Source organism: Pseudophryne corroboree, chromosome 7, assembly GCF_028390025.1.
Source record: "Pseudophryne corroboree isolate aPseCor3 chromosome 7, aPseCor3.hap2, whole genome shotgun sequence".
In the NCBI taxonomy this organism is placed as follows: Eukaryota; Metazoa; Chordata; class Amphibia; order Anura; family Myobatrachidae; genus Pseudophryne; species Pseudophryne corroboree.
The window spans coordinates 371,100,902-371,389,259 of NC_086450.1; the positions used below are offsets into that span (position 1 = coordinate 371,100,902).

At 44.1% G+C, this 288,358-nt stretch overlaps 1 protein-coding gene and 1 pseudogene across 1 annotated transcript; one reads left to right on the forward strand and one right to left on the reverse strand.

The window, feature by feature from the left end:
• The first annotated feature begins 5,009 nt into the window (after nucleotides 1–5,009).
• FAM20C (FAM20C golgi associated secretory pathway kinase) lies at nucleotides 5,010–234,456 on the forward strand. The gene is made up of 10 exons (XM_063934510.1): nucleotides 5,010–6,500; nucleotides 10,072–10,259; nucleotides 54,388–54,466; nucleotides 163,271–163,363; nucleotides 174,998–175,113; nucleotides 194,261–194,441; nucleotides 216,885–216,994; nucleotides 221,622–221,703; nucleotides 230,310–230,369; nucleotides 233,305–234,456. Exons 1-10 carry the CDS (start codon nucleotides 5,944–5,946, stop codon nucleotides 233,555–233,557), a joined length of 1,719 nt encoding a protein of 572 aa, XP_063790580.1. The 5' UTR covers nucleotides 5,010–5,943; the 3' UTR covers nucleotides 233,558–234,456.
• A 44,461-nt stretch (nucleotides 234,457–278,917) lies between these two features.
• On the reverse strand, nucleotides 278,918–279,706 carry LOC134943725 (spindlin-Z-like; annotated as a pseudogene).
• Nucleotides 279,707–288,358: the final 8,652 nt, after the last annotated feature.

The following is a 288,358-nucleotide window of genomic DNA, read 5'->3' on the forward strand; positions in this document are numbered from 1 at the left end:
TAATATTTACTTACATTAAGATGTCTCAAATTTACATCTCTATAAATTTACCAAATTTTTAACACTCATTTATATTTACAACCGTTAAAATCAGAAACTCCGTAGAAAATCAGAAACGAGTAGAACAGTTAGTTTGAAATAATTGTTGAAAACTTTCTCCTCTCCTCCAGTACAAAGCCTAACGGTTACATGTTATGTTTTATCGATATCTCGCCAACTCCTCCTGCATATTAATTGTACTGGTTTCATCAGAAACACAGTAACTGTCTACAGGACACCTCCTCCAGTACAGTCCTTTATTGCAGAAATATATACTCAACCATTATGGAACCAGTAGTGCCACAGCATCTCCGATTACATTATCTCAAGTGTCACAGCACACAGAGTGCTGTTACACAAGGTTCTTGCACCATATCACCTCCACCAGGGACTCTCTTTTGGTGCGTCATCCGAACTCTCTGTAGACCCTCACAGCTTCCACACTGTTGCTTCCAGACATTCATATAGCCATGCTGCCCATGCAGTGACCCCCTCACTGTCAGGACACTTCACAATGCTTCTATGAAGGTGTGGACTCACGCCTAATTGGGGGGGGGACGACTCCTAATTATGTCATGTGACCTTATGGCCACTCACCTATCTGGTCATCTAGCACATCATACACATGGATCCATTCTTATGGGTTACCCCTAAAGATGGAGATCCACCTATTGCTGGGCTCTGGATATTGCTGGTCTCACACTACAGTCTCTCTCTCTTTCAGGTGACTCGTTGTGAATGCCAGCATTTACCCTCATGTTCTTTGCAGGTGCTCTCTCTCATTAAAGATGCAGACTCTCTCGCTCAAGCTGCAGTCACTTGGTTCTGCTGCAGCCTAGTTACACTGGCAATCACCTCATTGTACAAGGGATCCCCTCAGGGGTGCCTTAGGAGAGGAGGAGGCCGATGTGCTGCCTCCTCCGTTCGGGCCCCCTCCTCTCTGCCGGCAGCACTGGACAGTCTGAGCTCTAGAGGGTTCAGACTCCACTACACATGCGCAGTTCACCGGGAAAATAGCGTGGTAGCCATTTTCCCAGTGATTTCTCTACTGCGCCAGCGCAGAACACAGTGAAGATGGCCGCTGCACCATTTTCACTGTGATTCCACAACGCTGCTGACATTGGCGTGGGAGGGATGAGTATTCAAAAAATGGTTGCAGCGTTCGCGGTGGGGGCCCCTTCTGGACACAGGGGCCCCCTCTGGACACAGGGGCCCATGTGCACCGCACACACTGCACCCATTTTAGATACACCAGTGGATCAACTCTTTTAAATAAGGAGGAGTGATTCCAAGGTGGCCTCTTTCTCAGTGGGGCTGCCCCTCTCATTGGCATTATGGGGGTGAGTCCCGCTCCGTGCACCCACAGAACTGGACCCTATTATTAGATCTGTCATTACACAACCTATGCTCACGTTACTGGGGTGCATAGTTATGCTCCCACTAGAATCAATACACAAACATGATTACTGGATCAAGTATTGGTGTGATAAAAACAAGATTATTATCTCTACTTATAACTCTTTATGCAAAAGGAAGATCCCTCTCAGTGAAAAAATGATATACTGCATGCTACTGTAGCCCATAGACTACAATATTTAGCACCATTTAAGGATGGTCTTAGCTGCTTTCAGCAAGCTGTTTGGTAAATTCGGCATTTTTGCAGTTGGCATTTATGCAGAAATCTATGGGGACTGTTTGACAATCGCAAACATAGGGAGTACTGCAGAAATATCTGATATTTCATGCCGCAGCCCATTGTTAAATCATCCCACGATTATAAAATGCAGCAATACGCCAAGGTAGGCCATTTCCTCACTTGTTACCTTAATAAATAGGCCCCACATTATGTTATTATTTTTAGAACCAACTATTATGCTGAAAGTAGGGCAAATTTAGAAATCAGTTTATAAAATGAATCAAGCTGTTTACAATTTTATTACCAGATAGATTCAGGGATGGTTACAGGTAATTTTCAGTGTGCGGAAGGGAATTTGGGGGTGGGGATTTGCACCCCCCTTCCTCTTTGTTTGTTTGTCTGTGACCCCTCCCCCTTCCAGCACCTGACATATAATTATCTCCAGGTATGATTGAGCAGCTTCCAAATTGTTTGTCTGCTTGTGTGCATGAGGCATTGAATGGGAGCAGCATTTGGAAGGCATGCTGTTCCTTGTAGTGCCAATGGGAGATCCTGGGGGTGGCTCCCTGGTAAGTTAGCTCTCAGTCTGGAACTGTTTTAGTAATGGCCTTTATTATGAGGCGTACTGTGACAAATTACATGGCCCAATGTGGGCACTGCTATCAAGTAGTTAGGACTGCTGTATCAGAGAAGCCGTGAAGTGGCCAGCAGCTAAACATGTGTTTGCAAACATTTGTGATGAATTCTCTGAATTTTATTACCAGATAGATTCAGGGATGGTTACAGGTAATTTTCAGTGTGCGGAAGGGAATTTGGGGGTGGGGATTTGCACCCCCCTTCCTCTTTGTTTGTTTGTCTGTGACCCCTCCCCCTTCCAGCACCTGATATATAATTATCTCCAGGTATGATTGAGCAGCTTCCAAATTGTTTGTCTGCTTGTGTGCATGAGGCATTGAATGGGAGCAGCATTTGGAAGGCATGCTGTTCCTTGTAGTGCCAATGGGAGATCCTGGGGGTGGCTCCCTGGTAAGTTAGCTCTCAGTCTGGAACTGTTTTAGTAATGGCCTTTATTATGAGGTGTACTGTGACAAATTACATGGCCCAATGTGAGCACTGCTATCAAGTAGTTAGCACTGCTGTATCAGAGAAGCCGTGAAGTGGCCAGCAGCTAAACATGTGTTTGCAAACATTTGTGACGAATTCTCTGAATTTTATTACCAGATAGATTCAGGGATGGTTACAGGTAATTTTCAGTGTGCGGAAGGGAATTTGGGGGTGGGGATTTGCACCCCCCTTCCTCTTTGTTTGCTTGATATTATTATAATTATGTGCTGTATGAAATATGTGTCGAATCCATCTCTGTGGCATATCCGTGTAAATGCGTGTGCTACCATATATTGCTGTGCTCGCTGCACGTATTTGCAAGCATAGCAACTAATGTGTGGAGTCTGTATGTTCTCTCTATGTAATATTTTTTACTTCGACACAAAACCCTGCAGCTGCAGGAGAAAGCCTGAGCCTCTAGGTTTTTTCAATTTCCTGCCTGCAATTGGATTCCCCCCATACAGTATACGTTTGGGTGACTGGGGACAAAGATTGATCTCAGAGTGTAGGATGCTGTGCAAAATATATCAATCTTTTTATATCAATGGGTAGACAATTGCTCTCTGCAGATCCTCAGGGGCTTTAAAAGCCACACAGTGCAAATTATTTAAGTGTATTTTTGAGAAATATAGATCCTCGTTCACATTTATTAGTTGGAAATATATGTATACTATATATAAATAAGTGTACCTTCACTCAAGACTGCATTATTCTTTTCAGAACATTTCTTGTTGTTAAGAAATGTTAGCGTTTGGCAAACTACTCTGTACTAGCTGGCAGGTCACACTGGGTCTTATAGTTCCCCAATAGTTAGTGAGACACTGGATGCCACAGCCTTCCCTAGAAAGACCAACTGGTAAGGATGGTTCTTTGTTAGATAAATGTAGATTATTTTTTAAGTATTCAGTACTTAACTGACCACCTGTCCTTCACAAAGGAATTGCAAAATATATAAAAGTAAATGTTGCTGCAGAATCTCTTGAAAAGTGACAGAGGGCTCCCCCTGCCTGATAGGGTGTACAAATGCGTTCTTAGTAACCTAGCATTTTTGCAACAAATGGCGCACACTATGGCCCTCATTCCGAGTTGATCGCTCGCTAGCTACTTTTTGCTGCCGTGCAAACGCATAGTCGTCGCCCACGGGGGAGTGTATTTTCGCATTGCAAGTGAGCGATCGCATGTGCAGCTGAGCAGTACGAAAAAGTTTTTAGCAGTTTCTGAGAAGGTCAGAACTTACTCAGCCCTTGCGATCACTTCAGCCTGTCCAGTCGCGGAATTGACATCAGACACCCGTCCTGCAAACGCCTGGACACGCCTGCGTTTTCCCTACCACTCCCAGAAAACGGTCAGTTGACACCCATAAACGCCCTCTTCCTGTCAATCTCCTTGCGATTGGTTGTGCAAATGGATTCTTCGCTAGAAGCATTGCACAGCAACAATGCTGTTTGTACCCGTACGAAGCGCTAGCGCATTGCGGTGCATACGCATGCGCAGTTTTGCCATTTTTTAACTGATCACTTCGAAAATCAGCAGCGAGCGATCAACTCAGAATGACCCCCTAGGTTAGCACGTTGTTTTGTATAGGAATTGTTATAAAGTGGGATATTAAACATAATGATATGTGGCATGGTGCGGGTCGCTCGTACCTGAACTCCTTTGTCACATTGGTGATGCGAGTAAGACATATTTTGAGGAAAAGGTCTCTGACAAGACACTTAGCGCAGCTAAGTCACAAAGTCTGTAGCATTTAAAAAAAGGTGTATGTGGACACATCTGTACAACTGCTGCCAATGCATGGTATAAAATGAAAGCTTAGGTGCTGAGGATAATTTCCTCCACATGTCAGAAATGAAAAGATATGTTTGCAAAACCCTCTGATATGAAAAAGTCTCTGCTTTCTGCCTGTCATGTGGGGATCAGATTGTAACTGGTACTGAACGTGGAATAAGACTGTACATGTACCATAGGATCACAGTGTAATATTGTTATAGAAACGATTAGCAGGATTCTCCTTTGGAACTTCTGAGAAACTGACGCCCTCTCCTTGTTCCAGATGGAGCTGCAGAGAAAGAGAGAGAATAAATGTATCACAAAATAAGAAGAGAAAGAGATTTACTTCTGGTCTAGCCCTGTCCTCTTACTATCACTGTAACGTTTATTTAGCCAATCTCCTAACTGTGACGTGCTGTAGGCTGGCTCCATGGCTCTGCTCATAATAAGTAACACACCCACAGGAGGCTGGAGCTGCAGCACTGCAAGTTCAGCCAGTGACAGTCTACACAGCCTTCCACTGAAAAGGGGATTTCACTCTGCACCTGCCAAAGACCGACCCTGTTCCCTTTCACCTCCATTCTCTCCTTCTTCTTTTCCTCTCCCTCTTACGTTACCTTCTAAAGTATCCAGGCAGACATGAACCTAGGAATTCAATGATTGCCAAGAAGCCAGCACAATCCCTGCTTTCTCCTAGGCTCCCTATGCTCTTTGTGCAACATCCAGCTTGTGTTGCAGAAATGTCCATAGGCAGCCAATGCTGTTTGGATGCAGGATCAAACAGACCTGATTTGTGACAGCACACTGGGTCCCCGGCAGGAGCTGCTGCAAGGAGATACCTGGATCCTACTGTAAGAGAACTTATCCTGAGCCAATGGTTTTGAGAATCCTGCAGAAATGGATAGTCCTCCTGCTGTATCCTGGGGTCAGCTCACTGAGGATGGGGAGTAGAGCTGTGTGTTCTCCAGCCCAGCATTCCGGATTGTCTTATTTATCTCATAAATTCATGCTTCCCCCCCGCTAATTTTCCCTACCTACATTCCACCGACTCCTGCAGTCCACATCCATAATCCATTTATTAAATGTCCCTTTTGCAATAAGGCTGCACAGAAACTGTAGACTTCTTTTTATGACCTCTTTATTGTTTTATGCTCTTATTTATAAATATGATGTTCAATCTAGTAGCTTAGCAGGGAATACTGTGTTTACGTCCTGGTTTTATTTATAAATCTAATATTAAGCCTAATAGTTTAGCAGGGATTACTTTGTAATCTTGAAATTATTTTGTATGTGTCACGGAGCTTTTTCTGTGAAAGAGCTTTTTTTTTTTTTTTTTTGTAAGTTTAGTGCGGAGAAAATAAAATAAAGGTGCAAGTGTTCTACAGCTTGCCAGGATGAAGATGATTTTAGTTCGCAAGTTTAGGGTGTTGATACTGATGGTGTTTTTAATTGCTTGCACAATGCATATTATGATTGATTTACTACCAAAGCTGGAAAAGAGAGCTACAAGGAGTGATGGAGAGGTAGGCTGCTCCTGTACTCACAATCTAAATGATGACACGCAGGGCTGGGTGAAACAGAGACCCAAAAATACAGCTGAATCAGGATGGCCTAATAAACATACATTGAGGATTCTCCAGGATTTCAGCAGTGACCCCAGCTCCAATCTCACTTCTCATTCATTAGAGAAAATCACTGGAATAATGGACAAAAACGAGTCTTTTAAAAAACTGGAGCACCGACAAATTGGGAAAGACTTAAACAGTAAGCAGCTGATCCAAGATGGGAGCATACACAAGCCAAAGTCTGGGCTTGGGTACTCTAGGTTGGCAGCCCTCTTTCAGCATCCTTTATTCAAAGGTGCTATTCCTGAACTCACTGAAGATGATGTGTTATTTAATGTGAACAGTGACATCAGATTTAACCCCAAAGCTGCTGAAAATCAGGAATGGTAAGTGCGCGTACACCGATTTCTCACCTTTATTAAAAGTAGACATAAGTTGTTCACTGGAAATAGTTAACCGTAATATATTGATATTGCGTTAATAATTATGTTAACATATGTATTTGATATTATATGCTATATGACCATAGAATGCAATGTAGTCATTTAATGATAGCTATAATGTCTTTAGTTTCATGATCATATCTGTATACTACAAGAGGAGAAACAAACTAAAGCAGAAAAATCTAAATATTTTCTTATACACATATTAATGCCTGCTGGGCGTGAGATATTGTATTATATTGCATGAGAACAGTGGGGAAAGGAATTGTATAGGGTAGTCTTATGGGATTTTGTTTATCTCGGCACTCAGAAAAGGTAAGTAGGTCAATCTCTAGGGGTCAGTGCTAGCTTTGGGGTGAGCCGCAGGTCATTTAGGACAGCATAATGCTGCAGCTAACCAGGTTTTTATTTGTATACTAGGCAAATTGAAGAATTGTGTAAGAGACAAATCAACTTTGACCTTTTTGTTCTTATTGCAGAATACAGATAAATAAGCTTGCTGCCAAACAGATAATATCTGCGGTTTCTAACACAGCATTTTAATTTTTAACCAAAGAACATCTTTTTTTTTAAAACCTTTAACGTCATCGCCAGAGCCCCTTGGCAAAATAAGGGTTAAAGTGACCCCTAAAGCAGAAGAATATAAAAGTAATTATACTGTACTGTAGTATCAATGCAAGCAATGATAAATTCATCAGGATAGCTGACTGTAGAACAATAGCACCCTCTTTCCAGCAAAGTGACATTGTATTGTCTTAGACAGCTGTATTATACTTTTCTATGGAAGAAGGAGATAATTGGAGGATCCAAGACTTAATTAAAGTCCCAAGCAGATCCAGTATATACAATCAACTATTTATAACATATTGCCCTGGTAATATAACCAGTCAGGTGGTCTTTATCATCTCAGCATACAATTATCTTATCTGATAAGAGACGTTGTGTTTGTAGTATGTCATATACAGATATTATTTGATGTGCAGATATCACACCAACTGCTCACCTAGTCATTTTTTTCAGCTGCTAATGGCATTTAGGTTATAGATGGTCAGTAATTGAAAATAACATTGTAGCTGTTAATCGCATTTACCTGCGGTGCCCTGAAGCTTCATTTACTTACTATTTGTATCAGATTCCAGGATTATAAAGTAGTAAGAGGCGGATAGTAAACATCTTGTCTAATACATAGTATAATGTAGCAAGCCGCAGGCCCTTGAAACAGTGATAATGATTAAAATCTATAGATGTCCTTTATTCATTCATTTTTATTCCACTAGCAGTGATGTTCATTGTCATCACTCAGAAACCAATGGGCACTGGAAGTATACATGTTTTAGAAATAACACACAAAAACTGGCAGTTTGCATGAAACCACCAACAACTATTAACCTTAAGAAAATAATGTGAATATTTGATGTTATACCTATAGGTATGCTATATGAATCCGGACACATCTTACACACATGCTGAATGGCTGCCCTGTGTCCAGGTCACATGCATGCTGCATTGTGAAAGGGATGCAACATGCATGATCTAATTGCAGTACAGTATGTGTGTATCATATGTACCTGATTTTACACAGCTGTTATTGCACCCTTACATTATCATTAATATGGGTATGCCCATAGTCTGTTACTTGTATTACTAATATGGCTTATCCTATGACCCAATAGAAAATTCACTGCCCTGGGTCGTGCTGGAAGGAGAGAAGGTATCTCACCATATTATACTATCAGTCTGTAACATCTAGTAACTCGTACGGGGAGATATATCAAAACTTGAGGAGAGATAAAGTAGAGAGAGTTAAAGTACTGTACCAACCAATTAGCTCCTGTCAGTTTCAGACACAGCCTGTAACATGACAGTAATACAGTAAAAATCCCAGGTCCAAGCCATGTTAATGAACACAGTTTCAAGTCTACCTGTGTTAAAGGTGCTTTTACACTGGACATTGGTCTTGGGTTATTCACGGGTCCTCCCCTTTCACACTGTACCCACGGCTGCCGCCTTCTGCACTGCTGCTGCCTCCTTCTGCCGCAGGTGAGTTACCAGCCGCCTGCTTCAGCCGCTAATAGCCAATCAAAGGCTTTTTCTCAGCTGCTAATAGCCAATCAGGAGCTTTTTCCAGTCGTTAATAGCCAACCAGGAGCTTTTAAACATAACCCGGGTAGAGTCTTTCACAATGCAGCTTATCCGGGTCTGATCCAGATTGCACACAGGGTTGACTCTTTAACACCAAGCCAGGACCCGGGTTGCAATATCCCATGTCAGAAGATCAATGTGAAAGGGATATAAGTAGCTGATTGGTTAGAACTTTCTCTCAACTTTATCTCTCTCCATCCTTTGATAAATGTCCTCTATAGTTTACAGAACATTCCTTCTATATTTTCACACTAGGGATCTGTGATAATTTCACCAGAAAATCTGAGGAATATTGCACTAATTATTGAATACTGGCCAAAAGATTTAGCTATGCTTGGAAGCCAAGAGTAGCCTCCCTAACATTGTATTTATCTTGAAATCTTATTTTTGGTATTTCTGCACTTGACAATGAACTTCAGAGTTTGTACAATTTGATTCCAACACCACCACCCTGTACACCTGTCTTACCTGTTCCACTGGGAGCCCTGGGGCTAAGTAGGTTATAGGGTAAAGACTGTGAACTGGGCTGGGGTCAATTCATGTAGTGATATACATAGTTGGTGTACTGCAGGTTGGTTGTAGCACTTGCTGTTACATCATGGGCCTTTACTACTGTATGTAGGGAGGAAATATTAAATCTTAATTATAGAAACAATTATAAAACTGGAAGAGCTGAGTTGTTTCCTGAACTTCCTCCAGGAGTGTCTATCTTTATAATGTATATTATACTGCATTATAACATTGCACTTTTTACAATATAAATGCATTATTACACTATTTTTGTTTTCTATTATACCACATCTTGTTATGCTGGTGATCAAAAAGTGGCTGCATTTTAACCAACATTACAACATTAATACAATACATGATATGATACAATAAAAAATATGACGTTTTCTTGTCTAAAAAACCCCAGAGAATCACCGTCTTCCCCAGGAAGTACATAACAAAAATATTTTGTAAAGACTGAAAAGGAATGATTTTCTTTCTGCAAGATGATGGTGTTAATCTATATAGTTGTTCTATCAAAGACATCTTAAAGAACTTTTCCAGTTGACTTTAATAGATTACCTTGATAGTGCAGTTTCACAATCCAATTTACTATGTTTGCATTATTTAGGAAACTCTTTTACAGAGATTATCAGCAGACATATGTGCTACTTACAGTAATTTACTGTTTGTAACCAAGTGTCTCCAAGATTTGCACTCATTTGTATAAGGAAAATATGTCTGTTATCTCTATGTATAGTCAGTTGTAACACATTGAACAGTAAGTATCACTGTTCTTTTGTCGTCAGTATTAAATCATGTCCATAGACTGCAAGCACTTGCATGAGTTCATACTAAGGATATCACCTCTTTCTATCTATAGGCAAAATGTAGCAAATGAAGGTAACGAGGAGGGAGAATTCTTGCCTACTGGAGAAGCTCATGTAGACTCTTATCCAAACTGGTTAAAGTTTCACATTGGAATCAATCGGTATGAGTTATATTCCAGGCACAATCCTGCCATAGGAGCTTTACTGCAAGATCTGAGCAGCCAGAAAATCACTAGTGTTGGTAAGTGCTTTTTGCTTCGCTTATGTGACCCCCGCTGTGGTGGTAGAACAATAGACAGTTTACACACACACATACAAATACACACATAGGGGTATATTCAATTCATGCCGGTTTTACCGACAGTCAGAAAAACTGCACCTTTTTACAGTTTTAGGTCAAATTTGCATTCGACCTATTCAATGAAAGTACCGTTTTTTCGACTGTCGAAAAAAACGTCACTTGTCGGAAAACACGTGGATCAACGAATTACTCAATTGCATTGAATAGTGACATGTCGGATTGAAGCATTGAATAGTGAATAGTGACGACCAGCATTGAATAATGATGTGGCGGATCCTCTCCGTCAGAGAGGATTCGACATCAATTAAATATACCCCATAGAATACTGTAATATAATCATGCTCCTTTATGTCATTGGTCAAGAGGTTACTCAATTGAACCACTCAGTAGTGTTGAGAAGTGGGGCATGAAGCTTTACATTGGCCAACTTTTCCACCTATACAAAAGTTTTAGTAACTAGTATGATGAACTAAATTGTGGCAATTCCAGGATACAGGTCTGTTATGATAATATTTGACAAATGTGAATAATTTAAATAATGCGCTTAATTTGAATAACAACTGACAACTAGTAAGACAGAAATGATTTAATAATTTATAGCATAAGTGTTGGTTGCAACGTTATCATTCCTGGTGAAACTGACTTCCACACATTATTTGTCCACAATTGGTTGACAAGCGATAGATTATCTTGATGTATGGGACATCTCCTATGAGTGTCTCTTCGTTCCTGCAAAGCTCAGGATGATTATAAAAGTGGATACATCTTATTCCCTCTTGTTTATATGTTATCCAGTGCAACGCGTCAGATGACATGATAAATATCTGGCATACAGTACACTGCAAGACATTTTTATGAAATTGTTAGCAGACTGTGCTCATGTACTATGGAAAGATAGATGCAAATTAAGACAAAGGGGTAAATTTACTAAGGTTCTAAAAAGACTCCCACCTTAGTAAATTTACCCCAAAATGTAGGAAACTTAATTGTCTGTAACAAATTATTTTTTAAGTGTGTGCCCATCACACCACACAAGTGTGCTTCTAAATTTAGAAATGTTCATTTATGCTAATATAGACATTTAACAGTAGGCAATTCTAAGCATTGATTCTCAAGCCAATGTGTTACTTTGTACTGATTTAAGATCTGCATTTCATGGTTAAATTAAGGATGATATTAAAGTCAACATTATTGTATGAACCCCTGAAAATAAAATATGATGTATGCATGGATTTTTCAGCTAGACGACCTAGCGTATAGGTGTGTACATATGGAGCGATATGACTCAGCGATGTTGACTATACTGTATAGTCAAAATCGCTAAGAAAGTTAGTGCATATCGCTCTGTGTGTACACAGCGAACGATAGCGATGCGCGTCTCCACCAGGTCGCGATCGCTTTGCAAAATAGACTGTGTAGCAAGTCAATTTCAACTATGTCGCTGGAAAAGTAAAAGCATCCCCCTATTTAAATAAATTAGTCAAAATCGGCCATAGCCAACATCGCTTGCACACTTAGTCAAAATCGTTGGAAAAGTTAGTCAAAATCTCCTACTGTTAGTTCAAGGGAAATTGCTCAGTCAAAATCGCTCATAGTCAAAATCACTCTGTGTGTATGCACCTTAAGTCAAAATCAAAGAAAATAGAAACAATTTGTAAACGTTTTACAGGTAGCTTTAACAATTCCCCCAGAATGCGTTTTTTCCTGAGTAACATCTTCTTAGTAATAAATGACAATGCTTTCATGAAGCTCTGTGCTGGAGGTAGTGCAGCACACCAGCAGGTGTACAGTATGTTACAGAATAAAATAAATCAGTGCAGAGGCATCGCTACCTTTGGTGACAACCGGCGTGCAGTATCAAAGTGTGAACACGTGTTGAAAGTGCACATGCTCACAAGAGGGGGTGTGGCATCATGTCACAAACTCATGCACACTTGAGTGACAATTTGAACCCATTCTTATCACATTGTGCAGCCCCCAGCCTCTCTTCCAGCACTCTTGTCACGCTGGGCAGCCCCAGACTCTTTCCTGAGTTCCGGCACAGTGTGGAGGCTGCTCAGTGACGCCATCCAAGGCGGTGACACCAACAGACGTCAACCCCTCAGATGGTGTCACCCAGTGTGGCCTGCATCCCCCTTGTGACGCCATTGAATCAGTGTATAACTACATCCTTTGCAAATATGCACACATCTAGAGAAACTTCCAGTAATACCACAATTGCCCATATTTTCAAATATTTTATAAGAATGGAGTGCACAATACTGTGTCGACAGACACTGAAGCACTACAACACCCAGAATGCTATGTGTATAAATTTGATAATACAGGTAGTATACTTTTTTTGTTTTTAATATACCCATATAATAAATATGAAATCATAAACATTGGTGGTTCATCATATATGGCAGAGGTTCTCAAACTGTGTGCCGTGGCACCCTGGGGTGCCTCAGGACACTTGCAGGGGGGCCTTGGATTATTGATCCCAGATCAATTCAAACTATTTATGGTCAATGTAATAGGCAAAACCAGTGCTGGTAGCTTCCAATCATAAAATATGTGGACAAACAGAACCAAATCTTGTCCCTTGCCACCCAATTGAACATAAGGATGACATATAAACACAATTTACTTAATTAAAAATTTTTTTGTAAATTTCTCAATAAGAAACGTTTGGCCTAGGGGTGCCATGAAATAAATTCTGATATTCTAGTGCGCAGTGATTCAAAAATGTTTGGGAACCACTGATGTTTGGTAAGAATTGCACCTAACTTGCAGACATAAATTAGTATTGCTGTGCAGTTGGTCACATTAGAAACATTTCCTGCAACACAGATTTCCAAAGACAAATCTTTATCACCTGGAACTGTGCCTGAAATTAACGACAGTTGGCAAGTACTGTATGCAATACTCTGATATCATATCACATAGCCCTACATCACTAGTGTGACACTGTCATTTAGGATTCAGCTTCACTAAATTGCTACAATTACTGTTCCTGAAATGGGTACTTTAAGCTGTACTTGTCATTGATACACATTTGAGGCAGATATTCTGTGGCCTAAATCAGTATTTACGAGAATACAGCTTGTCAATTCACTATGAATTACTTCATTATGATGTGTGTCACTTGGGGCCTGATTTAGAGACGCATGCAGCCGCATGGCATGCCAATCTTCATGTAGATGAGCGATTATTTGCAGCTGCGCTCGGATGAAACTCAGGTTATCCCTTTGGCGCATGCATTATCCTGGGTGTATGCACAAACCTGCTGTTGTGATCGGGGCAGATGGTATTGGAAGTAAAGCAGCAAAGGTAGGGGGGTTCCTGGGCGCAGTGGCATCACTATGGGGATGCCGGCTATTCCCGGGTGTCACCCTAGGTGGGGGTGACACCAAAATGCAGTCTCATCCACAATGGCAGGGGCCGGGTGGTGCAGTGTGACATTGTTCTGCACCACTGGGCTCCCGTCACAGGAGAGGAGCAAACAGTACAGGCACTAGTGTCTGGGGGTAACCCAGCAACTCCATGGATGCTGGGCACGCCGCCGGAGTGATGTAATCAGGATTCTTAATGAGGCCATGCCCCTTAATGTTAGGCCATGGACCTTTTTTGGGTGCGCATTCTGGAGGTGCTCACGGGGGTGATATAGAATGCACACTGGGTGTACCAGACTGGGGGAAGGCTGAAAACTAGCATTTGCATATTATTATTACTGCCGCGACTCTGCCAACAGGCGCAAGAGTGGATGCAGTAGCGCCCACCAGTGAATAAGGCTCTTGTAACCATTGTGTTGTTAGTCTGTATTATTAAGCATATCATGTTTGCCTACTAGGGTGGAAGATCCAAAGTCCTGTAGACTGCTGCTGGACTCTCAGGACATTAAAGGGCCCTACAGACTGGGCGACCCGCCACCAAGCTGCCTGACCACCGATACAGCAGACAGGCGACCTGGCGGCGGGGGGGGGGGGGGGGGGGGAATGGCGGGGGGAGTGAAGTTTCTTTACTCCTCCCGTCACCCGGCTCCATAGCAATCAGAGCCGGCCTTAGGCGTAGGCAAACTAGGCAAATGCCTAGGGCATTTGGTATGCTTAGGGGCACCAGCAGCTCCTGCTGATTAAAATGATATGCAGCATGCCTATATTCTGTGTGTGACTGCGACTGTATCTGCATACGAAATGCTACGTTGCGTGTATTCCTGGAAATCACTGTAATGTAGTATTTCGTATGCAGATACAGCTGCAGTCGCACAGGCATGCTGGATATCATTTTAATCAGCAGAAGCTGCTTGTGCGTCCTAGCCATATAGTAATGCAAGTAAGATGCATTTTCATAAACAAAAGGCACCCAACGTTAGCAGAGCTGCCAGCTGACTCATGCCAGGCATCTCCTGCAGAACTAGCGGCGGTGCTAGGGGGCACCAGCCAAAATCTTGCCTAGGGCATCATATTGGTTAGGGCCGGCTCTGATAGCAATGCATGCAAATATGGACAATCTCGTTCATATTAGCCTGCATGCATAAGCGTTGGGGCACCTACGATGAACGAGCGCGTTAATGCATCGTTAATTGTTAGTGCCTACACACTGCACGATATGAACGAGTTTTCAGTCATTAATGAACGAGAACGTTCATATCGTGCAGTGTTATCTGCCAGTGTGTAGGGCCCTTAAGCTTCCCTTCTGGATCTTGCTGATCTTTCTCGTGAAGGGTTGTTGCCTTGATAATGTGATTAACATCATTGTGCCTAGCATCGGAAGGTCCTTGGGCAGTGCGAGGCCCCTTTTATGCAAGTATCATAATATTGGTCCTGTCCTAAAAGAATCGCCTCCACCGTGTGCCAAATATGAACACAATAATAGTTATTTAATTGGAATATATTTGTGTTAGCGGCGGCCGGGATCATGGCTGTCATGATTCCAACAGCGGGATCCCAGCCACCCGTATGCTTGCAGCGGGGCCAGTGCTTGCTTACTTTGACCTTACTTGTACAGAGGTGACATACAGGGCTGGATGTAATGCCATCTCAGTTGGCCATAGGTGAGGGTTGCCAGCCGAACTCTGAACTTTTTTAAAGTGTCAATCATTTACAAGTCAAAACCATGTGTTGTATATGTTTGCCGCTTTAAAAAAATGCGTTCGGCTGGCAACCCGCACCTCCGGCCAACTACAACGACATTACATCTGGTTTAAAATGTTGATAAAAGAAACTCAGCAGGTATAAGGTGCACATGCAGTATTCGCATTTGTCATTTCTCATACAGAAACATGCAAAGCCTATGCAAGTCATAGCAGTCTTTGTGGAATGCATTCTGTAATTTTATCCTTCAACTCCCCCTTTGTACTTATTGCACCTGAGTACTGCCTGTATTTATTTCCCTCCTCTGTGTATTTTGTATTATATTGACATGGATGGTGTTAAAGAGAGACAGCAATCTTGGGAGCTGAGTGACGTCTATCTTGGATCTGTCTACCCCTGACTGTTAATGATGCTGATTGAATAAACCACACATTTAGCTGTGATGTTACGCATACATTCCAGGTTGTATAAATTCACCTTGCAACAATGCTAGTCTGAGCCCAGTGTGAAAACATACAGAGATACGTTTAAAGGGAATATTGTGCATGGCTGGGGTACACACCTAGAGATGGTTGCTGAGTGATCTATCACAGACCGCTCAGCACACATCTCCCCCCGCTCAGCACTGTGTGCTGAGCGAGGGGGAAACGGAGGGGGGGACACTCACTTCACATGGCGCTGAAGTGAGCAACCTGCTAGATTGCAGGCTCAATCTAGCACCGGCGATAGCTACCGCTGTGGGGCACACACACAAGAGATCCCTTCTTAAAATCTAAGCAATCTAGTCAGATTGGTTAGATTTTAAGCACAGATCTCTCCGTGTGTACCCCCCTTTAGAGTTCACTACTAGGAGATAACATTAGATGAAGTAGCTGAGTTTATGTAGATTGTGTGCTGCCATTCACACATGTAAATAGCTCTAAAGGTACAGTATTACTGTATGCCTTAAGGTACCTTTAAGGTGTCAAACCCCCTCCCCCACCCCCCCGAGGGTGTGTTTTGTGTTGAACAACTCAAGTGTAATTGCCAGCAAAACCCATTGTTAAACACAAACATGTTTGACAGGTGGTTGCTTATACTAGTTTGTGGTCAGGAGGTCATTGCCAGTCACCTATGTGTCCACAATGCACTTTACAGTGGTAAATTGAAGTGTGCGTGTTAGCATTCAGAGAAAACAGAAAAGTAACTTTGTAAATGGGTTCAATGGAAATAGTTGTTTGTGACTGTAGACCTGGTTATAAGTTGTAACGCTAAAAATGATACTACCGCACAGACACAACAATTGAGCCACTCCACAACCAACATGGAGGATTTGTGGTTGTATAGGGGTTTTTTTTTTTTTCATTTTTATTCCCTTTTGGTTTTACTTTTGTTTACTGACATTTTGAGAAATTTTTCAGTTCCTCTTCAGTTCCTTTTTATTTTTATAGCCTAAGTTTAACAACAGTATAAGTGGCTGTGCATGTCTGAAATGTTTTCCCTGAGTCTGCATACTCTTATCCTATGATGAAATTAATAGCACATCATGGAATGTTTTTTTTCTTTCTTTTGCCTAGCATTTGTTAATTAGTTCTACTATTGAGCTCATGGGGATGCATCTGAAATGTATAATTTGCATTTTAATCTGTTTTAAAATGCAGTTAAACGTGGCCTAAATGTAAAAAAAAAAAAAAGTATAAGAGCTGGCAAAAAAAGCATGAAACCTAAAAACGCACTATAGTTCTATTCCCTAACTCATACAACCAGGGTCGGACTGGCCCACAGGGGTACAGGGGAAACCACCAGTGGGCCCCACTGCCTGGGGCCCCACCCCCTCTAGTGATCAGATTTTGCACTTGACTTACACATTATACATATGTTACGTTATAATGTACAGGACTATGGTGTACTTTCTATAGTGTTATTAATCTGGTACTGTACATTATCATGCATGCACTAGAGGTATTTGCTATATATACTGTATATATATATATATATATCAAGGGGCCCAGAACCTGTACTACTGGTTAGCCAAGCCTCTAAGCATGGGCCCCTATCACTGCATTTCCCCGGTGGGCCCTCCATGCCCCAGTCCGACACTGCATACAACGGTCAGGCTTCAATAGCTGGAGATTGAGTAAGAATTCTGAATTAAAGTTAAATGCAGAAGTAAAATATTTCTCTCCACTTCTTTTTCCATGCACCTTGACACCACCTTCAATCCTCTGCTCACGTCTGCCTCAAGTGATTGCTTACCCTTACGCATCTTACATACTATGTAATCAGTGTCGGACTGGGGCATGAAGGGCCCACCGGAGGAAAGCTGTTGTAGGGGCCCATGCTTAAAGGTGTAGCCAGGTTCCAGTGGGGGCGTGGCCAGCCTTCACAGTGGTTTGGCTAACCATTAGATGTTCTGTGCCCCTTGGTAAATATATAATAAACCAAATTATTGTGAAGTATAATGTAACATATGTATAAAGCATAAATCCAGTGCACTAGGATAGTCTGGAACTTGATCCCTGGAGGAGGAGGAGGGCCCACAGGCAGTAGGGCCCACCGGTGGTTCCCCTGTGCCCCTGTGGGCCAGTCCGACCCTGCAAGGAACAGTACCAGAGACCACTTCCGCTCCGCACTCCTCATCCAACATACGGTAGTCACCATGGTAGAGGTGTTAAGGCATATTATAACTAACATGTAATTCATTGAGTACAAGCCATTCAGCTATACTGATCATCAAGCAGTTCCTCTAGTCTCCAAGTAATACAGCCCCAAATCATTGCCACATTATGTAGCAGCAGACCATCATGTTCTGCAGCTGTACTAAACACATTGTTATGTAACCCCAATGGACACTATGTTATGTAGCGTTCCTGACCCCTATGTTGTAGCAAAGCAATACAGCACCAATAGCCACAAGATAATGCAGCTGTACTAACCATCAGAGGGATGCTGTGTAACCATACTGAATGCATACTGAGCCTGATTCAGATTTGGAGGCAAGGCAGAAAAAGCAAGCAACTTTGTATCTGAAAATAACCATGTTGCAATGCAAGGGGAGGAAATACATGTACGTATATGTTTTCTGTGCAAGGTAAATACTGGCTGCTTTTGCATGTAGTCCACAAATATTAGACAGTTTTATATTTACACTGTAATTTAGATTTCAGTTTGGACACACCCCACCCAAATCTAAATCTCTCTGCAATTTTTACATCTCCCCCACATGCAGTTCAATATGGTTTTGCCCAGTTGCGTACTTTTTTTTTACTTTGTTATCACATCAGGAAGTAGCCCTAGTTATCATTAGATTATATAGCCCTCCTGACCACCTTGTCCATCTGTCACTACTGAACTTTTCTACTCTACTGCTATAATTGTGATGCCAAATATAAGTGCAAATACATGCCCCAAAACCCAACCAACCTCTAGAAAACTTACACGTATCTAGTGGTGAATTTTACCTAGGGTGCAGGGCTGCAGGTCCCAGTAAAATATATCACTATCCATTGAGCCCTCAGTACACGCACTGGCAGTGGCTTGGCTTCATATTGAAAGCACTGCTAATCACACACCGGGCTGGAAGTCTTAGGGGGAGGTGTTTTCTCCCTCCCTCTCTCTCACCCTGGGACTGCCAGTCTGCTCTGTGATTGGCAGAAAGCGCTTCCAGTGTAAAGCCACTCCCCATCTATTTCTCCAATGCTATCATGCTTCTAGTGGGTGCAGCTGATGCAGTCCCCAAATGCTGGGGTTTTATTTTTGTGCTCATGTACAGTACTAACCACACATCATAGGGGGTGATTCAGAAAAATTTCAGATCTGATCGCTGGACAGAGTTTTTTGCTGTCCTGCATTCAGGTCGCCACCTACAGGGGGAGTGTATTTTCCTCATGCAAGTGTGCGATGCTATGTGTACGCCGAGCTGCTAAAATTCTGTGTGTGCAGTCTCTGCGCAACCCAGGACTTACTCCTACAGTGCGATGAGAACAGGCTGATCTGGGCTGGAACTGACGTCAGACACCCTTCCTGAAAACGCTTGGGCACGCCTGCATTTTCCAGAACTATCCCAGTAAACGGTCAGTTACCACCCACAAATGGCTTCCTCCTGTCAATCACCTTACGAACGCCCGTGCAAACGGATTTTTCACACTATCCCGTCGCTGACTGGTGACCCTCATTGTTGTCCGTTGCGCATACGCATTGCGATGCATACGCATTGCGGTGCATACACATGCGCTGTTATGACCTGATCGCCCGCTGTGTGAAAACGCACAGCAGCGATCAGATCTGAATTACCCTATTGTTGCCTACCCTCCCTCATTCTCCGAGAGACTCCCTGAAATAGCAGCAATCTCCCTGACTCCCTGAATAGACCAGCAACCTCCCTGATTGCACCTTACCCCCATTATGCAGCTGTTACATTCTTAGGGGGGTGCGGGGGGGAAAGAAATCAAAGATATATACTTTCATATGGGATCATCAATGCCATTTCTGTATTGGTACAATGGGGCAAATGTATTAACTTGGAGAAGGCATAAAGAAGTGATAAACCAGTGATAAGCGCAAGGTGATAAAAGCTCCAGCCAGTCATCTTCTAACTGTCAATTTGCATATTGGAGCTGATTGGCTGGTGTGTGATGATCTCTATGGCTACATGCAATTTAAATAATGCTTCTCATGGCCACTTACAGTATATGGAACCTTTTGTAAAACACAATACACAAACTTATCCTGCAAAATATTAGAGTCTTATCTTCAACAAGTAGATCTTACTAACTTTGGGGCTCATTTACATTTGGATGTAAGTAATTATTATGACACACCTCTCAGATGTAGCAGTACACGTCCGCGCTGATAGGTGTTACTTTCACATCTCCCTGAAATGCTTTTTCAAAAGTAGGCAAGTTTGACACACATGCCCACACTTGCCGCCCCCCTCCATCGAAAAGGTAGGAGCTGCCACTGCCAGTATCTATAAATCTAACTGTCATGCATTTAGTGTTAGATATGTATGTTCTCACAAAGTAGAGTAGATGAGACAGATAACACGTCGATAAGATTTAGTGAAGTATTATCACTTCGGCTATTGCAGATATATTAGCTTAGTAATACAAAGTCTTTATATAGACTTAAGGTAAAATCCTGCCAGAAAATGCAATATTGCACCCAGGGAAGGATTTAGGGGTAAGGGCGCCCCAAGGCACAACAGTAACGCCCTCCCCCTTCCGCCTAATTTTATTATTTTCATTGATTGGTTATAAGTAGTGATGTGCACCGGAAATTTTTCGTGTTTTGGTTTTGGATTCGGTTCCGCGGCCGTGTTTTGGATTCGGACGCGTTTTTGGCAAAACCTCCCTTAAAAATTTTTGTCGGATTCGGGTGTGTTTTGGATTCAGGTGTTTTTTTTCAAAAACCCCTCAAAAACAGTTTAAATCATACAATTTGTGGGTAATTTTGATCCCATAGTATTATTAACCTCAATAACCATAATTTCCACTCATTTCCAGTCTATTCTGAACACCTCACACCTCACAATATTATTTTTAGTCCTAAAATTTGCACCGAGGTCGCTGGATGACTAAGCTAAGCGACCCAAGTGGCCGGCACAAACACCTGGCCCATCTAGGAGTGGCACTGCAGTGTCAGACAGGATGGCACTTAAAAAAATTGGCCCCAAACAGCACATGATACAAAGAAAAGAGAAAAAGAGGTGCACTGTGGTCGCTGGACGGCTAATCTAAGCGACACAAACACCTCAATATCACAGGAATTATTCGTTCTAATCAATGATATTATTGGTCCAAATAACTGGAAGAAAATGACAAAATCACAGGAATTATTTGTTCAAATCAATGGTATTATTGGTCCAAATCACTGGAAGAAAATGACAAAATCACTGGAATTAAATGGCAGTAATGTCGGGAATTATATCAAATGGCAGTACCACTGGACATATACGGAAGTGTCAGACAGGATGGCACTTAAAAAAATAGTCCCCAAACAGCACACGATGCAAAGAAAACATAAAAAGAGGTGCACTGTGGTCGCTGGATGGCTAAGCTAAGCGACACAAACACCTCAATATCACAGAAATTATTTGTTCTAATCAATGGTATTATTGGTCCAAATCACTGGAAGAAAATGACAAAATCACAGGAATTATTCGTTCTAATCAATGGTATTATTGGTCCAAATCACTGGAAGAAAATGACAAAATCACTGGAATTATTTGGCAAGATCACTGGAATTAATAATTATAAATCACTGATATTAAATGGTAAAATCTCGCTATCGCCTGCCTAGTGAAGTGAAATCTAGATGGGATTTTGTACCGGAGACCCAATAACTTCATCAATTGTCTAAATCCCAATGCACTAATGGCGGAAAATGGGCGCACGTCTAACAGTGCACTGATTATACTGAGAACTGATTATACTGATCACTGATGATACTATGGAGAACTGACACTGAGCAGCGAGAACAGCACCGGACTATTGTACTGTAGTAAACTGGTCCCCACAATGCAGCAAAGATATTGAGCACTGATCCAGAGAATAGAACTGAGTCTGACACGGAGCTGCAAGATAATGCTATGGCCTACTGTACTGTACTACTATATACTGGTGGTCACCACAATGCAGCACTGTACTACTATATATACTGGTCACCACAATGCAGCACAGATATTGAGCACTGATCCGGAGAATAGAATTGAGTCTGACATGGAGCTGCAAGATACAGCAATGGACAACTGTACTGTACTACTATATACTGGTGGTCACCACAATGCAGCACTGTACTACTATATACTGGTCCCCACAATGCAGCACAGATATTGAGAACTTATCCGGAGAATAGAACTGAGTCTGACACGGAGCTGCAAGATACAGCAATGGACAACTGTACTGTACTACTATATACTGGTGGTCACAATGCAGCACTGTACTACTATATACTGGTCCCCACAATGCAGCACAGATATTGAGAAATGATCCGGAGAAAAGAACTGAGTCTGACACGGAGCTGCAAGATACAGCAATGGACAACTGTACTGTACTACTATATACTGGTGGTCACAATGCAGCACTGTACTACTAATTACTGGTCCCCACAATGCAGCACAGATATTGAGCACTGATCCGGAGAACAGAACTGAGTCTGACACGGAGCTGCAAGATACAGCAATGGACAACTGTACTGTACTACTATATACTGGTGGTCACAATGCAGCACTGTACTACTATATACTGGTCCCCACAATGCAGCACAGATATTGAGCACTGATCCGGAGAATAGAACTGAGTCTGACACGGAGCTGCAAGATAATGCTATGGCCTACTGTACTGTACTACTATATACTGGTGGTCACCACAATGCAGCACTGTACTACTATATACTGGTCCCCACAATGCAGCACAGATATTGAGAACTGATCCGGAGAATAGAACTGAGTCTGACACGGGGCTGCAAGATACAGCAATGGACAACTGTACTGTACTACTATATACTGGTGGTCACAATGCAGCACTGTACTACTATATACTGGTCCCCACAATGCAGCACAGATATTAAGCACTGATCCGGAGAATAGAACTGAGTCGGACACGGAGCTGCAAGATACAGCAATGGACAACTGTGCTGTACTACTATATACTGGTGGTCACAATGCAGCACTGTACTACTATATACTGGTCCCCACAATGCAGCACAGATATTGAGCACTGATTCGGAGAATAGAACTGAGTCTGACACGGAGCTGCAAGATAATGCTATGGCCTACTGTACTGTACTACTATATACTGGTGGTCACCACAATGCAGCACTGTACTACTATATACTGGTCCCCACAATGCAGCACACTGAGCACAGATATTGAGCTTTTCAGGCAGAGAACGTAGCCACGTCCTTTCCACTCAATTGACAAGGCATGAGTGAAAATGGCGGTGACGCGCTGCTCTTTATTTGGAATCCGAATCTCGCGAGAATCCGACAGCGGGATGATGAAGTTTTCCCCCGTTTGGGTTTTGCGTCTTAGGCGGGAAGAACCGAGGCTGCCTCGGACTCATATAAACCACGTGAAGTCCGGGGGGGGTTCGGATCTCGACGAACCGAACCCGCTCATCTGTAGTTATAAGCTCTCATTTAATGTTAGCCAATTTAATAGACTAATTAAAAAAAAAAGCTACTATGACTTTATTTTTATTTTTTATTACTGTAGTATACATATTTACTAAGTAGGACAGCTTACACGGGCAATATGTGCATGTCCTACCCATTTACACTCCATTCAGGATGGCATATGGCATACCTCCCAAGTTTCTGCTTTCTAAATGCGGCACTCCTGCGCGGCGAAGTTGCGAGGCCGAAAAAGGCGTGTGGCCTAGGGGAAAAGGTGAGGCTTTGCGGTAAAGCCTTTACCATAAGCCACACCTCCCATATCCGTCACTGAGGGGGCATGGCCAGCGTTCTGTGAGCCAACTGCCGCCCCACTCTACTGCGGGACACTGAGGCCCGCGGGTGGGATAGTGGGACAGTCTAAAAAAAATGGGACTGTCCCGCGAAAATCGGGACAGTTGGGGGGTATGATATAGTGCAGTAAAGTTGACATATTTTACAGTTACTGGTACATTTTACGCTGACAGTACCAACACAAGTATCCAAGTGCCACCCCCAAACAAGTGCCGCTCCTAGGCACGTGCCTACTGGGAAATTTGCCACTGGTTGTACCTCTTCAGACCATATTTCACTGCAGAGAGGAGAAATGTAAAACATGAAGCCTGATTTAAAGTTGGGATGGGGGCACCTCCTAATTCAACTCTAAATGGCAGTGGGAAAATTAAGCTGCCTAGCATTTGTGTGCTGCATGCAGAAGCAGCCAGTGTTTATCCTGCATGCAATCAGAACATTGCATTTGCAACACTCCCATTGCAACATGCTTTCTCCAGTGCACCTTTCTCCTTATATTAATTTTAAATTAGGCCCTTAATGTTGAAAACTGGGTTACTGGTCTCTCTAACAGCCAGGTTGTGCCTCATGTATGTGAACTTCCCTCTCGGTAAAGGAAATCTCTTATCACTATCAAGATTTGCAACTGCTGATGGAAATCGATGACAGTCAGATGAACATCCTTATCGAGTCACTACACAGCTTCCTCTAGCTGAATTTGTGGTTTTCTCTGCAATATCAAAGCTGGACAGCTGCTCAACAACACGTTAATATCACGCAGCTGCTTATAGAGGGAATGTATCCCACAAAGGAGTCTTTCCAGGCTGAGTCACTGTATTCTGCACAGATTTATAAGAGAAAACCAACACCCCTCTGCACATTGCAATTTGCATCTAACAGCATGATATCTAGGCCAATCATGTGACTGGTTTCCCTGCCCAATTAATCAATTTCCCATGTTCACTGCTGTAGTGAAAGCTTTGCACTGACTTATAGTCTTACACCCATGGATTTTTATCTGACAGTGCTCCCATCAATAGTATATTTTAGATCAAGCTTAACATTTTTCTTTAGTTTCCCCTGAAAGAAGATGTCCAGGTATAAGGTGCAAGGATGAGTAATGCAGCAAATTGCATCACCTCCGCTGCTGTAAAATGCTGCAAATTATGCATTTGATACCTGCCTTTTGAGGAAGACGCCCTGCTGGCGCTGAAACGCATTAAGGAATACAGGAAATTTTATGAGGGCCGGTACCGCTGGTTACTTCCATCTCCATCTGAGCCGTGCATGGGAAACCAGACCGACGGCTGCAGTATAAGCGCCCCAGCCCGCAGCTTCAACCCCGCGCGGCCCTCAGCCACAGCCGCTACCACACTGACGGGTGATACGAGCGTCAGACGGGCTGTTGATCGGTGCTTCTGGCCGGGCCCCTGCCACTCCGGCTCCATCGGCAAACGACCAATGTGAAAGGGGACATGGAGCTCCCGCATGCAGCAGCGTCTCGGTGAGGACGCCCGAATCAAGTCTCCCACATATTACAACACTGCTTCATCCCGCTGAGGCTCTGGTGTACATCATCTCCCTGGCTAACGGAACAACACCAGGGAGCAGGAATCGAAAGCTCCTGCCCAGCGGTAACAGGTTCACTTACCATATTTCTATTTCTATATATTTTTTTCAACTATCTGTTTACATTGCTAATATCTGTTGAACAAATCTACTCCAACCCGGGTCACGGGTACCACCCTGTGGGCATGCCACTGTGAGTCACACAGTTGGAAATTATTCTGCAGCTGCACCTTCAAGTGTGTACATATTGTTTTTTGTGTAATCCCGAGACTCTTGTGTCAACAGTGGCTATTTTTCATGTTTGCAACCTGTATTCTAACCAAATATCAGGTGTTTTGATCTATCACACTGCTGCACAACATTATTGTGATGTTTCTCTAACGTCCTAAGTGGATGCTGGGGACTCCGTAAGGACCATGGGGATTAGCGGCTCCGCAGGAGACTGGGCACATCTAAAGAAAGCTTTAGGACTATCTGGTGTGCACTGGCTCCTCCCCCTATGACCCTCCTCCAAGCCTCAGTTAGATCTTTGTGCCCAAACAAGAAGGGTGCACACTAGGGGCTCTCCTGAGCTTCTTAGTGAAAGTTTTAGTTTAGGTTTTTTATTTTCAGTGAGACCTGCTGGCAACAGGCTCACTGCATCGAGGGACTAAGGGGAGAAGAAGCGAACTCACCTGCGTGCAGAGTGGATTGGGCTTCTTAGGCTACTGGACATTAGCTCCAGAGGGACGATCACAGGTCCAGCCTGGATGGGTCCCAGAGCCGCGCCGCCGGCCCCCTTACAGAGCCAGAAGGCAGAAGAGGTCCGGAAAATCGGCGGCAGAAGACGTCCTGTCTTCAACAAGGTAGCGCACAGCACTGCAGCTGTGCGCCATTGCTCTCAGCACACTTCACACTCCGGTCACTGAGGGAGCAGGGCGCTGGGGGGGGGCGCCCTGAGACGCAATAATAAACACCTTGGATGGCAAAAAATGCATCACATATAGCTCCTGGGCTATATGGATGCATTTAACCCCTGCCAAAATACATAAAAAAACGGGAGATAAGGCCGCCGATAAGGGGGCGGAGCCTATCTCCTCAGCACACTGGCGCCATTTTCCCTCACAACTCCGTTGGAGGGAAGCTCCCTGTCTCTCCCCTGCAGTCACTACACTACAGAAAGGGTTAAAAAAGAGAGGGGGGGCACTAATTACGCGCAGTATTAAAGATACAGCAGCTATAAGGGGAAAAACACTTTTATAAGGTTATCCCTGTATATATATATAGCGCTCTGGTGTGTGCTGGCAAACTCTCCCTCTGTCTCCCCAAAGGGCTAGTGGGGCCCTGTCCTCTATCAGAGCATTCCCTGTGTGTGTGCTGTATGTCGGTACATTTGTGTCGACATGTATGAGGAGAAAAATGATGTGGAGACGGAGCAGATTGCCTGTAATAGTGATGTCACCCCCTAGGGGGTCGACACCTGAGTGGATGAACTGTTGGAAGGAATTACGTGACAGTATCAGCTCTGTATAAAAGACAGTGGTTGACATGAGACAGCCGGCTACTCAGCTTGTGCCTGTCCAGACGTCTCATAGGCCGTCAGGGGCTCTAAAGCGCCCGTTACCTCAGATGGCAGATATAGATGCCGACACGGATACTGACTCCAGTGTCGACGGTGAAGAGACAAATGTGACTTCCAGTAGGGCCACACGTTACATGATTGAGGCAATGAAAAATGTTTTTACACATTTCTGATAATACGAGTACCACCAAAAAGGGGTATTATGTTCGGTGAGGAAAAACTACCTGTAGTTTTCCTGAATCTGAGAAATTAAATGAGGTGTGTGATGATGCGTGGTTTTCCCCCAATAACAACTGATAATTTCTAAAATGTTATTGGCATTATATCCTTTCCCGCCAGAGGTTAGGGTGCGTTGGGAAACACCCCCTAGGGTGGATAAAGCGCTCACACGCTTGTAAGGGCTCTACCCTCTCCTGAGATGGCCGCCCTTAAGGATCCTGCTGATAGAAAGCAGGAGGGTATCCTAAAATGTATTTACACACATACTGGTGTTATACTGCGACCAGCAATCGCCTCAGCCTGGATGTGCAGTGCTGGGTTGGCGTGGTCGGATTCCCTGACTGAAAATATTGATACCCTAGATAGGGACAGTATATTATTGCCTATAGAGCATTTAAAAGATGCATTTCTATATATGCGTGATGCACAGCGGAATATTTGCCGACTGGCATCAAGTCAAAGTGCGTTGTCCATTTCTACCAGTAGAGGGTTATGGACACGTCAGTGGTCAGGTGATGCGTATTCCAAACGGCATTTGGAAGTATTGCCTTATTAAAGGGAGGAGTTATTTGGGGTCGGTCTTTCAGACCTGGTGGCCACGGCAACAGCTGGGAAATCCACGTTTGTACCCCAGGTCGCCTCTCAACATGAGAAGACGCCGTATTATCAGGCGCAGTCTTTTCGTGGACAAGCGGGCAAAAGATTCCTCATTTCTGCCCCGTGACAGAGGGAGAGGAAAAAGGCTGCAGAAATCAGCCAGTTCCCAGGAACAGAAACCCTCTCCCGCCTCTGCCAAGCCCTCAGTATGACGCTGGGGCTTTACAAGCAGAATCAAGCATGGTGGGGGGCCCGTCTCAATGAATTTCAGCGCGCAGTGGGCTCACTCGCAAGTAGACCCCTGGATCCTTCAGGTGATATCTCAGGGGTACAAATTAGAATTAGAGACGTCTCGCCCTCGCCGTTTCCTAAAGTCGGCTTTACCGATGTCTCCTTCTGACAGGGAGACTGTTTTGGAAGCCATTCACAAGCTGTATTCCCAGCAGGTGATAACAAGGTACCCCTCCTGCAACAGGGAACGGGGTATTATTCCACACTGTTGTGGTACCGAAGCCGGACGGCTCGGTGAGACCGATTCTAAATCTAAAATCTTTGAACACTTACATACAGAGGTTCAAATTCAAGATTGAGTCACTCAGAGCAGTGATTGCGAACCGGGAAGAAGGGGACTACATGATGTCTCGGGACATCAAGGATACTTACCTTCATGTCAAAATTTACCCTTCTCATCAAGGGTACCTCAGGTTTATGGTACAGAACTGTCACTATCAGTTCAGACGCTGCCGTATGGATGGTCCACGGCACCCCGGGTCTTTACCAATGTAATGGCCGAAAGGATGATATTCCTTCGAAGGAAGGGAATTTTAGTTATCCTTTACTTGGACGATTCCCTGATAAGGGTAAGATCCAGGGAACAGTTGGAGGTCGGTGTAGCACTATTTCAGGTAGTGTTGCGGCAGCACGATTGGATTCTCAATATTCCAAAATCGCAGCTGGTTCCGACGACTTGTCTTCTGTTCCTAGGGATGATCCTGGACACAGTCCAGAAAAAGGCTTTTCTCCCGGAGGAAAAAGCCAGGGAGTTATCCGAGCTAGTCAGGAACCTCCTAAAACCGAGCCAAGTCTCAGTGCATCAATGCACAAGGGTTCTGGGTAAAATGGTGGCTTCCTAAGAAGCAATCCCATTCGGCAGATTCCACGCAAGAATTTTCCAGTGGGACCTGCTGGACAAATGGTCCGGGTCGCATCTTCAGATGCATCAGCGGATAACCCTGTCACCAAGGACAAGGGTGTCCCTCCTGTGGTGGTTGCAGAGTGCTCATCTTCTAGAGGGCCGCAGATTCGGCATTCAGGACTGGGTCCTGGTGACCACAGATGCCAGCCTGCGAGGCTGGGGAGCAGTCACACAGGGAAGGAATATCCAGAGCTTATGGTCAAGTCTGGAGACATCACTTCACATAAATATCCTGAAGCTAAGGGCCATTTACAATGCTCTAAGCTTAGCAAGTCCTCTGCTTCAAGGTCAGCCGGTGTTGATCCAGTCGGACAACATCACGGCAGTCACCCACATAAACAGACAGGGTGGCACAAGAAGCAGGAGGGCAATGGCAGAAGCTGCAAGGATTCTTCGCTGGGCGGAAAATCATGTGATAGCACTGTCAGCAGTATTCATTCCGGGAGTGGACAACTGGGAAGCAGACTTCCTCAGCACGACCTCCACCCGGGAGAGTGGGGACTTCACCCAGAAGTCTTCCACATGATTATAAACCGTTGGGAAAAACTCGACAAGTATTGCGCCAGGTCAAGGGACCCTCAGGCAATAACTGTAGACGTTCTGGTAACACCGTGGGTGTACCAGTCAGTGTATGTGTTCCCTCCTCTGCCTCTCATACCCAAGGTACTGAGATTGATAAGATGGAGAGAAGTAAGCACTATATTCGTGGCTCCGGATTGGCCAAGAAGGACTTGGTAACCGGAACTTCAAGAGATGCTCACGGAGGATCCGTGGCCTCTACCTCTAAGAAGGGACCTGCTCCAGCAAGGACCCTGTCTGTTCCAAGACTTACCACGGCTGCGTTTGACGGCATGGCGGTTGAACGCCGGATCCTGAAAAGGCATTCCGGATGAAGTCATCCCTATCCTGATCAAAGCCAGGAAGGATGTAACCGCAAAACATTATCACCGCATTTGGCGAAAATATGTTGAGTGGTGCGAGGCCAGTAAGGCCCGACGGAGGAAATTCAACTGGGTCGTTTCCTACATTTCCTGCAAACAGGAGTGTCTATGGGCCTGAAATTGGGGTCCATTAAGGTTAAAATTCCGGCCCTGTCAATTTTCTTCCAAAAAGAACTAGCTTCAGTCCCTGAAGTTCAGACGTTTGTAAAAGGGGTACTGCATATACAGCCTCTTTTTGTGCCTTCAGTGGCACTTTGGGATCTCAATGTAGTTTTTGGGTTCCAAAAGTCACATTGGTTTGAACCACTTAAATCTGTGGAGTTAAAATATCTCACATGGAAAGTGGTCATGCTGTTGGCCCTGGCCTGGGCCAGGCGCGTGTCAGAATTGGCGGCTTTATCCTGTAAAAGCCCTTATCTGATTTTCCATTCGGACAGGGCGGAATTGAGGACTCGTCCTTAGTTTCTCCCTAAGGTGGTTTCAGCGTTTCACCTGAACCAACCTATTGTGGTGCCTGCGGCTACTAGGGACTTGGAGGACTCCAAGTTGCTAGACGTTGTCAGGGCCCTGAAAATATATGTTTCCAGGACGGCTGGAGTCAGGAAAACTGACTCGCTGTTTATCCTGTATGCACCCAACAAGCTGGGTGCTCCTGCTTCTAAGCAGACTATTGCTCGTTGGATTTGTAGTACAATTCAGCTTGCACATTCGGTGGCAGGCCTGCCACAGCCAAAAATCTGTAAATGCCCACTCCACAAGGAAGGTGGGCTCATCTTGGGCGGCTGCCCGAGGGGTCTCGGCTTTACAACTTTGCCGAGCAGCTACTTAGTCAGGAGCAAATACGTTTGTAAAATTCTACAAAATTGATACCCTGGCTGAGGAGGACCTGGAGTTCTCTCATTTGGTGCTGCAGAGTCATCCGCACTCTCCCGCCCGTTTGGGAGCTTTGGTATAATCCCCATGGTCCTTACGGAGTCCCCAGCATCCACTTAGGACGTTAGAGAAAATAAGAATTTACTTACCGATAATTCTATTTCTCGTAGTCCGTAGTGGATGCTGGGCGCCCATCCCAAGTGCGGATTGTCTGCAATACTGGTACATAGTTATTGTTACCAAAAAATCGGGTTATTGCTGTAGTGAGCCATCTTTTCTAGAGGCTCCTCTGTTATCATGCTGTTAACTGGGTTCAGATCACAAGTTGTACGGTGTGATTGGTGTGGCTGGTATGAGTCTTACCCGGGATTCAAGATCCTTCCTTATTGTGTACGCTCGTCCGGGCACAGTATCCTAACTGAGGCTTGGAGGAGGGTCATAGGGGGAGGAGCCAGTGCACACCAGATAGTCCTAAAGCTTTCTTTAGATGTGCCCAGTCTCCTGCGGAGCCGCTAATCCCCATGGTCCTTACGGAGTCCCCAGCATCCACTACGGACTACGAGAAATAGAATTATCGGTAAGTAAATTCTTATTTTTAATAATTGTCTTACACCCCCGGGAGGTTGTTGCATTGTATTTAATGTGTATTTTTATTAAATATTTTATACTATATGATTGTTAAGCGCCACTTGGTTTTTTTTGGTAAATTATGCATTTGTGCCTCGGGCTGGTGCTAAGATAATATGATTCATCTCAAATCGCATCATCAAGCTTACATTGCTCCCACTTCCCAAAATTTGTGAGTCTCCCGGACATTCTGGGGAAGTAGGCAAGTACTTTATGCTTTAAATCCATATATCATGTACAATATGAGTCCTTACTTTTTCAAGCTGTTCAGTATGTTTCCATTGCTATTGCCATGGAGATAGTAGGGTGTAATACACAAATAAGACAGAGAAGATAGACTCACTATCAGCATTTTAGTAGTTTATGAAGAAACATAGTGAGACTATACGCAGTGGCGTCAGAAGGGGGGTGCGGCCCGCACCTATGTGTCACCCTCAGAGGCGGTGACACCAAAATGGCTGCCTCTCACACACTCACAGGAGCTGGGTGCTGAAGTGTGACAGTCGCTGGCAGAACTCGGCTCCTGTGATACAGGCACTGACACTGCACATTTACTGGTCATTTACTTCTTCGGGTGATGCTGGGCTGCCCCTGGATTGATGTCACCGGGTTCCCCCGCGAGGTCACCACCTCCCAACTTAGGCCATGCCCCCTTTTCACCTGCGACCGCGCAAGAGGTTGCAGAGTGCACACTGGGTGTCACCAGACCTGGTGACGCCTCTGACTATACGAGGCCATTTCAGTTCTTTCTGTTTATAGGACACTGTTGTAAATCACCATGTGTAATGTGTACAGAAATTATTTTATTTAGATTTTAATAAGCAAGGTGTTTTAAACAGTATTGGTCTCTTGTTAAAAGCATTGCTGTGGTTGTCTTTAAAACATCTCCACCGATTAAAGTGCTTTGTGACATCTGGCGGGATGTACTATGCATCGCATTTTAGATGCAAAAGATCCTGCCATTTATCGGGTGTATAGTGGCGTTAATAGCGCTGGTACTGTATGCACCTAGAATTTTTATTAGTGATAGGACTTCCAAATGATGCCCGCATCTTGTGGGACACTGGAAGGCATCCGATTGAATCCCTTTCAGAAAACACTTAGAAAAGAAGCTCAGAGACTTCTATTAGGCAATGCTGACTAATGGGTCTAAGCTCCAGAAAGTGTCATATTCGGGATCTAGGTACTTATTGGAAATGGGAGTGTTCGGATGTTTGCCCACATATTTCTTTTAGTGCATTTTGCCCATGATCTCTTAGTTCCCTACTCTTCAGCATCCTGCGGGAGACTCCTGGTTCACTGTAGAGTCTCCCACTACCCCAGAAAGTAAAGCGAAAACAACCAGATTCTCCTGCCCCATCGGGAATCCGGATTGCACATGCGCGAGTCCGGATGATCTCAGTATTATTCCAATAGATGAATGATTTCAATTTGGGACAATTAGATGTTGCACTTACTGTATGCCCATTTGACAACCCCTTTCCCTTTAATTCTGAGTATCGTTTAATATATGTAATTTATTGATAATGTTTTATTCTTGTCTCTGTTATGTATTATGCGTTTGTCCAGAATGCAAGTGGTACACAGCAGATAGCATTCATTTCCTTTAGCTCCTATTCATTCCAGAAGTAACCAGCCTCAATCTTAATATCACTGGAGCTCTTCCCAGTCCTCATGGGCTGTGTGAGCTGGGGTAATGAGAAATACTGGGGCCCATAGAGTGGTTAAAGCATCATGGTAAGAGGACCATAAAATCATTGCCTAATACAGCAAAGTAGTGCAAACACAGCATAAACATTTGAAAAAAGAACATTTAAAAGAATGAAACCCTCAAAAACCTTTCCAACTATTTATTATTCCAATGGGAACTTATAATTGTAATCCAATGGGAGCTTCCCAATTTGTACCAGGAAGCAGTGTGACCGTGTTACGCTATAAGACTGCTTCCAAATCCTCCCCAGGACAGGATCTTATCGGAGCCCATCTCCTGGCGAGAAAATATTAGTAAATTAATGTGAAAATATAAATTTTATAAATTAACACGAAAAATATGTAACACATCCGCATTAAGGTGGCAGTAATTGTTATGTTTTCAATGAGGGTGATTCAGACCTGATCGCTGCTGTGCGTTTTCGCACAGTGGGCGATCAGGCATTAAGTGTGCATGCGTATACACCGCAATACGCACGTGCGTCTGACAACCACAAAGGGCATCGACGGGATGGTGTGAAAAATCCGATCGCGCGGGCGTTTCCAAGGTGATTGACAGGAGGAATCCGTTTGTGGGTGGTGACTGAGCGTTTTTTGGGAGTGTCTGGAAAAATGCAGGTGTGCCTAAATGTTTTCAGGGAGGGTGTGTGACGTCAGCTCCGGCCCCAATCAGCCTGTTCTCATCGCACTGGAGGAGTCAGTCCTGGGCTGTGCACACACTGCACAAAGTGGATTTTAGCAGCTCAGCGTACACGTAGGTTTGGACACTTGCATGGTGAATATACACTCCCCCTAGAGGCGGCGACTCTCTGAACGCAGGACAGCAAAGTTTGCAGCCCAGCGATCAGGTCTGAACCACCCCCAATGTTACTACATAATTTACAGGAAACAACATAATTTCATGAAGTTCAGCCGGTTCCATCCCTAGCCTCTGTGTCCTGCTCATGTCAGCAGATCTACTATTTATAAATATAAGCACATGTTTCATAGGAGTTGTGTCTATTTCAGTACATTTCTGTTTTGTGGTGCAGTCAATGACTTTAGTGTTTTTAACTTCAGCCAGTGACGTTGGAAAAATATTGCAACACTCACTGTATATATAGCTTGGAAGCAGAAATGACAACACAGGGAAAATATAATACTACGGTCACAAATGATTCAATAAAACATAACAACCCTTTGTAAAGGTAGATCCTGGCCAGATCACCTAATTGCTATATCAAGAAAGAAAAGCAGTTTGATGTATTTGTTTTGTTTCATACAGAATATTGTCATGCAGACAGGTTTACGGATGTATGTATCTTGGATGATATGTTCCGGCACGTACTTTATGGAACATGGGGAGATGTATTAAATTCTTCCCTTTCTCTCGTTATTTTTCAGGACCTGCTTAGCCCATTTAGCGTGGAGAAGCAGGTTCCTGTAACGGCGGCATGTACTGTATTATTATTATTATGGACTTTGCTAATTCACCTGCCCAGTGATTTCCACTCTCCCTCTTTCTGTGGGGAGGCTGTCACTGACTGGGACTTGCATGCATACTGCACATCATGCACCAGTTAAATCCCCCCTGCGGCACCCGCGGCTCATTGAAGAAAAAAAAACTTTATTGTTTTGTATGCACAGTCCTTGGCTGTCAGAGTCGACAGCCAGGGACAGTGCTATGCATATAGCAACAACAGCTGCAGATGTCCAAATCAATAGCTGCAGCTGTCGGAGCGGTCAGTGTCACTGACCGCTTATACATCTGCCGGCACATCAGCTTTTAGATAGCAGCGCCAACAAAAACAGGGGTGCATAGCACCCCTGTCATTTACCACACAACTCTGCATTCATACACGGGGGAGAAGTGGTATCAACAGCACATAACGTGCGCTGATATCACAAATCCTCATAACACTAATAATACATCTACAGTATCCCTGTGTGTTATCCTGGGTCATATGCAGCATTTCTGTGCACTGTTCAAACCACAGACCCTGCAAATTAGCCCTTCAATGCTAAACAGAGCAGCAGAGAATGGTGCATTCTGTACCTCCCAACTTCCCCAATGCAGTACAAACAGGGGCGTTTTAAGAGAGAAGGAGGCCCGTGTGCAGCCTTCTGCATCAGGGGCCCCCTCCTATCTGACCGATGCACAGGTTTTAATAATTACCACTCCGGAGTTCCCGGAGGTGCCATCCTTCTCCGCAGTGGCAATACAGTCTGAGCACAGACTCTATTTCACATGCGCAAACTTCTGGGAACACAGCGGGGCGGCCATTGCCCCAAAGATTTTCCTAATACACATGCGCAAAACTCTGAAAAAAATGGCCGCTGTGCCATCTCAGCAGGCGCAATAGAGTCTGTTCCCCCTAGTGTACTGTACTGCGTTGCTGAGAAGGGATGGCTCCAACGGGGGACTCCAGAAAGGTATTAAACAAATGGGTGCGGGGCGGGCTCCCCTGGACCCTGGGGCCCGTGTGCCCCACTCCACTGCACCCATTATAGATACACTAATGAGTACAAAGATGTCTGTGGGTGGGACAGTGGGAGAGTGCCCTCAAATGAACACTGTCCAGCCTATCCAGTCCTATCAGGAGAGCTGGGAGGTACAGTATTAGTAAGTTGTAACCTAATTATTGATTATCTGTGCAGGTGACAAGTGTAGCTTAACAAACAAATTGCTATTTAACAAGAGGTACCAAGGTCTCTCTACACCAGTGGTTCTCAAACTCGGTCCTCAGGAGCCCACACAGTGCATGTTTTGCAGATAACTCAGCAGGTGCACAGGTGTATTAATTACTCACTGACACATTTTAAAAGGTCTGCAGGTGGAGCTAATTATTTCACTTGTGATTCTGTGGGGAGACCTGCAAAACATGCACCGTGTGGGGTCCTGAGGAACGAGTTTGAGAACCTGTGCTCTACACTATTTATCTAAGCTTAGTCCAGGCCTGGCCAACCTGTGGCTATCCACCTAATGTGAATCTACAGGTTCCAGCAGGGTGTGTATCGGGATGCCGGCGTTCAGGATCCCGGTTGTCAGCATCCTGCGTCAGCAGAATGCCAGTGAGGGGGGTCAGCGTAGCAAGCCCCTTGCGGGATCGCTGCGCATTCCACGCTGTGGGCTCGGTGGTGACCTGCAGTCACCACGGGTTCTATTCCCACTCTATGGGGAGTGGGAATAGTCCCTGCTGGTTGGCATGCCGACCATTGGGATTGTGAGGGGGCGGAATGTAGTGTAGGGGGAGATAATATGACCGCCGGTCACATAACTACATCCCGTTCCAGCATCCTACCAAGATTCACACATTGGCCTGGCCTGCCAGTCGGTGGACATATGCAGTAAGTAATGTGTTGCATAAAAAAGCATGGCCCATTAAAGCAGCAACACAATTGAACACTTGTTTCTGGCCAATTGCGTCTTCTACCTCCTAAATTTCAGTGGATTTAACTATTAGGGTGCTGTCTTTTTGTCCTAATTGGACGAGAACTTCAGCTTTCCCCTTACGTTAGTAAGTCACACTCCTTCAGAATATATAACATTTCATGTGACAGCTACAGTATTAGACAGAATGTAATGGTGGAATCAGTCTCTGTAGCTCTATAATGCTGACTTTGCAATCCTTCTCAAGAAATCCTGCACTTCAGTGGGCACACCTGTTCTTATACAGTATGTACTGGATAGTACAATGGATATATGATAGAAAAGCTGTATTTAAATGTTTAGAGAGCTGGATTAGACCTGTCTATGTAATGAGCAATGAGTTTACGGAACACAGGAGCAGGCTGATTTGGCAGCAAGGCACGGATAGCTTCCAACCAGCAGCTTCTTCATTGAGTAAACAACATTGTTACCATATTAAAAGGCAGAGAAAGTGCGGTTTCCAAACTTGTTGTAAAACTTAGTGAAATATGGTATCATTGATTTGTTTATGGAGAGAGGAGGCAATAAACCTGCCCAGAACTAGCAGATTGATTACCATCGCCGTGATGAATGAACAAGAGGGGCCTTTCAACACAAGGAACAAAAGTGGTTTGAATTCTGTAATGTTTCTTGCTGTTGGAATAAAGAGTAATCTTGTCTCAGAAAAGCACCACACAATTGATAGATATATATATATTTATTTATTTTTATTGTGGTCTTGTAATTCTTGTGCCTATATGCTGGGCTAGTTTACATACAAATATGTAGTATGTTATTCCGGCGCTTGGGATCCCAGCGCCCAGTATCCCGGCGCCGGGATCCTAACCGCCGGCATGCAGGCAGTGGGGTGAGTGCAAAAGAGCCCCTTGTGGGCTCGCAGCGAGCGCGATGGCGCACTGCACACGCCACGCAATTTATTTTCCCTCTTGGGGTGTCGTGGACACCCCAAGAGGGAAAATAGTTGTCAGTATGCCGGCTGTCGAGATTCCGGCGTCGGTATGGTGAGCGCCGGGATCCCGACAGCCGGCATATCAAATGCCTCCCGTGACAACCTGAGTCCCAAAAAAGCAAAACTGTAAGGGATATATTTACTAAGCAGTAAATTGTCAAAACCTCATTTATGCAGACTTTGCCTGCCATATTTAAAAGGGCAATAATATATAATACAATATAAGCCTAATTTTGCATTACTACTATTGCCCTTTTTATATAGAGCAGGCAAATTTTGCAAACAGAAAAAAGTGGGTTTTGAAAATCCATTGCTTTGTAAATATACCCCTAAAACATGATTTTGTCTCTTGTATAGATTCATAGACCTCTGCAAGTAATAGAGGCCCTCATTCCGAGTTGTTCGCTCGCTAGCTGCTTTTAGCAGCATTGCACACGCTAAGCCGCCGCCCTCTGGGAGTGAATCTTAGCTTAGCAGAATTGCGAACGAAAGATTCGCAGAATTGCAAATAGAAATTTCTTAGCAGTTTCTGAGTAGCTCCAGACTTACTGCGATCAGTTCAGTCAGTTTCGTTCCTGGTTTGACGTCACAAACACACCCAGCGTTCGCCCAGACACTCCCCCGTTTCTTCAGACACTCCCGCGTTTTTCCCATAAACGCCAGCGTTTTTTCACACACGCCCAGAAAACGGCCAGTTTCTGCCCAGAAACACCCACTTCCTGTCAATCACACTACGATCACCAGAACGATGAAAAATCCTCGTTATGCCGTGGGTAAAATACCTAACTTTTGTGTAAAATAACTAACCGTATGCGCTCTGCGAACCTTGCGCATGCGCAGTAAGCGACTAATCGCAATATACCGAAAATCGGCAACGAGCTAACAACTCGGAATGACCACCAGAGTGCACAGATTTACGTTCAGTTTTAGTGCATAGCTTGATAACCACAATTCAGTATAGGCAAGAGCATAGGACTATCAGGGGGTGAGGCATATTTTGTAGACATTAATGATGACATGAAAATGTTGACATGGTCGTAATGTTGACATTCTTGGCATGTCAACATTGACCACGTCAACATTCATCGCTTTGACACTGATGAAATGTCCCTGGTGGTCCGGTAGTGACATACCTAATATGGCAGGTACAATGGCTACTACTGTGCGCTCCAGATCCAGCGATGATGTCCTGGTGACTTGCAGGCGGATCCTGTGATGCTTCTGGTGGTGAGTATTGCTAACTGTAACCCCTATCCTTCCACCTAGCACGTAACCCTAAACCTCTCCTCTCATAGCCTAACAATGACCCTCCACTGCCGCAGCCTAATTCTAACCCTCCAGTCCCTGCAGAATATTGACATTTCTCATGTCAATGTTCTCCAGATGACAACATGTTCAATGTTTATATTTCAGCTAATTGCTAAAATGCTAATTGTCGTCATTGTAAATGTCGACATATATCTACATCTCCTTTCAGGGGGTTGCAGGACTGTAACTTAGTGGGTTTGGTGTGGGTAGTTTATTTTTAATAGTTGACTGTAGCTGTGATTTATGCTGTGGTTCCTTCTTATGTCCTGGGGATCCTTCATTTTTGCAGGTACCCCCAGAAAATGGGTGTTTTGTGATATCCTGCAAAAATAATTTTTCTAATATGCCCCTTAGTGAGTTGTTGAGCTTCCTAAATGGGATAAAATTACATTGTCGGCAGTCGGGATCCCGGTGGTCAGGATACCGACGCCGGAGCCCTGACTGCTGACAGTGCCGCCAGCCAGAGTCGTGGGTGAGTGCAGCGAGTCTGCAAGGGGCTTTCTAGCGCTCACACCACTGCCGGCATCCCGACCGTCTATAATACATACTGATCCCCCTAAATTGTACTTTGTTTAGGATCAAGTGAGTAGAGCAGGATCTGTTTGTTAGTGACTCAGGAGCAGATAAAAGGCTGGGGGGCAGAGTCACGGGCTGGCAATATCTTCAGAAATAGGGCAGACTCTGTCCTCCCTCATTTGATAGATTTCAAATACCATTGTCAGAAAGCTGCAAAATGTGTACCATATGCCTGCACAGTATGCTAGCAAGAGGAGAATATGATGAGATGTACCACCATTGCAGGAAATGGCAGATAAATACAGGGACAACCCTAATAAAGTTTATTCAATTTTATTATTGCTGCCGTTCAGTGCACCAGACTCTGAGCTGCATTATGCATTTGTTATTACTATAACAGTCCCCCCACCTAGTGAGGAAATGAGATGAGACCCAGCGATGATTGACATGTGGCTTATCCAATTAGAAACTCAGTGGACTTTCATGTGTCAGTGACATGCTGACGCTGAGATGCTGTGACTGTGCTTCATACATGATAAGGAGCAGCCACTCAGCAGTCTCTGTGCCACCTGGAATCTGATTGCGCAGAGTAGTGGTGCCCACTTCCCTGCCAGCCTCTGTGCCTGCCACTGGACCACATAACCCATGACACAGGAAGGAAAACCTTCATCATTTTATGGTCATCCTCTGCAGAATTCGTCTCGTAAAACTGTTGTAATAAACTGTAGGGAAGAAACATGAAGTAGATTAATGCTACAATATTATATTTACCTGTAGATTTATTTATTTATAGACACTTTGCACATTTCCTTATTGAGAGGCCAGAATGCTTACTTTAATTATAACCTGTTCCTCTGGTCCTCCCCAAGCTGAGTAGGGTTCCATAGCGTGTTTGAGGAACAGAAGGAGGAACCCATGTTCAAAGAGCCTTTGTCCTCTGCTATCACAATATCATTAATCAAATAATATAATATTGTAGATGGTATAAAAGACCTGCACTATTAACAGAGTATTCCCACTCTATAGTGGGCCTGGTTAGCAGGATAGGTTTGCCTGACAATCCTTAGCTATATAAGTCTAAAGGTGTATAGTGTAATTTGCATAACAGTTTATAGCTGTAACCTCTTGCCAATATATATTGTGTTATAATAAAGGTGCTTGAGGCGCAATTAAATACATTTATTCTAGACAGTCAAATAACACAAAGATAATAGTAATTTAACTTCTATCAAGATTTCAACAACTTATAGGTGCACTTGCTGTGCAGAGGGACTACAATCCATCTGGCAGAATTGGTATTTGCTAAGGCCTCACTTGTAAAGCAGGATGAGCTGTGCAGGGACTAGCTGCAGGACCGGTGACAGGGGGGTCAAAGGGGACAACCATACCGGGCCCCAAGGCTCAGAGAGGCCCCGTGGATCAGGCAGTGGTCGAATTGGGGCAGGAGTATGCCCTGCTGAATGACCTGCAGAAATGAGAAGGCAGAATGGCTGTTGAGATCTCCGGAGCGGCGGAAACGGGTCCTGTCTTGTGGGGTCTTCCTCGGGATCCTGCCACCGGTTCGAGGGTGTCATCCGTGGTGCCTGCCATCTCACTTCACCCACTGTAGAGTAGGCTGTTGCTAGTGTATCCACTTCTGCCACATCCTCTGTGTTGCTTGATCTTCTTCACTGTCCCCAGTATTTGCTCTGATGACTTCTCTCCAGACAAGCAGTTCAAGGGATGACTGGGTGTTAAAAGGGGTCCTTTCTGCATCCTCAGCATCGGCTCTTCACGGTCCAGTTTCCTGGCGTTTTCCTGGGGCAGTGACTGGGATCTGAGCTCTATGTCTTGATTCTGCTGTGCTCCTCAGTCCCTCGTCCTTGTGAGGGGTAGTCTTTCAGCACCCAGAGCCTCCATCGGTCACTCTAACTTCTCTCAGCTGGTAAGAGCCCTTCATGAGTACTTTCTCCTCCCCGGGTCTCAACAGCTGCCCTGCCTTCTCTCCACGAGAGAGTAAGAGGTACAGACAGTGATAAATGCAGTGGGTGAGAGGGAAGCAGGCCCTGAGAGTGCAGCAGGGAATAAGAAGACCAGGGGGTGAGAAAGATGGTCCTGGAGCGAGAAATGCAGTGGGTGATTTATATATATATATATATATATATATATATATACACACATAATGTATGTAGGAATGGTTAGAGGAGGTTTGGGGTCAAGTGTAGTTGAGGGGGGCCCCCAGAGAAATCAGTGTTCCAGGCCTGAAGATTTCTGTTGCCGGCCCTGACTAGCTGTGTAAGACTGACCCCAGCTGAGGACAGGCTGCTTTTCTGACATGACGACTCTTCCCTGCTGCTGCAGTCTGGGATCTGCCTCTTTATTTCACCCTATCCTTTGCTCTGACTGGATCATTAGATCTACACTAAAAGGTCTACAGTCAATAGGTCGACAACTAGTGGTCGGCATGCATTAGGACGACAGAGTTAAAAAGTCGACAGGGTCAAAAGGTCGACTTGGAATAGGTAGAACGTAGAAAAGGTTGGCAGGGTCAAAAAGTCGACATGGAAATAGTTGACACAAAAAATGTCAACACTTTTTCTTGGGGGTGTTTTGTCACTTTTCTGCCACAAAAAAGGCTCATTAGTGTACCGCATCCCCCAGCATGGCTCACTGCGTTCGCCATGCTACGGCCAAGGTGCCTCGCTCTGTTGCTGCTGTGCCCAGCACAGGTAAATATTCCCAATAGTAGTCCACGTGGATGGTAAAGTATGAAATATAAAGTTGGAAAAAAAAAAAAAAAACTTTTGTTGACCATATGTGTGTATGTGACCATTGTCATGTTGACCTTTTGAACCTGTCGACCTTTTGTATCTGACGACCTGTTGAACTGTCTGCCTTTTACATGTAGACCTTTTAACTCTGTCGACCTAATGCATGTCAACCTTTAGTGGTTGACCTATTGACTGTAGACCTTTTTAGTGTAGATCTATAGACTGGATACAGCACCCACCTCATTCACAATGTTAAGGTGCATGCACATGGTGAGATTTTGACTATGCGATACGGACTATGCAATTTTGACTATGTGTTCTTGCAATATTGACTATGGGGGTAATTCTGAGTTGATCGCAGCAGGAACTTTGTTAGCAGTTGGGCAAACCATGTGCACTGCAGGGGAGGCAGATATAACATGTGCAGAGAGAGTTAGATTTGGGTGGGTTATTTCGTTTCTGTGCAGGGTAAATACTGGCTGCTTTATTTTTACACTGCGATTTAGATTTCAGTTTGAACTCACCCCACCCAAATATAACTCTCTCTGCACATGTTACATCTGCCCCCCTGCAGTGCACATGGTTTTGCCCAACTGCTAACAAAGTTCCTGCTGCGATCAACTCAGAATTAGGCCCAATGTGCGATTTTGACTAAGTGCCAATTTTGACTATACTTTAGTACTAGATAGTCACAATTGGCTTACCTGCACAGTCTATCAAACCTTGTGTTACCGACCCCGCGGCAGTGACGTGCGGAGGGGTGAGGCAGGTGAGGCAGAGCTTTTCCTGTCATACTAACGTATGTGCCAGAGTATTGACTGTATAAAGTATATGAAATATACAAAGAATATGTTTGAAATATCTTCTTTGTATTATTCTAATAATTTTTATAGCCAAAACTGTGGAGTAAAAAGTCTATGGTAGGTGAGGCAGTGCCTCACCTGGCTAACTTTTCTGCACATCTCTAACCAAAACTCACCAAATTTCCAGGAATTTATCCTGCTGCACCTGTGTATAATACCCAGATGTACACTTTGGCTCATATATTGCATGTAAATCTGGCTCTGGTGCTAGCCAGTGCCCCCTGAGCTATTTCGCTCACCGTACGTCCCTGCCCCGTGGGAGCGTGCGTTGGTATCGCATCGGTATCGCACGGTGTCTAATAGCTTGTAATTTGCACTATCTTTCCTTGCGATTTTTACTATACAGTAGAAATCGCAAGGTAATATCACACCGTGTGTACTAGTGATGAGCGGATTCGGTTTTACTCGGTTTTACTCGGTTTTACTCGGTTCTCAAAACGGCATCTTATTGGCTCACGGATGTCACGTGTTTTGGATAGCCAATAAGATGCCGTTTTGAGAACCGAGTAAAACCGAGTAAAACCGAACCTCGCTCATCACTAGTGTGTACACAACTCTCGCCATGGAGAGGGGGGTGTTGGCACCTGTATAATTAACAAGTACCTATTTTACATTTGTTCATGTCGTACAGGGTACAGATCCTTCTAATTTCCTTAAAATTTCTTCTATCAAACAGGGAATGATTTTATTGTTAAAGCTACTGACGCTCAGTCCATCACCTCAGGCTAAGGGAGCTCTGTGTATATGAGGAATTGCTGTAGTTTCCGTGGGTTTCAAGCAGCTGGTTTAGATACCACACATATCAATGCTCTTAAGAGCCTCTGTGTTATGGCTGCATTACGTTTTATTTCTCAGAGGTGGAATATTGTGGGGGCTGGAAATGCAATGAAAAGTCAAATGTTATTCTCTCCCAAAAAAAAATAAAAAAAATCTTATGCTCTCTCGGAAAATTTTTGTCCACATGAAGTCAGAAAAAAATGCTGTGAAATTATGATTATAATTATTTGCTGATTATGTAATCACGTCACAGTTTCCATGTATGGAACTTGGCTCGACTTGCACATGCTGCAGCAGAAGATCGGCGACATAGAATATACTGCATTATACTTGCATTAAACTAGTTTTGTTTATAAACTTTTGAACCCTTTAGCTATCCTTACAGTGTGTACAGCTCAGGATACAGATGTGTTTCCCAGGCATTAGAGTACTTCCAAAGTTTAGTGCCTGAGGGACACAGAAATGCTGTAAGTAAGAAAAGGGATACAAGGAGATTATAATGCATAGCACCCTGTTTGGCTGGTTTTAAAGGCTTATTATCAATATTATTTTAAACTGTCATCACGCAGGGGTGTTGTTTAATAGATCTACTATGTCTAGGTAGACAGTCAATAGGTCAACAACATACAGATGTGTCCACATACTGTACACCTTTCCCCATTTAAGCCATATGGCCTAATTATCCATGCAATGGGATCTGCGATATAGCCACACCTTGTGATTTTTCTTAAGATATGCTACTTTATACAAAATATTTTGCGGCAAATAAAAAACTGGGGATCCATCCAATCGCTACTCGTGGTGGAGCGTCTTAGCCATGCTAAGCATTTTGTGCCAAATGAAGCAAAAAAGGGAAATATGTATGGTCAACATGCATTAGGTTGACTGGTACAAAAGGTAAACAGATTAAAAGTGACAGTGGTTAAGGTCGACACATACAAAACGTCGACAGGATAAAAAGGTTGACATGACAGTGGTTGAAACAAAAATGGTATTTGGTGTTTTTTTTAGGGCACTATAAGTGACATTATACAGTGCGTGGTGGATATAGTGCGGGATTCAGTGTGGGTCAGATAAAATGCAGGATACAGTGCAGGGCGGATACACCAATAGCGCACTTACTGTGACAGGGGATGCCGGTGGTGTCCTCAGTGTGGGAGTGTCAGCAGTGTAGGGGAGCTGGCAGTGTCCTCAGTGTGGGGTTGCCGTGGTGTCTGTATGGTGTCGGCAGTGATGGTGGTGTCCTCAGTGTGAGGGGGTGCCGGCAGTGTCCTCAGTGCGGAGTTGCTGGTGGAGTTGGTACTGATGGCTGCGTCAGCAGTGTGGGGGTGCCAGGGGTGTACTCACTGCAGGGGTGCTGGCAATGTGCTGGCAGTGTCCTTAGTGAGGAATTTCTGGTGGTGTTAGTACTGCTGGGGTGCTGGTGGTGTTGGCAGTGCAGGAGTGTTGCCGTTGTCCTCAGTGCAGGTGTGTGTCAGCAGTGAGGGAGCACCAGCTGAGTTACCAGTGCGGGGGTGACGGTTGTGTCAGCAGTGTGGGGGTGCCGGCAGTCTGGGGATGTCTGCAGTGCGTGCCACGGTGTCGGCAGTGCAAGCGGTGGTGTCAGAGCAGTGCTGGCCTCCATCTTTCCCCATTAAAGTCTATGGGTGCATGCTGATTGGCTGAGAGCCGTGACAGACGGCTCTCTTAGCCAATCAGCGGTCAGCCCCATTGACTTTTGAAATTGGCGCCTGAGGCAAACACACAAGATCCAACAGTGGAATCTCACGTGTTCGGGTTTAAGGCAGCTGCAGCAGATCTGAGCCCCGCGCTTGAAGGCACCGGATAGGGAAAGTTCAAAGCGGTTCGGATTTCTCAAAATCCAAACCGCTCATCTCTAAATTAGGTACAGTACATAAGCTATAAGGGGAGATGTATAAAGCCTTGGAGAGAGATAAAGTCATGAAGCTGCCCATTGGAACCAGTCAGATTCTAACTGTCATTTATCTAGCATAGCCTTTGAAATACTAGTTAGAAGCTGATTGGCTTGATACATCTCCACCATAATGCAAAAGTCAGGACTGCGATGCCAGCTGCATAGTGTAAACATCTGCTACTCACACCTATCTATGAAGTGCTCTTCAATCAGAAATGTTAACATACAGTGTCAAGTAGACTTGCGGTCTTCTGGTAGGCTAACCTTTGTAGGTTACTCAGGCAAGTGGACATAAACTCTTCAGATGTAAGTTGAACACAATTTCATGTAAAGAGTTGAAACTTGATCATTTCTGGAGCTGGGATTTCTGATGTCGGAGGTGTCAAACTGTCACCAACATGTCAATGTAGCTGCATGTGTTTTTCATCAAGTCGACTTTTATGCCCTGCCTATATAACACGATAAATCAGTAGCACCATGAGCTTTCTATCAAAAGCAGGAATAAAAATGTGAAGCTCCAAGTTCTGCTACACACTAGATGTTCCATAATTCAAGAACTTTCAAATATTTATATCAAGTTGTCTTCAAAGTATAAAGTACATAATTAAGGGAGGCCAAAGTTTCACTACATGCTCCCTCATTATTTCCTTTGTCTACGTGTAATAAAAATAACGATAAATAAAGTTACGGCAACTATAATATATTTAAAATAAACAAAAAGAGTAACATCTCTTCAATAACTGGGATACACATATCTGTAACCTACACCTAAAAAAACTACAAAAGCACAAAGTTATGTAATATGAAATGAATTCATAGTAGTAAATACAATTAGCATTGTATTTTAAAAAGAGAAATATCCTTGAAACACTGAAGAATGATTGCATTTAACCATTAAATTACAAAAAAACATCCTTGACTTTAATCATTTAACTTGCTTTGTTTTCTAATTGTTCCTGCAATGCAGCGGCCACTTTTCTTATTTCTGGGAAGAAGTTACTGTACTTTCTTATACAAAGAGTAAGAGTAAGCATTTTCTCCCTGCTTTATTAGACCTTGTGTTATCAAACATACTAAAACGGTAGCAAAAAATGGCATAAATAAATGCAACAAGGCAAAAGAATAATTATTCATTTAAAAGGAATGGGCTCAGTTTAAAAAAAAAAAGGGTCCTTGTTCATCTTAAAAGTTATTTGCGGCAACCGTGGCTGGTTTGCTGTGAATAGTGGGCCCGCGGCTATGCGCGGTCACGTGTGTTTGCACCCACTTTCATAGGAATGCATGGTGCATACACTCCCGTGAATAGGTTGCAGGTTTCTGCGGCTAATCACAATCGTGATGTGGCCACATGCGAGACCCATTTGAAGATAGGATGAAGACAGATGCATCTGTACATGGTGCATTCTATTATATAAGTAGTATATGTGTTCCTGGGTGGTGACTGGGAGTTCTGGCCATTCAGTGGGCGTATTAAGAGAGTGTGGTGGGCGTGTCAATGCACGTGACATCATTCACAGCCGCAAGCATGGGAGGCCACGGGTAGACGGAGGCATTGCATCTGTCATAGGACTGATGCAATGTTCGATGATGCGACTGATGGTGACATATAAGGACGCAGCAATCAGTATTACAGCGCACTTGAGTGCTAAAAGTGGGCACCTTAGGCCTTGCACGTTGGGCCGCATAGGAAGGGTTTTGTAGACTATTTGCATAAAATCACAGACATACGACCAACAATAGACACTACTGCGCTTGATTTTGTGTGAGACTCAGGCCAGTATCTCTTCCTCCCTGCATCATATTACAGCTCTTTGTGTACCAGTCTACAAATCAATAATCTAGTTTTTGATAGTGGCAGTGTTGCAGATATATCTGTCCAGTGGCGTCCCTATGGATGTGCCGCCAAGGGGTGAGACCAAAATGCCAACTTTCCTTCAGTGACCGGAGCCGGGTGCTGTGCTGTAACATTGCATGCAGCACTCGGCTACTGTCACAGGGGGTCAGCCAACGAGGCCACGCCCTTTATGGAGAAGCCACACCCCTCCCCATTAAGCCACATCTCCTTTTTAGCAGCATGCCCATGGAGTCTTTCACCTGCACCAGGTGTCATCAAGGCTAGTGACGCCCCTTTTACTGTCGGCACTACTTAATGTGTGTAATGTAAGTTACTGTAAATACAATGAGGTTTATAGAGTGACTCCATTGATCTTTCAAATGCATTATCAAATCACGTGCAAGTGCGCACATGACCCTAGCTTGTAACCAATGACCTAAAGACTAATAAGGGAGCTTTCAATAATTCAAACAGTAAAGCAAAGCTTGCCACTAAGTATCCCTACATAGCTGCAATTATATCAAGGGCTGCGGAATATTTTTGTGCCTGAGTGCATTTTCATTACCTATGAGACTGCAAGTCAAATAACTCAGATCTATGAAGCTTAATTTTTCTTTGCATGGATTCATCACCATTGTAGAGGTGCAAGAAAGAGATGCTCCCCTACATACTATCTCATTAATTGTGTTAACTTTAATATTAGTTAAACAGAGAATATAGGGGGACATTTACTAAGCAGTGATAAGAGCGGAGAAGTGAGCCAGTGGAGAAGTTTCCCATGGCAACCAATCAGCACTGAAGTAATATCTATAATTTGTATACTATAAAATTAAACAGAGCCGCTGATTGGTTGATGGAGCTACTTCTCCACTGGCTCACTTCTCCACTCTTATCACTGCTTAGTAAATGTCCCCCTAAGTTATATAATTTAGCACAGTTGTAGAGACTTGTCTACAAAATATTCCATGTTAACATGAATTACTCTTAAAAACTATTTTAATTTATTACTCATACAAAACGCAATATAAACATACTAATTGTTATCACCGCAGTTACTACATGGATTATTAACAGTATTAAACATTGCAATATATATTTAACAAATCAGATTTTTTTTTTTTACATTTTGTGTTGAAATGGAGTGTAATTTGTATTTCTAAAGCCTGAAAGTCCTAAAGAGTGCAGAAGGTGTGTTTCCTGCGTGTGGTATGTACTTACAACTCTCTCACTGCTACAATGTAGGCTGCAGTGTTTCTAGTGTCTGCTGCTGCTGCTGTGCAATTGGCCTAAGGGTTCATTCATTATCGAGTTCAGTCATCTGGGAACGCTAAAAATAAGCAGGATCACCGAAGTACAACCACCTCGCAGCTGCACTTACATATCCCGGTTACCGTTTTCAACAAGATATCTTAAATAGCCTTCATTTTCTAATTATTTCCCCTTCTCCTTTGGGGAAATCCTGGCAATGTAATAGAAAACATAGGTCAATAAACTTGGCAATCCGCAGGAGATCATGCCATAATGAATCAGTAATTAAAGTGGCCAGAATTACAAAACATTTAGCTACAATGTGAAAAAAAAGACACAGAATACAAGCATTGCTTTTTAAAGAGCTACTGACCTGCCGGTACAAACGCCTTTGCGGCAATTATTTGCAGTATCTCCAAACAGCGAAAATAATTCCGTTTGTAATTCTTTAAACACATCTTGCTAACTTATATGAAGTAGCAAAACTGTATCACACCAGCAAAAAGAAGCAGCGTAAGAATGTCAGCAAATTCAGAACTCTACAGCTGGCTAGCAACAGCTAAAGCATACCTCCCAATTGTCCCGCTATTCGGAGACTGTCATGCTGTCCCTCTTGCGGGTGGGGGGGGGGGGGGGGGCAGTTGGGGGATCCTTTGATCACCTGCTGCTCTGCTCAGCAAAGCAGTGAGTGATCACTGAATATACGCATCTATGCATTGCTGGGAGGGGAGCAGGGGGCTGCCCAGCTGCTCCGGGGAGCACTGGGCTCGCCCCCAAAATTTTGGATCACGAGTCAGTGTAGTGATGCCACGCCCACTTGGGTGATGTCACGCACACTTACCCCGAGACCACGCCCATTTTCCAGATGGCAGGTGGGGCTAGTTAGTTAACAGCCTGGCTATGGACAAGAATGTTGGCTCATAATACATCACTATAATTTAGCTCCCACAATAATGGGCCTTATTCACGGCCACACACAGTCCCGATTCGTTCACAAGTGACTGATGGTTTTGGGGCTGCGCATGCACCTGGACGCCGCAGCATGGCTGAGCTTTCCTCAATACGGTGCCATGTTGCCTCTATCTTTGAATGCAGTCTCGCTTGCTTCGTCAGATAAGCTTTGGGGGTCAGTCTGAGAAACCTTTGACGTTATTGGCATATGCACGCAGCTGAAGCTGCATTGGCGCCCCCTTCTGCATGCAGCCATAAATCAGGCCCAATGTCAGGCACTGTAGGTGTTTTATTAGGTCACAGGGGAGTGCAAGTAAGAGTAACCAGGTGGCAGATGCGCATTTAAAATGTCTATTATTATTACTGTATTATACTTTATTTATATGTCGCCACAAGGGATTGCAAGCGCCCAATTACAGAGTACATAAACAAAATAATCAAAACAGGAAAATAGTGACTTAAGGCCCATACACATTAGACGATGTCGCTCTGTGAGCGACATCGTCTAACGTCTCCCCCTCCCGGGCCGGCCGGTCGGCGGCCGCCTGTACGCACTGAGCGATATGACCGCTCATATCGCTCAGTGACGTCACGCCCCCGCCAGCCCTGCATGAAGGTCGTGGACGACAGTCCACATCCTTCATGCATGCCCTACCGACAGCGACGATCGTTGCCGACCCGCGGGGCCGCGCATCGGTCGTCGCTGGCGGCATACACACTTAACGATATAATGAGCGACGTCGCTCAAGGAGGGGGAAAATGAGCGACGTCGCTCATTATATCGTTAAGTGTGTAATTGTATGGACCTTTACAGTTGAAGACAATACAGGACAAGTACAGGGTAAATAAACATACAGTAGCTGCAGCATTAGATGACACTGACATAAGTATCAGGGTGCCAGAAAACCGTGAGATTTGGTGCCATCGAAGATAGTTTAAGTAAGAGAAGGATAAGCAGATGAGGAGCTGAGGGCCCTGCTCATTAGAGCTTACATTCTAAAGATTTTACATTCTAAAACTCTAACTGCTGCCTACATTTTAGGATATTTTTCTGTTGATGTCAATGAATTCACATCTTCCCTGGTTCCATTAAACACTCTGCTGGCTTCCCAATCTAACTGATTGGCTCCTAACTTCTCCACCATTTTCTCAATAGTAGCCTCATACATTTCTATAAATATTTTTTTTACCTTTTTGAGGGCGTGTTCCTGCTTGTGAATGTTATCCCGTATGCAGTAGAAATGTCTCTGGTGTCTTGCTTCCTGAGTAGCCCTATGGGCCGTACAGCGACCAGGCTGTACGGCCCATAGGGCTACTCAGATGTTTGCCTGATGTGCATCTGTTGGTTGCGTCTTTGAAGTGGAAATTATTTGCAACACAACTAGCAAAGCTACAGTAGTTTGTACAAAGTAGGCATGGTTAGTAGATCTCCATCTAATCTGGGCTCTAGGGCAGTGATGGGGAACCTTTGGCACTCCAGCTGTTGTTGAACTACACATCCAAGCATGCCGTGCTACAGTTTTAGCATGGCCAAATAGAAAAACTGTAGCAGGGCATGCTGGGATGTGTAGTTTAACAACAGCTGGAGTGCCAAAGATTCCCCATCACTGCTTTAGGGTATGTACAGATGTGCCCTCATTTATGTATCTGTTATGTGCCATATGGCGAGATATGCATGGCATGACTTAGATGCTCTGCCCAGTAGCGGATCTTGCTACGGGCACACAGGATTTTTGCCCAGGGCACCGCCGCAAGATCCGCTACTGGTGGTGCTCACCGGTGCTGGCTGTCACTGCTGTGCGGTGTGCAATGACGTCATCGAGCACCGCACGGCATTGTAGAACGGCACATAGACACTAGGGGTCATGATTGACCTCTAGTGTCTATGTGGTTCTATGGGAGAGACGTCATGACGTCTCTCCCATAGATCAGAAGCGCCGGCGGCCGGAGATGGAGACAGAGGGCAGCGGGCAGCAGCTGTCGGGAATCAGGAGCGGGGATGGTGAGTATTAATTTAAAATATATATCTTTTTTTTAATTTATGTTTTTGTAAGCGGCGCAACTAGGGGGTACAAACGGGGGCACAACTGTACTTGGGGCAATATCACTGGGAGCAATACCACTGGGGGCAAAACCACTGGGGGCACAAACGGGGCACAACTGTACTGGGGGCAATACCACTGGTGGCACAAACGGGGCACAACTCTACAGGGGGCATAACTGACCATGCCCCTTTTATGAAGCCATGCCCCTATTTTCGCCCGGGACGCCACAAGGGCTAGAACCGGCCCTGGCTCTGCCATATTTAGGCATTTCCAAACTTTCATCTTACATGCATCATAGCCAAATGGTGGGATGCATGGGGACTTGTCTGTGCAGGCTCTAATTATGTCATTCTGGGCCTAATAGAAGCTAAACCATATTATTGTTCTGCATGGTCTTAGGAAGCAAATGATTTCAACATAACAATGATTTTACATAGCAGAAGTTCCACGTGATATGTGCATGCCTCTCTCACATAATAACTTCTTATTAACTAGCTTTTTTGCCTGAAAACAATTGTTTTAAACTCAGAAAAAGCCCTTTGTTTCCCTTTTCAGCTTCTAAAGAACTGACTTTCTTTAGCAACTTCTATAACAATACTGCACTGGTTGTTTCCATTGTTGCAGTCTTGCAAATGAGGGCCAGTTCTTCACAGCTTTAATACAGTGTCATATGGAAGAAGCAGTGTATTCAGAGTTTTCAATAAGCAATTTCAGGCAAAAATTCTATTTCAAGTATCAAAAGTCATTCCAATATTTTGTAGTATCCAACATAATGATTTTATTTAGACATATTCATTTTTTGAGTGCTGTTATCTTTTAGGATGTGAAGCAAACCATTAGTCCCTGTTTTTTTTTTTTATGCTGATTATTTGTACCTTGGCCCTCATTCCAAGTTGTTCGCTCGCTAGCTGCTTTTAGCAGCATTGCAAACGCTAGGCCGCCGCCCTCTGAGAGTGTATCTTAGCTTAGCAGAATTTCGAACGAAAGAGTAGCAGAACTGCTACGAAATAATTCCCTACAGTTTCTGAGTAGCTCCAGACCTACTCCTAGACTGCGATCACCTCAGTCCGTTTAGTTCCTGGTTTGATGTCACAAACACGCCCTGCGTTCGGCCAGCCACTCCCCCGTTTCTCCAGCCACTCCTGCATTTTTACCTGGCACGCCTGCGTTTTTTAGCACACTCCCTGAAAACGCCCAGTTTCCGCCCAGAAACACCTACTTCCTGTCAATCACACTACGATCACTGGAACGTTGAAAAAAACGTCGCTTGAGCTTGTGTAAATCTACAAAGTTTTGTGTGAAAGTACTTAGCGCATGCGCATTTTTGCCGTTTTTTCACTTAAACTCTGCATTGCGAAAATCGGCAGCGAGCGAACAACTCGGAATGACCCCCCTTGTTCTTTACACTATGGCTTATGGTCTAGTTATAAAGGGGGAGATGTATCAAACTTTGGAATGAGATAAAGTGGGGAGAGATAAAGTACCAGCCAATTAGACTCGAACAGCCATTTTACAGGTTGTGTTTGAAAAAATTACAAGTTGGTACTTTATATCTTTTTAGGTTTAACACATCTGCCCCCATACCTATGTAAACATGAGTGAGGGGTTCTTTAACGTCTATAATGAAGGATGTGGCCAGTTATACAGATGTAGCCGTGCTCATCTTACTGCCATGTGGCATGCCGCATCGCAGTAAGACGAGCAGGGCTACATCTGTACATATTTTCTTTTTTGCACAAATATTCCTTTTAAAAATGAAAGGAACAGAAATAAAGGAACAGTTATACCCCTTTCACACCGCACAAATAACCCGGTATCGACCCGGCATATTGCCGGGTCGACACAGGTCGGCGCGCGGTGTGAAAGCGCCATAGCCGGAATCCCGGGTCACCTGACCCGGCATTTCAACCCGGGAATAAAGCAGTGTTATACCCTGGTTGAATACCGGGTCAATGGCAGCGTAAACGGGCTCCCGGGTCGATGCGATACGGGACCCGTTTACTACAGCAGGGAGAGGCGGCGCGGAGATGATCTCATCGCCCAGCGCCGCCTCCACCTTCGCCCCAGCTGCCGGCTCCGCACCCCGCTGCTATGGCAACCAGCCTGGCATATTGCCGGGTCGGGGAAGCCAGCAGCAGCGGCCAATGCCGGATCCCACCCGGGAAGGACCCATTTCCCGGATGGGATCCAGCACTGGCGGTGTGAAAGGGGTATAAGTCTATTTGTACATAGTGACGTATAACTCTACATAATGCTTTGTTTGTCTGGGTTATCCATATACACTGTTGGACTTGGAAGACTTGTGAGAGACATTGACTGCTAAAGCATGTGAAAACAGATAGTTATGTTTTAGGCTACACAATCATCCATAATGGTAGTTTTTCTGAGAATCAATAAATACTACTTTTTAAGAAAATCACAGTCAGCTGGAGGTGTCAGCAGGTTAGGGATAGCGGAAGACATGTTTTAGCTAGAAATCAAAGTGTGCTTTTCATGTGTAACGTAGACTGGGTAATTCAGCATAAGAAGTGTCTGAAAACATGACATTACAGGAGGTTTATAATGAGCTGTTTAGCTAATCACTGAGCCCTGTTTAAATCCATGTTCTTTCAATGTTACATAAAACAGGAAAAGCAAAATACAAGATCAAACTCTTTTTTTCTTTTTCAGTAAATAGAACATATTACTGATGTATTTATCTTTTGCACTCTTTAGCAATGAAATCTGGAGGCACCCAACTCAAGCTCATTATGACTTTCCAAAATTACGGGCAAGGGCTATTCAAGCCTATGAAGTAAGTAACACTTTTCATTTTTATTGTGTGCAGACATAGTGCTTAATATCTGGTGATTAAAGCAGAGATACAGATAATAAATGTAAATCCCAATTTGAGTCCTTGATGTTTTCCACAGGGACATGGTGGACTGTGTTTACCCATTTAAAATTAATATTATTTACATAACCCTTCTTTGAGCCTACCTGAATAGAGATTATCCTCGTCATTAATGAAATGTAGGCCATGATTTCTATCCTCTGCCTTGATCATTTTTAAAGGAGACTGGGACAAATTTTAGGGCACCAACAAAATGACTGGCAAAGGGAAGATTTTTTTTTTTTTTTTGTGCAAAACTGTTAGTTTGAGATGTGATGTTTATTTTGGATTATGCTGTTGGAGTGTCATTGCAGCAATAAAAATGTAGTTAATTACTGTATTTAACTTACAATGGTCTGGATTTCTGTTTTATGGATACTGGCAGGAAGATAAAAACACAAAAATATGAGCAATTAAAAACTTTCTTTTCTGCTTTTAGAAGAAATGGTGGTTTGGTTTTCACCTGCTACTATTGCTTGGTATGACACTGAATTAGAAGGAATTTAAATAGTTACAATAACAACATAATTGGTGAAAGTATAATTTTTATATCATAGGGGGTAATTCCAAGTTGATCGCAGAAGGAATTCTGTTAGCAACTGGGCAAAACCATGTGCACTGCAGGGAAGGCAGATATAACATGTGCAGAGAGAGATAGATTTGGGTGTGGTGAGTTCAATCTGCAATCTAAATTGCAGTGTAAAAATAAAGCAGCCAGTATTTACCCTGCACAGAAACAAAATAACCCACCCAAACCTAACTCTCTCTGCAAATGTTATATCTGCCCCCCCTGCAGTGCACATGGTTTTGCCCAACTGCTAAAAAATTTCCTGCTGTGATCAACTTGGAATTACCCCCATAGTGTATAGTATCAAACAAATGTTTTATAGTTTGCATATTTTTTTTCAGCAACTTGCAAAATTACTATAGATTGGAAATCCAGCAGCTTTTTTGTTTTTACTGTATTTAGTAAAAAATGTGTTCTGTTGAGTATGTGTGGCTTTTTTTTAATTTACCTTGTTTTTAGGAATGAACACAGAACATAATAGGACTGTTGCATGGAGAGCTAATTGTTAGGGGAGCAAAAAACACTGAATGAATAACAAATACGAATGCATTTTTGCAAGGGCGTAGCCAGAACTTTGTGCGCCCAATAGCAACATTTTTGAAGGAGCCCCTTTCCATATGCTTCTAAAGAGACCTCTCCACTGCAGTTGTTGATTTTATGCTCCATAATAGTGCCCTACTTCATTTTCTGAACCATAGTACTGCCTTAGTTCATGTTATGTCATACTGTATTACTGCCTGTACACACTACACAACACAGTACCCCCCCATTATTACATACAGTGTCCCCAGTTCATATTATGCCACAGTATAGTGCCTCCAGTTCATATTTTGTCACATTACAACGTACTAGTTTATATTATGTAAAATTATAATGCCCGCCAGTTCATTTTATACCACATTACAATGAGCAGGCCCAGAAGCATCGCTAGATATATTCTAGGCCTGAAGGCAAAAGGTTGTAAGGCCCATATGTGTCTACCAATGGTGAAAAATGAACATACTATAACACATTTGACTTTGACAGGGAAGGTGAGCCCCTCTCAGCTCTGGACCCCACAGCAACTGCACTCCCTGCACCTATGGTAGCTACGCCCTTGCATTTTTGCTACCCCAGTGGTCTAACACATTGGGTGGGATATAATGCTGCCTGAGTTCGGCGGCCGCGCAGCATGCTAGCTAAACTTGGATTTTTTTTATAAAGGGGCAATCACTTACAAAGCAAAGCCATGCCTTGTAAGTGGTTGCCTCTTTAAAAAAACATCCTGCATGGCCACCGAACTCGGACAGCATTACATCCCGCCCTGTATATCAGACAAGCCCCGTTTATTATACCAAAAGTATGAAAAAAAATGAAACACATATACATTTCCTTGTTCACTGCTTCATTAAATAGAAAATCAAATAACATTTTCAGTCCAAATGGATTCCACCTCAGTTCCAATAGGATAAAGTAATATCCCCACAATAAACTACCAAAGCAAAATAATGAAGCCCAGTTTCCCTCAGACTCCCATCACCACTCACCAATCACAAGTAGCCTGCCTGGGTAAAATGCTTGTGATTGGAAAGCAAAGGGGTTTCTCAAAGAATCCCATTTTTGATAGTGTAAGACTTGTAATTACAGGACATAAAAGATGGGGAATATTTCACAGGACACTTATGCCAAATTCTCCCCAGTAAAATGTGCAAAACATTATGGTCAAATGCAGAACTGATGAGCATTATGCTAAACATCTTTACAATTTCACTCATCTCTCAATGGGGCCTATTTATCAATATTAATAGTTGCAGGTGTTTTTTAGGGGGTACACAGGGGCCTCAGAATGGGGGGGGGGCAAGGGGGCAGCAGGACCCCTCAAACTTGACAGAGGTGCAGGGGAGGCGAAACGCTTACCGGCGGATCACCACGGAGACTCCAGTCCCACTTTGGAAAGTCTACCCCCGTTGCATGCTGCCCCATGTCCTGTGTCCTGGCCGTGTCTCTTTACACAGATGCATTACTGGGAGGAGGCGTGTCCATGCTGAACCTGCTGGGACATCCTCGCCTCCTCCCAGTAGTGCATCTGTGTAAAGAGCCGGCTGGGACACAGGACATGGGGCAGCACGCAGTGGCGGCATACTTTCCAAGGTAGGACTGAAGTCTCTGGCGGCTGTCCGCGGTGACCGGCGGTAATCGCTCCCAGCATGTGTGGGGAGGAGGGTAGGTGTAATCATTGGGGTGGCGCCAAATGTTTTTTTTTCCACCACCCACAACAACCATATAACGTTGTGGCACCCCTGGGGGTACACACAAATATTAAGTAACTCCCATATATATATATACTAGAGACCACAGCAGATATTGGCGGTATCTGTGGCCCCTCATTTTTTACCACAGAAACAGCCCCCGCACCATAAGTTTCTATGTGGGCTGCTTTATTGCAGAATGAACCAAGTCTTGCCCCGGTAGCTAAAACCACTAGTCACAGAACAAGACCTAGATAAATTATATTTCTTCAGTATGAAGCTCCTAACAAGCCCGTTGACATGTAATATAGCGTTAAATATATTGGAATGTCTATCAGAACTAAAAAAAATGAGAAAGAACAGACATTCATTGAAGGAAAGGTTATGTCTGACAAATCAATGAAAATCACTGTGGGCTTTTTAGCTGTTTACCATCCCTCATTCAGTACAGTCTCTTGCTTACATTTTTAATACGACATCTAGCTTTAATACATGATAATTTTTCACACCTACCTGTTCTTATACTGCACTGTCTGCAACATTGTTGCCAATTTGATTGGCTGCAGTTCCCATCCAACCTGCTCCTGCATACATCACATACCTCAATCTTTCATTGCTGCTAGACCAAGAGCTGAATACAAGTTACGGTTGGGGTTACAGTGGAGGAGGTGCAGGATCTCATCAATGTTAGAGTGAGCAGTCTGGAGTGATCATCAAACCGGCAGTTGTAGTAAACCATAATTGTTCAATTCCAGTCTAATGTCTTCTTGCCTACAAGGCCAGATTAAATGTGCCATACCAGCCGATGCCAGATGTTTAATCCATTGATGGCAGAAATTCAAATGGTTCTCCACCATAGATGGGACAGAGCCCTCCGATGTTTTTTTTTACTAGGTGCCCCCAGGCTGATTGGCCTGCAGTTCAGGAAGAGCAAGGATGACTATCGGTGGGTGAAACCATTGATAGTTTCCCTGTGAAAGGTTATATAACATCAAGGTTAACCACTGATGGCATCATCAATGTTGACTATCAATGGCCACACTACCTGATGCTGAAAATGATCAAAGTCTGTTGTGAGAAGCAGAAGGGTGACTAGTGTGGCGTAAGTGTAGCCATTGCCCTGTCGGCGTGTACACCCCCTACAATATCAGCTCCAATCTCTGCCTATATGGGGGCAGTTCCATGAAAATATGGACATAGAGCCTGTTACATAAAAGTCAACACCGGTACAAGATGCTGGCATTAGTAATCAGTTGAAGTGCTCTATTTTGCTAATAAAGGAAAATACTTTTGATTTGTGATCTAGTACTTCATATTAGGGCTCTTTAAACTATCAGTGTTCACTGAATGAAAACAATACTATGGGCGCGCTTTCATTCATTTACATATAAAGCAATGAAAATATGTGTGTTTTATTAAATTATCACATAATATCGCAATACCAGGGTTTATATAATGGAAATGAAGCAATTTAAGAGCCATAAATAATTTTCTCTCCATGATATGGTTAAATGAAAACGTATTACAGTTAAGTTGATTCCGTTACCGAAAAAGGTAAAAAAGTATGATTATTTATTTAGATTTTGAGATATTGCCTCAAAATTCAAGTTTATGTTAGAGTTTTACCACGATCATTACACACTTGGTGTTCCTAATACTTTATGTAAAAATGTGCCCAGGTTACTCAAAATTGTCATACTTTTACCAAATTTATGTAAATGTTTCCCCAGGATGTCCCCATCTTGCAATAAAATTGTGAAATCTAGAGATAATTTATCAATTTTGTGTACACACACATACACACACACACACACACACACACACACACACACACACAGTAACATGTCTCATGGATGGCGATTCCATTACTGACTATTAAAGTAGGCTTAATTATCAAGGGTAGTTTACGCAAGGTAACAATTAAGCTATTTTGATAGTATTTTATATAGGGTTTATTATGGGCTGTAGGGGAATGATGATCTGTTCTCATCATTGGTGGCAATTACATGATTAATAGAATTTATCACATAGAAAAGGTGATTCCGTTACCTGTGGAATTGCCCATATGTAAAAGCTGAAAAATGGCATCATTTTGTGAGGAAAATAGAGATACAGTTTGAATACTTATGATGTATGGGCAACCATGCGGCCAGCTGGGCGACTGGTCATAATCTTGCTATCAAGGTGAGGGGCCTATTTTTAGGTCAAGACCTGTGGCTGGAGTTCCATCCACCTCATTGTTAGTCAGGCCATGCTTGTCTGTTATACTCTCTCGTCTCTTCACTCCTTTCTCTTTTGTTCTCATATTTTACATACATTATAAAAATTGTCAGTTATTGCTGTGGAACTTTACTCCCTTCAGCAGATAAGACTCACAAGAGTTTCATTATATAGGAGCCAGCTCTGTGGGTGTTGTGCTTGTTTGAGCTGCCACAGACACATATCTTCGCATGGTATTTTGTGGTCATATGGAGGGAGGAGGGTAAGGAAAACACCCCAATCATTTTGAAAAGTTGACTCCTATGCTTTATTTCCCATATACACCAATAGGAGTCATAGTCATTAATTCATTATAATTATAATAGTTGGCACCGGATAGAGTCTGCTCAAAAATTGATGTACAGTATGCAGATTCTGACTTACAAGGTTATGAGTTCATAGTAAGTTCAGGAAACATTTTTCCTGCTTTCCATACAAGATTTGTGACAAGATCTGTGGCATTGTGCGCTCTTTCCTATATAACCCAAGGCTACTTGGCATAGAATATTGTGTAGGTGTTTATGAATGCAGCAGTTCAGTTACCTGCTCATAAAGCTATGGGCTGCAGTGTATACTGAGCAATGACTGTTAAAGAGTAATGTCAATCCCTCATAATGTACAGTAGAAGGGCTTAGTTGCAGTTCTTTTTTCTAGTACTTTTACTACATACTTTTTCTTTCATAGAAGTGGTTAAAAAATGTGGTAAAGGACATGAAGATTTCCATTCACAATACCTATACAAGTTCTGTCACAAACTGCATTTTTGCAGAGCACCCAACAGCTTAGATGAGTTTAGCCACATACGTCACTAAAAACCTGATGCATGCCAGACTGTGTATCCATAACATGCAAACACTGTGACTCTGTAGGCTGTACCCCACTGTGTATCCATAACATACAAGTACTGTGACAATGCAGGCCATACCCCACTGCGTTCACATAAGCAGAGTGACTCCACAGTGTAATTTGCTGTGTGGCAATGTTTCACAGATGTGCTATAAACTGCCTTGTGTTTGTGCCGCAGCTTTGTCGCTTAGCAATCAGCCAGCTCACTGCAGCCTTTGGCCTAAAGCAGATGAAAACCATATTGTGAGGTGGGTTGTGGTCGAAATTGACTGGAAATGAGTGGAAATTAATGTTATTGAGGATAATAATACGCTAGGAACAAAAAAAAAAAAAGGCCAAATTATTAAATTTTAGCTTTTTTGAAGAGATTTGGAAAAATACAATACCAAAACCAATCATGGCGTTCTGGCAAAACAGAATTCAAAACCAAAACCAGCAAAAATGGTCCGGCGCACATCTCTAGGTAAACATTGTCTAGAACTGTCCAACCATCCTGCTTTCTGTCGGGTTTGAGCGGTGTTGCACCGCTGCATGTTGTGGAGGCAGCAGACAGGGTTTGGAGGTGTTGCACTCCCACAAGCTGTGGAGGTAGCAGGTGGGGTTAGTGGGTGTTGCATTGCCGCAAGCTGTGGAGGCAGCAGGTGGGGTTGGGGGGTTTTGCACTGCTGCAAGCAGTGGAGGAAATAGGCGGGTTTGGGAGGTGTTGCAAAACAGTTAATTGGTTACCTTGCTTCATTATATTATTAGATATTAATATTACAGTTATGCACATCACATAAAATGCAAGCACCTGAGCCTTTATTTATATGCACTTTGTAATTATAAACATGTAACTGTAGCTGTGTGTAAGAACTAGAATGACAGGAAGGGGATTAGCTAATAGACTGGAGTTTTCTTGTTTGTTGCACTTATGTCTGTGTTATTATGCAAACAAGCTTATTTTGTTATTATGGTATATGTTCCTCACTTGCTCAGCATTAAGCTGTGAATTGATAGTTACCTAACATAACCCCTCTCTGTACAAACAATTGACATGTTGTGGATTTTCACAGTTTCAGTAAAATACCTGAATTGCTGTAGTTTTAGCCTCAGCAAACAATTTGTTCAATTTCCGGAGAGTCCATAGATATCCCTGGCTAGAACTGGTTCCTCTATAGAGTCATCTTTCATCAGCTGTAATGCAGTGAGTCACACCTTCCAGTTAACTCCTGAATCAGTATCAAGCCCAAAAAAAAACAACAGGGATAATGTGAAGGGGGATTATGTGAACAGCCCTGGGGCATTTTAATAGAGTAGAGGGCCCACATGCAGGTTCTGTGTGGGCCCCCTCCTCTCTGGCAGTAAGTAGAGCAGGGGTGGGCAATTATTTCAGCTGGGGGGCCACTTAACAATTCCAGCTAATATTCGGCAGACAGCGTCCCCTTTTTTACACATTACGGCAGATAGCGTCCCCTTTTTTACACATTACGGCAGACAGCGTCCCCTTTTTACACATTACTGCAGACAGCGTGCCCTTTTTTACACATTACGGCAGACAGCGTTCCCCTTTTTACATATTAAGGCAGACAGCGTGCCCTTTTTACACATTACGGCAGGTGCACGCCCTTTTTTACACATTATGGCAGACAGCGTTCCCCTTTTTACACATTACGGCAGACAGCGTTCCCATTTTTACACATTACGGCAGACAGCGTCCCCCTTTTTACACATTATGGCAGACAGCGTCCCTTTTTTTACACATTAAGGCAGACAGCGTCCCCCTCTTTACACATTACGGCAGACAGCGTCCCCTTTTTTACAAATTACGGCAGACAGCGTCCCCTTTTTACACATTACGACAGACAGCGTGCCCTTTTTTACACATTACGGCAGACAGCATCCTCATTTTACACATTAAGGCAGACAAGAAAGAAAGAAAGAAAGAAAGAAAGAAAGAAAGAAAGAAAGAAAGAAAGAATTATACTTACTCTCTCCGCTGGCTCAGGCTCCTCGGTGCAGCTTCTGCAGAGATTCCGGGCAAGGAGGAGGAGAAGGTGGAGGAGGGAGCCGCAGCAGCGCTGTGTAATTGGTGGAGGCGCTGCTGCTGCTGTCCCTCTGCTTCACCATAGGCTGCCCTCCGCCGCTGTGAATGCTGGGTTGCGCTTCCCAGTATTCACAGCGGCGGAGGGCAGCCTATGGTGAAGCAGAGGGACAGCAGCAGCAGCGCCTCTACCAATTACACAGCGCTGCTGCGGCTCCCTCCTCCACCTCGCTCCTTCTCCCCAGTGCGCTCTTCTCCTCAGTCACTGGCCGACGTTCCTGTTCACTGCCCGACCCCCCCCCCCTGTGCCGCCCAGCGCATAACAGAGGAAATCCCGGTCAGCTGACCCTGTGACATGACCAGGATTTCCTCAGCGGGAGCAGTGTAGCGCAATGACAAGCAGCTCACCCTGTCGGGCTGCTTGTCATTGCACTCTGATGGGGCACAGCGGGCCAGGCAGAGGATCGGTCCGCGGGCCGGATCCGGCCCGCAGGCCGCATGTTGCCCACCCCTAAAGTAGAGTCTACTGCCCATGCGCACTTCTCCGGCAACATGGTGCCCACGCCTTGTTCCCATGGACATCTCTATTGCGCATGTGCAAATCACTGGGAAAATTGCAGCCATTTTCCCGGTGATTTATGTCTGCAGCGCTGGCTGCTGCCCCGGGACTCTGGGGCGCTAAGTATAATTATAAGGGTGAAGGGTGTGCGGTGTGTGCCCCTCTAGACATAGGGGCCCGTAAGTACCAGGGACGTGCAGTCAGGGGAGGCAGGGGAGGCAGTGCCTCCCCTGTCATTAATGATTAAAATAATATAACGAAGATTCTTATGACAAATATTCTGTGTCATAAGTATCCCCTTTATTATTCTAATCATTATAAGGTGTCAAATGGGGTTGGGAAGCACCGATCGTGGTGCCTCCCGTTGTGAATGGCAAAGGTATGGGAGAAGGGGGCGGGCGGGGCCTAGCAATGGGCAGGAAAAGCCCATTGAAATTACATAGGAAAGCGGCACCATTAGAGGTGCCGCTTTCATACAGGGACGGGCTTTCAACCCATGAAAGCACGCCCCTGTGAGTGAGGCCACAGTGATTGGCCAGCGGATCTGTCACTGGATCCGCTGTCATCACTTGGTGGGCTCGGCGGCGGTGACGGCGGGCCGATGCGGCGGAGGTGCGGGCGGCGGAGGTGCGGTGGAGATGCGGGCAGCAGTGGCGGCGGCGGGACGCGGCAGTCAGGGCCATTCTGCAGAGTTTGGCAGCGGAGAGCGGCTGCCAATTTCAAAAATGGTGCCTCAGCGTCATTTTTGAAATTCAAGATGGCCGTCGCCAGCCAATCACAGCTCGCTACGTCATTGCCCCCTCCCGCTGCTCTGAGCAAAGCAGTGGTGAATAGATGTGCACAGCATCTATTCCCTGACAGAGAGGGACAGGGAGCATATCCAGCAGCTCGCTGAGCACTATCCATGTCCCCATAGTGACTAAAATTTTGGGTGTGCGCCTGAGGCACACATTGGTGTCCCTCCTCACATTTAACAGAAGTTAGGAGGTATGCTTACACCCCTTATAGAAATGCAGCATGCCTATAGAACAGTCGTACATTTATTAAACAATGAACTTTGAACTTTGCATCTAAAAGATTTCAGAGCTCATTTATAGTAAGACAATAGACCTCTTTATATGTGAAAAATACAGACGTGAATGCATTTGTTGGTACCCGTCCATGGGAAAAGAAGAAACCATGTTGTTTTTTACTAACAAAAACTTGAAAGTGACAAAATGAACTGGCATACAGTATTTGTTTATTCCATACTTAACAGAAATCAGAGTTTTCATTAGATTTACAGTATGATTCAACAGAATATTGTAAACAAATAAAAATGCATAGACAAAAATGATGGGACTTTTAAACTCATATTTTGTTGCACAATCATTAGAGGCAATCACTGCAATCATGTGACTTCTGTAGATCTCACTGTGACTCAGTGCCGTAACTAGACATTTTAGCGCTGTGTGCAAGAAACAGTCTCGGCGCCCCCCCCCCCCCTTACATATAAAGCAGGGCTGCTGCGCGCCTAAAATATATAGGGGCGTGGCTTCATGTGAAAGGGGCATGGCCACAGAGCTCCCTTTTACACATTACAGCAGGCAGAGCTCCCTTTTTTAATATTACGGCAGGCAGAGCTCCCTTTCACACATTACAGCAGGCAGTGCCCCGTTTTTACACATAACAGCAGGCAGAGTCCCCTTTTTTTACACATTAGACAGGCAGTCCCCATTTTTTACACATTTGGGAGGGTTAGAGCAGATGAGAGGAACGTGGGGGGAGGGCTAGGGTGAAAGCAGGTGAGAGGAACGCGGGGGGAGGATTAGAGAGAGCGAGTGAGAGGAACGCCGGGGGCAGGATTAGAGAGAGAGCGAGTGAGAGGAACGCAGGGGGAGGATTAGAGAGAGAGCGAGTGAGAGGAACGCAGGGGGAGGATTAGAGAGAGAGCGAGTGAGAGGAACGCAGGGGGAGGATTAGAGAGAGAGCGAGTGAGAGGAACGCAGGGGGAGGATTAGAGAGAGCGAGTGAGAGGAACGCAGGGGGAGGATTAGAGAGAGCGAGTGAGAGGAAGGCAGGGGGAGGATTAGAGAGAGAGCGAGTGAGAGGAACGCAGGGGGAGGATTAGAGAGAGAGCGAGTGAGAGGAACGCAGGGGGAGGATTAGAGAGAGCGAGTGAGAGGAACGCAGGGGGAGGATTAGAGAGAGAGCGAGTGAGAGGAACGCAGGGGGAGGATTAGAGAGAGCGAGTGAGAGGAACGCAGGGGGAGGATTAGAGAGAGCGAGTGAGAGGAACGCAGGGGGAGGATTAGAGAGAGCGAGTGAGAGGAACGCCGGGGGAGGATTAGAGAGAGCGAGTGAGAGGAACGCAGGGGGAGGATTAGAGAGAGCGAGTGAGAGGAACGCAGGGGGAGGATTAGAGAGAGCGAGTGAGAGGAACGCAGGGGGAAGATTAGAGAGAGCGAGTGAGAGGAACGCAGGGGGAGGATTAGAGAGAGCAAGTGAGAGGAACGCAGGGGGAGGATTAGAGAGAAAGCAAGTGAGAGGAACGCAGGGGAGGATTAGAGAGAGAGCGAGTGAGAGGAAAGCGGGGGGAGGATTAGAGAGAGAGCGCGAGTGAGAGAAACGCAGGGGGAGGATTAGAGAGGCGAGTGAGAGGAACGCAGGGGGAGGATTAGAGAGAGAGAGAGCGAGTGAGAGGAACGCAGGGGGAGGATTAGAGAGAGAGTGAGAGGAACACAGGGGGAGGATTAGAGAGAGAGAGAGTGAGAGGAACGCAGGGGGAGGATTAGAGAGAGCGAGTGAGAGGAACGCAGGGGGAGGATTAGGGAGAGAGCGAGTGAGAGGAACGCAGGGGGAGGATTAGAGAGAGCGAGTGAGAGGAACGCAGGGGGAGGATTAGGGAGAGAGCGAGTGAGAGGAACGCAGGGGGAGGATTAAAGAGAGAGCGAGTGAGAGGAACGCAGGGGGAGGATTAGGGAGAGAGCAGGTGAGAGGAACGCGGGGGGAGGATTAGGGAGAGAGCAGGTGAGAGGAACGTGGGGGGGAGGATTAGGGAGAGAGCAGGTGAGAGGAACGCGGGGGGAGGATTAGGGAGAGAGCAGGTGAGAGGAACGTGGGGGGAGGGCTTGGGATAGAGTTGAGCAGCATACAGAAGGGAGGAGAGGTATGGAGAGAGCAGGTGAGAGGCCCACAATGGGGGGGGGGGATGGGGGGGCTGTAATAAGTCCCTAACCTGCGGTGGTGGTGTGCCCTCGTGTAAATCCGACTCCTGGTCCTGTGCTGACAGGTGCTGGTGTGCGGGTCCCTCTGCTCCATGCCTTCCCTGGCTCTTCCGCGGCTGCAGCTCCCATGTCAGGCGCCGCACGCTGGCTGGGCTGGCTAAGTCAGAAGAAGCTGTTTCTGGCTGCCCTGGGCGCGCATGATGACGTCACGCCTGCCATTGAGCAGCGCAGATGAGGGGAGAAAGGATGCTCAGCGCCTCAGCCTCCTCCCCTCAAGATCAGCTGCTGCTGCCGGGTGACGCCTCCAGCCCTCTAGTAAAGCTGGTGAGCAGAGCTTCGGCGGAGCAGCCCAGTCGGGGGTGGTGGTGGGGGGGGGGGGTGGTAGGAGGGGGGATGTAGAGGCGATCACAGCGCCTACCGGATTAGCAGTTCTCCATCTCCACCGCGCTCCTCGGGCAGCGGGCGGTAGTGTCGAGTAGCCCAGCGGGTGCATGTGGAGATTTTTCCGCCCCACAGCGCATAGCGCTGTGTGCAATGCCCCTCTCGCCCATACCTAGTTACGGCACTGCTGTGACTTCTGTACTTGTCAGTAGGTAGTTTGGACCATTCTTCCTTAACAAACTGCTTCAGGTGTCTCAGGTTAGATGGGTGCATGAGTCCACGCCCACATGACTCGCAGCACCCCCCTTCCTCCGTGTACCGGTCGCGTGCCACCGCCAATCTCCATGGAAACAGGCATGTCCCCGACTTTAGTGCCCCTGGCATGTTCGGCACGCGGGCACGCACATGCCAGGGCTGAATTCGGACTCCAGTCTGTCCCTGGTAGGTATGGGTTCTTTCTTTTACAGCTTTATCTTTTCATCTGTGAACTTAGAGCTACAGTAAACTGACTTGCCAAATAATTTTTCTACTCAGAAGCATACGGGCATATTCATTTAATTGCCGGCTAAAATCCCTGTGGCTCTGGGAATAGCACCTAAAATCTGGAATTACTGTGCAGAACCCAACTGCAGAATAAATGGGTTTCCCTGTGCGTGATCCCCCGACTTTGCTGTTTTTCGCAGACGTTTCCTTGCAGCTCATGAGGCTACAAGGTTCAGTCCACCATCAGGTATTCACGCGCAGGGTAATCCCTGCTCATTTAATTGGTCTGGCCATTAGCTAATTGAATACATCTAATTGTGTCAATATGCATTTTAGCATATTATAGTCTTTTTTATGTTGTTTTTTTTCAAAAGTAGAGTCCTCTTGTCACTCAAAATGCGTCAGATGGTGCGATCAGACCCGGACATACCTTGACTTTGGAATTCAACAAATTTATCCAGACCATTTTAGTATATCATTCTCGGAAATAACAAAGGCATGCAGGTATACATGAGACAATAGTGTCTAATTTCATCTCTTTTTAGGAATTTAGACAAATTTGTCAATGCACAGAATATCGTATCTGTTCATCATTATGCTATTTGTGTATTCCTAACCTGTGCTTACTTATGGAGAGAAGAAAGTGGTTCTGGCGCTGTCTTTAATGCATTCTTCCACTAATATGCTCAAATAGGCAGAAAACATGTGGATGACAAAAGTTCAATCATATCGTGTAACACACTAATACTTGAGTTTACAGGAGAGTACGTACAAACTCCTCTTGTTTCAAAAAGTGGTAGGCTTTGGACAAACTCTCACTGGTTACATGTGCAATGTAGGTTCTTCTTATCCTTAATAGCATGGAAGAATGCTTTGGACATTCATTTAGAAACCTGATGTCGGTCGGTATTGTGTGTAGTGGGATCCAATGGTCCAAAAAGATCCAATGCCAAAATGTGAAATTCTAAAAAAATCAAAACACACAAAAGGATATACATTTTTTTAAAACAATTGAAAACAAAGGAAGTACTGTATCTCATAGAAATGAATGGGTAGGTAATAACTTTAAGTAGTTGTAGCAGTAACAAACCTTTTTACAGAGCCTGTGTTGTGTATAGTGCTTTTTTTATGGGCTTTCTCCCAGTTTTTTTGAGGGCTCCATTTTCCATGCAGCACAGGCTAGGGCTGGTTGACATTGTGGCAGGAGGACTGTAAGCTGTCATTTATAGTGTCACCTGTCACATCCCAGTGCTGGTAGTGTCTTTTGCTGTTCGTTCCCTTGCAGTTGCCTCTAGCAACCCTGGCTGTGAGTGCCTCAGCTGGTGGCGCCTCTAATAGGGGTTGGGGACTATAGTGGATCTCTCCACAGTGTGTTGCTAAGCCGTGTCTTCGGCATGCCTCCACATGAAGATATGTTGGAAGCCTATCTTCATGTGCTTTAAGCGTATTTCATATGGACACATGTACGTGCTTAGTTTCAGCTGCATATTCTGTAAGATATGTGCAACGGGAAAAAAAAAGAAGTAAATGCCTTTTTCTACAGCAATTGTTTTACTTCTGCACATAAGTGTCAATGCAGCCCACTCTAAATAAACCCCTTCATACTGGATTTACAAAGTATCTTTCTATAAAAGCTGGTAAGATTCAATAATCAGGATGAGAAACAGACTGATAATGAAACCAAAAGAAATACAGTAGAACACATTGCATCTTCCAAAATAAAAAAAAGCATCTTCTGCTAAACTATTTGCATGGACAAACTAGCGCCCCATTATACACTGTGTTTCATTTGTTCAGCTATTACATTTTCTATTGTCAGATGCCCTTATTCTGTGGTCGAGCTGAGTGCCTACAGTAAATGCATGGTGTCAGCATTGCTCTAATACGGGGCTGTGCGTCAGTCCCGGTGGTTATGAATGAATGTGACGTGGGGAGCTCTCAATTTTACTTTGTCTCACAGAAGATGAGATGAATATGCAATACACAGCAACTTGTACATGTGACATCACAAGGGGGAGGGGGGGGGGGGGTGTCTTCAGAATGCATCACCTCATTATTACTCTGCCTTGTGCCAGCAAAACATTTACTCGAACAGGAACCAGTCATCCAGGAAGAGACATCTAGTAAATTAATGAATAAAGCCTTTTATTGCAGCTCCCCATTGTGGCTGCATGTTACTTGGAGCGATTTTAAATATTAAGTCTTAATACTAAATGTTTCATGCGTGTCAAGTTTATTTATTTGCACAGTTCTGCCCATACAGTATTTATAACAATACAAATCACAATCTCAAAACTAGACTTGTATGAAACATTTTTAAAGTTCGATTTTGGAAATTAATTTCTGCGTTACAGGGCTAGCAAATAATTTTGTGTTGTTGCACTGAAAGAAGCTCGTAACGTATCATCGACTTTAAAGATGTAATTTTCTCAAATGCTATTTCTTTTTTTTTAACAAATTCTTGTCAGATATCAAAAACAGAAAAACGCTGGGAGTTATTCAGAGATGGATGCAGATCTTGCTTCCCGCAGCAAGATCTGCATCCATCTACTCAGATGCTGGGGGCCGCCCGGCACAGGTCAAGGCCGTCCAGCATATGTGTGGCGCATCGATTTGAGGTTGACCCCTGCCAGCACAGTCGGACTGTGCTGGCAGGTGGTCCGGTGCCATTTTTTTTGTTGTCTCGGAGCAGCTGCGTGTGATGTCATGCAACCACCCAAAAATGGTCCAGACTCGCCTGTGTTGTCCGGACCGCATCCAAGTAAATCCTTTGGCGCCGCCACCCATAACTGTCATTCACTATGCAATTGCATTCTTTCGGGATGCAATTGCATGGTGACGGTTGCGCTCACGCACTTTTGCCATAGAAGCTGCGTTGATCTCTGAATTGCCCCCACTAAGCATAAATGAGCATAATAGACTTAGGAGTCTATTTACTAAGCCTTGGATGCAGAAAAATTGGACTGAGATAAAGTGCCAATCAATCAGCTCCTAACTGTCAAACACAGCCTGTAACATGGCAGTTAGAAGCTGATTGGCTGACACTTTATCTTCGTCCACTTTATCTCCACCCAAGGCCTAGTAAACAGACCCCTTACTGTATTATGTCTTTTTCAACATCTTTCTACACTTTTCTAAAAACAGAGCTATTGGCCCAATAAAATGAATTATTTGTTTCTTTTCATAAATAGGGTAGTTGCCAAAAAATATAAAAATTAATTAAAAGACCAATAAAGGTTACATATGTATGACCTTCATAAGCTGATTATTCATAGCATGTCTGAAATGTCTACTTAGTTTCTAGATGTTTATTTCATCGTGTGAGTTGTCCATCGAAAGCCTTTCAGTGACATTAGTGCGTTCAGCTGTATTCTGTCCCCACTGGGCTGTCAGGTCTCTAGGGATCTATCCAAGATAAATGTGAAAGTTTGGTAGTGCCCTTCCCGCAAGCAGTAAGCTTGCCCTCTGTGAATAGGGCACTATCCTGCTTTGATGCGTGCTCTGGAGGGAAGCCGGCGGTGGATGGTGTGCAGGCAGCAATTTGGAGATAAACTCATGTCAGTTTAGGGAGAACTGTGGAAATGTTTTGTCATACAGTAAATACTTTAAATAGCTTTATAGAGCAGCTAACCTCATTATGTACCATATCATGAACGTGTGTGTTGAACCATTGCTGCTTAGTAATTACATATGTATATTTCCAATTACTGACTTCATTCAATACTGCATTGTGCCGATTATCCGTGCAGTTTGGGAGCTATCTGCAAAGCACAGCTGCACTGCATATGAGAGCAGAGATGAATGGGTGACATGGGCACCTGCCACTAGTGGGCGTAGCAGTGAAATGATGATTGGAGGGGATAAGGGGCTGCCTAGAGCTATTCAGCGCTAAGTACACCCCCTGGGGCATGGACACACACCCTCTGTGACACAGATGCATTTCCTATTTGACATGGTCCCTTGTCCTGAATCACTCACTGTGAATTTTGGGAGGTATGTTATTATACCAATATTCACAGCCTTATTTAGACAAAATATGCCTGAAAAAAAAATAATCTTAGAGAATACTAGCCATCACAAACTTACTTTCTTAAGCAATCTAATATTTATATCTGTAAGCATTTTCACAACAATGATTACAAGGACGAAAAAAAGACTAATATCGAAAATAACATTTTGAGACATAAATTATAAAGCACATGCGCAGAACAGGTCTTGCGTCTGCGCAGACCCGCAAACATCATATTTGTATGCAAATTATTGGGTTTGCAAGTAAATATAAATTAGGTCCTTGATTTGTACAGACACAAATACGTGCATACATATGTGTCCTCATAACGCTTACTGTGATGTGACAGTGTACGCATAATGAGATGCTATTTCTGGCATACTATAGCGTGGCGTATGATCTCGGGAGTGTGTGTATGCAGACGCAGGCAGCGGGTAGGGATGCTCCCGCTACCTACAAAAGGAGAGAGGAGCTGGAGGAGGTCAGACAGCAGGGGTAGCGGGTAGCTATGCTTCTGCTACCCATAGTTTTTGTATTGATAACCGGCGGTGCTGCACGCTCCCACTACTGTTAGCAGGACAATGGTAAGTTTTGTGGCTGAGAGAGGCTGTGGCACCACGACAATGCCACAATAAGCAGCCTCCCGCAGCAAAGATGTGTGAGGACACATATGTATCTCCCTAAATTTCTGTTTTTCACACATAGAAAGGGGCATACCTCAACTCTTGGTGGTCCAGTTCTAGGCCTCCCCACCACTAAAAAATAACCACTCCCCATGGTGACATACAGTACCACCTAAATTGCAAGTGTGCTGACTCTCGGAACAGTGTAAAAGTCACTCACCTCTGGGCAGTCCCACCTAAAATCAGGGGTTACTCGTACAGTCACTTTGTACTTACAGCAGTTTTTCAGTGTTGACAAGTACAGTATTTGAATACTTTTTATGTAGCTACATACATGTGTATTCCTGGGGGCTCAAGAGAATGGAGGTGGGGCAGCATCTACAGAGGAGTCCATATATTCATAACGTAGGCCCCCATTTTTGAAGTCTTGGAGAGTGATAAGTTGCACGGTGATAAAGTATCAGCCAACCAGCTCCTAACTGTCATTTTTCAAATACAGCCTGTGACATGACAGGAGCTGATTGGCTGGGACTTTATCACCATGCTATTTATCACTCTCCAAGATTTGATAAATCTGGGCCTTAGTGTGAATAGGCACAACATGGTTGGTCACATCCCTATGTAACAGGACCCAACATTTCTTGCTGCAGCCCTGCTTGTTTATGTACAGTATGCCACCTAATTTAGAACCTAATAAAAGACTGTTTTGTACCCTGTAACAGACTAAGGGGGACATTTACTAAGCAGTGATAAGAGCAGAGAAGTGAGCCAGTGGAGAAGTTGCCCATGGCAACCAATCAGCACTGAAGTAACATCTATAATTTGCATACTATAGAATGATACAGAGCTGCTGATTGGTTGATGGGGTCACTTCTCCACTGGCTCACTTCTCCACTCTTATCACTGCTTAGTAAATGTCCTCCTTACAGCCATAGGAAAAATAATGTACATCATAAATATCCTAATGCAGTATTTCCTCTGAGAAGCTTCTGAATTTTGGATATAGCATACAGATGTGTCAGCATACATTATTGCTGCAGTTGCGCCCTACTGCCCCTCGGTGCTAGGTCCTGTGAGACTCTGCTAGCGCCGGGTGTCTTTTTTGCAGAAAATAATGTGTCTCAGTCGCAACACGATGAGGCCAGGACTAAGCAAGAGACTGTACTGATTAATTTAATAATGCAACATTCGTATCTCTGTGTGCGACAGAGTGTCTGATTCTGCATACAAAGTGCAGTGGTTGTTCTGTTGTGCTCCGCATAAAGGGGGTAATTCCAAGTTGATTGCAGCAGGAATTTTGTTAGCAGTTGGGCAAAACCATGTGCACTGCATGGAGGCAGATATAACATGTGCAGAAAGAGTTAGATTTGGGTGGGTTATTTTATTTCTGTGCAGGGTAAATACTGGCTGCTTTATTTTTACACTGCAAATTAGATTGCAGATTGAACACACCACACCCAAATCTAACTCTCTCTGCACATGTTAAATCTGCTTCCCCTGCAGTGCACATGGTTTTGCCCAACTGCTAACAAAATTCCTGCTGCGATCAACTTGGAATTACCCCCAAAGACTCAGTCGCACACAGATATACTAGTGTCACATATCAGATTAATCATCAGTGTCCTGGTGCATTCTAGTTGCATCACAATGTGGCTAAAATGCTTGTAGGGCAAAAGAGACGCCCGATTTTAGCAGTCTCATGGGACCTGGTGACTCACTCACGACAGGCAGCTCACGCTGCGTGGCATATTCAGGCTAGATATATGAGGACACATCTGTAAGCAGTGGCGGATCAGGGTGGGGTGGGGGGCCGTGACCCACCTGTCATGTTTGGCACCTTAAATAAAAAACAAAACACAGAAGTCCCTTGAAAAAAGACGCAGCGGTGCAGTTCACCGATGCCCGCCATGATGAATGGTCTAGTAGTGGATGCACAGCACTATTGAGTCAGACTGACTCATTACAGTATGCTGCCAGCTGTAGTAAAGCAGGAATACTCAGAGGAGAGGAGATGCTTTTCCCTTCCCTCTCCTCCACGGTCCAGCATCCACCTGCGCAGCCACAAGCGACATGCGAGCTGCCGAGGGGGGTCACTGACCAGCAGCAGCTGGTGCCTGGCTCGCCATACATGAGTCATGCAGGGGACTTACCAGCACCTGTACTCGGAGGGGCAGCAGCAGCCCTCATGGGCATAAGGTCAGTGAGTGGGTTTCAGGAGAGGGGAGTGGTCAGCACTGACTATCTGCTCAGCTGCAGCCATGTAATAGATATATATATATATATATATATACACATACACACACACACTGTATATATCTATCTATCTTGTAACAGTATTGTTGGGGTTGTCATAAAGTAACAATACTGACACCAAGGTACAGTTTATAGTGAAAACAAAACAATTTTACTAGACCACAGGTTCTTTACTACATAAAACAAAACCACCAAGTTGTTCACACCACAGTTTGGGGTAACAACAATCTCCCTGGCTGTTTAACATCACACAGCCGCCAGGTGATTATAGACACAGCATACAGTCTATACAGCAATGAATCCAGCAGTATAAAGCTTTTTGCCAACAGCACTACAACATACCCTCCAATATGACCCGCCCCACTAGGTACAAAATGCTCTGTTCCTGGACTTCCCTCTTAATTTATGATTTCCATCACCTGTGGTGAACTAGTTAAATGATAAGAAAGCTGTTTCTTCACAGGTGATGGCAATAATAAATTAAGAGGGAAGTCCAGAAACAGAGCATTTTGTACCTAGTGGGGCGGGTCATGTTGGAGGGTATGCTACAAATAAGCATTCATAACACAGTGTGCTGGGTTATAGATCATACTTGCCTACCTGACCCTCTCCATGAGGGAGAAAATGCTCTGTTCCTGGACTTTCCTGGTAATGTATGATTGCCATCACCTGTGGTGAGCTAGTTAATTGATAAGAAAGGTGTTTCACCACAGGTGATGGCAATCATACATTACCAGGAAAGTCCAGGAACAGAGCATTTTATCCCTCATGGAGAGGGTCAGGTAGGCAACTATGGTTATAGTCACCAATGTGTACAGCGTCCCGTTTCAGTGGAAATGCGTCCTGACAGGAACCACTGGTACCGAAGTCCCTTCAAGCATACACAGTCTTCCAGACCCCTGACACTAGCTCCCTTACAGGCCCTAGCTTCTGGCTGCTAGTCAGCATCAGAGGTCCTGCACCTGGCACTCCACTTCACACCGTCTGGTGTCTCTCTCATCACAATATATATTATATATAAATATTTACCTGGGCACTCAGTTGCAGCTCCAGGATGCACTGGTGCTTTATTAATTCTTAGATAGGATATATTGGGCTGTTTGCTGGGATTAGGAGCCAGTGGCGTGCGGTGAGGTCAGTGGTTGGTGAGGCACTGCAGCCATAATGTCAGCCGAGTCCTGCCGATGCCCGCTACCGCCACTATCCCTGCATGCACCGAAGGCACACGTGCTCCTAGAAAAGGGGTTGTGGTTTTGCAGTGAGGGTGTGATAAGGAGAGGATGATGGAATGGCAGAGGGTGACAGGAGAGAGATAATGATGGGGAGGCAGTGATGCAGGGGAGATACAGTGGGTGACAGGGAGAGGGTGATGCCAGGGTGAGGGTAACAGGGAGTGGGTGACAGCAGTGGGTGACAGGGAGAGGGTGATGCCAGGGAGAGTATGACAGCAGTGGGTGACAGGGAGTGGGTGATGCCAGGGAGAGGGTGATGCCAGGGAGCTGGTGACAGGAAGAGGGTGACAGAAGTGGGTGACAGTGAGAGGGTGTCAGCAGTCGGTGCCAGCTGTGGGTGACAGGGAGAGGGTGACAGCAGTAGGTGACAGGTAGAGGGTGATGCCAGGAAGCCGGTGACAGGAAGAGGGTGCCAGCAGTCGGTACCAGCTGTGGGTGACAGGGAGAGGGTGACAGCAGTAGGTGACAGAGAGAGGGTAATGCCAGGAAGCTGGTGACAGGAAGAAGGTGACAGCAGTGGCTGACAGGGAGAGGGTGCCAGCAGTCGGTACCAGCTGTGAGTGACAGGAGAGGGTGACAACAGTTAGTGCCAGCTGTGGTTGACAGTAGAGGGTGACTGGGATAGGGTGACATTAGGGAGAGTACATTACTGTCCCACTCTGTCAGCAGTATGCATACAGCATACAACATACACAGTACAGCATTGGGTCCCCAGTACAGCATGGGTGAGCTTAGCCCATGTCAAAATAAAGTACCCACCAATCTCCCCCATAAATCACAGCCTGCCGTGGCCCACGCCGATAACAGAGAGAGAAATTAATAAACCTGCTCCCTATGGCGGGGCTGCTCGTCCTCCAGCAGTTCCACTTCTACAGTGCTGCGCGGCCTGCGCTGGCCGGTGAGTGCACCGCAGGCTGCTGGAGGCGAAGCAAGAGAGGGGAGGAGATCGCTGCCCCAGGGCTGGATTAAGCCTTCAGGGGGCACTTCAGTCTGTACCTCATGTCAGTACCGTGTCTCTGGATGTGCCCACCATGCCTCCGCCCCCTGTGTATATCCTATATATATATATATAAAAACAAAGTGTGATCTGCCGGCACTCGTGGTCAGTGTATAAATATTGATATTACACCTCTAAACTTCTCAATGTTTCAATTTTCGTACAACATTTTCATCAAGAGTAAAATAAGATAACTGTGGCTTACCTTAAATACTCTTCACCAAGCCCCATGTGCAGCTATGCTTCCTGCTGTCCCAGACTCCCACTGACGTTAGAATGGCGCCCATTCGCAGTGAGCATGACGTCAGCTGAAAATTTTTTCATAAAATTTAAATGTTGAGAAGTATACAGATGTAACCGCCTTATCATTATTTATACTGTGACCCGCCCCGCCAGATCACTCTTTCTTTAACCCCTGCATTGGAGGGCACCCATGACGCTGTACTGTTATGTAGCCCATACACTTGTGGGGCATTGCACCGGCAGTTCAGGTGCGATGAAATCGCATCTGAACTGCCAAAGTGATTACCATGTGATCATGCAATAGATCGCATTGGTAATCACGTGATGGGCACGTCACTGCCTCTGGCCGCTACCGGTGGGTGCCCATCGCGCATCGCAGTGCGATATATCGCATGTGTTTTAAAAAACAAATGCGATAGCACTGCGATGCGATAAATATTAAGTGCAGCTCATACGACCATGTGACGCGAGATTCGACTGGCGTGCCTACGCATCGCGTCACATGGTGCACAATATGTGCATACAATCATGCGATTGATCGCACAGATGCGATCAAAATCGCATGATTGTATGCCATACTGTATAAGTGTATGAGCACCATTAGATATGAGTGGTGAGTCCTGTCCTTGTTATATATACCCTCACCCCTTATGTATTCACTCTTTCTTTAACCCCTGCATTGGAGGGCACCCAGGACGCTGTACTGTTATGTAGCCCATACACTTGTGAGATGCCCCGCAACGCGACATCGCGGGGCATTGCACCGGCAGTTCAGGTGCGATGAAATCGCATCTGAACTGCCAAAGTGATTACCATGTGATCATGCGATAGATCGCATGGTAATCACGTGATGGGCACGTCACTGCCTCTGGCCGCTACCGGTGGGTGCCCATCGCAGTGTGATATATCGCATGTGTTTTAAAAAACAAATGCGATAGCACTGCGATGCGATAAATATTAAGTGCAGCTCATACGATTATGTGATGCGAGATTCGACTGGCGTGCCTACGTATCGCGTCACATGGTGCACAATATGTGCATACAATCATGCGATTGATCGCACAGATGCGATCAAAATCGCATGATTGTATGCCATACTGTATAAGTGTATGAGCACCATTAGATATGAGTGGTGAGTCCTGTCCTTGTTATATATACCCTCACCCCTTATGTATTTAGTGGCGCCCCTCCTCCTCACCCCTTATATATTTAATGATCCTCCCACCCAATAAATATTTAGTAACCCCTCTCCCTCCCACCCTTTATATATTTAATGAACCTCTCACTCCCACCTTATAAAATATATGGAATAATCCCCCCATCTTGACACCACTTCCCCCCCAATCCCCTCCCTCCCCTCTGACTAACCTCAGTGCAGAGTCCAGCTCCAGAGTCCGAAGTGTTTTACTCCTCATCGCCTTCTCAGGGGATGAGACGTCATGAAGTCTCATCCCCCAGTGTCTGCTACACAGCGCTGCTACTGGCGCCACCGGAGGAGAGGAGCTTGAAGTGCCGCAGCCACCGCTAGTTCAGCCTGCAGCAGTCGGGGATGATTCTTCTCTGCAGACTCCGCCTCCAGCAGCAGCAGCTCTCTCTCCTCTCCTCCACCGCTGCTGGGAGAGCTTCTGCTGGATCCTGGAGATGAGAGAATCGTCCCTGCACTGCACCTCTCCCCCTTAATCCGGCACTGCGCTGCCCTACTTTCCTCGCATGGAGGACACATTAGGGAGCTGCAGTTGCGGGATGTTAGTATTTAGTAATCGCTGCAGGTAAGAGTGGAGGTGATCCTGTTATTGCGGCAGCAGTTGCACTCACTGTTGCTGTGAGTTGCTGGGCGACGGGGATAGGGGGGATGACGGGGGTGGGGGCACTGCCACTGGCCAATCAAATATAAATCACTGACGGGCGTGTCAAAGCGGCACTACTGGTAGGTGCCGCCTATTGGGATTTTGTTAATGGGCTTTTACTGCATGATGCGCTGCCCCGCCCCCCACTTCCGTCTCTTTAACATTGTTAGCTGGAGGCACCGAGAGCGGTGCCTCTGAAACAAATTCAGAAGCATTTTTTGTTAAAGTAGAAATGATTAAAATAATGTAAAGGATACAGCAGATACTTATGACACAGAATATGTGTCATAAGTATCTTCTTTATCTTCTTTTACATTATTTTAATCATTAATGACAGGGGAGGCACTGCCTCCCCTGCCTCCCCTGACTGCACGTCCCTGTTAGGAGCCCCTGTCTGGGTCTCATCCTCTCTCTCTCTCTCTCTCTCTTTCTCTCTCTCTTCCCCTCTCTCCCTTTCCCTTTCTCTCTCTCCCTTCTTCTCTCTCCCTACTTCTCTCTCTCTCTTCCTCTCTCCCTTGTTCCCTCTCTCTCTCTCCTCCTCTCAGCTGTTGTGTTAAGCCCCCATGTTGTCTTCTGTATGTTTCCCCAGTGATACTTTCCCTTCATGTCTCTATAAACCTCACTACAAATGTTTCACTACTACCCTCCTACAGAGACCTTAGCAGGAACCCACAGCCTCTCCCTGTCTCCCTCTTCTTGTTACCCACTGCCACCTACCCCTGGCATCACCCACTTTCTCCTCGTCACCCTTTCCCCGGTGTTACGCACACCGCCTCTCACTGTCACCCTCTCTCTGTCACCCACTGCTTCTTCGTCTCCCACTATCTCTCCGTCACCCTCTGCCTCTCCCCTGCGTCACTATATACCCATCACTCTCTCTTTCCTGTCATCCTCTGCCTCTCTAAAGTATCACCCTCTCCCTGTTTTACGAATACGGCATTCCCTTTGAGGCCATGTCCCTTGTTGCTAGGTCATGCCCTTGTTGTGATGCCACGCCCATCTTCTTGGGAGTACGCGCCTTTGGTGTGCACAAGATGCCACCCCTGTCATTTTTTCATGGTTCCGCCCATGTCTGTATGTACTTATCAACTTCACTATAAGCATACTGTACATTTGTTTTCTCTTGTGCTACTTTTGGTAAAGAAGAACTCTGATTTGAAATACCTCATGGAAATGTGACTTCTCAGTGGGAATCTTGCCACACAGATGTGCGCAATAAAATGAATGGTATTTAAAGATATTAATACTGACAAACAACACATGAGTGGGACACAGGCCGTTACTCCCTGTAGCTGTTTCATCTTAATAAGAGGATGAAAAAACAGGAAGTGGACAAGTAAGCATACTATATGTATTTGTCAGCATCTGGTAACTGACCACCTTGCATCCTATAGGTTTACCAATAAACTAGTTTTAGTACTTGCCTTTAGCTTGCATGGCTCATCAATTGTACTAATTAGTTATCACACGTTTTCCATTAAAGCAAATGGGAATTACAGTAGCTGTAATATCTGCCCTGTGGTGCACCATAGAAGTTAATAATGTATGCGCTGGCTGTTCAGCAGAAATATGACAATGTTTTGTTTTAGTAAAATGAGACATCTTTCTTAGTACTGGCATGGCAAATATCCTGGGTCGTTATGCTTTGTGAGGTAGGTTATACTGAAAATAAACTGAAAACATAGACACTTGTCTTATCTACACATCTTCTCTATATGTGATATATGATGGCTGATTTCATTGCAACAAAGGGATTAGATAAGCATTACCTACATTACATTACATGTTGTACCTGTATTTGTCAGCACTCATGATCATCTGAGAATGTGATGCTTTGTTAATGTGTCTATTGCCAAATAAAAGTAACTAATATGAGCATATGGAAATATTTTGATGTGTACAAAAAATGTGTTCCCTAACTGACATGATATAGTACTGAGGGGTCTATTCATGAAGCAGTGAAAAGAGTGGAGAAGTGAGCCAGTGGAGAAGTTGCCCATGGCAACCAATCAGTGTTGAGGTAACATTTATAAAGTGCATTCTATAAAATTATACGTAGCCACTGATTGGTTGCCATGGGCAACTTCTCCACTGTCTCACTTCTTCACACTTTTCACTGCTCTATGAATAGACCCCTGAGTCTCTATTGCAGGTGAAATATGTCAAAGTTATTGTGCTTCGATTGGCCACAGTCAGAGCAGCTCTAAAACTGTTTCAGCGCTCTTATTGGCCACAGATTGACCAGCTCTAAAACTGTCCAGCGCTCTAATTGGACACAGATTGACCAACTCTAAAACTGTCCAGCGCTCTGATTGGCCACAGATTGATCAGATCTAAAACTGTTCCAGTGCTATGGTTGGCCACAGATTGATCAGATCTAAAACTGTTCCAGTGCTATGATTGGCCACAGATTGATTAAGCTCTCTTAGTGTTCCAGTGCTGTGATTGTTTGCAAGTTAGTCTAGCTCTGGTTATGTTCTAAATTAATACACTAATTGCATACTGGTTATGTATTGTTTCACCCATACTCATTGTTTTCCAGAGAACATTAAATTATCTCTGTAACATTAGAGATTCTATACCATATTCTACTGCTATGTCCGGGAGACTCTCTAGAGAGTAGGTCAACTTCTGGAATCCTGCTTCTCTTTCTTGAACAGTGGATGGGGCCTTGATGATGTGATTTACTGTGAATTTTGTCATCATAGCCCCCCCCCTCCCCCCGGTTGAAACGCAATCATGCATCGCCTTAGCCTGCCCATGCCCCCTGTTACATGATCTGATGACACCTCATCTCCCAACTTGCCCTTAAGGTATCTCCTCTATGATCTTCCAGAGGGGAGGTCCTAAAGCAGACAAGTTTATATTATACTCTTTACTAAATAAAAAGCAGCAACCACCCGTAAAGTCACTGTATAAATCTGATTAGAAGTCACTGAACTTTTACCAGTAGTACAACCATTTCAGCCTCAGTCCTCAAGAAATGATATGTGCCATCTTTGTAGCAGGACCAGGCCTGGGTATAGCAGGGGGCATGGCCTAAAAGTGGAGGCATGTCCATGCCCCCGTATCACAGAAAGGGTGGTATTCAAATGGTATACCACGCCCAATCTCCTTTCTAAAGTGATCCCCGTTATAGCACATATCGCACCCATAGTAATCAGGTTTAGCTGCGTAAATGGTTATGGCGCCGCTGAAATGATGATACCACACCCGTCAGCAGAAACAAAATGGGTGTGGAAGGGGGTGAAAAGAATTGAATACCACCCTAAATGTCTATTGCGATCACCCCCCCCCCCCCTTCCACCTTGCACATCATGCAGGCAGCGGAGACTGCTCAGCAGCATCAGCATCCTTGGACCTACCACAGCCCAGCATACAGCCTCAGGGGAGACAGGCTGCTATTGGGCTGGGGAGACAGGCTGCTGGCGCTTGCAGGTACAAAGTGTGGGGGTGGCTGACCTGGAACCCTTTAAAAAGCCCGAGCCAGGTCATTAGTACCCACTCCCCACCCCCCCATTTGGCCCCCTGTCTTCCAAGTCATCCCTACAGAATAAATTCCCTACATGTAATATTTGCTAGGGAGTAAAAAGGCATTATATTTCTGTCTAACCGAGCGGATAATAAGGCAACAGCCCCCTGGGGTAATATGTGCAAATTAAATCTTTCTGTTTCCATGTTATCTTAATCCCCTTTAAAAATATAAAGTCAGCAGTGAAGAATCGGATAGAATAAAGCAGAGATATCTCCCAAGCCTCTTCCCTGGCTGTTTTCTGTGGTTGTCACAAAGGCAAAATAGTTTTATGTTGCAATGAGTTGGTCCCTGTCTTGAGCTATTTAGGGCGAATCCTTGTCTGTATGTAAATCAGCATTCTGCTAACCCTGACTGAAAGGCTGGTGCATTATTTATAAATCTGGTGTTTTTCTGCACAAATCAGTCTATTCTAAGGTCTCCAGCTACTTATCCAACATCTGTATTCACCGAGGGAGTAGAATAACATTTCCAACATTTGGCAAAAATGTCAACAGTCCAAAAATAATTTATTGCAGACCCAATGGTAATGCTTATAAAGGACAAATTGTGAAGCCATCATATTGCATATTTAATTAATTGTGCAATTTACTGTCCTGTGCTACCTCGCCTGCTCCAACATATAAATAGCTTTTAGTATGACTTGGTGATTGGTTACACACATCATAGACTACAACAGGCTTTCTCATGCTTACGAAGAAAAAAATGCACTTAGACGACAAATACACTAATTGCTCTTTAACAATGACAAAATGTCTCACTAGATAGCAATAACAACACTGACACCTGTTGCCATATAGAGGTATTACACTCTAGTAAATATGGTGTGCATAACTAAGTGGCTTAAAAATCCAAGTACTTTTCTTTTGTTGAGGACAGGAAACGAGTTAAGCTAATTTGTGTAACCAATGAATATTTGTATGGCTACTAAATGGTGTGACATCTGCTGTGTGACCATGGAGAAGGGGTACTGGCAGACTACAAGCCACAGCTGTAATCCCATGTACTAATATTAGTGTATCACTACAGGCGGTGTGAGTCTATAGCATTTACTGGCACACAATGTATAAACAATTAAACAAAACATTTTGGGGCTGTTTTTGAGGTGGGAGTAAAGCAAAAAATAGCAAGTAACTTTGCACCTTGATAAAACCATGTAGTACTGCAGGTGGTATGCCTCCTAACTGTCCCAAATACAGCGGGATAGTCCGGCTAATTGGACACTGTCCCGCTGTCCCTCCCGCAGGTCGCAGTGTCCCACTGGCAGGGCAGATTGGGAGAGTCAGTGATCCCCGCCTGCTCTGAAAAGCAGCCGCTGATCACTGAATAGATGCCGTGCACATCTATCAGTGCAGGGAGGGTTTGCTGGGGGCTGCCCAGCTGTTCAGGGAGCGCTGGGCATGCCCCCAAAATTACAAAAAAGGGGGTCATGGTACTAGGCCATGCCCCTCCACCCAAGGCCACGCCCACCCATTCCAAGGGCACACTCCTTTCAGTCCCGCTTCACCTGCTCAAAAGTTGGAAGGTATAAGGTGGGGCAGATGTAACATGTGCAGAGAGATTTATATGTGGAAGGAGGGGGGTGTCCAAAGTCAAATCTAAATTGCAGTATAAAAATAAAGCTGTCTAGGCCCCTCCTTGGGAATGGTTAAACAAGACTTGCTCACTATTGTATATTTTGATAGGGCTCTCCCCCATAAGAGTTTTGGAGGCTACTCCTCCCGCTTTTACTTCCCCCTCTGTCCTTCTTTCTCTGTGTCTCTTTCCTTACTTCATTCTCTTCTTTTTTTTCTGTACTCTGTTTACCCTGATTTACTATTTTACTTCTCTACTTTCTTATATATTAATAAAATACAAAATTGGAAAAAATTATTATATAAATAATAACCCTATCCAGCATTTCTGGGCTACTTGCACAAGCAGACAGTATTTAACCTGCGTGTAGGGCCAAATGCTAGGGTGTTCAGCACCCCCCTGCGAACTATAGATATATAGATTTGATAGCTGATATGAACCACTTAGCCCATTTAGTCTGCCCCTTTTCCATTTATCCTTTTGGCAACTTCAACCCATTTGTTCCTTAAGTCGTTGTAAGGATATTCTTATGTCTATCCCAATCGTGTTTAAATTGCTCTACTGTCTTAGCCTCAACCACCTCTGATGGGAGGCTATTCCACTTATCCACTACCCGCAAGATGAGGTGTAATAAAATCAAACACACGCTGTAAAAGAGAAAATTTAAGTTTTGATTTTGTCGTTAACCAATATGAAATATTATTCTAATTGCAATTTCAATTGCAAAGGTTTACATGGCAGAAATTGTTTATTGTATTACTAAAATGTGACCATATGGCAAAGATATTCCAAATGCAAGTTTCTGCAGTTAACAGACGGAGCTGTGATGGCTGTACTACAAAAAGAAAGAAACAATGCTATTTGGCTGGGGAATCTGTAAGCAAACCTGCATTACAATGTAATTTCTTATGTGCAATAGAGAAAGATTCTGCTTTCACATCAGGATGAATTAAATAGGATCAAATAACTGAACATTACCAGAACGGGTCTCTGCAATACCTCTATCCTGACTATTACCTTTCTACTAAACCTCCTAATGCTAATGTGTGGACCTCCATTCTAAAAGTAAAACATTCTATACCCTTAATACCAAGAAATAATGACACGGAGACTTGAATTTGGCAGAAAATTGTTAGCTATTTATTGTACCCTAACCACTAGAAAAACCTGTAAAGGAAATATTAAGTTAGCATGTCGTATCAACCGAAATATGGTGGCAGAAAAAAGAACGGCTACAACCCACTGAAGATAACCTCAGAAACATTAAAACTCAAACAATCCTAATCTACCACAAAAACCATACATAGGTAATAGGTGCCCGACTCATACCTCCACGCTGACTACCCACCCTGATGGGCGATGACGCTGCCCCCTGTTGGGTGATCTAGCGGCCTTAAAAGTCAATGGAGGTGAGTGCACCTAAACCACACCAATACTATAAAAACTGTGACTAACAACTCAAACTAGAACCTGCCGTTCTTTTCCACCAACAAATAGCCAACGAGAAACCACAACTAACAACCCAAAGCCAAAACACTCCGTGCCAAGCAATCTACAAAGTGGGGTGGGAGGGCGGGAAGGCAAACTAACAGCGACCCCTAGATGACCTATACATCCCTATATATGCTGATCCCTCCCCTATCTACCATTGGCTGTAACCTTTCATAACAATTTGGTCCACACCCATCACAGGAGGTTTAACTCTCTCCATCCCCATGCCTGTCATTTCGTTCTCCATTTCTTTGTCTGCAGTATGATTCACCATATGATAATAGGGATGATAATACACCATGTGATTCTGGGATTGTAACAGAAAATTAGATGTTTCGTACAGTATTGACGTGATAATGTTATACAGGTTGAGTCTCCCTTATCCAAAATGCTTGGGACCAGAGGTACTTTGAATATGGGATTTTTCCGTATTTTGGAATAATTGCATACCATAATGAGATATCATGGTGATGGGACCTAAATCTAAGCACAGAATGCATTTATGTTACATATACACCTTATACACACAGCCTGAAGGTCATTTTAGCCAATATTTTTTATAACTTTGTGCATTAAACAAAGTGTGTCTACATTCACACAATTCATTTATGTTTCATATACACCTTATATATATACACAGCCTGAAGGTCATTTAATACAATATGTTTAATAACTTTGTGTATTAAACAAAGTTTGTGTACATTGAGACATCAAAAAACAAAGGTTTCACTATTTCACTCTCACTCAAAAAAGTCCGTATTTCGGAATATTCCGTATTTCGGAATATATGGATATGGGATACTCAACCTGTATGAGAACAGGCTTCTATTGCAAACCAGAAAACAATGGCAGGGAATTATAAATGCAAAGTATTTTTTTATATGGATGGAATAGTGTTGGTGTCAGTTAATGTCCGTGCAGCATACAGCATAATCATTAGCCATATGGCGCTTTGTACAACAGCTGTACCATGCCTCAACTAAACTACATTTCCAAATGAAAAGGATATAAATTGCAAATGGTTATTATTAATAATATATTGCTGTTGGTGATATAGGGTATGTTACATTTGCATATAACAGATCTACTTGTGAGACGGTGTAATCTGCTGTCCCTCGGTCTTCCCTGTTCGCTACAACAGCATAGATGCCTCATCTCCTGAGATGTCCAAAAGGCTCCAGAATTTGAGAGAGTTCTCCCCGCAGAGTAGATCGCGCTTATGGATCTCATCCACTTACCCAGTGAAGTGTGTGAGGAAGGAGGGCTGGAGGGCTGGTGTTGCAGTTTGCAGCAAACATTGTGAATTTTTATCCCACTGCACAGTGATCCAAACCGTGAATAAAAGTCTAGTTGCTAACCATTTTCTTTACAGTTACTACTATGCATTCTATTTTTGAAAAACAATTGAATATAAACCTAGGCTTACCATACTATCCCTTTAAACCAGGATGCTCATGGATTACATATATATATATATATATATATATATATATATATATAGTATATATAATGACAATTGGCAAGTCCACTTTAAGTGCAGTGGATTTGTATAAAACAAACTTATGCTTATATCTTCTGTCTCTGAAAGTAGAAAGCTGTGACTCATAGTCAGAAGGATTGCGGGGTTTTCTATTCACGTTTCTAGATGCCAAATTCTCACAGTTCAGGAAGTGACATCATCGCTAAAATCCTTAAAAATACGGAAAACAGAACAGAGGAGTACGTGCTTTCCACAAAGTTTGGCATAGTAAAAATCGAAGATCCTTACCACTCTGGATTTATCTATAGAGAGCCAGGAGGGTACTTATGATGGTCTTAAGGGGTTTTCAGCTAGAGAAAGAGACCAGAATATAAAACAAGACAAGGGATCAAAGAGCCTTTGAGGTTTTAAAGTCAAGAAGCAAAATTGCATAGTAAGCGAGCCAAAAGGTCCTTCTCTGCCGTCAGTCGCAGCGGCTGCGCAGCAATACAGGATATTTTTTTTTTTTAGAAGCATTACTAACTTTATTTTTCTTATTTTTTATTTCTGATGCAGATTAAAAACTAGGTGACAATGTAAAATAATTCCATGATTCATTGCCACAACATCCAGCTAAGAGGGAAAAATAATCCTTCCTGCAAATATTTTAATAAGATGAGAAACTCACTCCCAATTTAAAAAATGTTATTAAAAATGACATGACGTAAACAGGCTGTGACCCACAGCAACTAGCCGGCTATCTCATTTCATTGGACCAATTTACAGTAGACAGGTTATTGCTGACTAGTTAGTAAATCACCCCAGAATGTTTTGCATTAAGACTCTTGTTAATGTAACAAAATTGCAGGCACAGGAGAGAACCTGGCATTCTACCAGTTTTAAAGCCAACAAAGAGATTGAATTTACTGCCTTTCTCTCCCAATTGGCAAAGCCGTGGGTGTTTCAAGTCTGAGGCTGCTAGCTCCTGAGATGCTCTCCCCTGCTGGCTTGGAAGCCATCCTGGCAGCCATATTTGCACTAAGCAATATATTTACATTAAGGGGTCTTTTCATGAAGCAGTGAAAAGAGTGGAGAAGTGAGCCCTTGGAGAAGTTGCCCATGGCAACCAAATAAGCTGCCCCGTACAATTGTATAGTACGCAAATTATAAATGTTACTTCAGTGCTGATTGGTTGCCATGGGCAACTTCTCCACTGGCTCACTTCTCCACACTTTTCACTGCTTCATGAATAGACCCCTATATTTATTCAAACTTACCTGAGGGTGTTCTGCGGTGAGATTCTCAGGAACTGCAGGGCTCCTACTAGCAATTCCGCCAAAACACTTGCACTCAGCTTATAAGTCTGACTTTACCTGCGGCCTCCAACGCATTCCTGCTTTGTCAGAAGTGTTTGTGATTGTTTATAACACTTGTTTAAATTGATGCTTATATATTATTACAGATGGGTGTCTGTTTCTTTGATGTAATGTGTTGTTTTAATTTATTAATGAAATAATGAAGTCTATTCATGAGAGTTAAAATTTTGCACATGGGTTTGGTGTCAGGAAAATGTAAGAAAAGTCTCATGCAGGATATTCAGTATCAGACTCATGCGGCACACAATCCTCATTATTATTATCAGTCTAGTCTGGCCTTAGGTGGGACGATGGCGTTAGCCATTCTAACCCTATGGGGAGCGCATCACTGAATAGGGATCCTCCCCTCCGTTCCGTAACAGCTTGATCTGCATATGCTCAAACTGCTGGGTGCGCCTGAGCAGGGTCAGAGTAGGCAGACGTAATAGCGATCACTATCAGTTTAATACTCCCCTCATGCTGCTTTTTTAGCAAAATGTTTTTGTTAAATACAGATAAAAATTCATCTAATCTTTGCCATACGCCCTGATAAGAAATTATACTTTTCAGGGGGCCCCATTTCCAATTCTGATAAATTGACTACTCAGGAGAATGACGGTTAGATGGGCACCAGCCAGGTTGCCAATCAGGCGCCATTCAGGTAGCCAGTCACTGTACTAGATGGCGTTGGTCAAAGATATAATGTGAAGTGGAGGGCATTTGAAGAGCAGATGGTGACTTTATTAGAGATTTTCTTCTGTAATTCTCTAAGTTTCTATGGGGGGAATTCAATTGTTTTACATGTTTTAAATATCCCTTTAAATGGGGCTGTTTAGTGACCCAAACAATTGTCGCGATTCAATTGTTGTTTAGGTGCACATGCATATCACGCATGTCGCACCCAAACCGACAGGATTTAGCTACGTAAAACAGCTAAACTGGTCCAAAGTCCTGCTTTGGGCGCCCCAACTCCCATTCGGATGCTCAAAGTGCCGACTTAGTGCACATTGCTTCTTGCACCGCAGGAGGCTGCGAGAAGAAATGTCATCCCCGCGGCTTCCGGGCATCTAAACGGAGCAACTATTGAATTGTTCCGTATATGTCTTAACTCCAAATAACTTTCACCCTACTACAAATCGTTATCCAGAAAAACCCCACATGAAAAAAACCCATACTGTTATTAATGTCATAAAGGTTCATGATATATCACAAATGTTAACCAGAAAAGGACGCACATAAAAGAAGACCACAAGAAAATTGCACTCGGGGAAAAACACCACTGATATAATACAATTTCCCTGTGGACTTTTTTCCATGTGGATTTAAAAAGAAAACAACCCTGCTAATTGCCCTACAGTAGGAATGCAACCAAGGCACCTGAGCTATACTTATATACATAAGCCCATATCAACTCTGATCCTACCACAGGTGGAATGCGTTCAGCATCCCTCTGTCGGCACGCCAGCGGTTTTGTAACTGATGCTGGCATCCTGATACCACTCAGGAGAGTGGTGCCAGATCACCGACTGCCGGCATCCCGAAGGTAAGTATCGGGGTCACTGTTAGGGTTAGGGCCTGAGAGGGAGGGTTAGGCACTACGGGGGATTAGCCCTAGCCACCAACCCTCAACGGTTAGGGGACAGGGGGAAGGTAGAAATACTTAACCACTCCGATGTCGGAATCTCACTGTTGGAATGCCGCGGTCGGTCATATGACTGCCAGCATCCCAACCACCGGCATTTCATATGTATTCCCCACAAGTGATACAAGGGAAAATGAAAGCTGGCTTCACTATTTTAAAAACAAAATCACAATGTTGACAAAAAGTGGGTCATTTTGGCGGGTATCTGGTGATCGTTACCTGTCTAATAATACTGAATTTCCTCTAGGACCTAGCCAAGATTCTTCCAGGTTATATATTGTCTGATGTCTGATGAGGAAAGCCACCCTCCCCTCCTGACAATATTCCGCTCTCAGTAATCTGTGATTTTACTGGCTGCTGTTGTGAATATTTTTACCACATTTTGCAAGAACAGCATTCTCCAAGATCAGACCTCTCGAAGTGCTGCACAAACACAGACACTGTGATAACAAGATCAGACAGTAGGCAAACAAGTGATTAGCAGTGTAGACTATTAGATCCATTGTTTAATAAGACTTTGTTTCTGCATCTTGACATATCAATCACAGGCACAAAATGTGTCAATATTTCTACATAACAAAGTTAGATTTTACCAGCTAATGAGTTATTTTGTCATATATTTTCAAGAGCGGGGAATAACAAGCAACTAGGATCAGATGCCGCAATGCTTCACTGCAATAACTGGAAAGGTAGTTGGCCTACTGACCAGCCAACGAGTAGTCATGCGTGTCTATAGTGAACGTGCTTTCCAAACAGCCTGATATGTAGATACATATGTATATAGATAAAAAGTGACCATTCGCTGGACTCTTAAAATATCCTGAGCATGTATCGCATCGATTATGGTTGTCTTGTTTTTATCGGGAAAGTCCGCTTTGGGACTTTGGGGCATCTATCTTGGTTTAGAGGATACTGTTGGTGTTCAGTAATCTTAAACATACAGTAAAATACAATATTGAGAAATTGCAATCTATGTATGTATGTAAGCAACACCTAGGAATGTTGGTGCCCTCAGCAGACCCATAATATATTTAAAGAGCAAAATAGTGTAATAATGCCTTTATGATACATTAGATACACCTCCAGTGCTACCAAAGCACAGAGTCTAGGTCAGAGAGGAGTGGAGCCGCCAATGCTGATCGGCGTTCTGCTTGGTGGCTCCTCTATTACAGCAGTAAGGGCACGGAGCGGGGTACAATGGAAGAGGTGTTCAGGGCTGGAGCCTGGCAGCAACTGACTCCATTGCCTCCAGCAGTTCTACCCCTGCCATCGTTACTCACTGTATACCCTCATTATTCACAATATACTCTACTTACTGTACCCTCTTTACTGACAGTATACCTTTTTTATTCCAGTATATCCTCTGTTGCCAGTGGTACCTCCTCCAGCTGGGTTAGTAAGCTCTAGTTGCCCAAGTACTTCTGCTGTGCTAGTATTTGGTGCATCTGAATAGCTAAGGGTAAAATATAGAATTGAAACCTAAAGTTAAGAAAGTGCACAAGCAACAGTAAGTCTTTAACATATTTTTTTCTTGCAGGACCACCCACTGGAACGCAAATATTTCTGTTTTAGTCTTCAATATGGACCACTTTTGGTCTACATTTTTTAAGTGAACGCATATCAAGTCCCTAGGGTTTTTTTTTTTGCAATATTTTAATTTGCCATAGACAAGAGCAGTCAATGGATTAGTTAAAGGAAGACAGTGTGCATGGAGCTACCATTGTAACATTGTAATGAGGAGTAATTACAGAAGATCTTGGTCATACACTAAATATTCTGTAAGGAGAGAACGACAGCTCAGATAAAAATATTAGGCTTAACGGTGTTGATTCTATAACGTTAACAACTGCCAAATTGCGCTGACATCTAATGCTGACCCAGACAATTAATGAATGCACCCAATAGACTCAAACTAACCCCAGCTGGTTTATCTTTAAAACTTGCCAGCATTTCAGGCTACGGTATCGTTTACTGTGATCATTAAAGCCTGCAGAGGTCTGTAACATAATAAATGTGCCAATGTCAGTATTATTTATTAAACGATAGAATTAGAGATGAAGATTGTCAATAATTGCTTTGCAGGTTGCCCAAAACATCATCACGCTTCCCAATGAGTGCCAATTGCAGAACTATTTGTATCTAGTTAAATTTATGTCCACTTTACTGAATACATTAGTTCTAGTGATCAATGTTTTTTAAATAAAGAATCACGGGGCAGCACACTGTGTACTTATAACATAGTGAAAGTGGAATAGGTACTGACCACTGAAACTCTGATGAATAACCAGATAGCAATTTTTATAGCACACCTGAATTATATGCAGGTTATCCTCATTTGATCTGAGATTGCCTCAGATAAGTTTCTTACTTTCTTACTTGACATTGATATCAAGAGACAACTTGAGTAAATAGCTATTCTCTCATTTAAAAATAAAACACATTACATTGATGTATGCCGAGAGTTCTTAATGATTCAAATTAAAACAATATATTTTTTTTACCTAATATCCACCAAACCCTTGTATATATGGTTATGTAAATACATGATATATGACTGCCTCATATGGTGTCAGGGCCATAATTAGTGGTGTGTGAGGTGTGTTATTGTCCAGGGCTAAGGACCATGGGGGAGACACCATCCCTGCCCCATGGCACCTGCAATCTGACCTGCTTGGATGCTCTGGGAAATCACCCTGCAGCCTCTACAGCCACCCGGACACTCTGGGCAGTGGTTTACTTCCTGGTGTTGGCAGCCCTGCACCTTCAGTGTGATGTCATGATGAAAAAATTGCCCTGCTCCAACTGGGAGATGTAACTAAGCAGTTAAAAGAGCAGAGAAGTGAGCCAGTGGAGAAGTTGCCTATGGCAACCAATCAGCACTGAAGTAACATTTATAATTTGCATATTATAAAACTATACAGAACAGCTGGTTGCCATGGGCAACTTCTCCCTTCTTTTCACTGCTTAGTACATCTCCCCCAAAGTCTGGTACGTTCAGGAATACTATGAACAGTCTGCTGAACTGATGAATGTGTGGATAACTTTTACCCTGTACTTTGTTTTTCATATTTTGATGTCGCCCAGTGTAACCAGTAAAGTGTGCCCAAGATGGATTCCTTCTACGAAATCTGCTATAAATTATTTTTATATTATTATTATTTGTAAATTATCCAATTTTGTGAATGCAGCCATTTTGTAAATACTAGCAACCATTGATATCAATGAGGCATACAACGTTCCCATGTATGTTGGGCTATCCCACAAAATGGCTTGCTACACTGTGTGTAGACAACAGGTGCACTTAATGGTGCTCCTGGAAATTATATGAAAATGTTAGTAACCGTAAACTCCAGCTGTTGTTGAGCTCCATCTCCCGAGATGTTCAGTCAGCCATTTTTATACTGATCTTAGATTAGACTAGCAATTTACTTTTAATGCAGGGAATGTAACCCTTCATTCTTTGTAATAGGATACTGTAAAAGACATAACTATGGACAGTACGTGCCTTGCACCTCAAATAGTGACTATTTCATGCTATACTTTCCAATGTTACTTACATAAGCAGCTTCTTCTCCGCATATTGGCCAAATTATCTGGTAAATCTGCCTATTATCTAAAGCAAAGCTGCTCAAAGAAGTCATTTGGCAACAAACTAAGTGAAATAGCTGCTGCTTAGAAAATGTGCACAGCAGTTAATGATCTCACACGATAATTAGCTATTCCGATGATCTTCATAGAAACCGCCTGAAGTTTTTAAGAAAAAATACCCCCTCTGTGTGAATACAGTTTTTCTAGACCTAGCAGATAAAAAAACAAAATTGCATACTGTATAGGTGTAAAAAGCTCTTTCCGAATGCTTCCCTTCAATATCAATACGACATAGAGTTCACCATGGTGAGACTCTGAACGGTGAGACTCTCAATGGTGGATGACTGCTTGACTCACATTAAAAATGAATAACCATTTTACACCTGTCAGTTTTGATAATATAAGAGAATTACACCAGTAGTTTATTTATTTTATGTTCTTTTTTTTAATGTCTATTTTAAAGTATTTTCCTACACTAAATGGTATGTTTGATTTGGAGGGCTTAGAGCCTCCATACAGTAGCTCCCAACATTTAAGCTGGGTACACATTGGGCAATATATTGTCCGTTCAATCGAACGGACGACATATTGTTTGCGGATCGGCGGGTGTGTAGACCCTATGGGCCAGATGTAATGCCGCCCGAGTTCGGCGGCCGTGCGGGATGCCGGCCATACTCAGATTTTTTTAAAGGGTCAATCACTTACAGTGCATGGTTTTGCCTTGTAAGTTACTGCTCCTTTAAAAAAAAAGTCAGAGTTCGGGCGCTATCCCCAACTCGGGCGGCATTACATCCCTCAACATATTTACAGACATACTGCGTTGTCCCCGCAGCACAGCCAATGTCCAATTTATCTGCTGCTATATTGACATGCCTGGCTGTGTGTATGAGTACTGCAACGACTGCCTGTAGACTGGCTGCAGGGACTGACATCACAGCTGGGTGGGCACCTTCAAATGCCTATCCAGCTGTGATGTCAGGACCGACATATCAAGCAGCCAGTAGGTAAGTATATATGATTAACTGAATCGACCACTTGGTCAGCACGACGATGGGTTGGCAGATAGATCTGCCATTTGTGCATCGATCCTTAGATATGTGAAACTGGGACAAGATAAGCTCCACCCTCAATTTGCCCAAATTCTGCATAGATTTACCCAAATCCCTGTCAAATTCCCCCTGGAAAAGCCCTTGAACAAAAATCCACTGTACTAATTACACCTCTTTGTGCAAAGTCCTCGTGGATAACCAACCTTATAGAGTCTGGCTAAAGGGGTATATTTACTAAAGTGTGAGATTTTAGAAGTGGTGATATTGCCCATAGCAACCAATCAGATTTTACTTATCATTTATCTAGAACCTTCTAGAAGATAATAGCTAGAATATCATTAGTTGCTATGGGAACATCTCCACTTCTAAAGACTCACACTTTAGTAAATATACCCCATAGAGTGCATTACTTCTGACAGGATGGTAGCATCACCTGACTATTCACGGCCTCTATTTATATCATTTATTTATATTATATTCATATCATCATTAACAAATTGTGATCTTTCATAAAAATACCTTTGTTTTATACTAAACTTTTACTCCAGTAATACTTACTGTATGTCATTGGCGATTTACCTTTGCCCCTTTTGTACTCTGCCAATAGTCTCTGCATAATACCAGTAGCATTTCACATATTCTATAACTGCGAAACGCGTGATGCAAGAAAGTTTCTTTTTACATTTTACAGACAATTAAAATAAGGCTTTATTTGAAGACACAAGTGTTCTATGATGAGCATTTTAAATATTTGGGATTCTGTTTTAATGTTATCAGATAATGGTTCTGCAATATTCTATGGTGTATTTTACTCAATTACATTGCACAATGACCTTTTCCAAAAGGCATAATCTTACCTTATTTTCTGTTTGATGTGATCTGCTTTCAGGGGAAGTAAAAAGGTTGGACGTAAAGGCACTAAATTCTAACACAATATAACATAGCTCTTGCTTTTCTAGTCTACAAGAAATGAATCTTAGTCCTTGCAAACATCTAGAGTGCATCTGGCTTTGTTAGTAATATTTTTTCCCCAAGAGGATCTGCAAATATTACTTTTCTCTTTATAAAAGAGAAGAGGCGAGTTTCTATTTTCCAATCCCTTTTCTAGTGGAAAGTCATTTAAAATTTAGATTTGTTACTGTAAATACCAAGCAGAAGTAAATCCCAGTTTAGAATAATTCCCGTATCTTTAATCAGTACTTTGTTCACGCTTATAATTATACTCACATCTCTTGGGTTTCTTTTTCTGGCCAACTATATTAATATTATAATTTATTTATAAGTGGCCAAATCTCGGCAGTACTGTAAATTCAGGAATATGTCTTTTTACCTTTGTTGAACAAATATTGCAAATAATCTGCAAAATGTGAAATAAAAAAAATTGTGGAAAATTGTTATTAGTAGAAATGTTATGGAGGTAGTTATAAAGTTCAAAAACAAGCATATCCTCGGTGCATATTATTCTGGGAAAATGTCCCTATATTCTAACTATGTACGTACATGTACTGTACGTTCTTTGCAGGATATTTTGGGAAAATGTGAGAGAATGAATGCCCATTTTGGCAAAAGTAAAGTTCTCACAAAGTATCATTTACGATCATGGCCCTCATTCCGAGTTGTTCGCTCGCAAGCTGCTTTTAGCAGCATTGCACACGCTAAGCCGCTGCCTACTGGGAGTGAATCTTAGCTTAGCAGAATTGCGAACGAAATATTCTCAAAATTGCGAATAGAAATTTCTTAGCAGTTTCTGAGTAGCTCGACACTTACTCTGCCACTGCGATCAGTTCAGTCAGTTTCGTTCCTGGTTTGACGTCACAAACACACCCAGCGTTCGCCCAGACACTCCCCCGTTTCTCCAGCCACTCCCGCGTTTTTCCCAGAAACGGCAGCGTTTTTTCACACACACCCATAAAACCGACAGTTTCCGCCCAGAAACACCCACTTCCTGTCAATCACACTCCGATCACCAGAACGAAGAAAAAACCTCGTAATGCCGTGAGTAAAATACCAAACTTCTTAGCAAATTTACTTGGCGCAGTGCGAACATTGCGCATGCGCAGTTATCAGAAAATTGCACCGATGCGAAGGAAAATAACGAGCGAACAACTCGGAATGAGGGCCCATGTTTCATTTTTTTTATTTTCCTTATTGTTCCTAAAATAATTCATGCTTGATGCTCATTGATATATCATGTCACTCGTACTGCCTTTATTTCAAATGTCACAATTTGACATCTTTGTTTAGTTACATTGGATAAATGTGTCTAGACCAATGCATATTTCTAACTTTCCAGGATCATTAGAATACTTTATTCACAAAATAAAAGGACTTATTTATGTTCTTGCACAGAGCTTGGGATAGTATTGTAGAATGCCTGCATTCTGCATGGTATGCCCAGATACACTTATACCAGCAACGTGCCCTGATCCAGCCATTGACTACATCCTGCAGTGATAATCAATGTACAATTATTGAAAGGCAGAATGTAGCAAAAATTGGCAGATACTGTAGCTTTGTCAAATCAAATATAAGTTTATGATTTTTATTTCTTTGGGTGCTTGCATGTCCAGATGAGTACAGTACATTGCATACTTAGCTACTTTATAAGGCTCCTCTCAGGGAGCACTCAGAGGGGATGTTGGTTGCATGCCAGTTCAGGTCTTCACGGCCCTGTCCCCTGTGCAGAATGGCGCACTACACAGCAGGGGGCAGAACGTAATGATGCAATTATTATTTAGTACAAATCACTACTAAAGGAAAATTAACCTACTTGCACCACTGCTGGGAAGGGTTGGCTACTCTCCCAAGAATTCAGGAGATGAAGCAAATACTGTATGGTAATTTTGTGCACCCATATACCTTAACCTGCACTCAAGCCTACTTGTTACTTTTTAATACTGCATCTATTTTGGACCTCTTAAGTAGATCTTAAGGATAATGAGTATATAGGTGGACATCCAAAATGACTTTCTAACTTTTAAGTTCAACATTTTCTTATGTATCCTGATCATTATTGGGACTTCAGTGATCAGCGATTCACGGTAGTGGATCTACATGGCTTGAGTAGTTAATGGCCGCCACCAGCATACTTAATACTGGAAAAGAGGTTAGACTATTTACACTTTAAAGTGCACACATCTTACAGTATATAAAATGTCTATGGTAGTAACTATAAGGGCATAATTTAATGTTACACTTTCAGCATAGTTGCCTACCCTCCCACATCCTCTGGGAGGCTCCAGTTTCAGCCATAAATCTCCTGCTGCCCTGCTTTGTAGGACAAATATCCCGGATTCTTCAGATTCTGCCAGTGGTGACACTAATGAGTTTATTTGCAAGTGATTTGCTGTAGCTGCTCAGGAGTCACTGATGATGATTCTCATTACCCCCCCCCCTTCCCCCTTGTGGGAACCCCTGAATGGAGAGAGAGACAGCAGCATATGATCACGCGCAGCCTCTTATCTTTTCTGGTGTGCACTCATCCATGGTGCGCTGCTGCTAGTGAGCTGTTAGGGTAAGAATTATTGGCAGTAATCTTTCTTTTGATAAACACATTTGTTTTATTAGAGTATCTAGTGTCTGTAATAATTTGGTTAATGCTGTAATGGTATGGAAAACAGCACATCCAATAAATATAGGTAGTGCCTACAAGATACAGTCCAGTGTCCACAATAAAGTAACATCCAATACACCAAAATCATAATTTACTTGTATGTTTAGGGATGAATTCACACAAGGTCAAATTGCATTTGGAATGTATTGCATAAGCATCACATGTATCATGTATATCGGTCCTGAGTGAGAAGAAAAGGACTACTGTATCACAGTGAATATATAGTTGCAGACAGCAATGTAAGTATCAAAACTTCACAAAATATATTGTTACTAATGTTATATAGAAATATCTTGCAACAACAAGTATTTAAGCATAGATACGCCCATTTGTGGAACTAGACACGCCCTTTGGGCAGAGTATGACATGCCCCCTCAGCGATGCACCGTGTTTCATGCGGCACATCAAACTGCAATCTCCCTAAATTCTTGTTTGCAAAAGTACGCAACTATGACTTTCAGGCAGCATAATGGCTAGGCGCTGCTCCTATACTATTTTTAACAACATGTACTGTCCTGTGATACTATATGCTGTCTTGTGATATCTTCTTCTTTGCATTGCTGCATGGAAATATACATGGCTTAGATGCCACCAGGGTTGGACTGGCCTATAGGGGAACAGGGGAAACTAACAGTGGGCCCCACAACCTGGGGCCCCACCTCTTCCTCTAGGGATCAGGTTTCAGACTGTGCACTTGAATTATTCATTATATATGTATATATGTTACCTTGTACTGCACAGGACTATGGTGTATTTTCCACAGTGCATTGCTGTTATTAATCTGGTACATTATCATGCATTCACTAGCGGTATTTCCTACAGTATATATATTTATTAAGGGGCCCAGGCCATGCACTTTGAACCTCTGTGGCAACTGGCCACACCCCTATGCATGGGCCCTGACCACTGCATTTCCTTGTGGGCCCTTCATGCCCCAATCCAACACTGGATGCCCATCATTATCATTGTATCATTATATATTTTACACTGGAACCAGAAGTCCATAGTTACTCCTCTGTTTTGAGCCATAGCATAGAATACATTTTATTCCTAACTACAAAACTGTTTTGCATCTACAATATTTACATTTCTTCTCTCCAATGTAATATATAGTGTAAGCGAGAAGGGCCATGTGCTGAAACTATTTAGTAACATGCTGTGTGGAAATAACGGATACCTATTGTTACTATGGAACTGTACTAACAAATATACATTCCCAGCTTTCGTGTGCCAGGAAAATCACTTCCTTCATTTCACTTTGCAATATATAGTTGTATAGAGAGAATATAAAACTAATCCTACTTCAAATACATGCATTAATAGTACAGGCATCTGGTGCTCTGCCCTGAAACAGAGATTCTGCCCATACAACAGAAAATATATTACAGCAGAACCTCAGTACGTTGGTCCAACTTCAAATACTACAGTATACTATGTTGTTGGTTGAGCATGTTTAACTAGAACTCTAAAAGACTTGTTCTCAGACTTGTTTTAGTTGATTTCCTGTTAATAAGCCAATGTTATGCAAAAAGGTTTGTGTGTATTAGAGTAATTTACCAAAGGGTGAACGCAGGAATTGTCAGAGTTAACATATTAATTAACAGCATACTTGCCAACTCTCCTGATACTGCTGGGAGGCAGACAAAAATTGTGTGGCACCAGGGTCGGACTGGCCACCAGGGGAAACCACCGGTGGGCCCCACTGCCTGTGGGCCCTCCTCCTCCTCTAGGGATCAGGATCAAGACTCTATCCTAATGCACTTGAATTATGCATTATACATATGTTACATTATACTTCACAAGAATATGGATTATTATATATTTACCAAGGGGAACAGAACATCTACTCTGTAATGGTTAGCCAAACTTCTGTGGTGGCTGGCCACGCCCCAGTGGAGCCTGGTCACACCTTTAAGCATGCCCCAGCCCAACACTGGGTGGCACTCACGGTCTCCGGGAAAGTAAGCAAGTCTCCAGGAACCACCCTGGTCCCTGTAAACCCCACCATCACCACCACCCAGCCGTCCACTTATCGAGTAAAGTGAGGGGGCCGGGCGTCTAATGATATCGCATCATCACAACATCATTGCCACTCCCCTGCTATACAATGCCAGTAATATCAGCATTTACAGCGGGGGCATGGCTACAGCTATGGGAACATGGTGCCATGGCCCCATCCAAAGCCTCTTGTGCCTCGCCTAGCCCCCTCTCCACACCCTGTGATAGGCCACACCGCCCATAACACCCACCACTGTCCTGACCCTTCTGCACCAGAGAGGGCAAAAATGTGTCCCTTAATAAATAGGCCTCTTTCCCTTGTGTAGGAAAAATGTGTTCAATGATATTATTATTATTATTATTATTATCCTTTATTAATATGACATCACAAGGGTTCCACATCGCCTTATAAAGAATAGGAAGAGAATGAACAAAACAAGTGAAGTGACTTACAGTACAGATGTAGTATAAATATTGTTGCATCAGTAGTTATAATATTGAAATAAGCAGCAGGATGGCAGAACCCATGAATAGGGTGTTGTTGTAGGCAGTGGGGAGAAGATGATGGTATAGGTGCGGGAAGGAAAAGCATTTGAGGGAAGAGGGCCCTGGTCGTGAGAGCTTACAATCTAAAAGGAGGCAAACAGACAGGGGGGACACAGATGGGGAGAAAGTGAGCAAGTAACATGGAGCAGTGGGTTAGACTGGTGGCATTGGAGGGCATTGATAAAGAAGTGGGTCTTGAAAACCTGTTTGATATTTTGTAGAGAGGTGCATTCAGTGCATGGTGAGCCAGGGGCTGCCCAGCTGCTTTTGGAGTGCTGGGCACGCTCGCAAAATGCTGAATACAGTGTCTTGCTGTGAGGCCATGCCCATCCAACAAATGCAACGCCCCTCCCACCAGAAACCACACCCAATTTTCGAGTTGCACGCGCCAATGTAGCTCAAGGGTCTCACTCCCAGGGGCCAAAAGTTGGGAGGTATGGAGATGTAAGTGAATTTCCTCTTATAATAAGCAATCCACACTATACAGTAGAATAGGGATCCGGTCTGAAGATCGACAGTGTCTAGGTCGACAATGTTTAGGTCGACCACTATAGGTCGACAGTCACTAGGTCGACATGGATGGAAGGTCGACAGGGTTTCTAGGTCGACATGTGCTAGGTCAACAGGTCTAAAGGTCGACATGAGTTTTTCACATTTTTTTTTTCTTTTTTTGAATTTTTTCATACTTAACGATCCACGTGGACTACGATTGGAACGGTAAAGTGTGCCGAGCGAAGCGGTAGCGGAGCGAAGGCACCATGCCCGAAGCATGGCGAGCGAAGCGAGCCATGCGAGGGGACGCAGTGCACTAATTTGGGATCCCGGTCACTCTACGAAGAAAACGACACAAAAATATATATCCTCATGTCGACCTTTAGACCTGTCGACCTAGCACATGTCGACCTAGAAACCCTGTCGACCTTCCATCCATGTCGACCTAGTGACTGTCGACCTATAGTGGTCGACCTAAACATTGTCGACCTAGACACTGTCGATTTGATGAACCACACCCAGTAGAATAAGTGGGCACTGCTGTCATACCAACTCTATTTATAGACTAAAGATTTATCACCATTCCCTATTGGCTGCCTGCGACTTCAGCGAACACTGCCATCTACGGACAAATTAACATGGAAATACTTGCTGAGCTGTTACAAAATAAATCAAAACTCTCAAAATGGGCCAACGCTTGTTTTATACTCCAACATCTACTGCACAAAACATATATTAATGAAACATAACTAACAAGTAATATTTCAATTTAATAACCTTTAACTTTTAAAGGACTTGCCCATTTTCACTAAATAAGGAAAATTCTATTGTTATTGCTACATAAGGGACTTTGCAGAACTAAATCCCAGTAAACTTTGCTGCATAACATCTATCATCTGGTCCAGGAGGACATTCATTGTGTTTATTTTTTTAATCTCTCAAATTTGTTTACTTTCTCCCTTGGCCGGGAAACAGCAAATCCCGACTGATAAAAAACCAAGGTGACATTCTCGCAGCAAGCTATTATAATGAAAAATATATTTACTCGTACACCTTCACTTTTGGTCTCATTTCACATTTTTATACTTGCAAAAATTTTCTTCTCCTTGTGAGTTATACAGTGCCAAGCTCCTCTCTCCCTGAAATGATGGAATGAAATTGCTCTCGTGTGTTAAACTAAATTGATTTTGTGTAGATCATAAAATTCTCAGGGTTGTTACAGAATATTCTCTTATCAGTTACAAGGTATAAGATTTAGTACTAGGCATTAAATATATTCCTGGTTGTTTGACCTGTGCCCACTTTAAAGTAATTGATAATTACCATTGTATTCTACCATTTGTAGAGCTGAACATTATTGAAACACCTGCCTTTCCTGCCATGCTAAATGCTAAGCCAACAGGCAAATGAAATCCTCATTACTATTTTATTACATATTGTGAATAGGCCATGACCACTTTCCTACAGATGAAAATATTCACTTAAGTATATTAGCTTGTGGCCCTTCCTCAGTCATCAGTTTCAGCCTAGCGAGCTTTTACATCACATAGTAATCCATCTTTTTCTACCCCAAATGCACATATCTAGTTTCATTTAAACACACAATCATGGAAATGTAATTACTTGTGATGTGTATGGTGCATACTTGCCTACTCTCCCGGAAGCTGCAGTAGGCTCCCATTTTTTGGGGTAGCCCTCCGAACCCCCGGAAGAGTAGGCAGGTCTCCCGCATCCTGCGCGCCCCCTAGTGATGCGGGCAGGATGAAGAGATACACTGCCGTATTCGCGAGTCCGTGGGGTAGGAAAGAGGGCTAAAATGACGCAAATCGCGTCATTTTAGCCCTGCCCCCTTCCCACGGACCCATGAATCGCTGCGTTTCCCAATGTGGGGGCAAGGCTCAATGATGTCACAGCCTGGCCCCTGCCTCCTGAAGTCTCCTGCTGCGTCTTCTCACCGGGCTTCTCCCGGAGAGGAGCTACTTAAAGTAGGCAATTCTGGTATGGTGTCTCTCCAAAAAGGTTGGATGAAGGCACCCTGCAACCAGTATCTTCAGTAATATTTCTTTACACTCCATGGAGATGTGCAGGAAAAAGAGCAGAGATTTCCTATTGTACAGTATTAAGCTAATGTAAGCTTGCGAGAAGGACCCTCTTACTTTTTTTGTCTGACTGTTATTACCCAGTCTCACTTTACTTCCGTTTTGTTCCTCGTACCCCTTTCAGACATAAGAACCTGGTTTCAACCTGGCTCGGACTTGGGATACTGAGCACGGGTTGAAGCTGAGGCTCTCTGTACTTGTCCCCATTCACACAAGGGTGACGACCCATGTTATTCCCGGGTCATCACCCTTCACACCGGACCCACGTCTTGTGCTTACAGATGGCACTTGGAGATATTGTCATCCCCGAGTGCTACTGTCCAGGGTCATCAAGACCTGGGTCATACCTTTCAGACAGGAGCTGGGGCACTGACCCGGGTTGCTAGTCCTGGGAATAAGCCTGGTCAATTGAAGGGGCACAGGCCCGGGACTGTCAACCTGGGTAGACCCTTTCAGACATAAACCAGACCCGTGTTGATGCACGTTCATGGCAAAACACCCGGGGGTTTTAGCTTATGCCTGAAAGGGGTATCATTAACATACAATGTAATTTACCTGGTACTATGTAAAAAGAACCACATATAAAATGGATCAGTTGGAAAGAGGCCTTTACCATGTTTGGGTCCTACAAGGAAGTATGGGATGGGCGTTATGGCCTGAGCAAACATTTGCTCGGATCAGAATGAAGGGTTCCGTACGGATATACAGTATGCTTTGACCTCTCATATGAACATAAAATTGTGAGTGCAGCTCTCTATGTTTATTGTAATAAACCTATATGGCTTTTATGTCTACATACACGCACATTACATCATTACTTCATTTTCCTTCCTGGATTTATAACTCTTTTATAAAATCACAATTTATTTTTCTAGTTGACTGTGAGCTGAAAAATAACCATTTCACTCATGTTTACTGCCATACTGAGAAGGGCCATTTTTTTCAGCTGCTGGGATACCGGAATGCCACAGACAAACATTAAGGAAGGACACCCACTTTAAATCGCAGTAAGATATAAGCACAGCTGCTATGGTTCCCTGATAGTGTGCTGCTGGGAAAGCAAAACGGCCGCTGATTTATTGTAATCCTACATTTCATTTTGTATTGTACCTGGTTCATTTTTCGCTGAGTTCCAGTAGTTACAATAAAACTGTGTAACACCAGTTAGTTTTGTGCTTTTCAGGTTTGCACCTTACAAGTTCTTTTAGCCACATGACAGTTTCATGGTTTTGTTCTTTATTTTTTTAAGCTTTTTTAATTGTTGATTTAAAAAAAAAAAAACATTTAGGGCCTGATGCTGAGGAAGGAGTAAAGCACAAAAGAGCAAGTAACTGTGCAACTGGGCAAACCATGTTGCAAAGCAAGGGGTGCAAATACATTTATTTTTCTCATGCAGGGTAAATACTGGCTGGTTTTGCATGTAACCCACACATGCTGTGCAGCTTTATTTCTACACTGCAATTCAGAGTTCAGATTGGACCATACATGCCGACTTCTGGGCTGCTCTCTCCGGGAGAGAGCAGCCCGTCGGCTCAGTAGGGGGGGGCGGGCAGTGAAGTGACTAGACAGGGGGACGGGCCAGAGGCGGAACGGGGGCGGACCAGAGGCGGGATGGGGCGCGGCTTCAGGGCCGCGTCATTTAAGCCCCCCCCCTCCGCTGTGTAATGCCACGATTACCGACATTATACAGCAGGTGGCGTGGTTACGATGACGCGATTCAACAAGAATCGCGTCATCGCCTGCCCGGACCGCCCACTTTACTCGTTAAGTGGGCGGCGGGCAGGGGTGACCACCGTAAGTCGGGAGACTTGCCTGCGCTTCCGGGGGGCCGGGAGGGTCACCCGTTTTTCGGGAGCCTCCCGATCATTCCGGGAGGGTAGGCAAGTATGGATTGGACACGCCCCTCTCTGCACATGTTACATCTGCCCCACTTAGACTGCAGCCAGGGCCGGCTCTACCATTAGGCAGCTTTAGGCGGCTGCCTAGGGGCGCCACTGAATTCATCTAGCAAAAAATTGAAGGATGCCTCTGTAATATACAGTACAACCTCCTTCTTTTACACTGCGATGGCTATTGCTGCGAATCTAATCAGGAGCAGCCTCTGCTATCACGTTGTACCACATAATGTCTCAGCACTTCCTCCATGCTGACACGTGTAATGGTACATAGCAGGCAGATGTAACTATGGCTCCCAAGGGGCGCCCCCACGCAGTAGCGGATCTTGCCACGAGCAAGCAGGACTTTTGCCCAGGACGCCGTCTTCCGGCGGGCGCCGGCGCCATCCGGAGGGCGCCGCACCATGGCAAGATCCACTACTGCTGTGCCCCCCGCTGCATCCCCCGGCTGTGTCCCCCTGTGAAGGGAACTAGCCTCTGCGCGTCTAGTTTCCCTTCATGGAGAGGACCTTTGCTGTGCGGTGAGCGATGACGTCATCGCGCACCACTCAGCATTTCAGCGGCGCTACTCTACTGTACAGGGGGCTTAACTGACCATGCCCCCTGTAAGAAACCACGCCCCTATTTCCCACCCAGGGCGCAAAAAGGGCTAGAACCGGCCCTGCCCCCAGGACCGTTCCTCATAGCCCTTTTGCACCTCCTCCAGGCTCATGGATCCCAGCACTCCAAGAACAAGCAGCACCAGACTACATGTCTGAACCCAGCAGCATCGCTGTAATGTTGCTGCTGCCTGTAAGAGGAACCATGCCAATTATGAGGGAAAACATAGAAACTTTTAGGTAAGTAACCCATGGGGGTTTCGAACCAAACACAGTACAGATCCTACAGCCCGATGGGTGGTTTGCACTTGTAAACAGCATAATAGGGAAAACACAGGCACTGGGGCACAATACAGTACATTATGGAGGGGGTCAGTCATGAACTTACAGATGGGGGTTTGGAACACAATAAGGAGCATGCAAATATATGTATGTGTGTATATAAGTATGTATACACATTAGTGATGAGCGGGTTCGGATCCCGAGGATCCGAACCCGCCCGAACTTCACCTTTTTTTGCACGGGTCCGAGCAACTCGGATCCTCACGCCTTGCTCGGTTAACCTGAGTGCGCCCGAACGTCATCATCCCGCGGTGGGATTCTCGCGTGATTCGTATTCTATATAAGGAACCGCGCGTCGCAGCCATTTTTCACTCGTGCATTGGAGATGATCGTGAGAGGACGTGGCTGGCGTCCTCTCAGTTTCTATGTTCAGTGGGCTGCAAATATCTGTGCGCAGTGTGCTGCAAATATCTGTGCTCAGTGTGCTGCAAATATCTGTGCTCAGTGTGCTGCAAGTGCAAATATCTACGTTCTCTGCCTGAAAAACGCTCCATATCTGTGCTCAGTGTGCTGCAAATATCTGTGCTCAGTGTGCTAATTGCTTTATTGTGGGGACTGGGGACCAGCAGTATTATATAGTAGGAGGACAGTGCAGAGTTTTGCTGACCAGTGACCACCAGTATTATACGTTCTCTGCCTGAAAAACGCTCCATATCTGTGCTGCATTGTAGTATATAGTAGGAGGACAGTGCAGAATTTTGCTGACCACCAGTATAACTATATATATAGCAGTACGGTACAGTAGTCCACTGCTCTACCTACCTCTGTGTAGTCAAGTATACTATCCATCCATACCTGTGGTGCATTTCAGTTTTGCAGTTTGCTGACCACCAGTATATAATATATAGCAGTATGGTACAGTAGTCCACTGCTCTACCTACCTCTGTGTCGTCAAGTATACTATCCCATCCATACCTGTGGTGCATTTCAGTTTTGCAGTTTGCTGACCACCAGTATATAATATATAGCAGTATGGTACAGAAGGCCACTGCTCTACCTACCTCTGTGTCGTCAAGTATACTATCTATCCATACCTGTGGTGCATTTCAGTTTTGCACAGTTTGCTGACCACCAGTATATAATATATAGCAGTACGGTACAGTAGGCCACTGCTCTACCTACCTCTGTGTCGTCAAGTATACTATTTATCCATACCTGTGGTGCATTTCAGTTTTGCACAGTTTGCTGACCACCAGTATATATAATATATAGCAGTACGGTACAGTAGGCCACTGCTCTACCTACCTCTGTGTGGTCAAGTATACTATCCATCCATACCTGTGGTGCATTTCAGTTTTGCACAGTTTGCTGACCACCAGTATATAATATATAGCAGTACGGTACAGTAGGCCACTGCTCTACCTACCTCTGTGTCATCAAGTATACTATCCATCCATACCTGTGGTGCATTTCAGTTTTGCACAGTTTGCTGACCACCAGTATATAATATATAGCAGTACGGTACAGAAGGCCACTGCTCTACCTACCTCTGTGTCGTCAAGTATACTATCCATCCATACCTGTGGTGCATTTCAGTTTTGCACAGTTTGCTGACCACCAGTATATAATATATAGCAGTACGGTACAGTAGGCCACTGCTCTACCTACCTCTGTGTCATCAAGTATACTATCCATCCATACCTGTGGTGCATTTCAGTTTTTGTGCGCAGTATATATAGTAGAAGGCCATTGCTATTGATAAATATATTACTGGCATATAATTCCACACATTAAAAAATGGAGAACAAAAATGTGGAGGGTAAAATAGGGAAAGATCAAGATCCACTTCCACCTCATGCTGAAGCTGCTGCCACTAGTCATGGCCGAGACGATGAAATGCCATCAACGTCGTCTGCCAAGGCGGATGCCCAATGTCATAGTAGAGAGCATGTAAAATCCAAAACACAAAAGTTCAGTAAAATGACCCAAAAATCAAAATTAAAATCGTCTGAGGAGAAGCGTAAACTTGCCAATATGCCATTTACGACACGGAGTGGCAAGGAACGGCTGAGGCCCTCTCCTATGTTCCTCATGACTAGTGGGTCAGCTTCACATGAGGATGGAAGCACTCATCCTCCTGCTAGAAAACTTAAAAGACTTAAGATGGCAAAAGTACAGCAAAGAACTGTACGTTCTTCTAAATCACAAATCCCCAAGGAGAGTCCAATTGTGTCGGTTGCGATGCCTGACCTTCCCAACACTGGACGGGAAGAGGTGGCGCCTTCCACCATTTGCACGCCCCCTGCAAGTGCTGGAAGGAGCACCCGCAGTCCAGTTCCTGATAGTCAAATTGAAGATGTCACTGTTGAAGTACACCAGGATGAGGATATGGGTGTTGCTGGTGCTGGGGAGGAAATTGACAAGGAGGATTCTGATGGTGAGGTGGTTTGTTTAAGTCAGGCACCCGGGGAGACACCTGTTGTCCGTGGGACGAATATGGCCATTGACATGCCTGGTCAAAATACAAAAAAAATCACCTCTTCGGTGTGGAATTGTTTCAACAGAAATGCGGACAACTGGCGTCAAGCCGTGTGTTGCCTTTGTCAAGCTGTAATAAGTAGGGGTAAGGACGTTAACCACCTAGGAACATCCTCCCTTATACGTCACCTGGAGCGCATTCATCAGAAGTCATTGACAAGTTCAAAAACTTTGGGTGACAACGGAAGCAGTCCACTGCTAACTAAATCCCTTCCTCTTGTAACCAAGCTCCTGCAAACCACACCACCAACTCCCTCAGTGTCAATTTCCTCCTTAGACAGGAAATCCAATAGTCCTGCAGGCCATGTCACTGTCAAGGCTGACGAGTCCTCTCCTGCCTGGGACTCCTCTGATGCATCCTTGAGTGTAACGCCTACTGCTGCTGGCGCTGCTGTTGTTGCTGCTGGGAGTCGATCGTCATCCCAGAGGGGAAGTCGGAAGACCACTTGTACTACTTCCAGTAAGCAATTGACTGTCCAACAGTCCTTTGCAAGGAAGATGAAATATCACAGCAGTCATCCTGCTGCAAAGCGGATAACTCAGGCCTTGGCAGCCTGGGTGGTGAGAAACGTGTTTCCGGTATCCACCGTTAATTCACAGGGAACTAAAGAATTGATTGAGGTACTGTGTCCCCGGTACCAAATACCATCTAGGTTCCATTTCTCTAGGCAGGCGATACCGAAAATGTACACAGACGTCAGAAAAAGAGTCACCAGTGTCCTAAAATATGCAGTTGTACCCAATGTCCACTTAACCACGGACATGTGGACAAGTGGACCAGGGCAGACTCAGGACTATATGACTGTGACAGCCCACTGGGTAGATGTATTGCCTCCCGCAGCAAGAACAGCAGCGGCGGCACCAGTAGCAGCATCTTGCAAACGCCAACTCGTTCCTAGGCAGGCTACGCTTTGTATCACTGCTTTCCATAAGAGGCACACAGCTGACAACCTCTTACGGAAACTGAGGAACATCATCGCAGAATGGCTTACCCCAATTGGACTCTCCTGGGGATTTGTGACATCGGACAACGCCACCAATATTGTGCGTGCATTACATCTGGGCAAATTCCAGCACGTCCCATGTTTTGCACATACATTGAATTTGGTGGTGCAGAATTATTTAAAAAACGACAGGGGCATGCAAGAGATGCTGTCGGTGGCCCGAAGAATTGCGGGTCACTTTCGGCATTCAGCCACCGCGTGCTGAAGACTGGAGCACCATCAAACACTCCTGAACCTGCCCTGCCATCATCTGAAGCAAGAGGTGGTAACGAGGTGGAATTCAACCCTCTATATGCTTCAGAGGATGGAGGAGCAGCAAAAGGCCATTCAAGCCTATACAGCTACCTACGATATAGGCAAAGGAGGGGGAATGCACCTGACTCAAGCGCAGTGGAGAATGATTTCAACGTTGTGCAAGGTTCTGCAACCCTTTGAACTTGCCACACGTGAAGTCAGTTCAGACACTACCAGCCTGAGTCAGGTCATTCCCCTCATTAGGCTTTTGCAGAAGAAGCTGGAGAGATTGAAGGAGGAGCTAAAACAGAGCGATTCCGCTAGGCATGTGGGACTTGTGGATGGAGCCCTTAATTCGCTTAACAAGGATTCACGGGTGGTCAATCTGTTGAAATCAGAGCACTACATTTTGGCCACCGTGCTCGATCCTAGATTTAAGACCTACGTTGTATCTCTCTTTCCGGCAGACTCAAGTCTGCAGAGGTTCAAAGACCTGCTGGTGAGAAAATTGTCAAGTCAAGCGGAACGTGACCCGTCAACAGCTCCTCCTTCACATTCTCCCGCAACTGGGGCTGCGAGGAAAAGGCTAAGAATTCCGAGCTCACCCGCTGGCGGTGATGCAGGGCAGTCTGGAGCGAGTGCTGACATCATTATATGAGTGACCGCATCCAAGTAGGCACGTCAGACAGTCCGTACGTATACTGGCAGGAAAAAGAGGCAATTTGGAGGCCCTTGCACAAACTGGCTTTATTTTACCTAAGTTGCCCCCCCCCCTCCAGTGTGTACACCGAAAGAGTGTTTAGTGCAGCCGCTCACCTTGTCAGCAATCGGCGTACAAGCTTACTTCCAGAAAATGTGGAGAAGATGATGTTCATCAAAATGAATTATAATCAATTCCTCCTTTGAGACATTCACCAGCAATTGCCTCCAGAAAGTACACAGGGACCTGAGATGGTGAATTCCAGTGGGGACGAATTAATAATCTGTGAGGAGGGGGATGTACACAGTGAAAGGGGTGAGGAATTAGAGGATGAGGAGGAGGTGGACATCTTGCCTCTGTAGAGCCAGTTTGTGCAAGGAGAGATTGATTGCTTCTTTTTTGGTTGGGGCCCAAACCAACCAGTCAGTACAGTCACAGTTGTGTGGCAGACCCTGTCGCTGAAATGATGGGTTTGTTAAAGTATGCATGTCCTGTTTATACAACATAAGGGTGGGTGGGAGGGCCCAAGGACAATTCCATCTTGCACCTCTTTTTTCTTTCATTTTTCTTTGCATCATGTGCTGTTTGGGGACTATTTTTTGAAGTGCCATCCTGTCTGACACTGCAGTACCACTCCTAGATGGGCCAGGTGTTTGTGTCGGCCACTTGGGTCGCTTAGCTTAGTCACACAGCTACCTCATTGCGCCTCTTTTTTTCTTTGCATCATGTGCTGTTTGGGGACTATTTTTTTGAAGTGCCATCCTGTCTGACACTGCAGTGCCACTCCTAGATGGGCCATGTGTTTGTGTCGGCCACTTGGGTCGCTTAGCATAGTCACACAGCTACCTCATTGCGCCTCTTTTTTTCTTTGCATCATGTGCTGTTTGGGGACAATTTTTTAAATCTGCCATCCTGTCTGACACTGCAGTGCTACTCTTAGATGGGCCAGGTGTTTGTGTCGGCCACTTGGGTCGCTTAGCTTAGTCACACAGCTACCTCATTGCGCCTCGTTTTTTCTTTGCATCATGTGCTCTTTGGGGACTATTTTTTTGAAGTGCCATCCTGTCTGACACTGCAGTGCCACTCCTAGATGGGCCAGGTGTTTGTGTCGGCCACTTGGGTCGCTTAGCTTAGTCATCCAGCGACCTTGGTGCAAAATTTAGGACTAAAAATAATATTGTGAGGTGTGAGGTGTTCAGAATAGACTGGAAATGAGTGTAAATTATGGTTATTGAGGTTAATAATACTATGGGATCAAAATGACCCCCAAATTCTATGATTTAAGCTGTTTTTGAGGGTTTTTTGTAAAAAAAACACCCGAATCCAAAACACACCCGAATCCGACAAAAAAATTTCAGTGAGGTTTTGCCAAAACGCGTCCGAATCCAAAACACGGCCGCGGAACCGAATCCAAAACACAAAACCCGAAAAAATTTCCCGTGCACATCACTATTTCACATATACAATTAAATATCCTCACCAGACCCCATATGCAGATGTAATATATATATCCGGCACTCAGCAAAATGTGAAATTGGTCTCAGTGTCCTATATGATTCCCAACATGCCAGCTAGTGTGCATACATAGGGAGAAAGTATGGTCGTCACTCAAGGATTTGAAAGTGAAAGTACATTGTGAACAATGTCACCAAATTTTGTGACTTTGATTACAATTTACTTTTTCACTTTAAAAGCCCTGAGTGTCGTCCCTTTTCTCAGTATATGCATAATGATGTAATTCACTCCCCCCTCTTCCCCCAACTAGTGGCCACCTGCATCTCGTCTCCGGGAGGTTGCGGGTTGGGGGGTTGCAGGTTAGGGGGTTCTAGGCTGAAGCTTTGCCTAGGGTGCAGAGAGACCTTGCATCGGCCCTGACTGCAGCATGGTTTTGCCAAGGTGTGCAGTTACTTGCGCTTACTTGATTTTAGCATTCCATCTTCTTTGTACTTGAAGCCTAAGTAATATGATACCAATGCTGGCTCAGGATGGGCTTGTGGATTTATTTGCCTAGATCGTGCATTTTTGTTCCTTTGTGTCTTATATGGTTAAATCAGCTCTCCACTTTATGGCCTGATGTCCAGTTTTGCACTTGCCGTTACAGTAGTTGAGAATTATCTTCTTTATAATCATGCTTCCACCCCATCTATCCCCACCCATTTCCCAGGCCTCTTATTAAGCAACGAATGGTATACATTTCCTGGGGCTTATGTAATAGCCTCTGCACCCTCTGATGAAATTCCGTTGAGTCTGCCTATATTTTTAAAGCGGCACATTTAAAAAGCAAAACCAACCAAATATGGGCAGACTCGCCAGAGTTTCCGCAGAGCATGCAGCTTGGAGGGGAATTATATAAGCCCCCTGGTCTTGGTACCGGTCTTGTAAACTGGATATGGAGGTTACTGCTGCAGGTGCCAGGTTTATGATAACACAGTTAGGGCTCCCATATGTTTGAAGCAGAAAAATATGTGAGATATGAAGCTTATGCAGATCATCAGGGCCACCCCAGTATACCAGCAGCAAAACTCGTATCTGTACTGGGAAAAGTAGGAGCTGTAAACACGATAGTTTCCTTACCAAGAACATTGCACCCTGCAAGCACAAGTGTTCTCCTGATGGGACAGCTGCAAAATAAAACCAAATACTAAGCAATATTTATGCAGCTCACCAATATAATTATTTCTGAGCTGGTTTTATGCATCCTAATGGTCTCATTTTTCAGGGCACAGTAGATCCTCCTCAGGCCCAGATCTAGACCATGTGGCGCCCATGGTGAAAAAATAGGGGTGTGGCTTCATGGAGAAGGGGTGTGGTCAGCTATGCCCTCTGTAGCTGTGCCCTCAGTAGTTGTGCCCCCAGTACTGTGCCCCATGTAGCTGTGCCCACATTAGTATTGCCCCTAGTACTGTGCCCCCTGTAGACTTGTGCCCCCTGTAGAGTTGTGCCCACAGTAGTATTGCCCCCAGTAGTGTGCCCCCTGTAGAGTTGTGCACCCTGTAGAGTTGTGCTCCCAGTAGTATTGCCCCCAGTACTGTGCCTCCTGCAGAGTTGTGCTCCCTAGTTGCACCGCTTACAAAATAAATAAATAAATAAAAATAAATCAATACTTACAATCCCCGCTCCTGCTTCCCGACCGCTGCTGCCTTCCGTCTCTGGCCGCCGGCACCACTCCTTGGATCTATGGGAGAGACATCATGACGTCTCTCCCATAGCACCGCATAGACACTAGAGGTCAATTATGATCTCTAGCGTCTATGTGCCGCTCCCAAAACCGCACAGCACCGTACAGCACTGCACAGCACTGGCACCAGTAGCGGATCTTGCCACGGCGGTTGGCCGCTGGACGGCGGTGGCGCCCTCCGGAGGGCGGCACCCCGGGCAAAAACCCCTCTTGCCCGTAGCAAGATCCGCTACTGATCCTACTATAACACTCCCCCAATGTAAACACTCCCTCTGTGAATATGACTTAAAAGGTTTTGTATTGTACTGTATTGCTTACCCTTGGACAGTGCTGATGAAATCAGTCCCAGCCACACATACAGTACAGTAGTTCTTTTTTTGTGCCTACTGCAGTTACCTACTGAGTACTGACATTCATGTATCATCAGACCCAGACATACTTTGTGTTTTCATTGCCACACCCAGTGGGATCTATTCAAGAAGCACGGATAACCTATTTTTACGGCTTGTTTTGTGCCAGAAGAGGTCATCACCCCAGTCTATCAAAAGGCATACCTCAAAGAAATAATAGATTTTTTCTATGATCCTTTTATTTTCTCTTCTCCTGTGAGCAAGGTGCAATTTATCACACTGAGAAGTCATCTCAGGCTGGCGTTATCAGCAAAAAGTAGCCGATGGAGTGATAGAGATAAAATATAGCCAGAGGCGCAGAGAATTGCTTACTAAGGGGTCTATTCATAAAGAAAACCAAAACCAAATTGTCACTTATCACTATACATCGCATGTATGGTGATGTGATTCAGCCGCAGAGCGGAGGTGCCACTGGAATAGTCAGGGACTTCTCCACGGTAACCTGCTCTGTGAATAGCACAAAGCAGTGAAAAGCCCTGTTTAACGCAAATAGGGCTTTTTCTCTGCTGTATGAATAGATCCCTTGCTGGAAGGGGCCGGTGGGGTCCACCCCCCCCCCCCTCGCTTCAACTGTCAGCCAGCAGCAGCCTCTGTTTCCCAAGCAGGCAGCACTTGCTGCTGTGTTCTGGGAAGGCTGCTTCCGTTGTATTACAGCAGTCCTCCTGCGCCTGCGGGGGAATAAAGGAGCAATGACACAATCACACTGATTGGATCTACCCCTGGCTGAGGGGCAAATAGCATACAGTATTGTCTTTTAGTAAATTTTAGTAGGCATGGCCACACTGCCAGAGATTAGGCCATGCAGAGCCGTAACTAGGTTGGTGCCAACGGTGCTCAGCACACAGCGCATATGCACTGTGGGCGGAGAACTGTCCGCATCTACTCGTGGATGTACTGTCTATGCACTGCCCACTGTAATTTATTGCATATCAATTACATATCTGACTTCAGAGCTGCGCAGAACCAGTAGAGAGACATTTATGCAAGTAGTAATGCTACTGGGAGGCCATAAATTGAACAGTATTCTATCTGACCATTAGATACCTTAAAGTCATTACTTCAGGACTTCATGAAACAGCAATCATTACTCCCAAATCAATTAGGACTTTATTTATCATGAACAAGTCTATATGATATTTGAAGACAAATACTCTAACAGAAAACACCCCTGAAGAAGTCGCTATCACCAAAACGTGTTGGGTGATACGCAATTTGGATTTAGAGCGTGGCTAAGAATAGGCCCGCCCATGCAAGGGCAGCAACAAGTTTAAAAATGTTTATGTTATGGTTATACAGATATTTACTTGTGAAAAGTTTTTAATTCGTTTTACTTGAAGTTTTAGATTAAAATTGTTATTTTATTTCTGAATCCGACTGGAATTGTATTGGGTGCACTCAAGTCTATTATATACGAGGAATTATTTCATACCTACACCATCTAACATAATGAAAGGAATCTAATAAATGGTTGCTACATTGAGAATATCAGTTTCCATAAAGTATAGGCGCTCCCCAAAAAACAATATTCTTTCATAAATACATTAGGTCCATTATGGCAGAGGACTTCTTTTGGGGATTTGTTGCCCAGTAAAAATGGAAAAATTGGAAAATCTAAGGGAATAATATTGGAAATGATTAAAACCTAAAAGGGTTACTATTTATAATGCAATATAGGTACATGTGTATAGGTATACAGTATTTCTCTAACGTCCTAGTGGATGCTGGGGACTCCGTAAGGACCATGGGGGATAGACGGGCTCCGCAGGAGACATGGGCACTTTAAGAAAGAGTTTAGGTTCTGGTGTGCTCTGGCTCCTCCCTCTTTGTCCCTCCTCCAGACCTCAGTTTGAATCTGTGCCCGGACGAGCTGGGTGCTTTTCAGTGAGCTCTCCTGAGCTTGCTGTAAGAAAGTATTTTGGTAGGTTTTTATTTTCAAGGAGCTCTGCTGGCAACAGACTCCCTGCATCGTGGGACAGAGGGGAGAGAAGCAGCCCTACTCTCTGAAGCTAGGTCCTGCTTCTTAGGCTACTGGACACCATTAGCTCCAGAGGGATCGTACACAGGATCTCACCCTCGTCGTCCGATCCCTCGCAGAGCCGGAAGACAGAAGCCGGGTGAGTATGAGAAGCAAGAAGACTTCGAAATCGGCGGCAGAAGACTCCGGTCTTCACTGAGGTAACGCACAGCACTGCAGCTGTGCGCCATTGCTCCCACACACCTCACATACTCCGGTCACTGTAAGGGTGCAGGGCGCAGGGGGGGGGGGGGGCCCTGGGCAGCATTTGGACCTCTTTTTGGCAAAAGTGAACATAGATACAGTTGGGCACTGTATATATGTATGAGCCCCCGCCAAGAAAATGCATATTTAAGCGGGACAGAAGCCCGCCGTCGAGGGGGCGGGGCTTCTTCCTCAGCACTCACCAGCGCCATTTTTTCTCTACAGCTCCGCTGAGAGGAAGCTCCCCAGGCTCTCCCCTGCAGATACACGGTAGAAGAGGGTAAAAAGAGAGGGGGGCACATAATTAGGCGCAAAAATCAATATAACAGCAGCTACTGGGTTAACATTAAGTTACTGTGTTATTCCTGGGTTTATAGCGCTGGGGTGTGTGCTGGCATACTCTCTCTTTGTCTCTCCAAAGAGCCTTGTGGGGGAACTGTCTTCAAAAAGGGCATTCCCTGTGTGTGTGGTGTGTCGGTACGCTTGTGTCGACATGTTTAATGAGGAAGGCTATGTGGAAGCAGAGCAGGAGCAAATGAATGTGGTGTCTCCACTGACGGCGCCGACACCTGATTGGATGGATATGTGGAAGGTTTTAAATGATAATGTTAGTTCCTTGCATAAGAGGTTAGATAAAGCTGAAGCCTCAGGACAGTCAGGGTCTCAGCCCGTGCCTGATCCTATGTTGCAGAGACCGTCAGGGTCTCAGAAGCGCCCACTATCCCAAATTGTTGACACAGATACCAACATGGATTCTGACTCCAGTGTCGATTACGATGATGCAAAGTTACAGCCAAAATTGGCTAAATCCATCCGTCATATGATTATAGCAATTAAGGATGTGTTGCACATCACAGAGGAAACCCCAGTCCCTGACAAGAGGGTACATATGTATGGGGAAAAGAAGCAGGTGGTAACCTTTCCCCCTTCACACGAGCTAAATGAGTTATGTGAAAAGGCTTGGGAATCTCCAGATAAAAAACTGCAGATTTCCAAACGGATTCTTATGGCGTATCCTTTCCCGCCAACGGACAGGTTACGCTGAGAATCCTCCCCTAGGGTGGACAAAGCATTAACATGCTTATCCAAGAAGGTAGCCCTGCCATCACAGGATACGGCTACCCTCAAAGATGCTGCGGATAGAAAGCGGGAGGGTACCCTGAAGTCCATTTATACACATTCAGGTACCTTACTGAGGCCGGCGATCGCGTCGGCCAGGGGTGTGTAGTGCTGTAGCAGCATGGACGGACACCCTGTCTGAGGAACTTGATACCTTAGACAAGGATACTATATTATTGACCCTGGGGCATATAAAAGACGCTGTCCTATATATGAGAGATGCTCAAAGAGACATTAGTCTACTGGGTTCTAGAATAAATGCTATGTCGATTTCTGCCAGAAGGGTCCTGTGGACTCGGCAATGGACAGGTGATGCCGACTCAAAAAGGCATATGGAGGTTTTACCTTACAAGGGTGAGGAATTGTTTGGGGAGGGTCTCTCGGACCTGGTCTCCACAGCTATTGCTGGAAAGTCACATTTTTTGCCATATGTTTCCTCACAGCCTAAGAAAGCACCGTATTACCAAATGCAGTCCTTTCGATCACAGAAAAGCAAGAAAGTCCGAGGTGCGTCCTTTCTTGCCAGGGGCAGGGGCAGAGGAAAGAAGCTGCACAACACAGCTAGTTCCCAGGAACAGAAGTCCTCCCCGGCTTCCACAAAATCCACCGCATGACGCTGGGGCTCCACAGGCGGAGCTAGGCCCGGTGGGGGCGCGTCTCCGAAATTTCAGCCACAAGTGGGTTCACTCCCAGTTGGATCCCTGGGCAATAGATATTGTGTCTCAGGGATACAAGCTGGAATTCGAAGAGATGCCCCCTCACCGATACCTCAAATCGGCCCTGCCAGCTTCCCCCCTCGAGAGGGAAATAGTGTTAACTGCAATTCACAAATTGTATCTTCAACAGGTGGTCGTCAAGGTTTCCCTCCTTCAACAAGGAAGGGGTTATTATTCCACCATGTTTGTAGTACCGAAACCGGACGGTTCGGTCAGACCCATATTGAATTTAAAATCCCTGAATATGTACCTGAAAAGGTTCCGGTTCAAGATGGAATCGCTGAGAGCGGTCATCGCAAGCCTGGAAGGGGGGGGGATTTTATGGTGTCTCTGGACATAAAGGCTGTATACCTTCATGTCCCCATTTATCCACCTCATCAGGCGTACCTCAGATTTGTGGTACAGGATTGTCATTACCAATTTCAGACGTTGCCGTTTGGTCTCTCCACGGCTCTGAGAATATTTACCAAGGTAATGGCGGAAATGATGGTACTCCTGCGGAAGCAAGGGGTCACAATTATCCCATACTTGGATGATCTCCTCATAAAAGCGAGGTCAAGAGAGCAGTTGCTGATCAGCGTAGCACGTTCTCTGGAAGTGTTACGGCAACACGGCTGGATTCTAAATATTCCAAAGTCGCAGTTGATTCCTACGACTCGTCTGCCTTTCCTGGGCATGATTCTGGACACAGACCAGAAAAGGGTTTATCTCCCGATAGAGAATGCTCAGGAACTCATGACACTGGTCAGGAACCTATTAAAACCAAAACAGGTGTCAGTGCATCACTGCACTCGAGTCCTGGGAAAGATGGTGGCATCATACGAGGACATTCCCTTCGGCAGGTTCCATGCGAGGACCTTTCAATGGGACTTACTGGACAAATGGTCCGGATCACATCTTCAGATGCATCGGTTAATCACCCTATCCCCCAGGGCCAGGGTGTCTCTCCTGTGGTGGCTGCAGAGTGCTCACCTTCTCGAGTGCCGCAGATTCGGCATTCAGGACTAAGTCCTGGTGACCACGGATGCAAGCCTCTGAGGGTGGGGAGCAGTCACACAGGGAAGAGATTTCCAAGGTCTGTGGTCAAGTCAGGAGACTTGCCTTCACATCAACATCCTGGAACTAAGGGCCATATACAATGCCCTACGTCAAGCGGAGACCCTGCTTCGCGACCAACCGGTTCTGATTCAGTCAGACAACATCACCGCTGTGGCTCATGTAAACCGACAAGGCGGCACAAGGAGCAGGGTGGCAATGGCGGAAGCCACCAGAATTCTTCGCTGGGGGGAGAATCACGTAAGTGCACTGTCAGCAGTGTTCATCCCAGGCGTGGACAACTGGGAAGCAGACTTCCTCAGCAGGCACGACCTCCACCCGGGAGAGTGGGGACTTCATCAAGAAGTCTACACGCAGATTGCAAGTCGGTGGGAACTGCCACTGGTGGACATGATGGCATCCTGCCTCAACAAAAAGCTACAGAGGTATTGCGCCATGTCAAGAGACCCTCAGGCGATAGCTGTGGACGCCCTGGTGACACTGTGGGTGTTCCTGTCGGTCTATGTATTTCCTCCTCTTCCTCTCATACCCAAGGTGCTGAGAATCATAAGAAAAAGAGGAGTGAGAACAATACTCATTGTTCCGGATTGGCCAAGAAGGACTTGGTATCCAGATCTGCAAGAAATGCTCACAAAGGACCCGTGGCCTCTTCCTCTAAGACAGGACTTGTTGCAACAGGGGCCCTGTCTGTTCCAGGACTTACCGCGGCTGCGTTTGACGGCATGGCGGTTGAACGCCGGATCCTAGCAGTGAAAGGCATTCCGGATGAGGTCATTCCTACGCTGATAATGGCTAGGAAGGACGTGACAGCTCAACATTATCACCGTATATGGCGAAAATATGTTGCTTGGTGTGAGGCCAGGAATGCCCCTACGGAGGAATTCCAGCTGGGCCGTTTTCTTCACTTCCTACAGTCAGGAGTGACTTTGGGCCTAAAATTGTGTTCCATTAAGGTCCAGATTTCGGCCCTATCCATTTTCTTTCAAAAAGAGCTGGCTTCTCTACCTGAAGTTCAGACGTCTGTAAAGGGAGTGCTTCATATTCAGCCCCCTTTTGTGCCTCCAGTGGCACCTTGGGATCTTAACGTGGTGTTGAGTTTCCTGAAATCCCACTGGTTTGAACCACTCAAAACGGTGGAATTTAAATATCTCACGTGGAAGGTGGTCATGCTACTAGCCTTGGCTTCGGCTAGGCGTGTGTCAGAATTGGCGGCTTTGTCACATAAAAGCCCCTATCTGGTTTTCCATGCGGATAGAGCAGAATTGAGGACCCGTCCACAATTCCTGCCGAAAGTGGTTTCATCTTTTCATATAAACCAACCTATTGTGGTGCCTGTGGCTACTACTGACTTGGAGGATTCCGAGTTGCTTGATGTGGTCAGGGCTTTGAAGGTTTATGTAGCCAGAACGGCTACGGTCAGGAAAACAGAGTCTTTGTTTATCCTGTATGCTTCCAACAAGCTTGGTGATCCTGCTTCAAAGCAAACTATTGCTCGCTGGATCTGTAACACGATTCAGCAGGCTGGATTGCCGCTGCCAAAATCAGTTAAGGCCCATTCCACTAGGAAGGTGGGCTCTTCTTGGGCAGCTGCCTGAGGGGTCTCGGCATTACAGCTGTGCCGAGCGGCTACTTGGTCAGGTTCAAACACTTTTGCAAAGTTCTATAAGTTTGATACCCTGGCTGAGGAGGACCTTGTGTTTGCTCAATCGGTGCTGCAGAGTCATCCGCACTCTCCCGCCCGTTTGGGAGCTTTGGTATAATCCCCATGGTCCTTACGGAGTCCCCAGCATCCACTAGGACGTTAGAGAAAATAAGATTTTACTTACCGGTAAATATGGAAAATCTATTTCTCGTAGTCCATAGTGGATGCTGGGCGCCCGTCCCAAGTGCGGACTTCTTCTGCAATACTTGTATATAGTTATTGCTGCAATAAGGGTTATGTTATAGTTGCATGAGGGTTGAACTGATGCTCTGTTGTTGTTCATACTGTTGACTGGGTAAGTTTATCACAGGTTATACGGTGTGATTGGTGTGGCTGGTATGTATCTTGCCCTGGATTACCAAAATCCTTTCCTTGTACTGTCAGCTCTTCCGGGCACAGTTTCTCTAACTGATGTCTGGAGGAGGGACATAGAGGGAGGAGCCAGAGCACACCAGAACCTAAATTCTTTCTTAAAGTGTCCATGTCTCCTGCGGAGCTCGTCTATCCCCCATGGTCCTTACGGAGTCCCCAGCCTCCACTACGGACTATGAGAAATAGATTTACCGGTAAGTAAATCTTATTATCTATATATATATAAAATCTTTTCCTCACTTTTCTTTTCAATCTTCTCCTCACTTTTTGTTTCTTACACAGTTAAAAATAAGCTCTTAGATTGATTTTTCCAGGTGATTCTGCAATTTTCTTTCACTTTGTGCCGCCGAATCTCTGCCCTGTGCAGGATGACATTTACTTGATACTTTTGTCTTCATTAAAAGCACTGGTGCCATTATAAGTTCATCTTATCAATCTAATTGAATAGAGAATTTATTCTAGACATTTTCACTCAAAAATTGAGAGCTGCAGTACAGCTCTTTTTTGGTCTCCTTCTCTGCTATGTCAGACCCATGAAATCTGTCATCTTTCTCACTCAATCTCCAGGGGGTTCTGTGCTTATATCCTCTTTCTTCCTCCTGAACTTCAAAGATGAAAAATGAAACAAGGAGAAGAGTAGTGTCTAAAACACACAAGAACCGGCTTCTTCTGCAGCGGTCTTCCGGGAAATATTTAAATACCAAAGTTAAGGAAAGCACTTAACTTAAAAGTGATTATATATTTTTTTAGGGGTATATCTCGTAGGATTAGTTTATTTTATGTTTGGCATTGTGGGATGACAGTTTACTTTAGACAGACCCGTTTGACATTTATATATTCAGTCACGGTATTATCGGAATACAACGCTTGAGCCCATAACAGTGTAGTATTCTCTCACATGCCTGGCTTACCTTAACCACCTCTGCTGTTTACAGACCTCCTGGGAGGCAAAGCTTCTACAGAAGAGAGAAACACATTTTTCAAGCACTGATCCCTAGTTCTTTACATCCCATAGTACAATCATCAATCTCCCATCTCTTTCTGTAATGCACTGTACTCTTATAAATTATATTTTAGCAATGTTTTATATATGTGCTGCGCTGGACGGAAGGTTAACATGCTGCATTCCTTAATAGAGTTTAGGTTCTATGGGTTTCACAAGTGGTTAAATGACTCAAACAGTGAAGCCTGTAGCAAACCATAGCATGCAATAAGGTATCTACCGTACGTTCATTGCCTAAGTTGCATTAGATGAATGAAAACTAATTGATAATTAGCTACTTTGTTAAAGCAATTTGGTTTTTCTGGATAATGGAGATGAGAGGGTTTTTGTAACATTGATTTTGTGAAAGAAAAATGCATTTGCCGTTAGTTTGGATATAAATTGAAAACACAAATCTCTATAATGTAGGAGATTTAGGAGGCCCATGTATCATAGGCCCCAAATATTTAGTATCATACAAATGTATTACTGAGGGACCACAGCAGATATCTCTGAAACCTGCTGCGATCCCTCCATTCCCGTCTGCAGCCGCAACACCTATAGGTTTCTATGATGTATGCGATGCTGCCAGATTTACCAAGCTCCGGAATGCCAAGCATTCCCAAGCTTGGCCCCCTCAGCTAACACCATCTGTAGCCAATGGGCTATGCTTTGCATAAGTAGCCGGTAGAGGGTTCCTCATGAACCCTCCCCAGAAATAGCCGCCACACATGCGTGCTCAGTGGAACCTTGCATGGGCAGGAGCCCCACCACCATGCTTGCTGAACACAACAGGGGGACGGGCTCCTCATGGAGCCCCTGTTCCTGTGGGTGTTGATTGCTAAATCTAGCCGTAAGGCGCATCTGTGTATGGATCTACAATCTGTTTATAATTATGTGAATGCCCCTTTACTGTATTCAGGCAGTGTTTGCCTTCCATTCCCCATCCTACCTCTCCAAGTACTGTATATAGAGATGGAAGTACCAAATCTAAATATGGATTAAGCAGGGTGCTTTTTTATGTTGGCATGAGTTTTACAGATATCATCATTTATAATAGTACTGATTTCTCTTACGTCCTAGAGCAGGCATGTCCAAACTGCGGCCCTCCAGCTGTTGTGAAACTACATATCCCAGCATGCCCTGACACAGTTTTGCTGTCAGAGAATGCTAAAGCTGTGTCAGGGCATGCAGGGATGTGTAGTTTCTCAACAGCTGGAGGGCCGCAGTTTGGACATGCCTGTCCTAGAGGATGCTGGGGACTCCGTAAGGACCATGGGGTATAGATGGGCTCCGCAGGAGATAGGGCACCTAAAAAGAACTTTGACTATGGGTGTGCACTGGCTCCTCCCTCTATGCCCCTCCTCCAGACCTCAGTTAGATCTTGTGCCCAGAGGAGAATGGGTGCACTGCAGAGAGCTCTCCAGAGTTTTCTGTTGAAGAATTTTGTTAGGTTTTTTATTTTCAGGCTCCCTGCATCGTGGGACCGAGGAGAGAGAAGCAGAGCTGGCTTGTCAAGTTGGGCACTGCTTCTAAGGCTACTGGACACCATTAGCTCCAGAGGGAGTCGGAACACAGGTCTCACCTGGGGTTCGTCCCGGAGCCGCGCCGCCGTCCTCCTCACAGATGCCGAAGATAGAAGCCGGATAGAGAAGGCAGAAGACATCTTAGGCGGCAGAAGACATCAGATCTTCATGAGGTAAGGCGCGCAGCGGTAAGCTGCGCGCCATTGCTCCCAGTCACACACTCACAGTGCAGCACTGAAGGGTGCAGGGTGCAGGGGGGGGCGCCCTGGGCAGCAATAAACCTCACAAGTTGGCCAAATACAGTTTGATTAGGCTGCGGAGGCAGTAAATCTATGATCCCCCGCCATTTTATTGAAGAATCACTGGGACCGAAGCCCGCCGTCGGGTGGGCGGGGCTTGATCCTCAGCACTAACCAGCGCCATTTTCTCCACAGAAGCTGCATGAGGAAAACGCTGGCTCCCTGGTCTCTCCCCTGCTGAACTTCACAGGCTTGAAAAAGAGGAGGGGGGCACATTAGCGACGCAGTGAGTGGGAATTGGCATATTATATATAAAAAAGCTATCTGGACATATTTTTTCCAGTGTTTTTAAGCGCTGGTGTGTGTTGGCATACTCTCTCTCTGTGTCTCCTTAGGACCTGGTTGGGGTTTTGTCCCCTTATAGGTTAATCCCTGTGTGTGTGGGGTGTCGGTACGTGTGTGTCGACATGTCTGAGGCGGAAGGCTTCTCCAAGGAGGAGGTGGAGCGAATGAGTGGTGTGTCCCCGTCGGTTGTGCCGACTCCAGATTGGATGGACATGTGGCATATGTTGAATGCAAGTGTGGCATCTTTACATAAAAGGCTTGATAAGGCTGAATTAGGGGAGACATCGGGGGGTCAATCCTCGGATTGGACCGACTCACAGGGCCCGTCGGGGTCTCAAAAGCGTCCCTTAACACAAGACACTACTACCGACACGGATTCTGATTCCAGTGTCGACTATGACGAAGTAAAATTGCACCCTAGGGTGACTAAAACCATTCAGTGTATGATTGTGGCAATAAGGGATGTGTTGCATATTGTGGATGAACCCTCGGTCCCCGACACAAGGGTACACATGTTTAAGGAAAAGAAACAGATTATTAACTTTCCCACATCTAATGAATTAAATGAATTCTTTGGAAAAGCTTGTGAGACTCCCGATAAGAGGCCGCAGATCCCCAAAAGAATTTATATGGCATACCCCTTCCCTAAGCAGGACAGGGAGATTTGGGAATCACCCCCCACTGTGGACAAGGCCCTGACGCGCTTGTCCAAGAAAGTGGCGCTACTGTCCCTTAAGGACCCTGCAGATCAGGGCCGTCTTTTCGTATGGGCTCAATGAGCTCTTGCCCAAGGGCCCCAGGAGTATAAGGGCGCTAGGCTGATAGCTAAGGGTCCCCTCTTTCCAGGGGTACCAGATTTTTTAAAATCGGCCCTGGAGAACTGGAGATATTCGACTTGAAAGCAGTGGTCCCCATCCAAGCTTGTTAATTGCTCTTCCCAGACAGATATCTTGGGTTCTGTCTGAGTTAGAGTTTATCTGAGGATATACTCCAAAAGGTGGGACTCTCCCCTTTCGGAGGACATTGGCAGCTTGTCTCAATTATGCCCAGAACCAGAGATATCAGCCTTCCAGCAGCTGGTCCCTGCTCCAGCTCCACACGCCTAATACGCAGTTTTATATTTTTGTTGGTGGATTGCTCTGGCTCTTGAGATCTGATCCCCAAGTCCCTAGTATCTCCTGAAAGGTGGGACTCTCTAGATTTTTTATCCCATTCAAAGCTAAGAAATCTAATTTCAGGAACTTGAGATATCTTCAGTCAAGCAAGCTGTCCTCCCACCAGAAAATGATGAATATTAAGCCCACTCCACTATCCACCCCTCCCCTACGTATTAAACACCCCTTACCACCCTGGAAGCCATATACAGGGGCCCCTTCATTCAGCCCAATGCCCCCTTAAAGGAGTAATTAGCAGAAATTACTGCTCCATGTCCTACATGCTGAGCAGAAGATAGAACACCCCCTACCGCCCACGGGACATCAAAGCTGCCGCTGATTTCACCCCCCACCCCAACCGCTGGAGGATGGGTAGGGGGCCCAGTGCATTGCTGTGCCCAGGGGCCTACACTGCTGTTAAGACGGCACTGCTGCAGATCGCAGGCAAGAAACTACCTTAAAGTGTATTTATTCTCATACGGGTGCTGTGCTAAGACCAACAATTGCGTCGGCATGGGTGTGTAGCGCAATTGCAGCTTGGACAGATGAGCTGACAGATCAATTTGATAATATGGATAAGGATACTATATTCCTAACTCCAGCCCATATTAAAGACGCAGTCTTATTTATGAGGGATGCTCAAAGGGACATTGGATTGCTAGCTTCTAGGGCCAATGCCATGTCTGTCTCAGCGAGAAGATCCTTATGGACTCGCCAATGGACGGGTGATGCGGATTCCAAAAAACATATGGAAGTACTACCCTATAAGGGTGATGTATTGTTTGGGGATAGGCTGACGGACCTGGTTTCCACAGCTACAGCAGGTAAATCAAATTTTTTACCATATATTCCCCAACATCAAAAGAAAGTAACACCCTATCAGATGCAGTCCTTTCGGTCGCACAAGTCCAAAAGAGGTAAGGGCAGAGGCCAGAGGTAAGGGCAGAGGCAAGAGAGCACCTGCTTCGGCAGGTGCCCAGGAACAAAAGTCCTCCCCGGCTGCTCCAAAACCCACAGCATGACGCTGGGGCTCCCCTGAGGGAGTCCGCACCGGTGGGGGCACGTCTTCGACTTTTCAGTCAGGCCTGGGTCAGTTCGGACCTGAATCCCTGGGTGTTGGAAATAGTTTCCCAGGGTTACAAATTGGAATTCGAGGAGGTGCCCCCGCGCCGATTTTTCAAATCGGCCCTACCAGCTTCCACATCGGAAAGGGATATAGTGTTAGCTGCAATTCAAACGCTGTGTATACAGCAAGTGATAATCAAGGTTCCCCTGCACCAGCAGGGAAGAGGTTACTACTCAACCCTATTTGTGGTCCCGAAACCGGACGGTTCGGTCAGACCTACTTTGAATCTGAAATCCCTAAACCTGTACATGAAAATATTCAAATTCAAAATGGAATCTCTCAGAGCGATAATAGCCAACATGGAGGAGGGGGAGTTTATGGTGTCTCTGGACATAAAGGATGCGTACCTTCATGTCCCCATATATGCCCCCCATCAGGAATACTTGAGATTCGCTGTACAGGATTGTCATTACCAATTTCAGACGTTGCCGTTTGGACTCTCCACGGCCCCGAGGATTTTCACCAAGGTAATGGCGGAAATGATGGTGGTCCTGCGCAAGCATGGAGTCACAATTATCCCATACTTGGACGATCTCCAGATAAAAGCGAGATCAAGGGAGAAATTGCTGAGCAGTGTGGCGCTCTCTCTGAGAGTGCTCCAGCAACACGGTTGGATTTTAAATCTACCAAAGTCACAGATGATTCCGAAAACTCGACTACCGTTCCTAGGTATGATACTGGATACGGAACAAATGAAGGTCTTCCTCCCAATAGAGAAAGCCCAAGACATCCAGAACATGGTCAGAGACCTGCTAAAACCGAAAAGGGTGTCAGTTCACCAATGCACTCGAGTTCTGGGGAAAATGGTGGCGGCCTACGAGGCCATTCCCTTCGGAAGGTTCCATGCAAGGACTTTTCAATGGGACCTTCTGGACAAGTGGTCCGGGTCCCATCTGCACTTACATCGCAAAATAACTCTGTCCCCAGGGACCAGAGTGTCCCTCCTGTGGTGGTTGAAAAGTGCTCACCTCCTGGAGGGTCGCAGGTTCGGAATTCAGGATTGGATCCTGGTTACCACGGACGCGAGCCTCCGAGGATGGGGAGCGGTCACACAGGGAAAAGATTTTCAGGGTCTTTGGTCAGACCAGGAGTCCTGTCTACACATCAATGTGTTGGAACTCAGGGCCATTTACAACGGCCTTCGACAAGCCGAGAGTTTTCTTCGAAACCTACCGGTTCTGATTCAATCAGACAATGTCACAGCAGTGGCTCATGTGAACCGCCAAGGCGGGACAAGAAGCAGAGTCACGATGGCGGAAGCCACAAGGATCCTTCGCTGGGCGGAAAATCATGTAAGCGCTCTGTCAGCTGTCTTCATTCCGGGAGTGGACAACTGGGAAGCAGACTTCCTCAGCAGACACGATCTCCATCCAGGAGAGTGCGGACTTCATCAAGAAGTCTTTGCAGACATAACACGTCTTTGGGGAACTCCTCAAATAGACATGATGGTGTCACGCCTCAACAAAAAACTTCGGAGGTATTGCGCCAGGTCTAGGGACCCTCAGGCAGTAGCAGTAGACGCTCTGGTGACACCGTGGGTGTTCAAATCGGTTTACGTGTTTCCTCCTCTTCCTCTCATCACAAAAGTGTTGAGGATCATAAGACGAAGAAGAGTACGAACGATACTCGTTGTCCCAGACAGGCCTCGAAGGGCCTGGTACTCGGATCTACAAGAGATGCTCACAGGAGATCCCTGGCCTCTTCCTCTGAGGGAAGACCTGTTGCAGCTGGGGCCCTGTGTATTTCAAGACTTACCGCGGTTACGTTTGACGGCATGGCGGTTGAACGCCGAATCCTAGCGAAAAAGGGGATTCCGGAAGAGGTCATCCCTACTTTAATAAAGGCTAGGAAGGAGGTGACGATAAAACATTATCACCATATCTGGCGAAAGTATGTGTCTTGGTGTGAGACCAAGAATGCACCTACGGAAGATTTTCATCTGGGTCGTCTTCTCCACTTCCTACAGACAGGAGTGGATATGGGCCTGAAATTAGGCTCTGTTAAGGTACAGATTTCGGCCCTCTCGATTTTCTTTCAAAAGGAATTGGCTTCTCTTCCAGAAGTCCAGACGTTTGTAAAGGGAGTGCTGCACATCCAGCCCCCTTTTGTGCCTCCAGTGGCACCATGGGACCTGAACGTGGTGTTGCAGTTCCTAAAATCAGACTGGTTTGAACCGCTAAACAAGGTTGAGTTGAAATTTCTTACCTGGAAGGTGGTCATGTTGTTGGCCTTAGCATCAGCAAGGCGAGTGTCAGAATTGGCGGCTTTGTCACACAAGAGCCCCTACTTGATTTTTCATGTGGATCGAGCTGAATTGAGGACATGTCCGCAATTTTTGCCTAAAGTGGTTTCTTCGTTCCATATGAATCAACCTATTGTGGTGCCTGTGGCTACAAGTGACCTGGAGGATTCCAGATCCCTGGACGTAGTCAGGGCCTTAAAAATTTATGTACCAGGTCGGCTAGAATTAGGAAAACAGACGCTCTGTTTGTCCTGTATGCGGCCAATAAGATTGGCGCTCCTGCTTCGAAGCAGACTATTGCTCGCTGGATCTGTAATATGATTCAGCAGGCTCACTCTACGGCTGGATTGCCGGTACCAAATTCGGTTAAGGCCCATTACACTAGGAAGGTGGGCTCTTCTTGGGCGGCTGCCCGAGGCGTCTCGGCATTACAACTTTGCCGAGCGGCGACTTGGTCGGGGTCAAACACTTTTGCTAAATTCTAAAAGTTTGATACCCTGGCTGATGAGGACCTAGCGTTTGCTCAGTCGGTGCTGCAGAGTCATACGCACTCTCCCGCCCGATTGGATGCTTTGGTATAAACCCCATGGTCCTTACGGAGTCCCCAGCATCCTCTAGGACGTAAGAGAAAATAAGATTTTAAACCTACCGGTAAATCTATTTCTCCTAGTCCGTAGAGGATGCTGGGCGCCCGTCCCAGTGCGGAAACTCTGCAAGACTTGTATATAGATGTTGCTTACATAAGGGTTATGTTACAGTTGACATCGGTCTTGGACCGTTACTGTCGTTTGTTCATACTGTTAACTGGTTATGTATGTTCCAGGTTACATGGTATGATTGGTGTGGGCTGGTATGAATCTTGCCCTTGGATTGCTAAATCCTGCCTTGTATTGTCCATCTCCTCTGGGCACAGTTCGCTAACTGAGGTCTGGAGGAGGGGCATAGAGGGAGGAGCCAGTGCACACCCATAGTCAAAGTTCTTTTTAGGTGCCCTATCTCCTGCGGAGCCCGTCTATACCCCATGGTCCTTACGGAGTCCCCAGCATCCTCTACGGACTAGGAGAAATAGATTTACCGGTAGGTTTAAAATCTTATTTTTGGCATACAGTCCCTATTTTCTCTGACAAAGATGTGTGGCTTTATAATATGGAGTCGGGACTTCAAAAATTTAGGTGGCTCTGTCATCGCCTGAGTAGATTAGAATTACACCTTATAATGTCCCAATTTAAAAATTGGGAAATGCTGAATATTATGTTAGCTGCATAAAGGTAATCCTGGCTGAGGTGGAGTCAGGTCTGTATGTAAATCAGCAGGGGCACATGTATAAGGGAGTGATAGGGATTGGGTTTGACTAGCAATGTACAACTACTGATTTAAGAGTGAGTGAATCGTGGCAATTTAGATTTCAAACCTTGGTTCTAATTACATCAGTAACAACTATCTCACATACATGCGATTATTGTTAAAACAAGAAGTGTATTTCCATTTATTAATTTTTCTTTTAGAAATTCCCTCTGCATATTAAGTGAAAGTTGCAGTGTAAGTTATATAGTTGTTTGAAGTTATTGCAGAGAATTAAATGAAAGCCAGGGTTCTGCTGAGAAAGTTGCAAGCTTTGTTGAGCAATTAATAGAATAACTTTACCCCAAAGACCGCACTTTAACTCTGAACAAAAATGAGGTCAGTCGCAAGTAGAAAATGAATGTACTGCACAATATAGGTACACTAGAGCGGGATGGAAATTTCAGAATGGTTTATCAAAGGCTGGCCAGTCTAAAAGGCATCTCTGGTACTAGATCGTATCTACAGTCTGATGATTATACAGTGTTGCTGCATAGGTAATACAATCTACTGTACATGAGATTACTGGTGATAACAATATATTGGGTAAAAAGGAGCAGAATAACTGGAAACAGCAATGCTTTTTGGCTGACCTTTGCCATTTCTATTTATTTATTTACAGTATGTGTTCCTTTTAAAAAGTATTCATCCTATTTGCCATTGTTTACATTTTAGTATATTTTTCCATCATGAAATAAAATGGAATCTTTTTGCTGTTCAACACAAATTACTCTGTAGTGTCAAATAAAAAAAACAAATCTAAAGGTTTTTTTCTATTTTTGTAATATAGATAAAGACCTCTCTCATTGAAGGTCACATAAGTACAGTGCTGAAAGTAGGGTGGTACAGGGTGGTACGGACTAGTACCATTAAGAAATATGGTGGTGATATGCAGTACCACCAGCCCACTGCAGGGCATAGGGTTTCTATCCGCAATGAACATGCAACCCCTGGCAACAAGCAAGAAACCTCTGACAATGAACCTGTGACACCTGGAAATAAGCAAGAAACCCCTGGCTATGAGCATGTAGGGCGGTAAATCCTACTGGAGGCATTATGTGTGTAAGCAGCACTGCAGGGGGCATTATGTGTGTAAGTGACACTAGTGGGGCATTATGCGTGTAAGTGACACTAGTGGGGCATTATGCATGTAAGCAGCACAGCAGGGAGCATTGTGTGTACAAGCGGCACTACGGGGGGCATTATGCGTGTAAGCAGCACTGCAGGGAACATTATGCGTGTAAGTGGCACTACAGGGGGCATTATGCGTGTAAGTAGAACTAAAATGCCATGGGGTGGCGCAAAATGTATAATTACACCACTGCATGTATAGCGTTACCCAGAAGTGCTGGGAATGCTGGCGCCGCCAGGAGAAGATGCAGAAAGCTGCATCTTTTGCCATGAAACACCTGGCAGCAAGTAAATAGAAGCCTTACTGTGGGGGCATAATTTGTAAGGGGCATTTTTGTGTGTGGGACATAAAATGATGTCAGTGGCATAACTGTGTGTGGTATTATAATGCTCCCCAAAATTACTAAAGTAAATAATACTGTGTCTCTCTCTACTCTAGTAGTCTCACTCTCTATAAACGGAGAGGACGCCAGCCACGTCCTCTCCCTATCAATCTCAATGCACGTGTGAAAATGGCGGCGACGCGCGGCTCCTTATATAGAATCCGAGTCTCGCGATAGAATCCGAGCCTCGCGAGAATCCGACAGCGGGATGATGACGTTCGGGCGCGCTCGGGTTAACCGAGCAAGGCGGGAAGATCCGAGTCGCTCGGACCCGTGTAAAAAAAACTGAAGTTCGGGCGGGTTCGGTTTCCGAGGAACCGAACCCACTCATCTCTAGTTATTACTACTAGCAAAAATATTTTTTACTAAAAATACCACAGCTCTATTTTCGATTTGCAAATACAACATTTTGGTGTGTACCACTGGCGTTTCTATAATGGATGCAGTGTGTGCGGTGCACACGGGCCCCTGAGTACAGAGAGGGCCCCACTGCACACGCTGCACCCATTTTTAAAATACCCACCCCTCCGGAGTCCAGCGTCGGCATCCACAGCGCTGTTAAAACACAGTGAAAATGGCTTAGTGGCCATTTTCCTGGAGTTCTGCGCATGAGCAGTAGAGTCTGAGCCCTCTAGTGCTCAGACTCTCAGCGCTGCCTGCAGAGAGGAGGGGGGCCCCTGGTATGTACCGTATTCTCCCGAAATACGTTTCTGATAATGATAGCGGTCTATGGGTGAATAAGGCCTGGTCATTCTAAACTGTTTTCCATGTTCCTGACTCACTTATGCCCCTTTTCCACTAGCTCCTTAAAACACGGGTAAATCCGCAGGGGCGCGCATTTACCCGTGTTTTTCCCTAGTGGAAACGGGTCCCCCGGCAAATTCCCGGATCAAGTGATCCGGGAATCCTACCCTGGTAGCTAGCCGGGTTGAACACGTGTTCAACCCGGCTAGCTGTCTAGTGTGAACGGGAGCCGTGTCGAGGCGACACGGTTTCCATTCACAGTGCATAGGGAGGGCGGTGCTGGGAGATCATGTGATCTCCCAGCGCCGCCCCTGCCTTGTCACTAGCGCGTCACCAACCCGGCAATTGCCGGGTTGGTGAGCGCTGTCTGTAGGGGGCTGTAGCACGGGTCACAGCCGTGTCAGGCCACACGGCTGCGACCCGTGCTACTCTAGTGGAAAAGGGGTATAAGGAATGACAGCATTCTTCATTTCTTCTTTGGATATTCCATTCTGCTGTAAAATGTTAATAATTCTTTTATGCCACAGTGAGTAACCTGATTTGCATTCGGTTATTATACTGCACAGTGCATGAGAGCACTTGAGTAGCTTTTAAACTACATGGTAAGATGAAGTGCGGCAGACAGTGAGGGTGTTAGTGTGAAGTGAAATTCAGCTCTGTAAAGGAGACAGTAAGTTCGCCGTTAACCCATAGTGTCTGTGCTATGGCCCTCATTCCGAGTTGTTCGCTCGTTCTTTTTCATCGCATCGCAGTGAAAATCCGCTTAGTACGCATGCGCAAAGTTCGCACTGCGACTGCGCCAAGTAACTTTACTATGAAGAAAGTATTTTTACTCACGGCTTTTTCTTCGCTCCGGCGATCGTAATGTGATTGACAGGAAATGGGTGTTACTGGGCGGAAACACGGCGTTTCAGGGGCGTGTGGCTGAAAACGCTACCGTTTCCGGAAAAAACGCAGGAGTGGCCGGAGAAACGGTGGGAGTGCCTGGGCGAACGCTGGGTGTGTTTGTGACGTCAACCAGGAACGACAAGCACTGAACTGATCGCACAGGCAGAGTAAGTCTGGAGCTACTCTGAAACTGCTAAGTAGTTAGTAATCGCAATATTGCGAATACATCGGTCGCAATTTTAAGAAGCTAAGATTCACTCCCAGTAGGCGGCGGCTTAGCGTGTGTAACTCTGCTAAATTCGCCTTGCGACCGATCAACTCGGAATAAGGGCCTATATATGAATGCCTGCGTTAGCAGTCTCATTTCCAGGGACATTCCCAACTTCTGAATGTTTGACAATAGAATGTTTGTCCCCTGCAATGCCTCTACAATTAACAATGAACATTACAATCACGTTTTTTTATCTGCATAGTAGATTGCCCTTACCAACAATTCTTGTTCTCTAAGCCTTTGATGTTAGCACTTCAAGAAAATGAATATTTACAATAAAAAATATAGAATAATAACACATTAAGTGAACACGGCACAATGAAGACGTAAAAAAAAGCACCATGTGAAAAATATATTAACTTGCTGTAGGATATAACTAGTTGCTAGTGATAGGTTGAATGTTGTTGCAACATACAGAATGACTAATAAGACAGAACGTTACCTGGGTTTCCTCAGATAAGAATGTGAGAAACGTTTCACCCATATCTGCAATGTGAAGATGAATGTACTAAAATCCCCCGATAAGACCCGTCATGGTGAAGAGCTGGAATCAGTGTGATAGCATAAAAACTCTCACACTTGGCCCCAATTCGGGTCCCCACAGTCAATATGGATGCACAGCTGATGGAGAGGGGGGCTACTATAGGGCAGCGCCATCTGGTGATGGCATTATCTTGCCTGGGCCAAGCTCTAGAATGTGAAATCTATGCGGGCTGCAGATGCTGTTGCAAATGGAGATATCTGCTGCAATCCCTCCATAGTACATCCAGGAGATACTAAATGTTTGTGGGTATCCCCGAAAATGGCTGTTTTCAGGGAATATCCCACAAATAATTATAACTAGGCCCCATAATGAGATAAGTAAATAAGCACTCTTTATTATCTGCCATACTCTAAGAGTCCAAAAATATGCTACATAATATAACCATTTCCATAAATCAGATATTGTAACTATAAATTATAATGGCCCTCTTTCAGATGTGGTGGGAGGGGCTATCGCTGCTGCTCACACAGAAGTGTATAATATGGAAATGCAGTTGGGGGGGCATCACATGTCCTGATGCATTACTGAACCAAGCTGGGTCCTCGGATGCAGTATTGGATCTTCTGTGACACCATCGGCCATCTGAGTGACCCATGGGGTTACGCAAGTCGGTCACTGCATATCCTGTGACAGAGATCCTGGACTTCCCCTACCCCTACAATGGTGGCAACACATCTCCGTTTTGAGAAACGGAAGCCATCACCGCCCCCCTCCCTGCCCCCAAATGACATCAGACTGTCCATCACTGTCTGATGCAGTAGTGCAACCATGTTGCAGACTGTATATGCGCGGTATGGGTCCGGCACATGCTCAAATTCATGAACATTAGTTCTTTGCTGCATGAGCCACTACCACTCACATCAGAGTGAGGGCCAAATATGTTTCTCATAGACAAATACTAGCCTTTTTTTCTGTGTTGAGTTTCTGTCCTATTAAAAATATTTGGTCCAAGTACCTGTATTACCAACCATCCTGCCAGACATAGGACTCTACGGGGTTTATTTGCAAAGCGTTTCTGATTGTGTTTATGACTGAAATTTAGAAAGGCAACAACTTTACTAGCAAAAAACGGCTAGTAAAATCATTGCCCTTTTAAATTTTAGGCATAAACACGATCACAGGAGTCAGGTTTTACAACCCGACGCTTCGTAAATAAACCCCTACGTATCGTCTGTCTTATAATGCTTCAAAGCCAGATTTTACTGTATTTTATGTTTTCATTTTGTTTAGCTGTATTTGAAGCACAATTTTTGTCAGCTGCTGTACAATATGTCAAGTCAAATGTCAATGTTTTCCTCACACAAAGGGGAAAATGTATCAAACATTGGAGAGAGATAAAGTGGAGAGAGATAAAGTAACCAGTTACTAACAGTCACTTTACAGGCTGTGTTTTTCAGGAGCTGATTGGTTGGTATGTCATCTCTCTCCACTTTATCTCTCTCCAAACTTTGATACATCTCCCCCTTAGGGAACAATTTAATCTGCTGCTAGGCTCCGTGTGCCATGTATATAACGCTGGGGCTTAATTCCATCATTGCCATAATCTGAGCACAAACATTACTTGAAATGCTACTATGGAACCTCATTGCTAATTAAATTGGTGCATTAGAGTCATGAACAGCTCTGTTCTAAACCATTAATAGCAACTAGTGCAGGGGCAAATGCAGGATTTGTTGAGGGGAGATTATATATATATATATATATATATATATATTTATACACACACACAAACACACACACACACACACACACACACACACACACACACACACACACACACACACACACACACACACACAGTCATTCACGTACAAAAGCCATGCAGCAGTATAATGATGCCCAGGTACCTCCACATCACAAATAATGGTATACAGACCCAGGCTGGCGGCACTCACAGGACTTGTTAATGTATAGATGCTAAATGCTGTGCTCTGGTTATACGTTAATAGCAGCAGTGAATCTGGGGGACAGCGCGTAGGGACCACCAATGTGTGGGGCCCCAGGATGACCGCCCCTGTCGCCCCTCCTATAATCTGGCACTGGTATTCCTCTCCATTTTATCCCGTTATGTCATATATTCAATATCACATCATTCAGCTAGGCCTTTACTAAAGATAACATCACACTGTGGGGTCTATTTACTAAGCATTAGATGGAGATAAAGTTCACAGTGTTAAAGGACCAGCCAATCAGCTCCTAACTGACATGTCACAGGCTGGGTTTGAAAAATGACAGTTAGGAGTGGATTGGCTGGTACTTTATCTCCGTGGACTTTGGGGCAGATGTATTAAGCCTGGAGGAGTGATAAAGCAGTGATAAATGTAAGGTAATAACGCACCAGCCAATCAGCTCCTAACTGTCCATTTACATATTGGAGCTGATTGGCTGCTGCGTTATCGCCTTGCATTCATCACTGCTTTATCACTTCTCTAGGCTTAATAAATCTGCCTCTTTATCTCCATCGAAAGGCTTAGTAAATAGACCCCTGTGTCTGGAGTACACACATGTAGCTAGATGGAAAGGTGGGAGAGATGTTCCTTCCTGCTGCTTCCTGTCTCCTTAGCTATCAAAACGCCATAGGATCTCACCCTGTAATTAACTAAGACATTGGAGAACCTGACTCCCTGAAAATAAAGCATGTGCCTATAAATACAGAGAGCACAGTAACAATGTCTCCATTCTGAGCAGAATGCCAGCTGCCCAGAAGTATAAAAACTGCTAGTGTATGAAATAATGGCTGAGAACACTGCACAACTGCTTGGCTAAAATGGGGACAGAAAGTGTATAATTATGTTTTTCCTGCACTCATTTGACCTAAAATGTAATCCCATCATGTAATTCCTAATGGTGAATCAGAGGAAGTTGTGTATTTTATTAGCGCAATTGGATCAACATCAAATGTATTTAATGGAAAACGTCTGTGAACATGTAGCTTAAGTCAACATTGGCACCCAATTTAACAGCGCAACGCTAAGCGGGCAGGCGGTCCTGTAAGTATGTATAGAAACTGGCGCTTCAACAGAATCAAATAGCCGACCAGACATACTTTGGAAGCTGCTCACCAAATAGGGCCGGGCAAACCCCTGAATGTGGAAAAGAAAAAAGAGAGTGGGAGCGCTAACAGAGGATATCACAAAATATAAATCTAATAAAACATTATGCACAGAATGTAACACAATTAATAAAATATTGATACAGTGACCAATGACAAATCATGATAATATAGTATCTTAGTGCTGGCAGCAAAGTACCGAATGAGTTGTAACACTTTGTTTGTATGAGAGTGAAATCACATAGACAGAGGCATCCTATAGTTAAGTGATAGTGCTTGGATGTTAAAGGTATCTTACCCACACAGGGTAATAGTCCCCCCACTGAACACTTCTTAAGTGAATGTGAAGTGATGGTGATAAAGGTGAAAAAGCTGCTCTTGGTGAAGGGATCTTTATCCAGCCATACGTCTACGGGCTGGAGGACTGGTCAGATCCGGCTGCACTAAGATGGGTGTGCAGCAGCTAATTTGCATAGTGGCGTGCAGTCGGTGGTGTTCACTGTGGGAGTACCCAAGTTGGTGTAAGTAGGAAATTGCAGAGGGCTGTCTTTGGATGATAGACAGTGAATGGAGGACGGAAAAAGTCTCACAATGATATTTAGCAAAGTGTTTTTACAGGATGGAAACCAGAGCCTTAGCAGTGGAGCTCTATAAAGTACAAATGCTGGTAATGTCCGTAGTGAATAAAGTCCTTGACGCGTTTCTCGGCCTCTAACGTTGGCCGTTTCTTCAGAAGGAATGAGTGTACTTGTACCTGTTGCTCAGTTCCAATATTCATGTTGGAAGCTTCATTTTCTTTATAGAAATGCTTCAAATGAATGATATTCTGGGATGCCTTCCTGCTGGTTTCTGCCTCTACATCTTCCGATCACAAACTACTCTTCTAGTACACTTTTTCTCATCCATGTAAACTTGATGGAAATGTCAATGTCCTTTTTTGTAGTCCAGAAGTTGCTGCTTGTTATTCCCCCATGTTCACCACCATATAATGGATTGCAAGAGAGACCAGGTGATTCAGTGACTTTTTGACCTTAAAGGTATTCTCTCAAGTCTTTTGCAAATAACTTCTGGGAAGAAATATGTTGTTGTTAGCAATACCTGTCCCTGCGAATTTCCTCTACAGCATTATTGGGGTATTTTTCTCCAAAAAATACTCCAATGTCCTACTGCGCATGCGCCGTCAACATCGGCACTACCGCCACTGCCTCAGACACTCCCTGATGCTAAATATACTTACGTATACGTACTTACCAGTTCAGGGAGCGAGTGATCGGTGCTCCTGCAGGGATGCCAGGCATCGGATCCTGTGCGCTGCTGTGACCCCCAGTGTTGTAAAGTGAGCTGCCGTTTTGCAGCATTACTTTACTGCAGCGCACAGGAGGACCCAATGACCGGCAGCCCGCTACGGTGTACCGATCACCTGCTAATGGGACTGGTAAGTATGTTTTGTTGTGTTTTAACTGTTTTTTAAACTGTGATCAGCCTGACACAGAGATGATCACTGGAGCTGCACAGCTTTCTCTGCCGAGGTAGGAATCTCACAGTGAGCAGTGTGGTAACGTCAGCTGGAGCTGGCGTAATTATCACAGGGCTCATTGCACTTTTTTTAACAATTTATTTTTAGTAAATTCGGCCAGATCACATTTCCCATTATAAGTATGGGAAATGCGATGATTACTAAAAAAAAAGTGAATTAAAGGGTTTGGAGCAGTTTTTCACGAAAACTGCTCCAAAGGCCCTTTAATACATTTGAGTGATACTAAAATAATGTTAAACGGGTGTGAAAACACCCTTTTACACTTTGTTTTTAGTAAAAATAATGTTCATAAATAGCAGGGCCGTAACTAGGTGTGTGCGAAGGGGGCACCGCACATAGCGCTGCAGGGTAGGGGGCGCTGTTGGCAGCACTTGTCAGTTATCTCTTTTAATTAATTTCACTTGCAGCTTCCCCTCTTTTTGAAGCCCAACATCTCCTGACCTGTCACACTGTCATTTATTACATTTCAAGATATTGACATACCCGGGTTTCGAACCCATTGCCTGTGGTATTGTAGTCAGTCTATTCATTGAGCTATCTGCCGTTGCATAGATGGGTAGATAAGTCTAGGATAGAGAATTCTAACAATTTGAAGATTACTTTGTACTTTGTGAAAAAAATATCAGCATTGCAGCTGAGCAGATCTATGTAGTGTGGATGGAAGAGATTGGATGTGTGGCTGCACACTACATAGATCTGCTCAATTACAATGCTGATTAGTTGTTTACAAAGTACCAGTAGCTTCATATAGTGTTCACAGTTTTTATGTAGGATCAAATAGCTCAATGAGTAGGGTATTTGATTAAAATTAGGTTATAGGTTTGAATCCTTGGTACGGCAGTATAGTGAACCGTGTTATTTAATAAAGGGAATTGTAACTGAATAACAACGAGCTCTCAAGTTAAGTGCATGAATTTGGTATAAAGAGGATTTGTGACCAAATAAGTTTTCTTGCAGTGGTATATATATATATATATATATATATATATATACACACTGTATATATAAAATATGGGCAGGGGAATCATAGCATGGGCTTTCTCTGGAAACAATCTTGTCATGCCCCTTCCCCACAAGCCTTACTCTATGTCCCTATTAGAAAAATGGGGGGGCGCCACTTCTCTCTCTGGCACAGGGCACCAAAAAGTCTAGTTACGGCTCTGATAAATAGGCCTCTTAGACAACTAAACAGCAAGGCCATGGTGTCCAGATGTTGTTTCCCTGGGGGTGCCTACAATACTAATCCACACCCAGTAATCAACCTACTTGATACCGGATAACGTTCTACAAAGAAGGCACTGGCCCTGTACAAGGATAAGCATTAAGAATTCTACAACCAAAATAGAACCAGGATAGGAAACAGTGGGATTGTTATATCTTTCAGTGCGCTGTGTAAGCATCCGAATTTGATAACATCTCAGAAGGGTTAGTTTTATAACACTGCTTATTGTAAAAGCAGCAGGATTTGTGTGTTATTGTTGAAACGTTAAGGTCTGACTGTACTGGACAGCAAAATACTTTGTGTGGTCTATTTAATGGTCTGCAGAAAGCCCAGGCTGGATCGTGATGCAGTGACCCAGTGTTATGTCATCGTTTTCCAAACTTCACTGTACATAACAGGAGGTAATGTTTCCCAAAGTGAAGGGAATTTCCAACTGGATCGCTATTGATTACAATGTTACATATTAAAAACAGATGTCACAACAACATGATGTATCCTTTTCACCACTTGAATCCCTTACACCTTGCACAATGGAATGTAGTATTTTCAATATACCAAGCCAAGATGTCAAACAAACCGAGGAGACAGTTAGATAATGGGAAAATTTATATGCAAGATTTTATTTATTTCAGAAATGTGCAGGCTTTTGTTTCGTGCACAAACCATTTGGCACAAAGAAACATCAACTTATTCAAAGTATACATTAAGATATAATCAGTATGCAAACCATTGCTCTCACAGACAAGGGCAAAATAAATCAATTTAAAGCCGTAATTCCATAGATTGTATTTATGAGATCTAAAGAGATTGGTAAAGTCTAACTGCGAGCTGTACTTATGGCTGCATCTCTGTCAGTATGCCAAGGCATATGGTTGGCCTTTAGGGGAATGTAAAGAACAATTTGCATATCTCTATTCATAGGGTTAGGCTTAATCCCTCACCCGTGGCTCTGTGGGGTAATGCTGGCTGCTCTAAATCTAGGCGAATATGAAGGCTTTGTGTAAAGGCTTTTATTGCATAATATTTTATAAAAATGGTGTAGAAATGATTGATAGGCCAGTGTAATATCTGTGCTTATAGGGTGCAGTCTAACCCCTCAGGATGAAAAGGTCTACTTGATCCTCTGGCCAAAGCAGCAGCAGCAGCAGCTGCAAAGAGTAAGACGCATTGGCCTGCCCATTGGCACTATTTATTTATTCCCATCTCGCTTTGACACTGCACTTATGTCATACTTGCCTACTTTTGAAAAAGCATTTGAGAGAGATTGTGAAAGTAGCACCTATAAGCGCGGACGTGTACTGCTACATCTGAGAGGCGTGTCATCAATATGACTTACATCCAAATGTAAATGAGCCCCACAGCAGCTGATGAAAAGACACTGATACTGTATTTTTCAGGGCTTCCTCGTACATTGTGTTTTACAAGTAGTTCCATATAAGTGGCCATGAGAATCCTTATTTAAAAATGTATATAGCCATATGCACTGATGATCCAATTTGAATGTATATATATCTTCTTCTTTTCCCCCCCCCAAGAATGTAACAGCTACATAAAGGGGTACGGTGTAATCAGGGAGATTTGTAGACTCTTTGGGGAGTCAGGGATATTGCTGCTATTTCAGGAAGTCTCCCTGACAGTCAGGAGATTTGGCAAGGATTAGTTATGTTTTTTTATATTTCTTCTCTTGGATGGGTTTTGTATTTCTTCTCTTGGAGGGTCAGGGTGGGCCAGTGTAATATAAGATTTTTCCCCAAATCTGGGGGGTCTATGGTTAGATGCTACCATCTTCCTAAAAACTTAGTCGCCCTTCACAGCTTCCGGCAGTACACACCTAAAAGCGAACTCAAATGAGCCGGAAGGCGCCTGGAGCCTTCTTAGGAACCACCCCCACTGGAGAGATGACCAAGTCATCCCCCGAAGGAACACGCCGCGTTGTTAAACGTGAAACATTTTCCTTTTGTGGTGGCACGCCCCCCTGCGCGGACTGCCGACCTACCTGACTTGGCCAATCCGCCGTCCGCGCCGAACCACTGGGAGGACGACCCTGCGTGGTGCCCGTCCGCCCCCGGCTTCCGGGGCTCCTCCGCCTGTAGCGAAGCCCGGGTGACCTTGAGCCCAACCTCAACGTCCTTGAACCCGAAGTCCATGACCTGCAAACCTTCCTGTTGTTCCCTGAATTCCTGATCGTACCTGCGCCACTCCGATCCCGAAGACGTGCGCTGCATGTCATGTACGAGATGCAGGTACCTAATTATATTCATGTGCTCTGCCGGCCTGTCCTCCAGGTAAGATGCCGCGAAGACCCAGAACCCGGCCAGGCAATTATCGAAGGTACGGAATGCCTCAGCCCCGATGCCCTTCTTTGCGCCGCCACCTTATACTCTTCTATTGAGGCTCCTCATCCTCTTTCAGGCAGGGGGCAAAGACATCAAGGTCCTGGGGGATCCAGGGAGAATTTAATCTGTTGCAGGCTACCTTTAGTAGATATTAGCCAGTTCGAGTATCGCAAATGCTCGTCAATGCTATAATATAATATTAATCCGACTCTGTGGCCTTTGTAGGGAATCCTTGCCAAAGTATATCGAAAACATGAACTTTATGGTAAGTTATTCTGATAGACACATAAAGGTCTATTCAATGCCTGTCTTTGCGTTGTTATTCAAACATACGGCGCTGCTAAACAATGTTATGCTTGCGATGAGTGGCGGGATGCATCAGATACGGTAATTGTGTTGTGATGTACATAAACCTAATGTACAGTAGCCTGAATCATGGACCTCTGTTTGTGTCCTTTTAATCACATTAGAAACCTGCAGTGGCCTGATATTGATTTGCAAAAGGTTTAATGTCTATAGCTGCACAGAATACAATTTTATTACATGTTTTATCTCTCAGCTTATTATTGTTAATTGGCGCAGATGATTTCTGAATAGAATAAACAGGAAACAGATATCTCCAAGAACAGAAGATTACAGTGGAGCCAGATCCTCCACCTGCTGCAGTCCCATATGTTCTCCAGTTCGGGTGCCAAATGCTAGAAACATGAACAAAAAATATCCCGAATTTGATAGGAAAAATGAACATACAGGACCATCTATTCTGTCCTTTTTGTTTGGTGTTTTTTTTGCTTTTTTTGCTTTAGTGGAGTTGGATTTTTTTTTTATGGGTAGGTGTGGTTTGTTTATAATTCAGTTTTTAATTTTGTTTTTCTCTATTTTTATCTGTGTACACATCAGGACAACATCGGTACGATTTGCCATATTGGAATGGCAACTCGTGCGTATTGTCTGATGTGTAGGCTCAAATGTGCGCTTCTGTGAGTCGCATGCAACGTCTTGGTTGTTCCGTCATTCATGAAGGACAGAACAGTGATTGTTCCATCATTCATTAAATCTTCCTGGTATGTATCGGCAATCTGCCATGGTCTGGGGCAAAGGGAAATTGCGGCTAACCATTGGCCCGATTACCGCCCATTCTGATGTGTAGCCAGCTTTAACAGTAGCAATGTGTTTGTCCCATACATTTTGAATTCTTTGACTGTATGAGTACCACCAGAACTCCAGTCAGACTATCTCCACTCTCTTTATGTTGCCTTTCAGACTTTCTCTTAAAATACTCTTTTTTATAAATGCTGAAATACTGAATTCTTTAGCACTCTTTTGATTCATTTTATTGTTTGCTTCCATTGTGACAAAAATGCTTCCTTTGCCACCTGGGTCCTACACCTTGGTCCTTCTCCCCAGTAGTAAACGGCTTTTACTGACTGCTCATACTGTGGCACAAAATATATAAGGGGAGACTTATCAAAGCTTGGAGAGAGATAAAGTGGCAGTTAGGAGAGGAATGGTTGGTACTTTGGTGTCTGTTTACTAAGACTTGGATGGAGATAAAGTGGACGGAGATAAAATACCAGCCAATCAGCTCCTAACTGTCATTTTTCAAACACAGCCAGTAACATGGAAGTTAGGAGCTGATTGGGTGGGACTTTATCTTCGTCCAAGGCTTAGTTTAACTGCTTACTTACTGGCTTTAGTAGATAGGATGAAAACCTATTTCCTTCATGACTAACTGCCAGATCAATACCTCTTATAACAAAATCCCCTAGGACAAGCTTTCTACATTGGTTTATTTCTTCCCACTGTTTTCAGAGCCATGAACTTCCTGGTGACTCATATACTCTACCTCCTCTGCTGCCGCCTCTTCTCCAACCACAACTTCAATAGTACTTTTATGCTTTGTGAGAACAAAAATGGATGCTATAAAGGTGTAGCAGCACTGCAGCTGGGACATTTTTGTTTTCAATCTACATAACTAACTCTGCCAGACCCTACAATGGCTTAAAGTACTCTTTTCTAGGTGGTGTCTCGGAAATGGTGGCAATTTAGTCAGCGACTGATACAGTGTTTTCCATTTATCACAAATTTCAGCCTTGCGTTATATAGTTGCAATAATAGATTGGACAAGCCTTAAGTCTCCAGAATGCTCCATGACAAATAAATAACCCCAAACCTATAAAGTCACAGATCGTTGTGTTTAATAACTATTGATGTTTTGAGAAGGACTCCCTTCTGTTCTTACCATACTACACTTCTTTGTAAGATATTGAAGCTCATGTACTAGTAAACTATATAGGACAGACAGACTTCCCTCTTAGTAACTAAATTTTCTCTATCGTCCTAAGTGGATGCTGGGGTTCCTGAAAGGACCATGGGGGGATAGCGGCTCCGCAGGAGACAGGGCACAAAAAAGTAAAGCTTTTACCAGATCAGGTGGTGTGCACTGGCTCCTCCCCCTATGACCCTCCTCCAGACTCCAGTTAGATTTTGTGCCCGAACGAGAAGGGTGCAATCTAGGTGGCTCTCCTAAAGAGCTGCTTAGAGAAAGTTTAGCTTAGGTTTTTTACTTTACAGTGAGTCCTGCTGGCAACAGGATCACTGCAACGAGGGACTTAGGGGAGAAGTAGTGAACTCACCTGCGTGCAGAGTGGATTTGCTGCTTGGCTACTGGACACTAGCTCCAGAGGGACGATCACAGGTACAGCCTGGATGGTCACCGGAGCCGCGCCGCCGGCCCCCTTGCAGACGCTGAAGAGAGAAGAGGTCCAAAATCGGCGGCTGAAGACTCCTGAGTCTTCATAAAGGTAGCGCACAGCACTGCAGCTGTGCGCCATTTTCCTCTCAGCACACTTCACACAACAGTCACTGAGGGTGCAGAGCGCTGGGGGGGGCGCTCTGAGAGGCAAATAAAAACCTTATTAGAGGCAAAAAAATACCTCACATATAGCCCACAGAGGCTATATGGAGATATTTAACCCCTGCCTAACTTCAAAAATAGCGGGAGACGAGCCCGCCGGAAAAGGGGCGGGGCCTATCTCCTCAGCACACAGCGCCATTTTCTCTCACAGAAAAGCTGGAGAGAAGGCTCCCAGGCTCTCCCCTGCACTGCACTACAGAAACAGGGTTAAAACAGAGAGGGGGGGCACTGATTTTGGCGATATTGTATATATATAAAAGATGCTATAAGGGAGAAACACTTATATAAGGTTGTCCCTATATAATTATAGCGTTTTTGGTGTGTGCTGGCAGACTCTCCCTCTGTCTCCCCAAAGGGCTAGTGGGTCCTGTCCTCTGTCAGAGCATTCCCGGTGTGTGTGCTATGTGTCGGTACGTGTGTGTCGACATGTATGAGGACGATGTTGGTGAGGAGGCGGAGAAATTGCCTGTAATGGTGATGTCACTCTCTAGGGAGTCGACACCGGAATGGATGGCTTATTTAGAGAATTACGTGAGAATGTCAACACGCTGCAAGGTCGGTTGACGACATGAGACGGCCGACAATCTATTAGGACCGGTCCAGGCGTCTCAGAAACACCGTCAGGGGTTTTAAAAACGCCCATTTACCTCAGTCGGTCGACACAGACACAGACACGGACACTAAAATACAGTGTCGACGGTGAATAAACAAACGTATTTCTCATTAGGGCCACACGTTAAGGGCAATGAAGGAGGTGTTACGTGTTTCTGATACTACAAGTACCACAAGAAAGGGTATTATGTGGGAGTGAAAAAACTACCTGTAGTTTTTCCTGAATCAGATAAAATAAAATGAAGTGTGTGAGGATGCGTAGGGTTACCCCGATAGCAAATATTGGCGTTATACCCTTTCCCGCCAGAAATTAGGGTACGTTGGGAAACACCCCTTAGGGTGATAAGGCGCTCACACGCTTATCAAGTGGCGTTACCGTCTCCAGATACGGCCGCCCTCAAGGAGCCAGCTGATAGGAAGCTGGAAAAATATCCTAAAAAGTATATACACACATACGGTGGTTATACTGCGACCAGCGATCGCCATCAGCCTGGAGATGCAGTGCTGGGTTGGCTTGGTCGGATTCCCTGACTGAAAATATTTTATTCATGTAGAGCATTTAATAGGATGCATTCTATATATATGTATGTGAGATGCACAGAGGGATATTTGCTCTCTGGCATCAAGATAAGTGCGTTGTCCATATCTCCCAGAAGATGTCAGGGACACGACAGTGGTCAGGTGATACAGATCCCATACGGCAGATGGAAGTATTGCTGTATAAAGGGAAGGAGTTATTTGGGGGTCGGTCCATCGGACCTGGGGACCACAGCAACAGCTGGGAAATCCAACCTTTTTTACCCCAAGTTACATCTCAGCTAAAAAAGACACCGTCTTTTCAGCCTCAATCTTTCCTTTCCCATGAGGGCATGCAGGCAAAAGGCCAGTCATATCTGCCCAGACATAGAGGTAAGGGAAGTAGACTGCAGCAGGCAGCCCTTTCCCAGGAAAAGAAGCCCTCCACCGCGTCTGCCAAGTCCTCAGCATGACGCTGGGGCCGTGCAAGCGGACTCAAGGTGGGGGGGTAGTCTCAAGAGTCTCAGGGCGCAGTGGGATCACTCGCAAGTTGACCCCTAGATCGTACGAGTATTATCCCAGGGGTAAAGATTGGAGAGTCGAGACATCTTCTCCTCGCAGGTTCCTGAAGTCTGCTTTACCAACGGCTCCCTCCGACAGGGAGGCAGCATTGGAAACAATTCACAAGCTGTATATCCAGCAGGTGATAATCAAAGTACCCCTCCTACGACAAGGAAAAGGGTATTATTTTTCCACACTATATGGTGGTACTGAAGCCAGACGGCTTGGTGACACATAGTCTAAATCTAAAATGTTTTGAACACTTACATAAAAGGTTCAAATCGAGATAAAGTCACTCAGAGCAGTGATAGCGAACCGGAAAAAAGGGGACTATATGGTGTCCCTGGACATCAAGGATTACCTCCATGTCCAAATTTTGTCCTTCTCATCAAGGGTACCTCTGGTTCGTGGTACAGAACTGTCAATATCAGTTTCAGACGATGCCGTTTGAATTATCCACGGCACCCCGGGCCTTTTTACCAAGGTAATGGCCGAAAAGATGTTTCTTCAAAGAAAAAAGGCATCTAAATTATCCCTTACTTGCACGACCTAAAAAGGGCAAGTTCCAGAGAACAGTTGGAGGTCGGAAGAGCACTATCTAAAGTAGTTCTTCGACGGCACGACTGGATTCTAAATATTCCAAGAATCGCAGCTGTTTTCCGACGATACGTCTGCTGTTCCTAGGGATGATTCTGGACACGGTTCAGAAAAAGGTTTTTCTTCCCGAGGAAAAAGCCAAGGAGTTATCCGACCTGTCAGGAACCTCCTAAAACCAGGAAAGGTGTCTGTACATCAATGCACAAGAGTCCTGGGAAAAATGGTGGCTTTTTATGAAGCAATTCCATTCGGCAGATTCCATGCAAGAATTTTCCAAAGGGATCTGTTGGACAAATGGTCAGGGTCGCATCCTCAGATGCACCTGCGAATAACCCTGTCGCCAAGGACAAGGGTATATCTTCTGTGGTGGTTGCAAAAGGCTCATCTATTGGAGGGCCGCAGATTCGGCATACAGGATTTGATCCTGGTGACCACGGACGCCAGCCTGAGAGGCTGGGGAGCAGTCACACAAGGAAGAAACTTCCAGGGGGTATGGACGAACCTGGAAAAGTCTCTTCACATAAACATTCTGGTACTAAGAGCAATCTAAAATGCTCTAAGCCAGGCGGAACCACTCCTGCAAGGAAAACCGGTGTTGATTCAGTCGGACAACATCACGGCGGTCGCCCATGTAAACAGACAGGGCGGCACAAGAAGCAGGAGTGCAATGGCAGAAGCTGCCAAGATTCTTCGCTGGGCGGAAAATCACGTAATAGCACTGTCAGCAGTGTTCTTCCCGGGCGTGGACAACTGGGAAGCAGACTTCCTCAGCAGACACGATATTCACCCGGGAGAGTGGGGTCTTCATCCAGAAGTCTTCCACATGCTAATAAACTGTTGGGAAAGACCAATGGTAGACATGATGGCGTCTCGCCTCAACAAGAAACTGGACAAGTATTGCGCCAGGTCAAGAGATCCACAGGCAATAGCTGTGGACGCACTGGTAACACCTTGGGTGTACAAATCAGTATATGTGTTTCCTCCTCTGCCTCTCATACCAAAGGTATTGAAGATTATACGGTGAAGAGGAGTAAGAACAATACTAGTGGCTCCGGATTGGCCAAGAAGGACTTGGTACCCGGAACTTCAAGAGTTGGTCACGGACGACCCGTGCCCTCTACTTCTGAGAAGGGACCTGCTACAACAGGGTCCCTGTCTCTTTCAAGACTTACCGCGGCTGCGTTTGACGGCATGGCGGTTGAACGCCAGATCCTAAAAGGGAAAGGCATTCCAGAAGAAGTCATTCCTACCTTGATTAAGGCAAGGAAGGAAGTCACCGCGAAACATTATCACCGCATTTGGCGAAAATATGTCGCGTGGTGCGAGGATCGGAGTGTTCCGACGGAGGAATTTCAACTGGGTCGTTTCCTACATTTCCTACAATCAGGATTGTCTATGGGTCTCAAATTGAGATCTATTAAGGTTCAAATTTCGGCCCTGTCAATATTCTTCCAAAAAGAATTGGCCTCAGTTCCTGAGGTACAGACTTTTGTTAAAGGAGTACTGCATATACAGCCTCCTGTGTTGCCTCCGGTGGCACCGTGGGATCTAAATGTAGTTTTAGATTTCCTCAAATCCCATTGGTTTGAACCATTGAAAAAGGTGGATTTTAAATATCTCACATGGAAAGTGACTATGTTACTGGCCCTGGCTTCCGCCAGGAGAGTATCTGAATTGGCGGCTTTATCTTATAAAAGCCCTTATCTAATCTTCCATTCGGATAGGGCAGAACTGAGGACTCGTCCGCATTTTCTCCCTAAGGTGGTATCAGCGTTTCACCTGAACCAACCTATTGTGGTGCCTGCGGCCACTGGCGACTTGGAGGACTCCAAGTTGTTGGACGTTGTCAGAGCCTTAAAAATATACATTTCAAGGACGGCTGAAGTCAGAAAATCTGACTCGCTGTTGATACTATATGCACCCAACAAGTTGGGTGCCCCTGCTTCTAAGCAGACGATTGCTCGTTGGATTTGTAACACAATTCAACTTGCTCATTCTGTGGCAGGCCTGCCACAGCCTAAATCTGTTAAGGCCCATTCCACAAGGAAGGTGGGCTCATCTTGGGCGGCTGCCCGAGGGGTCTCGGCATTACAATTCTGCCGAGCAGCTACGTGGTCGGGGGAAAACACGTTTGTAAAATTCTACAAATTTGATACCCTGGCAAAAGAGGACTTGGAATTCTCTCATTCGGTGCTGCAGAGTCATCCGCACTCTCCCGCCCGTTTGGGAGCTTTGGTATAATCCCCATGGTCCTTTCAGGAACCCCAGCATCCACTTAGGACGATAGAGAAAATAAGAATTTACTTACCGATAATTCTATTTCTCGGAGTCCGTAGTGGATGCTGGGCGCCCATCCCAAGTGCGGATTATCTGCAATACTGTACATAGTTATTGTTAACAAATTCGGGTTATATTGTTAAGGAGCCATCTTTAAGAGGCTCTTTCTGTTATCATACTGTTAACTGGGTTTAGATCACAAGTTGTACGGTGTGATTGGTGTGGCTGGTATGAGTCTTACCCGGGATTCAAATTGCCTCCCTTATTGTGTACGCTCGTCCGGGCACAGTACCTAACTGGAGTCTGGAGGAGGGTCATAGGGGGAGGAGCCAGTGCACACCACCTGATCTGGTAAAAGCTTTACTTTTTTGTGCCCTGTCTCCTGCGGAGCCGCTATCCCCCCATGGTCCTTTCAGGAACCCCAGCATCCACTACGGACTCCGAGAAATAGAATTATCGGTAAGTAAATTCTTATTATAATCTTCCATATTGCTCACCATTGGATAATATAACATACAGATAGGGTAGTGTTTATTGTAGTGAATAATACACCATGGCTAAATAATATTTTGGGGCCACCGTGGAATGCAGTGGTTTTGGCCCATGCTTAAGGGGTGTGGCCACTCAACAGAAAGGGTGTGACCTTCCACCACAGAGATGCTTCCCACATTAATTGGCAGAAAGGCAAATCGTGGTGTAGTTTCTTTAGGAATGAACCAACTAACCAAGTTCATCAGTGGTCCAGCTTCACCAAGTTACTGACCCTCTAGTACAGTGACAATGTATAATTTGAGAACACAATGGAACCTTACCCCTAGCGGAGATGGTGGGGCCCTTGGGCATTGGGACACACCTGGTATTTCCCCTGTACACCTGTGGGCCAGTCTGACCTTGCATGTAAGATTAGCACGTGTGAATGTTATACATAGGGCAGAATATATAACTTTTATACAGTATATTCGATTGCTGGTGTTTCTTTTACAAATAGTGGCATCGATAATTGCAGGTTTCTCGCCTTTTAAACTTTGTCAAGTTCCTGATTCTTCTATATATTATTTAATAGTGCTACTTCTTCTTCTTCTTATTATTATTTTTTTTCCCAAAATATTTTTATTGAGGTCAAAAAGACATATTAAATCATAACAGGTAATGACATATAATTCGACTGCACCCGGGACCACATTAGCCACCTGGAACAGTCGTACATGGAAAGCAAAAGAAAATAGGATCTGAAACTCAAAACGAAGAACCTCATATTTTCACTTTTTATATAGGAACATCTAGATATATGTTATATCATAGTATTGTATAAGCAAGTAGCAAAATTAGTAAACATAAAATATAATGGAACAGCTATTGTGTTCCTGTTATTTAGCAGATTCTTTGCATAACAGTAAAACATATTAATGCGTCTCCCCCTTTGGGGAACGCTAAATCCTAAAACAATAAAAACACTAACAATATCAACAACATTTTTAACCGTACCTGCCAGGGCCAGGGGGCCGCCGACCCATCCACGGAGATATCAACAGTGCGAAAAGAAGAGGTAGACGATAGATATCCAGTGTTAGGGAGTAGGAGGAGGGAGGTGAAAGGGTTTAAGAATCCAGTGTGGGCAATCAGAATTGAGATAGTAAAAGGGAATAGAAAGCAAGAAGAGAGTAAGGGTAGGGAGGAGAGGGGGATGGGGGGTGGTTATGGAAGAGCGATGGGGGGGTCATCCACTAGAACTTGGTGTCCGTACCAGGTGGTGCAATGAAAGCTTTGTTTAATGGCTGTTTTTGTCGGAATAGGTAGTGTGTTGATATATCGTCGCCAGCAGTGAAACAAAGTGGGGGTTAATATTTCTTTATTAAGGGAAGTCTCCAGCCAGTCCATCGTGAATAGGAATAGCAGTCTAGAGGTAGCTAAAGGTAGTGTGGGAGGAGTATCGGATATCCATTGCTGTAAAATGGCCTTCCTACCCACCGCTGAGAGGATCATAGTTAGTTTCGTGTCTCGAGAGGGAATGTCGTGTTGGTCACGCACATAGCCGAATAGCGCCCATGAGGCAGTACCTTATTATTATTATTAATAAATACATTTATGTGCTAACTCAACTAAATATTGCCAATTTCAGAATTGTGCACCCTTTTACATTTGGCCCTAAGTGTATAATTGTTTGTTGTAGGTAACACAACCAAATAGTCACCACATAGAATGGACTATGTAACAATTTCCATACATGTCCCTGTATATGTTTTAGAGCCTCTTGTTATAAAAGACATTTCACATACTTAATAATTTATGCTCTGCTTTATTTGATTAAAATCGTCACCAAAGCTCATATGAATCTTGGAAAACACCTGAGGACCAGCAATGATAAATGAATGAGACGCGGCTTATTATTGTCCATAACAACAAGGTTTATTATTGTCCTTAGCGACATCATTTATTATTGCCCATAGCGACACGGTTTATTATTGCCCATAGCTGCAGAAATGTACAATGCTTGTAATCAGAACGACTGTTTAAATATGTCTCCTGGTGCTTAATGCCTATTGTATACATTTTTAAATGTTCCATGGAGGAATAACATAAAAGATACAACTTTATACAGAAGTACAGTAAATGTATTTGCAGAAAAAGTCCTTAGTGTGGATATTGCAGTGCTGTAACTAAACATCTGTTCCATCTGTAAAACTGTTACAATGAGGAGTTTTCATGGGTTCTTCATGTTTAAGTGTGGTGTTACCAGGGCCGTAACTAGGTGTGAGGGAGCAGTGTGGGCACCCAAGGTGCAGGGACTAGAGAGTGACACCTGCATTTATTTGGCTTGCAGAGTGCCTAGAATTAAACTCTGTTTCCTAGAGAACCGCTTGGTGCGTCTTTCAGGCTCTCTGGTTTCTGACGCAGAGCCGGCCGTAGCCTCCTTAGGATACTCCTAACTGGTGCTGTCATGACGTCACCTGCTCATTTGTGGGGCCAGCACAGGCCACAATATCACCCTGCTACGGCCTTATCTGGTACTCACTAGCTTTTACAATGCTTAACCAGTTTGGAAAGCACTGAAAATGTTCAAACTTAGAAACAATAAAGTTTTGCTGTTCAAATGAAAAAAAAAATAGCAAAATACTATTATTTTGCTGTATTTCAAAGCTAGAATTTGCAGTTCACATAAAAACCTATTAATATACTGACCATATAGCTGTTTTATCCCGTATATGTTCATCAAAAACCAAGCACATAGGGCCTAATTCAGACTTGATCGCACAGCAGCCGATCAGGTCTGAACTGCGCATGCGCTGGCGCCGCAGTGCGACGGCATATGCCAGACAGTCAACGGCTGTCTCAGCCCTGCAATCACCTCTGCCTGAATGACAGGCAGAGGCGGTCGCTGGGCGGGAGGAGGCGGGCCGACGGCATTTGGCCGCCATTTAGGGGGCGCTGTCCGGGCAGCGCAGGGGTGCCCAGACCGTTGGGGGGCAGGCCGTGGCGGCTGCGTGACATCACACGCAGCCGTTGTGACCCTCACAGCGACGAGTTGCTCCTGCAAGCGCGCAGGAGCTGCGCTGGCATGGAGCTACTCTTCAAGTACAAAAGCATCACCGCTGCGCGATTATTTTGTACTTGTGCTAGGGGGGTCGGGTCTGACATGCGGGACGGACTAGCACTATGCTGGGCGCCCCCCCACATGTCTGTGTGACTGATCGTAGATGTGCTAAATTTAGCACATCTACGATCAGGTCTGAATTAGGCCCCTAGTGCAAAAGATTAAATAATACAGTAATACAGAAGTAAAAGGAACCCAGAGCGCCAAATAAGCATAATGCAGTGTTTTTGCAGGCATTTTGGGTAATAACTTCCATGGGTTGTATAATCCACCCATAAATGGTACCAGGTGAAGCATACCCTCGGAGGAACAGGTCACACCTAGAAGAGATGACACAAGCTGGGTGGTTGCAGCGTCCTAACTCTTGGAGTAGGGTCCCAACATAACGGTCAGGTCCATGAATTTTTCATCCCACTCATGAGCATACCAGGTGAGGCAGCCATGTTGGGTGTACTATGAAGGTTACACTGTGGGAGATAAGCCATACAAGGACTCAAGGCATATATGGGAAAACTGACATATGTGTAGTAGTATGATATACTCTGTATGAATAGATCCACAAGAGGTACATCCTGCCCGTGAATTACCCATAGGAGGCAACCATCTGGTGAGGGGTAGATGTATCAAACCTTCAAGAGAGATAAAATGGAGAAGTTTCCAATACTGTGGGAACCAATCAGCTTCTTTCATTTTATAGATTGTGATAGATGAGTTAAGGGGACATTTACTAAGCAGTGATAAGAGCGGAGAAGTGAGCCAGTGGAGAAGTTGCCCATGACAACCAATCAGCACTGAAGTAACATCTATAATTAGCATGCTATAAAATTATACAGAGCTGCTGATTGGTTGATGGGGCAACTTCTCCACTGACTCACTTCTCCGCTCTTATCACTGCTTAGTAAATGTCCTCCTTAGAATCTAATTGGAAATTTGGGCAACTTCTCTACTTTATCTCTCTTGAAGATTTGATGTACAGGGCTAGATGCATCATCGCTTGGAGAGTGATAAAATGGAAAGTGATAAACTACCAGCTAACCAGCTCCTAACTGTCATTTTTCAAACAGGGACTGTGACATGGCAGTTAGGAGCTGATTGGCTGGTGATGTTTCTTTTTCCATATTATCACTTTCCAAGCGATGATGCATCTAGCCCACTGTATCTAATATTAAACATATGTCCTTCTACCAATGTATGCTTATGTCACTTAAAAACATACTTACCCATTATACTGTAGCTACATTTCCGGGAGATGCCCTGATTCCACTTATTTTTCTTGTTAAGTGGGTGTGGCCTTGAAGATGCAGTTCATATAGGCCTAATCATGCTCCGCCTCGGCAGAGCAATGATACAGATCATGTCATTGCATTGAGGTGGCGGAGCTATGAGCAATTTTTGCAGGTTGAATCATTATTAAAAATTATTCAGCCTCAATTAATTAAAGCACACATCTTAGTGATGTTATTATTTCCAGCTGAAGAGGTTATGCTGTATTCTCAAAATGGCTGCCTCAACTGTCTGTACGACAGCATTTTAATAGGCAGCATTGAATCTTGATACTAGAAAGCTGTTTTTCATTTACAGCACAACCTGTTCTTCATAGATAAACATTTATTCTTTCTCCTTATTTTTATTTTAAACAGTAGAATAGATGGGTAATGGAGGCTGCTCAGCTCATTGTCTAAATGATGTGAAAGAAGCAAAGCATGACTGTTTTTGTTCCACATGCGGCACTTATGCTCTTAGAAATAAACTAAACATTGCTTTTTCACCTCGTGGATGTCTAATATTTATTAAAGGCAGGAATAGTAAGCGTAAAGAGTATTTATCTTGATAATGTTCTCAGCTGTAAAATGCCTCATTGCATGGAAACAAAGTAGAGAATTAAGTTTTTATGGAAATGAGAGCAGCAACAATCTCATTGCATTAATGTGTCTGCATTTTCTCCTAGTTAAGGCCAAAAATATGTGGAAGCACAGGAAATCCTAGATAATTAGTGGGGTGTCGTTATTTCTGCATGTTCTTAGCAGCAGTGGCTCCTACTTACTTTAAGTGGGGGTGCTGCCGCTACCCAAAGCCCAGAGAGGAGACATGGAGCCCCGGATCCTGGCAACTGCGTAATGCATCCGGCAGGTGCCATGACCAGTGGTGTTGAATGGAAGGAGAACTGTAGCCCGCAGACTCGTATGTAGGGATTTAGTAACCCTTGGACTTTCCAACTTACTATATGCTAGAGTACATACAGTATAGACTTAAAGGCAGATAAAGAGATTTCAGAGAGTATAAGAAGTGCTATACAATGGTGTCACCATTCATCACTGCATGATTTGTCACTATGGAAAAGCCAGTAGAGCAGCGGTCCTGCATTTACCTATATTGTGTACAGTATAAGGGGGGTCATTCCGAGTTGATCGCTCGCTAGCAGTTTTTAGCAGCCGTGCAAATGCTATGCCGCCGCTCACTGGGAGTGTATTTTAGCTTAGCAGAAGTGTGAACGTTTTTATCGCAGAGCGCCTGCAAAAAAATTTGTGTCGTTTCAGAGTAGCTCAAAACCTACTCAGTGCTTGCAATCACTTCAGACTATTCAGTTCCGGATTTGACGTCACACACCCGCCCAGCATTCGCCCAGCCACGCCTGTGTTTTCCCTGGCACGCCTGCGTTTTTCTGAACACTCCCAGAAAACGGTCAGTTGCCACCCAGAAATGCCCCCTTCCTGTCAATCACTCTGCGGCAACCAGTGCGACTGAAATGCATCGCTAGACCCTGTGCAAAACTGCATCGTTCATTGTGCCTGTACGTTGCATGTGCGCCGCATACGCATGCGCAGAACTGCCATTTTTTAGCCTGATTGCTGCGCTACGAACAAATGCAGCTAGCGATCAACTCGGAATGACCCCCAAGGTGTCACATTATGCAAAACAGAGCATACAGCAAAACAGGGATATACTGTACTGTAACTATATGGTCATGCAATCTAGATGTGCAGTGTCCAGGCCAATGTCAAGGACCTGGGCTCCGAGCCTGACACCCAGAGGGAGGTGTATGCTGCAAATAAGTAGTAATAGTAGTATCTAGGCCACTGACTTGTAGCAGATTTAGGCATTCATCCCTAAGAACTATGCCTCTTCATGATCCGGATCCCTGTGACATTTCCTTCTCTGGTTTTCATTATTAATATGCAAATAGACTAATCAATAGGCTCTCAATATCAATGTCTGTCTTTTGCAAACTCAACATAATATTACTTCATTTGTGTTGTATACAGCATTTCTTTTATGTTTTATTTAATTTCAATCTTAAACCAGGGCTTCAGTGTAACCAATGTAAGTGCCCCAAGCAGGCCTCAACTATGCACTATATACTGTAACTGCTTTCGGGTTCATTTACGAAGCGACAGGGTTTAAAACCCAGCGCCTCTGAGTGTGTTTATTCCTGAGATTTAAAAGGGCAATGCTTTTACTTGCCGTGCCCTGCTAATAAAACCCCTTTGTCATTGTTTAAAACAATTCACATATATAAAGTGCAAAAACTACACATTGTAAATGAGAATGTATTTATTGTATAGCTTCTTTATTGTAGGTACACCTACAGAAATTGTCCACCAGACTCCTTTCAATGTACATTTCCTCTTCCTGACCTTTTAAATCACCCCTTGAAAAATGAGAAGTGCTGACATTTGTGGGTATACAATAATCAAGATAATTCCTCCTATGGCGCTGCACAATGAAGCAGCACGAGAAAGTAAAACATAAGTCACCAACTCCAAAACTTCCAATATTATGATGGTCCTCAATGGAATGTTATCACAAAGTCCACTTTGTTCCAATGGTGGTGTCCAGTGGCAGTCATATAAAAACAGAAGTATAACAGGGTGAGACTGTTGATATGCCATCAATTGCACCAAGTGGTGATCAAAGGTAGAGAAGAATGTGCGGATAGCCCATCAGCAGAATTAGATTTCCCAATTCCTTAATTCAACACCAGTCAGAGTGAGGATGGATGAGGGCTGTATAAATTCCTACATGTATGCGTACTTGTAACAAATGAGGCACATAAAGGGTTCTCTGGACTTCTATTATCCTCTGATATTGCTCATTCCCCGTGGATATATAACCAGAAAGAAACCGGATTAGTATCCAAAATGTTTAATGTAAAATATATATGCATAAACACCATAGGCCAAGACAACCATACCATATACCAAAACAACCATACCATATCGATGTGACATAGAATCCACTGAGGAAGATGTAACCTGGGTGTCAATACAGTGGACTCAAGAAGGGTTCAGTATGAGTTACAGATGGTTGGGCTGCCGGCCCTCAGTATACCCACTATGGCATCCCGGCCATCAGTATGCTGGCAGCGGGGTGAGCGCAGAGTCCCCTTGCGCTCGCCACAGGTTCTATTCCCACTCTGTGGGTGTCGTGGACACCCGCGAGTGGGAATAGCTCCTGTGAGGCGGGATTCCGGCTGTCGGTATTGATAGCAGTCAGGATTCCAGCGTCGGTATCCTGAGCGCCGGGATCCCGACTGCCGGTAAATTAACTGTATCCCCTCAAGAATACGGATCTGGATTGTCATACCAAATGATAAACAATACTTTTCTACACGTTTCGACGCTCTGTGGCGTCTTTTTCAAGTTGACTGTAGTGTTGTTAACACTTTTATGTCAAAATTCTCTTCCTTAGAGGGATCGTCTGATCCAGGTTAGTGTGGTAACATTTCCAAAGGAAACATGCTCTGAAAATGTTCATGGTGGAAAACATAAATGTAATATTTTTACAAAGTCCAAGTCTTCTGCATTAGAAAAATGTATTTACTTTAACTGTGTGAGCCTAATCCAAGTGTAGCAGGGCCAGCCATGAACCACCCATCTCTCCCCATCATCAAATGCAATCCTTTAAATCCCACGCAGGTCCCATACAAATTGGCACACTTGCACAAAAGGACATTTGTGCTGCTGCAGAGTTCCGCTTTTCCATGATTGTAAAATAAGCCATAACTTCTATGTTGAACAGGGCTTCAGATACTATAGGTCACAAAACAGAAATACAGCTAATGTTTACTTAAGTACAGATGTAGCCACGTTCACAACTTCACACCATAGGTTTCAGTAGGTGTGTATGCATGCACATGCACACAGACGCGGACACACTTGCCGCGCTTTTGCTGCCGCGATGCATAACGATGAGCGAGGCTACATATGTATACAGTATATTCTCTCAAATGATTTCTGAGGACCCGCAGTAGCTCATGGTTGATATAATTAATATATAAGCTTGTTGTGCTGGTCCTTTTAAGATCAATTTAATAAAAAAAGAGAGTGGGTGCCAAGAACTTAGCATAAAAACAATGGAAGCCAAATGGGAACTTCAGATTCTAAAATCCCTTACATCTGACTGTGTTTATGCCCGACATGTAATAGGGTAATGCTATTACTACAGATGTGTCCTTCTACATCTTTGCCTGTGATGCGACTTTGAACACATCGCAGGTTAAAAGTCGTGGCACAACGTATTGTCCCGAACAGGACAATTCACAGGAGCCGATGAAGGTAGCGGTGAGCAGTGCTTACATTACCCTTAACATCAGGAGGGAGCTGGAGGAGGTTCTCTAGGGGGGGTCATGTACAGTAGTTATGCTGCCATTACCCATAGATTTTTAATCAGTTCACGGTACGCTCCTACTACCATACACATTCAATGGGGAACTGAACGTTGCGGGAGTCCGCTCTCTGCAGCAACCCCACGGTAAGCTGCCTCCTGCAGCAACATTATAAAGAGACACATGTGTAGTTGTGTTTTGCTAGTAAAGTCATCGCCCTTTTAAATTTCGTGCATAATTGGAACCACCAGATTTACAGCCTAACACTTAGTAAATAAATAAACCCACTACTCTTCTTTGATCGGCATATAAAAGTATTCCATTCTGGTTTGTTGAACCTCTACTGTGTCTAGTGATGTTATATACTCATGGGGTGTAATTCATACTGCATCGCTGCAGCTGCAGCGCTCGTAGTCTGAATTGTTTTGTGGAGTGCGCACGCGCACCCTGGGAGCCCGGTGAGATGCTAAAAACATCTCTGGGCTGTGATCGCCTCTGCCTGCTTGACAGGAAGAGGCGGTCAAGGGGTGTGCTGGACAGTGGAGGCGTATCCGGACCTTTTTGAGGGCATGACGTCACATGCAGCCGCTACGACCCGGGATGTGGCGGGTAGCTCCCTGCCAGAGCACCAGGTGCAAAAGCATTGCCACCGTGCAATGCTTTTGCACCAGTGCGGGGGATGGGTAGGGCCAGACATGCGGGGCGCACTAGCCCTGTGCTTGGCGTCCCTCCCGCATGTCTGAGAAAATGATCATAGATGTACTAAATTTAGCACATCTACGATCAGATCTGAATTAGGCCCTTGGTTGGTTCTTTACAATCTCCCCATACGGAAATTGAAATGGTTTGCCAATGAGTTGTAATTAATGGCAGTAATACAATGTGCATAAATCTACTGTACGTGACGTAAACTATTTTGTTTGATGATTAATCTCAGACTCTTGGCTAACTACTAACAACTAGTATATGAATGCTGCATAATCTACCAAATAAATATGTCCACAAGCTGGCTGTCATCTGCTGTGAACCGTTACATTTCTGATGCACTTGTAGCAACGTTGAATTGATTACAGGGTGAGACGTATCAAACCTTGGAGAAAACGTGGAGAGAGATAAAGTTCCAACCAATCAGCTCCTGTCATTTTTCAAGCACAGCCTCTAACATTTCAGTTAGAAGCTGATTGATTGGTTTATTATTTCTCTCCACTCTCTTTTTCTCCAAGGTTTGAAACATATTCCCCACCATTTTTTGTTGTTGTTGTGCCCGAGGCAGGTAAAAATAATACCAAGATCTTTAAAGATATTCCCCAAGCTTGGTAGAATGCCAGCATTAAATACATTGGGGCCATCACTTGTAAAAGTTATTGTTTTGATGTCTCAGGAAGATTTACACAAACAAGCTGAAAAATGCAGGATTATAAACTCGGGAGGAAAGTTTTTAGATCCACAGTTAATGATGTATATCCTATGAGTGCCCAGAGCTGCAGGCAGCTAATAGACAAGTGAAATTTGTGGAAATGTGCTGTTCCAGAGGTGATTTAATGTGTGTGCCATATGTCAGTTATGGAGTAGTAATGTGAGGCTTTTGCATGTCAGAATAAAGCAGGAGCTTTTCATTCAGGACATTCCCGTTAAATATTCAGTGCACGGGTTTGGCCTTTTTTTTTCTTTACCATTATAATTGGTGTCACAACCTGTCGTTATTTTAAAGTAGCTATGATCATAAATAATTGCTTCATTTCAAATACGTTTTCACAATTAAAGGGTAGAAACTTCTACTTAATTCCTACTATTTAATTACATAATAACAGATTAGGCAAAGAATGAACACTAGACTACGTGTTGCTTTGGGGTTACGAGGGCATGCAAAACATTGCACCGTTTGCATTATTCTGTGTTCTAAGAATTGGGCGACATGTAGAGTTCGTAATCGGCAACAGATTTTTAAGCTTTTTCCTGGTGTAGATGTTAATATTTGGACATATTGATAACATTCTCACTATCTGCTTTCAGTTTCTGGATTAAGTTATTTTTATTGCAAACATGGGATGCAAAAAATACCTAATATTTAAGGGTTCCAGCTTGGGATGTTCATTGTTTGGGAAACTTGAGTTTATTATTCCTGTGTTTTTGTTTTTTTGTCCCTTGCTTTTTTTTTTTTTTTTACTGTGTAATTTGGTGTTTATCTTGTTTTTTTTTTTAATTTAAATAGAGGAGAGTGCCAGGAAACGGTCCAGAGAAACTGGGGAGACAGAATGTGATGCTAGGGGAGTGAGGAGGTTCTCAGGGGACAGTTGCAAGTGAAGATGGGAGTATCTTTGAGGATAGGGTCCCAAGAAAGAAGAGGAGAGAGGATAAGGTGCAGTGAACAAGGCTGGTTGGTTGGTTATACAGGCAGCATTATGAAGGGAAATTGCAAATGAAAAATGCAAATTGCAATTGAAAGGGGGAGAGAGGGGGGATGGGGTGGATGGAATCGGACCTTTGATATAAGCTGAGAATTGGAATTATTTTTTTTCCATAGAGATCAGGGGATGGACAACACAAGTGCAACCAAAAACAGGTGTAGCCAACAGTGTTGGTGGACTTACTAATGTGTGCTTTATATAGCACCTCTCCCCTTAATTCTCCAGTTCCTAACTCTGAACACTGTAATTTTTATAAAGATCCAGACTCCTGATCAAGGGCATAGCCAAGGATCTGCCACTTAGTGCCCAGCAGGGATGTGAGCTGTCTTGTCCAAATAGGGCAGCGAGCTGTAGGCGGCGTGGGCGCAGAGTGACAAGAGCCTCTCACAAACAATGACTGTGCAGTGAGAGTATGTGCCCGGCGAGGAAGGAGAGATATACATATTTATATATGTGTATAGCTAAATAAATAAATATAAATATCACTGTACCGGGATCAAGGTTTTTGTTGCTGGCCCCAGGAGTAGCCAGGATTTTGTGGGTTCCATAGTAAAATTTTGAAGGGGACCCTGTCCCAATGCTTCTAGAGAGACACCTCTCCACAGCAGTGGTTCATATTATGCTCCATAACAGTGCCCTAGTTCATTTTCTGAATCATAGTACTACCCTAGTTGAATGTTATGCCTCATAGTACTGTTCTAGTTTATTTTATGGACCATAAAAGTGTCTCAGTGCATCTTATGTACCATAATAGTGCCCTAGTTAATGTTATGCCCCATAGTAGTGCCCTAGTTTACATTATGGGGTACATTCAAATACTCCCGAAAATTTTTAGGATGAAAAAAAAATGCGCTTCTACCGCGAGATTTTCTCAATGGTCATTATCGAACAATTCCATTTTGGCCGTTTCTTCAACCAAAAAATGACCCTTTTTCAGACGAAAACACATAGGGTTCGGCATAAGTTCCCAGACCCATGTGTATTCGCACCCGCAATCTCAAAAATGAGTCATTTATCATTGATCTTGTTTCCTCCTGCCTCAGTCAGGTGAAAAAACAAAAGAAAATACTGCCGGCTGTTGGGGCTTATTGAATAGCCCCCAAGGGATCAATTAACCGTGGTAAATTACCACAGATAACTGAATATCCCCCTATGTCACATTGCAGGGCTGCCAGTACACATTATGAAACTCAGTACCCCCAATTCCCATAGTGACATAGTGCACCCAGTTCATATTACAGTACTGTATGTCACATTATTGTGCTACCTCCAGTTCATATTATGCTACACTATATTGCCTCCACTTAATATTTTACCACATTATAATACCCTCCAGTTAATTTATACCATATTACAATGTGCAGGTCCAGGGACATAACTAGATATATTGCAGGCCTGTAGGGGCATCTGTGTTCCCTCCAATGGTCTGTAAAGGCCCCTATGTACAACCCAGTGGTCTGTAAGGGATCCTATGTACCACCCAATGGTTGAAAAATTTAACACATGTAACTTTGACAGGGAAGGTGGGCCCTCTCAGCTCTGGGCCCCATAGCAGCTGCACTCCATGCACCTATTGTAGCTACACCCTGTATATAACACATATAACTGTGACAGGGAAGGTGGGCCCCTCTCAGCTCTGGACCCCATAGCAGCTGCACTCCCTGCACCTATTGTAGCTACACCCTGTATATAACACATATAACTGTGACAGGGAAGGTGGCTCCTCTCAGCTCTGGACCCCATAGCAGCTGCACTCCCTGCACCTATGTTAGCTATGCCCTTGCCCCTGACCACCCAAATTGACAGAATACTTGGCAATAGGCTTGTATAAATACTGTATTTTATTTGGGACCTAAAAGAAGGTATGGAATAGATTAGATTGCTTAAATGATAGATCATTTTTATTATTTTCATTTTTATTTTCCTTAACAGATTATTTTACAACCACCAACTTGTTAATGTGTGATGCTTTCATAGTTTCCTTACAAACCAATAACATGAACCAATGAACTACTGTATACACAAGGGCAGCCATAGTTTGGCACCAACGAAATAAATGTGATAATACAGTAACTCAGTGTTATCATTAGTACATATGGGAGGAGTTATCCAATCTTGGTGAAAGCTTTGTTGCCCATAAAATCAGCTACTAACTGTGATTTTTGTAGCACAGCCTGTAAAATGACAGAAGTGGATTGGTTGGTACTTATCTCTCTCCCCTTTATCTCTCTCCAAGATTTAATAAATCCCGCCCTCATGTGATCTGGCCAGTTCAGACCATAAAAACGGGCCTCTGTCTGGATAAGGCATGCATATAATGACCATGCACATGTTAAAGTCGTATTTTCTTCTGTTTTTCTAGGCAAACAAGGGAACAAGAAACACCTCCTGACTTTTTCTACTTTTCAGACTATGAGCGTCACAATGCTGAAATTGCTGCTTTTCATTTGGACAGGTGAGACCTAAAAACTCAGCATATAAGGATTTAGAAGCCTTGTATGTAATCTTGTATGCCATACACACAACGACCATATGAAGAGAAATATAAATTGGATTTATGACCTGCATTTCATACCATGGGTTTACTGCAACAGTTTGATAGAAGCCTCATATCAGTATTGTGTGATGTTGGGGAACCCTACTCCATTCAATATTTACACTCAGTCTGTGACTACCTGCTTGCCTGCATTCTCCCAGTCACATTATGATATGCCACTGTCACAATCAGCCCTGTGCTCACTTACACCATCACACAAGTGGATCGGTCACTGCCTTCAACCAGATCAAAACACTCATCTCCTGATACTCTACTCTGAAAACAGTCTCATAACCTCATTGGCTACAAAGTCTTATAAACCCCGCCTACTTCATCAAAACTGTCAACATCCCGAATCAGTAGTATTTGTACTTCAAAATACAATAAAACATTAATGTGCACAAATTCTAGTCAAACACACCTTATTGACCCATCTTGTCGATTGGCAGGATGTTGCAGCAGTACTGAAAAACCACACAGTGTTTAACCACATTTGATTTCAAGTAGAACTAAAATTGTGCAACAGTTGTGGTTTTATTCTGTGCCAAGCTGTACTATGACTGTTAAATATCAAAATAACCTATTACTTTTCTTGCAAATAGTTTTTTTTGCTTACTTTGATAAATTTTATACCCGTAGATTACTGAGCGAGAGAGATTTAAAATTTTCTATACAGTATATTAACAAATGCAAATAAGTATTCTGTCTTTTAACAATAATATACGGTAACCGAACTCACCTGAACATTAAGATCCGAGTCCGGCTCGGGTTTTCCTGCCAGACTCGAATCCCAAAGAGAGGCCGAACACCATATTCCCACTGTCGGAATCTCGCTGGTTTTTATGCTATACAGGTCCCCTTGATCGGCGCCATCTTTACTCTGGCTGTGGAGAGTGTACTGGATGGAGGTGTCCATCAGTACTGTGTATATCTGGCGTGGGGTTTATCATTCCAGGGGTGCTCTTTCAGCTCTTTTGTATCAGTCTAGGGGTGCTCTGTCAGCTCTGCTGTATCAGTCCAGGGGTGCTCTGTCAGCTCTGCTGTATCAGTCCAGGGGTGCTCTTTCAGCTCTGCTTTATCAGTCCAGGGGGTACTTTGTCCGTCCATCCAGGGGCTCCATCCCAGTGTAAAATTAAAATAATAAATGCTACAAAAAAATAAAAATAAAAATTTCTGTTTGTGCTGTACCCGTGTATTATGAAATTTTTATTTAAGTAGTTTTAAGTACTGTAAAACTGCCGGTCAGACCGCAGTATATTATTATTTCATACTCATACACGTATTCTGCGATGCTGTGGGTGAAGTTGGTACCACATTGATATATTGTATTTCCTACTCATACAGGTATTGTGCAATGCTTCTGGTGAAGGTCAACCTCAGTGTTCGACAACCATTTCTGACTCATACATGTATTGTGCGACGCTGTTGGTGAAGGTCAACCGCAGTGTTCGACTACCATTTCTCACTCATACATGTATTGTGCTATACTGTTGGTGAAAGTCAACCGCAATGTTTGACTACCATTTCTGACTCATACACGTATTGTGCCATGCTTTTGGTGAAGGTCTACTGCAGTGTTTGACTACTATCTCTGATAGTACACTGTAGTTGGTACATTTTTGTTACAAGTTGTGGTGTGAGCTGTACCCCACTTCGCGTTTGTTGATAGAAATGTAGGTTGAACAATTGAGAAGAGATCATGAACCATGTACTAGTGCTGAAGCTGTTGCCACTAGCCCTGACATTGCAAGTGCGGCACCGTCATTTGCAAATGCTGATGCCCAATGGCATAGAGGGCATGTAAAATCTAAGAAGAAATATAATTTTACAATGCTAAATAAATTAAAAAATCACAAGTAAAGTTAGCTGCAGAGAAACATAAAACTGTCAATCTGCCATTCACTGCAAAAAGTGGAAAGGAAAGGCTAAAGCCTTTGTTTATGACTGGTGGTTCTGCATCTCAAAATTATGACATAAGCCCTTCTCCCTGTAGAAGAGTTAAAAAAATGAAACTTGTTAAGGCACAAGAGCTAACTGTGTGCTTAGAAATATCACCAATCCCCAAAGATAGTCCAAGTGTGTCCGCGGTTGCCATGTGTGAGCCTGATGTTTCCAATACTGTACTGGAAGAGGAGGCTCCTTCCACCATTTGCACGTCATCTGCAAGTGTTAGGAGGAGCAGCACACGTCAACATGCTGACATTGAAATCGAGGATGTACACCAGGATGAGGAGGATATTTGTGTAGCTGGCTCTAATAAGAATGTCGATGATGAGGATGTTGATGATGAGGATAATGTTTGTTCAAATAAGGCACCAGTGGAGACAGTTGTTGTCCATGGTATAAAAAAGCCCATTGGGCAAAAGACAGAAAAATCCACCTCTTCTGTGTTGAATTATTTCTACCCACATTTGGACAACAAATCATATGTAGCCTTTGTAAAGCCATAGTAAGTAGGGGTAAGGACCTTATCCACCTAGGAACAGCCTTCCTTATATGTCACGTGCAGCGCATTCATCAAAAGTCATTGAAATTTTGGCTAAAAACATAACAGCCATAATGTTTTATATGGTAAAGGACACCCAGGTATTTTGCCATTTTCATCCTTATGTGGCAATGCTTTCTTGATGATAAAATATCAGGTCACATTATTATTAATATACAAAAGAAATAAGATTATCTTTGTGATTTTAGTTTAAGTTTCGAAAAACAAAGTTGGGAAATGTAACGAACAGTGATTTATCAAAATTGATGATTTTTAGGCGTTTTTACTGCGGATTTTCAATTAACAATTTCTTTTAAAAGCGAGGTTAATTTTACCTTTAAAAAAATTGTGCTTGAAAGTTTGCGGTAAAATGCGCAGAAAATTGCAATATTTACAAATGGCTATTCACTGCATTTCTCTCTTACTGTTTGGAGATTTTCCCTTTTGAGTGCTACTTTCAAAATCCATTGTGCTACCATGTCTCTGAAAGATCGCTAGGAATCATAAAACGATAACAAGCAAGACAACAAGTAATAAACTGCTTAGCAATGTCAATGATTTACAGACTGCGCAGCTTACAATGGCCACATTTAATGCAGCCTTACTGAGCCAAACACAAGCAGATGGAGCTTCCTCTATCGAGGACACAACGGGCTTCATACTTAAAGGGGGCCAGATGATAATCTTGTCCATGTAATCTGAAATCAGTCGTTAACAGACACAGTTACAGGAATAATTGTAATAGTTCATTAGCTGACCCAGGCAATGCTAATTAGGGCACCATATGCAGATGAACACGAGACTGGCAATATGCTATTAATAAAGCGAGGACGTGTTTGTAGTTGGAGGCATAAAGCATAACTGAAGCTGTGCGTATTGTCATGAAGCGAGTATGATGCAATGTTTAGACTGAATCATAACTCAAAGATATTACATATAATTAAAAAAATATTAATTTAACTTAACAGCAACATTATTAAAACCTGGAACTGATTATTTTATTCCAATATACAAGTACAGTGGGGGCAGCCTATCTATTTATACTTGTGTTTTTATATATATATATATATATATATATATACATACATACATACATACATACATACATACATACACACACACACACACACACACACACACACACACACACATACATATATACAGGGGCGTATTAAGAGGCCCATGTTTACTCCCCGTCTTGGTGATGAGGAGTGAACTCTGAACACTAGGTGGTATGCAGGAAAATGGCATGTTGCTACATTACTATACAGAGCTGCAGTGGAAGGGACATAACTTCAAGCTAGCACGACGGGTCCATCCTGAGCAGGATGGCAGGACAGAGAATTCATGTTTGGGGCTGTCCCAGAGCCGGATTAAGGGGGGGGGGGGGGCTCTGAAGATAAGTACCCCTGGGCCCCACGCTGTAAGAGGGCCCCCCCGCCACCCACCGCAGATCGGATCTCTATTACCGATCAAATCTGCGACATGCGCTCCCTGCTCACCCCATCAAGCCATCAGGCAGCCACCGTCAGTGCTGCAGACTTTTAGCGGGCAGCCGAGCCGAATTACGGCACTGCTGTCCAATGATAAGTGAATCTGCAGCCTGCGGCTTCGTGACTGGTTGGAGCGCAGGCTGCAGGGGAGGAAGGAGGCGGGATCCCGGGCATGCAGAGCCTCGGCGCGAGTGGACCCGCTACCGTGGACTGGAGGTTGTTGTAATAACTGGCGGAGGAGAGAGGAACATGCTCTCCTTCTGTTCTGTGTGTGTCTGTCACTCATCACAGCCTGTCTCCCATCAGCACAGCAGTGCAAAAGTAAGACAGGCTGCATTACCTTTTTTTTTGTTATTAAAATTTAAGTTAATGTTATGGGTATATATATACAGTGGGGATCGAAAGTTTGGGCACCCCAGGCAAAAATTCATTTTAATGTGCAAAAATAAGCCAAGGAAAGATGGAAAAATCGCCAAAAGGCATCAAATTACAGCTTAGACATTCTTATAACATGTCAAAAAAAGTTTGATTTTATTTCCATCATTTACACTTTCAAAAGAACAGAAAACAAAAAATGGAGTCTGCAAAAGTTTGGGCACCCTGCAGAGTTAATACCTTGTACTGCCCCCTTTGGCAAGTATCACAGCTTGTAAACGCTTTTTGTAGCCAGCCAAGAGTCTTTCAATTCTTGTTTGAGGTATCTTCGCCCATTCTTCCTTACAAAAGTCTTCCAGTTCTTTGAGATTCCTGGGCTGTCTGTGACGCACTGCTCTTTTAAGGTCTATCCATAGATTTTCAATTATGTTGAGGTCAGGAGATTGTGAAGGCCATGGCAAAACCTTCAGTTTACGCCTCTTGATGTAATCCACCATGGATTTTGAGGTGTGTTTAGGATCATTATCCATTTGTAGAAGCCAGCCTCTCTTTAACTTCAGCTTTTTCACAGATGGCATCAAGATAGCGTCCAAAATTTGCTGGAATCTTATTGAATCCATTTTTCCTTCTACTCGTGAAATGTTCCCTGTGCCACTGGCTGCAATACAACCCCAAAGCATGATTGATCCACCCCCATGCTTAACAGTTGGACAGAGGTTCTTTTCATTAAATTTGGTCCCCTTCCTTCTCCAAACGTACCTTTGCTCATTCCGGCCAAAAAGTTATATTTTAACCTCATCGGTCCACAGAACTTTATTCCAAAATGCATCAGGCTTGTCTATATGTTCATTTGCAAACTTCAAACGCTGATTTTTGTGGTGAGGATGTAGAAGAGGTTTTCTTCTGATGACTCTTCCATGAAGACCATATTTGTACAAGTATCTCTTTATAGTGGAATAGTGTACCACAACTCCAGTGTCTGCCAGATCTTCCTGGAGGGATCGTGCAGTCAACCGTGGATTTTGACTTGCTTTTCTCACAATCCTGCGAGCTGTTCTGTCTGATATTTTTCTTGGTCTTCTAGATCTTGCTTTAACTTCCACTGTTCCTGATGACTGCCATTTCTTAATTACATTCCGAACAGAGGATATGGGCATCTGATAACGCTTTGCTATCTTCTTATAGCCTTCTCCTGCTTTGTGAGCGTCAACTATTCTCAGTTTCAGTGTTCTACACAACTGCTTAGAGGAACCCATGGTGCTGATTGTTGGAGCAAGGTCAGATGAATCTGGGCTTTTAAAACCTTTGAGATTGACATCACCAGGTCGTTCCAGTGATTTTTTTCCAGGTCTTTTCGATGATTGAGAACAATCCATGACACTGCCAGGTCTCAGCTGTCCAAAGGGGGCAGTACAAGGTATTAACTCTGCAGGGTGCCCAAACTTTTGCAGACGCCATTTTTTGTTTTCTGTTCTTTTGATAGTGTAAATGATGGAAATAAAATCAAACTTTTTTTGACATGTTGTAAGAATGTCTAATCTGTAATTTGATGCCTTTTGGAGATTTTTCCATCTTTCCTTGGCTTCTTTTTGCACATTAAAATTAATTTTTGCCTGGGGTGCCCAAACTTTCGATCCCCACTGTGTATATATATATATATATATATATATGTATTATACATATATATATATATATATGTATTATATATATTACATATATATATTATATATATATATGTATTATATATATATATTATATATGTATATGTGTTTGTGTGTATATATATATATATATATATATAGTGTGTCCGTGTGTGACAAAATGCGTTGGGTTCCCTGCATTGACCCCTTGCCTATTTTAAGTTAAGTCAGAACTCTTTACCTTTTATATAAGACCTTTATGTTTTTATCAATATTTGGAAAACTTTTACATTTTTTATGTGTTATTAAAAAACAGTTTGTTCAATTTTATATATTTTTTGGCTCATAAATTATAAGTTTTAGCATTTGCATTTTTAAACAACACTAGTCGCCGGTACCCTTATCCCTCCACTCTACATATATATATATATATATATATAATAAACTACCTGATCCTCCCATATATATATATTATATATATATATATATATTTATATATGTATATATATGATATTTATATATATATATATATATATATATATATATATATATAATTATATATGTATATATATATGATATATATATAGATATATATATAGATATAGATATATAGATATAGATAGATAGATATGATCTATATAATCACCAGTATGTTACGTATAAGAATGAGGCGACACTCCAGGGTAAGTCAAGAATCCTGTGTATTAATAATTCAGCATATTTTCAAACATGTCAACGTTTCAAGGTCCGCAGACCTTTTCGTCAGGACGTACAGCAAAGTCATTCTTATACGTAACATACTGGTGATTATTAATTTCTTTGGGAAGGCACCCTACATTTTGCAGTTTTGTCCTGAGTGCCAAGCTATTCTGCTGTGTATATATATATATATAAATCTAATTTTAGACCTTAGGGCCCCCTTGTTTTAAGTACCCCGGGCCCCCCGAAGCCTTAATCCGGCTCTGGACTGTCCCACCTAAATTGGAACAGTTGGGAGGAATTCTATTATGTTATATTCATTATCATGATCCTAGACCAAGACCAGCCATTTTAAAACAAAAAAAAATATGATTGCCCCACAAATACTTTAGCAAACACTACCTCCCAACATTCAAAGGCTACAAAATATGGACATAAAGAACAATACAGGAAAAGGGTATAACTGAATACACTGTGAATGAATGCCTTTGTTACTGTGCATCTTGTGTCTGAACTGAGCTCTGTGTTCTAGATGCATCACTTAAAAGATAAACAAAACAAAGGGAGCAATAGTAACAGTAAAAACTAAATGGGATGGATATGTTGAAAGATCCTTTACTTAGGGGCATTGCTCATGTACATCCATTACAAAGAAAGAATTGTTGACTATTTAAAGTCAAATAAATGACAAGATGCAAGTAATTGATATTTTTGACTTGTCAATAACAGTTTGGCATAGATCAGGTTAATGACATATTTAGGAGTTCTTAAAACTTTTGATACAGTATTACACAGTAAAGTGATTGAGAAACTGATAGTCCTTGTATATGGCTCAAAGGTATTGGAATATATAAAAGGTTTGGTTAGAGGAAAATTATTTACATAATATCACTGATTTTGCCAAAATTGCAATTTCCCTTCGATTTTCAGATGAAATCATCATATGTAATCCAATACATTTTGAAGGAGAATTTCAGAAAGTCGCCATTTAAACACACATGTCAATGCAAGTCAGTGTCCCAGTTATTTACATTTTCACAATACAGGTCACTGAATGTAATAAACGTTGAGATTAAAAATTGTCAAAACACATGGGAGAATATTGGCAAGCATGAAAGGTGCTCTGGCCTAGAGATACTGCAGCTGCAAGCACAGCTAACTTGCCTGTACCACTGCCAAAGAAAAAAGTTATAAGCCCCCCCCTCCCCTTTCTTCGTCCAATAGTCATCAGGTGTGGTTCTGCTTTCCTACATATAACTATCCGCATGCGGAATAGCAATGTGCTCTTCTTGGTACCCTTTGGTCTTTGGGGACCAGGGTAATAATATTGTATCCCCATAATAATTACAATAAAAATTTTTTAAGGCCTTATATGTTAAGAAAGGGGGAAAAATGCTCCCATAGATAAAATAATATAAATTTTCCCTCCGTTTTAAGATAAAAAAATGTACCTTATAAATAATAAAAATGTTCCCTTTGAATTATATATAAACAAAAGTGTTGGCATATGTAATAAATTGTCTTGCCACCTTTTTGCCTAAAAATAAAAGTACTTTTCTAACCTTATACTTACCTGTACTATCGTTCCTGTCTTGGTTTGATATAGTTTAAAATAGTTTAATGCAAAATTAAAAAGCAGGACAGCCAATCAGGGATGTGCTTTTGAGATAAGACACAGTCAGTCAAGACCTCCCAAGCTTATAAATTGCTGCATTTTGGATTATATTTCATTCAGCCCACTTAGCTGTATCTGTAGGCAGTGGTATGAGATGAAGTTCTTGTAACGAGGTAGAACCTCAAGTCGTGGGTCCTGTTCAGTTGAATATATTCATTATTGATGTGCTCTGTAAATATTTGCATCAGGGTCAAAAAAGAGTAAAAGAAGTGTATCATGATTTGGGGAAAATAGAGTTATAGGGCGGATTCATTTAGGTGCGAGTTTGATCCTGCAAGGCGATTACACAGCAAATTTGTATTGCAGTTTACATTTGCAATTCAGCTCCAAGCTCGCATTTCTTTTTCAGTGTAAATTCACCAGCTTTTGTTCGCACCTGTGCAGGTGAAACGGTAGAGAAAATCTTTATTCAGGGTAAAAATGTTGGGACTTGCTTCAGAACCCCTTGGCCACCTCCCAGTGACTAATTAGATATTTGGAAGTTTTCAATTAGCTTAATTGAGCCAACAATTACATGTAATTTTTGCGGTGAAAAAAAAAATGGCTTCAAATTACCCCAAATCAACTCAAATGAAAGTATTTCAATGAAAAATAATAGCTTTTTATATTTTTTTTATTTAAAGTCACCTCAAATTACCCCCAAATCACCTTTTTTCTACTTTTTTTGCCTTTTTTCATTTAATCTCTTCTTAATGAAATGAAATTCATAAGCTTGTACTTTATTTTCCAAAGGTACGTGAAAGGGGGTGCAGCACAAACCCATTTTGCATGTGAAAGGGGGCACGGCATCCACCCATTTGCAGTGTCCGTGTGCCCCTTTCTTGTCGGGGGACACCAAGAAGGAGGATTTAGTACTAACTACCCAGACCCTGGGTTGTTCATGGGGCCCCATATGAGTCCATGCCTGCAGTTGAGTGGGACAAATGTTCTCCTGTGCACTGCGTGTAGTATTTTTCATTGGTCCTTTCGAAAGGGTTGTGACTACACCCACTAAATTTGGCCACATACTACTCACAGGGAACCAGACCCCAAATAGGTTCACCATCCAGGCGCAGGAATCCCAACAGCCGTGAGGCCGACCGAGCACACACCGTTCCGCAGGTTAGGTAATCCGCTGGGAGGTTAGGTTTAGGCTGCGGGTAGGGGGGGTTAGGTTTATGTAGCGGGGAGGGTGAAGTTAGGTTCAGGCACCAAGGCTGAGGGTTAGGGTTAAGCTGCAGAGAGAGGTTAGGGTTAGGGTCCAGGGGCATAATGTATTATGAACATCGAGATGCCACAGTTGGTATTCTGACCGCCGATATCCCAAACGCCGGCAAATCGTACCCAACCTCCTGCACATGGTGATACAGATATGCATGTCACAGGGACGTGCGGTGACCACCGCACGTCACTGGAATGTCAGTATCTTCATCACTTGTAGATGCCCGAGAGCTGCTGTAAATACAAACTGATGATAAAGGTCGCCAGCACTAGCTAGACTCTCTTGATTGGATGGACATTGAATTTGCCTATTTTATATGATTTTGTAGGCATATTTTAGAATACATTTTACTACATTCATACAAGAGAAGGAATATTATATAAATATGATGTCTTTTAGAGAGTTTTTAATTTAAATCAAAACTAATGGTGAAGGCATTTTTCAGGATCTAGGGAAATGTTAATAATTTCCTAGTACTTGTGACCTGTTTGGGTGTAAGTATATCTGATGCATGGCTGGCGCTCTTGTGTAGGGGCTGGATGCATCTTCAGATACTACCACCTCTATACTATTTATAAGTGCATCTCACTCGAACATATATTACTGTTTCATTCATACTGTATGCATCCAACTAAGCATCCGCCTCCCTGGCAAAGTGCTTGAAGCGTTTAGCCAGGGAACTGAGGAGAGTCAGTGAGATAAGCTAAGCAATCTGGGTCATATAACCGGAGATAAAAAAAACTAAATCAGATGCAAGACCAGGTCAGTCATGAGGAAGGTGCTTGAATAGAGGAGCTCAGTATACAAGAGAGTGTGGTAACCCGACTTTCTTGCTGTAGGCTGCACTTCCTTGTGGAAGCATCTGGAAATTAACCTCTTCATGTCAGTAGCAAGAGCTGTAGTTCTATATCCTGACACTTAATAACTCTCTGGTAACACCTCATCTATAGTGCACAGTACTGGAGGCCAGATCTTTAACAAGACATTAATTAATGCAAAAACATCAGAGGGGCTACTAAAACCAATGCAGTATGTAATAGAAAAATGTGACAGATCAATGGAGTAATCTCCACACTGTTGTTATCGGTAATCATATAGGGGCCTATTCATCATCAGGGATGGATGGCCCCTCATGATTCCATATCCAACTTTCCGCGAGTTGTGGCGATAAATTCTTGTCGGCACAATTCACTATTGCCCTGGTGCGAGGACAGCTGTTTTTTTTTTGGAGCAGTGTTACTTACCACGGAGGTGACTTGATTTCACACATGCCTACAGCCGCAAGTCACAAAGGGCAGAGGAAGTGGAGGGATCCCATAAGAATGAGCGGGGCTTCGGGAATCAAAGGTTTTAGGTTGGTTCCCGCAGGCAAACTCTGAAAATTTTCAGTTTTTGGAGTTTGAATACTAGGCGACCCCATCGGGCCCCTAATAATGTATGTCCCCGTTACTTAAAACATGTGAAAGTGCTCGAAACCACATGTACTGTATAACAGGACCATTTATGATAATGAACAGGTCCCTGAGTAATATAATTCAAAATTGCATGGAAGAAACATATTGCTGTAATTAGTACTTAGAAGGTGAATATTTGCACATTAGATTTTGACATAAATAACATCAACATTTTATTGTCCACTTTGGGATAAATCATCATCATCTATTTATAAAATGCTAATAGTCCAGTAAGATTCAGCAATCGTCTCTAAATACATTTCTCGTGTTCTATAAATCGGTCCTAGCCCATGAAATGTGCTGCAGCAGTGTTGTTTCCTGTCTCCTTATCTGTTTGTGATTAAGCTGTGGCTGAAGTTCTTAAAGGATTAGGCATCCCCTGATACACGCCATCAACTTTTATGTCCTTGAAATTGTGACACTGTCAGTTTGGTAACAGCCAGTAGAATAATGGTCTTCAGTCATTTCCAGCAATAAAGGATCTCAGTGATTTTAAATCAATGAATTAAGCTCTAACTCCGCTCTTTGCAGGATTCTCGATTTTCGCCGTGTACCACCTGTCGCTGGCAGACTGGTGAACATGACCAAAGAAATAAGAGACGTTACGCGGGACAAGAAACTGTGGAGAACGTTTTTCCTTTCCCCAGGTAACAGAAACCTAATGTATGTCTTGTGTGATTGAATAACCTGCTTTAGGGCTGATTTATTCATATTGAGATTGATTCTGAGTCGCAAGTAATGCAGACGCAAATCCTGGGACCTGCTGACAAAGGAATGGGATGCTAAGCAACAATACACCCATGTTCTGTAATCTACGCACCTATGTGATCACACCACCCAACTCACCTGTCTACAAGAGCTGCCTTCATCATTATCACTAGTACTTAAATCTACCCCATGCTACTGTAGGTGCAGGAGATCTGTCAGAATTTGGCAGCCTCTTTGCTTGAGCACAACTGGAAATAGGAAGAAACTACACACTCACGACCAGGGTTGGGAAACCCCGGTTGGGCCCTACTGCCTTAGGGCTGACTTTCTCCTCTAAGGATCAGGTTCAAGACTGTGCACTTTATTTATACATTATACATATGTTGCATTATTCTTTACAGGTCTATGATGTATTTCCTACTGTGCATTCCTGTTATTTATTTGCTACATTATCATACATGCACTAGCAGTATTTACTATATATGTTTATCACAGGCCCCGGATTATGCACTCTAATGGTTAGCCAAGCCTCTGTGGTGTCTGACCATACCCCCTCTGGAGGCTGGCCACACCCCTACGCATGGGCCCCTACTTTTGCTTCCCCCCGGTGGGCCCTTTATGTCACAGTCCGACATTGCTCACGACATATCCACAAAACACATGTGCATTGTGTGCTTTTGCATTGTTGAGTACAAGTTGCCACCCATTTAGCTGCTGCAGAGAAAAAAACAAGATGGGAACAGCTCTGAATCAATCGTAAGTTCACAAAACTGCGGATACAGGGGGTCATTCCGACCCGATCGCTCGCTGCAGTTTGTCGCAGCTCAACGTTCGGGTCGGAACTGCGCATGCGGCGCCGGCGCATGCTAGCTTTCATTGCCTAGTGATTGCCTCTGAGACAGAGGCGGTCGCTGGGCGGGAAGGGGCTGAACGGCGGCATTAAGCCGCCGTTTAGGGGGAGCGGTCCGGCCAACGCAGGCGTGGTCGGACCATTGGGGGGACGGGCCGCGCCGGCAGCGACAATTAACTCCCGGCCAGCCGCAGGAGCTGCGCTGGCCGGGAGTTACTCCTCAAATACAAAGAAGATGCATTTGTATTTGTGCTGGGGGGGCGGCACTGACAAGCGGGGTGGACTAGCCCTGTGCTGGGCATCCCCCCGCATGTCAGGGAACATGATCGTAGCTGTGCTAAATTTAGCACAGCTACGATCAACTCGGAATGACCCCCACAGTCCGCTACGTATTGGCAGCTCGCTAAAAATTGCTAAATGTAGCTACATTCGGGCTTCCAGTATAAGGCATATCGTGCGTTGGTGCAAAGTGTGCACTTCAGCCAATCAGACACATGCTATCATTGTCTAACTTGCAGAAATAAATGCTAGTAGCTTATTGGTTGCTGAGGTTCACTGCTCATTTTCACCTAATGTTGTGTTACTGTTACACAAGGTAACACAAATAGCCCTGTTGGTCAATACTTGTCCATCACCAGAAACATTTGTAAGGTGCATGATACTGTAGCATGGTCAGCGCACCTTTTTGCTCTCACTCTTCATATCCTGTTTACAGTATCTGTGTGTTTGGACAGGATTGTAACAGTATTTACTGGCTTTGGCACAGCAGCACAATGTATTTCAGGAGACAAGTATGCCAATCTTGTGAGAGGGAGCGATCTGTCTGCTCTTCTGAATGTGCTGGACGGTGCCATGATGTCAGATGGAAGAAATTAGGAAGCCAGATGCTAAGGGGTCTTAGCAAACAAAATAAACTCCTTAACGGCTGATGTCAGCACACTAACCAGACGGTTGACATTTAAAACATAAACTTATCTAAAATAGCGACACCGAGGAAAATAGTGGTGGGAAAAAGGGTCAGCTGTTATTTCATTTTAAATTAAGGTCATTTAATATGAAGTATAGTGTTAAACATAGAACAGCCCTATTCACAGTTATACCGCCCGCAAATCAACACGCTAAGGCACAGACGCTGCCTTCTGCCTTCCCATCCCACACAATACATAAGGTCCTTCTGGACCAGTGGTTCCGCTTACCCCAGTAGTGCAGAATCAGCCTAACCTGTGTATTGGCAGTGGGAATACACCTCCAGAACTAGACAAAATGGTCACTGCAAGTGTTCTTTCCTCCAACGTCAAGCCGACAACTAGGGAGGAAGGGCAGGACTCTAAGAGGCTAGATGAATTAGAAGGTTCCACAGGGCATACCCATGGGCTTATATATGCCCCCTAATTCCACCCCTATCTACACTAATAACAGAGCTATGTGACAACAGAAACTTCTTTCATTTAACCCTATATGTTAATTCTGACTATATCAGTGTCAGAGGACCCAGCTTAATGGGTTCAAACAGCCACCAGTCATGTTAAATGCCTTCTGTTATCCTTAAGATTTTTCGCCAGCACTTTTGATGGAGAAAACCTTTAATTATGTTTTTCACTATGTAGAATAAAGAAAAGTGTGGATTTCTCAGACTTTTTGTCTCTAATAACAGTGCTGCAGCCCCCATAGATTACAGTGGGGGTTGTGAACAAACTCTATTTAATAAAATTAGATACGATTCACTACTGTGTACAACATAATGCCATCTCAGGATGGTGTTATTTGCACCCTTAGGGTAGAGAAGCATGAAGAGACCGCTGTCTTCCTGCTTTCTCCCATACTGCATTGCACACTCAGGCCTCTTCAGCTTTGAGGGTCATAGCATAGGGCATATGCCGTCTTCCGCCTCTGTGAAAGGCGGCACTGGGCTCTGTTATCTCCTCACTTGGACAGAACTTTACTGCTAGGTCCGTCCTGGCACCAAAGAAATAAAGATAAAAGGAGAGCAAAAAGCGACACTTTCTAATTCCCTTTTTAAATAGAGTCCATAGACACAGAGGGGATGATGTACTGTATAAAGCAGTGTCCTCAGCAACTAATCAGCTCTACCTATTTTTTTTATAAAATGTACTTGATAAATACAGAACTTGGTTGCTATGGTCAACTTCCCCACTCCTTTCACTGTGGATGCATCTCCTCATAGTTAGATAGCAGAAGAAACAGAGTCTGCATCAGCAACAGGATACTCATGTGAAGCTCCCGTCAAAATGATGAAAGTAGAGTGTGGTTTCAAATGCATCTCTATATGTCCAACTTGCTTTTTCATTGTCTGTCCATACACTTGGCGGAATTTCTCCTTCATCCACTAGGGGGGGTATATTTAAGTGCAGGTTTATAGAAGTAAAGTTGTTGCCCACAACAACCAATCAGATTATAGCCATTATCTTCTAGAAGGCACTAGATATAGATAAGTAGAATCTGGTTGATTTCTATGGGCAAGATCTCCACTTCTATAACACCACACTTTAGTAAATATACCCCTTAATGTTTCACATTTACCAAGCTATCATAATTTTATATTAGGATCAACCACCAACAGCTGTGTGCGTGCTGATCAGACATCCCTAAACAGAGAAATCAATGAGAGAGTCTGCCAATTGTTATGTAGAAGCGGGATAATAATCCAGTCAGATCTTCCTGCCGCACAATATTAGACACTAGATGTGTTTGCGGGTCAGATTTCCTTGCTCCTGTCATGTTGTTCTAGGAGCATACTAATTGCATTTGCTTCTCTGGAGAAATGACTGAGGACATTACAGCAAACATGCCTACATAGTGGCTACTCCTTCCAGGAAGGAACAGCCTGATCATATAGTAGGGGGCGTGGAGGAGGCTGTATGGAGGCGTGGAGGAGGCAGTACAGGGCGTGGTGATGTGATTGCGTCATCATAGCTCCACCCCCCCACTTTGGAAAGCAGGGGGTGGGGCTGCAACGTGATTTAACACGAATCGCGTCATCATCCCTCCCCCTTCTTTGTGATGAGATGCCGCTGTGACCGCGTTATGGGGCGAGCTGTGGAGTGTGGCGGGGTGCGGCAGGGGTGATCTCAATGCGGGAGACTTGCCCACTTCCCCGGGGGGGGGGGGGGGGGGGGGGGGCGGGGGGCGGGAGTGCCACCCGATTTTTGTGAGCTTCCCGGACTTTCCGGGAGAGTAGGCAAGTATGCATAGACTGTACTGGCATGTGCATCCCCCTAATGATATGTAATGCGTTCACTTAACAGTTGTTAATTATGACAGCATTAGCATGTAACGGTAGGTTATAGATCTGGGGGAAATTACTTATTTATTAGTCCAGAGAGTTTCTTTCTGAGCAAATGAAGTAAGAATAGGATTTCATTAAGTGGAAATGGGCACAGTGCTGTATGTAAATCTAGAACACATACACACATTATCAAATGTTCTTAAATAAATGAAAGGACATTGGTGCTGCATCTTTATGCCATTTCTGCATTCCAGGCAGGACCATTGTAGCGTACATTATAGGCACCCTGGGCAGCTGCTCCGGGTCCCACAGTTCTAGGGGCCTTCAAGCAGAGGTGGGTGGTAGTCACATAATCAGAGCGTGCAGGGCCGGATTAAGCCTTGGGGGTGCCCGGGGCACTTAAGACGGGGCCCTGGTGGAAGGGGGGGTGTATATTACACTGTGCATACCTTACAATATGACCCGTTCCTGGAGGGACAAAATGCTCTCTACAGTACCTGGACTTCCCACTTAATATATGATTGGCGTCACCTGTGTTGAACTATTTACTTGATAAGAAAGGTATTTCAACACAGGTGATTGCCATCATAAATTAAAAGGAAAGTCCAGGTAGAGAGCATTTTGTCCCTCCTGGAATGGGTCATGTTGGGAGGTATGGATTGTGTATATTACATTTAAACCAATGGTGTATATTACATTTTTAATTTTTAAACTAATAGTTTACTAAAGCCTGGGTATTGTTTATAGAACCATCTAATTAAAATAAAACATACAATGTTCTTGTAGTGGAACAAAGACAACTTAAACAACCTTAAACTACACACAGAAAAAATAAAATGTAAAATGTTTCTTGTGACATGCAAGAATAGCAGCAGCCTCTGTACTAAAGTACTTATACACTGGGACAGGACTCAAGAGGGGGTGTGTGTGTGTGTGTGTGTGTGTGTGTGTGTGTGTGTGTGTGTGTGTGTGTGTGTGTCTAAACCCTCATTAGATAACGGTTTACACAGAATCCAGACACCCAGGTGGGGAGGAGGAGAAGCTGGGATCCCTGGGTCACCCTCCTATCTTTCTTCTGGTCAGAAAGCTCCATCGGTAGCTCATATTTCCTGATACTCCTGTGTCTCTGCCTGCACTGTATACTGTCCTGCTGCATTTTGGCTGCCTGTTCTACTGCTGCATAAGAGGGAAATCTACTCATGTCAGTGTGCTCTGGCCAGGGGCCCCCCTGACAACGGGTGGCCCGGGTACAGTATGCCCTACATCCCCCCCTTAATCTGGCTATGAGAGCGTGGCAAGGCAGCATTCTCTACTTGCCTCCCAGTCTGCAGACAGACAGTGATTGGCTGTCAGCATGCTGACTGGTGGATGGCTGGAGCTATCCACTAATTAGAGTGCAGACAGCCATTCACTTTATGGAAGCATGTAGAGAGAAAGCATAGGACTGCAAGAGGGGCATGTTATGATTTTACTTTAATTAGTTCCAATTAATGGGTGTGTGCATTTCTTTGCCCAGGGCCTATAACGCTGTTAAGACGGCCCTGGGGAGTTTGCTAGAATCTTCATGGAGTCATGTACTATATATCAACATTATTTTTAGAGCATTTCTCTAACATTCAGGGAGAGACAGCAAGTATGGGGAGAGTTAACTCTCACAGGGGCTGATGTACTAAGCTTAGGAGAGTGATAAACTAGAGAGAGATAAACTACCAATCAGGCAGCTCTTAGCTTTCATCTTTCAAACACAGCGTGTAAAATGGCAGTTAGGATTAGCTGGTACTTTATCTCTCACCAGTTTATCACTCTCTAAGGCTTAGTACATTACTCCCTGAGGTACAGAGCCCCAAATTGGTAATTTATGGTGCAACTGAAATCTGTAAATCTGTATTACCGAGAAAAGTGTCGATAAAGCTTTTTAGTTAGTTTAACAATTAGTCCCCTTAATCTTTATGAAGTTTTCCATTACTGTTGTACAAAGAAAAGTGACCTACAGATTAGATTAGTTTAGGAGCTGTAACACTTCCTGTCCGTTTATAAATCTTTATATTATTATTACATTATACTTTAAAAATTAAATACAATCACTTTATTTCATGTTGCTGCAATCTAGACAGCATACAAAGGGTTACTACATAGGGTGTGGCGTTAAAACCAACATCTCTATCCCACAACCCACTTTGATCTCATGGAGTGTGTGTGGAGATCAAATTCACATTAATCAACTGTTTGTTTTAATCACTTAAGCAAAACTGTCCGAAAACAAATCCAAGGTCAAATATTAGTGAATGAAGAAATACAGTCACCATTTTTATGCTAAATGTTTCATCCATATTTAATCATCGGGAGAATGTCTAGTATGAGTTTTAAAGAAATAACAGGCAGAGACATTTTTAGAATCTTATGTTTCGTTTGCGGTTTAGTGTTTGTGTCTGTGGTTTACCGGCTTCTGTGTAGGAGCAGCTGACGTGTTCTCTACAGGACTAAAGTGGGATAAGGACATTTAGTTAAGTGTTTAGCATCGTATTATTTAAGAAAATAATACGAAGTTCGTTATTACACCAGATGCAGTCAATTAGATTAATGAAAAGCACTTCTATCTAGACTAATTCAACATTATAAAAAAACAAATATAAGTCAAAATAGTCCTCTCACAGCTGCAATATGCAATTGCAAATAGTTGTTTTTTTCATCCAGACTTTAAGGAAAAACCTACGACAGAAACTGGATGTCACCGGAAGTTTCTGAAGTAATTGAGACGGTGGTTTAAATAAATCAATAGCGAGGGGGGGCTCTTTTTACACATGAATCTATCGGGAGGGAGTGGATCAGCTGGTTGTCTGGCTCAAAATGATAATGGAAAATTTGAGTTGAAGTATCCACTAATACAGTAAATAAAGTATATTTACAATACTAGCAAGCAAAGTCTATTAAATATGCTGAATTTAGCTTGATTACAATATCAGCTAAAGTGATATGCAGACTCCCACTACTACTACAGATCGGTGATTATTGCTGGGACTATGGGCAGCTGCCTGGGCACCAGGACTTTAACAGGCCCCGCACAAATCACATTTGATCCCTTCCTCTATCACCCGGCTTGTACTAAGCAGTCTACTGGTCAATGGGGGTCATTCTGAGTTGATTGCTAGCTGCCGTTGTTCACAGCGCAGCAATCAGGCTAAAAATCTGCATTTCTGCGCATGTGTATGCACCGCAATGCGCACGCGTGATGTACGGGTACAAAGCCCGTTGTGGTTGTGCACAGGTTCTAGCGAAGTTCTCAGTCGCACTGGCGGCCGCAAGAAGATTGACAGGAAGGGGGCGTTTCTGGGTGTCAACTGACCGTTTTCATGGATGGTTTGTAAAAATGCAGGCGTGTCTGAAAAAACGCAGGCGTGGCTGGGTGTTCTCTGGGCTGGTGTATGACGTCAAATCCGGATACGATTAGGCTGAAGTGATCGCAAGCGCTGAGTAGGTTCAGAGCTACTCAGAAACTGCACAAACTGTTTTTGCAGAGCTCGGCTGCACATGCGTTCACACTTCTGCTAAGCTAAAATACACTCCCCAGTGGGCGGCGGCATAGCGTTTGCACGGCTGCTAAAACTAGCTAGCGAGCTATCAACTTGGAATGACCCCCAATATGCAGCAGTGCTAACAAATATACTATCACCGCTTATCTCAGAGAGAGAAAACCTATCTCCGCAATTTACCAATAAATGTCTACCTGGGCAACTAAGTTATGCTCAGCTCCCTGTTGATATCGTAGCGACAAAAGGTCTTTGGGAACATCTGCGTATGCAAGCCCTTTCTAGCATGAAAGATTATTGTCATTTAAAAAAAAATAATGTTACTATATGTAGGAATAAAATGCTTTATTTAAATACTAAAGCATGCTTGCCCCTACAGATCATCCCCTGTTATCTATAGCGATAAGAGAATTGCTCTGATTCTTGTACCACCATGGTGAGTCTTCTAAAATAAACTGTACATCCAACGTTTCACGTCTCATACCCCTTTCACATGCTCAAATAACCCGGTATCGACACGGTATATTGCTGGGTCGATGCGGGTCGCTGTGCGGTGTGAAAGAGTCAGTCCCGAATTCCCGGGTTGCTTGACCCAGTAATTCTACCAGGAAATAAAGAAGGGTTATTCCCGGGCTATTACCGGATCAGGTGCAGTGTGATTGGGTTTCCCGGGTCGATGCGACCCAGTACCCGTTCACAGCATAGGGAGAGGCGGCGCAGAGATGATCTCCTCTCCTGGCGCCGTCTTTGCACCTGCCCCTGATGATGCAGCGGTCCCTGCCCCCGATGGCAGCCCGGCCCGGCAATATGCCGAGTCGGAAAGCCAGTTCTCAGGGTCCAATGCCAGGTTGCACCCGGGAAGGACCTGCTTCCAATTCCCGGGTGCAACCCGGCATTAGCAATCTGAAAGCGGTATAAAGGGGGTTTGACACCTCCCAAATCAAGTGATTTGGATGGATTGGGAATGTGATCTAATTTGTCCCATTTTTCTGTTTGGTAGCATTGGCAGTTATTTAGTGTGACACATAGTTGCCAACCTTTTAGGACCCACTGTAGCAGAGTCATGGAGGGAAAAACCATATCCAAGGTGTGAGAGGACAGTGGGGACCCTGTGATTGCGTCATTGTCTCAACCCTTCACTGTTATAATTTGTGATCATGGTTCCAGCCTTAAAGTGCTGCATATTGCTACTTGTAACAGTGGAGAGTGTAGCCACAATAACGCAATTCATATCAAACCCTCAGGCCACCCTCTGTTCGGTAAGTACTGTAGTCATCTAGCTGGAGGCTGGCCCCCTCTTTTGGGACAGGTACAGTCTTTCTGGGGTTCCAGAAAAGCTCTAATTGTGGGACTGGTTCCTTTTGGTACTTGCAAGACTAGAGATGCATATATATTTCATTATTTCAGACTGACGGAATGCAAAGACTCCAGGTCACAGAGTAAATACCCCTATTTCCGAATGTTAACCACAGTGTCACTGCCATACAGTATTTATAGATGATGCTCCTGTGAACACAGAGATATCCTGTCTGAGAATCACGCATTGCAAATAAGATTCTCTGCTCAGTTCTGTGTCTTTAAGGAACCAATAATCATATGATTGTATGTTAGAGAAATTGTAACATTAGCTAAGACTGGTTATTCTAGAGGACTGCGTGTGCGCTCTTCAGTGATCCCTGTGGAACCAGCACTACCTGTGAGAGCTATAATTATAAGTAGGTACACTAAGAAGACCATTATGCTCACATCAGAGACAATGATTGTTTTGTTGTCCTTAAACATTTCTTTGTAAACATTAAGAATCCATATGTCTTCTGCAAAGTCTTGCATAACAAAGCAGCCTCGGTCCAGTGCTGTGCTACCTTTTCACTGCTGAAAATAAAGACTATTGACATTTTAGAAGCAAATCTGACTCTTTACCTCCTGAGGGGCCTATTAGGATTCCATCCTTAACATGTTTTTATCTCAATACACAGACCACTGGGTGCATCATCATTTTTCACATATTTAATTAGCTTTTTCTGCCCATGCATGGCTTCAGAGCAGAGCTAATCATTGGAATGTACTAGGCAGGGTGGCTGCCGGTCTTTGGTGTTTTGTGAACCTTAGTGAGGGTTTGTATGAAGCATTAAGCACAGTATGGAGGCTCGTCAATGAGACCATAATTCCTTGCAGTCTGACATCCATCACAGTCCTTGGTCCTGAAGCTTCCCACAGGCCCATTGTAACTATGACGAGCCTTCTGTAACAATGGCAAGGCTAACGCTATGGATCACTTGCATAAAATAAGTAATAGGAACAGAATGAACAGGTATGCCCGCAGCAATCCCAGCCTTCTCCTCCTCGTTTACACAGTAGCTTATTATTACAAGATGTCTGACTTTGGACAGAGTACTGTTCACTTGCTTGCCCTTTGGTGGATTTCATAATGAATTCACAATTAAGATCCTTTGTACAGAGATCACATGAATATTTTACATGGCATACATACATAAGTCTGTTGTGTCTGTATTCAATATGTCTTTTGTGCTGTTAATAATACAAGATATAATCTTGCTCCTTGCTCACTGTCTCTCCAATGTGTCACCCCTGTCTGCCTGCCCCTGTCCTTTAGCATGACCCTCTTCCATCATTTGCTTTTCCTTCCCTGACATACAATATATTGTGCCATCATCTCCTCCCCACTGCCTACAATGGCACCAAACCTTTGTGTTCTGATGTCCTGCTGCATATATGGGGACCATGATTGCAGAGGCAGTAATGTTTGGAAACCATCTCCTTGTCTTGCAGTGTTCTGTACTGTATGTCACTTTATGTTCTTTTTTTATACTGTTTATGCACTTTGTAAGACGTTGTGGCGCCATATAAAGAATAATAATAATGACAATAATAATAATAATCTTATAACTGTGTATGTATGCTGACTTTTAGTTTATGGATGATCCCAATTGTTTTTTTTCGTTTGCTGGCAGTCACTGTACTGATTGGTAGGAAGAGGGTGTACAGGTACAAGAAATTCAGGATAAATATCCAAGCTTCTTTATCTCTATACAGACAAGACTGTACTTCTTAGTCTTATCAAACTTTGTATTCTGTTTAGAATGCCTGTGTATAATACTACACACACACACACACACACACACACACACACACACACACACACACCAAGTGTTACTGGCAAATGTTCTGGGTATCAGTTCACATGGCCGCTAAAACTATTTGTACTCTATGCTCCAATGAAAATGCTTGAAAATCCACATTCACTGGTTCCATTTCATCCAGGCACTCAGCATGTTATAACAAAAACCCAAAAAGTATCGCTGAGGCTGTTTAGACACTACCTGTGGTGGTATGAGTTATACTGTCTGTGGTGGTTAAGAGTTAAATTGCCTGTGGGGGTAAGAGTTATACTTCCCGTGGTGGTTGAGAGTTATATTGTTTGTTGTGGTAAGAGTTATATTGCCTATGGTGGTAAGAGTTATATTGCCTGTGGTGGTAAGAGTTATACTTTTCGTGGTGGTAAGAGTTATACTGTCCGTGGTGGTAAGAGTTATACTGCCTGTGGTTGTAAGAGTTATACTACCAGCGGTGGTAAGAGTTATACTACCCACGGTGGTAAGGGTTATACTGCTTGTGGTTGTAAGAGTTATACTGTTCGTGGTGGTAAGAGTTATACTGTCCGTGGTGGTAAGAGTTAAACCATCCATGGTGGTAAGGGTTATATTGCCTGCGATGGTAAAAGTTATACTGTCTGTGGTGATAAGAGTTATATTGTCTGTGGTGGTAAGAGTTATACTGCCGGTGGTGGTAAGAGTTACATTGCCCGTGGTGGTAATGGTTATGCCGTCCATGGGGGTAAGAGTTATATCATCCGTGGTGGTAAGAGTTATATCATCTGTGGTGGTAAGAGTTATACTGTCTGTGGTGCTAAGAGTTATACTGTCTGTGGTGGTAAGAGTTATACTGCCTGTGGTGGTAAGAGTTATACTGTCTGTGGTGGTAAGAGTTACACTGTCCGTGGTGGTCAGGGTTATACTGCCTGTGGTGGTAAGATTTCTACTGCCTGTGGTAGTAAGAGTTATACTGTCCATGGTGGTATGAGTTATACTACCCGAGGTGGTAAGAGTTATACTGCCTGCGGTGGTAAGAATTATACTGCCTGTGGTGGTAAGAGTTATACTGTCCGAGGTGGTAAGAGTTATACTGTCCATGGTGGTAAGAGTTAAACTGTCCGTGGTGGTAAGGGTTATATTGCCTGTGGTGATAAGAGCTATAATGTCTGTGGTGGTAAGAGTTACACTGTCCGTGGTGGTAAGAGTTATACAGTCCATAGTGGTAAGCATTATACTGCCTGTGATGGTATGAGTTATGTTGCTTGTGGTGGTAAGAGTTATACTACCTGTAGTGGTAAGAGTTGTACTGTCCGTGGTGGTAAGAGTTATATTGCCCATGGTGGTAAGGGTTATACCATCCATGGTGGTAAGAGTTACATTGTCCGTGGTGGTAAGAGTTACATTGTCCGTGGTGGTAAGAGCTATAGTGCCTGTGGTGGTAAAAGTTATACTGCCTGTGGTGGTATGAATTATATTGCCCGTGGTGGTAAGAGTTATACGGTCCATGGGGGTAAGAGTTATATCATCCGTAGTGGTAAGAGTTACAGTATATCATTTGTGGTGGTAAGAGTTATACTGTCTGTAGTTATACTGTCTGTGGTGGTAAGAGTTATACTGTCCGTGGTGGTAAGAGTAATACTGTCCATAGTGGTAAGAGGTATACTGCCTGTGGTGGTAGGAGTTATATTGCCTGTGGTGGTAAGAGTTACATTGTCTGTGGTGGTAAAAGTTAAATTACCACTTTGTGGTTATGGTTACATGCATGAGTTAGCTTGCCAACTTGTGAATGCTCAATGAAATTGAAAGCTCGGACCAGGCATGGCAATAATGAGTTGTAACACCAAAAAGATGCCCTAACTTTTGATCTTTGATTGCTAATCCTGCTAATCATTCTCTTAGTGATTCTCTGTTCTCAAGAAGTAAATCCATGAATATATTACAAGATGTGTCAGATTGAAAAGATTGGGACCTCTTTTGCTGGGTGTGACTTTAAAGATGGAACAAAATTAACTCATACAGTACCTCCAACTGTCACAATTTGTGGTTAGTTATTAATGATGACCTTTCAATGCTGCTCACAGCATTGGTATATACCAGTGACGTGCGGTGGGATGAGGCAGAGCCTTTCCTGTCATACTAACGTTTGTACCAGAGTTGTGACTATATAAAGTATATGAAAAATACAAAGAATATGTTAGTAGTATATTATTTGTATTATTCTAATGATTTTTATAGCCAAAACTCTGGAGTAAAAAGTCTATGGCAGGTGAGGCAGTGCCTCACCTGTCGACCTTTTCCACACATCTCTGATCAAAACTCACCAAATTTCCAGGAGTTTATACTGCTGCACCTGTGTATAATGACCAGATGTACGCTTTGGCTCATATATTGTGTGTAAATCTGGCTCTGGTAAAAGCCAGTGCCTCCTCAACGATTTACCTCACCGCACGTCCCTGGTATATACAGTATGTACATCTTTGAAAGGGTGTTTTAATGGTAGGGTAAGGGGGCTTGTTTGAAAAGTCTTGAAGCGCTGGGCATACTCTCAATTTGATGTTGTCATGCCTCCGTGTAAAATGACACTGCCCCTTTCTCTCGCTTTTGTGTATATTTTTTTACTGATTTATTTGTACATCATTGTGAGTAGTGTCCTAAAATTCTACAATGCCATTATGTGACTATTGCTTGTTTTTGTTTTTGTATTTATTTTTTTGTATTATAAATGCTTGAGTTAAGCTTAGGTGTTGAGCTTTAATTAAAAATTGTTGCCTATGAAGTGTTATATGAACCTTTGGATTATTGTGCTAGCCTAAAATGCATGACTACTTAAGGAAAGAGGTGAACAAGTTTTATACAACTATACCCCCCTCCCCCTCAAACTTTACTCTGGTCATTCTTATGTTTATACTGTATTGTTGTCTGAATAATTATTATGGGGACACTGGCAGGCAAAGGTGAGATGTTGTCCTTCTCAGTTTTCTACTGCCTTCTTGGGTGTCCCTCACCTCTGTGTTCCTCATATGGGTGTCCCTCATCTCTGGCTCCAGTCACATTACCGACTCCAACACATCACATTAGTGGACTGTTGTGTTGAAAGAGTGTACATGTAACAGTGAGTATGGCTGTACCTGCTATCTATCTATCAACCAACCAACCAACCAACCAACCAACCAACCAACCAACCAACCAACCAACAAACCAACCAAGCAGTAGTGATGGTTAAGTAAATGGGCTGTTCATACTTTGAGTCATCCACTTGTGTGTGCCTATATAACTGCTATGTTCAGTTATATTGGCAAAGTCCCCTATTATGTATATCATCTTTTGTTTTGCACTTCTCTTTAAGTTACATTCAAAACGGTATACACTGTACACAAATCCTCCTGACATTGTAAAGCAGATAAAGGTGACTGGACACAGATTTCATGTGAAGCAGTTAAACAAGTAAAATGGTACCAGGTATTTTTTTCCTGACACATGGAATATTTCTTCATGTGAAGATAGAATTGGAATCAGATGGATGTGAGCATGATGCCCCTGTATTTTCCTTAGAAGATTTCCTTATAAATCATTTATTTTTATCACGAGGAATACTGCTGAGAAAATGAAATAAAAATTGTTATCACACCAAGCAAAGAGGCTGCTTGAGAATGTGCCCTGTTTTAGAAGCAGATGGTCCTGCTGTTTATTAAGTACTTTTTTTTTGTTGCTTGTAGGAGTTTTCTGTGTGTGTTTTTAGCAGAATCGGGAGTTAACGTTACATATCCTAATATCTTAAAAATATTTGTTACAATGTTAGTTAGTGTAATTAGTTCACTTTGCCTAATTGTAATGAGTTTGTATTATTATTATTATTATTATTATTATTATGAAACAGGATCTTTGTAGTAATGTATTAGTCATTTATAAGATATTTTAAAGTACATCCAATATTTCTTGACTGTGTAGGCTCAGGCAGGCATTCTGTGGGCTAAGCCAATTTTTATAACAATAATCCTGTTCCGGGAGATGTGAGGGCGAGGCACGAAATTATGTGATCAGGGATTGATGATACCATCATAAATCCTGGCTTGGCTCTGAACTCAAACGGAATGTGGCCAAATTATGATGAGACTAGGGCTGGATCATTATGCGGTATAACCTCATCTCCAAGGGTGTATGAAGAGTCCCCAGGGGCGTACCTAGTGTTCTGAAGCTGCTCATCCCCAGGGGTGTATCAAGTGTTCTGAAGCTCCTCATCTCCTGGGTGTACCAAGTGTTCTGAAGCTCCTCATGCCCTGGGTGTACCAAGTGTTCTGAAACTCCTCATCCCCGGCGGTGTATCAAGTGTTTTGAAGCTCCTTATCCCCAGGGATCAAGTGTACTAAGTGTTCTAAAGCTCCTCATCCCCAGGGGTGTACCAAGTGTACTGAAGCTCTTCATCCCCTGGGCGTACCAAGTGTTCTAAAGCTCCTCATCCCCTGGGTGTACCAAGTGTTCTGAAACTCCTCATCCCTAGCGGTGTATCAAGTGTTTTGAAGATCCTCATCCCCTGGATGTACCAAATGTTCTGAAACGTCTCATCCCCAGCGGTGTACCAAGTGTTTTGAAGCTCCTCATCCCCAGGGGTCAAGTGTACCAAGTGTTCTAAAGCTCCTCATCCCCAGGGGTGTACCAAGTGTTCTGAAGTTCACATTCCCAGGGGTGTACCAAGTGTTCTGAAGCTCCTCCTCCCTAGGGGTGTACCAAGTCTTCTGAAGCTCCTCATCCCCAGCGGTGGACCAGGTGTTCTGAAGCTCCACATCCCCTGGGGTGTACCAAGTGTACTGAAGCTTCTCATCCCTTGGGGTGTACCAAGTGATCTGAAGCTCCTCATCCCTAGACTGTGTACAGATAGGACTAATGTGAAAAATGCCAAAGAGAGCAAATACTTTTTGTAGCCACTGTAAAGCATTTGCCGAGTGAGGGGAAAAATAGGTATAAGTCACACCTAAAAAAATTGTATGGGACAAATTCAATTGACTGTGAGATTTTTGCTGCAAAACTTAACAAGGCTATTGCACCCAATTTCGGATTGCACGCTCCCGATTCTTGCACTATCCATTTGCAGAAAATTGGGCGCGATAATTTTTCTGCAAAAACCCATGGTACAAAACTATGGTATACCCATGGTTTCAAAAAGAATGGGGAAATCAGCCTGTACCCCAAAAACACAGGCAAATCAGTATTGAAAACCATTATAGACATATTTTACTGCCCAAAATAAAAATATTTGGTGCTTTAAAAAGCTTTGAAATGGCTGATTTTTTTCATTTTTAAGAACAGCTAAAAAAAAATTATAGAAAGCATTTTTTTAAAGCAAAAGTAATTTTTATGGGTTCTTAATAATTGAATAAGTTGATTTTTGTCTTTTTTACAAAATTTGCTAAAAAAAACACCTGTAATTTTACATGCAACATTAAAAACACCTGTCATGTCCATACAGCACCACATATATCTGTCCCACGTCTTTTAACCCATTATTCTGTAGAATTTCATCCCAATTATCCCATTTCATTATTACCCTAATTAGGCTAATTAAAAACTTTTAAATGCCTAATTAATTACTATGAAAAGGGGTCTGGCTACGCAGACTGGACAAAGCAGTAGTGGCTCAGACCCCAGGTTTATGCACGTACAAGTCTGCAGCCGTCAGCAGATATACCCCCAAAAAATGGGCAAGCCACATCTGCGTTTTCCTAACCACTCCCCGAAAACTCACCATTAACACCTCCCAATGGATCACAGTGGCATCTTCGTGCATGTGCATTGCGCACTATGCTGATAATCGCTCCATTGCGTGATAATCGGACATTGCGAAGAAACATGAATTAGACCCAATATTTATTTCCTGAAAACGGCATTCATAATCACTCACTTTATGTTTAGGTGTAAAGGAAGTACAATGTCACCTGTTTTCTTAGTGATACACATAGGGGGGAATTCAAATGTTTGAAAAGTCAGTTGGATGTCTGCTTTTTCCTATCTAATAGACAGGAAAAAACAGACACCCAACCGACTTTTCAAACATTTGAATTCCCCCCATAAAGTGCTCATACAGTCACAATATACTGTGGGCTAGATACATCATCGCTTAGAAAGTAATAAAATGGAGAGTGAAAAAGTACCAGCCAATCAGCTCCTAACTGCCATGTCACAGGCTGTGTTTGAAAAATGGCAGTTAGGAGCTAATTGGCTGGTACTTTTTCACTCTCCATTTTATCACTTTCCAAGCGATGATGCATCTGGCCCTGTGTCTTGCCAGAAGTTCTAAATTATTTTACATTTAGTTTCCACTGCTGACTGTCAGTATTTTTATTCAGTATCCAGTAATATACTATTTGGAGGGGGTGAGTAGGTTGCTCTATGCAATTCAATCTGGGACTCCGTTTGCTGTATTATTGCAATGCATCAGCATTTTGATCGCGTCAACCGTGGATTATTTTCACCATTGCCCATTCGCCTGTTTGTAGACTCCAGCAATGTGTTTAGTGACACTACATACAAACAACAAGCTTTTATCTGTAATCTCCTGTGTGAAGAAATTATTATGGTTTTTTATAACCACTAACTTAACTAGTGGCATTTATTATGTGGCAATTAAACACACAGCTTTGTCTGTAAACTGACTGGGGAGAATCTAAATAATGATCAAATTAGATTTATTAACTTTATTTTGCTGCCAGAGGCGGAATATGCTGATAATTCAATATGGATATTTGATATTCATTCTTCAAGGAGATACATATACAGTAATAAGACTAGCCTAAAGCATAATGCAATATATTGTTGTGCTTATTTCTTTCTTGCAAATTAGCAGAATACACATTTATTTAAAGATACATTGCAGTTTCAAAACTACAAAGTGCAGCGATCAGTCACTGTAGTAATCTGCCTTTTCGGTTCGGGCTGAGGGCTTGCTTTGTGCATATTAAGCCCCAGAATGCTTTATCTTGTCATTATTTACCATTTTTACCTTCTATTTCAGTTGATCTCTGATTTTTTTTTGTTCTCTGTGGCTAAAAGGCAATTGTTTGTTTGATTTAAAGAAGTGCTTTGTAAAGGGATACATTCCACACACACAAACATGTCTTGTCAGGGGTAGCAGACAAAATGGCGTATCTCTCCTAGGACTCCCACCATAACTAGGCCTCAGTTGTCCAGCTGCTGATAACTGTTAAAGAATGTGCTAGTACAGTAGTTGGTTGTCAACTGAATAGTTCAGTTCTGGATGACACCTGATTGGATGGCTGTGACACCTATTCCAACAGGCCACGTACTGCCTGACTTTAATTATTCAGTTGCCAAATTCTGAATAGTCCTATGCACACTCTATAGCTTTACAGATCCTTGTTTCGAGTACATAGGGGGAGATGTACTGTATCAAACCTTCTAAAGAAGAGAGGTGGAAAATTGCCCAAAGCAGCCTATAGTCATTTAATCTAACATTTAATCTAGTACAATCTATGAAATGATAGCTAGAAGTCGATGGGTTGCTATTGGGAACTTCACCTGTCCTCTTTAGAAGGTTTGTTACATCCCTCCCTTAATTCTGTGGTTACTCAAAGTGGCGTTAACATTGAGTTCTTACAGGGGAGGGTTCTCCACTAAATTACTACCAAGAGAACTGAATACTAAACAAGTGGCTCTCCCAGGTTTATGCTCCTTTGTACAAGTGGCATCAAAAGTCTTCCTAATACGTACTGCGTACTCCATAGCCCAATAATTTGTTTATTAAATGTACTGTACATGAAGACTTTTTATCTCCTCTGTGATGGGGGAGGGATCTGGCACTTCACGTCATTAGGCCCCACCCACTCATTGTGTAATAGTGCAAATCATGGATCTATGAAGAAGGGCGATGGCCCAAAATGTTGCAATTCTCAAAGAATCACATTAAATTGGCCCAGCCCTTTCTGCATGGAAATCCGATCTGTGACATTAAACTACCCAACTCACGCATTTCACTAGGAGGTGTGCGGAATGCAGTGGGTTCACCTACTCTTTAGGGGTTTCCTGGATGTCCCAAGAGAGTAGGTAAATTAGATCGTACTAATACATGCAGTCATAATGATGTCTAGGCCAAGCTGCGACATTGTCATTTGGCACTCAGAATGTCGTCTATAGATGGCAATCAAATGAATTAATTCTAAAATGCTATAATGGTGTTATGGGCTAATAGCTCTTCTGCACTTTATTGCATTGTGTGCATCATATAGTGACAAGAAAGACTTGTTTTGTGTAATGTTTATTTCAGCATACTTACTCAGTCTAGGTTGGTGTATCACTTGTTTTAAACTGGGATTAACAGCCGTTTTGGTTCTCTTACAGCAAACAACATTTGTTTCTACGGAGAATGCTCTTACTACTGTTCAACAGAACATGCCCTGTGCGGAAAGCCAGATCAGATAGAAGGCTCCCTGGCAGCCTTCCTCCCAGACTTGTCTCTCGCTAAGAGGAAAACATGGAGGAATCCGTGGAGGCGCTCCTACCACAAACGCAAAAAAGCAGAGTAAGAGCATCTTAATTAAATGATTATAAAAAAGCGAGGTATATTCAGTACATACATGTGCCTCAGGGGTGTATTAACAGAAATCTTGTAAGAGGTTTTGTCTCTCTTTCTACAGTATAAGTTTCATTTCTGTAGCATGTAGGTTTGTGGCAACATTTGTTACAGAATTCTGTGTTCTGCTAAGGGGACTCTCATTGGTGTAACCATAAGCCAAAAATATTTCTGCAGATTTCTCTGCATGAGTCAGTCATTCTTCAGCTGTTATTGGCCTCGAGTCTGAATTTACAAATGTGCCTTGTGTTATTAAATAAACATCTGTATATTGTATACTGCAGTGTTTTACTATTATAATGTGCTTGCAGCACGTCTTTTCCAGCATAGCAACATGGCCATAACTAGGTGTGTGCGGAGTGTGCTCTGCACATAGCAATGCAGAGTAGGGGACTCTGTTGGCAGCACATGTCAATTATGAATGATCTAATTACTTTCACTAGCAGCTTCCTCCCTTTTTGAAGCCCAGCATCTCCTGACCGCCCCTGTCTCCTACCCCCACCGCTTTTGTCGCTAATACCTGTACAGCATTCATGGACTTGACTTGATAGCTCTTTGTGGTTCAGTCACACTGTCCTTTATTACATTTCGGGATGCTGATGTGCCTGGGATTCAAACTTGTTCCCTATGACATTGCAGTCGGACACTGTATACATTGAGCTATCTGCCCTTGCATGCAAAGTTAGAGAATTCCAAGCTGGAAAGTTTTAACTATTTGAAGCTTACCTTGTACTATGTGAAGGGGTGATCAGCGTTGTGGCTGGACAGAGCTATGTAGTGTGTGGCTGCAAAGAATTGGATGTGTGGCTGCACACTGCATGGATCTGCTTGATTATGGTGTTGGTTATTTTGTTTACAGGGTACAGGTAGCTTCTTATAGTTAGAAATCTCATAGCTTTTATGCAGGATCAAATGGCTTGGTGGGTGATGTGTTTGGCTGGGATGCAGCAGGTTGTGGATTTGAGTCCCAAGTGTGGCAGTATATTGAAATGTATTATTTAATGAAGGGTACTGTGGCTGAATGGCGGCAAAGTCTCGGGTTGGATGCATGAATGTGGTATAAAGAGGATTTGTGTCCATTTAACTGCAGTGTTCTAGAAATGTGTGTTTATACATATTATGTGGGAAGGGGCATCATATCATGGCTTTCTCTGGGATCAATCTTGTCATGCCCATTCCCCGCAAGGCATGCGCCTTATGTTCCTATTGGAAAAATATGGGGGGGAGGGGGGGAGGGCGCAATTCTCTTTCTGGCACAGGGCACCAAAAATCCTAGTTATGGCTCTGCATAGCAGTGAAGGCATATAGCCGCATTTCTCTATGACACTTCCATTTGAGGGATGTACTCACATGTGGGGGATGCAGTGATCCTGGCAGTCAAAATCTCGACACTGGAATCCCGATGCTGAGAATGCAGACGGATCCCTGTTTTGAATATGAGGGTTTGGGTAAGGGTTAGGCAGTAGGGTGTGGGTTAGGCTGTGTGGGGGGATGGTTAGGGTTAGGCTGTGTGGGAGACAGTTAAGGTTAGGTGCAGGAGATGACAGGGTGAGGCTGTGTGGGGGACAGTTAAGGTTAGGTGCAGGAGATGACGGTTAGGGTGAGGCTGTGTGGGGGACAGTTAGGGTTAGGTGTAGGAGATGACAGTTAGGGTGAGGCTGTGTGGGGGGACAGGGTTAGGTGCAGGAGATGACGGTTAGGGTTAGGCTGTGTGGAGAACAGTTAGGGTTAGGTGCAGGAGATGAATGTTAGGGTTAGGCTGTGTGAGGGACAGTCAACGGGGCAAGTATGCGGGTACGCTCGGGTACGGAGTACCCTTAAGAATTTGGCAGCGGCTACGCAGTACCACCTGCCACACACTTTGCCATAACCACAATTATAATGTGCCACAAAGCAACAAGATCATGGTGCTTGGCAGCATGACGGCTCCTCCCACTTTGTCAGGGTTACTGGGAGCGCGACAGTGGCTTTATTTTCCTGTTATAATGGAGACATTACTATATATTGTTATTAAATCGGGGGCATTACTATATATTTCTAGAGTTAGGTGTAGGAGAGGATGGTTAGGGTTAGGCTGTGTCAGGGGACAGTTAGGGTTAGGTGCAGTAGATGATGGTTAGGGTTAGGCTGTGTCAGGGGACAGTTAGGGTTAGGTGCAGTAGATGATGGTTAAGGTTAGGCTGTGTCAGGGGACAGTTAGGGTTAGGTGCAGTAGATGATGGTTAAGGTTAGGCTGTGTCAGGGGACAGTTAGGGTTAGGTGCAGTAGATGATGGTTAAGGTTAGGCTGTGTGGGGGACAGTTAGGGTTAGGTGCAGTAGATGATGGTTAGGGTTAGGCTGTGTCGGGGGACAGTTAGGGTTAGGTGCAGTAGATGATGGTTAAGGTTAGGCTGTGTGGGGGACGGTTAGGGTTAGGTGCAGTAGATGATGGTTAAGGTTAGGCTGTGTGGGGGACAGTAAGGGTTAGGTGCAGTAGATGATGGTTAAGGTTAGGCTGTGTCAGGGGACAGTTAGGGTTAGGTGCAGTAGATGATGGTTAAGGTTAGGCTGTGTGGGGGACAGTTAGGGTTAGGTGCAGTAGATGATGGTTAGGGTTAGGCTGTGTCGGGGGACAGTTAGGGTTAGGTGCAGTAGATGATGGTTAAGGTTAGGCTGTGTCAGGGGACAGTTAGGGTTAGGTGCAGTAGATGATGGTTAAGGTTAGGCTGTGTCGGGGGACAGTTAGGGTTAGGTGCAGTAGATGATGGTTAGGGTTAGGCTGTGTCGGGGGACAGTTAGGGTTAGGTGCAGTAGATGATGGTTAAGGTTAGGCTGTGTCAGGGGACAGTTAGGGTTAGGTGCAGTAGATGATGGTTAAGGTTAGGCTGTGTGGGGGACAGTTAGGGTTAGGTGCAGTAGATGATGGTTAAGGTTAGGCTGTGTGGGGGACAGTTAGGGTTAGGTGCAGTAGATGATGGTTAAGGTTAGGCTGTGTCGGGGGACAGTTATGGTTAGGTGCAGTAGATGATGGTTAAGGTTAGGCTGTGTCAGGGGACAGTTAGGGTTAGGTGCAGTAGATGATGGTTAAGGTTAGGCTGTGTCGGGGGACAGTTAGGGTTAGGTGCAGTAGATGATGGTTAGGGTTAGGCTGTGTGGGGGAAAGTTAGGGTTAGGTGCAGTAGATGATGGTTAGGGTTAGGCTGTGTCGGGGGACAGTTAGGGTTAGGTGCAGTAGATGATGGTTAGGGTTAGGCTGTGTGGGGGACAGTTAGAGTTAGGTGCAGTAGATGATGGTTAGGGTTAGGCTGTGTGGGGGACAGTTAGGGTTAGGTGCAGTAGATGATGGTTAAGGTTAGGCTGTGTGGGGGACAGTTAGGGTTAGGTGCAGTAGATGATGGTTAGGGTTAGGCTGTGTGGGGGACAGTTAAGGTTAGGTGCAGTAGATGATGGTTAAGGTTAGGCTGTGTCGGGGGACAGTTAGGGTTAGGTGCAGTAGATGATGGTTAAGGTTAGGCTGTGTCGGGGGACAGTTAGGGTTAGGTGCAGTAGATGATGGTTAAGGTTAGGCTGTGTGGGGGACGGTTAGGGTTAGGTGCAGTAGATGATGGTTAGGGTTAGGCTGTGTGGGGGACAGTTAGGGTTAGGTGCAGTAGATGATGGTTAGGGTTAGGCTGTGTGGGGGACAGTTAGGGTTAGGTGCAGTAGATGATGGTTAAGGTTAGGCTGTGTGGGGGACAGTTAGGGTTAGGTGCAGTAGATGATGGTTAGGGTTAGGCTGTGTGGGGGACAGTTAGGGTTAGGTGCAGTAGATGATGGTTAAGGTTAGGCTGTGTGGGGGACGGTTAGGGTTAGGTGCAGGAGATGACGGTTAGGGTAAGGCTGTGTGGGGGACAGTTAGGGTTAGGTGCAGTAGATGATGGTTAAGGTTAGGCTGTGTGGGGGACAGTTAGGGTTAGGTGCAGTAGATGATGGTTAAGGTTAGGCTGTGTGGGGGACAGTTAGGGTTAGGTGCAGTAGATGATGGTTAAGGTTAGGCTGTGTGGGGGACAGTTAGGGTTAGGTGCAGTAGATGATGGTTAAGGTTAGGCTGTGTGGGGGACAGTTAGGGTTAGGTGCAGGAGATGATGGTTAAGGTTAGGCTGTGTGGGGGACAGTTAGGGTTAGGTGCAGTAGATGATGGTTAAGGTTAGGCTGTGTGGGGGACAGTTAGGGTTAGGTGCAGTAGATGATGGTTAAGGTTAGGCTGTGTGGGGGACAGTTAGGGTTAGGTGCAGGAGATGATGGTTAAGGTTAGGCTGTGTGGGGGACAGTTAGGGTTAGGTGCAGTAGATGATGGTTAAGGTTAGGCTGTGTCGGGGGACAGTTAGGGTTAGGTGCAGTAGATGATGGTTAAGGTTAGGCTGTGTGGGGGACGGTTAGGGTTAGGTGCAGGAGATGACGGTTAGGGTAAGGCTGTGTGGGGGACAGTTAGGGTTAGGTGCAGTAGATGATGGTTAAGGTTAGGCTGTGTCGGGGGACAGTTAGGGTTAGGTGCAGTAGATGATGGTTAGGGTTAGGCTGTGTGGGGGACAGTTAGGGTTAGGTGCAGGAGATGACGGTTAGGGTAAGGCTGTGTGGGGGACAGTTAGGGTTAGGTGCAGTAGATGATGGTTAAGGTTAGGCTGTGTCGGGGGACAGTTAGGGTTAGGTGCAGTAGATGATGGTTAAGGTTAGGCTGTGTGGGGGACGGTTAGGGTTAGGTGCAGGAGATGACGGTTAGGGTAAGGCTGTGTGGGGGACAGTTAGGGTTAGGTGCAGTAGATGATGGTTAAGGTTAGGCTGTGTCGGGGGACAGTTAGGGTTAGGTGCAGTAGATGATGGTTAGGCTGTGTGGGGGACAGTTAGGGTTAGGTGCAGGAGATGACGGTTAGGGTAAGGCTGTGTGGGGGACAGTTAGGGTTAGGTGCAGTAGATGATGGTTAAGGTTAGGCTGTGTGGGGGACAGTTAGGGTTAGGTGCAGTAGATGATGGTTAGGGTTAGGCTGTGTGGGGGACAGTTAGGGTTAGGTGCAGTAGATGATGGTTAAGGTTAGGCTGTGTCAGGGGACAGTTAGGGTTAGGTGCAGTAGATGATGGTTAAGGTTAGGCTGTGTCGGGGGACAGTTAGGGTTAGGTGCAGTAGATGATGGTTAGGGTTAGGCTGTGTCGGGGGACAGTTAGGGTTAGGTGCAGTAGATGATGGTTAAGGTTAGGCTGTGTCAGGGGACAGTTAGGGTTAGGTGCAGTAGATGATGGTTAAGGTTAGGCTGTGTGGGGGACAGTTAGGGTTAGGTGCAGTAGATGATGGTTAAGGTTAGGCTGTGTGGGGGACAGTTAGGGTTAGGTGCAGTAGATGATGGTTAAGGTTAGGCTGTGTCGGGGGACAGTTATGGTTAGGTGCAGTAGATGATGGTTAAGGTTAGGCTGTGTCAGGGGACAGTTAGGGTTAGGTGCAGTAGATGATGGTTAAGGTTAGGCTGTGTCGGGGGACAGTTAGGGTTAGGTGCAGTAGATGATGGTTAGGGTTAGGCTGTGTGGGGGAAAGTTAGGGTTAGGTGCAGTAGATGATGGTTAGGGTTAGGCTGTGTCGGGGGACAGTTAGGGTTAGGTGCAGTAGATGATGGTTAGGGTTAGGCTGTGTGGGGGACAGTTAGAGTTAGGTGCAGTAGATGATGGTTAGGGTTAGGCTGTGTGGGGGACAGTTAGGGTTAGGTGCAGTAGATGATGGTTAAGGTTAGGCTGTGTGGGGGACAGTTAGGGTTAGGTGCAGTAGATGATGGTTAGGGTTAGGCTGTGTGGGGGACAGTTAAGGTTAGGTGCAGTAGATGATGGTTAAGGTTAGGCTGTGTCGGGGGACAGTTAGGGTTAGGTGCAGTAGATGATGGTTAAGGTTAGGCTGTGTCGGGGGACAGTTAGGGTTAGGTGCAGTAGATGATGGTTAAGGTTAGGCTGTGTGGGGGACGGTTAGGGTTAGGTGCAGTAGATGATGGTTAGGGTTAGGCTGTGTGGGGGACAGTTAGGGTTAGGTGCAGTAGATGATGGTTAGGGTTAGGCTGTGTGGGGGACAGTTAGGGTTAGGTGCAGTAGATGATGGTTAAGGTTAGGCTGTGTGGGGGACAGTTAGGGTTAGGTGCAGTAGATGATGGTTAGGGTTAGGCTGTGTGGGGGACAGTTAGGGTTAGGTGCAGTAGATGATGGTTAAGGTTAGGCTGTGTGGGGGACGGTTAGGGTTAGGTGCAGGAGATGACGGTTAGGGTAAGGCTGTGTGGGGGACAGTTAGGGTTAGGTGCAGTAGATGATGGTTAAGGTTAGGCTGTGTGGGGGACAGTTAGGGTTAGGTGCAGTAGATGATGGTTAAGGTTAGGCTGTGTGGGGGACAGTTAGGGTTAGGTGCAGTAGATGATGGTTAAGGTTAGGCTGTGTGGGGGACAGTTAGGGTTAGGTGCAGTAGATGATGGTTAAGGTTAGGCTGTGTGGGGGACAGTTAGGGTTAGGTGCAGGAGATGATGGTTAAGGTTAGGCTGTGTGGGGGACAGTTAGGGTTAGGTGCAGTAGATGATGGTTAAGGTTAGGCTGTGTGGGGGACAGTTAGGGTTAGGTGCAGTAGATGATGGTTAAGGTTAGGCTGTGTGGGGGACAGTTAGGGTTAGGTGCAGGAGATGATGGTTAAGGTTAGGCTGTGTGGGGGACAGTTAGGGTTAGGTGCAGTAGATGATGGTTAAGGTTAGGCTGTGTCGGGGGACAGTTAGGGTTAGGTGCAGTAGATGATGGTTAAGGTTAGGCTGTGTGGGGGACGGTTAGGGTTAGGTGCAGGAGATGACGGTTAGGGTAAGGCTGTGTGGGGGACAGTTAGGGTTAGGTGCAGTAGATGATGGTTAAGGTTAGGCTGTGTCGGGGGACAGTTAGGGTTAGGTGCAGTAGATGATGGTTAGGGTTAGGCTGTGTGGGGGACAGTTAGGGTTAGGTGCAGGAGATGACGGTTAGGGTAAGGCTGTGTGGGGGACAGTTAGGGTTAGGTGCAGTAGATGATGGTTAAGGTTAGGCTGTGTCGGGGGACAGTTAGGGTTAGGTGCAGTAGATGATGGTTAAGGTTAGGCTGTGTGGGGGACGGTTAGGGTTAGGTGCAGGAGATGACGGTTAGGGTAAGGCTGTGTGGGGGACAGTTAGGGTTAGGTGCAGTAGATGATGGTTAAGGTTAGGCTGTGTCGGGGGACAGTTAGGGTTAGGTGCAGTAGATGATGGTTAGGCTGTGTGGGGGACAGTTAGGGTTAGGTGCAGGAGATGACGGTTAGGGTAAGGCTGTGTGGGGGACAGTTAGGGTTAGGTGCAGTAGATGATGGTTAAGGTTAGGCTGTGTGGGGGACAGTTAGGGTTAGGTGCAGTAGATGATGGTTAGGGTTAGGCTGTGTGGGGGACAGTTAGGGTTAGGTGCAGTAGATGATGGTTAAGGTTAGGCTGTGTGGGGGACAGTTAGGGTTAGGTGCAGTAGATGATGGTTAAGGTTAGGCTGTGTCAGGGGACAGTTAGGGTTAGGTGCAGTAGATGATGGTTAAGGTTAGGCTGTGTGGGGGACAGTTAGGGTTAGGTGCAGTAGATGATGGTTAAGGTTAGGCTGTGTCGGGGGACAGTTAGGGTTAGGTGCAGGAGATGACGGTTAGGGTAAGGCTGTGTGGGTAGAAAGTTAGGGGCATATGCAGGAGATGGCGGTTAGGGTTAGGCTGCAACAGGGATGCTTTAGGGATAAAATGTTTACCCGGATGCTGTCTGCCTTCTCAGCGTTGGGATTTCGCTGTCATATTCCATCAGGATCCTGACCGCCGGCATTTCATACCCAACCCACAATTGGTATACTAAGCATGTTTGAGCTCCGTTTATCATGACCCCATTGATTTGAAAGGAGGCCTAATCAATACCTGGGAAGTGCATGTACCTGAGCTTGCAGCAGGGGCTGATATTCTTCATTCTTTCTCTTTTCACAGATTTACACTTAGCTACAAATACCTAGCTTCTAATAGATGTTATAATTTGTACCACTATTTATAATGAAGATGTGGCTCACGTTGCTTTAGTACAGATTATGCAGTGTCACTTATTTTAACGGGGGGAAAAAATCTACTTTTATTGTTAAAAATCTTCTTTTATTCATTGTAATTCATTATCAGCCTCAGTCCCTACCTTCTGCCAACGTAGCCGGCAATAAAAACTCATTTCATCTGCAAATAAAACACCCTTTCTAAATTTGCTTTGAAGATTATATTTTACAGCCTCAACCTTTTTTTTCTTACTCCCCCCCTGCAAATCCTTTGGACAACTGTGCAACAAAAGTACAGCATGCAGCATATTGAAATAATTCCTGGAAATGCCTTTTATTAACAGGCTTATATCTCCTAGTATAGAAATGGATATGTTCCCACCTTAATGGATATACAGCACTTAAATGTGGTTGTTTATGGGCATCTAAGAGCTTATCAGGCCAGCGTGCAAGTCTATTGCATTACACGTCTGTGATCTGTTCATTCATCATTCCTGACAGCTATGTGGATATGATTTCTGAAGACTTATCCCTTCAGATCTTATTAGAGAGGAGGATAGAGCAGTGTAGTGGGTTGGCATGGCTGATTTGTCATCACATTACTGCTTCATTACCCTCTCCCTGCTGCATAACTTTAACCCCTTTAGAGATCTGCTTATCCCAGACATAAAAAAAACAAAAACCCACAAATGTTAATTTTGCATTGTGTCTCCGAAACTCCCAAACGATCCATTTCCGCACATATAGGAGATGAAGATTGCTCTAGGGTCCACAACTTCTTGCCATGCTAATGCTTAAGCAATGGTTAACAAAGGAACAGACCGACTGCTGTGCTGACAAATATCACTGCCTTAATTAGACAAAATGGAATAATAACTCTAAGGGGATGTTATGTGGCTGAGAGTTCTTCCACGCATTAGTCATTTTGGGTCCACATAAATATAGCAGATGAATTAGACAGTGAAAGGTGACCACATGTGACACAGGAAGGCTTCTTTAATGCAAGCAGTACTGGCTGTAACAGGCCTGCTTCTGATGTTGCTTTTATTGAATAAAAGTAAAGAAAAGGGCTGATGTCAGTCAGTGTCTCATTCACTTCTACGGAGGGAATCTTTCACTAGTCTCTAAATGCTTTCACTTTGCATTTCCATCGTTTACCTTTCCCTTAATGGGCATTATTCAGAGAATGGACGCAGATCGTTGGATCCGCAGCAAGATCTGCATCCATCTCCTCGCATGCTGGGGGTTGTCCAGCACAGGGCAAGGGTGCCCAGCATATGTGGCACCACCAATTAAATTGCGGATGCATCGATTTAAGGTCGAGCCCTGCCTGAGCAGTCTGACAGCGCTGGCAGGCAGTCCGCTGACAGTTTTTTTATCAGCGCTGCTGCGTGTGACATCAATGCATACTTACCTACTTTGCTGCCTCCTCCTCCGGGAGGAAGCAGCGTTGTAGGTGTATGTGGGCGTGGCCGGCAGCAGGACGGGCGGTACGAAGGCGTGGCCGGCAGCAGGATGGGCGGTCCGGGGGCGTTTCATCAGGGTTGCGTCATCGTGACTCCACCCCCTGCTGTGCTGTGCCGAGAAACGAGGCACTGCATAGCGGGGGCGGAGCAACGATGACGCGATTCAGCGCGAATCGCGTCATCAGACCCCCTCGGGCCGCCCACTTGTTCTCTGCTGCGGGCGGCCGAGGGGGAAAGCGGTAGGCTTACCCACCTTTCCGGGGGGCCGGGAGGGTCACCCGATTTACGGGAGCCTCCCCGCCATTCCGGGAGGGTAGGCAAGTATGCATCAATGTTATTATTATGACATTAAATGTTATTAAAACGTATATAATGTCCAAGGGGTCTATTTGTTATCTTAATTATCAGCGGCTGAATAGCCTCCGATAATTAAGTATTTAACTCTTTGCGAGTGCTTGAGTAATTCAGCATTGTTCCGGTGCGGAGACACAGCTGATCCAAAGATAAGCTGTCCCCGCAAATGCGGAAACGTAGCACTGGCGAGTCTCTGGTGATGGTGAAGTAGCTATGTGTGGGGGCCCCTGGGCGATCGCCCCGGCCGCCCTGTTGTTAATTTAGCACTGGGCACGTTTCCAGGGGACCTGGCACAGCCACCACTGCATAACTGCTCCCTGAACTTACTATGACCACACAATCTTATTGGATAAGCACAGCTTCAATTTGAACTTGGCCAATGTTGGGAGCTATAGCTACCGAAAATAGTATGTTATATAGAACATATTAGCGAAAGCTGATGCACAGGTGAACACACAAAAAGAAGATATAACCCATAGCAACACTTTCATATTTTATTTTAATAGTTTGGAATTGAAAGCAAATGTTTTATTTCCTCATATCCACTTTTCCTCTGAGCCTATTTTGATAAAAGTCTTTTCCAGCAAATCTACAGTATGTCACACTTAGAATACGGGTGTCCAGGACAAATGTGTTATATAACCAACCAAACAATGACTCAGGATCTAGGTAGACTAGAGGAATGGTCAAGAGTGTGGCAATTACAGTTTAATGCCCAAAATTGCAAAATCATGCACTTAGGTCTCAATAATCCAAAGGCTAAATATAGTATTAATGGCCTTATACTGGAAACTACTGTGGAGGAAAGGGATCTACGAGTCACTATTTCAGGTGACTTATCGGCAGGTAAGCAATGTAACAAGGCAATGAGGAAGGCTAGTCAGATGCTTGGCTGCATTGGGAGAGGAATCAGCAGCAGAAAGAAAGAAGTAATAATGCCACTGTATAGGTCATTGGTACGGCCTCATCTAGAATACTGTGTTCAACTCTGGAGGCCATATCTTCAAAAGGATATTAATACATTAGAGACTGTACAAAGAAGGGCAACTAAAATGGTGCATGGCCTACATCACTAAACATACCCAGAAAGACTAAAAAATCTGAATATGTATAGATTGGAGCAGAGAAGGGAAAGGGGGGACATGATAGAAACATTCAAATATATCAAAGGTTTTAACAACGTCCAGGAGGGAAACATTCTCCATATGAAGAGAAGCAATAGGACACGATGACATGCACTGAGACTGGAGGGGGGAGGTTCAGGAGAAATATGAGGAAAAATTACTTCTCAGAAAGGGTAGTGGACAAGTGGAATAGCCTCCCATCAGAGGTGGTAGAGGCTAAGACAGTAGAGCAATTTAAACATGCACGGGATAGACATAAGGATATCCTTACAAAGAAATAAGTATAAAATAAGTTTTGAGATAAAAATATTGTTAAAAAAAAAGGGCAGACTAGATGGGCCAAGTGGTTCTTATCTGCCGTCAAATTCTATGTTTCCATGTTTAATCAGATAGTTGTCTTTATTTTTTAAACTGTAGTAGCCAAATGGCATAATATGATTGGTACTTGAGATAAGAATTCTGTTTCGCTGAACGCACCCGAACTTTGGGGTTCTGAGTTGAACAGAGTCCTGGCTCGCCGCATTCGCAAATTTGGACCTCAGATTTCAGAACCATGCATGCATCTGTTCATTGCTATGCAGGTCTTACCTACCCAACTGCCTGGGTGACTGATACAATACAGTCCGGATTGGAAATACGGGACAGAGCCCTCAAATAGGTACTGCTCCATAAATCAGGACAACAAGTGTTTCCTATCTACCTCCACTGAAATGAAAATATGGTCGGGAGTCACGCATCGGTTACACACCATGTTGGCCGTGCATCATGTTGCTGTTGCTTGTTACACTGGGGGCTTGGCCACCGCTTTCTGAGCTGCCCCCAGCCTCTCTCTACATCAGAGCTTCCCAAACTCCATTATTAAAGTCCAGGATTTAAGGACACCTCACTCAATTTGATTTAACCATCTGGACTCAACCATGGATATCCTTAAAACCTGCACTGTTATGGTGGAGTTTCGGAAACCCTGCTCTACATTTTTATGCAGTGCTATGCAGTGCAGCAGCTGAGAGAGAGTGACCTCCCCAATGTGCAGTCCATACCCTGTGCAGAACTCTGCTCAGTGCCCAGAAAACGGTTGGAAGGTGTGGTGATTTATTAGCACACTTTATCATATCTCCATTGTGTATACTTGTGAACAAACGCTAACACTGTCTAGCTGAGCTTTTATTTATCTTGTGTTTTGACAAGTTTAACTTACATCCTGACAAGGAAAGTATCAGAACCCTGCAATGAAATTCTATTGTAGTTATCTGCACAACACTGTACAGTAATTGATTCCAGTAATGAAATAAGACCAGTGAATGGCCCAGGAACCTAATATTGTCATACATACAGTCATGGGCGAAACTATAGTGGGTGCAAGGGGCGCCATTGTTATGGGGGCCAGATGCTTAGGGGGGCCTGGACCAAGATTATAAAGTTGCATAGCAATTTCCTAGATCTTCCTACTAAGCAATTGGGTCTGATACATTGCCCAGCGTGAATTGTGTGACATTACATTTTCAGTGTAAGGAATCTGTTATAATGGTAAGGGGGCACTGTAATGTGGCACAATATGAACTGGAGGGCACCGTAATCTGATCTGCTCATTGTAATGTGGAGAGCACAATAATGCATACCTCCCAACTGTCCCGATTTTTGCAGGACAGTCCCGTTTTTTACTGAGATAAATCCATGAAGATACTACTGTAAGTTACTAAAAGCCATAGCCAAGGAAGAATTGTCATGTTGTAAAATTACCAAAAGGAGAGGATTGCACAATCTAATTAGGATCAACTGCACTGCACGCTGAAAACTTTCACTTGGTCCATATACTGCAGTGCTACCAGCTGTTGTTAGGGGTAAAATGTGCAGGAGTAGTGCACCTGAGACTTAATATATAGTTAGCTATATAATTTACACAGGTGATACGGGGCCCCAATTGTATAAATATTGTATTTGTAATTGTATACAAATTTTGAATGTAATTGTTCCTGTTATGCAAGTTATTGTGATAATCGTTCAAAATTCTTCTTCACTGAAGCGTTCCAGTAAAATAAAATATCCTTTGCTAGAATTGTATCAATAATACGTGTACGTATTTTAACCTGATTTGCATTGTATTGTGTGCCACTGTGGGGACTTAGCTCTACAGAATTCTGCGATACCTACCCCAGTGGGTGTCACATTAGGACTAACAAGGTTGAGGAGCATCTCTCAGAGGAGGGCTTGTTTTCACTATTTGTGGACAAATATGGCTGCTCTTTGCACATTTTTCTAGTGCTCATTTCCCCCTGTGTCTTTGCTTTGGTCTCTGAATGCAGCACCTGCTGATACTACATAAGAGGATGTGTACTGGAAATGCCCTGCTCTCAATACAGCAATCTCACACTTAGGGCTGGATATACATATAATGCTTTATGTACAGTAGCTGATGGATTATCTGTGCTGAATCAAATACAGAGTATCTCATTATCAAAGACTGGGTGCAGTTCCAGGCTAGGAACACCTAATGTGAAATTCATTCATACTGCTTTCTTAAGTGCTACGTGTTCCATATCCAGTGCTCCTGGGAAAATGCATCAGTGATAATTCACTGAGGATGTATTAACCCACTCATGCCTGGTATGGGATTAGTGCATCTAACGGCACTAGGCTTGTGTTTCCGGGGGGCCTAAATAATCTCTGTGAATCAGATGTGCCTTTAATGAAATAATAATTATTTAAATAAAGTTGCATAAATCAAATGAGATTGAAGTTTCTATGTTAATTGTTTCACTGTTGTTAAAAAGGAGCATATAGCATATTTGGTGGAGCTGCCCGAAGATAGCCTTTTTCTGGTCTATGGTCCGAATCCTTATTCAGTCACTTATCCCGGACTGCCCTCCCCTCCCTCCTAAGATGCTTCTCCTGTGTGCCTCAGCCTGTCAGCTATCCAGGCCTGAAAACAAACTGGCTCTACATATAGCCTGTGCAGCTAAACTCCAGATTGCTAAATCATGGAAACAACCCACCCCTCCCACCCATCCTGAACTTGTGAATCGTGTTTGCTTTGTAGCGAAGATGGAATACCTTTCCTCCTTGATGAACAACACAGTGGATAAATTCCACAGCGTTTGGACACCTTGGTACACTAAATTTCAAGTAGCTCTCTCAGGTCTCTCCTAGTTCATCTTACCCTTTTCCCCATCTTTCTTTTCCCCCGACTCGCTCTTCCCTCGTCTGTGATTTATCTTTGTTCTTTTACTTTTTATCTCTTTCTACTCTTTTCTCTCCTCAATTTTCATTCTCATCCACACTTCCTTTTCCCTGTGAATGTCTCTGTAATTTCCTACAAGCCTCCCAAGTGTTCCACTGGTTGGTCCTTCGGAGTATACTTTCTTATTTTCTATTTCTTTTCTTATTCTTGATTGTCTTTGAGTTTGTTTAAAAATAAGAATTTACTTACCGATAATTCTATTTCTCGGAGTCCGTAGTGGATGCTGGGGTTCCTGAAAGGACCATGGGGAATAGCGGCTCCGCAGGAGACAGGGCACAAAAAGTAAAGCTTTAGGATCAGGTGGTGTGCACTGGCTCCTCCCCCTATGACCCTCCTCCAAGCCTCAGTTAGGATACTGTGCCCGGACGAGCGTACACAATAAGGAAGGATTTATGAATCCCGGGTAAGACTCATACCAGCCACACCAATCACACTGTACAACCTGTGATCTGAACCCAGTTAACAGTATGATAACAGCGGAGCCTCTGAAAGATGGCTCACAACAATAATAACCCGATTTTTGTAACTATGTACAAGTATTGCAGATAATCCGCACTTGGGATGGGCGCCCAGCATCCACTACGGACTCCGAGAAATAGAATTATCGGTAAGTAAATTCTTATTTTCTCTATCGTCCTAGTGGATGCTGGGGTTCCTGAAAGGACCATGGGGATTATACCAAAGCTCCCAAATGGGCGGGAGAGTGCGGATGACTCTGCAGCACCGAATGAGAGAACTCCAGGTCCTCCTTAGCCAGGTTATCAAATTTGTAGGATTTTACAAACGTGTTTGCCCCTGACTAAATAGCCGCTCGGCAAAGTTGTAAAGCCGAGACCCCTCGGGCAGCCACCCAAGATGAGCCCACCTTCCTTGTGGAATGGGCATTTACATATTTTGGCTGTGGCAGGCCTGCCACAGAATGTGCAAGCTGAATTGTATTACACATCCAACTAGCAAAAGTCTGCTTAGAAGCAAGAGCACCCAGTTTGTTGGGTGCATACAGGATAACAGCAAGTCAGTTTTCCTGACTCCAGCCGTCCTGGAACCTATATTTTCAGGGCCCTGACCACATCTAGCAACTTGGAGTCCTCCAAGTCCCTAGTAGGCGCAAGACACCACAATAAGCTGGTTCAGGTGAAACACTGACACCACCTTAGGGAGAGAACTGGGGACGAGTCCGCAGCTCTGCCCTGTCCGAATGGACAAACAGATATGGGCTTTTTTGAGAAAAAAAACACCAGCTTGACACTCGCCTGGTCCAGGCCAGGTCCAAGAGCATGTTCACTTTTCATGTGAGATGCTTCAAATCCACAGATTTGACTGGTTTTAAACCAATGTGTTTTGAGGAATCCCAGAACTACGTTGAGATCCCACAGTGCCACTGGAGGCACAAAAGGGGGTTGTATATGCAATACTCCCTTGACAAACTTCTGGACTTCAGGAACTGAAGCCAATTCTTTCTGGAAGAAAAATCGACAGGGCCGAAATTTGAACCTTAATGGACCCCAATTTGAGGCCCATAGACACTCCTGTTTGCAGGAAATGCAGGAATCGACCGAGTTGAAATTTCTTCGTGGGGCCTTCCTGGCCTCACACCACGCAACATATTTTCGCCACATGTGGTGATAATGTTGTGCGGTCACCTCCTTTCTGGCTTTGACCAGGGTAGGAATGACCTCTTCCTGAATGCCTTTTCCCTTAGGATCCGGCGTTCCACCGCCATGCCGTCAAACGCAGCTGCGGTAAGTCTTGGAACAGACATGGTACTTGCTGAAACAAGTCCCTTCTTAGCGGCAGAGGCCATAAGTCCTCTGTGAGCATCTCTTGAAGTTCCGGGTACCAAGTCCTTCTTGGCCAATCCGGAGCCATGAGTATAGTTCTTACTCCTCTACGTCTTATAATTCTCAGTACCTTAGGTATGAAAAGCAGAGGATGGAACACATACATCGACTGGTACACCCACGGTGTTACCAGAACGTCCACAGCTATTGCCTGAGGGTCTCTTAACCTGGCGCAATACCTGTCCCGTTTTTTGTTCAGACGGGACGCCATCATGTCCACCTTTGGTAATTCCCAACGGTTTACAATCATGTGGAAAACTTCCCAATGAAGATCCCACTCTGCCGGGTGGAGGTCGTGCCTACTGAGGAAGTCTGCTTCCCAGTTTCCATTCCCGGAATGAAACACTGCTGACAGTGCTATCACATGATTTTCCGCCCAGCGAAAAGTCCTTGCAGTTTTTGCCACTGCCCTCCTGCTTCTTGTGCCGCCCTGTCTATTTACGTGGGCGACTGCCGTGATGTTTTATCCCACTGGATCAATACCGGCTGACCTTGAAGCAGAGGTCTTGCTAAGCTTAGAGCATTATAAATTTACCCTTAGCTATATTTATGTGGAGAAAAGTCTCCAGACTTGATCACACTCCCTGGAAATTTTTTCCTTGTGTGACTGCTCCCCAGCCTCTCGGGCTGGCCTCCGTGGTCACCAACATCCAAAACTGAATGCCGAATCTGCGGCCCTCTAGAAGATGAGCACTCTGTAACCACCACAGGAGAGACACCCTTGTCCTTGGATATAGGGTTATCCGCTGATGCATCTGAAGATGCGATCCGGACCATTTGTCCAGCAGATCCCACTGAAGAGTTCTTGCATGAAATCTGCCCACTGGAATTGCTTCGAAGGAAGTCACCATTTTTTTTACCATGGCCCTTGTGCAATGATGCACTGATTTTAGGAGGTTCCTGACTAGCTCGGATAACTCCCTGGCTTTCTCTTCCGGGAGAAACACCTTTTTCTGGACTGTGTCCAGAATCATCCCTAAGCACAGGAGACTTGTTGTCGGGATCAGCTGCGATTTTGGAATATTTAGAATCCACCCCTGCTGTTGTAACAGTATCCGAGATAGTGCTACTCCGACCTCCAACTGTTCCCTGGACTTTGCCCTTATCAGGAGATCGTCCAAGTAAGGGATAATTAAGACGCCTTTTCTTTGAAGAAGAACCATCATTTCGGCCATTACCTTGGTAAAGACCCGGGGTGCCGTGGACAATCCAAACGGCAGCGTCTGAAACTGATAGTGACAGTTCTGTACCACGAACCTGAGGTACCCTTAGTGATAAGGGCAAATTTGGGACATGGAGGTAAGCATCCCTGATGTCTCGGGACACCATATAGTCCCCTTCTTCCCGGTTCGTTATCACTGCTCTGAGTGACTCCATCTTGATTTGAACCTTTGTAAGTGTTCAAATTTTTTTAGATTTAGAATAGGTCTCACCTAGCCTTCTGGCTTCAGTACCACAATATAGTGTGGAATAATACCCCTTTTCTTGTTGTAGGAGGGGTAATTTAATTATCACCTGCTGGGAATACAGCTCGTGAATTGTTTCCCATACTGCCTCCTTGTCGGAGGGAGACCTTGGTAAAGCAGACTTCAGGAGCCTGCGCAGGGGAAACGTCTCGACATTCCAATCTGTACCCCTGGGATACTACTTGTAGGATCCAGGGGTCCTGTACGGTCTCAGCGTCATGCTGAGAGCTTGTCAGAAGCGGTGGAACGCTTCTGTTCCTGGGAATGGGCTGCCTGCTGCAGTCTTCTTCCCTTTCCTCTATCCCTGGGCAGATATGACTCTTATAGGGACGAAAGGACTGAAGCTGAAAAGACGGTGTCTTTTTCTGCAGAGATGTGACTTAGGGTAAAAAACGGTGGATTTTCCAGCAGTTGCCGTGGCCACCAGGTCCGATGGACCGACCCCAAATAACTCCTCTTCCTTTATACGGCAATACACCTTTGTGCCGTTTGGAATCTGCATCACCTGACCACTGTCGTGTCCATAAACATCTTCTGGCAGATATGGACATCGCACTTACTCTTGATGCCAGAGTGCAAATATCCCTCTGTGCATCTCGCATATATAGAAATGCATCCTTTAAATGCTCTATAGTCAATAAAATACTGTCCCTGTCAAGGGTATCAATATTTTTAGTCAGGGAATCCGACCAAGCCACCCCAGCTCTGCACATCCAGGCTGAGGCGATCGCTGGTCGCAGTATAACACCAGTATGTGTGTATATACTTTTTATGATATTTTCCAGCCTCCTGTCAGCTGGCTCCTTGAGGACGGCCCTATCTATAGACGGTACCGCCACTTGTTCTGATAAGCGTGTGAGCGCCTTATCCACCCTAAGGGGTGTTTCCCAACGCGCCCTAACTTCTGGCGGGAAAGGGTATACCGCCCATATTTTCTATCGGGGGGAACCCACGCATCATCACACACTTCATTTAATTTATCTGATTCAGGAAAAACTACGGTAGTTTTTTCACATCCCACATAATACCCTCTTTTGTGGTACTTGTAGTATCAGAAATATGTAACACCTCCTTCATTGCCCTTAACGTGTGGCCCTGATAAGGAATACGTTTGTTTATTCACCGTCGACACTGGATTCAGTGTCCCTGTCTGTGTCTGTGTCGACCGACTAAAGTAAACGGGCGTTTTAAAACCCCTGACGGTGTTTTTGAGACGTCTGGACCGGTACTAATTGTTTGTCGGCCGTCTCATGTCGTCAACCGACCTTGCCGCGTGTTGACATTATCACGTAATTCCCTAAATAAGCCATCCATTCCGGTGTCGACTCCCTAGAGAGTGACATCACCATTACAGGCAATTGCTCCGCCTCCTCACCAACATCGTCCTCATACATGTCGACACACACGTACCGACACACAGCACACACACAGGGAATGCTCTGATAGAGGACAGGACCTACTAGCCCTTTGGAGAGACAGAGGGAGAGTTTGCCAGCACACACCAAAAACGCTATAATTATATAGGGACAACCTTATATAAGTGTTTTCCCTTATAGCATCTTTTTTATATATTTCTAACGCCAAATTAGTGCCCCCCCTCTCTGTTTTAACCCTGTTTCTGTAGTGCAGTGCAGGGGAGAGCCTGGGAGCCTTCCCTCCAGCCTTTCTGTGAGGGAAAATGGCGCTGTGTGCTGAGGAGATAGGCCCCGCCCCTTTTTCGGCGGCCTCGTCTCCCGCTCTTAACGGATTCTGGCAGGGGTTAAATATCTCCATATAGCCCCCGGAGGCTATATGTGAGGTATTTTTAGCCAAAAATAGGTTTTCATTGCCTCCCAGGGCGCCCCCCTTCCAGCGCCCTGCACCCTCAGTGACTGCCGTGTGAAGTGTGCTGAGAGGAAATGGCGCACAGCTGCAGTGCTGTGCGCTACCTTAAGAAGACTGAGGAGTCTTCATGCCGCCGATTCTGGACCTTCTTCTTGTTTCAGCATCTGCAAGGGGGCCGGCGGCGAGGCTCCGGTGACCATCCAGGCTGTACCTGTGATCGTCCCTCTGGAGCTAATGTCCAGTAGCCAAAGAAGCCAATCCATCCTGCACGCAGGTGAGTTCACTTCTTCTCCCCTAAGTCCCTCGTTGCAGTGATCCTGTTGCCAGCAGGACTCACTGTAAAATAAAAAACCTAAGCTAAACTTTTCTAAGCAGCTCTTTAGGAGAGCCACCTAGATTGCACCCTTCTCGGCCGGGCACAAAAATCTAACTGAGGCTTGGAGGAGGGTCATAGGGGGAGGAGCCAGTGCACACCACCTGGTCCTAAAGCTTTACTTTTTGTGCCCTGTCTCCTGCGGAGCCGCTATTCCCCATGGTCCTTTCAGGAACCCCAGCATCCACTAGGACGATAGAGAAAATAAAAGACAAATTCATGCACTTAATTTTCTAGTCTATGTATCTCAACATGTACATTTATGCTCCCACTTCTGTTCTGATTTATGTTGATGTTATTCTAGTTTTATTGTGCTTTGATTATGTCAATTATCTCCATTTTTTCATTGTTTCTATTTCTTCAATAAAACTTTGTGATTATAAAAAGGAGCATATAGGTGCTTTTGCTAAATATCAAATGGAAATGTTGATCAAGTTTCACTACATTTCCAGTTTTCCAAGACCAAACAGAACAAGGCCTGCTGATAAATTGGAAATTGGGCATCATGGCAATGAGGGTCGGTGCACACTTTGAGTAGACTGTGGCCTAATCTGTCCTTATAGCTAGTTGTGGCTGTAGTGACGTATGCTGAAGCTACTGTTTGTTAGTTGGTAGTACATACAGGGATAGCTCTATCAAAGACTGGAGAGGGATAACGTGGAGAAAGAAACACTAACCAATCAGCTCCTAACTGTAAGGCTGTGTTTGAAAATGACACGAGCTGATTTGTTGGTACTTTATCCCTCTCCGCTTTATCTCTTTCCAAGTTGTGATATATCTCCCACTGAAAGAATCATAGAGGCACACCCTAAATGCAATGACAACGAATAGCTTAAGATCCTCACGGGTCTATGATGTTATGTTGAGATTCCAAATGCCGACATGCACAATATCTACATGGTCAACATCATGCATTTTGACTATTGGCATGTATTGTCGACAAAGCGTTTTTCTAGCGTTAGAGCTCTAACCACAGCCTAACCCTAACCTAGCTGCAGCCTATCCCTAAATCCATGGCCAGACTGGCCATCTGGCACTTCTGGCACATGCCAGAAGGCCCGATGGGCATGTGGGCTGAAACGGTCGCTTAGAGAGCCGGAAAGGCCGCGCGCAGCACAGCCTCTGGCACTCTGGTTCCATGGTCTCCATGGAAATGGGGGCATGCCACGAGTCCACGCCCCCGGCCTTTTAGCGCATCCCGCTTCCCACAGCAACCGTCGCCATGGTAATGGGGGCGTGTCACGAGTCCACGCCCCCACGACTCGCGGCACGCCCCCATACGTGGTGCGGCACGTCCCCCTGTGACGTGTGCGCGAGCCCCCTGTGACGCACGCCATGGCCGAATCAAGGCCCCAGTCCGTCGCTGCCTAAATCTGTACTGTCAACATTCACTGTGGACATTTTGACCATGTTGACATTATGGTGTCGACATTTTGAATGCCGACATAATGACTGAGCCTCTGTAATAATCCCTATTACATATATCTCAATTAATGAAAAGCTTTTGTAGAAGCCATTTTGATTTTTTTTCACTGGTACCTCAAGCATCAGCTTATCTGCTGCCTAAAATATGCAACGTTTCATGTGGTAAAAGGTTACAAGTTTTAGCTAATTATAAGCAGAATACACATAGTCTGACGTTAGCTGACAAATTCTTAATGGACGATGAATCACAGCGAGCTGGAAGCAGTGGGAATGCTAAGAAACCGGCTGAGGAGTTTGACAGCGATCTTCCAAACACAAATATATGTGTAATCTTGGGGGTCATTCCGAGTTGTTCGCTCGCAAGCAGATTTTAGCAGATTTGCTCATGCTAAGCCGCCGCCTACTGGGAGTGAATCTTAGCATCTTAAAATTGCGAACGATGTATTCACAATATTGCGATTACACACCTCATAGCAGTTTCTGAGTAGCTCCAGACTTACTCGGCATCTGCGATCATTTCACTGCTTGTCGTTCCTGGTTTGACGTCACAAACACACCCAGCGTTCGCCCAGACACTCCTCCGTTTCTCCGGCCACTCCTGCGTTTTTTCCGGAAACGGTAGCGTTTTTTCCCACACGCCCATAAAACGGCCTGTTTCCGCCCAGTAACACCCATTTCCTGTCAATCACATTACGATCGCCAGAACGATGAAAAAGCCGTGAGTAAAAATCCTAACTGCATAGCAAATTTACTTGGCGCAGTCGCAGTGCGGACATTGCGCATGCGCATTAAGCGAAAAAACTCGAAATGACCCCCCTAACACGGTATATATGCAGCATTCTACAATAGAAAAGATAATCATGAGATATAAATAAATGTGTAGCCGTTGAAATTTAGCATAATAGTATGATTAATACTGTATGTACTTTTTTTTTTACCAGTGGGAAAAGATCAGTTTTGGTAGATTTATTTAATACAGTTAAAGGTGAAAAGTGCTAGTTGTAATAACGTGTTCATTACGCTGACAAAGCAAAAAAAGAAATAAAAGAGTTACAATAATGTATTCAGAACAACCATCTTACTGTATTCAGGCATGTTAGCTTTTATTTGTATTATTAGTGTGTGTGTGTATTTGTATATCTACAGCATGTACCAGGAAGGCTGAACAGCTACTAGCCTATCTATTCTCTGTTTGGTGAATGATGGAAGTTACACTATGTACATTTTAAACCTGTGTCTATTGTTGATTAGATGGGAAGTTGATTTTGACTACTGTGAAGAAGTCAAGCAGACTCCGCCCTATGACAGTGGCACAAGACTACTAGATCTCATCGATATGACTGTGTTCGACTTTTTAATGGGTAAGAAAAAATGTTTTCTGGAAACACTGCTGAAGAGTCCATATAGTAATTAAAAGTTATTTACTCGCAGAAAGTTATTTCAGAATAGGAACTGGACTGTCCAACGCAGGTCATGGCATGGTTCCATCTCTAATGACTGTATAGATTCCATACTGACATACAGTATACAGTATGATTCATCATGGCACATACAGTATCTACAGCTAATACTAATACCCCTTTCAGACCGCCTGAGGCGGGTCGTACCCGGGTGCCTGACACGGTAGCTTCCCAGGTGCTACCCGCCTCAGGCCCATATTGCCGGGTTGTTGACGTCATCGGTGACGTGGCGGGGGCGGTGCTTAGAGATTACATGATCTCCAAGCGCGGCCCGTCCCCACAGAGTGAATGGGAAACGGGTAGCATTGATCCAGCTCCCGTTCACACTGCACAGCGACCCGGGTTGAAGCCATATTCAGCCCTGATCGCTACCAAGTTTGAAATACTGGGTCGCTCCACCCAGGATATTTCCCCTGGCATCTTTCACACTGCACAGAAACACGGGTTATGCATGCTCATGTGCCATAACCCGTGTGAAGCTGGCGGTCTGAAAGAGGTAAACTGTCCTTTGGGAGACAGGGGTAGTGACTTGTGACATGTGATGAGGAAAATATCCGCAATACTTTGCATACATCACGTTTTGTTGGTGAAACGATCCATTTTACAATGCTTAAAAGTTCAGTCGCCTTTGAGTTCCACTTTTACTTCATTATTTCATGGAATTCCGTTTGCACAGCATTTGTAGTTCACATGAATAGACTTGGGACAAAACTGGTCAATTTGCTCTGCAGTCAGGGCCAGATTAACAATGGGGCGGATGGAACTACAGCTCCAGGCCTCCACATAAAAATAGGCCCATCACCATGACAGCATGATGGTGACCAGCCACCAGCTGGCCCTGTCTGCTGTGTGGTGTGAATGGAATAGGACTAAGCATAATTAAAGCTAAATATCACCACATATTTATTCCTTAGAAAAAGTGTCTATACACACTACCCCTCTTTTGAGGCACTGCAAATCCCAGAATTCCCTGTTCTGGAACAAACAATGCTACCACAGCTGACGTTCTCCGTGGCACCTACCTCTGCTTTACATAAACAAGTGTCTAATTATGAGCTTCCTAAGCTAACAAAACATACCATTGTGCAAATCAGCTACCATTTTACAAATATTAATCAATTTACTTTAACACCTTGAACAAATCTGATAGAAAATAGAATTTACAGTTCTATGTATTCTAAAACCATTCATCTCTGTTATGGTAATAAATGGAATAAAAACTCTGTTATATGTACAGTAATTCAGCATTATTCATATCTAGTCCGTTGTCACAGACAGTTTTATTCCCATTTTATGGGAATTTATATGGCCTCTTTATCCACAATAGTCCTGTTGTTGGATTTATCATGTGCTTAGTTGCAGTCAGTAACTATGAATGGAACTCACTGTTTCTGCCAGCAAATGTGCAATGGTGACACAACATTGAGGAGCTCTTCACCTACGATTTTTTAGGCATGTTTAAAGAGATAACAGCACATTCCGTCCACAATACAAAACCTCCGAAGCTTATGCTGTTTTTACATTTAAATGTTGCAATATTATATAAAGGTTAACTAAAGACAAATAGGTGGTCATTCCGAGTTGTTCACTCGCTAGCTGCTTTTAGCAGCATTGCACACGCTAGGCCGCCGCCCTCTGGGAATGTATCTTAGTTTAGCAGAATAGCGAATGAAAGATTAGCAGAACTGCTACTAAATAATTCCCTGCAGTTTCTGAGTAGCTCCAGACCTACTCCTAGATTGTGATCACCTCAGTCCGTTTAGTTCCTGGTTTGACGTCACAAACACGCCCTGCGTTCGGCCAGCCACTCCCCCGTTTCTCCAGCCACTCCTGCGTTTTTACCTGGCACGCCTGCGTTTTTTAGCACACTCCCTGAAAACGGCCAGTTTCCGCCCAGAAACACCCTCTTCCTGTCAATCACACTACGATCACTCGAGCGATGACAAAACGTCGCTCGAGCTTGTGTAAATCGCCAAAGTTTTGTGTAAAATTACATGTGCATTTTCCACCTAATCGCTCCGTTGCGAAAAACGGCAACGAGCGAACAACTCGGAATGACCACCATAGTGTCAGCCAATGGGAAGGTACAGTAGTTGCCCTCCTTGACCTTGCATTGACCATTTTACTGTATAGACATATATTAAAGCAAACATTTTATTTTTAATAAAACCAACAAGCTACTTGTATTAATACCTTGATTAAACATACTATAATACGTAAGTAAAATAAAGCAAATATGTTCCTGTAGTCATGGCCAAGATCATTTGAAATTAATATGACGATTGTAAATCAAACCTCAGAGATGATCTAATCCCAGCTGGTGACAGTTTGAGGCATGGGTTCCTTCTACAGCGCAGTAAGACTGACAGACCTCCTCCAATATCCCAGCCAGGTCACTGTACCCCATCTCAGACCGCACTGTTATTTCCAGCCAGTATACTGCTGTAGTTGCTTTGTATTGCTTTGGCTAGTCTAATCAGATGGTCTTTGGTAAAACAATATGACTTCTTGCGATGTTCATTGTGTGCATAGATGACATCCATAGAGGGCAAGGTCAGGTTCAGCAGGTAGATAAATGTATCAACAACTCAGTGTACAGGAATGTGGTCCAAGACATGAGACAACAGTAACAGTGGGGGTCATTCCAACCCGATCGCACGCTGCACTTCTTCGCAGCCATGCGATTGCGTTGGAAATGCGCATGTGCGGCGGCCACATTGCGCAAGCGTGTCGGTGGCTGTTGCCGGGCAGTGATGCCGCGAACGAAGAAAGCGGTCGCAGCGGCGACCACAAGAAGATTGACAGGAGGAAGAATCCGGGGCGTCAACTGACCGTTTTCTGGGAGTGGTGCGGCGAATGCAGGCGTGTCCAGGCGTTTGGAGGGCGGATGTCTGACGTCAATTCCGGGACCTGCATCACTAGATCGATCGCACAGGGTAATTAACTGTTACCCTGGTCTACTTCTACACAAAACTTTTTTTGCACAAGTGTTTGCAGCATTGCTATGCAAAAAAGCCCTCCCCCATAGGCGGCGTCTAGCTGATCGCACGGAAAAGTTGCTACGTGCGATCAACTCGGAATGACCCCCCAGTGTTCACAGGAACCTCACAGCATCCGGCTGTTACAGTCGAGGCAGCATTTCTGTGAGGGTACCTGCCAATGATACACAGCTAGACGTGCAAGCTCACAAGTAGATAAGCAAGAAACAAATCATATGTACAGTAGGATTTCTCTTCTACCAGTCAGCAGCATGCAGTTGTACAGAATCGTAAAATTAATGTATGGATCTCCCTTTTAGAGTATGTGCTTCTAAAGTTTTCGCCACCCTTGGAACTACACCTGTTATAAGGCAGGATATTGCATGCGGGGGCCACGCAAGCTGATTGGCTGTGGAGGGACCCGCACCAGAAAGCACTGTGATAGCGTTACACTGTCACTGTGCTTCCAGCTCAGGTTCTTATCTGAGGTTTTTTTCTTTCAATTCGAACAGATAATATTAATGTTCGAGTATAAATCTTTAGTTTGTATGAAAGAAAAATCTATAAAAAATTTTGCTATTTAAACTAGAGATGTGCGGGTTCGGATTTACTTGGATCTCAAAATGCCATCTTATTGGCTATCCGGCTGTCATGTGTTTTGTGTTTTGGATAGCCAATAAGAAAAATCTAGATAAATATGAATTTTGCTAATTTGGCGTTAAGTACCAAGTAAATCCAAACCCGCACATCTCTAGTTTAAACTTCAATATTTTTATTCTATCTAGTTATTAAATTTATGTTGAATTTCAAGCAGTACAGTACCACACTAGATTGGATGAACCAATTTACCAACCAGTTGTAAGTATCTCTACTAACTACTATCTGAGGAATATTAGTTGATGTGACTACAAAACTGTTTTTTCCACCAACATTAAATTCTTCCCACTTTAAATTCTTCCCATTACAGTATAAAATTTAGATTGCTTAGTTCTATTATGTGTTCATTTAAGCAGTATCTACATTATCAACTACTGCAAAATATAATTTTCTTAATGATTGCTTTATTGTATTACAAATCTCCACATGAACAGAGCATGCACCATAAATTGTGACGGTTCCACCTACTACGCCCAAAAATAACTTTTAAACCACAGGTTTATACAGTAGCATGCATCCTACTAACTTTCCAGCTGGTTTGGAGGTGAACCCCTAGATTGTTAGGGGCCTACCCAATGAGGTTACCTTGACGTTTGGTGGGTAGGCTCATAATATTGGCCAATTTTATGCCAAAAAACCTTGTATATGATGTATAATTATTACATTTATTATAATTCTAATGGTTGTATGGTGCACCTGCTCTCTTGTTTCTATGTTGTGCAACTTTTCAGCTAGTAATGTGCACTATGTTCAAGGCACCTACTTTTGCAATTTGCTAAGAGCTGCTTTCAAATATTGAGATGATAAATAATTATACATGATATACAGTAGGCTTTCTGCCTTCCTAACTGTATAGAAACCTCTGCTAACAATACACTTTTGTCTGTCCACAGGAAATATGGATCGTCACCATTATGAGACCTTTGAGAAGTTTGGAAACGAAACGTTTATTATTCATCTGGATAATGGACGAGGGTAAATGTTACAATCAAAACTCTTTACACTGTAATATCAATTCACACTTTCAGTTTCTGTACTTCATGTGTAATGTATTGTACTAGGAGAAGTCAGTATTTCTTCTTGAGCCTCATAGATCAGGTTATTCAACCACTAAATCTCCTGTCAAGTAGAGAAAATAATTGATTTGATGGTTTATTAGTCATCATGCTCTCTCCCTACATGAGACAGCAAATTCCGCTACTCATTTAACCCTTGCTCCTCATAAATACATTCTGTATTTCTTAATTTAGTCCTGGTATCCCAAAAAGTTTCAAAAACTAGATGGCGCACAGAGCAAATAAGTGCTGCTGCTTGGTTTGAATGTCAGACACACAGACATAATCACTGAACGTCTCCATCTACACCAGTGGTTTTCAAACTGTGTGCTGTGGTACCCTGGGGTACTTTCAGGGGTGCCTTGGATTGGTGGTCCAGGACCAATTTAAATCATTTATCGTCACTGTAATAGTCAGAACTGGTGCTGATGGCTGTCAATCATAAGATACCTGTATGTGGACAAACAGAAGTAAATCTTGTCCCTCACCACATAACTGAAGCTAAGGATGACCTATAAACACAATTTACTTAATTTAATATCTATTTCTAAATTTCTCAAGAAAAAACTTTTTGCCTATGGGCCGTGAAACAAATTTTGATACTCTAGGGCGCCGTGATTTAAAAAAGTTTGGGAACCACTGATCTACACAATGTACTGTATGGAGTAAGAATTCTAGATTTGATAGAACTGGGCTGCTGCAAAATTTATATTTTGATTCAGCCACTGTGATGTTTATTTTATAACTGGTAAAGCTAAAATTCAAAGTTTGGGTTTCAAATTCACAGTTAAAGGCGCAGCGCGACAAAGTCCGAAACTATGCCATAAACTATTAATTGTGCAACAACACCTTCACTCATAACTATACATACCACAAAAGAGAAAAAAACACCTGTATATGTGAAAAAAGAATGAAAATGGACAGAAAAATAAATAAAAAGACTAAACTGTAATTGCGGACTAAGTTTGGGAACCCAATTGTTGATAGATTTTGAGGAGGTGGTGCACTTCATGTGCAGGAGTAGTATTTAAATCCTTAGGCAGTTTTCAGATTTGGGGATTAAGTGCAGGGAGCTATTGGGTTAATTCAGTTAGCCAATTAGAATGTTGTAGGGGTATGTTTATGGGGGTTGGGTATGCGTGACCGGCGTTCAGGAGACCGCCAGTCAGCATACCAACGCCGGTATCCAGGTAGCGGAATGCTGGCAGGGGGAGGGGGCGAGCGCACAATCCACTCAGCGGCCTCCCCACAGGTTCTATTCCCACTCTATGGGTGTCATGGACACCCACGAGTGGGAAGAGTCCCTGCTTGTCGGCATGTCGACCACCGGGATTGTGAGTGTGCGGGATTTAGGGGCCTATACAGTGACCGGCGGTCTCCCGTATATGGGATGGGAAGCTAGTTTAGTGCATTTTAGGCAGGGTTATGCCTCTTTTTCTTCAGTCTCCCTCCCTTTCTATTCTTCCCTTTGTTGTCTGTCGATCTTTTTGTTTAAAAGGATGGCAGTCCAGTGGCTGCAATCCATCTAGGTCTGTTCCTCTTCAGTACATTAAGTAGGCTGATTCCACCCTACTGGGGTCAGTTGCAAGGGCTTTCTGGCCAGACAATTTTGTCGTGGTATTGGAGGAGGGGTTTGTGACCTAGAACTTGCCGTTGAGAAGGGCAGTTGGCCCTGTAGGTTTGCACTTGCCATTGAGAAGGGCAATTAGCCCTGCAAGTCCTTTGTTGCCACCTTATTGGTGTAAGACGGGTTGTCACTGATTAGCTTCAGCTCTTTCTTATGCCTCCATAAGTTTACTGGAATTTAAAATAAAAGCTTGACAAATTTTTAATGCCATATGGTGGTCATGGTCATGTTCTTTTATTTTAGATAAGGTATTGTTAACTGATGGGAACCTGCAGGCTGGTTCCCAGCTGGAATATGCTGATAGGGCATTTAGTACAATTAACTTTATCATGTTAAACTAAAGATAACACAGCAATAAAACATTTATCTGTCCATTTCACGCTGTTTTCATATTATCAACCAAAGAAATGCCCTTTTCTTGCGCCAATGTCAAATGAGCATCACTTCTTAAACAATTCCTCGTTAGCAAGAACCAGAGACTGACTATAGAGAAATAGTGTTTTAGAGGGCGCTAATATGATTGGGGTTAGCCAATTCCCATTTAGTACAATATGTATAGAACTGAATTACTATCCACCCAGTTTAACATCCAATTAGAGATTTAAAACATACAGAATTTTCCATTTATTTTCCAAAAAATCACTACAGTGATTTAAAAACTTTTCAATACAGAGGTAGCAGTGATCCAACAAATGACAGAAAGAATAAATATCACATTCACACCTATGACATTAAGAATGCAAAGCCGTTTTAGCGCCCTCTACATGTAAAACACTATTTCTCTCTCTCTCGCTCTCTCTCTCTCTCTCTCTCTCTCTCTCTCTCTCTCTCTCTATACAGTATGTATATATATATATATATATAAATTTTTGCTGCTGCCCATGAAATGTACCTACGGGGTGCAGGGGACACCCCCATTGGGCCCCACTGTCTGAGGGCCCACCCCATGCTCTAGGGATCAGGTTCTAGACACTGCATTAGAATTATACATTATGGCCCCCATTTATCAAGCCTTGGAGAGTGATAAATGGCATGGTGATAAAGTGCCAGCCAATCAGCTCCAAACTGCCATGTTACAGTCTGTGTTTGAAAAACGACAGTTAGGAGCTGATTGGCTGGTACTTTATCACCGTGCTATTTATCACTCTCCATGGCTTGATAAATTTGGGCATATATTTGTTATATACAAATGTACATATACATTATACTGCACAGGACTTTGGTGTATACAGTGCATTGCTGTTATTAATCTGGTACATTATCATGCATGCACTAGCAGTATTTACTATATATATTTATAAAGGGGCCCAGACCATGCACTCTGTAATGTTTAGCCAAGCCTCTGTGGTGGCTGACTATACTCCCTCTGGAGGCTAGACACACCTAAATGCATGGCCCCTACCACTGCATTCTCCCATTGGGCCCTTGTATTGCCTATTATTGCCATATACAAATAGGGTTGGGCACGCTTTGCCGGCTGCCGGGATCCCAGCGGTCAGCATACTGACCCCGGGATCCCGGCAGCAGAGCGCAACAAAGCACCTTGCAGGCTCGGTGGCTCGCTGTGCTAGCCACAGGTCCATTCCCACGAGTGGGAATAGACCCTGTGGGTAGGGATTTTGACTAGAGGCACTGGGATGGTGAACGCCGGGATCCTGATTGCCGGTCACATGACTGCATCCCATAAACTCTAGTTGCATCAGTAACTCTTACTGGTTGTCATACAGTAATGTCATGTTTACTGACTTAAGTCAAATTAACTGTATGTGGAAAATATATTGCATCCTAGAGATAAGCAAAATCCTCCTGACTGTCACATGGCCTACAGTATTTGGAAGATTCCACATTTGTCCGTGAAAGTTTGCACATTGCGCCAATGGCATTTGACCTCAAGTGTTCCCACCTACCTCAACCACACTTCACAGCAGAATGAATTGTCATTCTATTCATATACTGTTCTGTATGTTCTGTGAAATATGAAACTACAAATAACTGCTGGAACTTGATAATTGTATCAGCAGAGCCGCACACTTACAGTATGCAAATAGACTTCTATTGCCACAAAAGTCACAGTGAGCTATCTCCATTCTACTGTGACTTATGCATTGGTTTTATTGTCATTTGACAATTATTCATGGAGAATCAGTGATAACATAGCTATGATGCACAAAGAAATGAAGGCTAGTACAGATACTATTTTCATTAGCCAGTGAATTATTCAATTCAATTCACCTATCTTTTGTGCTTCCATCTTAACATGTAAAGTGTCCCATTATAATATTAATAGAGCGTCAAGGGCCCGTTGGTTTGCATACAACACAGATGGCGAGGGTGGGGGCTGCGTATGACCCAGTCATCACATGCAGTGCCTGCTAAGCTGCAGCCTCACCGATAGGCTGCGGACGTTTGGAGTGTGGGAAGGAGGCGGTACTGGGCAGCGTTCCTCGAATGCAGCAGCAGATCACACAAATGGTATCCGGGCTATAGATCTACACTAAAAGGCCTACAGTCAATAGTTCAACCACTAATGGTAGACATGCATTACGTCGACAGGGTCAGAAGGTCAATATGTAAAGGTTGACAGTTCAAGAGGTTGACAGGGTCAAAAAGCTGACATGACAATGGTTGACACATATGGCCCACACACTTTTTTCCCCAACTTTTTCATACTTTACCATCCATGTGGACTACAATTGGGAATAGTAACCTGTGTCAAGCGCATCGGTGGTGGAGTGAGGCAGCTTACCAGAAGTCGCGAGACATGTGAGGGGACGTGGTGCCCTAATGGGGCTTGTTTGTGGCAGAAAAGTGACAAAACACTAAAAAAATAAAAATAAAATTGTCTACCTTTTTTTTTGTGTTGACCATTTCCACCTTTTGACCGTGTCAACCTTTTCTTCTGTCTACCTATTCTATGTCGACATTTTGACCCTGTCAACCCTTTCTACTGTCTACCTATTCTGTGTCGACCTTTTCACCCTGTCGACCTAATGCATGTCTACCATTAGTGGTAGACCTATTGACTGTAGACCTTTTTAGCGTAGATCTAATAATCCACACCCCACACAAACATGCAGGAGGTGTCTATTAACACACAACGCCTCCTGCTGCGTTACCATATTTGCATATAGCAGCTGTAGCCATAGACCTAGCTGCTGTGCTCACTGCATCTACCTCTGAATCACCGTCTATATATTATACAGCTTTTATTGTTGTATTCAACTACTGCCAGAGTTTTCCTAAACCTTATTTTAATAATATTGGCTGCTGTAGAACTTGCAAAATACCTAATATTATTAAAAGTTCTTTAGCCAAATGTCATAGCCTGCAGAACTTGGAAAGTGTAGAGATTTCAGTGAATTAGCTGCGAGAGTTAAAGCATTCTGGTTTTGCCTTAAAAATGTTTTTGCTATGTTGTACAAAAGAGTTATAAACATAATCTTACAGTACCTTGTATAGTAAATGTGAGAACCGTTCTGGTGCATCAGATAATGGTCCAGGAATTGTTTACTACATGTCCAGTCTCAGCAAGGCCCTGTCTTATGTCCCCACTGAAAATCTGGCTACACTTGGTCCAAATCTACTTTGCACCATCCAGCTAATGATCTGCCCTTTGTTGATGAACTCTGATACATACTATAGTATGTTGAAGATCAGTTTTCTAGAAAAGAAAATAATGATAAATCATACATTATCTAAGCGTGCATTTTACACATGTGCTGTCAGATGCAGAGATCACCTGACACTTGTCGAATCTGTCTGTAGGGACATTTGTACTAAGCCAACAGACTAATCTCATTTGTGTTATTTACAAGAACTGGATGATAGAAGGCGTTACTGCCCGTCTATGAGAATCACCACCAATTCATATTTTCATTTGTATCCGGACCGAACAAAACATAGTGCTAAGTAGATACAAGATTTATAACAGCTACCATATTCTGGACAAGCTTATTTTCCGTGGCCTAACAAGGGGTGTGCAGCTGGTGGTGCTGCCAATGGCTCTAGACCAAGGAGGCAGCAGAGCCACTGCCCTTTTCCAGCTTCTGGGGACCCCGCTACATGGAAAGTCACAGGGCACAACCTTAACCAATCTTCCTGCTCCTGCCACTTCCTATGTGACATCATGATGTACAATAACATGCATATTAGGATGGAGGGAGGGGGGGGGGGGCTGGGAGACCGGAGGAAGGGATCCCAGAGGTCAGCATATTGATCCTGGGATCCCAGCAGCGAAATACCGGCGGGGGCCGAGTGCTACAAAGCCCCTTGCGGGCTCGTTGCAATCGCCACAGGTTCTGTTCCCACTCTGTGGATGTCGTAGACACCCACAAGTGGGAATAGTCCCTGTGGCGGTAACATGACCGCATCTTGATGGGGGATTTTGGAAGCCAGCCCAGGGCATTTCTGTGCCCTGCAACGGCACTGCTTATTTTATTGATTTCTGAAATAATTTAGCTGATTTCTTCCTGGTTACAAGTTATAAGAATTACAAATAAAAAATATGGTGATGGTACTGCGTAATATTGAGAACCAACAGTAAAATGGCCTGCAGGTGTCCAGTCTCCATATTTGCTGCAGTAATAAACAGCAGTTGGACAACTACCGTGCACAGTGTGTCTGGTCATACTGGCTATAGATCTGGCCATTTAGCAATTAGGTCATAGTCCATATCTGACTGTGTGGCATAATGAAAGTCTGAAAGACGGTACAACATTAGCTTAATGGAGCAATCAGTACGGGCCAGATTTGCCAACTTTCAGGGCCTCCCTCCAGGTGGTCCCGAAAGTGAGGGGAATTGATACAATTGATGTCATTGTTTCTCCCCCCCCACCCCCCTCGTGGCATAATGCTACAAATGACTGTATGATGCTGCAGGGGGCAGGACCAGAATGGCAAGATTCACAGAAAATCATGCCATGTAGCCCCACCAACTTTATTAGGGAAGTGGGTGGGATTTGGGAGGGTTCCCTGCTTCCCTGGAAGTCATGTAGATCTCTCCTAAATTCTAGAGTGTCCTGGATTCTTAAAGGGTAGACAAGTATGATATAGGCAAAACCACTCATATAAAGAGGCTGGTATTTTAAGATACTGTTAAGTACTGTATACAGTAGTAAATTATACAGAATAAAATTTGTCTGTGCTTCCTATTGTACATTTATATACAACTAAACCATTACTATATATAGAATACATTTTCCATTTAAACTTAATAGTGAAGTCAGTCTATCTAAGCATTCAATAAAGTTGTACAGGAAACTGCTACATCTAAATTAAATATAAAATAACACTGTACTTGCTGCAGCAAATTAAGACATTGGTGAATTTAGGCCACGCATGTCTATCATCTGTGGAGAAATGGTTTATACATTATTACATTTTATTCTATAATATGTTATTCTGTCTAAAAAAGGAAAGAGAAAGATGTGAGACAGTGCGCAGTATGAGGGGCCGCTACGACAGCTGTGTCCCATATGCTCACACAACTCACAGCATAAAACGCTTTCATTTCGGAAATACATTTTTGTTAAAAGAAAGTGCCTCACGGAACAACTATTTTATGCATAATGGTTTTCTGTAAACTATACTCAAGGGGATGCATTCAGAGTGGGATGCAGAGACGTTCACAGAACATATACACAACGCTGTGTCTGCACACCCTCACTTTTTTGTTTTTTGCATTTTGAGTTGGATGAACCTTAAGATATGGCAAAGTTAAAATAGAGCATATAGGGCCATATTCAGTGATGAACACTAATTACACAGTCGCTGCGCGCAAATATGCTAATTAGCTGCAGGAGGCATCTTAAGTAAACAGATGTCCACCGAAGGCTTCTGTGATCTGCTGCTTGACACAGCCTTGGTTCATCTGAGTGACCGTGACCTCAGGTTACTCAGGATGTCTGACCATATAAAACTGCTAGGGCTAGTGAAGCTGTGTCTGAAGATGCAGCCACTGGCTTCAGTATTCCCGGATAAAGGGGACGATATGCCCCAATTTACTGGAAGGCTCCCCGTTGCCACCTCCAAATACCAGTAGCATGTCGATAAGCAGCGGCTTTTGGGGCACTGCGAGCGACATTGCAGGACCAGATCTGCACATGGGCTGCGGCTCCTACTGAGAACTGAATATGGGATTTACATAACTATAGAATTGATATAAATACCTGCATCAGGCCCGTGGATGCATTTGTAGCAATGATATACCATCATCACATAATCTTCCATCTGGTTTATGCATGCCTAGAAGAATAGCCTCCTTTATAGTAGAGATATGCAGGTTCGGATTTCCAAGGATTTTCTCGGTTTTACTCGGATCTCAAAAACTGCATCTTATTGGCTATCGTCTCTCACGTGTTTTGGATAGCCAATAAGATAAATCCAGGTAAATATGCTCTAGTTTGGCAAAAAGAACCGAGAACCAAGAACCTGCACATCACTACTTAAAAGGTATATCTAACTATCAGTTTAACTACGTAGGAGGTGTCTCTAAGGGCCGTGCGTAAAATGCATGTGCACGCCCTTATGTACTTTGCTAAGCCACCTCTATAGACACAAGGGAGCAGATGTATTAAGCATGGAGACAGGATAAAGAAGAGATAAAGCAGTGATAAGTGCAAGGTGATAATAACGCACCAGCCAATCAGCTCCTAACTGTCATTTTTCAAATCCGTAATGATTGGCTGGTGTGTTATCCCCTTGTGCTTAACACTGCTTTATCACTTCTCCAGATTAACACATCTGCCACAAGGTGCCCTAAGTGTAAGATGTGTGTGACTCTTAATACAGATGCCAAATGTGCAGTGCAGTAAAGGGTTTCCAATGATTATCCAGTCAGGTAACAGTTATACACACACTGCTAGCATTCCTGTTGTGACCATTTGTTTTTCCTTTAACAGATTTGGAAAGTATTCCCATGACGAGCTGTCTATCCTGGTACCGCTGAATCAATGCTGCAGGTAAGGAGACAGGCTGGCTTTAAGTCTCAGGGGTTTATCAAGAGTCGGGTTATAAAACCCATCATTTCGGGTTGTGTTTCTGGCTTTCTGCCCAATACTTAAAAGGGCAATGCTTCTATAAGCCATGTCTGGCTAGTAGAAGCTCTGTCCTTTTTAATATTGGGCAGGAACATGACACAAAATTACAGGTTTTACAAACTAACTCTTAATAAATAAACAAACCCCTTAAGCTGGGTACACCCAATACAGTTTGTTGCACAATCATGATACCTGTGACCACTCTGCATGATGACCACTGTAGTGTGTACACAAAATTCATTGCTTGATGAATTGTGTGACCGCAGTGTCCCATTGGATGTGCTGCACATCGGATGGCACAATGCGAAGCACAACGCAGTTTCATTACATTAACCAGGTAACGATATATCGCATACAGCAGATTGTACAAGGATATGACACATCGATACATCACACCATTGTGTCACTGGGTCAGCAGATCACTGAAATGTGAACCCAGCTTCAGGCAGGGTAAAGGGCACATCCGCTTTGAAAACCACAAGGAGTGACCACTATAATACTTGGGGGGTCAGTAGTTTATAATTCATTGTAGTATTACGTTAGCAATTACTGCACCAACATTTCTACTGCTAATCAAATACGAAATGTGGTGTTAACATTTTATTTTACAGACACACAGTAATCAGGGGAATGTATATAAATGAATGATTGGCAGTGAAAAGGTTATTATAACTCCATTAATTAGTAGGCAAGTCTAGTTGCACTTTAGCATTGTTATATAAACCCATCTCTGCCTTGTTCCATTTGACAGAGGAACGGGTGAGTGAGGGAAGCTTACATGCCCTGACGTAGATCGATCTCTTGGAGAGATATTGCATATAATGCACCTTCCAAAGCAGATGATGAGCAGAAATAGGGTAAAGCACAACATGTATCATCCGTCATCTGCTTTCGTTAGACAGTAGTGTACATTGCAGCGGCAACGCTCCATACAGATCAATATTGAGCTTCCATTATTCCTCCATTCTCAAGTGAAAAATGGGAGAAGAGATGGATATAAATAATGAAAGCACATAGCTGTAACCAGGGTCAGATTAACAATGGGGCGGATGGAGCTCCAGGCCTCCACATAAAAATAGGCCCACCATCATGGCACCAATAGCTGGCCACATAGTTGGCCATTAATCATACCTATTAAGAATATACAGGTATTTCTATTTTTCTAACAAAATGATGCAATTTGTATATTTTTACATAATTAGGGAGACATTGGGGCTTCTATTGTAGGGGGTGTACTTGCCCATATGGCTCTAACAACACCCACACAGCACTTGTTGTCACACGTCCCCGATTCTCGTCCCTGAATATCTTCAGTCCCAGGCGCATGTGGCCCTTAATCCGGCCCTGGCTGTAACAGGATGGAAGTCCCGGTCAGTGTATATTGACAGGCAAATCTAGCAGGCAGCTTGTGAGAATAGTCATAGGAGGCATATATACTCAGGGGGTTCCGCCAGAGCCAGGTTAAGGGGGAGAAGGTACATGTCTTGAGCACTGCTCTCTTAGAGCTCACACTGCTGTACTGCAAGACTCATTGCTGCTCACTGTGCCAGCCTGTGGCCAGTCATAAGAGAGAGAGCTTGCACAGACTCAGAGTGCAGACACTGACCACATAGGGCGCAGGGAAGATGAGAGGTGGTGCAGGTCATGGGGAGCCTACACTCCGTGCAAGAATTCTGCATGTATGTTGAGATCATATTGGATATGGAGATGAAAATGAGCCACAAGGGAGGAATAGTAAACTCATTTATTTTAAATGTGACATTGCTTTATGGTGCATCTTTTCATTTTTCATCTTGGGCCTTGCAAAACCTCTGTCAGTGTATATCCCTGCTGTTTCTTCTAATTTCACCTATACACATTCCAAGATGTAGTTATCCAAATTCTGTACAGCTATGAATATGTAAGAGTAATAACTGGGGTGTGAGAACTTCTCATATACTGGCAGGAGATCACTCACTGACGTTCGGTGAGGACCAGCATTTAATGCAATGCCTGAGATTAGTGTCACAGGAGCATACAGCTACAATAAATAAGGCATAAGACAATTATGGGATATACAGTAAAGAAGCTATTACTAAAAGGATCTATACGCTAGGACGAATGGCAGTATATAACATGGCTTGAACTAGGGAGGCCAATCCCAATCCCGGGTATCGGGATTGAAAAATTGTCAATCCCGGGTTTCCAGGGATACCCGGGATGGTCTATTCCCTATGTGTCCACCCCCCCACCCGCCCCGCACACACACACAATACTTACCATACAACGGAGGTGGAGAGGTGGGAAACATCTATCGCTCTCAGTGGGTGACGGCAGATGGCGTAGCGTGACCTGTCACTGCACGTCACACTGCACTGGGGAGCCGGGCAGTGTCTGATCCCTCAATCCCCGGGATTGAAGCTTCCAATCCTGGGATTGAATCCCAGCTGTTTTTGGGCCTACTGCACATCCCCAGATCCCGCCGATCCTGATCCCGGGATTGGCCTCCCTAGCTGGAATGCTCCACAGAAATGGGTTGTACCTGGATGAAGAAAGCATAAGATAAAAAGTGTGAGAATATAAGAAGTATAGAGTTGATCATGTGATCCCTGCATCTACGCATGCATCGACCTCTTCAGTCAATATCATTGCACTGCTGCTGATCTACCAGCTAGTCATGATTTGGCTGAGCATACACTAGATATCCCCTTTAAACTACTAGACCAGGAATTAACAGGTGGAAGTAACTGTAATATAGCCATAGCTGAGATACACTGTTCACACGTGGCAAGATGAAGAATATGAAATGATACATGAGAATATAATACTCTATATATGCATAGTGACAAACCATGCCATATACTTTGTCTCTTCACAGGATCAAGAAGTCTACATACTTGCGATTGCAGCTCCTAGCAAAGGAGGAATACCAGTTGAGCAAAATGATGGAGGAATCCTTAGAAATGGATAAAATAACCCCAATCCTCTACCAGCCACATCTTGAAGCGATGGACAGAAGGCTCCGAATTATCCTGAAAGCTATCGGTGACTGCATAGAAAAAGATAGCTATGATACTGTAGTCGAAAATGACTTGGACTCCAATCTGAGCAACAAAACGACTAAGAGGTAGTGACGCAGAATGCCACTTTCCCCAACCAAGAAAACTTAGTCTTGCCGAAGACTGCGAATGCTCCTCTGTGAATTCAGTGAATTCAGATTTAAGGTTTAATTGTTCCCACTGTAGAAAATCTATAGAAACCAAGAAGGATTAGATAACGTGTCTGTAACATAAGTAGAGTTTATTTGGATGTGCGTAAGAGAATACGGTCAAAGACCTATGGAAATGGTTTTGGGTTCTAAGCATATCCTAATCTTTTTTGTACAGATAGGAGGCCTTTATTTAAAAATGAAAATTATTTTGTATTTATATATGGTATAAATATATAAAATGACGACCTACCTACAGTACCACTTTTTGGAGAAAAAAGGGACAGTATAGTTTTGATTACCTGTGGTGCTGACTTGACTATACCACACTGACGCCTTCAAGATGACTTCAATCCGTTAACTTGAGCATACTGTATTTCCTGCAAATTGGTGTTTCTGGGGGTCTTAAATCCAAAGTCTTAAAGGTGGAGGGTTCATGGTGATAATCATTGACATTAGCTACTTATCTGTAAGACACAAGGGCATGACTTTCTAGATCAGAGAAGGAAAACCATGGGCACTCAAGCTATTGTTGATTCAGTGCTTCCAGCATGCTCTGCCAATCGCTGACTGGCCAAGCATCCTGGGGAGGGGGATATAGTTTACTATAAAATGGATATCAGCAGGTAACCTAGCTCTGCTCTTGTTGTTTGTAGCCAGGTAGCTGCCTTCCCATGTTTGCTTTTACTATATTTGTGTAAATATTGTATATACATACATGGATAATAGCTGCATTGTGCGGCTATCAGCTTCATTTTGCAGCGTTTTTGTGATTTGTTTGCAGCGTGGTAAAAGTGCAATAAAAGATACAGCAAATAAGTATCCTGAGATTGTTTATTTCTTTTCCATTCCATTCAATAGCTGCCACTGGTTTAAAATGGGAATACTCATCATGAGCATTTCAGGTGGCCATTTCTGTTTTGGGGGGTTTGAGACAGACCACAGGTGGGGTATTTTGTTGGCGTGTGCATACCCTCCAACATTCTATACATAAAAATCGGTACAAATTAGGAAAGTGGGCGTGGTCACGGGTAAAGGGGGTGTGACCACGCCCCTTTTCCTATACTTTCAGTGGACATTTGGAGAGTTAAAAATCGGTACAGACCATAAAATAAGATACTGTACCTGGCAAAAAGGTACAGTTGAAGGGTATGAGTGTGGCGATGGATTACCATAGGTGTGCAGCGGATGTCTCATACATAAAAGATCATCACAGGCATTGCCTTACAATCAGACAGGATGAGTCTTGTAAAGGTATAACTTCTTTATATAACACTGAGTAACAGGATCAATACAAATATGGCAAACATCAGCTTTTCAGTAACAGCTTCTTAAATACAACATGTCTGCTACATCTGCTCAGCTCTCTCTCTCTAGAAGACACATGGGAAAGAAACCAACAAGTACTTGAATATACAGCAGACAAATAATACACATGCATTTGTATATATCGCCATCTGCTGTCCCTCCAAGGTAAGTACATGCATATGAATAAACCTACAGTCTTGTATATATTTCAACATATTTCTAGAGATGAGCGCCTGAAATTTTTCGGGTTTTGTGTTTTGGTTTTGGGTTCGGTTCCGCGGCCGTGTTTTGGGTTCGAACGCGTTTTGGCAAAACCTCACCGAATTATTTTTGTCGGATTCGGGTGTGTTTTGGATTCGGGTGTTTTTTTCCAAAAACACTAAAAAACAGCTTAAATCATAGAATTTGGGGGTCATTTTGATCCCAAAGTATTATTAACCTCAAAAACCATAATTTACACTCATTTTCAGTCTATTCTGAATACCTCACACCTCACAATATTATTTTTAGTCCTAAAATTTGCACCGAGGTCGCTGTGTGAGTAAGATAAGCGACCCTAGTGGCCGACACAAACACCGGGCCCATCTAGGAGTGGCACTGCAGTGTCACGCAGGATGTCCCTTCCAAAAAACCCTCCCCAAACAGCACATGACGCAAAGAAAAAAAGAGGCGCAATGAGGTAGCTGTGTGAGTAAGATTAGCGACCCTAGTGGCCGACACAAACACCGGGCCCATCTAGGAGTGGCACTGCAGTGTCACGCAGGATGGCCCTTCCAAAAAACCCTCCCCAAACAGCACATGACGCAAAGAAAAAAAGGCGCAATGAGGTAGCTGACTGTGTGAGTAAGATTAGCGACCCTAGTGGCCGACACAAACACCGGGCCCATCTAGGAGTGGCACTGCAGTGTCACGCAGGATGGCCCTTCCAAAAAACCCTCCCCAAACAGCACATGACGCAAAGAAAAAAAGAGGCGCAATGAGGTAGCTGACTGTGTGAGTAAGATTAGCGACCCTAGTGGCCGACACAAACACCGGGCCCATCTAGGAGTGGCACTGCAGTGTCACGCAGGATGTCCCTTCCAAAAAACCCTCCCCAAACAGCACATGACGCAAAGAAAAAAAGAGGCGCAATGAGGTAGCTGTGTGAGTAAGATTAGCGACCCTAGTGGCCGACACAAACACCGGGCCCATCTAGGAGTGGCACTGCAGTGTCACGCAGGATGTCCCTTCCAAAAAACCCTCCCCAAACAGCACATGACGCAAAGAAAAAAAGAGGCGCAATGAGGTAGCTGACTGTGTGAGTAAGATTAGCGACCCTAGTGGCCGACACAAACACCGGGCCCATTTAGGAGTGGCACTGCAGTGTCACGCAGGATGTCCCTTCCAAAAAACCCTCCCCAATCAGCACATGATGCAAAGAAAAAGAAAAGAAAAAAGAGGTGCAAGATGGAATTATCCTTGGGCCCTCCCACCCACCCTTATGTTGTATAAACAAAACAGGACATGCACACTTTAACCAACCCATCATTTCAGTGACAGGGTCTGCCACACGACTGTGACTGATATGACGGGTTGGTTTGGACCCCCCCCAAAAAAGAAGCAATTAATCTCTCCTTGCACAAACTGGCTCTACAGAGGCAAGATGTCCACCTCATCTTCACCCTCCGATATATCACCGTGTACATCCCCCTCCTCACAGATTATCAATTCGTCCCCACTGGAATCCACCATCTCAGCTCCCTGTGTACTTTGTGGAGGCAATTGCTGCTGGTCAATGTCTCCGCGGAGGAATTGATTATAATTCATTTTAATGAACATCATCTTCTCCACATTTTCTGGATGTAACCTCGTACGCCGATTGCTGACAAGGTGAGCGGCGGCACTAAACACTCTTTCGGAGTACACACTTGTGGGAGGGCAACTTAGGTAGAATAAAGCCAGTTTGTGCAAGGGCCTCCAAATTGCCTCTTTTTCCTGCCAGTATAAGTACGGACTGTGTGACGTGCCTACTTGGATGCGGTCACTCATATAATCCTCCACCATTCTATCAATGTTGAGAGAATCATATGCAGTGACAGTAGACGACATGTCCGTAATCGTTGTCAGGTCCTTCAGTCCGGACCAGATGTCAGCATCAGCAGTCGCTCCAGACTGCCCTGCATCACCGCCAGCGGGTGGGCTCGGAATTCTGAGCCTTTTCCTCGCACCCCCAGTTGCGGGAGAATGTGAAGGAGGAGATGTTGACAGGTCGCGTTCCGCTTGACTTGACAATTTTGTCACCAGCAGGTCTTTCAACCCCAGCAGACCTGTGTCTGCCGGAAAGAGAGATCCAAGGTAGGCTTTAAATCTAGGATCGAGCACGGTGGCCAAAATGTAGTGCTCTGATTTCAACAGATTGACCACCCGTGAATCCTTGTTAAGCGAATTAAGGGCTGCATCCACAAGTCCCACATGCCTAGCGGAATCGCTCCCTTTTAGCTCCTTCTTCAATGCCTCCAGCTTCTTCTGCAAAAGCCTGATGAGGGGAATGACCTGACTCAGGCTGGCAGTGTCTGAACTGACTTCACGTGTGGCAAGTTCAAAGGGCATCAGAACCTTGCACAACGTTGAAATCATTCTCCACTGCACTTGAGACAGGTGCATTCCATCTCCTATATCGTGCTCAATTGTATAGGCTTGAATGGCCTTTTGCTGCTCCTCCAACCTCTGAAGCATATAGAGGGTTGAATTCCACCTCGTTACCACTTCTTGCTTCAGATGATGGCAGGGCAGGTTCAGTAGTTTTTGGTGGTGCTCCAGTCTTCTGTACGTGGTGCCTGTACGCCGAAAGTGTCCCGCAATTTTTCTGGCCACCGACAGCATCTCTTGCACGCCCCTGTCGTTTTTTAAAAAATTCTGCACCACCAAATTCAAGGTATGTGCAAAACATGGGACGTGCTGGAATTTGCCCATATTTAATGCACACACAATATTGCTGGCATTGTCCGATGCCACAAATCCACAGGAGAGTCCAATTGGGGTAAGCCATTCCGCGATGATCTTCCTCAGTTGCCGTAAGAGGTTTTCAGCTGTGTGCGTATTCTGGAAAGCGGTGATACAAAGCGTAGCCTGCCTAGGAAAGAGTTGGCGTTTGCGAGATGCTGCTACTGGTGCCGCCGCTGCTGTTCTTGCGGCGGGAGTCCATACATCTACCCAGTGGGCTGTCACAGTCATATAGTCCTGACCCTGCCCTGCTCCACTTGTCCACATGTCCGTGGTTAAGTGGACATTGGGTACAACTGCATTTTTTAGGAGACTGGTGAGTCTTTTTCTGACGTCCGTGTACATTCTCGGTATCGCCTGCCTAGAGAAGTGGAACCTAGATGGTATTTGGTAACGGGGGCACACTGCCTCAATAAATTGTCTAGTTCCCTGTGAACTAACGGCGGATACCGGACGCACGTCTAACACCAACATAGTTGTCAAGGACTCAGTTATCCGCTTTGCAGTAGGATGACTGCTGTGATATTTCATCTTCCTCGCAAAGGACTGTTGAACAGTCAATTGCTTACTGGAAGTAGTACAAGTGGGCTTACGACTTCCCCTCTGGGATGACCATCGACTCCCAGCGGCAACAACAGCAGCGCCAGCAGCAGTAGGCGTTACACGCAAGGATGCATCGGAGGAATCCCAGGCAGGAGAGGACTCGTCAGACTTGCCAGTGACATGGCCTGCAGGACTATTGGCATTCCTGGGGAAGGAGGAAATTGACACTGAGGGAGTTGGTGGGGTGGTTTGCGTGAGCTTGGTTACAAGAGGAAGGGATTTACTGGTCAGTGGACTGCTTCCGCTGTCACCCAAAGTTTTTGAACTTGTCACTGACTTATTATGAATGCGCTGCAGGTGACGTATAAGGGAGGATGTTCCGAGGTGGTTAACGTCCTTACCCCTACTTATTACAGCTTGACAAAGGGAACACACGGCTCGACACCTGTTGTCCGCATTTCTGGTGAAATACCTCCACACCGAAGAGCTGATTTTTTTGGTATTTTCACCTGGCATGTCAACGGCCATATTCCTCCCACGGACAACAGGTGTCTCCCCGGGTGCCTGACTTAAACAAACCACCTCACCATCAGAATCCTCCTGGTCAATTTCCTCCCCAGCGCCAGCAACACCCATATCCTCCTCATCCTGGTGTACTTCAACACTGACATCTTCAATCTGACTATCAGGAACTGGACTGCGGGTGCTCCTTCCAGCACTTGCAGGGGGCGTGCAAATGGTGGAAGGCGCATGCTCTTCACGTCCAGTGTTGGGAAGGTCAGGCATCGCAACCGACACAATTGGACTCTCCTTGTGGATTTGGGATTTCAAAGAACGCACAGTTCTTTGCGGTGCTTTTGCCAGCTTGAGTCTTTTCAGTTTTCTAGCGAGAGGCTGAGTGCTTCCATCCTCATGTGAAGCTGAACCACTAGCCATGAACATAGGCCAGGGCCTCAGCCGTTCCTTGCCACTCCGTGTGGTAAATGGCATATTGGCAAGTTTACGCTTCTCCTCCGACAATTTTATTTTAGGTTTTGGAGTCCTTTTTTTACTGATATTTGGTGTTTTGGTTTTGACATGCTCTGTACTATGCCATTGGGCATCGGCCTTGGCAGACGACGTTGCTGGCATTTCATCGTCTCGGCCATGACTAGTGGCAGCAGCTTCAGCACGAGGTGGAAGTGGATCTTGATCTTTCCCTAATTTTGGAACCTCAACATTTTTGTTCTCCATATTTTAATAGGCACAACTAAAAGGCACCTCAGGTAAACAATGCAGATGGATGGATTGGATACTAGTATACAATTATGGACGGGCTGCCGAGTGCCGACACAGAGGTAGCCACAGCCGTGAACTACCGCACTGTACTGTGTCTGCTGCTAATATATAGACTGGTTGATAAAGAGATAGTATACTCGTAACTAGTATGTATGTATAAAGAAAGAAAAAAAAACCACGGTTAGGTCACTGGTATATACAATTATGGACGGGCTGCCGAGTGCCGACACAGAGGTAGCCACAGCCGTGAACTACCGCACTGTACTGTGTCTGCTGCTAATATATAGACTGGTTGATAAAGAGATAGTATACTCGTAACTAGTATGTATGTATAAAGAAAGAAAAAAAAACCACGGTTAGGTCACTGGTATATACAATTATGGACGGGCTGCCGAGTGCCGACACAGAGGTAGCCACAGCCGTGAACTACCGCACTGTACTGTGTCTGCTGCTAATATATAGACTGGTTGATAAAGAGATAGTATACTCGTAACTAGTATGTATGTATAAAGAAAGAAAAAAAAACCACGGTTAGGTCACTGGTATATACAATTATGGACGGGCTGCGGAGTGCCGACACAGAGGTAGCCACAGCCGTGAACTACCGCACTGTACTGTGTCTGCTGCTAATATATAGACTGGTTGATAAAGAGATAGTATACTCGTAACTAGTATGTATGTATAAAGAAAGAAAAAAAAACCACGGTTAGGTGGTATATACAATTATGGACGGGCTGCCGAGTGCCGACACAGAGGTAGCCACAGCCGTGAACTACCGCACTGTACTGTGTCTGCTGCTAATATATAGACTGGTTGATAAAGAGATAGTATACTCGTAACTAGTATGTATGTATAAAGAAAGAAAAAAAAACCACGGTTAGGTCACTGGTATATACAATTATGGACGGGCTGCCGAGTGCCGACACAGAGGTAGCCACAGCCGTGAACTACCGCACTGTACACTGGTTGATAAAGAGATAGTAGTATACTCGTAACAACTAGTATGACGACGGTATAAAGAATGAAAAAAAAACCACGGTTAGGTGGTATATAATACAATTATGGTTGGACGGACTGCCTGCCGAGTGCCGACACAGAGGTAGCCACAGCCGTGAACTACCGCACTGTACACTGGTTGATAAAGAGATAGTAGTATACTCGTAACAACTAGTATGACGACGGTATAAAGAATGAAAAAAAAACCACGGTTAGGTGGTATATAATACAATTATGGTTGGACGGACTGCCTGCCGAGTGCCGACACAGAGGTAGCCACAGCCGTGAACTACCGCACTGTACACTGGTTGATAAAGAGATAGTAGTATACTCGTAACAACTAGTATGACGACGGTATAAAGAACGAAAAAAAAACCACGGTTAGGTGGTATATATTATAATACAATTATGGATGGACGGACTGCCTGCCGAGTTCCGACACAGAGGTAGCCACAGCCGTGAACTACCGCACTGTACACTGGTTGATAAAGAGATAGTAGTATACTCGTAACAACTAGTATGACGACGGTATAAAGAACGAAAAAAAAACCACGGTTAGGTGGTATATATTATAATACAATTATGGATGGACGGACTGCCTGCCGAGTTCCGACACAGAGGTAGCCACAGCCGTGAACTACCGCACTGTACACTGGTTGATAAAGAGATAGTAGTATACTCGTAACAACTAGTATGACTATGACGACGGTATAAAGAAAGAAAAAAAAAACCACGGTTAGGTGGTATATAATACAATTATGGATGGACGGACTGCCTGCCGAGTGCCGACACAGAGGTAGCCACAGCCGTGAACTACCGCACTGTACTGTGTCTGCTGCTAATATAGACTGGTTGATAAAGAGATAGTATACAATACTACTAATATACTGGTGGTCAGGCACTGGTCACCACTAGTCACACTGGCAGTGGCACTCCTGCAGCAAAAGTGTGCACTGTTTAATTTTAATATAATATTATTTATCATGTACTCCTGGCTCCTGCTATAACAACCTGCAGTGCTCCCCAGTCTCCCCCACAATTATAAGCTTTATATACAATACATTGATGTGCAGCACACTGGGCTGAGCAGTGCACACAGACTGAGTCACTGTGTGACTGTGTATCGTTTTTTTCAGGCAGAGAACGGATATATTAAATAAAACAAACAACTGCACTGTCTCTGGTGGTCACTGGTCACTGTGGTCGTCAGTCACTAAACTCTGTCTGCACTCTGCACTCTCTTCTAATCTACAGTATCACAGCAATCTCTCTCTCTCTCTCTCTTCTAAATCTAATCTAAATGGAGAGGACGCCAGCCACGTCCTCTCCCTATCAATCTCAATGCACGTGTGAAAATGGCGGCGACGCGCGGCTCCTTATATAGAATCCGAGTCTCGCGAGAATCCGACAGCGTCATGATGACGTTCGGGCGCGCTCGGGTTAACCGAGCAAGGCGGGAAGATCCGAGTCGCTCGGACCCGTGAAAAAAAAAGTGAAGTTCGTGCGGGTTCGGATTCAAAGAAACCGAACCCGCTCATCTCTACATATTTCATTGGAAAGTGATAGAGGTTTTGCTTTACCTATAGTATAAGGAATTAACATGCAGAGCAGTGTTATAAGTTTTTTCATAACTTTGTGAAAAAGCACCTCAGCTACTAGCAAATTTAGGGAAAGGGGTGTCTGAAACCCCCAACTCTTAAATGCTATTCGGGATGTTGGGGCTTCTATGTGCTACAGTAGCTTTTCTAAATGCTCTTATATTTGTTTTGAAGCATTTATTGGCTTATGTTTGCATTGTGGGCATTCTGTGAATATGTAAAAAGCATAGCACTCATGGGTTTCAGGGTTCCCATATAAAAGTGATCTCTGTCACATTCAGTCATACACATGTGGGGTTAAATCTGTACAATACAGTGTATCAGTACTGGCTAAACTAGATTAGGCAGCATTAGTGTGGTTGGGTGATGACCGAAAGATGTGGTCATTAGCCTACTGGATTTACCAGGTTTGGGGACTGACATCCAAATAATACAAATTAGAGAAAGAACTGTATTGGTGTGGTCAGGTCTATATTGTATACTCTGCAGTTTGCGGCCAATTAGGTAGCTCCTATTAGGGCAAAAAAAAACAACAACCTCATAGCAAGGCACAATATAGGTACCTTTTGCTATGTTTGTCTATGACCTGATCACATACTTGTATGTAATATTCTTCAAAAAAGGTGACACGCAGGTTATAAGGAAAAGAAATAGGTGGAGTTAAGACAGTATATAGCCAGAGGATAACATCTCATAGCAGCATAGTTTACATTGGCTCGGCTAATTTGTGTGTCTGTGTGTAGACAAAATTAAACTGGGACTGGTTAGGCCAACAGGTAGCTAATCTGTGCTTTACCCATCAGCACATTGTGGTGGTGTAGCATAAGGCTCCCTTCAGACTGCTGCAGGATCACTGGGGTGTCAGATGTACCTCTGTATGAAATGACCATACTCTCCCCATGAAAATGTTGCTCTTTTCAGCAATACTGTTCTTCTCAGTGGAAATGTCTTACATACCAGTGTATTTATTTGTTCATTATTATTGTGCATTGCAATACAGGTGTTATGTAGAGGCTAAATAAATACACATATCTACTGTAGCTACACTCATTGAATGAGTTTAGAAAATGAGTATTTCTAAGTATATTGTCCATCAGCCTTATCTAGGCTTAAACATGTAATATATATCACTGAAGTATAGAAATATGATAACAAATAGATATAATGGGGCAGATGTATTAACCTGGAGAATGCATAAGGAAGTGATAAACCAGTGATAAGGGCAAGGTGATAAATGCACCAGCCAATCAGCTCCAATATGTAAATTAACAGTTAGGAGCTGATTGGCTGGTGTGCTTATCACCTTGTACTTAACACTGGTTTATCAATTCCTTATGCCGTCTCCAGGCTTAATACATCTGCCCCAAAATTAGATTAATCCAGTCAGCAGTGTCAAAGAATGTTCATCCAGGAATTTATACAACCCCACCCTCACACTGAAATGGTTTTGACTGACAATCAGGCACTTACAGTGGGTGTGGTTTCCAGTCACCCGGATTTGTGTATACATGCATTCTACATTCATACATTCTGTGTACACATACATTCATACATTCCAAGGAACATGTAATGCTCTCTCCGACAGGCATCTTTCATGCATATTGGAGGAATGGCTGATTCAGATACATACTGATAAACAGCAAGTATGCAGTTTTGCTTTCAATTCAAATAAGAAATTAACTGACCGCTCTTCAGCGTACAAACAGCTTTGGACTAACTGTGCTCTTCAATTTCCACTGGGGTGCTTCAGTTGGTGGAGCAAGGTGGACACATTTGCAGAGGAGCATCAGTTTGCATAGACAATGCTGAAGACGGGTGAAGGGAAAGTTTACCCCCTCTACTAAAGGACATGAATTCAGTACCAGTTCAGAACTGCCAGAGATCAGATCTCGTTCTACTATATACTTTTAATTAAAAAGAACAGATGATTTTCACTATAACAGGAAAGCCTCAATTGTGACCAAGGAACCTAATCATTTTCAATAATGGGTCCATTACACATGTAGAGAACCTAGTTTCCACATGTAACTAACTAGTAATGGACCTATTCACTACTAGGTGCCTGATGGGACTGCTTAGTATTCAATAAACTCCAAAAGCTGAAAGTTTTAGGAGTTTGTTTACCAGGAACTACGTCATCTTCAGATGGCATTGGTTCCTGAAAGCACCGCTTCTTCCTATATACAGGAGGTCTAGTTTGCCAAGAGGTATACGACCAGAACCCTCCACCTCCTCTGGCCCTTGGTATGTGTGAACTCTGGTCACGCATGCACACTGGGCAGGATCAGCAATGAAAAGTATAATTGTTACTTCGGTAGCAGTGTTAGAGATCAAAAGAACAGCTCTATGTGTTGTGGTTTGACCAAATGGTACAATGGGGCAGATGTAGTAACCTGGAGAAGGCATACAGAAGTGATAAACCAGTGATAAGTGCAAGGTGATAACGCACCAGCCAATCATTACAGATTTGAAAAATTACAGTTAGGAGCTGACTGGCTGGTGTGTTATCACCTTGCACTTATCACTGTTTTATCACTTCGTTATCCCTTCTCCAGGCTTAATACATCTGCCCCTGTACACCAATGCCAGACTGCACTGTCTGCCGGCACAGTGGGCTGTACAACTGATTATGTAGGCTACCATCTCACAGTTGGCGCAGTGTTTGGCATTATAGTTGCTGTAAGTGAACCAAAGTCAACAGAGGGACCCAGTTAATGTACCTTATTAAGCTGCCTATCTTTTCTATACAATTATTGGGTGTTGTACATTATTGTACCATTAATAAAAATTCAGTAACATAAAAATGCTACTGTACATTAGGATTCCTGATCCTTCAGACAGAAAATGATGTCAGCTCCTTTTACTGATTAAATATTAATGACCTATTTTCAGTTCAGCCAGCCTCAGTTTGTCCGTCTATTTTGTTTCCCAACAAATCGGAGACGTGATACCTCTGTTGTATGAGAACATTAATATTATATTCTCTGCTGGATCGTTCCCTTTGAAATATAATGACTATTAGTCTGGTAATTCAGAAGCAATCAACATTTCCCAGAAGACAAAGCATTCTCCACTTTCCCAGGTGAGATGATCTATGTTTTGCTTGGAAAGCAAAAGAGTTTTGATCCAAACAATGAAACACTGGATGGAAGCGTTTCTTTGGAACAAAGGAAGATAATGCAATTTATAAGAATAAAAATGTAAGAACAGTAAATATAAAGTATGCTGTAAATTGATTGTCAATATAGAAAATAGTGCTAGCTAGGGCTGTGGTCCAGGTGGAAATTGTAAATCAATACAACAAAAATAAATTTGGAGGGAAAAAAAAACACAATGTCACAATATACTACGTATTCTAAATCGCTGAAGCACTGCATGCAAGCAAAGCTGCTTTCTGATATCAATATATACTGTAGGTAAGATTTTGAGGTATTTCTCTAAGAGAGCTAGATGTGCGAAAATTCACTGTTTTTTTGTGGTAAGGAGGGTGGGTAGTGACATCACAGCGGCACAACAAACTGCATTCTCAGCTTTGTGAACTGCATCAGTTTCTGGTAGTGCTAGAATACTAATCTGCAAATTCAAGTTCTTTGTAAATAAGTCCAACAGACCAATGAGCCATATGGTGCTGTGTAAGTACTTCTAAGCATTCAATATTCTAATATGTGTTCTGAAATCAGCAGCTTGCCTCAAATAGTCCTCTTTCAAGTCTACAAAAGAGACAAACTAAACAATATGAAAAGGCAGCTCTGAGTTATATAGGGGTCTATTTACTAAGCCTTGGAGAGACATAAAAAGGAGAGAGAGATAAAGTACCAGCCAATCAGATCCTAACTGCTATGTCACAGGCATGTTTGATAAATGACAGGAGATGATTGGATTTATGTTAATCACTCTCCACTTCTCCACACTCTCCTAGGCTTAGTACATATATATATATATATATATATATATATATAAAATATATATATATATATATATATATATATATATATATATAAAAATATATATATATATATATATATATATATATCTATATATATCTATATATATATATATATATATATATATATGTATATATAATTATATATATATATATATTGTAACACTGTAGGGGTGCAAGGCGCCTTTTCCTGGGGAATATGGCCGCACGCAGCAGCTGAGGAACAACACAAGTCCAGTTTCTGGTACAACTGACCCCGGCCAGTTTTATTGAAACAGAAAATAAAACAAACCCCAAAATAAAAATACCTTGCCTGTCCGGCACTAACTAAACATAAGATATTCCTAACTGTCACTAAACAAAACACAGAGTTCTTCAGTACATACTGTATAGCTTACTTGCATCAGAAAACGTGTCTCTCACACACAGATCCTGCAGCCTTCCCAGGCAGTCTGCCCATACTAATCAGGTTAGAAGCACTATAACACTCTTACACAGCTGAAACCCTGATTAGCCCTCTGTGAGGCCAAAGACCCGAACTGGGCCCAATGTCTAGAACTCGCCTTATCTCTCTCTCAGAGCCTTTACCCAGCTTTTACAGCAAACTGAAAAGGTTCAGACAAAACAAAAAGCATTTTTCCTAGAAGTTAACATTTTCTAAAACATGTAAGACAAGAACCTGGGACAAATATACCTGCCCTCAAACACTATCCCAGTGTTCCTGTCACATATCCCCCTCCCCTGTTTCGACCTAGGGGCCGGAACACTTGTAGCCCCCAAACAGAAGATGCGAGACAATGCATCTGCGTTGGCCAATTGTGTTCCCGGTCTATGTTCAACAGTAAACTTAAAATCCTGCAACGCTAGAAACCATCTAGTTACCCGAGCATTCTTGCCTCTATTTACATACATCCATTTTAAAGGGGCATGATCCGTCACTAGTTTGAATTGTCTACCCAAGAGGTAATATCTCAAGGTATCTAGTGCCCACTTAATGGCCAAAGCCTCCTTTTCCACAATGGCATACCTTTTTTCATGCTCATTGAGTTTCCTACTCAAATAAATGATAGGGTGTTCGTCCCCATCTCTGGTTTGGGACAGCACAGCACCTATCCCTACCTCTGAGGCATCTGTCTGTACCACAAATTCTTTTGAAAAATCTGGTGTTATCAACACCGGTTGTGAACACAAAGCCACTTTTAACGCTTGGAACGCCTTTTCTGCATCAGGGTTCCATTTCACCACATTTGACTGCTTCCCTTTGGTAAGGTCTGACAACGGCACCGCTGTGGTCGCAAAATTGGGAATAAACCGTCTATAGTACCCAGTAATTCCCAAAAAAGCCCTTACCTGTTTTTTATTCACTGGACGAGGCCAGTTTTGAATAGCATCAACTTTATTCAATTGGGGCCTAATCAGACCTCTGCCTATGGTGAAGCCCAAGTATTTGACCTCCTCCATTGCGAGGCATCACTTCTTTGGGTTAGCAGTTAACCCTGCCTCTCTGATTGAGTCCAGTACTGCTTGTACTTTAACCAAATGGGACCCCCAGTCTTTACTGTGAATTACCACATCATCCAAATAGGCAGCTGCATATTTTCTATGGGGCCTCAAAATTTTATCCATCGCCCGTTGAAAGGTTGCTGGAGCCCCATGCAACCCAAAGGGTAACATCTTATACTGGTACAGCCCCTCCGGAACCGAAAAGGCTGTTTTTTCTTTTTTCTTTGGCGCTATCAGATAAAGGTATTTGCCAGTAACCTTTGGTCAGGTCCAATGTGGTGAGAAACCTGGCTGTTCCCAGCCTTTCTACAAGCTCATCCACACGGGGCATGGGGTATGCGTCAAACTTGGACACCTCATTTAACTTACGAAAGTCATTACAGAAGCGTATGCTACCGTCGGGCTTCGGGATGAGCACTATGGGACTGGACCACTCACTGTTAGACTCCTCTATGACTCCAAGTTCTAACATGGTTTTAACTTCTTTAGAAATAGCTTCTCGCTGAGCTTCAGGAATCCTATATGGCTTTAAATGAACCCTGACCCCTGGTTCTGTGACAATATCATGTTTTATTATGGTCGTTCGGCCAGGCAGCTCTGAAAATACCTCCCTATTTTGGATGAGAAATTCTTTAACCTGATTGTTCTGATCAGCTGACAATGTCTCTGACACCTTCACTGCGGGAAGCAACCGGGGTGAAGACACCGAAGGGCAAGGCTCCGCTGACAGAGACAACCTATCTTTCCAGGGTTTGATTAAGTTAACATGGTAGATCTGTTCGGGTTTTCTCTTTCCCGGCTGGTATACTTTGTAATTAACCTCATTCACTTTTTCCCTAATCTCAAATGGACCCTGCCATTTAGCTAGGAATTTGCTTTCCACAGTGGGTACCAAAACAAGAACTCTATCTCCAGGAGCAAATTCCCGTATCTTGGCACTCCGGTTATAGACCCTCTGTTGAGCACTTTGGGCCTGTTCCATGTGCTCTCTGACAACAGGTACCACGGCTGCAATCCTATCCTGCATTTGTGTTACATGCTCAATAACGCTTCTATAAGGAGTGGGCTGTCCTTCCCACGTCTCTTTGGCAATATCCAACAGCCCTCTGGGGTGTCTACCATACAACAAATCAAATGGAGAAAACCCCGTAGAGAACTGAGGAACTTCTCTGATGGCCATTAACAAGTAGGGCAACAAACAATCCCAGTTTTTCCCATCTCTCTCAACAACCTTTTTTAACATACTTTTTAATGTTTTATTAAACCTTTCCACCAACCCGTCAGTTTGGGGATGGTAGATGGACGTCCTGAGGTGAGTGACCTTAAATAACTTGCACAATTCTTTCATGATCCTTGACATAAATGGAGTACCTTGGTCAGTCAAAATTTCTTTTGGTATTCCCACTCTACTAAATACCTGCACCAGCTCCCTAGCTATCGCCTTGGTTGTGATAGTGCGTAAAGGGACAGCCTCAGGATATCGAGTGGCATAGTCCATAATTACCAGGATATACTGATGGCCCCGAGCAGACTTTAACAAGGGCCCCACGAGATCCATGGCTATTCTGTCAAACGGGACCTCTATAATAGGCATGGGAACTAGTGGGCTCCTGAAATGGGGTCTAGGGGCATGATACTGGCATTCAGGACAGGAAGAACAATATTCAGACACTTCTTTATAAACCCCTGGCCAAAAGAACCTTTGTAAAACTCTTTCAGTGGTTTTTTCTGCCCCTAAATGTCCTGCGGTAACGTGACTATGAGCTAAATCTAGTACCGTTCTCCGATAAGGCTGGGGAACTACCAACTGTTCCACCACATCCTCACCCCTTTTGACAATGTGGTACAAGAGCTCATTACAGATGGCCATGTGGGGATACGTAACCCTGTCACCTGGTACCACAGGTTCCCCATTAACAATCTTAACATTCTCTCTAGCCTTTATTAAGGTAGGATCCTTTAACTGTTCAGACGCAAACAGATCCTTCTTTACCTCCAGGTCAGGCACGCTTTCAGTTCTAACTACTATGTCTCTGTTCCCAGCAAGAGGGTCCTCACTGGACTCCCCATCTGTCACTTCCCCAGCCAAACTAGCAAAAGGCAAAGGGCCAGAAAGTTCCGAAGACCAACGTACATCCATAAAATCACCGGTATTATCAACTGGCTTTTTACTTCTCACATCTGTAGATAACCGTGATTCCCACAGTTTCCAAAAATGAGGAAAATCCCTCCCTATTATGGCCTCATGCACCAAGGTAGGGACCAGTCCCACTTTAACTATTGCTGACCCACAACAAGTTTCTATATTCACCTCAGCAGTGGCATAATGTTGGGTATCCCCATGTATGCAAGTTACCCCAATAGGTATTTGCTGGACCTTTAAGGGGTTCACTAACCCAGCTTTCACGAGGGTAACTAAACTTCCTGAATCTAGCAAGGCCTCTACCCGGTTACCCTCTAAGAACACATCACACATTTGTTTTTCCAGCTCAGGTGAAGGTACCACAGTACAGGCTAACCTAGCAAAGAAAGACATTCTGCGACATTCAAAGGCAGCATCACATTGCATGGGTTCTTGCGTGACTGGGCAATTGGCAATAACATGACCTGGCATACCACACCTAAAACATTTAATCACACGATTATCAACCCGTTTGGGCAGCATAGACCGTTCTAGCCCCATTGGCCTGTTTCCAGGGCCAGTGTTTACAGTCTCTCCAGCCTTGCGTTCTCTTAACCGCCCAGCAACGTTTTCCCACGGAACAGTCTTACCAGTCTTTACTGAAGGGCGCTGTCGAGGATCTATGGGTTGCTGGGTGGTCATCAGTAGTTCCTCTGCTGCCAAATACCTCTCTACCATGTCCACTAATTGGTCAGCAGTACCCGGGTTTCCATGGCTCACCCACTTGCGCAGGACCATGGGCAAAGATCTCAAGTAGCGGTCCATGACGACTCTTTCCACCATCTGGGGACCAGTTAATGTCTCTGGCTGTAGCCATTTTTTTGTTAGCTGAATAAGGTCGTGCATCTGGGAGCGCGGAGGCTTCTCCATGGCGTACAGCCAACGGTGCACCCGTTGTGCTCGTACTGACAGCGTGACTCCCAGGCGGGTCAGGATCTCAGTCTTTAGTTTATCATAGTCCCGAGCCTCAGCAGGGCTTAAATCAAAGTAAGCTTTTTGGGGCTCACCTGACAGGAAAGGTGCCAGCAGACTGTCCCACTGTGCTTTCGGCCAGTTCTCACGCTCGGCAGTCCTTTCAAACGTGGTCAGATAGGCCTCCACATCATCAGCCTCTGTCATTTTCTGCAGGAAGTGACTGGCCCGTATAGAACTAGAGCTGGTTGGAGCACTGACGGCCACATCTCCAACCCGAGCTGCAAGTCTCTGCACCACTTCTGCTAAGGCCTCTCTATCCTGACGCTGTTGCCTGTAAAGTTCATCAACAACTGCCTGCTGTTGTCTCTTATTTTCCTCCATTGCCACCTGCTGCTGTCTGTTGGCCTCCTGCTGTAGTCTCCAATTTTCCTCCATTGCCACCTGCTGTTGTCTCCTATTTTCCTCCATTGCCACCTGCTGCTGTCGGTTGGCCTCCTGCTGAGCCGCTGTAGCTTGCAGCAAGGCTTTAAGCAGATCCTCCATGTCGACAGATTTTTCAGGCGGCTTTGTAGCTGCTTTCACCCAGGACATATATCAAACCCTCAGGGGTGAGTCTCAGTAACTTCACACTGGGCTGTATCTGCATAAACCACCGTTTTCTGCAGGCCTCACAAAGCTGCTGCTTTCACTTATGCGCAGAACGGTGTGCTCGCATTCTCCACCAAGTTGTAACACTGTAGGGGTGCAAGGCGCCTTTTCCTGGGGAATATGGCCGCACGCAGCAGCTGAGGAACAACACAAGTCCAGTTTCTGGTACAACTGACCCCGGCCAGTTTTATTGAAACAGAAAATAAAACAAACCCCAAAATAAAAATACCTTGCCTGTCCGGCACTAACTAAACATAAGATATTCCTAACTGTCACTAAACAAAACACAGAGTTCTTCAGTACATACTGTATAGCTTACTTGCATCAGAAAACGTGTCTCTCACACACAGATCCTGCAGCCTTCCCAGGCAGTCTGCCCATACTAATCAGGTTAGAAGCACTATAACACTCTTACACAGCTGAAACCCTGATTAGCCCTCTGTGAGGCCAAAGACCCGAACTGGGCCCAATGTCTAGAACTCGCCTTATCTCTCTCTCAGAGCCTTTACCCAGCTTTTACAGCAAACTGAAAAGGTTCAGACAAAACAAAAAAGCATTTTTCCTAGAAGTTAACATTTTCTAAAACATGTAAGACAAGAACCTGGGACAAATATACCTGCCCTCAAACACTATCCCAGTGTTCTTGTCACAATATATATATATATATACATACACACACACACACACACACAGTGGGGCAAAAAAGTATTTGGACAGTCACCGATTGTGCAAGTTGACCCACTTAAAAAGATGAGAGAGGTCTGCAATTTCCATCATAGGTACACTTCAACTGTGAGAGACAGAATCTGAAAAAAAAAAAAACAGGAAATCACATTGAATGATTTTTAAACAATTTATTTGTATATTCTTGCGGAAAATAAATATTTGGACAATCAAAAAGTTTAACTCAATACTTTGTAATATAACCTCGGTTGGCAATTACAGAGGTCAAACGCTTCCTGTAGTTCTTGACCAGGTTTGCACACACAGTAGCAGGTATTTTGGCCCACTCTTCCATGCAGATCTTCTCTAGATCTGTCATGTTTTGAGGCTGTCACCAGGCAACACAGACTTTCAACTCTCTCCACAGATTTTCTATTGGGTTGAGGACTGGAGACTGGCTAGGCCACTCCAGGACCTTGAAATGCTTCTTACGGAGCCACTCCTTAGTTGCCCAGTCGGTGTGTTTGGGGTCATTGTCATGCTGGAAGACCCAGCCACATTCCATCTTCAATGCTCTTACTGAGGGAAGGAGGTTTTTGCCCAAAGCCTTACGATACATGGCCCCATTCATCCTCTCCTTAATACGGATCAGTCGTCCTGTCCCCTTTGCAGAAAAGCATCCCCAAAGCATGATGTTTCCACCCCCATGCTTCACAGTGGGTATGGTGTTCTTGGGATGCCATTCATCATTCTTCTCCCTCCAAACACGGCGAGTGGAGTTTATACCAAAAAGTTTGATTTTGCTCTCATCTGACCACATTACATTCTCCCAATCCTCCTCTGGATCATCCAGATGGTCACTGGCAAACTTTAGATGGGCCTGGACATGTGCTGGCTTAAGCAGGGGTCCTTTCGGGCACTGCAGGATTTCAATACATGACGATGTAGTGTGTTACTAATGGTAACCTTTGTGACTGTGGTCCCAGCTCTCTTGAGGTCATTGACCAGGTCCCTCCGTGTAGTTCTGGGCTGATTCCTCACCGTTGTCAAGATCATTCATACCCCACGAGGTGAGATCTTGCGTGGAGCCCCAGGTCGAGGGAGATTGTCAGTGATCTTGTATTTCTTCCATTTTTTAATAATTGAAGCAAACAGTTGATCTCTTCTCACCAAGCTGCTTGCCTATTGTCGAGTAGCTCATCCCAGCCTTGTGCAGCTCTACAATTTTGTCCCCGGTGTCCTTAGACAGCTCTCTGGTCTTAGCTATGGTGGGGAGGTAGCAGTCTGACTGTTTGAGGGTGTGGACAGGTGTCTTTTATACAGATAACCAGCTCATACAGGTGCCATTAATACAGGTAATGAGTGATAAGGTAATAGAAGAGCTTCTTAAAGAAGAAGTAACAGGTCCGTTAGAGCCAGAAATCTTGCTGCTTGGTAGGTGTCCAAATATTTATTTTCCACAAGAATATACAAGTAAATTGTTTAAAAATGATTCAATGTGATTTCCTGTTGAAGTGTACCTATGATGGAAATTACAGACCTCTCTCATCTTTTTAAGTGGGTCAACTTGCACAATCGGTGGCTGTCCAAATACTTTTTTGCCCCACTGTGTATATATATATATATATGTGTGTGTGTGTATATCAGTAAATCAGTGTAACTGCACACTCATATGGTACTCAACCAAGATAGATATATATATATATATATATATATATATATATCTTAATGACAAATTGGCCACATCTGATATAAAGTTACAATAAAATGGCAAGCACTAAATGACTGTGGAAAGCTAATAATGTAAAAAGCTGAAGCCTCTGGCTAGGAAAACAGAAGTCGACATATTTTACCATATACTGTATGATGGGTTTTACTGATATATACAGCTGGGGATTGATATACAGTATGTGTTAATATAAATATCCAGTTGTTGCCATATGGGCATTTGCGCCAACAGCCCAGTCTGCATTAGCTAAGCAGTACACATTACAGGTAATCTAAATGTTTGTTGATAGCCACTTTCATACATATCCTGACACAGTTTACAGCACTCAAGATAAGATAAAGCTGTAACTTTTGTGTACAACATTTCTTTTGCAGTAACAATATCTTGCCTGGTCTTTACAGACCAGTATTTTGTACTCATCATACACTAGGTTGCTAGTTATTGTGCCCTATGTTGTGTTTTTTGCCCTTCTGTCTCTTATCTCTGTTTCTCTCATCCCCCCACCTCTCATCTCTGCTCCCCCTTCTCTCTGGCTCCTACTTCTATCCCCCTCAACCCCTCATGTACCTCTCCCCGTATCTCATCTCTATCCAACTACCTCCCTTTCCCAATCTCATTGTCTCTCATCTCTGCTCCCCCTGCCTCCCTGTCTTTCTTCTTTTCCCCTCTCACCTCTCCTTCCAATCTCTCACCTTTGTCCCCTTCCAACCCTGTCATCCTTTCTCTCATCTTTGTCCCCCTCCCTCTATATATTCTTCATCTTCCTCTCTCTCATTTCTGTCCCTAATGTCATTCTTTCTTATCTCTCCCCCGAATCAGGGGCACGGGGGAAATGCTGATAGAACATGACTGCTCCCCCTATCAGTATTTGCATCCAGCCCTTCATGCGTTGGTACTTGCTGTAGGTGCTGACAGGAAGAACTGTCCTGTCCTAACTAGTGATGTGCACCGGATATTTTTCAGGTTTTGTGTTTTGGTTTTGGATTCGGTTCCGCGGCCGTGTTTTGGATTCGGACGCGTTTTGGCAAAACCTCCCTGAAATTTTTTTGTCTGATTCGGGTGTGTTTTGGATTCGGGTGTTTTTTTTCAAAAACCCCTCAAAAACAGCTTAAATCATAGAATTTGGGGGTCATTTTGATCCCATAGTATTATTAACCTCAATAACCATAATTTCCACTCATTCCCAGTCTATTCTGAACACCTCACACCTCACAATATTATTTTTAGTCCTAAAATTTGCACCGAGGTCGCTGGATGACTAAGCTAAGCGACCCAAGTGGCCGGCACAAACACCTGGCCCATCTAGGAGTGGCACTGTAGTGTCAGACAGGATGGCACTTAAAAAAATAGTCCCCAAACAGCACATGATGCAAAGAAAAAAAAAGAGGTGCACCAAGGTCGCTGGATGGCTAAGCTAAGCGACCCAAGTGGCCGACACAAACACCTGGCCCATCTAGGAGTGGCACTGCAGTGTCAGACAGGATGGCACTTAAAAAAATAGTCCCCAAACAGCACATGATGCATAGATAAATATATATATATATATATATATATATATATATATATATATATATATAAGATTTTAAACCTACCGGTAAATCTTTTTCTCCTAGTCCGTAGAGGATGCTGGGGACTCCGTAAGGACCATGGGGTATAGACGGGCTCCGCAGGAGACATGGGCACTATAAAGAACTTTAGATGGGTGTGCACTGGATCCTCCCTCTATGCCCCTCCTCCAGACCTCAGTTAGAGAACTGTGCCCAGAGGAGACGGACAGTAAGAGGAAAGGATTTTTGTTAATCTAAGGGCAAGATTCATACCAGCCCACACCATCCACACCGTATAACCTGGAATATACGCAACCAGTTAACAGTATGAACAAAACAGCATCAGCTAAAGACTGATCTTAACTGTAACATAACCCTTATGTAAGCAATAACTATATACAAGTCTTGCAGAAATATGTCCGCACTGGGACGGGCGCCCAGCATCCTCTACGGACTAGGAGAAAAAGATTTACCGGTAGGTTTAAAATCTTATTTTCTCTTACGTCCTAGAGGATGCTGGGGACTCCGTAAGGACCATGGGGATTATACCAATGCTCCAGACCGGACGGGAGAGTGCGGATGACTCTGCAGCACCGATTGAGCAAACACGAGGTCCTCATCAGCCAGGGTATCAAACTTGTAGAATTTTGCAAAAATGTTTGAACCCGACCAAATCGCCGCTCGGCAAAGCTGTAACGCCGAGACGCCTCAGGCAGCCGCCCAAGAAGAGCCCACCTTCCTAGTGGAATGGGCCTTTACCGAATTTGGTAACGGCAATCCAGCCATAGAATGAGCCTGCTGAATCGTGTTACATATCCAGCGAGTAATAGTCTGCTTAGAAGCAGGAGCACCAACCTTGTTGGCTGCTTACAGGACAAACAGTGCCTCTGTTTTCCTAACCCTAGCCGTCCTGGCTACGTAAATTTTTAAGGCCCTGACTACATCCAGGGACTTGGAATCCTCCAAGTCACTCGTAGCCACCGGCACCACAATAGGTTGGTTCATATGAAACGATGAAACCACCTTAGGCAAAAATTGAGGACGAGTCCTCAACTCTGCTCTATCCACATGGAATATCAGATAGTGGCTTTTGTGAGACAAAGCCACCAATTCGGACACCCGCCTTGCAGATGCCAAGGCCAACAACATGACCACCTTCCAAGTGAGAAATTTTAATTCCACTGTTTGAAGGGGCTCAAACCAATGAGATTTTAGGAACTGTAACACCACATTAAGGTCCCATGGTGCCACTGGAGGCACAAAAGGAGGCTGTATGTGCAGCACTCCCTTTACAAAAGTCTAGACTTCTGGGAGAGAAGCCAATTCCTTCTGAAAGAAAATTGATAGGGCCGAAATCTGTACCTTAATGGAGCCTAATTTAAGGCCCATATCCACTCCTGTCTGCAGAAAGTGGAGAAAACGGCCCAGATGGAAATCTTCCGTAGGAGCATTCCTGGATTCACACCAAGATACGTACTTTCTCCAGATACGGTGATAATGTTTCGCCGTCACCTCCTTCCTAGCTTTTATCAGAGTAGAGATGACTTCCCCCGGAATACCTTTCCTAGCTAGGATTTGGCGTTCAACCGTCATGCCGTAAAACATAACTGCGGTAAGTCTTGGAACACGCAGGGCCCCTGTTGCAACAGGTCCTCTCTGAGAGGAAGATGCCACGGATCTTCTGTGAGCATTTCCTGAAGATCTGAATACCAGGCCCTTCGAGGCCAATCTGGAACAATGAGTATTGTCTGCACTCTTTTTCGTCTTATGATTCTCAATATCTTTGAGATGAGTGGAAGAGGAGGGAACACATAGACCGACTGAAACACCCACGGTGTCACCAGGGCGTCCACTGCTACTGCCTGAGGGTCCCTTGACCTGGCACAATACCTCCGAAGCTTCTTGTTGAGGCGTGACGCCATCATGTCTATTTGAGGAAGTCCCCAATGACTTGTTAACTCTGCAAAAACTTCTTGATGAAATCCCCACTCTCCTGGATGGAGATCGTGTCTGCTGATGGGAGTCTGCTTCCCAGTTGTCCACTCCCGGAATGAAGACTGCTGCCAAAGCGCTTATGTGATTTTCCGCCCAGCGCAGAATCCTGGTGGCTTCCGCCATTGCCACTCTGCTCCTTGTTCCGCCTTGGCGGTTTACATGAGCCACGGCTGTGACGTTGTCTGATTGAATCAGAACCGGTAGGTTGCGAAGAAGATTCTCCGCTTGACGTAGGCCGTTGTATATGGCCCTCAATTCCAGTACGTTGATGTGTAGACAAGCCTCCTGTCTTGACCATATCCCCTGAAAGTTTCTTCCTTGTGTGACTGCTCCCCATCCTCGGAGGCTCGCGTCCGTGGTCACCAGAACCGAGTCTTGAATGCCGAACCTGCGACCCTCGAGAAGGTGAGCACTCTGCAGCCACCACAGTAGAGACACCCTGGCCCTGGGGGACAGGCTTATTTTCTGATGAATTTGAAGATGGGACCCGGACCACTTGTCCAGAAGGTCCCACTGAAAAGTCCTCGCATGAAACCTGCCGAAGGGGATGGCCTCGTAGGTCGCCACCATTTTCCCCAGTACTCGAGTGCATTGATGGACTGACACTCTTTTCGGTTTTAACAGGTCTCTTACCATGTTCTGGAGTTCCTGAGCTTTTTCCATCGGTGAGAAAAACCCTCTTTTGTTCTGTGTCCCGAATCATGCCTAAGAAAGATAGCCGAGTCGTTGGAACGAATTGTGACTTTGGTAGATTTAGAATCCAGCCATGTTGCTGCAGCACTCTCAGGGAGAGCGACTTGCTTTTCAGCAACTGATCTCTTGATCTCGCTTTTATCAGGAGATCGTCCAAGTACGGGATAATTGTGACTCCCTGCCGGCGCAGGAGCACCATCATTTCCGCCATTACCTTGGTGAAAATCCTCAGGGCCGTGTAAAGCCCAAACGGCAACGTCTGAAACTGGTAATGACAGTCCTGTACCGCGAATCTCAGGTACGCCTGATGAGGGGGATATATGGGGACATGAAGGTATGCATCCTTTATGTCTAGTGACACCATAAAATCCCCCCCTTCCAAGCTGGAGATAACTGCCCGGAGCGATTCCATCTTGAATTTGAACTTTTTTAAGTACAGGTTTAGGGATTTTAAATTTAGAATGGGTCTGACCGAGCCATCCGGTTTCGGGACCACAAATAGGGTTGAATAGTACCCCTTCCCCTGTTGAACTAGGGGAACCTCGACAACCTGTGAAAAATAATTTTATAAACAGTACCCAACAGTGCGCAATGACAACTAGTCAGTGCAGTATCTTAAAATGGGGCTTTTCCAACCCCAAAAGATATGTGATGAAAACAAAAAGGAAAAGATACTACTTCACCAGCGCCTGCCCCGTTTAGAGCGGAGCAATCCACCTCTTACTCTCAGTTGATTTCTCCTAATTAGGAGTATTCATATCAATTAGTGACCGGAAAGAGAGGAGAATACAGAGAATAGTGTGATACCATAAAAACAAATATTTAATAACATCAACCTTCTAAAAAACACATGATAAAGATATTCCAATATGGAAAATGCTGGTATAATAACACAACATGTGTCACAATGGACAAAGACATTCACTGGAAAGAATCCACCCTCATGAGAAAACAGAAGCAATGGCTGATTACCGATTCCTGGTGAACTGATTTGCGTCAGTTCTAAAGCGCATGTGAATCCAGATGATTTCTCCCAGCTGCAGCAAGGGGATCTCCTGGTCTCAGTTTTTTCCAGGCGTAGGCTCAGTCCATAAACATCAGTATCAGCATGTGGGGGGTATTTACGAGCAGGATACCTCGCTCGTAAATACCCCCCACATGCTGATACTGCATGTGGGGGGAATCGGTAATCAGCCATTGCTTCTGTTTTCTCATGAGGGTGGATTCTTTCCAGTGAATGTCTTTGTCCATTGTGACACATGTTGTGTCATTATACCAGCATTTTCCATATTGGAATATCTTTATCATGTGTTTTTTAGAAGGTTGATGTTATTAAATATTTGTTTTTATGGTATCACACTATTCTCTGTATTCTCCTCTCTTTCCGGTCACTAATTGATATGAATACTCCTAATTAGGAGAAATCAACGGAGAGTTAAGCCCAGTACCCGCGGGCCGATGCAGGAGAGATGTGTGCTGAGCGAACCGCTCAGCACACATCTCTCCTGCCGCTCAGCACAGCGCGATCTGTGCTGAGCGTGCAGGGGGAGATGGGGGGGCCGCTCATTTCACCCAGCGGGTGAAGTGAGCGAGCCGCTAGATTGGCCTGCATGCAGGCCAATCTAGCAGCAGCGATAGCGATGTGCGGGGCCGCGCATCGCTATCGCTGAGGGGGCTACACACGGAGCGATCATGCTGATATTCTAAGCAATCTAGTCAGATTGCTTAGAATATCGCTCCGTGAGTACCCCCCTTAAGAGGTGGATTGCTCCGCTCTAAACGGGGCAGGCGCTGGTGAAGTAGTATCTTTTCCTTTTTGTTTTTGAACCTCAACAAACACTTGTTGTTGACACAGTTTTTGAATTGCAGCTAAAACTATCCCCCTTTCTGGGGACGAAGCTGGTAAGGCCGATTTGATAAACCGGCGAGGAGGCACGTCTTCGAATTCCAGCTTTTAACCCTGGGATACAATTTCCATTGCCCAAGGATCCACGTCTGACTGAACCCAGATGTGGCTGAAGAGTCGAAGACGTGCCCCCACCGGCGCGGACTCCCTCAGTGGAGCCCCAGCGTCATGCGGTGGATTTAGTAGAAGCCGGGGAGGACTTCTGCTCCTGGGAACTAGCCATAGTAGGCAGTATTTTCCCTCTACCCTTACCTCTGGTGAGGAAGGAAGAGCCCCGACCTCCTCTGGACTTATGCGACCGAAAGGATTGCATCTGATATTGCGGCGTTTTCTTTTGCTGTGGAGAAACATAAGGTAAAAAAGTAAAATTTACCGGTGGTAGCTGTGGGAACCAGGTCAGCGAGACCTTCCCCAAATAAATCCTCACCTTTGTAAGGTAAAACTTCCATATGTTTCTTTGAGTCGGCATCACCCGTCCATTGGCGGGTCCACAGGGCTCGTCTAGCAGAAATCGCCATGGCGTTGGCTCTCGAACCTAGCAGACCAACATCTCTCTGAGCGTCTCTCATATATAAAACTGCGTCTTTAATGTGACCTAAGGTCAATAAAATGGTATCCCTATCCAGGGTATCAAAGCCGCAACAGCGCTACAAACCCAAGCCGACGCTATTGCCGGTCTGAGCAAGGCACCCGTATGTATATAAATTGATTTTAAGGTAGTTGAACTGTGAAACACGTGTCGGCGAGTCACACTGTGCTGCTGTGTATAATAACAATGAGCTAAATGTATTGTGTTGTTAGGAATAGAGCGAGATCTATACTAAAGCTGAGCTGGCTATTGTGAAGCCTCATGACACTGATGGAGCTCACAAGCTTTCCTGCACTGAGAGGATTATTTAACCACATATGACTCAGCAAGCTGCATGTACTAGCAACATTGTAGCAAGATTAAGATACACTGCCTAATGTAGCAGCTGAGACATCTCTATAGCACTGCTTGTTATTTTACAAGTATAGAACAATTATCTAGCAATGTTTATGTGCTACTCAGGTTAAATGCTGTTTATTTGATCTATAGGTTTCCATCACACAGCTGATAATTACAAAACAACTAGTTAGGATATACTGCTATTAACAGCTGATGGAGTGTTCCACTGTATGGCATTAGTGCAATACTCAAACAGCTCACTAAACCCTGTGCCTCACAGCTATGATCTATATTCCACTATAATAGTAGTGAATATTGTGGAAAACTGTCAGTTTATATGCATTCTTGGACATTACAATGTCTCTCATTAACAATATCACTAATGAACATTGTGATTACTCACTTCAAGTGATATTGACTTTATTAATTACCTGCTGTAAATCGACTGAGAACAGCTAATTATATTGAGATCACTAGTGGGGAGAAGCACTGATCTATAGCTGTATAAGCATATAAGTGAACATCAATTATCATTCACTTAAAGTGACACTGACTTCAGGTATTACCTGCTGTAAATTGATTAATGAACAGCCAATTATATTGAGATCACTAGTGAGGAGAAACACGGATTCATAGCTGTATAAGCATATGAATGCATACAAGTGAGGGGTCATAGCGCTCAAACAGATTATTCACTTAAAGTGATACTGACTTCAGATATTACCTGCTGTAAATTGATTGAGAACAGCTAATTACATTGAGATCACTAGTGAGGATAAACACTGACTCATAGCTGTACAAGCATATGATTGCACATAAGTGAGGGGTCACAGCGCCCAAACTGAGGGGGAGCTTTCTATTGGAATATTGCACTTTACAGTACCCTCAGTAAGCCTATCTAGTACAACTGATCAGTGACTTCAAAGCGCCATTGGGCACTCAGCCTAACAACACATATAATTTGATTCAAGGGTCATAGTACCTATAATATATTATATATGTGTAGCACTACACAGTTAGCACAGTGTGTGTTTTTATTCACACATATCACACTTTGTTTTGTCAATTTATATGTTTTTGGTTTTAATATTTCACAGCTACAGGTCTTTTTAACAAATATACTCTAATAAAAGTTATAATTTATGTATCAATTTAATGTTTAAGTGCGCCACTTCAAGTCCAATCCTTCTCTGTTTCTTTTTGTGCGATCAGCAGGATCCTTGAGGTCCGCCGTGTCTGGAGACGGTAGCGCCACCTTTTTGGACAAGCGCGTTAACGCCTTGACACCCTGGGTGAGGATTCCCACCGTAACCTGTCCTGTGCCGGGAAAGGATACGCCATAAGAATTCTTTTGGGAATCTGCAGTTTCTTGTCTGGAGTTTCCCACACTTTTTCAAATAATGCGTTCAGCTCATGAGATGGGGGAAAGGTTACCTCAGGTTTCTTTTCCTTAAATATGTGTACCCTCTTGTCAGGGACAGAGGGGTCATCAGTGATATGCAAAACATCCTTTATTGCAATAATCATATAATGAATACTTTTGGCCACCCTTGGGTGTAACCTCGCATCATCGTAGTCGACACTGGAGTCAGAATCCGTGTCGGTATCAGTGTCTGCTACTTGGGACAGGGGACGTTTCTGAGACCCTGAGGGGCCCTGTGACACAGTCAAAGCCATTGATTGACTCCCTGTATTATCCCTGGACTCTGCTTTGTCCAATCTCTGATGTAATAAAGACACATTTGCACTTAAAACATTCAACATGTCCAACCAGTCAGGTGTCGGCGTTGCCGACGGAAACACCACAATCATCTGCTCCACCTCCTCCTTAGATGAGCCTTCCGCTTCAGACATGCCGACACACGCGTACCGACACCCCCACATACACAGGGATATATTTATATGGAGACAGTTCCCCAATAAGGCCCTTTGGAGAGACAGAGAGAGAGTATGCCAGCACACACCCAGTGCCAACCGACACAGCGCTTTTATATCAAAATATATATATATATATATATATATATATATATACACTCACTGCGCCATTAAAAGTGCCCCCCCCTCTTTTTTGCCCTCTGTCACCGTTCAGCAGGGGAGAGTACGGGGAGCAGCTTCTCTGCAGTGTGCTGTGGAGAAAATGGCGCTGGTTAGTGCTGGAGGATCAAGCTCCGCCCCCTCAGCGGCGGGCTTCGGTCCCGCTCAAATTTCCAATACTGGCGGGGGATTATATAATATACTGCCTCCGCAGCCTATATATATATGTTAGCCAGCCCTAGAGGTTTATTATTGCTGCCCAGGCGCCCCCCCTGCGCCCTGCACCCTTCAGTGCCCCCTGTGTGTGTTGTGTGTGGGAGCAATGGCGCTGCGCGTTACCTCAGAGAAGATCTGAAGTCTTCTGCCGCCTTTGAAGTCTTCTTTCTTCTTATACTCACCCGGCTTCTATCTTCCGGCTCTGTGAGGAGTATGGTGGCGCGGCTCCGGGACGAACGGCGAGGGTGATACCTGCGTTCTGACCCTCTGGAGCTAATGGTGTCCAGTAGCCTAAGAAGCAGTGCCTATCACTTAAGTAGGTCTGCTTCTCTCCCCTCAGTCCCACAATGCAGGGAGCCTGTTGCCAGCAGTGCTCCCTGAAAATAAAAAAACCTAACAAAATTCTTTTTTCAGAGAAACTCAGGAGAGCTCCCCTGTAATGCACCCAGTCTCCTCTGGGCACAGGATCTAACTGAGGTCTGGAGGAGGGGCATAGAGGGAGGAGCCAGTGCACACCCATCTAAAGTTCTTTATAGTGCCCATTTCTCCTGCGGAGCCCGTCTATACCTCATGGTCCTTATGGAGTCCCCAGCATCCTCTAGGACGTAAGATAAATAAATATATATATATATATATATATATATATACTGGTGGTCAGCAAAATTCTGCACTGTCCTCCTACTATATACTGCGCACAACTACAATGCAGCACAGATATGGATGGATAGTATACTTGACGACACAGAGGTAGAGCAATGGACTACTGTACCGTACTGCTATATATATATATATATACTGGTGGTCAGCAAAATTCTGCACTGTCCTCCTACTATATACTGCGCACAACTACAATGCAGCACAGATATGGATGGATAGTATACTTGACGACACAGAGGTAGAGCAATGGACTACTGTACCGTACTGCTATATATATATACTGGTGGTCAGCAAAATTCTGCTCTGTCCTTCTACTATATACTGCGCACAACTACAATGCAGCACAGATATGGATGGATAGTATACTTGACGACACAGAGGTAGAGCAATGGACTACTGTACCGTACTGCTATATATATATACTGGTGGTCAGCAAAATTCTGCACTGTCCTCCTACTATATACTGCGCACAACTACAATGCAGCACAGATATGGATGGATAGTATACTTGACGACACAGAGGTAGAGCAATGGACTACTGTACCGTACTGCTATATATATATACTGGTGGTCAGCAAAATTCTGCACTGTCCTCCTACTATATACTACAATGCAGCACAGATATGGAGCGTTTTCAGGCAGAGAACGTAGATATTTGCAGCACACTAAGCACAGATATTTGCAGCACACTGAGCACAGATATTTGCAGCACACTGAACACAGAAACTGAGAGAACGAAGCCACGTCCTCTCGCTATCATCTCCAATGCACGAGTGAAAATGGCGGCGACGTGCGGCTCTTTATATGCAATACGAATCTCGCGAGAATACGACAGCGGGATGATGACGTTCGGGCGCGCTCGGGTTAACCGAGCAAGACGGGAAGATCCGAGGCTGCCTCGGAACCGTGTAAAATAGGTGAAGTTCGGGGGGGTTCGGATCTCAACGAACCGAACCCGCTCATCTCTAGTCCTAACAATGCTGACGGGAGAAGAAATAAGTGAGGCTGTATCTAGAAGTCTGCCGGCCAGTGAGAGCTATGAGAGAAGGGAGGGGTGGGCTCCTTGTAGACAGACCCACTCTGTAGGAGATTATACAGTATTACAGAGATTTTTAATATAACCAGCTTTGAATGACAGTCTAGCAGTTGTGCACTAGAAATGAGAGGAGACTCTTAGTGGCTGCTATGATACAGTGTCACCCCAACCCACCTACACCTGCTCACTTTGTATGTGCCACATGCATACCTCCTCGCCCCATGGCTCCCACTGAAGCTCCCTGTAGCCAACACACCCACCCAACTACCTCTGTTGCTGTCATGGCAGTCTCCTGGCAATCAGTGTTTTCATGAATGCATGCCACGGTCATTGTGGCACATGCACACATAGCACATCTTTATACAGCAATGCAGCCTATTGCTTGCTCAGTTCAAAAAATATTGTTGCTAGCGTTGCCATAGTAGTGAATGATTGTGACAGGAGAAGACAGAGTCGCAGTTATCCAAACTGACTAGTGCCAAAATTAAACATTTTTAAGTTGCCGGAGGTTGAAGGAGGACGGTGTTATGTTGGTATGAAGAAAAATTACTGTGAGCTGCTGCAGAGAAGGTAAGTGATGGGGGTGAAGGAAGGAGAGAGAGAAGGGGGGGGGGTTGGGGGCAAGAGAGAGAAAGAAATTAGATAATCAGGGATGGGGAAGAGAGAGAGAACAGGGAAGAGAGAGAGAGAGAGAGAGAGAACAGGGGGTTTGTCATAACATACCTGTATGGTAATTCATTAATGTATAGAAAACAAAACCTATGTCTATCTATTGTTTTCTTGCTTACTGGTTCACAGAATTCCCCCCTGCCAGCTATCTTGGACTATATGGCTGGGGTGATGAACAAGATTTAGTCATAGTTAGTTTAGTAACTGGGAGGTGACTTTTTTGGTCTACCTGTTATGTTATAGAGGAAACCAGTCCAGGCTGTCTAGTCTTGAGTCTGTTTGAAGATTTCAAGAAAAGGGGGACGCTGACCATTTCTTTATGTAGTTATTTTCTTATAAACGATCAACATTTCATTTTGGTTGTGTGGTAGTATGGAAGCTGGCCATAGAATCTATTGGTAGAGCAGGATGTGTCAGCAATAGACGGTGAGTGATCATCTACACTGTACTTTGTAAATAAGGTTTGGGTTGTTTGATTCTCCAGTATACATTATTTATAAAACACATTTTTGGTGAATTGAGACTCATTACTTCACTGGTAGCATATTTCTGAAGACATGACTTTCGACAAGTCTTCCTTATGTATCTGATTTTAACTTCAGAAGGGCAATTATTTTACCAGGTAGCCAGCTTCTTTCTAAAGCTGCTAAGATTTAACACTTGGGGAATAAGATCTCCACTTTATATTTACCCTCTGTACAATGAATAAGCTCATGACTTGTCTGTGAAAACATCCAAAGAGCAACAGGAAACATACCACAGGAACAGGAAGGAGAAATACAATGTCTCAGGTAACACATGGGCTCACGTCACCTACTGTAGCTGCTATTTTCCCCCCTGCAGTAATGAGCAATATGTACCGTAACTATTAATACTGCAGTGCTGTGGAGAAATTACTGCTTGTTTTTATTCTGATAATTAAAACGTGAGGTTGACATGAATTATCTGTAGTGTAATTAGAAGGAGGTAATACGCCATTCAATTTATCTTAACAGCATGTATAGTAATATCATATTAACACTGAGGACATATCTTAGCCTCATACAATATATGAACATTTCTACAGTATTTTAAGTTTGGTTGATTTAGTCTCTTCATGGCAAAGACGTTTCTTGATCAGACTAATATTCACACATTGGTGCCAATTTATCACAATCCGCACCTGAGGATGCGGAATGCGATTTTATAAAATCAGCCGAATCCGCAATGCGATAATTGATTCCATGGATGTATCAGTTATCGCATGCCGGGTTAGAGCTTGTGAGAAATCTTTGTCCATGTGATGCCACTCCGCAGCCTTTTCAGGGTATTTTTAATGAAAAAATACCCTAAATGTGTGCTGCACATACGCCACCAATATCGCTGCTACCGCCATTGCCAGATACCACCCATGCCATGACTCCCCCCAGCACTGCTACTCTTACTACTGGGACCCAGACACCTGTGATTGAAGGGCTGCTGGCCTTCGGATCCTCTTCCTGCTGTGCTTCACAACATCACTTTAAAGTGCTGGGGGTCACAGCGGTGGCAGGAGGAGCCAATGACCGGCAACCCACACTGGAGCCCCGATCCAGAGTCGTCCCTAACCAATTTGATTCCTTAGGCAAGATTTTGTCTGGTGCCCTCTAGCACTGTCACTAGTTTTGCTTCTGACCCAGCAGCCAGCAACACCCATCACCACTCACTCATAGTAATTCTCATTTTGGTGCCCAAGAGCATTAGCGCAGCCTGCCCCCATATTTCAATTTTTTGTCCAAAAATGGGGTGTTTTCTTACTAGGAAGGGGCATGGTTACACAAAAATACAGTACCCCTTATTCAGATTATGCCACACAGTATTGCACCCTTATTAACATTATACAGTATCACATGATACTTTATTCCTTTATTCAAGTTGCATCACACCATATTGCCCCTTATTCATATTACACCACACTGTATTGCTCCTTATTCATATTACATCACACTGTATTGCTCCTTATTCACGTTACATCACACAGTTGTGTCCGTTATTTACATTACACCACACCATATTGCCCCTTATTTACATTACACCACACCGTAATGCCCCTAATTCACATTATACCGTACCATATTGTTCCTTATTCATATTATACCACACCGTATTGCTCCTTATTCACATTACACCATAGCATATTGCTCCTTATTCACATTACACCACATAGTACTGCTCTTTATCAATATTGTACCAAACCATATAGCTCCTTATTCATATCACAGCCAGCAGTAGTTCCCTTTACACGTTATGCCACACTGTATAACTCATTATTCACATTACACCACACAGTGGCCCTTCATACATGTTACATCACACTTTATTGCACCTTATTCACATTACACCACACCATACTGCCCTTTATACATGTTATTACAACACACAGTAGTGCACTTTATACAAATAGTCCCACACAGTGATGGCGCTCTTATACACGTTATGCCACACAGTAATGCCCCTTACACATTATGCCACAATTAGTAATGCCCATATGCTCTGCCCCTCACACATCATGCTACACATTACTAATGCCCTACTACACATTATGCCACACATTATTACATCAGCCCCCCCCCCCACCGCAACCTTTGCCTGGGCTGGCTGCAAGGAGTCAGTCAGTGCAGGCTCAGCCTGCTGAACTCCGCGAAGGCCCATGGGAGCAGAAGCTGTTCAGCAGTCCTCCTCAAGGACCAGTGGCCATTTTTGTTATTGCCAACACTGTCTCTGCTCACCACTGCGGTGCTCCTGTTGCTGCTAGCTGAATTGTATGAGCTGCCACCTGATCGGAGCTGAGAGCTTAGATCGTGGTAGGAAGCCAGAACAGGGCCGCTGGCATTATCAGCCCATCAGATGCCCCACAAACCGCCTCTGACTGCTGTCAAGCTGAGTAAGCCATAGGCAGCAGACAGAGAAAGCTGTGCAGGGGTACAGGATTTGCAGTGAGCCCTATCAGAAGATAGCGTACTGTAGTTATCACAGGGCTCACTGCAGTATTTTTTTTACTTGGGCCAGATCGCATTTACCATTAAAAATATGGGAAATGTGATCTGGTTAGTAAAAAAGGGGAATTAAAGTTTTTGGAGTAGTTTTTCATGATAATACATTTCACAGAAACTAAAATAATGTGAAAAGGGTTTGAAAACACAATTTTTCACATTCAGTAAAAAAAAAAAAAAGTTAATAGATCTGCCCATTAGGCTGGGTACACAATTGCTAATATATTGTTCGTACAGACGATGAATGATATATCGGCTGGACCATCAGCTCGTGTGTACAGCCGATATGTCTGTCAACGACATCTTTCACAGACTTATCAGGTCAGCCCTGCAGCACGGCCGATGCCAGTATATCGGCACATATACCTGTTTGTATTGGTGACTCGCTGACTGAACAATATATTGGCTGCAGAATCCATTCAATATGACATCACAAGTGTGCATGGATATTTAAGTGGATCTATTGACTAGACATATCGGGAAAACAATTGGTAAGTGTGTATGCACAAGATCGTTTGTACATTATTATTATTATTATATTATATTTATAGGGTGCCACAAGTGTTTCGCAGCTCTGTACATACGAACAATACAGGGTACATAGAACTTAACATTACAGTAACAGTAAAATAGAGCACAGGTAACAATTAGCAGCACAATTCTCACTACACACTATACCCGAGATGAAAGGAAGCAAAGTAGTAGTTGTCATAGTACTGGGGGCAGGCAGCCACTGGAAGAGATAGACAGGGATGAGTGAGAGGAGATGCAGGTAGACATTCACTACATAGGCTGTAATTGAAGTGTGAGAGAAGAGGGTTGTGGGAACAGTAGGGAAGAGGGCCCTGCTCCAAGGAGCTCACAATCTAAGAGGGGCAGCACGGGTAAAATCTTGGATTTGCGCATGGGATGCAGTGACCAGGCTGGAAGAGAGGCGAGGGTCGTTGGTCGACCGGAGTGGGCTAGGGGAGTGTGTAGATAGATGAGGTTGGAGATGTAGGGAGCAGTGGAGTTAGAAAGGGCCTTATATGTGAGGGTGAGGAGTTTGAAGAGGATTCTGTAGGGGAATGGGAGCCAGTGCAGGTTTTGGTGATGAGGAAATGTAGATGTAGAGCGGCGGGAGAGGAAGTCGAGCTGTGGAGTTGAGAACAGATCAAAGTGGAGCGAGATGGGAGCATGGGAAGCCAGTGAGGAGAATGTTGCAACAGTCGAACCCTAAGATAACCAGTGAGTGGATAATAAGTTTAGTCGCACTCTGGGAGAGGAACGACCTAATCTGAGCGATGTTGTGTAGCTGGAACCCACAGGATTGAGCCAGAGACTGAAAGTGGGGGGTGAAGTAGAGGGAGGAGTCAAGAGCGATGCCCAAGTAGCGGAGTTCAGGAACTGGGAGGATGATGGTGTTGTGAACAGTGACAGAGATATTAGGGAGGATGTAGACCCTGGATGGGGGAAAGATGATGAGTTCGGTTTTGTCCATGTTGAGCTTCAGGAAGTGCTCAGACATCCAGACAACCAATCATTCCATCGGCCAAGTGTGTACAGAGTCTTACACAATGTATTTGAATCAGTTGTAAATATTCTGTATGACAGTTAATCATTTATATTTGATAGAATATTGGAATAAATATACTGTCTATATTAGAGATGAGCGGGTTCGGTTCTCCGAGATCCGAACCCCCCCGAACTTCAACTATTTTACACGGTTCCGAGTAGTGATGAGGGGGTTCGGTTCCTCGGAAACCGAACCCCCCCGAACTTCACCCATTTTGCACGGGTCCGAGGCATACTCGGATTCTCCCGTATGGCTCGGTTAACCCAAGCGCGCCCGAACATCATCATCCCGCTGTCGGATTCTTGCGAGATTCGGATTCTATATAAGCAGCCGCGCGTCACCGCCATTTTCATTTGTGCATTGGAAATGTTAGGGAGAGGACGTGGCTGGCGTCCTCTCCGTTTATTAATGTTGATGCAAATATTTGTGCTTATTGCTTAATTGTGGGGACTGGGGAGCAGCTGTATTATATAGGAGGAGTACAGTGCAGAGTTTTGCTGACAGTGACCACCAGTATACGTTGTCTGCCTGAAAAACACTCCATATCTGTGCTCAGTGTGCTACATATATCTGTGCTCACACTGCTTTATTGTGGGGACTGGGGACCACCAGTATATTATATAGTAGGAGTACAGTGCAGAGTTTTGCTGACAGTGACCACCAGTATACGTTGTCTGCCTGAAAAACACTCCATATCTGTGCTCAGTGTGCTGCATATATCTGTGCTCACACTGCTTTATTGTGGGGACTGGGGACCACCAGTATTATATAGGAGGAGTACAGTGCAGAGTTTTGCTGACAATGACCACCAGTATATATAGCAGTACGGTACGGAAGGCCACTGCTCTACCTACCTCTGTGTCGTCAAGTATACTATCCATCTAGATTCTATACCTGTGGTGCATTTTAGTTTTGCAGTTTGCTGACAGTGACCACCAGTATATATAGCAGTACGATACGGAAGGCTACTGCTCTACCTACCTCTGTGTCGTCAAGTATACTATCCATCTAGATTCTATACCTGTGGTGCATTTTAGTTTTGCAGTTTTCCGACAGTGACCACCAGTATATATAGCAGTACAGTACGGAAGGCCACTGCTCTACCTACCTCTGTGTCGTCAAGTATACTATCCATCCATACCTGTGGTGCATTTCAGTTGTGCGCAGTATATATAGTAGTAGGCCATTGCTATTGATACTGGCATATAATTCCACACATTAAAAAATGGAGAACAAAAATGTGGAGGTTAAAATAGGGAAAGATCAAGATCCACTTCAACCTCGTGCTGAAGCTGCTGCCACTAGTCATGGCCGAGACGATGAAATGCCATCAACGTCGTCTGCCAAGGCCGATGCCCAATGTCATAGTAGAGAGCATGTAAAATCCAAAAAACAAAAGTTCAGTAAAATGACCCAAAAATCTAAATTGAAAGAGTCTGATGAGAAGCGTAAACTTGCCAATATGCCATTTACGACACGGAGTGGCAAGGAACGGCTGGGGCCCTGGCCTATGTTCATGGCTAGTGGTTCAGCTTCACATGAGGATGGAAGCACTCATCCTCTCGCTAGAAAAATGAAAAGACTTAAGCTGGCAAAAGCACAGCAAAGAACTGTGCGTTCTTCTAAATCACAAATCCCCAAGGAGAGTCCAATTGTGTCGGTTGCGATGCCTGACCTTCCCAACACTGGACGGGAAGAGCTTGCGCCTTCCACCATTTGCACGCCCCCTGCAAGTGCTGGAAGGAGCACCCGCAGTCCAGTTCCTGATAGTCAAATTGAAGATGTCACTGTTGAAGTACACCAGGATGAGGATATGGGTGTTGCTGGCGCTGGGGAGGAAATTGACAAGGAGGATTCTGATGGTGAGGTGGTTTGTTTAAGTCAGGCACCCGGGGAGACACCTGTTGTCCGTGGGAGGAATATGGCCATTGACATGCCTGGTCAAAATACAAAAAAAATCAGCTCTTCGGTGTGGAATTATTTCAACACAAATGCGGACAACAGGTGTCAAGCCGTGTGTTGCCTTTGTCAAACTGTAATAAGTAGGGGTAAGGACATTAACCACCTAGGATCATCCTCCCTTATACGTCACCTGGTCCGCATTCATCAGAAGTCAGTGACAAGTTCAAAAACTTTGGATGACAGCGGAAGCAGTCCACTGACCACTAAATCCCTTCCTCTTGTAACCATGCTCCTGCAAACCACACCACCAACTCCCTCAGTGTCAATTTCCACCTTACACAGGAAAGCCAATAGTCCTGCAGGCCATGTCACTGGCAAGTCTGACGAGTCCTCTCCTGCCTGGGATTCCTCCGATGCATCCTTGAGTGTAACGCCTACTGCTGCTGGCGCTGCTGTTGTTGCTGCTGGGAGTCGATCGGCATCCCAGAGGGGAAGTCGGAAGACCACTTGTACTACTTCCAGTTAGCAATTGACTGTCCAACAGTCCTTTGCGAGGAAGATGAAATATCACAGCAGTCATCCTGCTGCAAAGCGGATAACTCAGGTCTTGTCAGCCTGGGTGGTGAGAAACGTGGTTGCGGTATCCACCGTTAATTCAGAGGCAACTAGAGACTTGTTTGAGGTACTGTGTCCCCAGTACCAAATACCATCTAGGTTCCATTTCTCTAGGCAGGCGATACCAAAAATGTACACAGACGTCAGAAAAAGAGTCACCAGTGTCCTAAAAAATGCAGTTGTACCCAATGTCCACTTAACCACAGACATGTGGACAAGTGGAGCAGGGCAGTCTCAGGACTATATGACTGTGACAGCCCACTGGGTAAATGTATTGCCTCCCGCAGCAAGAACAGCAGCGGCGGCACCAGTAGCAGCATCTCACAAACGCCAACTCGTTCCTAGGCAGGCTACGCTTTGTATCACCGCTTTCCAGAAGAGGCACACAGCTGACAACCTCTTACGGAAACTGAGGAACATCATCGCAGAATGGCTTACCCCAATTGGACTCTCCTGGGGATTTGTGACATCGGACAACGCCAGCAATATTGTGCGTGCATTACATCTGGGGAAATTCCAGCACGTCCCATGTTTTGCACATACATTTAATTTGGTGGTGCAGAATTATTTAAAAAACGACAGGGGCGTGCAAGAGATGCTGTCGGTGGCCCGAAGAATTGCGGGTCACTTTCGGCATTCAGCCACCGCGTGCCGAAGACTGGAGCATCAACAAACAGTCCTGAACCTGCCCTGCCATCATCTGAAGCAAGAGGTGGTAACGAGGTGGAATTCAACCCTCTATATGCTTCAGAGGATGGAGGAGCAGCAAAAGGCCATTCAAGCCTATACATCTGCCCACGATATAGGCAAAGGAGGGGGAATGCACCTGACTCAAGCGCAGTGGAGAATGATTTCAACGTTGTGCAAGGTTCTGCAACCCTTTGAACTTGCCACACGTGAAGTCAGTTCAGACACTGCCAGCCTGAGTTAGGTCTTTCCCCTCATCAGGCTTTTGCAGAAGAAGCTGGAGACATTGAAGGAGGAGCTAAAAGAGAGCGATTCCGCTAGGCATGTGGGACTTGTGGATGGAGCCCTTAATTAGCTTAACCAGGATTCACGGGTGGTCAATCTGTTGAAATCAGAGCACTACATTTTGGCCACCGTGCTCGATCCTAGATTTAAAACCTACGTTGTACTGTATCTCTCTTTCCAGCAGACACAAGTCTGCAGAGGTTCAAAGACCTGCTGGTGAGAAAATTGTCAAGTCAAGCGGAACGTGACCCGTCAACAGCTCCTCCTTCACATTCTCCCGCAACTGGGGGTGCGAGGAAAAAGCTAAGAATTCCGAGCCCATCCGCTGGCGGTGATGCAGAGCAGTCTGGAGAGAGTGCTGACATCTGGTCCCGACTGAAGGACCTGCCAACGATTACTGACATGTCGTCTACTGTCACTGCATATGATTCTGTCACCATTGAAAGAATGGTGGAGGATTATATGAGTGACCGCATCCAAGTAGGCACGTCAGACAGTCCGTACGTATACTGGCAGGAAAAAGAGGCAATTTGGAGGCCCTTGCACAAATTGGCTTTATTCTACCTAAGTTGCCCTCCCTCCAGTGTGTACTCCGAAAGAGTGTTTAGTGCAGCCACTCACCTTGTCAGCAATCGGCGAACGAGGTTACTTCCAGAAAATGTGGAGAAGATGATGTTCATCAAAATGAATTATAATCAATTCCTCCGTGGAGACATTCACCAGCAATTGCCTCCAGAAAGTACACAGGGACCTGAGATGGTGGATTCCAGTGGGGACGAATTAATAATCTGTGAGGAGGGGGATGTACACAGTGAAAGGGGTGAGGAATCGGCGGATGAAGATGAGGTGGACATCTTGCCTCTGTAGAGCCAGTTTGTGCAAGGAGAGATTGATTGCTTCTTTTTTGGTGGGGGCCCAAACCAACCAGTCATTTCAGTCACAGTCGTGTGGCAGACCCTGTCGCTGAAATGATGGGTTCGTTAAAGTGTGCATGTCCTGTTTATACAACATAAGGGTGGGTGGGAGGGCCCAAGGACAATTCCATCTTGCACCTCTTTTTTCTTTCATTTTTCTTTGCATCATGTGCTGTTTGGGGAGTATTTTTTTAAGTGCCATCCTGTCTGACACTGCAGTGCCACTCCTAGATGGGCCACGTGTTTGTGTCGGCCACTTGTGTCGCTTAGCTTAGTCACACAGCGACCTTGGTGCGCCTCTTTTTTTCTTTGCATCATGTGCTGTTTGGGGACTATTTTTTTAAAGTGCCATCCTGTCTGACACTGCAGTACCACTCCTAGATGGGCCAGGTGTTTGTGTCGGCCACTTGTGTCGCTTAGCTTAGTCACACAGCGACCTTGGTGCGCCTCTTTTTTTCTTTGCATCATGTGCTGTTTGGGGACTATTTTTTTGAAGTGTCATCCTGCCTGACACTGCAGTGTCACTCCTAGATGGGCCAGGTGTTTGTGTCGGCCACTTGGGTCGCTTAGCTTAGCCATCCAGCGACCTTGGTGCAAATTTTAGGACTAAAAATAATATTGTGAGGTGTGAGGTGTTCAGAATAGACTGAAAATGAGTGGAAATGATGGTTATTGAGGTTAATAATACTATGGGATCAAAATGACCCCCAAATTCTATGATTTAAGCTAATCTGTCTAAAATTAATTAAACAAAAGAGAGCGCATAGAGAATATATACCAATTTATTATTGGATAAAACACTTAAAATTGTATTTATACTGATGATTTAAAACATGAATGAATGAAACCGCACAAAAGGAAACCACTGAACTAACAATGATATAAGCTTGTAATCCCAAATGATTGTGGGAAAGAAAACGTTCTCAATGTAGCTGAGAGAGGTAATGTTCAATGTCCCACCAAGCAGGTGATAACTAATGAGCAAAGCAATAGAACTGTAGCAGGTCCACTTGATCCTCTTGAAAAATAGGTAACATTTGTAGCAATGCAATATGAATGTAAACGATTCCTCCCACAGCAAGTGGGTAGGCTACAACCCCCCGCCGCAATCCGACAGTGTGGTATCTCACCGCTGCAGATGAAGAGAGTGGTGGTCCGCTTCCAGAGCTCCTGGGCAATGCGGTAACACAGGCGCGGCGGTCAGATGCGGACAATGTCCCAGCAAGGGAGAAGGGGGGGAACCCTGTTATGCACCTGTTACTCCAATTGCAATTATGGTGAGGAAAAATGCTGATAGGCTACCAATCACCTTAAATAGGGCAACTCTTGTGCCTCAAAATTACCTTCTGATGAAACCGACTTGCCCTACGTCGGAGAAACGCGTTAAGGATAAGGGACATTAACCGCATCTCTGTGAGCCCGGACTACTGCACTTTACAGCCGCAGCGCTGATTCAGCACTTTACCACCACCTCCAGTCACCAGCTCCAGCCGTGGTGTGGGTTCCCCCCCTTCTCCCTTGCTGGGACATTGTCCGCATCTGAACGCCGCGCCCGTGTTACCGCATCGCCCAGGAGCTCTGGAAGCGGACCACCACTCTCTTCATCTGCAGCGGTGAGATACCACACTGTCGGATTGCGGCGGGGGGTTGTAGCCTACCCACTTGCTGTGGGAGGAATCGTTTACATTCATATTGCATTGCTACAAATGTTACCTATTTTTCAAGAGGATCAAGTGGACCTGCTACAGTTCTATTGCTTTGCTCATTAGTTATCACCTGCTTGGTGGGACATTGAACATTACCTCTCTCAGCTACATTGAGAACGTTTTCTTTCCCACAATCATTTGGGATTACAAGCTTATATCATTGTTAGTTCAGTGGTTTCCTTTTGTGCGGTTTCATTCATTCATGTTTTAAATCATCAGTATAAATACAATTTTAAGTGTTTTATCCAATAATAAATTGGTATATATTCTCTATGCGCTCTCTTTTGTTTAATTAATTTTAGACAGATTGGTTTGTATATTAGGTGTTCAGAGCACCTCTTGAGAGCAGCTACTGTGCCTTTACAGGTGTATGTGTATTTGCATTGTTTAAATATTATTGCTTAACTACAAGCGCCTGATATATCCCTTTTCAGTAAGGATTTTTCTCTTTGATTTAAGCTGTTTTTGAGGGTTTTTTGTAAAAAAACACCCGAATCCAAAACACACCCGAATCCGACAAAAAATTTTCAGGGAGGTTTTGCCAAAACGCGTCCGAATCCAAAACATGGCCGTGGAACCGAATCCAAAACCAAAACACAAAACCCGAAAAATTTCCGGTGCACATCACTAGTTGCGAGGCAGCTTCGGATCTTCCCACCTTGCTCGGTTAACCCGAACGTGCCCGAACGTCATCATCCCGCTGTCGGATTCTCGCGAGATTCGTATTCTATATAAAGAGCCGCGCATTGCCGCCATTTTCACTTGTGCATTGGAGATTGAACGGAGAGGACGTGGCTGCGTTCTCTCCCTGAAAAGCTCTGTAATCTGTGCTCAGTGTGCTGCAAATATCTGTGCTCAGTGTGATAAAAATATCTACGTTCTCTGCCTGAAAACGCTCCATATCTGTGCTCAGTGTGCTACATTGTGGGGACTGGGGACCACCAGTATATAATTATAGTAGTACAGTACAGTAGGCCATTGCTGTATTTTGCAGCTCTGTGTCAAGTATACTATCTCTGTGCTGCATTATTGTGAGCAGTATATAGTAGGACAGTGCAGCATTTTGGTGACCAGCAGTATACATATAGTACAGTACAGTAGGCCATTGCTGTATCTTGCAGCTCTGTGTCAAGTATACTATCTCTGTGCTGCATTATTGTGAGCAGTATATAGTAGGACAGTGCAGCATTTTGGTGACCAGCAGTATACATATAGTACAGTACAGTAGGCCATTGCTGTATCTTGCAGCTGTGTCAAGTGTACTATCTCTGTGCTGCATTATTGTGAGCAGTATATAGTAGGACAGTGCAGCATTTTGGTGACCAGCAATATACATATAGTACAGTACAGTAGGCCATTGCTGTATCTTGCAGCTCTGTGTCACTTCTAGTATCCTGATCAGTGCTCAATATCTGCTGCATTGTTGTGACCAGTATGTATACTGTACTGCGCGACGTGTGTTATACACCTGGTGATTTTATACATCCTGTAATCTGTACTGAGCGATGTGGGAGATACACCTGGGGATTATACACCCTGTATACTGTACTGTGCAACGTTTGTGATACACCTGGTGATTATACACCCAGTATACTGTACTGAGCGATGTGTGAGATACACCTTGGGTTTATACACCCTATATACTGTACTGTGTGATGTGTGAGATACACCTGGGGATTATACACCCTATATTATTATTATTATTATTATTATTATCCTTTATTTATATGGTGCCACAAGGGTTCCGCAGCGCCCAATTACAGAGTACATAAATAATCAAACAGGAAAACAGCAACTTACAGTTGATGACAGTATAGGACTAGTACAGGGTAAATAAACATAGTTACATCAGCAGATGACACTGGAATAAGTATCAGGTGGCAGAAGACTGCTGGATGTGGTACAGTTGAAGATTATTAAAGTAAGACAAAGGATAAGCACACGAGGGAAGAGGGCCCTGCTCGTGAGAGCTTACAATCTAAAGGGGAGGGGTAGACAGACATGGGTGACACAGATGGGTTACATAGAGAACGTGGAACAGAGGGTTAGGATGAGATTTGGCTGGGTTTGGTGAAGTGGACCCCCAGAAGGCACAAGTCAATACTTAACATTGTAACATTTTACTGGGCTATGCAGGAGAAAATTAAAAATATGGGAAAATAAAAATTAAAAAAAAGAATCGATAACTTCTACCGCTTTCAAAAAGGTCAATGGAAGCTGAAATAATGGACAACTACCTCATGAAAGCCAGATACAGTATACCAAACAGTATTTAGCAGAGTTAGGAATGAGTGCTTATGAAATACAGTAACATTTTGTCATAATATTTCAGAAACTGCATGGCTGGTCTCTTGCACTCTTTTGCTCTAATACACCACCTGCTTTAGGATTTATATTCAAAAACATTATGTCTCCATAATCCCAAAAACGTCAGTCTTCTTGGAAAGTGATTTGTTCCTTTGTAAGGGAAAGAGAACAAACGTTCTCAAACAACGGCTTCTCAATTTCTTTTTCCTCTGGGAAGGGATTGTGGATTCGCAGGAATATCTGAGCATTTCTGTAATCAGAAAGCAGCGACTTTCTACATGTTTACATTAGATAACGTTTGGCAAAAAAAATAAAGAAATACAGAATACCATTTAGGATGTCTTCACCAAATCATAGACATAAATATGGAAATTGTCATCAAACTTAATGAAGTACACAGATGGTTTAGCTTCAACTTGATGAATAACCATGCCAGTTCTTTTTGAGCCATCTTCTTTGGCATATTCCATTTGCTTGCACACCAGGCTGTCCACAACCTCCCCTGGTTCTCTTTCAGCTGGAGGGGAATCATTTGAGTCTGGCATGATCCGAAGATCTCCTTCTTTATAGTCATCTAAAAGTTGATACATATATAAGACTGGGTCCTTTTCATAGGTTATATAAAACCATGTGTCCATAATAGGTGCTCGTGCCAATACCATCCCTTGCCACTCATCCTTGGAACCATCCTCTGTTTCAAACATATGCTCCACTGCTTTACCAATCATTGTGTCAGCCAAATGGGCATTGCTGATTCGGGATGAGGCAACTCTGTCTGTTAGAACTTCAAGAGCAGACACCCTTTCATCCTTGTGAAGCTCAAGTCCATAGACACAATCAAATCCATCATACTTTATAAGATAGAGGGAGGGATTCACTGGTACTTGATCCAGAACTGTTCCTTTCCACTGGGTTATTGGCCCACTGCCCTCTTTCCACCCATGCTGTATTCTACAGCCTACCATATTTTGCCTTGGCTGGGAGATTGGTTTACTTGGTCCCATATTGTTTTGATGTTTCTTATGAGATGTTCTTTTCTTCATCATATTTGCAGAAACACCTGAATGTGCTGCATCAGCTCTTGATCGCTGAGCAGCCGCCTTTCAAAATGGAGTCTTCATTCATCTGTGTATTAAAGGGCAGCAGGGCTGCCGAACTAGGGTAAAAAGTGTAGTCACTCCAAGTTTGTTGTAGTCCTTCCAGTCTACATGAAAAAGAACCCCTTCCTTTTCACCTTTCAGAAAAACTCCGACCCTCAATTGCTCTGATCAGAAGTCACTTATCTGGAGCAGGTAGGATGTGTTTCCCTCCACCCCCCCTGCAGGTGATGGCTGTGGCACAGTGCTCCCCTGCGGCCAGTTGCCCCAATCCTCCTCCTCCCTCATTCGTCAGACTCCGTCACCACCACTGTGCACTGCTATGGAAGAGCAGCTCCCGCCTCACTCCCCCTGAACTTCCAAGCCCTTCGCTCAGACACCCCAGCGCTCGTTCCATTCGCTCACCCCCTCCCTCTCCACACACTGCCAGATTTGGAGCTGGCTGCTACTATACGGCCGCCTGTCACTCTGCTGCCAGGACCAGGCCTCACCTTCCTGCCAAATACTGATCCCTCCAGAGCTGCATACTGTATACTGTACTGTGCGACGTGTGTTATACACCTGGTGATTATACATCCTGTAATCTATACTGAGCGATGTGTGAGATACACCTGGCAATATCTGTGCTCAGTGTGCTGCATTGTGGGGACCACCAGTATATAATCATAGTAGTACAGTACAGTAGGCCATTGCTGTATCTTGTCACTTCTAGTATCCTGATCAGTGCTTAATATCTGTGCTCAGTGTCAGTGCTGCATTGTGGTGACCAGTATACTACAGTACAATAGTCCAGTGCTGTTCTCGCTGCTCAGTGTCAGTTCTCCGTAGTATCATCAGTGATCAGTATAATCAGTTCTCAGTATAATCAGTGCGCTGTTAGACGTGCGCCCGTTTTCCGCCATTAGTGCAGTGGGATTTAGACAATTGATGAAGTTATTGTGTCCCCGGTACAAAATCCCATCTAGATTCCACTTCACTAGGCAGGCGATAGCGAGATTTTACCAATTAATATCAGTGATTTATAATTATTAATTACAGTGATCTTGCCAAATAATTCCAGTGATTTTGTCATTTTCTTCCAGTGATTTGGACCAATAATACCATTGATTAGAACGAATAATTCCAGTGATTTTATCATTTTCTTCCAGTGATTTGGACCAATAATACCATTGATTATAACGAGTAATTCCTGTGATATTGAGATGTTTGTGTCGCTTATATTGACTGGCGCAAATCACTGTCCTTACAAATTCCTTGTTGTAACCCAAGCTGTGGTAAGCATTCTGGGAGATTTGATTTACAGTACTGTGCTGTATGATGCAGGCGATTAGGAGATAAGGATTGCAAATTGGTGACTCCTGCAGCATCTGTGATGGTAGGCAACTACTGTACTGTATGAACCAACTTAATATGTGTGTTGAGAAATTACCCTCCACTGCATAAAGGAATCAGTACAATTGTGCAAAGTTCTCAAATGCTTTATTATTGCATAAAATAATTAAAAGCAATTACACACATAATTTATAACTGTAACATACAGTATTATACTGAAAAATGTAAGCACAATTGTGAATTGAACATTAATACAGTAATGTACAGTACATACAAATACTGTACAGTATGCAGCTTAGACAAATCACATTTCTCCATATTGGTGATTATTAGTATTCATGTTATTCTAAAACAGCGAAGGTACTGTATACAGTACCAGTGCTGTATGAGAAACTATTGTCCAAGATTCTTGAGGGTGCATAGCCCCTCTGAGTTTGGGGGCCCGGTACAAGCATACTTTTTTGTCCCTGCTGTTGCCAGACCTTGCTGCTGTGTCCGCCAGTGACTGACATCACAGTACATGTCCGCCCAGTTGTGACATCACGCATGACACATTGGTACAGTCAGGGGGAGATAGGCCATAGACCTCACCAGGAAGAATACCAGTAGGCTGATGTGTCTGTGTGGCCTATTTTAGGTGTTGTCATGTGGCCCCAGCCCACACATGACAAGCAGTCCACCACACTCAGTACACTGCACTGTCCTGATTTATGGCTTCACGGTACATTATACTGTACCTCTTGTGCTGCCCATGTCGGGACACTTCTAGACAGTAGTACCGGGCCACTTTTAGTTCCCTATCTGCCCCTCAGACATAGCGGCAGCAAAGATGCAAGGAAAGCTGCATTTGCACACAATCAGGCCCTATAAAGCAATTACCCATTGTCAGGATGGCCAATTTATTGTTGTTAGTGTTTTTTTTCCAAAATAAAGTATACAGCTTAGTAAATAATGTACAGTAAAGCTACTGTACATAAGTCCTATCAATATACTGTACAGTCTTACTGTAAAGGTGTGATACAGTACAGTACTTTACTATACACACCAACCTCAGGAGAAGTGAATGTACTGTACTATGGAAATACTGTACTGTTTCACTGAGCTTGCAGTACAGTACTGTACAGTAATTACGACATTGTGTCGGTGATAAGGTTGTACTGTGAGCTGAGTGGCCGAGTAGTACAGTATGTTTATGTAAAGTACTCTGTAATGGTAAAAGGACCATGGTTAACCAACAGGCAAGCATTCATCGTCATGGGTGTCATGGAGAAAATCCAAAACAGAAACATAGTACATTAATAGGTAAATGTACTGTATTACACTTCCTGCTTCGCCTCATTACCAAGGCGAAGCAGGAAGGGACATGACAAGATGTACTAAGTGAAAACTCCCCCCTCTGGCGATGTCACCTGAGCACTTCAGCACTGAGTGGAAGCAAGGAAGAGGCAAACAACTACAGACTAGTGAGTCTTACTTCAGTAGTAGGGAAAAGAAAGAGTTGTACTATAGATTATCTCTAATCCAGCAATTTACAGGATCCCAAACAGCATGGGTGCACTGGGGGAGATCATATCAAACAAACCTATTTACTTTTTTGACTGTGTGACTAAAGTGATGGATAAAGGTGGAACCGTGGATATACAGTAGCTTACAGTATATAGACTTTAGTAAGGCTTTTGACACTGTTGCACATCGCAGACTACTAAAAAAAACCTCAAAAGTTTGGGATTGGATACTAAGCTTGTTGAATGGATCAGATCTTGAGTGCATGATAGAAAACGGAGTAGTAAATGGAGTGCGTTCACAGATGGGACATGTTACCAGTGGAGTACCCCAGAAATCTGTACTTGGACTAGTGCTTGCAAATGGCATTAAAGGGAAAGTACTGTATGACTTTTTGCAGCTGACACAAAAGTACTGTATGCAACAGGGTAGATACACCAGGAGGGGTAAAACTAATTATTGAGAATCTAGTGTAGGTTGACTAGAGGAATGGTCAAGAGTACACTATTTTAATTGATTGATTTATTGGTTTATTTTTTTGAACACGGTATTTAGCCACCACCTTTCCCCCTCCCCTTTTACCCTTCCCTGGGAACCTGCTCATTTCACAGACAGGGAGGGAGGTCAGGTTACAATAAATTGACAACACAGTACTGTATGTAAATAAATAAAGGGCTGATAAAGAACTGCAGCCACTTTGATAGAGACACGAGCTCATACAGTATGTAAATGTTAGCAGTAATCCCTTCTCATTGGTTTTGCTTATGCTGTATTACAGTACCATAGCTATGGGACTTTGACTCTCATATACAGAACAGTACAGCTTCTCTAACATCAATGAACTACAGTATTGCTTGAACACGTTAGTTGCGTCTGTATACACTATTTCTATTTATTGGTTTGGCTACAGGACCTCATTGCCGCTGTGTATTTTAGATAGTGGATTGAGATGCTCCTTCAGCATTGCCCTGATTCATGTAGATTCATGTTTAATCTGTGTGCATATTTCTATTGAATGTGAAGGTATATTACAATACAAAAAAAATAAAAAATGTAAAAAAGTGTCTGGAAAAAAAAAGGCATTTGCACTTTGGGAATCGAACCCGGGACTCTGAGCATGGGGAGCGACACACTTTACCACTTGGACATGACGCCTCAAGACAGATACACAAGCTCATGTGTAAATGTAAGCAGTAATCCCTTCCCATTGTTTTTTGATTATGCCATAATGGCTACGTGACTTGGACGCTTACATACTGTACTGTATCCCTAACTCCAATGGACCATAGCTTTAACACAATCTTTTGCATCTGTTTACACTATTTTTATTCATTGCTCATTCAACGGGACCTCAGTGCCACTGTGTATTTTAAGTAGTGTATTGAGATGCTCCTTCAGCATTGCCCAGATTCTTGCAAAACCTGTGCCGTCACTTGCTCCATAGCTGTGTGCTTCAATGAGCCACTTTGGTCACGAGCTGCAGCCATTTTGTGAACCCGCTCTGCGATTGAGTCTGGCCTGCTATAGTACTGTATGTGTACTGTATGGTGCATAGAGCTCGCTTATCCCCATAGCCGCTGTGTATTTTAGAAAGTGGAATGAGACACTCCTACAGCATTGCCCTGATTCATGTAGAACCTGCATGCATATTTCTATTGAATGCGAAGGTATATTACAATAGACACATTTTTTTTAATAAAGTGTCAGGGAAAAAAAGGTATTCTCACTTTGGTAATCAAACCCGGGTCTCTGAGCATGGGGAGTAATACACTTCACCACTCGCCCACAACACCTCACGACAAATATGGGACTCGGATGCTCACATACAGTACAGTATCTCTAACGTCAATGAACTACAGTATTGCTTTAACGCATTAGTTGTGACTGTATACACTATTTTTATTTATTTATTTATTTGTCAATGTCAATGAACTACAGTATTGTTTTAACGAATTAGTTGTGACTGTATACACTATTTTTATTTATTGATTTGTCAATGTCAATGAACTACAGTATTGCTTTAACACGTTAGTTGCATCTGTATACACTAATTTTATATATTGATTTGTCTACGGGACTTGGACGCTCACATACAGTAGCCCGGCAATGGATCATTGCTTTAACATATTCATTTACGTCTGTATAAACTATTTTTTTATTGACTCTCTCCGTCTGACCATTGGTCTGTGTTTACAGTATACAGCAACATTAAAGTTGTCACTAACCATTTGCTAGAGCTTGTAGATCAATTCACCGCTATTCGCACTATAGTACTGGATCAGTGGAGCATTAGCCACCCAGTGGTGGAGATGTGTATTGCATGCTGAGTATGTGGTCGAGCCTCAACGCTCCTGTCCATGATTAAACTCAACAACCTAAGCTATCACCTAGGTGCGACTAAACATAGGTGTGCGCAGGGGGGGTGCCTGGTGCGCACAGGCACCCCCTAATGTCTGGCACCCGATCTCACATGCCTGAGGCAGCGATAGCCGAGCAGGCTGATTACTGTCCCCTCTGCGCTGCACCCTGTCAGGACTGCATTATTGACCGGACGCCTGGGTTAATCAAGGGTGCCACTGCCACCGGCTTTCAAACTCCCGGCTCCACCTCCATGTACAAAAACAGCATGATGTGACGTGATGACGTCATGCTGCTCGCACGCCCACCCGCCACCTCTTTCTTTCTATGCTATGCCAATGCCAGCCACTGATGAGGATCAGCATGCAGCCAGCGTTCCTCTTAGGAAGACAAATTCAATACTGGCAGGCGGGTGGCAGCAACATTGACACCTCATTCGTTTTTCCAGCAGCAGCAGTACTAGTCTGTGACTGTCAGTGTCAGTGAGTGACTGACTTGTAAGTAAGCTGCTGCAGCTTGCAGGGGAAAGAGAGGGGGAGCAAGACCGGGCTGAGGAGGAGCAGTGTAATTGCAGTGAGTGCCGTCAGGGGTGTTTGTTTGGTGCACACCACAACATCTGACAATGTATCTGCTTTATTAGGATTGGTACAATGGTGGATATTTTATATTGCGTTGACCATCAATAGATGGTGCTAGACATGCCCAAAAGGCGGTGCTAGACGCACCCCTCCGACGGTGCACCCCCTAATAAAATGTGCTGCGCACGCCTATGCGACTAAACCTACGTTTAGGTGAAGAAACTGCAAAGATGAGGGAGGCTCCATCTGTACTTCAAACTTTGGTACAATATGTTGGATTCTGTCTGCTATAACAGTAAACAGGGTGCCAGTGGCAGAGCCCGGTTCCGATAATCTGACCAGGAATATATAATTTCTACTTGCCCACCAAAGGTTTGTACATGTGTAGAACATTCCTTATGGACTTATGGCACAATGAGGAGACCATAAAAACATGGAACTTAAGCCCGCTTCCTCCATTTGCTGAGACCCACCTATTATGCTACCCTTTCCGACTCCTTTGTTTAAAAAGTAGAGATGTGTACCGTTTTTTTTTTCTTCGGGTTTTGTGTTTTGGTTTTGGATTTGGTTTGGCGGCCGTGTTTTGGATTCGGACGCATTTTGGCAAAACCTCCCTGAAATGTTTTTGTCCGATTCGGGTGTGTTTTGGAATCAGGAATTTTTTTTTTTCAAAAAACCCTCAAAAACAGCTTAAATCATAGAATTTGGGGGTAATTTTGATCCCATTATTAACCTCAATAACCATAATTTCCACTCATTTCCAGTCTATTCTGAACACCTCACAACTCAAAATATTATTTTTAGTCCTAAAATTTTCATCGAGGTCGCTGGATGACTAAGCTAAGCGACCCAAGTGGCTGACACAAACACCTGGCCCATCTAGGAGTGGCACTGCAGTGTCAGACAGGATGGCACTTAAAAAAATTGGCCCCAAACATCACATGATGCAAAGAAAAATGAAAGAAAAAGAGGTGCAAGATGGAATTGTCCTTGGGCCCTCCCACCCACCCTTATGTTGTATAAACAGGACATGCACACTTTAACAAACCCATCATTTCAGTGACAGCGTCTGCTACACGACTGTGGCTGAAATGACTGGTTGGTTTGGGCCCCCACCAAAAAAGAAGCAATCAATCTCTCCTTGCACAAACTGGCTCTACAGAGGCAAGATGTCCACCTCCTCCTCATCCTCTAATTCCTCACCCCTTTCACTGTGTACATCCCCCTCCTCACAGATTATTAATTCGTTCCCACTGGAATCCACCATCTCAGGTCCCTGTGTACTTTCTGGAGGCAATTGCTGGTGAATGTCTCAAGGGAGGAATTGATTATAATTCATTTTGATGAACATCATCTTCTCCACATTTTCTGGAAGTGTCCTCGTACGCCGATTGCTGACAAGGTGAGCGGCTGCACTAAACACTCTTTCGGAGTACACACTGGAGGGGGGGCAACTTAGGTAAAATACAGCCAATTTGTGCAAGGGCCTCCAAATTGCCTTTTTTTCCTGCCAGTATACGTACGTACTGTCTGACGTGCCTACTTGAATGCGATCACTCATATAATCCTCCACCATTCTTTCAGTGGTGACAGAATCATATTCAGTGACAGTAGACGACATGTCAGTAATCGTTGGCAGGTCCTTCAGTCCGGACCAGATGTCAGCACTCGCTCCAGACTGCCCTGCATCACCGCCAGCGGGTGGGCTCGGAATTCTTAGCCTTTTCCTCGCAGCCTGTGAAGGAGGAGCTGTTGGTGGGTCACGTTCCGCTTGACTTGACAAGTTTCTCACCAGCAGGTCTTTGCACCTCTGCACACTTGTGTCTGCTGGAAAGAGAGATACAACGTAGGCTTTAAACCTAGGATCGAGCACCGTGGCCAAAATGTGGTGCTCTGATTTCAACAGATTGACCACCCGTGAATCCTGGTTAAGCGAATTAAAGGCTCCATCCACAAGTCCCACATGCCTAGCGGAATCGCTCCGTTTTAGCTCCTCCTTCAATCTCTCCAGCTTCTTCTGCAAAAGCCTGATGAGGGGAATGACCTGACTCATGCTGGCAGTGTCTGAACTGACTTCACGTGTGGCAAGTTCAAAGGGTTGCAGAACCTTGCACAACGTTGAAATCATTCTCCACTGCGCTTGAGTCAGGTGCATTCCCCCTCCTTTGCCTATATCGTAGGTAGATGTATAGGCTTGAATGGCCTTTTGCTGCACCTCCATCCTCTGTAGCATATATAGGGTTGAATTCCACCTCATTACCACCTCTTGCTTCAGATGATGGCGGGGCAGGTTCAGGAGTGTTTGCTGGTGCTCCAGTCTTCGGCACGCGGTGGCTGAATGCCGAAAGTGGCCCGCAATTCTTCGAGCCACCAACAGCATCTCTTGCACGCCCCTATCGTTTTAAAAAAAATTCTGCACCACCAAATTCAATGTATGTGCAAAACATGGGACGTGCTGGAATTTGCCCACATGTAATGCACGCACAATATTGGTGGCATTGTCCAATGTCACAAATCCCCAGGAGAGTCCAATTGGGGTAAGCCACTCTGCGATGATGTTCCTCAGTTTCCGTAAGAGGTTGACAGCTGTGTGCCTCTTATGGAAAGCGGTGATACAAAGCATAGCCTGCCTAGGAACGAGTTGGCGTTTGCGAGATGCTGCTACTGGTGCCGCCGCTGCTGTTCTTGCTGCGGGAGGCAATACATCTACCCAGTGGGCTGTCACAGTCATATAGTCCTGAGTCTGCCCTGCTCCACTTGTCCACATGTCCGTGGTTAAGTGGACATTGGGTACAACTGCATTTTTTAGGACACTGGTGACTCTTTTTCTGACGTCTGTGTACACAATCAGTATCGCCTGCCTAGAGAAATGGAACCTAGATGGTATTTGGTACCGGGGACACAG

Bases quoted from the DNA above. Each gene is read 5' to 3' on its own strand.
- FAM20C (XM_063934510.1), top strand. From the start codon at position 5,944: ATGAAGATGATTTTAGTTCGCAAGTTTAGGGTGTTGATACTGATGGTG. The intron at 194,442-216,884 runs GTAAGAGCATCT...ATTGTTGATTAG, and splicing joins CACAAACGCAAAAAAGCAGA to ATGGGAAGTTGATTTTGACT. The intron at 230,370-233,304 runs GTAAGGAGACAG...GTCTCTTCACAG, and splicing joins CCGCTGAATCAATGCTGCAG to GATCAAGAAGTCTACATACT.